This window comes from Cnephaeus nilssonii (genome assembly GCF_951640355.1).
Source record: "Cnephaeus nilssonii genome assembly, chromosome: 21".
In the NCBI taxonomy this organism is placed as follows: Eukaryota; Metazoa; Chordata; class Mammalia; order Chiroptera; family Vespertilionidae; genus Cnephaeus; species Cnephaeus nilssonii.
This window is the reverse complement of record NC_137092.1, coordinates 8,026,631-8,262,515: the sequence shown is the minus strand read 5'-3', so window position 1 is coordinate 8,262,515 and position 235,885 is coordinate 8,026,631. Positions and strand designations below refer to the sequence as shown.

The 235,885-nt window shown below is 45.5% G+C and overlaps 2 protein-coding genes across 6 annotated transcripts; one reads left to right on the top strand and one right to left on the bottom strand.

The window, feature by feature from the left end:
• Nucleotides 1-4,245: 4,245 nt before the first annotated feature.
• PHTF1 (putative homeodomain transcription factor 1) lies at nucleotides 4,246-44,679 on the top strand. Of its 5 annotated transcripts, none has more exons than XM_079761205.1 (22): nucleotides 4,246-4,740; nucleotides 5,044-5,118; nucleotides 6,170-6,226; nucleotides 17,474-17,543; nucleotides 18,372-18,530; nucleotides 22,131-22,287; nucleotides 23,487-23,621; nucleotides 25,105-25,264; nucleotides 26,047-26,220; nucleotides 26,329-26,418; nucleotides 27,125-27,343; nucleotides 29,667-29,795; nucleotides 30,207-30,479; nucleotides 31,461-31,592; nucleotides 32,105-32,191; nucleotides 33,623-33,778; nucleotides 34,957-35,052; nucleotides 35,508-35,633; nucleotides 36,389-36,714; nucleotides 37,743-42,538; nucleotides 43,818-43,878; nucleotides 44,561-44,679. In XM_079761205.1, exons 2-19 carry the CDS (start codon nucleotides 5,074-5,076, stop codon nucleotides 36,407-36,409), a joined length of 2,286 nt encoding a protein of 761 aa, XP_079617331.1. In that variant the 5' UTR covers nucleotides 4,246-4,740; nucleotides 5,044-5,073; the 3' UTR covers nucleotides 36,410-36,714; nucleotides 37,743-42,538; nucleotides 43,818-43,878; nucleotides 44,561-44,679. The 5 variants fall into 5 exon arrangements, with proteins under 5 accessions (XP_079617331.1, XP_079617329.1, XP_079617330.1 ...); XM_079761203.1 differs by having other exon boundaries at nucleotides 37,740-42,538; XM_079761204.1 differs by having other exon boundaries at nucleotides 36,389-42,333; nucleotides 42,438-42,538.
• A 976-nt stretch (nucleotides 44,680-45,655) lies between these two features.
• Nucleotides 45,656-183,888, bottom strand: MAGI3 (membrane associated guanylate kinase, WW and PDZ domain containing 3). The gene is made up of 21 exons (XM_079761200.1): nucleotides 183,052-183,888; nucleotides 98,455-98,571; nucleotides 90,590-90,709; nucleotides 86,372-86,581; nucleotides 84,071-84,245; nucleotides 79,975-80,054; nucleotides 77,356-77,413; nucleotides 73,085-73,179; nucleotides 71,650-71,838; nucleotides 69,055-69,651; nucleotides 67,790-67,821; nucleotides 65,525-65,681; nucleotides 63,516-63,607; nucleotides 61,409-61,601; nucleotides 59,220-59,408; nucleotides 53,502-53,687; nucleotides 51,705-51,807; nucleotides 50,957-51,068; nucleotides 50,343-50,486; nucleotides 47,788-47,926; nucleotides 45,656-46,594 (listed from the first exon to the last, which is right to left on the bottom strand). The coding sequence occupies exons 1-21, from the start codon at nucleotides 183,368-183,370 to the stop codon at nucleotides 45,672-45,674; spliced, it is 4,230 nt and encodes a 1,409-aa protein (XP_079617326.1). The 5' UTR covers nucleotides 183,371-183,888; the 3' UTR covers nucleotides 45,656-45,671.
• Between the last annotated feature and the right edge of the window lie 51,997 nt (nucleotides 183,889-235,885).

The following is a 235,885-nucleotide window of genomic DNA, read 5'->3' as shown; positions in this document are numbered from 1 at the left end:
TTTACGAGGCTGTGCAAAGTAAAATTCTTCTCAGGCAACATTGGTTTTTTAAAATAATCATGAAGAACAAGGTTGCTAAAGCAAAAACTTTTATTTTTATTTTCCTTCCTTGTCTTCCAAGATCTGACTTCCCCATCTCCCACTTGCCATCCAGCAGATGCCACCTGTCATCTGAGCTGGTCATTGCTAATAAACAAGGAGTCTGTCTCCTGACAGCCAGCACTGTGTTTAATCACTCAGGAACCAGCGGATCTGCAAAGACCTACAATCAAAAGCAAATCCCCACTTTCCTTTCACACATTCTACCCTCACCTCCAATATAAACACATTAAAAGAGTATAAAAATGTTTAAAATCATGTACTAATAAATTCATTGTATGTTAGAATTGCAATAGGATGGAGAGAGAAACATTTAGCTAGTAATGTATCTGGAAACTGAATGTCCTATGTGAGTGAGTATTAGATTTTAATAGCATGCTTTAAAGACTGAGCAATATAAAAGCCCAAGTTTTGAGTTTCTTACTGCTTTCAAAGCTGTATCCTAGTTTAGTGATACAAATGATTGCAACTTTTCTAAATCATTAAATTATTTGGTTTGGTGGAGTGAGGCATGGAGCAAACTGGCGTCTTCTGATTTGTAAAGTATTGATGGCAGTGAAGTTGTAACTGAAATTTAAGCTGATCTTCCTTTTTGGTATCTTATCCGTTGTGCCAACTCTTTGAGATTACTTGCAGAATGTGGCTATAAGTTTTAGTATTTTGTGGAGCAGTGGTCGCCAACCTTTCGGACCTCACGGACCACCAGTGGTCCGCAGACCACCGGTGGCGACCGCTATTGTGGAGCACATATTTTTAAATGTGCTTATGGAAAGGACCCAGTATGTGAGTATTTCTAACGTCGTAACTAGAACGATTTTATGGTATTCATGAATAAGGATAAAAGTCTTCCCCCTGTCCCAGAAGTCATTCTATAATTACACCAAGATATGCTAGGAGTAGGATTAGGATTCAAAGAAGTATTCCAAATTCATAAAGCAATAATAATAAAAACCTACATGAGTTTCCCCCTTCAAAATTTTAACTCTTTAAGAAGGAATTCCTAGGCTTATTTGTGCATTTATTAATTTGCTTATTCAGCACTTAATTTGTTTCATTGGTACTTCATTATTTTTAAAGACTTTTGAAAGGTGCCCTTTCCCCTTAGAGACAGTTGGAATATCAGATGATTAATATTACAAGCTCTTGTAGTAGGAAAAAAGAGCTTATTTAATACAATTCTTTAAACGTTAGGAAAAGATGTCTTGCATCATCTTGCATCCGTCTTTAAGAGGCATAACGTTCACACTTGCTTATTGCCTTCCCCTCTATACATATTGTCTAGAATGAAAGCTAATTTAGGAACAAGACTCCAAAATTCAAGAAAACCCTTAGTGAATATATTCTTGATCATTAATATTAGCCCATAATATATTTTCATCTGTATTGGCCATTAAAAATTGGTGTTTATGCCTTCAGAATAATTGACTTTGCGTCTTTCTAATAAATCTGTTTTGTCATTGCTACAGGTTTTTAAAAAAGAACCTTGCACTAGTATTTCTGCTAAGTTTTATTTAAAACAACAGGTTGTAGCTGTATTTATTGGTCATGCAGTAAGTAGAGGAAATGTACAAGAGGTGTTTTGCTTTAGCATATGAGGAACCTATCCCCATGCTAAAGTTCGTTGCTTTAAAAGCAAGTATCTCTCCATAAATATTATGGCCTTCCATTTTCTTCATACATTTTTTAGGATCCACTTGTGCATGTAGTTGAGACCACTGTCTCTTAATATAGCACTTTTCAATTCTCGCTAAAGAAATACTTATGTACTACTTCTATCACATGTTGTAAATTTTCATGTAATGGTGTTTTTTTGTGACTAAACTCCATTTTGATTGGCAGCTAAGACTTTTTTTTTTTCCTGTGGCTTTAATTTATCTAAGGTCTTTGCATATAGATGAAATGTATAATTTGCCTGGCGGACTGTTTGCGTTGTGTGGCCTTAGTTTGTTTATTGACATTAACAAGTGTTTTAAAAAGGTTTTTAATGAATAGTCTTAAATCTAAATTTGTGTGAATAATCTTTTAGCACAGTGCTTTTTTGTAGCTGTCTAAGTGTGTTAACTTGTTAAACTATTTCTTTGTAAAATAGGACAATGGAATGCATAGAGGTTTTTTTTTCCCCCCCTGTAAAGTATTTTTTTAATAAACAAAGTCTGATTTGTCCTTTACTGATGTTTCATGATGAAATGAATAGCATGTGTGAATTCTACCTGGAACCAGTTTTTAAAGTATTTAATCCCCTTCATCTATGTCCTCTATTACTTCCTAATAATTTAAAAAAGGTCATAGGTATCTGGGGAAAATCCCATCCATATTGAGATACAACTAGTTTTGTGGAAGAAGAAAAACCATGCTTGACATTGAGGCAGTTATGTCTCCTGCTGCTTAAACTAGTTTATATTTACTTAGGAGGACAATCTTAAGTCTTTATTCTGCTGATGTCATTATTTTTGAAAGTGCATGCACGCAGTGTTAATTAAGGTGGTGTATATAGTTTTCAGATGTCATTGATGTATTAAGTGACAACACAGTGGGGTTTTTTCCTCATCTGTTTTTATTTGTGTGAACTTTTTAGTTGAGGGGCCTATCCTAAGCACCGACAGCCTTTGGCTCTGGTTAGAGAAGGGAAGGGAAGGGAACTAATGTGTTTTGAGTAACTGGTGGGCCAGACAATATGAGGGTATCTCACTCAATCCTCACAGCCTTTTCGTAGGGAAGTAACAAAACAATCTCCATAATACAGGTGAGAAAGCAGGCTTGCTAGGTTGACCGTTGACGCATTGTGGAGGATTCATTGGTGGAGCAGGGCTCTGAAGGCAGTTCTGAGTTCAAAGCCAGGTTGGTTCAGTGTCAGCCTTAGGAAGCACTGAGAAGTGTAGATACTTCGGAAAGATGATTTGCTACCTACTAACCCTCCCAATGTGATCCACCTGCCAGGGACTCCTCCCCAACGTGATCTGCCTGATTCCGTTCTTCGACAAACTCCCCAAAAGCCTTTATCCAGTGCTAAGCAACGAAGTAGAAATGTTTGCTACTAACGTAATTTATGTCTTAAACATTTAGATACACAAAAAATGACTTTTTCATTTGTCATTTATCCAGTTTTCCTTTTTTAAGTTGGCCATTTGTCTTTGAAACCCAACAGAATTGTAATGTTTACTATAGCCTAGAAGGGAAAAGCTGTCAAGAAGCAAAAGCAGAAAGGAAACCACTGCCAACGTGCGATATAAAAATAAGCCTGGTGAAGTCATTTTACATGTTCTCTGTGGGAGTCACATTTCTCTTCTCACTCGATTTTCCTCATCGATAAGATGGGGATAACCTCCACCTTTAATGGCTGATTGGAAATGCCTGTAAAACAGTCAGAACCGTACTTCTTAGGCTTTCTGAAGTGGCAGCTGGTCTAACCAACGTGATGAGCGTTAGCTGACCCCATGCCCCATGCCGGGCACGCCAGGACGCTGCTTCAATTGAGGTGAGGTGGGGGTCAGTGTTTCCCTCCTGACGACCGCCAGACACAACCCCACAGCTCTACAGAGGAGGAAGGCGGCTTCAAACCGCCACGTATCCTTACGTCTCCCCTTTAGGAAGCAGCCCTGTCCCTTTGTCCTGACCTCTGGCAGCCTGCTTGAATTCTCACCCCGGACACAGTTCTTCGGGCCGCCACCTCCCCCTCCCCTAATTCGGGAAAGTGCCCCGGTACCCCGCCAGCCTCGCCCTCCGCATCCCTCACTCCCGAGCACCCCGCAGCCGCAGCCGGACTCTCAGCAGGAGAGGCGGGAAGGAGCAGCTGCAGCCCGCCAGGCCCTGCGCCCAGCACAGCCAAGCCCGCACGTGCATTCGGCACCGATTGCGAACAGGTGTGCCAGGCCCGTGCGGGGCGTGGAGCCCCGCCCGCGGGGAAGGCCGACCATAAAGGACGAACCACAAAGAAAGGAGCGGGGAATGCATTCGACTGTCGACAGCGATCTGCTCCAGAGCGACTCCCGGGAAAGGGACTGCGGGGAGGCGACCGCAGGGTGACCCGAGCAGCTGCTCGCGGCCCCGAGCGCCTCCGGCTCCCCAGCGCTGCCTCCCGGAGCCCCGCGGGGCGCGTGCGGGGAGCCCGGGCGGGGGCGGGGCCACCTCCGCAGCGAAACCCGGAAAGCGGAAGCCGCGCCGGCCGCACGGGGTCCGCGGAGCTGCTGTCGCCCCGCTTCGGCCGCTGAGTCACCGCCGGCCCGCGAGGACGCCCCGTGCTCCCCAGCGGCTGCCTCCGGGCCCGGGGCCCGGGCACCTGGCTCTCCAGCGGGCGCAGAGCCTGGGCCACCGCCGTGGGGACCGGCGGCCCGGCGAGCCCCCAGCCCTTCTCCTCGCCCCCCGCTCCGTCCTCCATTCATTCTTGGCTTATTTTAGGGTCACTCCGCTGACCCCGTACGTTGGGCTTGGGGGACGCCGGGTCGGTAGCCACAGACTGTCCTCCCGGGGCGCCGGGCGGAAGGCGGCCTCCGCGGTCTCCATGGTAACGGCCCGCCGGCGTCGCCGCCTCCGGGGGAAGATGCGGCCTGCGGGGCCCGCCGCCGCGCCCCCAGCCTCACGGCCCGGCCGGGGCCACTGAAGAGGACGGTCCCGGCCGCCCGCCCGCCCGCCCGCGGGCACCAGGTGAGAGCCGGGCGCCAGGGGAGGGTGCGGGGCGGGCAGGTGGGCAGGGCAGCTCCGGCGACCTCCCCTCCCGCCCCCTCCCCGCAGCCGCGGACACACTCGCGGAAAACGTCGCCCGGACGCCTCTGCGGTCGCCGCGGCGCCAGCGGCTTGTGGTTCGCTTTTTAAAAACATTTCCTGGCCAACGGTCAGGGGAGCCCACGGCGGCTCCCGCAGAGGCTGGAGGGAGCGGCTGGGAGTTCTGCCCAAACTGGGATGAGGACCGGTCCGCAGCCGGACTCACCCGGCTCCTCTCCGTTTCAGTGAAACCCCGTCCTCGGGCCGGACAGACAGATGGCCTCCGGCGAGAGAGATGCCATATCGTGGTACCAGAAGAAGGTAATGCCCGCGTTCCCCTGGGCACCGCGCACCCCTCACAGAGCTCCCACCCAGACCCGCACGTCACTGCCCCGCATTCCCGATGGTCTCTCCGCAGACCCGGGGGAACCGGGACGGAGTTGTTAGTTCCAGGTCTCCCCATTCGGTGTCCAAGTCACTCCCTCCATCCCGCCCCAGACATACTTTGAAACGTGGCTTCTCATCAAACGGCTCCCTTTTAGACATGAAACTTCTATCTGCACGCCATCAGCAATATATATTTGTAAATTAATCCTCGCCTGAGGATATTTTTCCCCATTGATTAAAAAGAATGTGTTTATTGATTTCAAGGAGAGGATAGGAGAGGGAGAGAGAGAATGAAGCATCAATGATGAGAGAGAATCATATATCGGCTGCCTCCTGCACGCCCCCTTCTGGGCATCCAGCCGGCAACCCAGGCATGTGCCCCAACCCGGGGTCCAACTGTGACCTCCAGGTTCAGGGTCGACTCTCAACCACTGAGCCACACCAGCCAGCCTCCATTGATTTTTTTTTTTTTTAAGAGAGAGAATATAAGGGAGTGGGGAGACAGAGAGAAACACCCATGGAAGAGAGAGAGAGAGATCCAGAGATAAACTGGTTGCCTGCGCATGCGCCTCCTGCAGCTGAGGTAGGTGCCCTTGATTGGAAATGAACCGGAGACCCTTCAGCCCACGCTCTAATCACTGACCCAAACCAGCAAGGGTGGTTACTGCCAACTACTTATTTTTATTTTTTTCTTCATTGATTAAGGTATTCCATATGTGTCCTCATCCCCCCTTTACCCCCCCACCCCCCACTCATGCCCTCACCTCCCTGATGTACTGCCAACTATCTTACTGAGCTGTCTGTCCCTTACCTTTTATTCCTCTCTAGTTTTCCTTAAGACATGGGACCATTTTCCAGATATCACACATACTTAATGTGTTAAAACTCGGAGCAGCACAGGCATTTCCCACATATCATATTGGTATTTAATAGTTGATGACTTGGTGAGGTTTGCATCATTTAAAGAGCCTGCTTCCTCTTTCAGATTGGAGCATATGACCAGCAGATATGGGAAAAGTCCATCGAACAGACTCAGATTAAGGTAAAGTGATCTCCTGGATTCTAGCTTTGTTTCACTGTGTTGATGTGAAGAGTGGATTGTACTCACTTTTAAAATCCGCACCGGTCCGTCAAGTATGGCACTCTTCTTCTTTGAAGTTTGTACGGCAAGCAACATGCCAGCAGAACGGGAAAGGACAGCTGGCTTTTGGCCTCAGTATTGGGGGGCGGGGGGGATGGAAAGAAGTGGTTGGTCTATGGTGAATTAGAAAACAAATGTCCCATATTCAATGGGGCTATGGCTTTTTCACTCGGCCCCGCTTTGCTTTGTGCCAGTATAGGCCCACTATCGACAGATCTTCAGCGTTTTCGAGAGAAGCTGGGAATGTGTATTTTTTATGTGAAATACCTGGACGTTCTAGAACCGTGGTTGGCAAACTGCGGCTCGCGAGCCACATGCGGCTCTTTGGCCCCTTGAGTGTGGCTCTTCCACAAAATACCATGGCCTGGGCGAGTCTATTTTGAAGAAGTGGCATTAGAAGAAGTTTAAGTTTAAAAAATTTGGCTCTCAAAAGAAATGTCAATCGTTGTACTGTTGATATTTGGCTCTGTTGACTAAGGAGTTTGCCGACCACTGTTCTAGAACTATGCCCCTCCCCTCCCCTCCCCTCTTTTTCCCTTCCCTCCCCCTCCTCTTTCTCTTTCTCTTCCCCTCCAAGCCAAGTAAGATCCACCTGTGGCCGGAATCACCTGTTCAATTACTGGTCTTGAGGAAACTTTTTTCTACCGTGCTGTTAGAACTGAGCAGATTCTTGGGGTTATTTCATGCTACCTAAGCAACCAAAACTGATGTGGGATTCAGAGTGGCAGCTTATTAATTTATAATAGGGGAGGGGGCATGACATACCCTACTGTGCCGAAGTCAGGGTTGTGGGGTCCAGGGGGCTGGGGGCTGGGAGGATGGTACAAATCGGGCATGGAGAGGTGGCGTGGTGCCACCTGGAACTGGACGGTCCCGAGATGTGGGAAAGCCTCAACGCCAGCCCTGCCCTGAAGATGCCTCTCTGTTCTCCTCAACACTTAACTCTGCAGCCTGTGCGCACTTCCTGGGGAAGTGCCGGGTAAGGGCTGCCGGCTTCATGGTTTTGGACCTTTTTAAAGACTTGCTACAGACCCTCCACTAACATCTCTAAAAAAGCCCGTGTCTGTGGGTGTAACGCCATTTAATAGTTTGTTCTAGTCACCGGCGTCACATTGGTCCGACGGGGACATGGGTATCTTGGGTGATGAACATTTGATCAGCACTTGGAGGGTGCCTCCTTGTTGTAGACCCATCATCCCGAAAGCTGTTTGAACCGCATGGTGCGTGGCTAACTCCACAAGGTTGTCCAGTCCTCGGTTTTTTTACATTAATGGGAGATGGGGTTAGGATGACTAAATTCCCACATTTTATTGGGCCACTTCTCAGTCCTCTCCTGTTGTTGTTTGGTGAGCAGCTGAGAAGTGTGGCTAGTCTGTGGGGTGTCACGGAGAGCACAGAACTGGGAGTTGGATCTCCTTTGTCATCGCTGGCTGCGTCTTGAGCATGCGCTGTGCTTTGTCTGGCGTTCGGTTTCTTGATCCGTTAAAGGATTTTACTTGCTCCGGTAGAATTTCCTTACCTCCCTCCTTTCCCTGCCCGATTTAAATGTTTCTTCAGCGTCTACCTCCAGGCCACTTTGTCCACACCTTCCTTTTAGTGCTCCGATCAGAGTGACCGTTTAACCTGTGCGGCTCCGGAGGCCTCCAGGGCAGGAGTTGTATTTGTAGCTCCCTCTTCACACATCCGGATTCAGAAGGAGGACTCGGTGTGTCTGTTGCATTTAATTGAACCCCATCTGTTATGTATTTTGTTATTCATTGTTCTCTCATAAGGTAATCTACCTAAAGAACTCCTTCATGTATGCCTTTTAATTTCGTAGCAATGGGAATAGTAAAATTAAAGACAACTCTAAACATGTACCAACATGTCCTTGGTGTTCAGGTTACACTCAATATGACAGACATGGTCTTGCCTTCATGAATTCTACAGTCTAATGGTGGTGGGAGAAAAGCCTTTTTGAAAGTTTAAAATTGACCAAAATATGGCATACAAAGTAGTGTTTAATGCAGTTTAAAAATAGATTACACACAGCCCTGGCAAGTGTAGCTCAGTGGTTAGATTCCCAGTCAAGGGCATGTACCTGGGTTGCAGGTTCAGTCCCCACCTGGGGTTGGGGCACGTGCAGGAGGCAACCAATCCATGTGCCTCTCTCACTCACATCGATGTTTCCCTCTCCCTCTCTCTCTCCTCACCTCTGTTTTCCTCCCTTCCACTCTAAAAAAATCAATGGAAAAAATCCTCCTGTGAGGATTAATAACAACAAATAGATTACACAAATATAAATATTTTGAAAATAAATACAAGTATTTTGAAAACAAATAAAAAAGGAAATAAAAAACAAAAGAATAATATCAGATTACAGTACAATGAAATTGAAAATTATGTAATAAAATATAATTCAAAATTATAAAAGATATAAATTTTAAAAATCTTAACTTGAATCAGGAAAAGTGGTATGAACTCCTCCACAAACATTTATTGAGCTACTATGTGTAAGGCATCCTGCTGGGTGCTGAGCACCAGAGAGAAGGTATTTACAAACGGAAGTCCAGTACTTGCCGAAGGGGAGAGCAAGAAGTCCAATCTGATTAGAGTATCAGGTATGTAGGTGAGATGATAGGGTTTAAACCAGTTTAGAGCTGACTCAGTTGTTTTACTGAGAACTTTAGATATTATTCTGTAGAAAACGGAAAATTTTTTATGGCTTTTGAGTAGAGAAAGGTTACATCCTATCTGTCCTTTTGAAGGATAGAAGTCAATATAGATATAATAAAATCTACGGAATTTTTCCAAAGTAATACTTGATGAAATTATATCACTCAAAATGTGTGTATGAGTGTGTGTTTATTTGAACATCTGTGTGTGTGTGTGTGTGTATATATGTGTGTGTGTATACACACACACACACACACACACACACACACACACACTGAGTGGCCAGATTATTATGATCTCCGAACGCATAATAATCTGGCCACTCAGTGTATATCCTATATAATAAAAGGCTAATATGCAAATTGTCCCCTCGACCAGGAGTTCGACCAGCAGGCAGGCCAGCCAACCGCCCATGTCCCCTCCCCCTGGCCAGGCTGGCCGGACCCCACCCATGCACGAATTCATGCATTCAGAGATCATAATAATCTGGCCACTCAGTGTATATACAGCTGCTAAAATATATATATATTTTAATTGTTGACAGTATTACAGATATCTCCCATTTCTCCCCTCCCCCCTTAAAACCCTCCACCGAGTCCCTACCCACCTTCCCAGGTCTTTACCACCTTATTGAATGTGTCCATGAACTATGCATATAAATATAAGTTTTTTTGTTTCTCTCTCATCACCCCCACATTGAGGTATGTTAATCTGTTCCATGCCTCCTTGCTTTGGGTCTTATTTTGATGGTCAATTCATCAAAATGTCTATATTAATAAAAGAAAGTGGACTGACCGAGAAGAGTACAGTGATTTAAGTTCATATATGAAGAATCTAGAGAAAGAAAAGAATAAGTCAAAGTAAAGAAGGGAAAGAAATGCCAACTATAAAACTGAAACAGTCATTATGAATTCTTCATTTAACAACACTTGTTGAGTACATACCTACCATATGTTAGGCAGTACGATATGCACTTTGTGTAAATAATAATGAGCAAAAAACACTCAGCACTTTTCTTTTCATGGAGCTTACAATAAACTGGGAGAGAAACAGTAATAAAAATACTAATGACTAAAAATTACTGTGAAAGAAAATGTTCCAAAACTTGAATGTGTTGGTGGTTGTACAACTCTATAAACTTACTAGAAATCTACCTAATTAATTACTAAAACTGTATAACTAAAAAAATGGATATTTTATATAGCTACTTTCTTTAATCATCAATAGAAAAAATAGGAGAAATCATAATGTTGTATACTAGATAGTCATACATATTCCCAATGAAAATTGTCTCCTAAAATTTCTTAATTGAGAGAGTATATTAAGTCTAAGGTCTAACATTATTTTCAGTAATGAAGCTCAACTTAGTTCCCACACCCAAAAAAAGAATAAAACAAGAATGGCTGCTATTACTACTATTTAACAGGCTGTTTGAGATATATTTGCTAAGATGGGCAAAACATTCTAATTAGTTAGTCTTTAATGAATTAATTACTTTAGTCTGTAATTAGTTACTTTATTAATTTATTAATTAATTTATTTAAATCCTCACCCAAGGATGTGCTTTCATTGATCTTTCTCTCTTTTAAAATTATTTTTAAATTATATTTTTATTGATTTCAGAGAGGAAGGGAGAGATAGAACCATCAATGATAAGAGTATTATTGATTTGTTGCCTCCTGCATGCCCCCTATTGGGGATTGAGCCTGAAACTCAGGCACATGCCCTGACAGGAAATTGAACTGTGACCTCCTGGTTTATAGGTTGATGCTCAACCACTGAGCCACACCAGCAGGGCTCTCTCTCTCTCTTTTTAAAAAATTATCTTTATTGTTGAAAGTATTATAGATGTCCCCTTTTTCGTTCCCCATTGATGCCCTCTACCCTGTCCCCGCCCCCACCCCCACCCCCACAACAGCCTTCATCACACCATTGCCTGTGTCTCTACAGAGAAAAAAATGGTGAGAGAGACACACACCCATCCATGTGAGAGAGAAATACCGATTGGTTACCTCCCATACGTGCCTGGACCACGGATAGAACCTGCAGCCTAGGTATGAGCTCTGACTGGGAATCGAACCCACAATTCTTTGGTAAACAGGACAGGACAATGCTCCAATCAGCTGACCCACCCAGCCAGGGCACTTAGCTCTTATTTTTAAAATATCTTTTAATGCAATATACAGATCAAGTATCACAGAAATGTACACTTCAGACCTATATGGTCCTCTTAACCAATGCCACCTCAATAAATTTAATTAAAAATAAATAGAAATAAGAAAGTATTTTTCTTTAAATTTTCTCTAAAATCAGAATAACAAAAATCAGTGTTTGAAAATGACATGATTTTTACCTAGAAAATTTTAAAAGCCTAATCGTAAGCACAGAGGAACGTCAGCTGTATTTGTCGTGTTTTGGTACTTAAGTGGGTGCTGGGTACATGACAGATGAGGCTCCTCACTGAAGGTGACAGTTTGAATGTGTGCGTCAATCTCCATCTGATCTGTTCGAGAGCCTTCTAAAATCACGGCAGATAAGAAAAAGGGATCAGCCCCCACGGACTAAAAGGGAGGGAAGGAAGACGGCAGCCAATGAGAGCTAGTGACACAATTTGAAAAGTTGGAAAGTGAAGAAAGTATAATGTAAAGTGTTTATAGTAGGGAGTGACAATAAAGAGCAAATGGAAAAAAGCAGGGGAGGGGACATCTGTAATACTTTTAACAATAAAGATAAATTAAAAAACAAAACCAATGAACTTCCAGTTTAAAACCCTTGTATTTAATTTTCGAAAGACTCAGTAATTAGATGCTTCAGGTTATCTGCAGGAAGGAGGAAGAACTGAAAATAGGAAGAGGGGGTTGCTGGAGCATCTGTATAAGGGACCATAGCCCCATCCTCAGGTTCTCTTCTTATTCTCCATGGTCTTTCTCTGACAGAAGATTGGACCTGAGTGTGCTCTCTGGAGAGGCCACACCAGAGACGTCCTGGATTCTGGAACACCAGTCACAAATGAGAGTGGGGTGAGATACTGTTTTAATGATGGAGAGGAAGTAAACAAGTGGTGGGCAGCTTTATAATCTCCAAACAGAAGACTGGGATTTCCTTTTCTAGAAACTGACTAAAGAGAAAAGACTGCGGGAGACTGGAGGTGACATGGTTGGCTGCCTCTGGACTGTGAGGCCCGCTGTTCATGCTCCGCCCACTGCTCAGGGAACTTGTGTTTAGCATGTTGGTGCCTCCTCTTACGTGTAAGTGGGTAAATGCAGATCATCAGCTATTTAAGACCTAGAGGAAAAAAGGAGGGAGATCAAACAAGTGATGTAAGAGTCATTAGAACACTTATTTATTTATTTATTTATTTTTAAAATATATTTTATTGATTTTTTTTTACAGAGAGGAAGGGAGAGGGATAGACAGTTAGAAACATCGATGAGAGAGAAACATCGATCAGCTGCCTCCTGTACACCTCCTACTGGGGATGTGCCCGCAACCAAGGTACATGCCCTTGACTGGAATCGAACCTGAGACCCTTGAGTCCGCAGGCCGACGCTCCATCCACTGAGCCAAACCAGTTAGGGCTAGAACACTTATTTTTAAGGATACAATTATTATGTTTATGGACCTGGATATTTTTTATTTTATTTTTGGAATCAGGGTAACATTGGCCTTGTAAAATGAGTTAGGAAGTATTGCCCTCTTCTTCAGATTTTTGGAAAAATGGGCATTAAAGTAATCAGTGAAGCCATCTAGTCTTGTACTTTGGTTTTTTTTGGAAGGTTTTTGACTACTGTTTCCATTTATTTACTGTTGATCGGTCTAGTCAGGCTTTCCATTTCTTCATGGTTCAGTTTGGAAAGTTTCATATTTTTAGGAACTTCACTTCCCTTGTCTTTGGGTTTAAATTCATAAAATGTTCTCTGTGACCAAGATCCATAAGTTTAGTACCTATGTTTCTTCTATTTAATTTATCGTTTCAGATCTTATATTTAGGTTTTGACCCATTTTGAATTAATTTTTGTACATGGCGACAAGCTGTGACCTAGTTTGGTTCTCTCACATGCTGCTTTCCAGTTTTCCCAGCACCCTTTGCTGAACAGGCTTTCTTTTCTCCATGTGTGTTTCTGGCTCCTTTGTCGAAAATTATCTGCCTGTACACCTGTTGCTTTATTTCTGGGCTCTGAATTCTGTTCATTGGTCTGTGCGTCTGTTTTTCGGCCAACACCAGGCTGTTTTGATTATCGTAGCTCTGTGGTATAATTGGAAGTCGGGTAGTGTGATACCTCCAGTTTCATTCTTTTTTCTCAGGATTGCTTTGGCTTTTTGGGGTCTTTTGTGGTTGGTTACATACAAAGCTGATGATTTCTCGTTCTGTTTCTTTAAAAAATGACACTGGGATTTCGGTGGGGGATTGCATTGTATCTGAATATTGCCGTGGGTAATATGGCCAAATCATATACAGACATTGCGAGTCAGAATTCCATTGGGCCTCTCAGTAGCATCTTCTAGCTCAGTTGGAAGCCAGAAGACGATGGAGCCTTCAAAGTTCTGAAACAAAATGATTTCCAACCTAAAACTTTATGCCTCCTCCCCTCCCCCTCCCCCCAGCTATTAACCAGGTGTAAAGGTACTGCAGGAAGATATATTGAGACTTTCAAAGTCTCAAAAAAATGTATCACCCATGCCCCCTCTCTCAGAAAGCAGGGGAGGACATGGATTGTAATGAGCAAGTAAGCCAAAACAGAGGGATCCATAACATCAGGAAAGGGGGTAACCAGCGCAGAGATGGAGGGGGGTTCTGGGAAGATGAAGAGATGTCCACGGGTGACAGTTCACATCAGGCTGGGGAACAGCCCCCACCGGGCAGGAGGGTGGGAGACTGGGATGCGGACCGCGTCAGGGGGAAAGAAGCTGGCTTGCAGTGTTCGACCATTGGGAGGAGGTTTGTAACCTTGTAGGGAGTTTTAAGAGGAATTAGTAGTATATAGGGATAGAATTAAGTGAGTGAAAAAAAGAAGGCAATCACAATTCGAGGACAAAAATTTTTTAAGAAAGGACATACAATCATTGTTTGTTACTTGGCTTAGCTGGGAACAGTATGTAATCTTAACACTCAAAACATCAAGCATTGATTGAACTAAAATTGTGCTAAAACTATATGGGGGAAAACTATAGTTCAGGTGGGGCATGTGTGTGTGCATGTTTGGTGGTGTATTAATCATTAACACTTAGCATGTAGTATGTGTCTGATATGTAGTATGTGTCTGGTATGTAGTGTGTGTCTGGTATTCTAAATACTGCATACAAACACTCCCCCACCCCCACTCTTCATTGATCCTTACATCAATCCTATGAGGTAGATATATTATCGTTCCCATTTCAGAGGGGAAGGAACCACAGCACAGAAAGGCTAAGGGAGCCATCTCCTCATATTCAACAATAAGAAAGGAATGGATAGCATCTAAAACTGAAGAAAGCACTATGCACCCTTTACTTAGAAGTAAAAAAGGCGAAATAACCAGGAAGTAGGAGTCAAGGGTAAGGAAGGGTGAGGTTAGGAAGAGGTGTGTGTGTGTGTGTGTGTGTGTGTGTGTGTGTGTGTGTGTTATTAGCCTTGTAATATAAGTATTACTTTAATAAGACTCTAAAAATGGAAAATATATTAAATGAAATTACCTGAGTAATAAGATAGATATGTGGAATATGTTTGAGATAAATTAATAGCTATAGAAGTAAATATACGTGTTGATAGGTGGGGATCCCAATGTCCCGCAAGAAGATGCCTGTGCGGTCATGTGACTTGCAGCCCTTCCTGTGGGAGGAGACTTCCCCACGGACTTCAGGCTTGGTGAGAGGACTGTGAGCCCAATGGCCCTGTCCCTTCTCTCGTCTCTCCTATTCACCGAGGAGCTAGAGGGCTCAGGTTGTGGCTTCGTCCTCACCCCGATCCACATTTTCAATGACCAGAACTTCTGGATTCTACTTCTAATATCTTTGAGATAAAACTTGACCCAGTTCATGCCTCTGATGACCTGGTCTGGCCGCCTCTGCCGAGCACAGCGGCCTCTGGGTGCTCCCTGATGAGCAGCCGCTGAGTGGGGTGGCTGCCCCGGGACCGCGGAGCCCACGGGCCTGACCTCCCGTCTGGCCTTTCCAGGTAAAACTTGGCGGCTCTGCTCTGGGTGACCGGAGTAGCTTTTTCAACTTCAGTTTCCTCTGCCTCTGTTTCCCCTCACCCCTCATCCTCACTGAAGCTGGCTTGTTGTGATCCTGTTAATGTTTCCACACAAATCTGACTGTTTTTCTCGTATTTAAAACTGTTCTCTGACTTCCTAGTATCCCTTCCAGTAAACTCACATTCTTAGCTCGATGATAATCTTCACTTCTTGACATTCCTTTAGCTTGCGTCATGCTATGTCTTATTTCTTACGCTTTTCTTGACCCCCCTTTTGCCACACATACCCATGTCTATCTTGGCAAATTCCTGTCCATCCTCCGGGTCTCAGGCTAGATCGTTCCCTTTGCAAATCTTCCTTGGACTTTTAAATCTGAGTTAGAACATGTTCCGGAGTGCTGGCCTGCCTTGCCGCGGCTCTCTTGTTCATCATGTGCCCTCAGTCAGCCGTGACTTCCTTTTCTGTGCCTGGCTCTCGAGTAGTTTGATTCTTTTAATGGCAGTACAATGGAAATTATTCCCTGTTAAATAGAGTACATTACGGGAGTTACACCCCCCCCCCTCTCCCCGCTCCCCATGCTTTCGTCCCTCTGCTTAAAGGTAGGAACTACATCGGTCACATGTTGCAGTTGTGTTGGGGGTATTAACTTAAAAATGAAAGGCCAGCCCTTGCTGGTTTGGCTCAATGGATAGAGCATCGGCCTGTGGACTGAAAGGTCCCGAGTTTGATTCCGGTCAGGGGCACATGCCAGGGTTGTGGGCTCGATCCCCAGTAGGGGGCGAGCAGGAGGCAGCCGATCAATGATTCTCTCTCATCATTGATGTTTCCATCTCTCCCTCCCTCTCCCTTCCTCTCTGAAATCAATACAAATATTTGGAAAAAAAAATGAAAGGCCAAGGTGAAAGGCAACAGCGTTTATTTCAGATTTTAAAAAAGCATAGCTAGTCGGGGAGCACGGATTCCGGCAGAAACCCAGCTCGTGTCCCAATCAGGAGGCAAAGGCAAGGGGTGCTTAGGAGAAAGGGAAGGGGACCCGGTCCATCCATAGCGGAAGGCAGGCATTTCTCAGGTGCCGCCCAGCTCGTTAGTGATGCTAACTCCACACCGCGCTTCCCTTCAGCCCCCCGCCGTGTTCCCTGCCTTCCTGTCGTCCTTGCAGACAGTGCCTTTAGGACACAGTGTTGTTTAGGCCCAGCCCAGAGGTTCTTGCCAGTCCGAACCTTCCAGAGGTTTGGGGAGTAAGGGGGGCAGGGCAGCTCCTCTGGGGTGGCAGCTGCGACTCCATGAGGCTGATGCAGCCCGTGCGGGCTCTGCGGTGTCTGCAGACCCTCCTGTGCCGCCTGGAGCAGCCGGTGCTGATTCTCCCCCAGCCTTTTCCTGGGCTGCGGGCAGCGCTGGCGGCCAGTTGGGAAATTCACTCCCAGCTCCCAGGCGTCACTCACCGAACCTTTCAGAGGCGAGCCATCTTGTCTGATCTGGAACCAAACCTCCCCCTGCGGTGATCAGGCCGGCATTGTGTGCCGTCGTGGGGAGAGGCAGGGGGCCTGGTGGTCTGAAGTGAGAGTGCCGGGCTTAGAATCTCTGCATCGTCTCTAAAGGGAGCGTAAGCAAAGCACCTGCCTCCCAGGACAGTGGTGAGGGCCAGAGGCGTGAAGCGAGTTTACATGAGTATGTGCAGGGTGCTTAGACGGTTCCTGGTGCGAGTTTCCTCCGATCACACCCGCTACGGAAGGTGCCGGAGAAAGCACAGGGACCCGGAAACAAAAGCACGGCGTGCGCTTTTCTTCCTCCTCAGCACACACACATGCAAAAGCGTATGGTGACTTTCTCATTGCTCCCGGCACCGTGGTGATAAGTTTATTAATGACCTCCATTCCCTTAGGAAAGAAATAAATGGTGAAGGAGGGTCGGGCATTTACTGAGGACCCCCATACATTTGGCTTTAATGTATGTCTTCCCTTCTACCCTGTCCAGCCTTCGAAGACGGAACCATGATGACCCTTACTGCTGTCTTCCCAGCTCCAGGAGAGTGTCTGGCATATGGAAGACACACCTTGAATATTTGTTGATTGAATGAATGAATGAATGGTGTTTCTGTTGCTAAGGGAGCGTTTCATAGTTTGGTATTTATCGCTGGTTAATGCTAATTTTCATTTTATAACGTAGGTGAAAAGTCTAGAAAGGACCAGTTCCTTTAAGGAGTGTGAGGACTAAGCATCTCCAGTTAGAGGGAGTCAGATACAGAGAAAAAGAAACATAAGTTTATCTTTTGCACTTAAAAGGGCTTCTTTTCTTTACTCCTGTTTCTGTTCTGTCCTAGGGCTTCAAAAACAAACCAAAAAAGATGGGTCACATAAAGGCAGACTTGATTGACGTTGACTTAATCAGAGGTGAGTTCTAAGTTGGGTTGGTTTCTCGTGTGTATTATTGTTTTACTAGAGGCCCGATGCACGAAGATTCTTGCAAGAATGGGCCTTCCTTCCCCTGGCTGCCAGCACCGCCTTTGCTCCCGACTGGAGCCGCCTTTCTGCCTTTGCTCTGGCCCAGAGCCACCTTTCCGCCTTCCCACGCTGCCCAGAGGCCCTGAGCGGCTGGGGTGGTGTGGAATGCCTGCATCGTCATCATGGTGACGACACAGGCATCCCGCCCTGCCCCTGGCCACTTGGCGCCTGTGTATGCAAATTAACCCGACATCTTTGGGTTAATTTGCATACTCACTCCTGATTGGCTGGTGGGCATTGCGAAGGTACGGTCAATTTGCATCTTTCTCTTTTATTAGTGTAGATACGGTACTAAAGGTTACTTTTAGCTATCGTCTCTATGTGATAATGTACTTGAATTTCCCAAAGTAATCTTACCTCACCATTCAGGCATTAGCGTTCCCCCCACTTTGCTTAAGTTCTGTGTGGCTACACAAATTACATGGTTTTCCACATGAGTCAAGAGGGAGGGATGAACTGATAATTAAGACAAATATGCAGCACTGTATCACATTCAGGTGAGCCTGACTCATTTTGAGCTTGTGTCCTCATGACTGAAGCAAGAAGTTATTACATCTGAGGCGTGAGTTATTACGTCTAAGAGGATTCTTTTAGGCTACATGCTGACTTTTTTATGTGCCCATTTTTGCTCTCACCTGTTTATAATAGAGTTACAAGTGGGCATCTGTGTACAGTGTATGCAAATGTTTGATGTTTTGTTTTCTTACACATTTAAAGGCTCAACATTTGCCAAAGCCAAACCGGAGATTCCGTGGACGTCCCTGACGCGGAAGGGGCTGGTGCGAGTGATGTTCTTCCCCTTGTTCAGCAGCTGGTGGATCCAAGTTACCTCTTTAAAGATCTTTGTTTGGCTGCTGCTGCTCTACCTCATGCAAGGTAATTGGAGGAACTGGAGTAAGTTATGCCCCTTTCTTTCTGCTGCTTTTGCTGTTAGATGGCACAGACCTTACCGCTCTGACATTGACCCTTGCATCTGATGGCTGGAAGTGCAAAGAAATGCAGGGACACAGGGACATACCGCATTTGGAGTTCATCTTAAAATTATTTGCTCAGACAGAGCAGACACCATAGTCGAACCCTCCTCCCTCCCCACCTGCCTCACGGCCGGGCCTCTCAGTCTTTTCCTCCGTCCGGCACTGACCGCTGGCTCACCTCCAGGTGGGATCCCCGATGCTCGTCTCACCTCTAGGTATTCTCAAGTGCCATTGCTTTAAATGTAGTGGGTACGCTGATGGTTCTAAATGTGTACCTTCAGATCCCTCTGCTGAACTGCAGACTCGTAAATGCCATTGCCGGCTCGGCATGTCCATGGAGATGTAGTAGGAGTCTTGAATGTAGTCATAATGGGACTCTAGATTTTTTTATCCCAAAACCTTTTTTTTTTGTGTGTGTGTGTGTGTGTGCAAGCTTGTTCCTTTTTAGGACTTGCATTTCATTAGATGATGTCATCAACCACCCAGTTTTCAGTTTTCAAGTGAAATATCATCTTTCTAGTCTTCCCTGCCATCAGCTCTCACATCCAGCCTGTCACCAAGCCTGTAAGTTCAGCCTCCGAAATACATCTGGAGTCTGTTTATCTGTCTCGAGCCATCGTCGCCCCCAGCACCGGCATCCCTCTGCTCGGGCCACTGGAATACATCTGCTCTGAGTCCTCTTCCCACCAGCCATTCTTTGCACAGCACTTGGAGAAATCTTTTAACACAGGAACCCTATCATGTCATTTTCCTGCTTAAAACCCTTTAGTGATTTCTCACCGCCTACAAAATAAAACCCAAACTCCTCACCGTGGCCCGCCATGCCCTCCGTGACCTGTAACTGCTAACCTCTGGGTGTCACGTCTCACCGCTCTCCTCCGTGCTCACTCTACACGTAATGGCCTTTTTCTGTTCCTCACACAGAGCTGTTCTCTCTGAGACAATCCCAAGGCTTTCACGGGGCTGTCTTTTTTCTCATCGAGAAGTTCTCAGCCCAGATGGAAGATGCCACTTCCACAGAGAGGCCATCCTCTCTGCTTTCCAAACAGCCCGCCCTCCCCCAGTCACGGCCGCAGGAATCTATTCTCATTTGTCTGTTACACATCATTTCCCCTCTCCGCACTCTGTGCAGCGACCAGGGTGTCCTCTTTAGCACGCTGTGGCCACTGCCGGCCCGGGACGCCTTCGGCAGGTGGGCAGTGGACACGGTGGCTGTACCTGTGCAAAAAGACCTGGGTTAGAACACACAGCAGTGGAGGTCGGGTGGGATGAAAGGATTTAGAGGGATTTTAGTATTTGTTATGTTGGTTTTTTTGAATTAAGTGATAAAATGACAAAACTATTTGTGAATTTATAAACCTGTAAGTATTGTTTTCTGAAGTCATGACAGTGCCGCCCAGTGGAATTTCTGTGCTGATGGAAAGTTCCACAGTGCCCAGCACAGCAGCTGCCGGCCACGTGGCTACTGGGTGCTTGAAATGTAGTTAGTGTGAATAAGGACGTGAATTTTAAATTTTATTTCATTGTGATGAAGTCTTCATAACTATCATTTTAATGGCTGTATAATATTCCATTATATGGGCATACACTCATTTTAATGTCTTTTTTGTTGTTGTTGTTAATCCTCACCCGAGGATATTTTTCTATTGATTTTTAGGGAGAGTGAAGAGAGAGGGAAAGACAGAGAGAAATATCAATGTGAGAGAAACACATTGATTGGTTGCCTCCTGCACGAGCCCTGACCAGGGCCTGGGCCGGGGAGGAGCCTGCAACCAAGGTACGTGCCTTTGACCGGAATCAAACCTGGGTCCCTTTGGTCTGCAGGCCAAACTGGCTAGAGCTCATTTTAATCCTATCTAATAATAGAGTAACATGTAAATTACCATCACTCCGCTACGCCCACGATTGGCTGGCAGGAGGCTGGGGGGCGGGACTCGGGGTGGCCTATCCGGCCATTGAGAGGCACAGATCCGCGGCCGCTGAGGGGGCCTGCCGCGGACACCCAGCTGCGCCTCTCAATGGCAGGGTAGCCAGGTGTCCGCGGCAGCCCCCCTCAACAGCAGGGTAGCCCCCCTCAGCGGCCACAGACCATCAAAAGCGTGGGAGCTGGGTGCCTGTCTGCTCCAGCACCAGGCTCCACCGCAAAAAGCGAAAGCGTGTAGGGGACCCTACACGTGCATGATTCAATCATGCACTGGGCCTCTAGTGTCTTTATAATAGTCTGTCATATGGGTTTATCATAAATACCTTCTTATAGTTGCTCAGTATTCCATTATATAAAATTTTATAGATCCATAATTTACATAACTGTTACCAAATTGTGAGCATTTAGGTTGTTTCTGATTTTTTCTTTTAATAATACCACCACAAACAAAATTTTCCATATTTTATATTATTTCTTTAGCACTTATTCTCTGAAACAGAATTGACAGACCAGAATGTCAACACTTTAAGGATTTTAGTACATACTGAATGGGCACAAGTAGGTTTACAGTTGTGAGTACATGAAACAGTTTACTCTTGTATTATTATTTATTAATTATTTTTTTTTTCAATATAAACGACTATAAACCTACTTTCGCCCCACCTTGTATAGTGAAATTGTTGGTGACACAGTTCTTTTGGAAAATAGTGAGGGTGCCTGTTTTACCATAGTCTTAGCAGCATTATTATAAACTAGAGGCCCGGTGCACAAAATTCGTGCAGGGGCTTGGCCTTTGCAGCCGCAGCGGCTTGCCTCAGCCCTTGAAGCCCCGGCTTCGTCCGGAAGTTCGGCTGTCCTGTCTAATTAGCATTTTACACTTCTATTATTATAGATTAAAAAATGGTTACCTAATTTGATATACAAAAAATAGTATTGTACAATAAAGAATTATTGTAAAAAATAGTATTGTGCTCCTTTAATGTGCATTTCTTTGGTCACGTGTAAAGAGAAAGTTCCATTTTTTCCACGTGTTTGTTATTGAGGAGTTTCTTTTGTGTTGAGATAAGTTGTGTGTTAGGTTTCATAAACCCCGTGGTCTATGTCTGGATTACACGTTCTGCACCATCGACTCGTGTGGTGATTCTTTTTTTAAAAAATATATTTAATTGATTTTTTACAGAGAGGAAGGGAGAGGGACAGAGAGTCAGAAACATCGATGGGAGAGAAACATCGATCAGCTGCCTCCTGCACACCCCCTACCGGGGATGTGCCCGCAACCAATGTACATGCCCTTGACCGGAATCGAACCTGGGACCCTTGAGTCCGCAGGCCGACACTCTATCCACTGAGCCAAACCGGCTAGGGCACGTGTGGTGATTCTTGGGCTCGCACTGCCAGAAACGGCTCCCCTTTTCACTCAGCTAATGTGCAGGTAGATCGCGTGGTAGGGAATCATGTGCTGTTGCTGGTGTACTTGGTAAAACGATAGATTTTCTGTAGAAATAATTTATAGACTTCTTAGAATTGTTTTTTAAGACGACCCCTAACGCTTTCCATTTTGAAACCTCTTCTCTTCAGTGATAGCACTTGTGTTGTATTTGATGATGCCCATTGTGAATGTGAGTGAAGTCCTTGGACCCTTGTGCCTTATGCTGCTCATGGGAACCGTCCACTGTCAGATCGTGTCTACGCAGATCGCCAGGCCGTCGGGAAGCAATGGAAGTCGGAGAAGGAGGTGAGCTGTGCTGTGCACTTGTCGTCGGCTGTGTTCTGGGAGAAGGCACTGTAGATCCCGAAAAACCTTTGATTAAAGTAATAAAAAAATCTTCCCGTTTGCATGTGTTCATTATTATTTTTTGGCTAAAAAGGAAAAGAATGCTTTGCTTTTCGCTTTTCTCCCTGTTGCTAAGAAGACTTGTCATGAATTCTTAATTGCAGGCAGGACTTTGTCATTTAGTACAGCTGCTTAAAAGGAAATAAATTCCTATACTATTTCTATATTATTCTTTATTAAAATATATCAAATAATGATTTTGAAAAAGCATTCTTCTGCAGAATTCAGTCTTAATCAAAATTTGGTGAAAATTCACTATAAACGAGGATCTTAATGCAATTGGGTTACTGCTACTAAACATTTCACCTTGTCTCAATATGCATAATAAGAATGGATTTCTAAGTGCTCTAAACTTCTGATGAAGATTGATTTGACTTTTCTCCACGTTGACTTCGTGTCGTGATTGGTTAGGTGCTATGAAATTAAAGGTCTCTGAGGCATATGTGCTATTATTTTCCTCAGAGTATCTGTAGATTTTTGTTTCCCTAAGCAGGTACTAAATAAGATTATTTCCACTTGGTGTAATGAATTTCAACATATTTATTCTTATTTTTTAGTATTATTTTCTTCTTCTTTTTTGAGTATTATTTTCAAAGTATTTTTTTCCCCCAAAAGAAGATTCCTTGAAAATTCAGGTCAGTTGATGTAATATTTGCTGAGGGACTCAGATGCTGTGCTGTGTCTCGGTGGTATTTATAGGACGCGTCCTTTGACTACATGGGAGAGCAGCACTAAGGGACCAGTTGCTGTTATTTTGTGCTCTCCTGACTAAACGTGCCAAATGGGTAGGTTTCCGACATCCGAATTTACAGGCACCGTGCCTTCTGCTGGGGGCCTGGAAGGGCTGTGGCACGCAGGTTCTTGAATAGCAGTTCTGTTTCTCTGACGATTGAACAGGGTGACAGCACAGGCCTTTGTTTGGAGCCTCCTTTTGCCCTTAAGTCAGCAATGTCCCTGCTAATGGATCCTCGTGATAGGAAGTTCGTTATCCTTCATTTCAGGTGGCAGCGTTAGGGTCATTTTCTGGAGGGGCTATTTCGGGCAGAAATAGAAAAGGTCTTAACTAATCTGAAGTGTTGAAATGTTTGTGTTTCTTATAGAAAATTACGAAAAACTGTGAATGGCGACGGGAGCCGAGAAAATGGAAATAACTCCTCTGATAAAGTCAGAGGAGTCGAAGCTGTGGAACCCGGCCCCTTCGCCAGTGGCTTTTGGGGGACGCTCTTTGGCAACAGGTGAGAATCCCTTACGTTGGAACGTTTACGTGACGTCGTCTCCACATCAGTGTTTGCGTGGCGTAGACTCCGCTCGGGCTCTGGCGTGCCCCGTGTAGGCACATTGTCATCGCGTGTGTTTTTTTTCCAACATTTTAATTTTAATCTTTTTAAAAAATATATATTTTATTGATTTTTTTACAGAGAGGAAGGGAGAGGGATAGAGAGCTAGAAACATCAATGAGAGAGAAACATCGACCAGCTGCCTCCTGCACACTCCTCACTGGGAATGTGCCCGCAACCAATGTACATGCCCTTGACCGGAATCAAACCCGGGACCCCCCAGTCCGCAGACCGATGCTCTATCCACTGAGCCAAACCGGTTTCGGCTCACGTGTGGTTTTCGAGGCTCTAGCATGAACTGCTTCCCCAGCAAGTCCCCACTGTCTGTCAGGTTACCTGCAAGCCCGGTAACCTACCATCCATGTTCCCTCCCGCTGGACCTCTGGTGATGGTCAGACCACAAGTTACAGACACACAACCACGCCCAGCGGGTAACTGTCTTAAGCCAGGCGCACCATCATCACGAGAGAAGGAGGATTGGGAAAAGATGAGGTCGTTTCAGTGTCCGTGCTGCCGCCGCCTGGGGGAGGGAGGCGGAGCTGGCGGGAGGGGCTGTGGGGGGGGGCAGTGGTCCAGGACATCCTCCCTCGGAGGGAAGTGGTCCAGGACATCCTCCCTCAGAGGGAAGTGGTCCAGGACATCCTCCCTCGGAGGGAAGTGGTCCAGGACATCCTCCCTCAGAGGGAAGTGGTCCAGGACATCCTCCCTCGGGAGCCCCACAGGCTGTGACCACACGCGTAGGACTCAGAGCAGGACTGGCTGGCCACATATTAGAGTGTGACTCGAAAGTAAAGGTCTTTTAGTGGCCGTTTTGAAGATGAAGTATATTCACATATTTTCCCAAAGAGATATCTGCCCTCTCCAGCTGGTGCATGTGAGTTCTCCTTCCTGAGCCTCGGGCTGGGCCCTGGCATCCCCCCTCGGCGGTCACGGCACGGATGTTACATGACCCCGTGCTGACCGCAGGCCAGGCCGCCCCAGAGGCAGCGGTCATTCGGAGTGGGGGAGCCCGCAGGGGCCACGCAGGAGCTGAGCGCTGCCGGGCTCTGAGGCACAGGAGAGGGACGGACGTTCTACAAAGTGGCGCACCCGGCGATGGAGGGAGGGGCCGTTCGTGTTTGAGGGAAAGTGGAGCATCTTGGGCACCTGCTTCCTCTCAAGGAACTGACCCGAGTCTCTGGAGACGGGGGACGGGGGAGGGGGGGAGGGGAGGAGGGGAGGTAATCATTGTCTTTCTCCACCTCAGCAAGCGAGAAGTCTAAACATGATGACGTCCGAATTTTCTAGCTTTTCAGAGTAAAATTCCTAATTTACTGGATTGCGTGGAAGATGCTCATTTTAGGATGCTCGTCAGTCATCTTTTTTCTTTTTTAAAAAACAGGACTAAAAGAGTGAAATTAATATGTAACAAAGAGACGGAAACCAACCAGGACACCGGCTACCTGCGTCCCATCATCAAGAAGCGACAGGCGCGACCAGAGGTTAAAACGTGGCCGGCAGCGGAGAAAGCCAAGTCTTCCGACGGAGAGAAGGGCCGCAGGGTAAGAGCTGTGGGCGTAAGTCCAGCAGGATCTTTTCTTTCCCGTGTGAGAAGGGAAATCACGCTGATGGGCTTGTACACTTTGTCTGAACAAGTGAGTGACCTACAAAGGCACAGGACGGGGAAGGGGGCGGCGAGACCGGAGCTTAGTCCTCCCAGTTCTGGGACTAGAGCCCTGGCAGCGGGGCTGGGAGGTGCCGCCGCGGGCTGCGGGTAGAGGCGCGGGCAGCGCCCAGAGAGGCGTGGGCCCGTGGGAGGTGTGGGAACCCGCGTTCTAGGTTTAGGGCGAGGCGTTCTGCTCTGTGTCTAAGACGGACTGCTTCTGTATCTCGAAGATTTGTTCTCGCTTGTTAAGCTGTGACATCACGTAATCACTAAAGTAGCCAATGGTTTTGAGTCGTTCCTGCAGCCGGGCACCATCCAGGCCTCTGCCCGGGGTAACGCCTGCCGTTTTTCCAGCAGGTCTGCGACGGGCGCTTTGCCTGCCGTTGCTTTTCAGAGCAGGAACCGAGCCCCGGAAACATACGAACTTGCCTGAGATGGCCAGGCAGGGGGTCAGGCTTAGGGTCGGACTCCGGCCCGGGCTTCTCCCCGCCCCGTGGCCTCGTGACTTAGGCCGTTCAGTTTCAAGTTCGTTCAGTTTCAAGTTCGGTGTTGTTCTGTATCGTGGTCGAGCGCTGCAGGGCTGCTGGGTTGCTGCCTTTCACTGCGTCCCGGGTTTTGCCGCGTGGCGTGTGCACAGCGTGTGTTGCGAGCCCCTGGGAGGACCTGCTGTCTCCGCAGGAGGCTTTCCGGCGCGTGGGGAACGGCGTGTCGGACGATCTGTCCAGCGAGGAAGACGGGGAAGCCCGGACGCAGATGATGATGCTGCGCCGGAGCGTGGAGGGGGCCTCGAGCGACAACGGCTGCGAAGTCAGGAACAGAAAGTCGCTGCTCCCGAGGCACATCAGCTCTCAGGTACTTTCATCTCAGTTTATGGAAGTCCAGGCGGGAACTTCGAAGCCATCGAACAGTCACACAGTGTCTAACATGTTTCCTGTCGTTCGCTGGCTTGATACTCGGCAGGTAACGAAGACCACGGCCAAGTGGTGCCATTTCATGCGGGATTCCGACAGTCTGGCCGAGTCAGAGTTCGAGTCGGCAGCCTTCAGCCAGGTAATGGGTCCCGTGGTGCGAGCGTGTTCACGGGCAGTGACTTTCTCATCCCTGTCCGGGTAGTTGTTCCAAAGCGGTGTTTATACTGCCTGCCCCTCCCCTGCCTCCACCTCTGTCCACCTAACAGCTTCTCACCCCAGAAAGAGAATGAACTCTTTTCATTCTGAACTAATCTTTTTGTTTATTTCTTCACTGTTTTGTTTTCTGAGGAGATTTATTGGGGCTACATTAGTTAATAAGATTATATAGGTTTCAAGTGTGCGTTTCTGTGACACATGATCTGTGTATGCATTGGTGTGCTCACCACCCACAGTCAGATCGTCTTCCGTCGCCATATATTTGGCCCCCTTTACCCTTGACTAACCGGCCCCGTTTTGATCTAATCTTATGCTATCATAGGTGAAGCTCAGGGAATGAGAAGCTTGCTTAATCTGCACCTGCCAAGTGGAGTTTAAATCTGATGAGGACAGGCTGTTGGGAAGGGACCCCTAAGAGGTGGGAGTGGGGAGTCCCATCATGAAAGCTGAGGGCGTGTTGTACGTGGGGACGTTGTGGTTCAGAGGTGGAGCATCTGTCATGTGAGGTGAGGCCTTGTGACTGACGGCGGGAAGCTTGCCAGCCGTCGCCATAGCGTGTGTCACTATGATTTCAGATATGTGACAGTTTCTAAACATGAGTGAGAACACACCTCTGTTTTCCTTTAAAGGGCTCTCGATCAGGTGTGAGTGGCGGCTCTCGCAGCCTCAACATGTCGAGAAGAGACTCGGAGAGCACCCGCCACGACTCGGAGACGGAGGACATGCTGTGGGATGACCTGCTGCACGGCCCAGAGTGCCGGTCCTCCGTCACCAGCGACAGCGAGGGGACAGCGCCCACCCTGCACTCGGGGACCAAACGGGACCCCAAAGAGGATGTGTTTCAGCAGGTCCGTACAGGCGATGGCAATAATCGCTGAGATGTATTGTGTCCCTCCCCTGTGCCAGCACTGTAGGGTCCCATTTAACTTTGTAATAATCCTATTAGGTAGATGCTTTTATTATCCCTAATTTAGAGATGAGGAAATCGAGCATAGCATGATGATTTTGACTTCCTTTGTACTCTTGGGATTTACAGTATAATTTTAAGGCATATATAAGAACTAGAGGCCCGGTGCACAAAATTCATGCACCGGTAGGGTCCCTAGTGGCTGCCGGCCAGGGCCTTCCTTCATTCTGCGCCGCCCCCTGGTGGTCAGTGCATGTCATAGTGAGCGATCGAACTCCGGGTCTCCTGGTCGAACTCCCGAGGGGACACTTTGCATAGATGTATGTAAAAGCCTAATATGCAAAGTGTTCCTTTGGGAGTTTGACTGACAGGGAGTTTGATCTCTTGCTGTGATGTGCGCTGACCACCAGGGGGCGGCGTGGAACGAAGGAAGGCCCCGGCCGGCAGCCAGAAGGCCCCTATCGGCCCTGATTGCCGGCCAGGCCTAGCGACCCTACCCGTGCACGGATTTCGTGCACCGGGCCTCTAGTAGGTAGATAACTAGGTAAGATAAACTCTCATGTCCAATGGGATTCACCATGTCCCAGTCCCCACACCTCAGCTTCTTTCGGTCCCCACGTTTCTGAAAGCCACCACTAACCACCCCCGGCAGAAACCGCGGGCATGCATGCCCTCCCCGTGTTCCTGAGGGTCCTCACTTGCTCTGGATCCTGCTGTTGAGCATCTGTGTGTCCTCCTGGGCCCCCCACTTGGTGCCCATCATCATCGGCTCCCAGCGGGTCCTCACAGCGGCCCCCCACAGTGGCCCCTTCACTGTACTTTCCACGCTACAGCCACAGTGATGTGTCAGATCTGATGTCAGCCCCTTAATGTCCGTGGCTTTCCCCCTCCTGGATTATTCGATTCTGTTCCTTTATTTGTTCTGATACAGTCTCCCCTCTGACCACTCCTTCCCTGCTCATGTGCAAGGACCACATCTGTCTTGTTCACATTGTATCCATAGTGCATGTCACATAGTAGGTGCTTGGTAATTTATTTTTCATTTACTTTTGCCAAATCAATAAGTGCTCGTCAACATGCTAAGCTTTGGGGTAGGAAGAGCATACACCATACGGTCCTCTATTGGAAAGTTATATTCCAGTTTGGGATAAGATTATGATATGGTAAATAAGTAAAGGACACTGAAAATGCAGCCTAGAATTAATTAGATGCTAACGTGTCTGATAGAGACTGTAAGGCCTTTAGTTTCAGGGGAGGCCGCAGGAGGCTTGTGGGGGATCAGAGAGGACCACGCTGGTGAGCTGGGACCTGAGCCGCTCGCTGCCAGAGCACAAGGCGTGACCTGGCCGAGGAGGGGCTGCTGTCACTGCGCCCTTCTCTTAGGTTCTGATGCTGTTGTGTGTCCTGATTAGACTGGAGAAAGGCTTCCCTCCGCCGTTACTCACGTGATATCCGCGGCCTCGCGCCTCTCACGGCTAACTGCCTGCTTCCCCTGGAGAGCTGTGTTACCCTAGAACAGCTCTCCTCAATATCCGATGAGTACTCCAAGCTCATCCTCACGTCCATACATTTAGAGAGGGAAGCAGCCTTGGAGATTGTGGTCCGGTTGCTGTAGACCAGTGGTGGGCAAACTCATTAGTCAACAGAGCCAAATATCAACATCCAACGATTGAAATTTCTTTTGAGAGCCGAAAACCGACTTCTGCGCATTGGCCACGAAGTTTCAATCGCACTGTATGTGCGTGCCCGCACGTGGTATTTTGTGGAAGAGCCACACTCAAGGGGCCAAAGAGCTGCATGTGGCTCATGAGCCGCAGTTTGCCGACCACTGCTGTAGACCTTTAGCTTCTCTCCAGGTTAAAAAAAAAAGGAGGGGGGCCAGAACTCAGCATCATGGAGGTGGCGTTGGAGTGATGCGCTCTGTGAGGGAGACGATAGGGGGAGGAGGCCAAGGCAGCCGGGGAGCTGGGCTAACGGAGGAGAGGAAGCCGCGGATAAAAGGGCTCTGTTTTAGCTGAAACCGGTCTGGCTCAGTGGGTAGAGCGTCGGCCTGCGGACTGAAAGGTCCCAGGTTCGATTCCGGTCAAGGGCATGTACCTTGGTTGCGGGCACATCCCCTGTGGGGGGTGTACAGGAGGCAGCTGATCGATGTTTCTCTCTCATCGATGTTTCTAGCTCTCTGTCCCTCTCCCTTCCTCTCTGTAAAAAATCAATAAAATATATTTAAAAAGAAAAAAGAAAAAGGGCTCTGCTTTTCTCCTCAGAACCACCTCTTCTGGCTTCAGAACTCCAGTCCCGCCTCTGACCGGGTCAGTGCCATCATCTGGGAAGGAAACGAGTGCAAGAAGACGGACATGTCGGTGCTGGAGATCAGCGGCATCATCATGAGCAGGGTGAGCTCATCGTCGGCACTTTCTGGGTCATTTTGGTTTTTCAAAAAATCCACTTAGTGACCAGCAGCCATTCCACAGAACTGTTCGGTGATGGAACAGTTTTTGAGACACAGATGTGTGTATTTTTAATTTTGTAGTCGGCGTCTCTAGGTGGCAATGTTTTTGTTGTGTTGTGAAGGTCTCTCTGAGCATGGCCTGTCGCTCAGGTATATCCTTGCACATGCTCCTTATCTCATGTGAGCCTGGTTTTCAGTCAGATCCAAAAGCCATAAATCCGGGCATCGTTTTCATTTTCCACTTCTTTTAGATGTCGAGGTTTAGTCGTTAACCCCCTAAGTAGTATTTGACAAATAGGCTGCCTAGCTCCACTCAGCTGTGTGCTCATGCCGGACGTTTTGCATCCATTCCCAGGTCAACGCGTACCAGCAGGGAGTGGGCTACCAGATGCTGGGCAACGCGGTCACCGCCGGGCTGGCCTTCTTCCCGTTTCTGTACCGCCTGTTCCGCGCCAAGAGCCTGGACCAGCTCAAGTCCGTCTCGGCCGAGGAGATCCTGACGCTCTTCTGCGGGGCCCCGCCCGTCCCGCCTGTCGTCGTTCTGTCCGTGATCAACTTCGTGGAACGGCTGTGTCTCACGTGGATTTTCTTCTTCATGATGTGCGTGGCCGAGAGGACGTATAAACAGGTGGGTGGACATGCGGTTGCTCACCTCTGCGTTCACGTCTGACGCTTCGTGGCATTCATCCCGTTCTCTTGATTTGTTCTTTCTCCGCAAGTTAACGTGGGCAGGGAGCGGGGAGCGGCGGGCTTCTGGGACTTGCGAGCTTCACGTTGGTGATGCTGATGCTTCACAGTGACTTCCTGCCGTCTGTCATCTTGCTGAGCCCGTGGGGGGGGGGGGGGGGCGGTATGTGGCTTCGCCAGGGAGCGAGCCCCGCCGACTGCTTAGCGCCTGCATCTCCATGCGCCTTGGCTGGTTTTCTCCCAGGCGCATGGAGTAATTGTCACAGCGAAAGGATTCTGTGAAAAGTGGCCGAGTGGGAATTAAAAGGATTGAAATTTGATCCGAGTTGGGGGTTGAGGACTTAATATATCGGTGGCACGTGCAAAAAACAGGGATTTGAATGGAAATGTAATTTGGGAGTAAGTCAGACTTCTGTACAAACACTCGATTTAAAAAAATATATATTTTATTGATTTTTTACAGAGAGGAAGGGAGAGGGATAGAGAGTTAGAAACATCGATGAGAGAGAAACATCGACCAGCTGCCTCCTGCACACCCCCCACTGGGGATGTGCCCGCAACCAAGGTACATGCCCTTGACCGGAATCGAACCTGGGACCCTTCAGTCCGCAGGCTGACTCTCTATCCACTGAGCCAAACCGGTTTTGGTCAAACACTCGTTGTTGAAGCTGGGGACTCCCCAAAGGTCTCAGAGAATATTCCTTGCGAGTGTGGGGAGCGTGCCTCACTGAGGAGCCTGACCCTCTCGTGTGCCACGGGAGAGCAGAATGCACTGTTAGCGGTTCGTCACTGCCTGGCCCAGCGCCCGCTGACTCGGATTTAATCCTTTTAACCATTTTCATATGCGGGACCATTGCTTACAGTCGGACAAATGCACAGGCACACGTCCATTCATTTTGTGATTTCTTTTCACCCCCTCTAGAGATTTCTGTTTGCAAAGCTTTTCAGCCATATTACTTCTGCCAGGAAAGCTCGAAAATACGAAATACCTCATTTCAGACTGAAGAAGGTGGAGAACATTAAGATCTGGCTGTCGCTGCGCTCCTTCCTGAAGGTGAGTCTCCTTTGATGGACGGCAGCGGGATCCGTGGGGGAGGACGCAGAAGCCGGGCTCGCGGACACGCCTGCGGGCAGCGCGGGCCGGGCAGTGCGGGGCTGGTGGGTGTGATGGAGTCAGTGTCTGGGAGACGCTGCACCCCAGGTTGGAGGTGATACCTCTCCAGGCCGGTGTAGGTTAATGAGAGCTTAGGAACAAAAAAGAAAACGTAAATCCCCAGGGCGGAGCGGTACATTTGCTATTGCATCTTTTTCTGACTTTGGGGCCAATATCCCAGCTGGAAGTCTGTCAGTGACTCACTCGTGCCCTTCAGTAGGAACAGCCTGGGTCTCAGTGCCTAGTGACAGTTGAAGGTGCTACAATCCTATGTCAGGAACTTACAAATGCACATTCTAACATTAATGCCGAAAGACCAAAGAAAAAGGAAACAAACAAGACATACGTGAACGTAGTGAAGTTCACGCTGTTGCTGTTGGTAACCTAGCAGTGAACCCGGTGTGTCTCCACAGAGGCGGGGCCCGCAGCGTTCCGTCGACGTGGTGGTATCTTCAGTCTTCCTGCTGACACTGTCCATTGCTTTCATTTGTTGTGCCCAGGTAAGCGTTTCTTCCTCTCTGTATTGGACACTTCACTGCATTTAAGTACATATATATATATATTAACATTTTTTAATTGGTTGATTTTTAGAGAGAGAGAGAAACATTGATTTGTTGTCCCACTTATTTCTGTGTTCTTTGGTTGATTCTTGTATGTGCCCTGACCTGGGATCAGTCCCGCAACCTTGGTGTATCGGGACGATGCTCTAACCCAGTGGTCGGCAAACCCATTAGTCAGCAGAGCCAAATATCAACAGCACAACGATTGAAATTTCTTTTGAGAGCCAAATTTTTTAAACTTAAACTTCTTCTAACGCCACTTCTTCAAAATAGACTCGCCCAGGCCGTGGTATTTTGTGGAAGAGCCACACTCAAGGGGCCAAAGAGCTGCATGTGGCTCGCGAGCCGCCGTTTGCTGACCACTGCTCTAACCAACTGCTTGGGTCTAAGTACATAGGTTTCTAATGTGTCTAAATTTCTTTTGCTCTTTTGAATACTTGTTAATTTTCCTAACTTTTGTCATGAGAGTAAAGGTAATTTTGAAGTCCTTTAAGACCCCAAGTTCACTCTAATTTAATTTTAGTTGGTAATTTTTTTGTTTTGTTTAGTTGGTAATTTTTGAGTGATGATAAAATTATCACACCATGATGGTGGCAAAGTCAACAAGGGTCTTGGAGGGCAGTGGAATTTGCTAAGAGGAGGGGAGAGGGGAGTGAGGAGAGGGGAGGGGAGAGGGGAGTGAGGAGAGGGGAGGGGAGGGGAGAGGGCCGCTGCGTGGTGACTTTCTGTTTTTCAAAAGCCTGCATTTGGTCCCGGAGCATTCATTCTCTGTATAGTTTTCAGTAAGTTCCACTTTACCTTGGGCTTGCATGAGTAAATGTCTTTACTTTGGAATCAACAACAATAAAAAGTTGGAAGAAAAAAAACACACCAAAAACTTTCCCCAGAAAACTTGACACATAACAGGTATTTGACCACTGGTAGCTGCCGCTGCTGTTGTTCAGATTCTGAAATGGAGTACAGAGCTGACGCTTAGATCTTCTGGTCGCCCCGCTGGGATGGGCCGTGCGTTGTAGGGAGCGCTGTGGGTCACAGGCAAATCCAGGGCTTTGGAAAATGGTCACCATGTCATTGCGAGTGGGCACACTGGTGGTTCAGAGGCTGGGGATGGTTGGTTTTATTTTACTTACTATGTTTTCCCCCTTTGTTACTTCCGAACCCTTGCTGTCTTTCATGCAAAGGAAAATGTCTAGAAAACGTAGAGAAATACATACTGACTAATTATACATAGATAATATTTAATGAGTTAAATCTCTTCTGAGTGTTAAAATATTGCTATCTTGTAAACATTTTAAAATAGCTGGCATAAAGGAGTAAGTATAAATTTTAAGACAAATGAAAAACTTTACTTTTTTTTGGTCCTTCGTATAGGTTCTCCAAGGACATAAGACTTTCCTGAATGATGCTTATAACTGGGAGTTTTTGATCTGGGAAACAGCTTTACTGCTGTTCTTACTGCGCCTGGCCTCACTGGGGTCTGAAACCAATAAGAAATACAGCAACGTTTCAATTCTGCTTACTGAACAGGTACTGCTGTCCCTGCCGGTTGGCCCAGTGGTTAGAGATGGCACAATAAGATTCGTGCAGAAGATTCGGGGTGGCATTCAGAGTCTGTCACTTTCTAGCCACATGACCTTTGTCTCTGTGATTGTCTCCTTATACAATGAGGACAGTATCTTCCCCACCTGCTCCAGGAATTGTTATAAGAATTAAAACCTAATGGATTGAAAATACTTTGTATACTATAAAGGTTTTCTTATTGGTGGGACTGGAGCATACTGTTAATCTCATATTCTACATCAAGTATTAGATTTTAGGAGTATTTGTCATTTTAAGTATCCTATATAATAATAGGGTAATATGCAAAGCGACCGAATGGTGGAACGACCGGTTGTTATGACGCACACTGACCACCAGGGGCAGACACTCAATGTAGGAGCTGCCCCGGGTGGTCAGCGCACTCCCACAGGGGGAGCGCTGCTCAGCCAGAAGCCGGGCTCACGGCTGGTGAGCACAGAGGTGGTGGCAGGAGCCTCTCCCACCTCCGCCGCAGCGCTAAGGATGTCTGACTGCTGGCTTAAGCTGTCCGTCAGACATCCTCCGAGGGGTCCTGGACTGCGAGAGGGCGCAGGCCGGGCTGAGGGGAGCCCCCCCCCCCCCCGAGTGCATGAATTTCGTGCATCAGGCCTCTAGTGTTTAATAAGCTTCTTGAATTTCTTCTGTATCAGCCATGGGATACATTTCAGTGTTTGGAAAATACTTGCTCTTTAGTATGTGAGTAGCTACTGAGATTGAGAAATGCTTCTTTTAAATTCAGAGTAGTATGTAACATTTAAAATAATTGTATGCTTATCCATAAGTTTTAAGTGAAAGTATTTGGTATCATTAGTTCTTCGTTTTTATTTATTTTTTGCCTTAGAATTATAATGGAGAATTCTTCCTATAAGGGAAAAAACAGTGAAAGTTTTCATTGTTTTGATATTTAAATTGCTTTAGTACTTTTTTTTTCACTAGTTTTTCTTTGACAAACATGTCTGATTAGGGATGGGGGCTAGGGTCCACGACGTATGTGCTTCGTAGAAATAGCTGCTGGAATTTAAAAACTTAGTTTACTTGAAAATAGGACCCTTAAAATCTGCCAGATGTAATGCAGTATTTGTATCTTTTTCTATGACATTTACCATAATCTCTGTTCCTTCCCTTAGATTAATTTATATCTTAAGATGGAAAAAAAGCCAACCAAGAAGGAACAGCTTACTCTAGTAAACAACGTATTAAAACTGTCCACCAAGCTGTTGAAGGTAAGTAGGACCCTACGACACTCTCACCACCATTTAAATCGAGTCATCGCTTTCCTTCTCAGAGACGACCCCAGGAGCAGGCCGATGCCAGGCCGAGGGGACGCAAATGCCAGCTCGATAGTTCACGCTAATGGCTGTACAGGTGCTGGCGATAGTGGACGTCCGTCACATGTCTTAAATTACGTTTAAAAAAATAACAAATAATGTGCTGCTGGAATCCACCCTAACAACTTAGCTAATGGGAAGGGGGAGCCCTATTACAGCCGTGTTTTTTCCTTTTCCCCCCTGTTTGCCCCATTGGCCCCTGCACCTCCTGTTACAGCCCCTGAACGTCAGGGAAGGACGTCAGGGAAGGACGGCCTTAGTGGTCGCCCTCACCGAAGACCTCACGTCGGCCCAGAGTCACGGACACTGAGAAGCCACGTGGCTCATCTCGGTTCTGTGTGTTTCTGTAGGAGCTGGACACGCCCTTTCGACTCTACGGACTGACGATGAATCCCTTAATCTTCAACATCACACGCGTCGTCATCCTTTCGGCTGTCTCGGGCGTTATAAGTGATCTTCTAGGATTTAACATACGAGTAAGCAGGACTGCCATCTGTGGCATCTGCCTTCGTCTTAAAAACTATAACAATTATCTTTGTTCTTCACTGTGTGTGTGTGTGTGTGTGTGTGTGTGTGTGTGTCTGGCATGGAAATAACTTCTTTTTCTTTTTAATCCTCACCCAAGGATATTTTTCCATTGATTTTTAGGGGGAGTGGAAGGGAGGGTGGAGAGAGAGAGAAACATGGATGTGAGAGAGACACATCAATTGGTTGCCTACAACATGTGCCCTGACCCCGGCTGGGGATCGGGTATGTGCTTTTAATGGGGAATTGAACCTATGACCCTTTGGTCCACGTGCCGATGCTCTAACCACTGAGCAAACTGGCTGGGGCAAAATTACTCTTGAAGTAAAGAAATAGACATTTTGATTGGTGGCCCACAGGCTTCTCAGTTAGGTTTCCTCCTTTTACAAAAGCACAGAGTCCTGTGCTCTTGAATGGCACACAATATCGAGCTGGAATCTCACGTCAGATTCATAGCCGGGGCTGAGCCAGGGTCTTCTCCGGCCGAGGGCCCTGGGCGGTCAGAATGAATGAAACCCAGAACCAGGAACCGCGGGTGCCGTTCTCGGTCCTGGACACGCTTCGCATCTTTTCCTCTGCGGTGGCCTGCGGTGGCGGCTGCCAGTTTTCTTCTTGTCAAAGGGTTCTTGGTTCTTAGTCTGTAAGTGTTCTTCTAACCCCCCCTGTTTGTCTTAAAGCCAGCTTACCGGTGACTTTCCTTTCTTAGCTGTGGAAAATCAAATCCTAAGCTGAGCCACGCGCCGGACTCGCTCCCCTTGCTGCGACACGTCCCCATTCAGGAAAGAGACGACGAGGAAACCGTGAGGTGCCCACCGCCGCCGGCACGGAGGGGTCTCCGCTCGGCCGGACCTCACGTGCTCGGGAGCCGGTGCTCGGCCAGCAGGGCGCGCGCTCCGGGCCTCTCTCAGGCTCCAGCGGCTGGACAGTGGGGAGGCAGAGACTACGGGGACACGAGGACCACTCTCTGAGGCAGGACACGTGTTCTGCACGTTTCCTGCCGGGACAGTCATGTTTACTGGAAACGGTCTCTGGGTAACTATACTTTATGGGAAATATGCAAATTCAGTACTTTCTATGTCGTGAACAGAAGCGGAGGCTTCATTTCTCCAGCAGAGAGATCCAGCTATTTTAGGTTGAACTCAAATAAAAGAACTTTATTGGAGATTGTCAGTTTCCAGGCTTCCTTTTGTCATTGAAGGAAAAAACTAACTTTTTAAACTGAGTTTCTGTTAGACTATGGATGCATTTTTAATTTGTTTATAAATTTGAGGTTAATTTGGTAGCAGTATCGTTGTTGGTGAACGAGTCATGCGTGTGACATGCCATGGAGAGATTTACGTGTGTGCGTACTCATGCACATCCCAGCACACGTGGTTTCCGTAGCGACCTGAGCCGATGCCTGTCCCAGTACGAAGTGAAGCAGTGATGATGGTTTACCTGTTGTGCAGTTCAAGGATCCAGCCCTTGGTTCCGGGTCCTGTGTGTCTATTCTCAGCCAAACGAAGCCTCTGACGACTTAGATTCTCTGCAGTGTCCCCTGGGGCACACACGGCCGTGTGCACGTGGGGTGGAAACTCTGGCAGTTTACATGTAGTTCTTAGTCATTGAGTTACCTGTTTTGAAGCATCGATTGAGGCAAATTGAAAACCTGAACACTGTAATAAGATTTTGTGACCTTTATTTTTTATTTAAAAAATATATATATTTTATTGGTTTTTTACAGAGAGGAAGGGAGAGGGATAGAGAATTAGAAACATCGATGAGAGAGAAACATCAATCAGCTGCCTCCTGCACACCCCCTACTGGGGATGTGCCCGCAACCAAGGTACATGCCCTTGACCGGAATCGAACCTGGGACCTTGCAGTCCGCAGGCCGACGCTCTATCCACTGAGCCAAACCGGGTAGGGCGGTTTTGTGAACTTTTAAAGGTTAGAAAGTTAAGTTATTATATGTGAAGTCTATATAGGCAAACCTCGTTTCATTGTACTTCGCTTTATTGTGCTTCACAGATGGTGCCTGTTTGTTTGTTTGTTTGTTTGTTTGTTTTTACAACTAGAAGGCAAGGCCCTCCAGCAGCAGAGATCACGGCCCGCTTTGCGGCGGTGGCTGGCACTGAGCCCGCAGTGTCTCCGAGCTCAGCCGGTATGCATCACCATCAGGGCTCCACCTACCCTAATGGCAGGAAGATTTCCGAGGTTTAAAGACGAATTTCTCAAGAGACCAGGGGGTGGGGTGAGACATTTCTGGGTCCACCCCCTTGGTTCTGCCACTTACTAGCTTCATGACCTGGGCAAGTTCCTTCACCTCTGTATCTGTTTCCCTGCCCTTTCAATGGGGCTGATGCCTCCCTCATAGGGTTGTCAGTGAGGTTATCTTGTAAGGTACTCGGCACTGCTGAAGTACTTAGTTAGCACTTAGTAAATCCACAAAAACAGCTGTTATTGCTGCTTAAAACCCTTTAAAAATTTTTATTGACAGGTTCCTGTGAAAATGGAAACATAGGAAGCAAGGTTGCTGAACCAACAGTGGTTGCCAAGAGTGGACAGCCATTCCCAATGCTGCATGAGTTACTTACATTTTTAAAGGGGAGACCCCATTAGCGATTCGCCTTTGGAAGGAACTGTGAAAGGCTCGGAGAAATCCCGCTTTCCTAGTTTTCATAAGGAGCAGAGCAGTTGCCTCACATCCAGGTTGAGGTCAGGGCAGATGTCAGCAGAGACTGATGCCTTTTTCCTCCTACAAACAATGCAGTGCTTTTTTTTTTTTAAAATTTGTGGTTTCTACGGAGACTGAGTTCTTATTTTAACAGCAGTACTAGAATAGTTTACTCTTAGGCAGTTTCTGTTAGATTTTGATGGTGTATAAATGGGTTTAAATTATTTTTCAGGTGGTTAAAATTCTACAGGGTGGGGCCAAAGTGGGTTTACAGTTGTTCATATTGGAAATATACAATAGGAAATACTAATGCAAGGACAAATTGTTTCACGTATTCACGACTGTAAACCTACTTTTGTTCCACCCTGCGCATAAGTATACAGTTGCTCATGTCAGCAACTTGGGAATCATTCTTAACTCCTTATTCTTCATACCTCATATCCAATCGCCAAGTCTTTGAATAATTATCTTGTAGATACTTTTATAATCCATCCATTCTTTTGTAACCCCACGTCTACCATCCTAGTTTAACTCGGCATCATTTGTTTTTTTAAAACAAGTTTCTGCTCTTACATTTGCATGGCATCCCGGTCCCCCAAGCCCAGTCTGTTCTCAAAAAGCGAATGTGTCTTTTCTGAAAAGCAAACCTAATAATTTAGAATCCAACAACGGCTTACTACTACTTTTAACAAGGTGTACAGGCCCTCCCTGTTGAGAAAGATTTTTGAATCTTTCCATTGAAACACCTATTTTTGCTGGGTATAAAATTCTGGTTTTAAAGATGCTTTTGCTGTCCTGCTTCCTGGATGGCATTGTTTCTGACAGGAAGGCTGCTGTCTTTCTTATATATACATATATACCTTTAACATGTTTTGGCTGCTCTTCAGGTTTTTATAATTGAATTTGTACAATTTATATTGTATACTGGTGTGTTTTTTTCTTCTTTTCCTTTTTGTGTGCTTGAAGTTTGTTGCACTTATTGGATCTGTGAGTTACATAGATTTGGAAAACTTTTGGATGTTTTTAATACCCACTTCCACCCACCACCTCCGGTCTCTGTGCATATAACATGTATGTCAGGCTGCGTGACGTTGTCCGGCAGCTTACTGACATTCTATACATTGTTCCAGTCTTCTTTCTCTGTTGTTAATTTTGGATCGTTTCTATTCTGTATCTTCTTCACTATCTCTTCTTCTGCACTAATTTTCTATTAATCCTACTCCATGTATTTTCATCTATAGACGTTCGATTACTTTTTATATCTTTCATGTATCTCATTGAGCTGCTTCATGACTGCAGTCTTAAACTCGGTCATGTAAGCCACAGTCTTGGTGACATTGAATTTGGTTCTGGAGACTTCATTTCCTTCTATGCTCCCAGGTACCTTGGCTGTTAATGGTATTGGACAGATTGTTTTCCTGCCTGTGCATTGGAGATGGTGAGGTCTTTTCTTTAGATAGTGGTTTTGTGGGGTTTTTAGAAGGAAAATTAAATTTTAGTGTTTTTAAAAATCTTTATTGTTGAAAGTATGACATAAGTCCTCCTCCCCCGCCCCCATTAGCCTCTTCCAGCCCACTCCCGTTCCCCCCCTTCCCCAGGCGCTCACTACCCCATTGTCTGTGTCCACGGGTTATGCATATATGCATACAAGTTCATTGGTTGATCTCTTCCCATCCATCCTCCCTCCCCTGCCTTTCCTCTGAGATTCAACCGTGTTCATGCTTCTATGACTCGGGGTCTATCTTTTTTTATTAAATATTTTTATTGATTTCAGAGAGGAAGGCAGAGGGAGAGAGAGAGAAACATCAATGATGTGAGAGAATCATTGATCGGCTGCCTCCTGCATGCCCCCCACTGGGGATCAAGCCTGCAACCCAGGCATGGGCCCCTGACTGGAATCGAACCCAGGACCCTTCAGTCCGCAGGCTGACGCTCTATCCACTGAGCCAAACCAGTTAGGGCTCTGGGTCTATTTTTGATCATCAGTTTATTTGGTTCATTAGATTCCATATATGAGTGAGATCATGTGATACTTAACTTTCTCTGACTCAGTATAATGCTCTCCAGGTCCATCCATGCTGTTGCAAATGGTAAGTTATTTCTTTTTTATTACCGTGTAGTATTACATTGTGTAAATGTACCATGGTTTTTTAATCCACTCATTTGCTGATGGGCACTTAGGCTATTTCCAAGTCTTAGCTATGGTAAATTGTGCTGCTGTGAACATACAATTCAGCAGGCTGATGGGTAGTGTACTTTCGTTTGTTGTCCAGCAGATGGCGGTATTGCACACGTTTTATTTCTCTTACCTGCGCTATTTGTGCTGCTGGGGTCACAGTGGAATGGCCTCATGTTGGCTAAGGAAAGTGGTGTGTGTACCCTGCGGTGGTGGGTGTCCCCTCTGTGCCTCGCTCACCTTGGCTGTGGGGCACTAGCACTGTGGTGGGGGGTAGGTGGCAAGTGGAAGAATAAATGTTTTTCTCACCTCAGTAAATGGAACAAAGTTTTCCTAGTTGTTCAAGCCAAAGGCTCTGGCTTTATTCTCGGCTCCTCTCCTCCTCCATCTCCTCTACGTCTAACCCACCGCCACGCCCCGTCAGGTCTACACTCCACGGCTGCAGGTGAGGCCTCCGCACGTCCACCTGCGCCACGATGCCGACCCCCGGGCCCTTCCATTCTCGCCTCCCAGTCGCCTCTCCACAGCCACACGCGTGAACTTAAAAACATGGGAACTCTAAAGCTTTCTCCCTCCCGAAACCCTTCCTGGCTCCCCTGTGGCGGCCTCCAAGCCATGCCCTATCATGCCTGCTCCCTTTCCAGGTTTCCTTCTCTATCCCCTACCTCCCTGCTCCTCCCCTGCACCACTGACTGCTCGAGTGTGCTTTTCTGGGCCCTCCCTCGGATGGCCTCCGGCTGTCGGGGCCTTCGCGGGGCCTTCTCTGATGGCGCCAGTGAGGGCTCTTCCTGCTGCTGCTCACAGGCTGATTGCCCTGTTTATGCTTTGCCTCCTTGTTCGACCTTCCACTGGGCTGAGCGCCCCTCCAGGCAGGCGCTATTGTTTTGTTCACCTCTCGGTCCCCAGAACACCGAGCAGTAAGTACCTGAGCCCATCCTCGGTACTCGATAGAATAAATGAAAAACAGACCTCGAGTAATTGACCTTCATGCAGTTGTTTCCTCTGCTAGGATGGGGAGGGTGCCCTCACGACTCGCTCACCCTCGGCGCTCCGTGTGTGTCTGTGCAACCATTTCTAGGAACGTGGGCTTTGCTGTGATCCCCCAAAAGGAGTGGTATCACCTACCTGATGTTTATGTCCTGGAGAAATTAACCCAAACTGTAAAGACAGAACTAGTATAGACTATTCCTACATTTAACTGGAATAACCACAGGAGGTTCACTTAATTTTATAATTTGTTGTATTGGGAAAAGTTATTCCCCCTAATTGCTACGGAGGGATGGCCTCAGACTTCCTGAACACGTATGTGTGGCCCAGGTATAATCTAAACCAGTGGTCGGCAAACTCATTCGTCCACAGAGCCAAATACCAACAGTACAACGATTGGAATTTCTTTTGAGAGCCAAATTTTTTAAACTTAAACTTCTTCTAACGCCACTTCTTCAAAATAGACTCGCCCAGGCCGTGGCATTTTGTGGAAGAGCCACACTCAAGGGGCCAAAGAGCCGCATGTGGCTCGCGAGCCGCAGTTTGTCGACCACGAATCTAAACGACTCACTCTGAAAAGGTGAATAACCAGATACTTGCCTAACGGGGACTGGTTTTCTTGACTTTCAGAGACACATAAGACCATTCTCAATTCCAGTTTCTCTCACAAGTGTAAGCTGATGGATTGTTTTTAGTCTTGGTTCATTGCATTTAGAGGTAAGTGGACTTAGGCACTGTACAATTAACCTCCTTTCCAGTTAATGAAATTCGTTCTTGACATTTTTTTAGATCTACATATGCATAATGGGCCGAATGGGTCTCACTTTCAAAGGTAATGCATGACTTGGGATTATTGAGAAAGTTTATTAAACGTCATCTCCTCTATACACGCCTCGGCCAGTTTAGTCATTTAAAGGAACCCTTTGCCTTTTGCAGTTGTGGGCGCCCGCCTGGACGGACGTTTGAATTTCACAAGTACTTCCACCCCTTCCCTGCGCATGTCCGGGGCCTACGGCTGTAACAAGGCATGGCTCAAGGTAAGAGTGGTGGCTTATTAAGGACAACATAGGCCTCTTGGATTTGTGTATTTGTTCAGAGTTCTGCTTGACTTCGAGGGGGAGCATTAGGCTCAGTGAAAGCATGTGGCTGTTTTTTGTCTTCTGGTGTATGTGTGAGGAAGATTCAGAGCTCCCTAGCAGATAGAATCCCCTTCTTCTGGCTCTGTTTGCATAGCAGCATCAAAAACAGGTCTAAGTGAGTGGGTATCTTTGAGTTAGTGAAAAGCAAGGAGAATAGGTTTCCTGTAATAACTGTGGCTCGCTTTCTGCAAGTCACTGTGTTACTGATAACCCTTAAGAGCAGGGCCCGTCAAGAGCGGCCTCAGTAAGTAAACCTGTGATTGTTGAAAAGCACAGGTAGCTCCTAGGCCCTGGAGCTCGATGCTCTGTTCTTCGGACTGAACGTCATGTTTGTGGCTGGGTTCTGTGTTCATGCCGTGTCCCGCGGTCAGGAACATGCTGTGGAAGTCAGACTGCCACCGTTTAGCTAAACCGAACACGCTGGCTTCCGTAAAACCCAGTCTCTGTGCAGGCGGGACCTATTACACGTGAAACTCACGTAGCCATGTGTTTAAAAGGCCTTTTCTACAGGAGACTAGCTTACCGTTCAAAAAGGAAGTAGCCAGGAGAGTCCCCGGTAGGAGTGAAAAGCCAAGGGCTTTCGGCGCCCGGGGCTTTGGGAGTCGGTGCCATAACGAGGTTAGAGCAGATGATGTTACAGGAGCTCGGTCTGCTCTGTCCGGTGGGACGCGATCACAGCACCCAGAGCCTGCTCTGTGGTCAGTAAGGAGGTGACAGCACCCAGAGCCTGCTCTGTGGTCAGTAAGGAGATGACAGCACCCAGAGCCTGCTCTGTGGTCAGTAAGGAGATGACAGCACCCAGAGCCTGCTCTGTGGTCAGTAAGGAGGTAACAGCACCCAGAGCCTGCTCTGTGGTCAGTAAGGAGATAGCAGCACCCAGAGCCTGCTCTGTGGTCAGTAAGGAGATAGCAGCACCCAGAGCCTGCTCTGTGGTCAGTAAGGAGATAACAGCACCCAGAGCCTGCTCTGTGGTCAGTAAGGAGATGACAGCACCCAGAGCCTGCTCTGTGGTCAGTAAGGAGATGACAGCCACCCAAACAGCAAGAGAACGACTTGCCCCTTTCTGCATCCTCCGCTGTGTCACGTCTCCGCGGCTTTCCTCTCGTGCCGAGTTCATGCAATGGTAGGAACTCGTTTTTCCCTTTAGGAAGACTAAGTTACCCATGTTCTGAAATAGGTTTTAGGCCGCTTCATACCAAGAATTAAACAAAATCAAGTCGGAGCGCTTCATTCTAAAAGTAAGTGTAACCTACAGCAAACGTTTTTACGTTATTCTAATGTGAGACTTCGTAGTCTGATGAAAATAGCTTTTGTGACCTGGTGGTAGCTGGGCTGACACCGTCCCCATGGGAACAGTCTAGCGGTGCGTTTCCAGTCAGTTACTTACGCAAAGCTATTTTCTTCACAATGAAAGGTATAAAACAGGTATAATAATTAAGCTTGAAACTGGTTTGAGTTAAACATAAAGTCATCATTATAAGCATTTTCTTGATGGCAGGACTGTGTTACTTGGAGGGACTAAATCTATTTGAGGACAGACCACGCATTAGTTTTTGATTTTTTAATATCTATATAAAAAATAACGAGCGATTTACAGATCTCTTTCTCTAATCAGAACCTCAGGTGTATATATAAAGGTACTGTACAATATATAAACATTTACAACCAGAACATCCATATGTTGCTTAGCATTCCCAGGCCACATTGCTAAGTCAGGATATAATCAATACAGCGACAGGTTACTGAGGAAAAGAGCCACATCAGACTGACAACACGTGACACCCAAGTCATGTCACAGTTAACAATGAAAATAGGATTTTTATCACTAATTGTGGGCTAGAGGGAAAATAAATCATTTCTGTGGTGCTAACTCTGAGCGTTGGCCAAGCCTTCTACTTCTGCGCTGTCCGGTGGGTACAGGAGGCGGGACAGGACAGGGCCGAGCCCCCGTCCCAGGAGAGAGTTTCACAGTCAGACGCCGAGAGGGAGGGGCCTGGACACACGTTTCACAACAACGAGAGGAACCCGAGCGACAGACGGTGAGTTCAGATACTCCGACAGGGCTTGCTTCTGGAAGTTCCTCTAGTTCTAGCTGCTACTGAATGCTGCTTCCGGGCGGAAAAACACGCTCTTGGTGGTTAAAACTGCCGCCACCTCCCACCACCACCTTTCACTGGACCCGAGGGTCCCACAGGCGAAGCAGAGGTTGGGGCTCCCTTTCTGGCCTTTAGACAGTCAGTGGAGCGAGGGAGGCGGGAGGCCCAGCCTGCCCGTCCTCGCCTGCGAGGCGTGGGAGGCTTGGCAGCTTCCGTGAAACTGCTTGTAAGACTGCGTCCCTCCCACATCTGAATCCTATTGTGACTGCAAATAGGGACTAACCACCAACGGCTTAGCAGGTGCAACCCAGAGAGCCAGGAATGGAAACCTGGTGGTTTTTCTCCGACCAGGCGCACACGGCATTCCCGCGGCTGGGGGGGGGGGGGGGGCAGGAGGGGGGCGCCCCTTGGCCTCAGCGCTTCCTCCTTCGGAACGCGCAGTGTAACACCTTTGTTACTGGAACACCTGCCCAGCGGAATGAAGATAGAAAACCGTGCGCGCTCAGGATCTGACCACCTGTTTTTCTTCCCAGCAGGACGGTGAGTGGTATTTTTGAACTGGGACGCCATCTGTAGCCAGGAGCCGAGTCCCCTCTCCTGCAGGGACGCGAATGCTCTCTGTAAACATGCAACATGCTATGGAGAACGTGACTTCCAGGCCAGACCCCACCGTCACGCTGTGGCAATACTGAGCGAGGAGGAGGAGACGGAGTGAGGCGGCAGAGAACTTGGCACAGACCTACCGTGAGTGGTGACCCCACTGTTACTGTCACCCACGCCATCTGTTCCCACGGCCTGAGGGCGAGGCGGGCGCGACGGGGGGCAGCCTGCCCGGGGCCACCGACCAGGGCCCTTCCCGCACCTGGGTGGCTGGAGAAGTCCAAGTGTGCTTGGGTGCGAGCATGTCTGAAAGAGACTGGGGAAACGCTTACAGGTCACAGCCGTCTCTCGGCCACCCCAGCCGAGCCCGAGGCTTTGCTGGCACTCGGCACCTTCCAGGGCCCTGGCGTGATGGGCGCCCGCCGGCCCGGAGAGCCCCGGGCGCCGTCGGCTGCCTCCTTCCCGCTGTCGTCCTCGGCGGCGTCCGGCTTCAGCTTCCTCTCCGACGTCTCCCCCGAGGGGGCTCGCTTGCCTTTGTCACCTTCAGGTCCTCCGCGGCCAGCGACGTGCGTGGCCTTTTTGGACGGGAGAGACTTTTCGTCCGTCCTCTTGCTTTTTTTCTCCGGAGAGCGCGTCCTGCTTTTCCCGGGCTGACTCTGCTTCGGCTCGGTCCGGACCCCACCTGCGGCCGGCGGGGCGCTGTCCCCGGCCGGGGCCCCCGCCTGGTCTCTGCCGCCCTCCGTCCTCGGCGGCTTCTTTGGGCTGGAAGAGCGCCCTCTGCTGTTCCTGGCGGGGTCCTGGCCGGAACCGGCTCTGGCGCTGCTCTGCTTCTCCCCTCTCCCGGGGCTGGACGACCGGTCCCGGGGCCGCCTTTTCGGGTCACATTTGAGAGGACCGGGGATGGTTTCTAAATGGTCCTCTGAGTAGCGACTGGCGGACTTCCGAGGGCTGGCGGACCGGCCCCGGTGGGAGGCTCCGTTTTCTACTTTTAAGAGACTCTTCTTGTCCCCGTGCCCGTGGCTGGCGGGCGGGTCCCTCTTACTCACGCTTTTCTGGGGAAGGGACTGATGGGACGTGCTTTTCCTTCCAGGCACCGGGTCCTGGAGTTCTCCTGCCTTTTCCCGCGTCGGCGCTCTCACCGAAGCGTCTCCAGTTACCGGCTCTTCAGACATGGAAGCAGAGCGCGAGGGTGGGGCCGATGGCGGCTGTTCGTCGTAAATCACGTGGGGAGATGGAGGGTGAGTGGCATCCCGATCGCCTGGGGAGGGTGGGAGGGGAACATGGTTAAATGTTAGACTTGTGAGCGAGGAGCAGTGAGTTTTGAACTTTGACAGCCATTTGAAGTGGATGAGCATCCGACAAACAGTTTACATAACTCCATAAAGGCAGGCGAACACAGACAGCTGTATTTGTACATCCAGGGTAGGGTGTTTAAACATACAGCAAACATCAGTCGTCACTTTTTCCAGTTACTTATGTGGTAAAGCCCAATAAAAACTTAAAAATTAGACCAAATTACCTGGTCCGAGAGGCGTACTAATTTAGCTCTAACCAGTGGATCCAGCCTACGGACATGCTAGCTCACTAATACAGGAGACCGCACTGTGGTTCGCGGGCATTTGTAAATAATTTTCTTCATTAAGCTGTCAAATTCAACGTCAAAAGGAAACGGGAAAGTGCAGCAGGAGAATTAGGTGTATCTCATAGCATCATTTTTAATGAAAAAGAAAAAAAAAGGCGGAAGTGATTGACAAGACATGCAGATTTACCAAGTCTGTTTAAGGAAAGACCAAGAAAAGCCCTGAAAGCCTTAATGCTGCTCAGGTTTCACGTAGGAGCCCAGACCGGAGGGAGCCAAACCTGAGGAGGAAGAGAAAAGGCCTAGGACTGTGTGCACGCGGCGCGGTCAGCACAGCGACAAGCAGACGGTGGGAGGTGACAGTCAGAGGATCGCAGGCCGAGAGGGGCTGCGGGAGGTCCCGCCCGGGGCCCTCGGGTGGGCGCCTCCTCGTTTCTAGGCCAGTGCAGCATCTGAGCTCACTGCCACCTCAGCACGCCCGGGGCACCCGCAGGACCAGAGGGCCGGAAGCTCAGGCTGCTCCGCCGAGGAGCGGGGCTGACGCTGCGGAATACGTGCCGGCTGAAGGGGCTCCGGATGCCTTTTGAGACATTTAAACCACTTGCCTCCAACAGCCTCGTTCTCACAGGCACATTTCTACGTTTTCTGTGGAAGTTGGCTGGAATGGAATACATGGGAAGCTAAGTCCTGCCTGGAGCCACCTACTTTGTAATATTGTTTATAACTAATGAAAACCATGCGATCTCGCTAGCTGTCGATGATTCTGGCTTTTCTGGGACTTAGCAGGTGAGCTATCCCCTCCAAGTCCACGTTCCTCTTCCTGACCCCCTAATCCTCTCGGCTTTGCAGCTGCAGGCGCGCCCCCCGCTCACCGTGGTCAGGAATCAGGCCCGTGCCCGGCCTCAGGAGCAGGAGGACCTTGTTCCCGCCGGCCTGGATGAGCTCGATGGCGCGGGTGTGCGTGATGCCTTGCGTGGGTTCCCCGTTGATCTCCACGATCTGGTCCCCGACCTGACAGGGAGCAACACAGGAGCTGCACACCACCGTCCGTCCCGCTTCCGTCGACGCGAGAGCCGCTCGGCCTTGCCCAGCGCGCCTTCCGCTGGTAAGACCTTTCACCTGCGCACAGCGCCGCCCGCCCGCGGTGAGGAGGGGCCGGTGGTGCGGCAGGAAGAGGAACGTCCAGCTTTACAGGACTAGGAAGCAGGAGCTGGGCATCTTGAAATCAAGAACCCAATGAAATACTCCTAGATTAAAACTGAAACTCACCTTGGAGAATATATTCACATGAAGACTGATTTAAATCCAATAACTGACTCCTGTTTCATCACTGGAGTGAAAAACGATTTCCCTAAAACAGCGGCCGCCAACCTTTCGGACCTCACGGACCACGGGCTGGCGACCGCTGCCCTCAAAGACTAGGGATTGGAATCAGATGCCTCAGTACCTCTGCTATTTCCTAGAAATGTCTGTCCTTTTTTAGAGGAAAAATACGGACAAGTTTAACTTTGCAAAGGGCCTGATTAAAGATGATGATGGTAGGGATTTTATTCCAGATTTGAAACTACATTTCAAGGTGAAAACTAACTAAAGGGTGTTGGCTTCAAAACAAGGGAGGATTACCGAAAGCAATTCAAATGATCTACGTGAGCTTGCTCAACACCCAGACACAGCAGCGGGGAGGTACCACTGTCCACCTCCTGGCACAGGGCCTCGCCGCCCTCTCTGAGACGGGGACGAGATCAGTGTGCACCTCTGGGGGCGTTGGGAGGACTTAAAGGGATAGAACATGGTCACAAACCAAGCACAAATGTATGTTAGTGTGAAGTTACCTATTTTTGGGCTTTCCAAAACAGTCCTAAGGGCATCGGTATGAATTAGAGTTAACTGTAGATAGCACAATGTAAAAATTTGAAGTAGAATAAGTGCTTTGTTGTCTACTTATGAAAAAAAAAATGAAATGGAGGATATCAGAAAACAAGATCAATAGGTTTCACATATAAAGTGGAAAAGAAATCTTTAAGAGCAAGATAATTGATTTTTAAAAAGCCCAGATTTCCCGAAGTGACCAAAGAAACATTTTCATGAGGAAGTAGATGACACATTAGCACTAGATATGTAATCCTGCTGGTCGCTAGAGAAGAGAGAATTAGAGCAGACAGTGTGTGACGCATGCTCTGGGTACATCTCAGAAAACAAGACTGAAGTTATAATTAAGTTCAAGCACATTCTTTGGCTTAAATTCACTGTCCAAACCTGCGTAGTTCTTACTGTTTTAGCCAACAAGTAAATTATAATAAAAGCTGTAACTGAACAGACTTGCCACCAGGTGTCACTGTTGTTTAACTTGAAGCTGAGCTGGGGGGGGGGGGGGGGGGCCGGCGCCCGGCCCAGTGCAGAAAGCGGCGCTGAGAGAGGGAGAGGCAGACACCGTGTACAGCTCGGTTACTTTAAAACTTTACCATGGGGTGAGAATACATCGTTTGGCAAACAGAACAAATTCATGTTCAGGTTTGTATTACTGAAAAAATTGTGGGGGATGGAGAAAAAAACGAGAATAAGAGAACGGGAGGAAGAAGGGATAAAGAAAAACTTGGCTCTCTCAAAAAACTATTTTTAAGGCAATCTCACAGTTTTTAAAACATCCACTAAAAATATTACAAAATCATATTTCTGACAGTTGTTCACATGATCATCTCAGATCATATCAAGAGCCCACATGCCTCCCAAAGGCACCGGCAGGACAGACCTGGTCTCTCTGCAGCCGTCACGGACCGTCTCGCTGAGCCTCAGGTGAACTCTGCCCGGGGCCGAGGGCACCCCCTCACAGCTGAGACTCGCACTAACACAGGGAGGCCGTGTGGCCTGGGAGGCGGCCGATCCCGATACTTTCTGACTTCGTCCCATGTTAAACATTGACATTATTCCTTAACTCGAACTCTTCCCACTTCCGCCGATTTCTCGTCAGCTTTGCCTGGAACCTTATCTCCTCCTCTCTACATTTTAAGCAGATTTAAGGACCAGCTGAGACTCAGACACTCTCCACAGCTCTCCATCTATTACAAGTTCCCATGTTCCTGTTTGCTAATTGCTTCGTATAACCAAGCCCTGCCTACCAGCAATAAGTTCCAGAAACCAATCTTAAATAGTAACGATAATTCTCTCATTAGCTACAAGTGTTATCCATCCATCCTATTCTTCCAGCAAATACCTACGGAGCACCCACTAGGAACACTCAGGGCGCCGAGGACGCGGGAGCGACGGAGAGAAGAAGGGGCGTCCTGGGTTGGAGAGGAACCGGCAGGCACACGCCTCCCAGGTTTTAGTGACGCCGGGTCTTGCTGCTTAGACTTCGGAGCCGCCCGCACACCCTCTCAGCACCTGCTTCCCGGCTGGAGCCCAAGGCAGAGGTAAGAGGCCGACTCACGTGGATCCTGCCGTCCTGGAGGGCGGGCCCGTCCTCGGCCAGGCGCAGGATGAACAGCCCCATGTTGTACTCCTTCCCACCGCGGAGGCTGAACCCGAAGCCCCGGGGGCCTCGCTCCAGCTCCACCGGGTAGCAGCCCAGGCCCTGAGGGAGGGGAGAGGGGGGACAGGCTCCAGGGGCCGCTCGCTCACGGCTGGGGGACGGGATCTACCCTCAGGCCGCACTGCGATGGCGCAAGGAAGGAGCGGGCGCTGCGGCCCCAGCTCCGCAGCTTTTACAAATGCAGCCGCAATCGGGGGCTACGTGTCTCCTCTGCTAGCTGGTCAATCAGAACAGAATTTTGGGACGTGCTTCCTTGAAGTCGATTTTAACTAATTTTCCCGAAAGAAGAGAAAACCCACAGCTCCTCTGATGAACTCAAGCCCTGCTCCAAGTACTCAGCCAGGGTTCCGATTTCTCCACCCGCTGGGCAAACCTTCCTGTCCCTCTCCATTCCCTCCTGGAAGCCAACGGAAGGCCAACCTCACAGTAGGTCCTCAAGAGTGACTGACTTGAACAAATATATCTGATTTGCAATAAAAAAACACACCCAGTGTGCACCGGGGGCATCTCACCTGGTGGGGCCGGCTGCCCACAGCTGCGCTCACGGCCGTGTCGGGCTGCGCGAGGTGCTTGTGGTCCGCCCACGAGTGTCTGTAGGAGGCGGGCGCGTCTTTGCCAGGCTCACTGCGGAGAGAAGCCCGGCGCTGCGCTGAGCAAACCCAAACCCAAACCCAAACCGCTGCCAGCAAAGCCGCTTCTCCATTTCTCCTCAGAGCGGGGCCTGGCCGCCCGCCCCGACGCACTGCTGTGGGGACAGGCTCCAGCCGGACGGGGATGCTGGGCAGAAACCGGTCCGCCGCCAGCGTCCTGTCCGCATGGCCCGGTGTCCGGGCAGTTCACACCCAGGAAACTGCACTCGAGCAACAACCCGCGGCCCCCGAGCCGACCGCGCCACAGCCAGGCGGCTCTGCTGAGCGCCCACCCCGGAGGGGCTGCAGGAGTCTGTAGTAACCGAGTGTTTAGGGCCAATGTTGCGAGCGAAGAGGAAGTAAACAGGTATAGGCACTGCTCTGCTCAGGTTGCCGAGGAGACAGCAGTCTCTGTGGGGCTGGGGCTGGGGCTGCCCTCCCAAACCAGGGCCCAGAGTAGCCGAGCCCGTGGGGCCGCGGCTTCCTCCGTCCCCACGTGTCTGGCGCGATGGAGAATCGGGCTGTGCGGGGATGGAGGGGGGTGCAGGAAGGACCTGAAGGTGGAAGGTGCAAGTTCACTGCGGGGCGGGGTGGGTGTGGGGGCAGTGGGTGCCGAGGAGAGAAGCCTCACCTGTCCCCAGGCGCGTGGTTGGCCTGTGACGGTCCCAGGGGCCGGTGCTGCAGGGCCGGGCTTTGCCTGGCCGAGTTTGTTCCTGACGGTGGACCATGATGCTCTGTTCAAAGGAGAAAAGACAGAGCTAAGCATTTGTACCCCAAAATGTGGAGGCCGAGTGGATCCATGAGCACAAGACAGTAACACATGGTCCCCCTTTCCCGCCTCAGAGGCCGGCGCGAGCCGCTGCTCAGCTGTCGGAGGAGGAACGTGGCCGCCTTCCCCGTGTCTGGCGAGTCATGTTTATGTTTGAGGAGAACAGGGGTCACTTACTCCACGCACTCCCCTCCGCCACCTGATGTGGATCCGCTCAACAGGAGAGTCACCAAGGAAGCCACTCGGGTCCTGCCCGGCGAGGACGGCTCCGGAACCGCCTCGTAGCCTGTTCCCCTGTGGGTTCCGGAGCTCACCCCCCACCTCTAAACCCCTGGGGGCGGGGACAGAGGCCTGCTGCGTCCCTCATCCGGGAGCAGTTATCTCGCCTGACCCTGAACTCCAGCACACAGTCACCCCTAGAGTTGACGAATGTTTAGAAAACAGAAGCAGGCAGATCTTTCTAAGAGCACAATAGGAGGTGAGGAAAAGGCACATCTGTTCCTGCATCTGGGGCAGCAGCTCCAGCTCCGTTGCCCTGAAGGCAGATGTGGTACTGAGCTCCTCAGAGGGTTTTCTCTCTGCAGCCTTAAGACTTATTTAAAAGGACATACGGTCGGAATAGTCTACCAATCTCTCTTGCTGCGGGCTGCTTACTTCCCTGGCACACAAATGGCCACCACTCTCTAGCTGGAGCTACTGTTGTCTTTAGCTAGTGACACTTTATAATAAACTTTTTAACCCATTAAATGGAAAAGGCTGCCTAGCTAGTGTGGCTCAGTGGTTGAGCGTCGAGCTATGAACCAGAAGGTCATGGTTCAGTTCCCTGACAGGCACATGCCTGGGTTGCGGGCTCGATCCCCAGTGTAGGGCATGCAGAAGGCAGCTGATCAATGATTCTCTCTCATCACTGATGTTTTTCTCTCTCTCTCCCTCTCCCTTCCTTTCTGAAATATCTATAGCCTATATAATAAAAGCCTAATATGCTGAGTGTCCAGTCGACCGTTCAACCAATCAAAGTGTAATATGCTAATGATATGCTAAGGTCACTCAACCGCTCACTATGACATGTACTGACCACTAGGGGGCAGATGTTCCGACCAGTATGTTAGCTTACTGCTGAGGTCCGGCCGATGGGGACTGAGCGAGGCAGGCCAGACACGCCCTGGAGCCCTCTCATGGTCCCTCCCAGGTTGGCCAACCTCCTGCGTCCCTCCTGGGCCCCGATTGTTCACCAGTGGGGTCCCTCGGCCTGGCCTGAGCCCTCTCACAATCCGGAACCCTTTGGGGGATGTTGGGGAGCTGGTTTCGGCCCAATCTCACAGGTCAGGCCGAGGGGCCCCACTGGGCCTCTAGTATATATATAAAAGCCTAATATGCAAAGTGTCCCCTCGGGAGTATGACCGACTGTGAGTTCGATCACTCGCTATGATGTGCACTGACCACCAGGGGGGCGGCACACAATGAAAAAAGGCCCCAGCCAGCAGCTGCTAGGGACCCTACCCTTGCACAAATTTCATGCACTGGGCCTCTAGTATATAAAATGGAAAAGGCAAAAAATGAGACTCCAGGGCACATTAGAGGGAGCCAGGCCTTCTGCAGGCTCTGGGCCCCTCGGGGCCCCTCGGTCTACTGCCTTAGGTCGACTGCTCCCTTCCTTACCTTCCTCGGCGATGACCGTCAGTGTGACCGTGACGCCGGCGTCCTTGATCAGCTGGACGATGCTGTCGTGGGACAGGTCGACGATGGAGTGCCCATTCACTGCTGAGATGTGGTCTCCCACCTTCAGCTTCCCACAGCGGTCAGCGGGGCTTCCTTCTATGACTCGGCCGATTTTATGAGGAATAACTGTAAGAAAAACATCCCCAGGTTTTCAATTATTTAAATACCTGTTAGGGTTAGATTTATCACATCATTTAAAAATTCAACACAACAGCAAATAAAATTCTTGAAAAAATACAGCAAAAAAAACACATGTGAGCCTCCTATCCAAATGCAGCTATTTCCTATCTATAACCTTCCCCTTCTTGCCCACATGCACTCTCTTTTTAAAAAAATATATATTTTATTGCTTTCTGAGAGCGAGAGAGAGGAAACGATGATGAGAGAGAATCATCGATCGGTTGCCTCCTGCATGCCCCCTATTAGGGGTTGAGCCCAAAATCTGGGCATGTGTCCTGACCGGGAATTGAACCATGACCTCCTGGTTCACAGGTCGATGCTCAACCACTGAGCCACGCTTCACATAGCTGCAGCCGCAGCATCCCAACCTCTTTGCTGTATTCCATTCACCAGAAACCTTCCCCCAGTCTTTATACAGTCATCCTACAGTCCTGTTGAGAGACGCCCGACCTCGCTGGTACTGATGAGAACATCTCGCCAACCTGCTGGCTCTTGTCTTGTTGCTGGCTGTTCAGGCTGCATCACATCGTGGACTGTTTTAGAAACGGCAACAATGAGATAGCCTCCGGCCTCTCGCAGGGCATCGACTCCCACGAGGGAGGGACCTTGTAAATGAACGCAGTTTTAACTCCAGGGGAGGACTCGGAAGTTCTTGGTTAGGAATCCGAGTGTAGTGAAACGACTGACCATTCAAATGAATCGTACTTAGCTCTAGAGCAAAATTAACTCCTTGTCTTCAGGCCTTTAGATCTTCTTAAAGTTAGGAATTTTAAGAAGTGGAATTAGAACATTAACGCTTTACGTTAACATATGTGGCCCGTGGATAAAACCCTACCCTGAACGGACAAAGTGAGGCCCAAGCCCTTTGCACAGACCCTGGGCCAGTGGTCGGCAAACTCATTAGTCAACAGAGCCAAATATCAGCAGTACATCGACTGAAATTTCTTTTGAGAGCCAAATATCTTAAACTTCTAACGCCACTTCTTCAAAATAGACTCGCCCAGGCCGTGGTATTTTGTGGAAGAGCCACACTCAAGGGGCCAAAGAGCTGCATGTGGCTCGAGAGCCGCAGTTTGCCGACCACTGCCCTGGGCGGTTCTATATGAACGCCTGGCTCACAGGCTAAAGGCTTTCCCGACGAACTATCAGGACACTTCACTGTTATGGATGGGGCATCTGTACTAGATACGGATATTCCTTCCTGGGTCTCCGGGAACTCCCTTCCTGAGGCCCGTGACCCCGCAGGCTCCTGGGCCTGCTGACTGCTGCCTGTTAGGAAAAGGGACAATTAATATTTTTAAGTGGCACTGTGATGGCGTTTAATTCCCACAGTCATTGGGCTCCTTGCTAAGTATTTCTGAGTCTTATTTGGTGCCTATTAGAGACATTTTACTTTAAAAAATATATATATTTTTTTATTGATTTTAGAGAGGAAGGGAGAGGGAGAGAAACATTAGTGATAGAATCATTGATTGGCTGCCTCCTGCACGCCCCCTGCTGGGGATCGAGCCCGCAACCTGGGCATGTGCCCTTGATGTGCCCTTGACCGGAATCAAACCCGGGACCCTGCAGTCCGCAGGCCGATGCTCTAGCCACTGAGCCAAACCAGCGCGAGCGAGAGACCTTTCAACAGGCCTTCACTGGGGCCTGGAAGTTGCTGTTGGCCGTGACTGACGTCCCCACGGACGCTGCCGTTCCTCGGCCCTTCCAGGGTTTCACAGGGAGAGATTTTATCTTAAAGCGAGGAAGTCGATGTGGGAAGCGAGGGCCTTTTCGCTCTGAACGATCTCAAGCGCTTACCGTGCTGTTTTCCGTACAAACGAGGCCGAGAGGCAAGTGGCAGGAGGAAGGCCACACCCTGTGTCAGGCGGGAGCCACACTAATGCACACCCGCTGGCCGGTCAGACACGGGGCTGACACAGGGGCCCCTGGGGACTCTCCAAATCGATACCTCAGTTACTCTCCTTCCCAGAACGAGTTCCTCAGGCAGAGGGCTCACCCTAGTTCCCCCGGGAAGAAAACGACGCCGCCCCTCGGCCCCCGAGAGGGTGGCTCGGACTCGGGAAAGCTTCGGCCAGAATTCCTCCGGGTCCCGGGCTCCCTCTCAGCAGGCAGGCCTGAGGACGGGGCCTCCCGGACGAGGGACAGTAAAAGCAGTCGGACTGTCCTCGTCTTGGCCAGACAGCGACACCGCCGAGAGACCAGGAGAAGGACAGCTTCTGAGCATGCCCAGAAAGGACCGGGACCTTTCAAGGTCACCCCTCGGAGAACACCCAGCTAAGGACAGTCTGCCGTCCTGCCCTGGCTTTTCTGGTTTGAAAGTCTGCAGATGTTTGCCATAAAGTCAGTTCACCCGCCTTCATTCAGCTCCGGCCTCAACCCGGCTCACAGCCGGGCCCCCAGACCTTTCATTTCAGGGAAAGAGAGGGCGGTGGCTGGAAATGCCCCTTCTCAAAGGAACCCTTCGCAACCAGGACTGAAGAGTCTGTGATGCGGGAGAGAGACACGAACACCGCTGAGGTCCTGGCAAAGCAAGAGCCAGCCAGTCCTTTTCATCGGAAACAGGAGTCTTTTCTCGTCCTCATCGAGCACTGATGCCGGCTGGGCCCGCCAACGAGGTGCTGGCCTGCGCCCCGACCTCCGAAAGTCACCGGAATGGAACCGCAGACCTTTAAAACTGTGAGAGGTGCCCCTGGGAACTTTCCTGTGACAAGTGTCGGCAGGAAAAAATAACCCATACTGAGCTGAAGACCGATCTAGACCAGCCCCAGGCCCGTAAAGAAGGACCTCTTCGGACAGGCAGGCTCCCCGCCTGTGCTCTGATGTAAACTCTTCTCTAACCAAACCTCTGCCTCGCAGTGCCCGGCACTGGCCCCGTCTCTGCGTGAGGCTCCTCATCCCCTCACCCCGGCCCGGCCTCCGTCTCCAGGAGATGGACGCGTGGGGTTCTAGGAGGCTGCTCGCAGCTCGGCGTCTTGTGAGCCCGTTAACGAGCGTGTGAGTGAGGTGATCGGTTCTGGTTTTGCACCCGACTGAAAATCCCAAGGACTTGATGTGAGATGCAGTGCCAACCTGAGCCTAATTTACTATTCAAGCTGATAATTAATGAGCTGCAAACACTCATTTCCTGCCACACATTAGCTGCTGCTTCAATCTTACATTTTAATTGAGCTTTCTTTCCCATCTCATTACTCAAGTATTAATAAACTTCTCAAAGTTTCTTTTAAAAAAAGATCAAGAGACAGTGACAAACAATTTCACAGATAATGCCGAGGATGGCGGCGGCGGCGGCGGGTCCAGGCTACGGACCTCTGGGCTGTAGCTCCTTTAATCCCCAGAAGCAAGTGAGACAGGAAGCACTACCACCGTCCTCCCCTCACAGAGGAACCTGGAGCTCTTTGAGGGCAAGCGACTTGCCCAGATCACAAGACTCCAGCAGGGCCTGAACCCAAGTTCGCCAGGCCGCAGAGCCCACCACTGATGCCACTATCTCACAGAGACCGATGGCACACAAAACCACCCAAACTGCAAGGAACAACTCAAGTTAACTACAAAATAGTTAAACATTTTAAGTATAAACAAATACAATACACACAAATCAGAATATATCTAATATGTAATATATTAAAGTGTAATACACATTTTAAATAGAATCACTATGAAAGTGTTAAGCATTTTAAGTTATGCAACTTATTTTACTGAATCCCTCCATATTGCTTAGTTTTATGGTGCAGATGGACTCCGCCCTGATTTTTATAGTTCGAGAAAAGGAATCGCTTCGATATAAAAAGTGCGCAGCATCTATCATACCGAGTAATGATCTTCCACCGTCTTGGTTGACCTGGAAGGCTGGGTTACTGTACGCTCTGAGGTTTAGAATACGATGATCTGAGATGGTTCTTTGTGTTTGGAAATCCTGATTTCCAACGACAGAACATAAAAGGCACCTAAAAGCTGCTTTCTTTCAGTTTTCTGAATCAGGCCACATAATCATCCTCACAGCACCAGAGACAGTTCCAGTTCCAAGTGTTACCATAGCAACTGCTTATGGAAAATGGAAAGGAGTAGCAGTGAGCAGTGGCCTGACACTGGAGCCATAACTCATCATGTCACCGGCTTCCTCCTTCACACGCGGGCATTCATTTTAGCAAGATTTCTGCAAATTCTTGGGCTCCCGAAAGTGTCTGCTTTTGTCACTAAGGTTTTAGTGACCATCTCGTCTAAAAGGATCTCACGACCCAAGAAATAAACCCACAGGCAAAGGCAAGAGGCATCTGTCATGTGGCCAGAGATGCTTTTCATCCGACTTAGAAAAATAAAGTTACCAGACAAACATGCTACATAACGAATCATTTGCCGGTTCTCTTACTCATTTGGATTTCCTAATTACATTTAGAGATAATTATTTCTTAGAAACACTAAGATGAGACAAATTTTTTTTATTTGGTGAACCCTAACAGCCCTGAACATACTGGAAATAATTCCTCTCTGGTAAGGGAGTTAATACATTCATCCCTCACAGATGAGAATATTCTCGTTATGCCAGTTCGGGATATCTAGATTAATTTTCAAAGGTTCTGACAAAATGTTTGCCTTCCAATGAAGCATACACAAGAAGGTCGCTTTAGAGGCAAAATATGGCAATTACTGTTAAATAACACAAAGGGACAATTGAAGACATATCTGGGTCAAGGTTTTTCTGTGAATCTGTTTTGCTTCCTCTCAACTGCTTCTAGCACTGGATTCACTGCTGCCTACACGATTTCTCCTAATTAAAACACCACCTGTGCCCCCATATTAAAAACTTCAGCACTGTCCTTTGACTAGGTCAGGTCCCGTCCCCGACATACTGCCATAGAATTCTTCTTAATGCAAACCGAGCCACGGACCCTTCGTTTCTGGAATCTGAGATGACACATAAACTAGGAGGTTTGGGCCAGATCGCCTCATCCTATATAATAAAAGGCTAATATGCAAATTGACCGAATGGCCAAATGACTAGTTGCTATAATGTGCACTGACCACCAGGGGGCAGATGCTCAATGCAGGAGTTGCTCCCTGGTGGTCAGTGCACTCCCACAGGGGGAACGCTGCTCAACCAGAAGCCGGGCCTCATGGCTGGTGAGCGCAGTGGCAGGAGCCTTTCCTGCCTCTGTGACAGCGCTAAGGATGTCTGACTGCCAGCTTAGGCCTGCTCCCTACAAGGAGCGGGCGGGGAGTGGGCCTAAGCTGTCAGTTGGACATCCCCTGAGGGATCCTGGACTGCGAGAGGGCGCAGGCCGGGCTGAGGCCCCTCCATCCAACCCCCCGAGTGCATGAATTTCATGCACCAGGCCTCTAGTTGGAAAATAAAGAAAATACTCATCATTCTTAAAGGGTGATGTCTCTAAGCCATTTGAACATCATTCCTGGTCAGTTTCGTGAGCCCCCGTGGGAGACCCAGCGGTGGGTCGGGACAGCAGGCCCAGCAGCCCTCACCTCCGGGAGGCGGCTTGGTTTTGGAGGTGAGGATGACGAAGCCAAACCCTTCATTCTCCTTCCGCTGCAGGACGACCTCATAGGCCTCCGGGGGCGCAGGCCTGGCGGGGCCGTCCGCTCGGTTCAGGCGCGGGGACCCGTTCTGTGCTGAGAGGAAGGCGTGGGGGCTGTCGTCCTCGGGCTGCTTCTCTACAACAAACATGATCGATACACATCGTCATTGTTGAGAACGAAAGCATTTTTGTGCTAAGCTTGTCACAAAAAATTTAGTTTCTAATGACAGAATAGAAAAGCTGCCCACCAAGCTCTGGGCATAATCTGAGGGCAGATGTGGGCAGCAGCTGTCTGCGGACTGAAATACCCTTAACGTAAGCAACTGGAAAAATACACAATGGGACCTCACTGTAGAGGGGGTTTTCAAAGCTTCCGTCAGATTTGATAGTAAAACAGTCCTTGAAATGGTTAGAATTCCAGAAAGGTTTTAGCCTGGACCAGTAATTTTAGCAAGTGCTGCGGCTGAGAGGTGGCACAGTGAGCTTCCCTTTGAGATCAACTTCCAATGGCACTGAGAGCAGGGGCTGAGGCGCATGGCGTCTGGGAGGTGGCCGCCCCAGGACAGGGTGCCGCCCGGCACGGGTGGGACGGTGCTCTGCCGGGTCTGCCTCTCACGGCGGCGGCGTTCAGGCCGCCGTTTCCTGGTGATGACATCGGACGAGGGAGCCAGGAGCCGTTCGCAGGCACGTGGCGAGCTGCCCACAGAATAGCAACCTCTCCCGGGCAGGGAGTCGGCCCACGGGGTCCCCAGCAAATGGCCAGTTAACCTAGAAGTTACTCCTAACTGATTTTTTTTAAATAGGCAAATTTTGTGCCATAAATGGATACAAGCCATCATTAACAACCACATCACACCACCATTGATGAATACACAAGTACAATTATCTGTTTTGGCTCAAAATCGACACCATCCTGAGACAGCTTTTGAATCTCAACCAAGAGCAACCAACGTCCAATCATTAATGAAAAAAAAAAAAATAAGGATTTTGGGGCGTAATTCACGGTTCGAATGAATGAGCTAAACGCCTCCAGTGACATCAAGTGGGCCTGCAGCTTCCTCAGGTCGCTGCCTCGGAGCAGCCAGCGGCCGGCGTGGCCAGGCCTTCCCCCCCCCCCCGCCCCCCCGCGTGTGTTCTGTTCCGAGCCCAGGACCACACGGAGGCGACAGTGCACTGGCATCTGTGTGCACCCCTAAACCCCTAAACGCCCCATCGCCCCGAGGCGGCGGGCTTTGCTTGGGATGCGACCATCAAAAACACAGCGCCGCGCTTCGTCAGAGTAATGCAAACGCCTTAATCAATAAAGAAAGAAAAAAAAAAGGGAAATGCAAAGACCATCGAGTCACCAGACCCTGGACGTCCTCGCTGTGCCAGGCCGGCGCTCCTAACCGAAGGGGCACGTGCCCCACCTTCGGGGGCTGACTGTCTGTCCGCGCTACAGGGTTGTCCTTATAAAACTGTTAAGTGGCCAGAATTGGCCTCTCAAAATTCCTATCTAATATTCACAAAGCTGTTGATGAGAAAAATGTAAGAGAGATTCGTATCTGAGTGCACCGTCTAGACGGCGGGCTCTGGAATTAAACACCCGTCTTGATCCCGGTCAGTTCTGTCTCCCAGCCTTTCTGGGAATAACTGTAAAACCAGATCGTGACAGTATTTACATCACAGCGTTGAAAAGATTAAATGACAGAATCCATATGCCTGGGACACAGTGAGCTCTCAATAAATGTCCCATGACATTATCCCAAAACTCCTCAAGTGGAGGCATTCTGTCCTCTGGGTATGTAGGATTTCATCAGGATCCAAAATCTTTGGATAGTCAGCGAGTGGGACGCCTCCGTATGACTAGATAACTCTGTATTTGTTTTAAGAAAGCAGATTTCACCTGGTAAAATCATCAACAAATTGATCTAATTTTATTATGGACCCCTCCCCCCCATTTTTCTTTTTTTGACAGTGTGATGATTATTTCTAAATCCTTCTGACCTTCCATGACCTTCCACAATGAGGCCCTGGGTCCCACCCACTGGGTTGTCTCACACACTATTCCACAAACCGCGTAAAAGAACTGTAACACCCCCGGGAAGTGGGCCGAGTCTCTGTTCTCTAAGGTATCGGAGCAGCGGGGGCGAGTACCTCCACAGAAGATCTTCCTCCGGACAGTCAGGAGCACGTGGCCATTGCGAGCAGCCGTCGTCATGAGGTCCAAGACCTGCTTGTGGGACTTGCCCTTCACGGGGATCCCGTCGATGCACATCAGCTCGTCGGCCGCGCGCAGCCGGCCGTCCTTCTCGGCGGCGCCCAGAGGGATGATGGCCCCGATGTAGATCTGACAAGACAGCGAGGCGGGGGTCGGGCTGCGCAGTCCGCCAGGATCGGCCAAGATCCCTAACTGCCGAGTGAAGGCTCCCCAACCCAGCGCCGTGCAAACCGGCAGGTGACTGCGGTTCGGCTCCGGGGCAGTCCTGCTTTGGAAAGGCGGTATCGCAGGCAGTGGCCACTCTCCGCAGCGGCCCTTTAAGTAACCGCACCACATGGTCCCTTCTGGACCCTCGGGGTTGGGTACAGAGAAGGCAGAAAACACCGAGTTGCGCAATAACGTTAACAAGTGCCACCATCACCACCATCACCACAACAAAACAAAGTCATTCAACTCAAAAAGCCCGATTCTGTGGGGTCACTACAAAAGTAGACAGAAGTCTGTCGCCATCAGGAAAATTTCTCACGCGCTGTGCACAGCAGCTGGGTAATTCCTGCGCCGCTGCCATCACCTACCGCTGTCAGTCCAAGTTCAGTGCATCAAACAGAAACATTGCTGGGTCCTGAACCTCGAGGCAGTGACTATTTTTAGGGGACAGAGTGGCTAAGGTACAGCTGCTTCCAGGTGAGCGTGTCAGGGTCACTCCGCTGGCCGCAGTCAAAGTCCTGTAATTAGGCAGTCCCCAGTGCCGGGGCCAACGCCAGAGCTGCTACAACCTGACATCGAAGAGAAAGGTTTCTCCCAGGTTGTTTGAGATAAATTTCTAAAATGTCTAAATGACCACTACGAGTACCAACAAAACAGGAAGCAATCAAACAAAACTCTCTCTTTTTAAAAAATATATATTTTTGTTGATTTTAGAGAGAGAGAAAGGGAGAGAGAGAGGAACATCAATGATGAGAGAGAAACATTGATTAGCTGCCTCCTGCACGCCCCCTACTGGGGATCAAGTCAGCAACCCAGGCATGTGCCCTGACCAGGAATCTAACCGGTACCTCTTGGTTCATGAGTCGATGCTCAACCACTGAGCCACACCAGCCGGGCTCAGACAAAACTATATCATCAGAAATAACCAAGGTTCCTATGCCTGGCCTACATAGGGGAAACTATTAACTGTAACCGAATGACTCACCAGGACACATTTATACGACAGAAATCAAATGTTCTATTCAGAAACAGAAGAAAGACTGTCACTTGAAAAGATTATTGTTACTCACCTAACTTTCCAGCATCGTCATAATTCAGTCTTTCTTGATATTAGACAAAAAACCCACTTCAATACATTCTTAAATTCTAAAGAAGCACATTACTTCTTTGTCATTCAAACTAAGGGCAGAACTTTAAAAAATGCTATCCACCACGTTTGTTCTTTAATTTTCCTCGAGAATCGTGTATGAATAAAATTCTAGATTTTAAATGCTCTGCAAAACATAACCCTCATGCTTTCTGGACAGAAACATTAATTATTTTATATCTTTCTGGTTTCATAGGTAACAAATGAAATGGCAAATTTCTGAGCATAAAAATGTCAACCCATTAATAATAAGGTGAGTAATACGGATGAGGTGACATAATATTCATGGCTCATGCCCACTGTTTACGGAACATTCAGAAGATAGAGTGACTGTGGTAAATAGGATTTTGAATTACAGTTTTCTTAGAAAAGGAAAATGCCTTAAGATCTCTTTAATGAAGGCAAAAGGAAAGAAAGAGGTTTTAAATAAGCACTAGGCACACAGAGAGATTAATTCCTGTCCAATTGAGGGCCGACAGATCCAGTTTCCACCAGCTTTAGCTGCATAAGTCAAGGAGGGACTACGAACTAATGGAAATGCAATTCTCATGTTAACGAAACTGACAGAGAAAACAAAATATTTTTTTAAAAAATCAAACAAAACAGAAAACGGCAAAAACACCCGATTCTACCAAACTGCCACTTAACAGCTTTCCCAGGAGCAGCCGCGTCCCGGGGTTCACACTCACAGCTTGGTCAGGGCCGTCTCCTCCCAGCACCCGGAAGCCGAACCCCGATTCCTGTTTCCGGAGAAAAACATCCAAGTCTTTGGTGTTTGGCGCTAAGGAAAACCAGAAGATATTAAATACATAAATAAATACTTTGGTTTATTTTAAAAGGATTAAAATGAAATTAAGTTCAGTAGTAGGGTAGTATTATAGAGTTCAATAAACCACATCCTTAGAATGTTCTGAGATGCAAAAATTTACCCAAGAGTAAAACACCACAAAAAAAAAAATAATTCAATTGTAAATCTTTGCTTTGAGTTCCAAACAAAACTTTGTATCAAGTTTTACCCTTACACCTGGCCGGCGTGGCTCAGTGGTTGAGCAGTGACCTATGAACCAGGAGGTCATGGTTTGATTCCCAGTCAGGGCACATGCCCCGGTTGCGGGCTCGATCCCCAGTGTGGGGCATGCAGGAGGCAGCCGATCAATGATTCTCATCGTTGATGTTTCTGTCTCTCCCTCTCCCTTCCTCTCTGAAATCAATTAAAAATAATATATATATATAAAATAATATATATATTATATATTATATATATATAAAAATAATATATATATTATTTATATGTATATATATATACACACATATAAAAGATTTACCCTCACGTTCATGTGCTCAGTGCTACACTGCCATTAACTCTTCATGCCTTCAAATCAGCATTACAATATTCAATTTAAAATTACCAAATTTAAGTTTGATATTTGATAGTGTAAATTGCCTAAATTAACACGTGGGCAAATCCTGGAAAAAGAGAGTCTGTAAAATGTCTTAGTTCTGCTCCTAACCTAATGCTTTGTTTCAGAAAAGCATTCCGCATGGACTGCTGACTTAGCCTAATTTTGCAAAATGGTATTATTTTAAAAGTAAGTAACGGTTAACACCTATCATTGGCCCCATTTTCTCGCTGGGGAAACTGAGGGCCCAGCATCCCACGGAGGGAAATGGCAGAGGTTTGAACTCAGCTTGGTTTCCATGGTCTGGCTCTTAACCCCAAGGGGGGCAATCACCCGAAGATTAAGTCAGGAACAGCTGCTGCATGACTGCAATCTTATCTCTGCGAAAACATGATGCTACTTAGGAGGAGGAAGCATTTGCTAGAAGGGAAGGGAGAGAGGCGTGGCAGGGAGTGCTTTAAAAGCGAGCTGCCGTGTAGAGCCGTTCCTGAGCGTGCTCCTCAGAAGCGGTCTCTTCTGAGAGATTCCTGCTCCCAGAACCCTCGAACTTCAGCGATGAAAGGCCTCATGAGCCCAGCTCAGCTATGGTGTGGGTGAGGCCCAACAATCGCCATGAAGATGGACAATTGGGGAAATAAGCATGAAATAATTACATCTAACATTTCCATCGATGCACATCTTTTCCAAGGCAGATTTAGATCTATTGCCTAAAAACCGATACATTAAAAAAGCAAGCCACCTTCAATCTGCAATTTTACTTCGGAAGAGGTTCGCAGCCGTAAGTAAACGAGGATGGACCTGAATCTCTGCCTTGTACTCGCTCTCCTCCTCTCTCAGCGGGACTCCGCAGGGCGCGCTCCTGGGTTCCTCCTCAGGTTCACCCCTCTGCGTCATCCCCCTCCACACCCCTGCTGGGCGTCCTCCTAAGACTCAGTCCCACAGCATCATCCCTGCAGTCAAAACCGTCGCCTGCTCCCCTCATGCCTCTGGCCGACTCCAGCGCCTCCGAGCGGCGCCCTCTTTTCGGGTGTGGGGCCTACGTAACTATTTATCTATCTCTGTATTCCCGTTACTTTGATGTTGGGTACATAGTAGGCACTTAACATGTGCTTTTGAAAAAAAAGAAACGAAAAGAATGAATGAATGTTCAATGTGAATGGAAGAAGCCCGGAGTCATAGGATGGAATGAAGAAATGACTTTTCCACGTGGTTTTAAAAGATGGTAGGCCCCAGTTTATTAAAAAAAATTCAAATTGATTTTGTCGCCTGCTCTCCTGAGACACTCCCCAACTACTTACGTTTGTCTTCATATAACGTCTTGGACTTCAGGTAGACCTCCGAGGGGTCCAGCTTGGGGGACCCGGACCTGACGATGCTGGGTGGGAAAGGCAGAGGCTGCGGAACGGGCTCATTCACGACCTCCAAGCTTCCCGCATGTTCCTTTTTATCCGTTTTCTGAAATGGAAAAGGCCTTTACTTAGTATTTTAAACAGCCAGATGGTTGATGTGTTCATAAAACAGTTGTCTAAACCCGGTGTGTCAACTGATGGTGGGTGTGGAGGGGCAGGTCGAAGCCACGGCCCCGCCGCGGTCTCCCAGGCGTTCCCTCTCGGGGCCGTGGTTAAAGCAGTGGTCGGCAAACTCATTCGTCCACAGAGCCAAATACCAACAGTACAACGATTGACATTGCTTTTGAGAGCCAAATTTTTTAAACTTAAACTTCTTCTAACGCCACTTCTTCAAAACAGACTCGCCCAGGCCGTGGTATTTTGTGGAAGAGCCACACTCAAGGGGCCAAAGAGCCGCATGTGGCTCGCGAGCCGCAGTTTGCCGACCACGGGCTTAAAGCCCAGTTCACCGGAATTAGCGAAGGCTCGCAGGGATGTCCACAGCGAGGCCTCGGTGAGCCCCGAGCCTCCTGGTCCTGCAGCCGCACACGCTGCTTCGAGGGGAAGGGAAAGCGGACGCGGGACTCAGCGCTTCTCCGGGGGCAGGAGGGAGACAGGGACTCCCTCCCCGCTCACGGAACCCCGTGCCCAGGGACCGTGTTGAGGAGAACATTCTTTCTAAGCGACTGGACAGGAAGTGCTAACGAACGCAGGCGTAAGACGGCTCTGTGGGCACCTGCGCCCCGGCCGGGCAGGCAGACGGGGGACTGGAGAAGGACATGCCCACGTCCCCCCATTCAGACGGAACTCGCGCTGCACAGTATCCAAGCGAAATGAGATCTTTCCTAACACCCTAAAGGTGAAGCCCCTGAGCAGCCTGAGAAACAGGTCTGCTTCTGAGGACGGCTTGTCCTGAACTACTGTGAGGAGGGGGCGGGAGATAAAATAATCCACCCTGCGGGCTGCAGGGGCGGCGTCTGTCGGGGGGCAGGGGGGGACCCTTTGCTGACTGGGACCAGGCAGATGGCGGGGGAGGTGTGGACAGCCCCCCCACCCCTCGCCCCAGGCGCCCTGGGATTCTGTCCGAGCGGTGGGGTCATCAGAGACCTCCCTCAGCTCTGAAGCATCAGGGTCACCGCGCTGCACCAGCATCCATTAGGAAACATGCAGAAGCACAGGAGTGACCAATGGTCCTAGAGGAACAGAGAAATGTGGGAAACTCCCGTGCAGTTTTCACTGAATAGGAAAACATAAATGCCGTCCACCCCGGGCCTGAGCGGAACGTCTACATCCAAGTGCAGAGTTCCTTTCCTTTTCATCCGCAAAACGGCAGGTCTGCTGATGAACCCGCCAGGCAGGCGAGGCAAGATTCATCCCTTCACCTCTGATGGTCTGTCCTTCAACAGCCCAGGTTTAAGCTTAAGCACGACCACCTTTCGCCTGTGAGAGGACAGACTCGAACTCGGATTTCACATACAATGGTCTGTGTGGCCACATCCACACGATTGCGGCTGCACTCGTGCTACAAGCAAGCGGCTGCCCTGTGCCGGGCACGGGGTCTCTGCGGCGTTATCTGGTGCCTCCTTTTCTAGGTCTCGTTCTCTCCACGGGTCCTTCGGGCGGCTCCTCGGCGGCCCAGGAGGATGCCGAGGAAAGCGCTGTTTCAGGCCGACAGCCTGTCCCTTTGACCACAAGCGGCCTGGGCACAGGGGGCCACGATTCCAAGTCTCGCTCAGTCCTCCAGGCCAGGTTACCGACATGTGGGCGTTTGCAGCCCCCATGAGCCTGGGTGAGGCAGCCACGTCTTCCCCGTGGGCACACGGAGAGGATGTGAACGTCCATGGCCTCCATGAGCTCCTCTCCACCCAGAAGGGCCCTGAGCAGCCACTTCTGGGCCCACGCTGTCCTTCTGGGCCCACGCTGTCCTTCTGGGCCCACGCTGTCCTTCTGTGCCCACGCTGTCCTGCTGTCTGGGCCTCTCGTGTCCCTCCAATGCACACTCAGCCCGAGAGCACCGCTCTCCTCTGCGGGCCTTCTGACTCCCCCGCTTCCCTGAGGGTCTGACACAGCCAGGACCACTGGGGAGGGGGGGGGGCGCTGGGGGGGGTGGTAGCCCTGGCAGAGGGGGCGGGCAGTGTGCTGGGAAGGAGCCATTGAGGGCCACTGTGTACTCACCGTTTTGGCAGTTTTCGTTGGTGAAGGAGGACCTTAAGAAAACAAAACAAAACACAAGCCGAGTTTTAAAAACAGGAAGCATTTCCAGATCACAAATGCAGTGAACACGTGTGATGAACTGGCTGGGCGGTTTTGTCTGGCACCGTCTACGTGCCCGGCATTGCCCATGTGTGACCTCATTCCATCGTTATGACAATCCTAAGGCATGAATGCTACCACCGTTTTACAGACGAGGCAGCCAAAGTCCAGACAGAGTAACACCACTTCCCTACGGCGCACAGCCAACGGGGGGCGGGGCAGGAACTGACGGCCCAACCGTGCCCCACGCTGGTCATTGGAGACCAGACCGGGGACCCTCCAGCCCCAGCAGAGAGGTCCCCCCCCCCCCCCCCGTACTCTCAGCACCTCCTGCCTCACCACCCGGAGAAGAAACAAATTAGTTCAAGACGTGAGAATAAGGGCGGGTGGGGAGAAATGCCCCAATGCAGTTACACTTCTCATGTGCCTCAAAAGTGAAAACTAAAAGCCAGAGAGAGAGGAGTGGAGGCCAGGTTTTACCCTTCCGAGTACCAGCCACGCTCAGGTGTGCATTTACGGGAGTCCGTTAACATGCACACTTGGTGACCGGTCCTCGGAACGGGATGTATAATCGCCCGGAGCAGTTCGTGCCAGCTGATGACCTTGGAAAATAAAAACTTTATTTCTCTCACGTGAGCACTGTGGGGTTTAATGAACCTTGAGGGACAGAGACGAAAGCTTAGGGTGGGAGCTCTATGAGTGCACGTTATCCTGACTGCTCCTACAGGACACGTGAGCGCTCTGTGCGACACTCTGCTGGGTCACAGCGAGCCGGCCCTCTCCGGCATCCCTGCACGTCACACAGGTCCAGGCCAAGACCAGGGATGGAGAGTCAATTTCTCCTGCTGTCCTCCACAGAGAACATGAAAGGAAGAGGACCTATTTCACGTGAAGCAGCACAAGGCGACTGCACCGCGTGGCTCCCTCCTATCATTAAAGCCACAAACCCGATTTTTAAACGCATAGAGAGGGGAGGCAATCCATCATGGATATGAGGGAAACCATTAATAACTCAAGAATCTGCTGCAAAGGATACTGCTCACGGAAGCAGTCAGACAGAACCTTCTGGAACATGCCCACGAGGGGCCAGCTGAGTCTGCTGGGAGAAGACCTTCTGCGCTGCCGGAAGGACAAACAACAGATAAGCAAGCGCGAGCAGCGACCGTGGCCGGCTGCGCTTCACTCACCTCCTCGCAGGATGAGCAGGGGCACGTCCGCGCCCACGGGGAACTGCTTCAGCACCTCGACCACTTGCAGGTGCGTCAAGCTCTGCACGTTCTGGTGGTAGATTTCCTTGATGACGTCCCCCTTCTGGAGGCCCGGGCACCACTGGCTGTCCAGGATCATCCTCACCTTCTGGCCGGTGGGGCTGTCGGCAATCGCAAAGCCAAAGCCCTTGGGGCCCTTGATCAGAGGGACTGTCACGAGTTCGGGTTGGGAGCTGCCCGAGGAGGCCACGGACGCTCTCTGCTCGCTCGCGTCCGATGGCCCGTTGAGACGGTCGCTGAGCAGGACCTGCCCCGGCTTCCCATTCTGGTCCAGGGCCATCGCCCCCGACTTAAAATCCGGAGTGTTCTCTCCCTTGGCCAGTGACTGTCCGTTGACCACGGGAGTGGCAGCGACCATGTCCACGGCGGGGTCGTCGTTGTCGTCCGGGAGCGGATAACCACGGCATAAAGTGAGGTTTACGTACTGATTGACAGGCACCAGCTGAAACATCTGGACCACATCTGCGTGGGTGTGACCCAGGACACAGCTGCCGTTGATGTCTACAATAACATCGCCTGGTAGAAGATAATCGTGTTAGAAATACTGCAGCCACCAAGTAAGCTCATTTTTATTGTTGGGGGGAGACGAATGTATAAATCTTCATTATCTTTGCAGCAGAGAGCGATGACCTCACACTCAAGGGAAGCATACTGAAAATAATTGCAAATTCATACTGTCATTGTTAGTATACCCTCCGAGTCCCACCCACGTGGCCACACAAGCTCGGTGCGTTGTAGTGGGTGTTCAGTACACAGACGGGGAGCGAGTCCTCGCTGACGACTTGTACAAACAGGCCATCTTTAAATACTGCCTTGTTCCTTGACTTTTAAGAAGCCATTAAGATGTAATTAAAATTCATAACGTAGGGCTAAAGATTAGACTGATGTTGTTATGAATATATTTTAGCATTTTTATCTTTCTAGAGTTTCAATTTGCTGTCATTCTGATTTCACAAGGAGAAACAAGCCACAACAGAAGCAAAGAACATAGTGAAACACCGAAAAGTCAGCTAAATTAATCCTGAAAAGTTGGTTTTGCTCCTCTGATTTTGCATTATTAAGACCACTGCCACTTGACATTCATCAGCTGTGTGTTTTTAATGCAGCCTTAAGTTTTAAAAAGTGTGCTCTGTTGTCTTATTCATTTGCTGCTTTTATTTGAATATGATTATTTAAAAGGTTATGGCCAGCCTTGGCCAGTGTGGTTGGTTGGGTGTTTCCCAGGCACGGAAAGGTTGACTCCTGGTAAGGCTCGTGCCTGGATTGTGGGCTCCATCCCAGGTCAGAGGCGTGCAGGAGGCAGCCAATCAATGATTCTCTCTCTCCCTCTCCCTTCCTCTCTTTGAAATCAAAGAAAACATATTTTTTAAAAAATCAACATGAATGGTATTAAAAAACATTAATCTGTGGAAATCTGTCCATAATCTAAGAAGATACAGAAATTAGACTAATTAGAAACAATGTTTTGACTTTTCCTCCTCTAGTTAAAATCCCAGAATTTTCATGGAAGTATTATTATATTGCTGTGCAAGTTAGATAAATTTAGACAAATATGAATATTATGAAATCCCAACAGCATATACAATGTCCATTTCATGGACAAAATGTTCAAGAAGTAAAAATTGAGAACTAAAAACCCCCCTTATTATTCATTTTAATCTCTAGAGTTTATTTTATAAAGTAATAGAGGAGAGCTAAAAATAATTTTCTTTACAAATATAACTTTTGATTATTTTAAGTTTCATGTTTTGAGTCTCTATCACCTAAACGGGAAGGAATAATTTGAGAGATCCCATATCCTAATTGGAAGTAAGCCAACATCCACCATGAAAGGTAGTATTATGGCGGTGGGAGCTGTCCAAGTGCGGCCTACATGGTGTGTGAACTAACAGAGGAGTAGAAAAGTCTAGTCAACAGTATGAAAAGCAACCTCAGTGGGTTACTAAACCCTTCTGGAAAAATGTGTTTGAGCCTCCCGCATAGTCTGTAACTAGTCCTGAACGTCCCCTCTGCCATGGACACGGTCAGCCATAGAAAACTTTGTAGAAGTTAGGAAGTTAGGAAAGCTATTACACACAAATTCATGCAGCTCTGCAGCAATGGCAATCTCCGTGTCTATCGTCCTTCACATAGCGGCTCAGCTTTATTCCCGGCCAGTGAGACCAAGGAAGCAAGCAGACAAGACAGCCTGGGAGAGAACTCAGGACGTAACCATTTGTGCGGCATCACTATAACATCACAATGGATCATTTTTCAAAACAGGTTATAGGTCAATGTTAGGTAGCTCCAAAAATGCCCCACATTGGAAGAAAACCAAACAATCACATAGTTTTCTGAGGTGGCTCATACATCTTTAGCTCAGTCCAGCCAAAGGGTTATTAACCAGGGCTTACCCATCCATTTTTGCTACAGAAATTTAAAAGTGCTTGCGTCTGGGGTGCTGCCGCAGAGGCTAATGGCGATGGTGCGTAATATCCAGAGCACATACACTTATATGTTTATTAAGTTGCTTACCTGGTGCAATTTTCCCGTCCTGAGCGGCAGGGCCGTCTTTCAGCACGTTTTTCACCTGCAGGAACTCGTCAGGCCTGTCCCCACCGATGATGGTGAAACCGAAGCCCATCGTGCTTTTCTGCAATGATGCCCGAACCAGGATGCCTTTAAGCTGGGACGGATCCCGCGTGAAGTGGGATTTTTCCGTGTCTGTGCCAAAATGAGAAATGGGTTTGAGAACAAAAATCACTACAATGAACAGGGCCCTTGAAGGCAATATTCAAGGTCGTCTATATAATTTAAACAAACCACAGAGAAGAAAAAATTAGAGGGACTTTAATGTCATAGAACAGTTAGAATTTAAATTCATAAACTGAATCACTGAAAAGTAAAACTTAGCGTGTGTCATTACTCTTTTCTAAGGTTCTTCCTTGTAATTTGAAAGGTAAAAGCACCTACTTTTCCTCCTCCTTGTTTGTACTTACTTCCTCTCACCCTTATCTGGAGTCAAAATGGGAGGGACAGCTTAGTATTAAGCTCCTGAAAGTCAGGGACGCGCACTCTGCGTCCACTCCACTTGGTAAGCACCGCTGTGAACCCTTGAGGGCAAGACCTGTCTTACCCCTAATCGCTCCCCTCCCTTCCCCGCCCCCAATCGTTTTTGAATACCATATGCCTAGCAAAGCACTGGGCATATGGTAGGTGCTCTACCATATTGGTTAAACTAAAAACATTTGGCTAAATCAAATGCAAAACTTAAGGGAGGGGACTATGTTTCTGAGGAGCAGCTATAAGAATGTTTCTCTCATGGGCAACAGAGGTGGGGAGAATCCCACTCAATCACACAGTATGACCACAAAGACCATTAATAGGGCTACGAATGACAGAGGGAGAGAGGGAGGAGATGGGGAGGGGTGAATAGAATGAGAGAAATTTCTGGGCAGCGTTTTCAAAATACCCATGGGCGAGGCTCCTCACATTCTCAGGGTCTATTGTTTAAAAGCGTTCCCCCAATGATCCTAATATTATTAACACCATCCCATCTGAGAGGCAGATAATAGGGTGAATTTCTTTAGCATTTGTTCCTATCAGTTAATGAAGAATCCTGAATGGGTACTGATAGCAGACCTAAGCAATTAGCTTGGGAGACACAGTGAGTGAGAGATCTGACGCTGCCCTGGCCTTAAACTTTACGAAACAATTCGATCTTCAAATCAAGCCTCAAACCCACAGCAAAGGCTTTGGCCCCTTCTCCCAACCATTTTGCACTTTCTATATAAGCAGCACGAGAACACTCTCCGTAGCCTCTAAACCTCTGCTGCTTCATTAAGGTTAGTCCCGTTTTCACAGCAACAAGAATCAGACGTCTCTGTTGAATTTGAGAGCCCCAGCAGTGACCAGCTCGGTCGCTTTCCATTCACTCAGTGTATGAATTTCAGCTAGGAAAGGCCTCTACCTGGCTTGGGAGGCCCCGGATCAGCCTGCCCGGACTGCTTTTTCCTCTTGGCTTCCTCCACGGGATTTTCAAACTGGGTTTTCTGGTTCAGGTGGCTGTAAATGGAGGAAAAAAAATACGCATTTCAGTTTAAGATGGAAGAGTTACATTATTTTAAAACAGACTATCAGACCACTCTGTCACCACGGTGTAGGGACAAATGGGTCCCTTTGGGCATGGGACACATCGGAGCAGACAGATCACTGCGGGAGGGCTTCTGTAACAAAGGAAAGTTGGAGAAGGTGCCCAGCAGTCCAAGCTTTGGGGCTGTCGCTCGGCTTCTTCATCAGCGCACCCCAAACAGCCAACGGCAGTTTCAAACCGCAGTAATGCCCTCGTACCAATGCAATCAGAGCTGTTTGGTAATGGATTAATTTTTTAATAGCAGGAGGGTTTTAAGTTTCTCTAAAACGAAGCAGCTCTAAGGACACTTCTGAAGAAATCCAAGTACAGAGCATTCTAGAAATATCCTGACTTTTCCACGGACTCGCCTGCATCGATTTAGCCGCAACTAAGAAAGAGGTTTGCTTTTATCAAATGATATCACAGAACAACTCTTACACGCGTAAATGCTTTCGTGATTATAAAATGATTAAATGGATTATGTAAACACAACGTAAGTTTCACTGGCATTTCTGACGTGGGGACATTCACAACGGACTCTTGGGAAGCGCACACGTCTACAGAGAAAAGCAGAGCGGAGGGAGACGAGGAGGGTGAGCGAGTAGCCAGCGCGAGTCGGTAAGCATCACAGGGGGACCGGGCACTGGTTACCGGGACGCGGTAAGAACGCGACTACTGCCCCAGGGGCTCGGGATCTCAAACGGGTCTAACCCAGAAGCGACGGGAATGATATTCGAGCACTTCCAAAGCACAGAGATATTTCAGCCAAATGATGCGCATTTTCCAGGGAAACCCATTTTTTAAAAAGGGGCATTCGTGAACACCAACAACTAAACATCAAGTCAACAGAATTTCACATTATGACTGCCTTTGGAGGGGCTGAGGTTTATAGCATCTGCACAAAAACGGTCACGCACTGGAACGACTCCTCTGCCACTGTGGACACTAACGGTGGAGGTGGGGAGCGGCCAGGCCTGTGTGTCTGTGTCGAGCGCAGCGCTAACGCTGAGACAGACGCGGCTGCTTCGTCTCGGAGCGCTAAAGGAGGCCAGTTCTGCGGGACACGCTTTGGGTTCTGATGTCACTAACACTCAAGCATGTTTCTGCCTCTGACTACGAGGGGCGCCTTATCCGCGGGGCTACCTGCAACCCTCTGAGAAAACGAAGATGTCTGGTGTTAAGCGAGGTGCTATTTTTACAGTTATTTATTAATACTGACATGTTCGTATTCTTGAAAAAACAAAACAACCAGAAACTGGCCCTAAAAAAAAAAAAGAGCCAAAACTGGTTTGGCTCAGTGGATAGAGCGTCGGCCTGCGGACTGAAAGGTCCCAGGTTCGATTCCGGTCAAGGGCATGTACCTTGGTTGCGGGCACATCCCCTGTGGGGGGTGTGCAGGAGGCGGCTGATCGATGTTTCTCTCTCATCGATGTTTCTAGCTCTCTTTCCCTCTCCCTTCCTCTCTGTAAAAAATCAATAAAATATACTTTTAAAAAAAAGCTTAAAAAAAAAAAAAGAATAAACCTGTTTAGAAAGGACCTTGGCTCACCCCAATGCCATCCAGAGCTAGAACGACTCTCTTTGCAGCCCAGACATTACAACAGAAAAGTAGTCATTTGTATTTGTCCTCTTTGCAGTGAGTGGGAGAAGAGACTAGAAGTATGCAAATGAGGGATCCTGAAAATTCTTCGACAAAAGAGTCTAAGACTGTCGTGAAGGGAGTAACTGCATCTGTCACTGTAGGTACCTAGATGAATGCCACCCAAAAGCAAAACAGTAAAAATACTCTCCTCTCCATTCAGTATATCCATTGCTAAATGAACAGGTTCTGTTTTCCATAGAACTAGCTGCGAAGTAAGAGAGGAGATGGAAGATTATCCGAAAAATTAAACAAGGGTACCAAACAAGCATGATCAGATAGATTACATATAATTCGGAATCCCATCTGCACTAAAGGTCTGTGTATGCGATATGGATTTTTAAAATTCATCTCAGCAAACAAAACCATTATTCTTTTAGGAAGAATCTGAGATATTAGGGCAGACGTATATTTAGACTCTGTCACCGAAGTGCACTGAGACATTTGATGCGAAACAATAAGGAAACATTATTCCTAATACAGACAGGCATTCGTCTGGAAGGCCTGCCGCCGTCACATTTTTGGAACAATTTCATTTTCAGAAATAAATTAACCCGTTTCCGAATCTCGTACAACGAACTAAACACTGACAAAGAAACACTGCGCCGCCGCAGTTGGTGCTACTACGGCGAGGCTCCTGCCAAGAGCCATCTCCGTGCCATCTGGTCTGACAAACGGAGAGCCAAAGAGTAGCCGTTCAAGTAACAGCTTTTTATCTCCATCAGCAAACGCGCCCGGAGGACGGCGAGGACCGCGGTCCCCATTCCAGCCTCGCTCGTCTGGGAACCCTGCCACATTCCCCTGCTCCGCGGGCTCCACGGGGACGTGCCTCTGGGGTACAGCGGCTCCTCCTTCACCTCATCCATCACCCTCCCGGGAAACGAGCCGGTTCTGGGAGCAGCCACACCAGATCCCGTCGCTGCTGCCGCGCGTGCCGGCTCTGACCCGGACCTCCGCGGCCACCGGGGGCGGGCGGGTCACTCCAAGGGCCTGCCCTGAAGTTGCTCCAACATCACAGCCTTGCTTAATGACAACCGCGTCGTCGGGCCAAGAGTTTCTAACAGGCAAAGGGCTTTCACCTCCCGACCATGTGTTAGAATGCATTTGGGATGGACGATAAGAGCATGAGGACCATTATCTCCAAAATGTGCGGCTGTGTCCACCCATCCAGACAGACTAAGCTACCAGGGGAAAATCTCACGAGACCTTTCTGCTTGGCCTTCAAATACGCCCTGGACTTAAGAAACACTAACTGTTTCCTTATTTTAACTAAATATGCTTTAGAAAAAAATAGCCAAAGAGCCGCTGTACACTTTTCACATCACAGCAGCAGCAAGACATTAAATCGCACAATGGACATAAAATTAGCATAGCCCTGCAAAGGAGCCAAAATACTGACGTTGAGAAGTTAGAGAGCTAAGCGTCAAACTAGTCACTTCTTTTGGGTATAAGTTATATTTTTAAGGATTTCAAAAAACCTCTCTAACCAGTGACTTGAGAACAATCCACACACACACACACACACACACACACACACACACACACACACACTGGAATAAGCACTAGAGTTACCAGTACAACCGGAGTCAGAGGTACTTACTTTAAGGACAAATGCCAGGAAGTGGCATTTGTTTTTGCCAACAAGTAATAAAAAATTAATAAGCCGTCATAAAGCTAGAAGGGTTCTCAGGTTTGCTGCTTTTCCCAGGTAATAATGTCATTTCGCCTTCCCTTCTCAGGCAGCAGGTTTACCCTCCCCGTTTCCCGGGAAACGGTAACATTTCTCATGCAGTTGTTTGCCTGGCACTGGAAGCCTGAGGTCAGAACTGTATCGAGAGCATTTGGAAGGAAAGCAACCCCAATGGTCGTGACAACAAATCGATAAAGGGGGAACGGAGAGAAAAATTAGATGCTGATGCCATCTTAATTCCTCAGGCTAACAAAGGCAGGGGCTGGGAATTCCTGCCAACATGTGTGTTTCAATTTAACCAAAACAGCTGTGTAAGGAGCAACTTCCATTCATCTCCCTCAGCCTCCCCCCCACCCCCCCAAAAAAAATCACTTACATTTTCCTTGATTTATTCCTTAAAAGAGAGCACTTTTAATCAGATACTTCAGCGTCCTGGGTCATGTGGTACAAGCTGCCCTTAAAGTTCCCCTCTGTTCTCAGACCGACAGCGTCAGTGTTAGGCCTCAGCAGCTCACCGCGTCCCGCGCCCTCACTCCACAGCCCTCCGCCTACCGCTCTCGGTGGAGGAGGCTGGAGTAGTGCCGGTAACCGCTCACCCTCGGCAGCTTCCCTCTGGGTTCAGCATCGGGGAGTGAGGCTCAGGCCCGACCCTCGCATCCCCTCCCGGACAGCCCTGCAAGCCCACGGAGGAGCACGGAGTCTGCCCTGCGGACTCCCCGGCGCTGCACTGTGACGGAGGAAGCACGTTTGGGAGAACAGGAGCCGAGGGGACAGACTTACTCAACATAGTACGTCCCATACTGAGGGTCCTCTATCTTTTCCCAGCCATAAGGAAGCTCTGTAAGAAACAAAAAGAAAAGAAAAAAGAACTGAGTGAAATGCCAGATTCAAAACCGACAGGGAAGGATTTGCCAATGAGGGAATTTACATTTCTGGGAGACAGAACGCCGAGGGCTCACTTTCCAAGAGCAGACAGTTTGAGTCTGAGTGGCTCCAGGACCCCCAGCGATGCCTGAAACCATGGAGAGTACCCGACCCTGTACATACTATCTGGTGTAAAACAGTGAAAAGGTGACATAAAACTCATCAGCTCTGCCGTGTTCTTACTGTTAGCCTGGGCTTACGTATTTGTATGACCTCCAGTCGGTACTATCTTTTGCGGAAAATTTTTAAAGTCACCTTTCAATTTTGTCTGGATTAAAAACCATGTCACATGGCCTTTAAATCCACGAAATGGGCACAGTCAACTGCAAAAGTCCACGGTGCCCTTGACGAGAGTAAGGCACTCGGGGTGGGGTATGTGATAATCACATATAATCACATGTAGGCTTGCCAATCTGTATCTAAAGTAGTAGAGAGACTTAATTTCCTTTTTTCCTCAAAGAAACATTATGAAAAATAAGTTCTAACGCTTTTTTTTCCTGTACACCAAAAGGTAGTTTGAACACCAACATTCTGGTGGCCACTGGTATTAGGGATGTATTGGAGAAGTAACTGAAGAAAGTTAAATCTAAGGATAATGCAAGTGTGTGGTGATCAGAGGAATGGAGAGAAAGATATAAAAGAAAAAGCATGGACAGAAAGAGGATAGATGGACCGACAGCTATGTGAAAAAGCAAATACAGCTAAAGGTTCATTGTAGCATCTCAGTGGTGGACACATATGTATTCACTGTAAAGTTCTATCAATTTGTCTGTATGCTGGGAAATTTTCATACTAACTTGTATACTGGAAAAATACACTGAGTGGCCAGGTTATTATGATCTCTGAACGCATAAAAATCTGGCCACTCAGTGTGCGTGCGTGCGTGTGTGTGTGTGTGTGTGTGTGTGTGTGTGTATTAGAGGCCCGGTGCATGAATTCGTGCATGGGTGGGGTCCAGCCAGCCTGGCCAGGGGGAGGGGACATGGGCAGTTGGCCGGCCTGCCTGCTGGTTGAACTCCTGGTCGAGGGGACAATTTGCATATTAGCCTTTTATTATATAGGATATATACTGAGTGGCCAGATTATTATGCGTTTAGAGATCACAATAATCTGGCCACTCAGTGTATAGAAAAGGAAAGAGCCACAGCGATCGGAAACTGCATATAGGGAACAGAGCAAAGGAAGAGGAAGCAAATATAGCGGCAAGGATTTGGGCGCAGGTGACTATGGGGATGGTGTTGATGACAGAAGGAGGGATGGGTGACTTTGGGAGAAAAATGTTTAGTTTGAAATACAGTTATTTGAAGTGCTAGTAGGACAATAAAAAAGAAAGTCAATAGGAAATACAGAAATAGCATTTAGAACCGAGGACAATACTGGAGACGTAGATAAGGGACCCAACTACAGTGAATCGACAGTTAAAGCTACGGAAATAAATACGCTCTACAGGGAAAACAGGAAACAGCAGAGAATTGAACTTGAAACAATTAGTAGGCAGGAAACGGGGGGAGACCAGCAAGAGAGACATGGCCGAGAAGACTAATACCACATTCAGAGTCTGTGAACAGTCCAAGTCTATAGGCTCATACATGCCAGTTTACCTTTAGAGTGCTGATTTCACCATAAAAAAACTTACTGTTGAGAACCTCATACACAAAGGGGGTATGCTATAAAAATCATTTTTAAAATTATTTCTTAACGTAATAGCAGGTGTCGATGAGGTTGTGGAGAAAAAGCAACCCTTATTCACTGCTGGTGGGCCTGTAAACTGGTAAAACCACCATGGAGAACGGGATGGAGCCGCCTCAAACAATTAAGAATAGAGTTCCCATGTGACCCAGCGGCCCCTCTTCTGCGTATCTACTTGAAAACTTTGAAAATATTGATTTGAAAAGATAGAGGTGCCCCTATGTTCACTGCAGCATTATTCACAGTGGCCAAGACATGGGAAAAACCGAAGTGCCCTCCGATAGATGATTAAAGAAGATGTACATATACACAATGGAACGGAGCCTTTGTATTTATATAAATAGTTTAGAATCAGCTTATCGATTTCTTCAAAACAGATGTTATTCTTCTGCAGTCTATATTCAGGAAGGCACAGCAAACGATTTTGGTTGGGGTAAATTCTATACTTACTTGTAAGACTATGGCACTAAATACAGTCTATAATATACAAGGCAGAATTACAATCCAATAATAATAATTACCCAATGATTCTTAGAGGAATAATTTTACTACTGAGCAGTAAAAACTGTTTGTGGGGTAGGGTTTATTAAAGACTTTCATTGGGTTCCTAACGCTGCTCTAAATGGCTAGGGACTAGCCATAAGTACTATCCATCCCAGTGATACTAAATTAAATATATTTTTGAAGGCTCAACAGGCATGAGGAGGCTACCCTGGGGCTGAGAATGTACCCAACTTATTAAAATATTTATTTGGAATTTTTTAGAGTTGGTCTTTCGGAATCTACCTCCGTCTTCACAGTCCTCGGGGGCTTTGGCTTTCTTACAAAGGCGAGGGTCCAGCCAGGTGGTCGTTTTGGTGTTGTGGCTGCAGAATAAAGATTTCAATTAGAAACAGCAAAACACACAGATGAAGAAAAATATATCAAAAGCAAGGATTAAAAGCGACTGAAAGGCAGATGCCGTTAGAATAGGCATCTCCTGCAGGCTCTGTTTGCCTAACTCTGACTCAGTAATCCGACTGTTCTCAGTCTGTGGCTTCAAAACTGCCATAGAGGGGAGGTAATGCTAGAGGCACTAATGTGAGGATGGAGATGCTGAAGGGGGGATAAGCAGCAAGGACAGAAGAACAGACGCTGTCTAAGTGAGGGCGAGCCACGGCATCCAGCAGGAAAGGCCGCGGGAGAACCTGGTTCGCTTGCTGCCCGAGTTCCTTCCTCCTGCCCTTCAAAAACCACGGTATTTCTTGAGTCCCTGTGATGTGTGGACCCTGCTGGGGGCTGGGAATACGGAGATGCATGATCAGACAGAGCCTGTGGGCTCACAGGGCTATTTAATATAACACAATGTAGAGCAAAATGAAAGGGAAAGCTCCATAGTGTCTGTTTCTGCAACGTTGCAAGTAACAAGGATGGGTACAGCCTGGCCAGTGTGGCTCAGTGGTTGAGCATCGACCTGTGAACCAGCAGGTCATGGTTCGATTCCCGGTCAGGGCACGTGCAGGGTTTGCAGGCTCGATCCCCAGTAGGGGGTGTGCAGGGGGCAGCTGATTGATGATTCTCTCTCACCATTGATGTTTCTCTTTCTCTCTTTCCCTCTCCCTTACTCTCTGAAATAAAAAAAAAATTTTTTTAAATGAAGGGTATAATTAAACTCATCTCTACGAAATTAAGTTTTTATCACTATAGACCATATATTTAATAGAAAATAAAAGGGGGAACAAAAAGATCACCCCACCCCCCTCTTTAAGAAGTAGGCCGCGACACCTTCAGAGAGCAGTGTCTGCCTGATTTCACTCCGGGTCACCCCGGTTACTTCAGGCCAGGCCACCGTGCAGCAGGCACTAATGCTAAAACAAAAGAACCTCACTGCTGGGCAGACGCTGCTACAGTTTAAGTGTCTGCAATATGAGGATAGGAAAGAAAGAAAAAATCACCAAAGAAAAATACATAGGAAGGCAACAAAACATAAATTATAGTGATTATCAAATAGTGTGAGAACAGCAATGTGAACAAGTTATTTTTTCTTGGCGTCTATATCCTGAGATCAACTCACTCATCTCGACACTGGCCACTCCTAGGAAATGGAGCCAGTGGTTTCCGGAAATTAATCAGATCGTCCGTGCCTTTCCTAACCCCTGCGCTGCTGAGAGGGCTGCTAGGCAGCCCCTCCCGGCACAGTGCCGGGTCTGACTCTCGACTGTGGTAGAGACTCTCCTGTCTGCCGAGTATGGGTAATCTAAGTGGGAGAAACTGGGATTCTTTCTGGAAAGTCTGTTACCCATTCAGTCAGAGAGAATTTCCCCCAACGAAAACTGGCTAAAGCAATGTCAGTAAAATGAAAAGGATCAGGACTCCACCGAGGCCTAGCAGCATGCCTATTATTAAAAACAAATACTGGGCATATCTTACAAAAACCAAATTAATAACTTTCAGAAAAGCTTAACTTTGGTTTCAATGACCCAAAATCTGTACTGCTTGATTAGCAGGTGCGGGCAGCCCCCTGGGCTTTTACCCCCTGTTTCTCAAGGGAAAGACATGCCCCTTGGGCTGTACCTGAAACAGAATAGCTAAGACCGCAGACCAGGACTGCTTACTGACAGAGGCATGACTTAGCAGCAGCCGCCACACAGACCGAGCACATGAGCTGCAGCAAGCCAGAGAGCTTCATCTCGCAGCAAATAGTACTCAGCTCTAGCGTGGATATTAACCCCTTATGAGACGATGGTTTGCAAATACTTTCTCCTATTCCTCAGGCTGCTATTTCACTCTGTTGATTGCTTCCCGTGGCTGCACAGAGGCTTTTAAGTCTGATGTGGTCCCTTTCTCTGTTTTATAGTATCACTGTTGCCTGTGCTTTTGGTGTCAGACCCGAGAAGTCCTTGCCAAGTTCAATGTCACAAAGCTTTTCTTCTAGAGGTTTTATAGTATCAGATCTTACATGTAGACCATAATCCACTTTAAAAATGTTCACCTATAAAGACATTTGTTGTATAAATTCCCCAGTCCCATAATTTACTCACTGGTCCCTGTTTGCAGGGTGAGGTGCTGTCAGATTTGATGTCTCATAATCTGCTTCTAACGATACTCTAGCTCCTTTTTGTGACTCTACATCTTACTCAGGGGGTTAGTTTCCAAGTCAGCATGAAAGTCAGAAGTCTAAATTACCCTTGAAAAACTCAAATTGGCCACAGAGAAGAGTATACCTGATTTTGTCTGTAATCCTGGTCATTAATGTTTATATAAATGTTTTAATGAAATCAATAATTTACCACACCTGGTAAAAAACAACACCTTGCACACAAAATCTATGTCTTTTAAACGCTAGAATCTCACTTGGTACAGCAAGATGCTTATTCTATCTGAAGGATGTGGAATTGGGGACCAATTGAGGAAACACACACATCTCTCACCCCTAATTCATGTCTGTGTATATGTTCTTTTGAGTGTAGTATCCAGCCCTCAGTATTTTAATTAGTATATTCTGTAACTTTACTACTTTGATATTCTACCTCTGGGTAAATTCGTTTAAAGATGAGAATTACAGCTGCATGAGACTATAAAAAAACTTCAAACTAAACTTCTAATAAATTATTTATATAATGTTCTCAGGTGCAAGCAATAGAAAACTTTAGGTTTACTAAACACATGTGGTACTCTATATCTCTGTAAATACAAGCATATTAATAGTGCTTTTTCATAAAATAGTTTTTTTGTGGGGATTTATATTATACCAGTTCTTCTGAGGACCAGTGATTTCCACGCCTCCCTCCCCCCTATACTATTTGACACTATTGCCTGAAAACATCAAACCCAATCTCTAGGACTGAAAATATTTAGCTCAGATAAGAAATATGTCCCCCTCATATGATAATTCCTGAAATGTGCGTTAAGTGTGACAATATACACAAAAGTTAAACAACAACAACACAAGCGAAGCAGACCTGGCCTGTGTGGATCAGTTGGTTGAGCATCGTCCCATGCACCCAGAGGTCACCAGTTCCCATTACTGGTCAGGACACACGCCCATGTTGTGGGCTCCATCCCCAGTAGGGGGCGTGCAGGAAGCAGCAGATCAATGTTTCTCTCTCCCTCTCTCACCAATGAAACATCTTTTTTTTAAAAAAAGCAAACCACATTGGGGCAGTGGGGGCTTGCCCAGGGTGGGGATGGTTGCGGGGGGGGGGGTCAATTGGGGAAAAAGGAGACATATGTAAAATTGAAGACAATCCTATCTAATAATAGAGTAACATGTAAATTACCATCACTCCGCTACGCCCACGATTGGGCGACGGGAGGCTGGGGGGCGGGACTCGGGGTGGCCTATCCGGCCGTTGAGAGGCACGGATCCGCTGTCACTGAGGGGGGGCTACCCTGCTGTTGAGAGGCGCAGGGTAGCCCCCCTCAGCGGCCGCGGACCATCAAAAGTGGTGGAGCTGGGTGCCTGTCTACTCCGTCACCAGGCCTTTCAGAAGCCTCCGGCTCGGCGGACAGGCACCCAGCTCCACAGCGAAAAGCAAAAGCGTGTAGGGGACCCTACACATGCATGATTCAATCATGCACTGGGCCTCTAGTAATAATAATAAAAAAAAGCAAACCAAACCTTCTTTATTCCTTACATTTTTCATTATTAGTGATAAATCTGTCTTTAATCCTCTTGTTTTTATAAAACCAGAGATCAAACACACTATTCCTTATCTAAGTCAAATAAAAACAAAATACCATCCAGGGAAAAAGTCAGATTAAGAATCAACTATAACACGGATGAAAAATATTTTTAAAGAGAGAACAAAGGCATGGAGGCCTTGAGAAAGGAGGTTAAGCACGTTCTCAGACAGCCTCCCAGTGGCAGGGCTGGTGAGAGAAGGCACAGACATTGGCTTACTCGATGAAGTAGATCATCCCCGTGTCCGTGTAGGCCATCTCCCAGTTTTTGGGCAGTGGTTCCAGATTCTCATCTCTCATCATGTAATTTCTGAAGTCCATGGAGCTGTTGGTTTGGTTGTAACTCGGGACGGTCTTCATCCAATCGGATGACTCAGAATGCCTCTCTCTGTTTTCTATTCAAAACAGAACAGTATGAAAAGCAGGTGAGCTTACACCGTCTTCAAACAGCACTCTTCAATTCTAACAAAATGCCAAATATTTATTACACATTTCCTTGTCTTTTGTGTCCACATTCTGCTGTAACTTTTGAAAAAACAAACAGAAACATACTTTTTTTTTTCATTTGCTAAGTGACATTAACCCCGTACAGCACCTTGGGGGCTAGTCTGGGAAAGACGCAAAAAACAACTCTGGAATCAAGTCAGTTCCTACTGAACACAGATCAATCAACAGGACACTAACAACAGCCCAGCAGCACGTGTACAATCCCTTTACGTGTCAGGCGCTATTTTAAGCGCTTCACATATATTAACTCATAATCCTCACTCAAGCCTGTGAGTATGTCTTACTATTCCCATTTTATAGATGAGGAAACCGAGGCACAGCGAGGTTAATTAATGCAGTCAATGTTACGCAGCTAATTAAGCAAAGCCAGGATTCCAATCCCAGTGGCCTATGCTCTTAACTGCAACACCAAGCTGGCTCGTACACGTTTAACACAGGCCTTTCAGAATGACACGCAGTAGACTTCCTGTTGTTAAATATAATTCTCTGTTGTTGACAGTGAAATCCTTCTAGAGTCCCAGAGTCCGTAAGGTAGGTAAAAACACTAAACTTGGGTTACTGTAGGGAGTGCACACTTCATGAACTTGAAACTTGTTTCTAGAACTTACAAGATAACCCAACTGGAATAAGCCCGGACTGCAGTCAACGCCTCAGAATCAGAGGCTCTTAGAGGTGGCCTTAGACATCATTATACAGCCTTCCTTGTCCTTATAGCATTTGCACTCCACCCATCCTTTACCTAACCAAGCACTATCATCCTTTAACCCTACTGCTTACCACCTCTCACTGCTCCTCACCCCCATCCACGCCCTCGCCATGTCCTCCTTGCCCTACCTACCCAAGAACATGTACATTCCCACATTGGGACAAATTCACGGCCTCTAATGTCAGTCTTAAACATTTAAAAATGTTAACAAACTTAGTTCTGGGGGTGAACAAAGCTGATATCAACATCAGAAGGCTCTACGATATGATGAGTTCCCTTAACAACCCCTAAAAAATAAGACGTGAATTCACCTAAACATTTTCAGACCTGTTTTCACCCAAGTATATTGGGGTAATGCATTAAACATCAAATGTATGAAGTGGCATAATTATGTGGGATGTCAGGACTATAAAACAGGACTCACATTCTGGAGGGGAATGCAAACAATGAATGCATTGAAACAACAAATACAGTATAGACAGCAAATGTTAATCACTGATAAAGAAAACCTCAGGATGCTTTGGGGAAAGATCAAATTGGGTACCAGTGAAATACATCTTTCAGTTCCTACTACATGCCGGGCACTGTCTATGGTGCAAGGCACACAACAATGAACAAAACAAGCAACAATTTCACCCCTCACGCAGCTTTTTCATCATGTTTTGAATGGAAGTGTTATAACGAATAGGTCTACTGCGATTCTGTGGTTTCCTACCCATACTCTCAATTAGAAGTGTAAGAGTCTCCTAAGCAATCGCCACATTTTGGGAGGAATTCAAAAGAGTAAGATTCTCCACCAGTTAAGTTCCTGTTGGTCTTGCATTTAATGAAAAATAGAGGAGAGTCAAGTTCGGAACTTTTCTTGGAGTGATTCTGGATGTGAAGTCCAAGTACTGCTTGCAAACCTCTCGGATAACGTTGACTAGCACATCTCCAAAATGCTGTGCTTTGTTTTGGTTGAAGGCTGTATCCTAAAACATCTGCTTTTGTTCATATCCTGCAAAGCAGGACGTAGGCCAACAAGATTCCCCCATTCCAGCTTCGGAAGTGAATCCCACATCTTTTAAGCAGTGGGGCAATGCCATCTTACGTGATCACTACTGACAGCTTATCACTGACTTACCGAAATGGCCACTGGGAGCAGCTTTACAGATCCACTTTGTTCCACAAAAACACCCTTACCAAAAATATGAGAACCCCATCACTCACTCTGCATGGGCTTTGTGGGAAATCTTACTACTTCTAGTGCAGTGTCCCGGTAAAGCCAACCGGGAGGGTCACCTAGAAATGGCTCATCCATTTACCAACCTGCATGGCCAGTGCCATTAATGGCCTCCTTGTCCTCATCGTCCTCCTCTTCGGGGAGAGAGCTGTCCATCCGCTCCATCTTGCTGACGGAGGTGGTTCGTTTCCTTTGGGATTCGGTGTCAAACTCATTGTCAAAGAGGACCTGGTCCACAGGATCGGGCTGGAAAGGGCTGGGTTCTGCTGGAGGCTTGGGAGTCCCATAGAAATTTCCTAAGTGAACACAGGAACAGCAGCTGGGAACACTAACGCTGAACCGAGAGTCACCACAATATGGCCCGGTGTACGTCTCTGCCCTGTTATCTTACACTGAAGTTTCTGAACAGCCAACCACCACTGGCCAAAAGGAGGCCAAGACACTTCCTGGAAGAGGAGGAGGTAGAAAGAGCAAAAATAACTAATTTCCTAAGTGCCCTTCACCATATAAAGCCAGGAAGTTGACTTTGTGGATATGGCTTATTTATCCCAACAGGGCAGATTTGTGTGGGTCCTAAAGTAGGGCCTAATTGGTGGATTTAGATGCATTAACGCTCTCGTGTAGGATTCACTGGCATGGAAGAGGGAGAAAAGGAGAAGGAAACGAACTCAAATCATTTTGCTCTGATGTGCAACATGATGAACTATTTTGGTAAGAGGAGGAAATATGTGGGCAAAGGATGAAGCTAAGAACTAACCAGTCTGTGTTGAAACGTAGGCTGTTTATGTAAAAGTAATTTTTGAAAGTTTTCCTGAGATTCTAATTATATCATTTTATCTGACAATTTGTTGAACAAATAGAGACATTATTAGCATATTTCAATATTGGCTTACTCTCAGGGAAGCAAGAAATGCTTTAATATGTTAAGTCTTCAGGATCAGTCATTTTTGCAGTAAAAATAAATGTTCCAGAATAGAATGAGAACAATGGAATATCTTCTCAATTTGTCATGTAGTTCTCATTAGGCAGCCATACATAATGGGAAAATGCTCAATAGATCTACCTACGTTAACAGTTTGTGGCTCCTGCTAGTTTTGACCTTGCATCAATCACTATGCTAATGCTACAGGAAGATAAATATGATTGTGGAGTAAAATATTCATGACCTTCTTTTATTTTTTAAATCACTTTTTTTTCTAATCAAATTACTGGGGCTATAATGGATTACCTTTCCTAGGTGAAGAAAGCATGGGTTGTTGATCGTAATACTGGGGCAAGTCTACAAATAACACAGTTCACCTTAGGTGGGGCGTGCTTCGCAGGGGAAAGCACGAAGGTGAATTCTTCGGAAATGTGACTTGAGGCGGGATTGTTATTCAAATGCTCAAGACAAAACAGTGGCATCAAACTATAAAGCTTTGCCACAACATTTCGCCCGCCCGACCCCACTAGGCCCTTGCTTTCAAATCCATGTTGGAGATGGAGTCATTCCCGTCACGCGGATGACACGAAGGCTGGCATCAAAACAAATCTCTGTCGCTGAAGGAGAGCAAGGAACGGTGGGAAAGCCAGCTCACACTCCTCTGGGGCGAAGGGCAGCGAATGCCCCAAACGGAGGTGTGGCTGGGGAAGAGGGTGCGCTGGGAGCCCCTGCGTTGTGTCCAGCCATCCCACTCCCACGGGGCGTGCACGCACCGTGACACGGAAAAGCCCACTTTTTCTACGGATGGGAGTTTTCCTAGAAACACATTGTAGTGTGTATCCTTGGTAATTATTTTTTTTAGCACTAGGAAGTTTAATTTTTTTCTAGGGTGAAAATGAGAAAAATTCAGGATACTGTGATTGTTATCCATAGACATTGGTAAGATTTTAGGACTCGATCATACATTCTGGCAGTTCCCTTATTTTTAAAAAATTATTGGTATTAATAATAAGCATGCTTATAAGTAAATTTGATCTATTTTTCTGGAGTTATTGTTAAATATGAAGATTGCAGATTACAGCAAGGTATATAGTTACAAATTTTGTGAACCCTGACTGTAGTTTTTAACAGAAATGTTTTTTTCATCCTTTGAAGCTGTATTGAGGCATTTTCTTTTTCTCTCTTTTCTGAAGCTGTTTTCATTTTTACAAAGGAACTATTAGCTATTTTAAACATAAAAACATGGACAATAGTACTACAGTAGTATTCAAAACCTCCTTATTAATTTGCACATCCTCCGGGTATGAGTTTGCCGGATTCTCTCGGGTCTCTCCCTTCCCCCTTGGGGGACATACACGTATGGTCACATACACTATTAGAACCCCAACTTCCTGTCTCTGTCCTTCCCACTCTCTCCGAGTCATCCTGAAGTTAGCATGTCATTTCCCTGCATGTGTGTGCACGAGGACATACGTATAAGCACACATAATGTATACATATTATTGTTCATAAAAGCTTCACAGGCATCCCATGACATTTCATATCTTTTTTCTAGAGTATACTGCATGCATGCTTTTGCAACTTTCTTTTTATACAATTATATTCCTAAGACTTATTCCTGTTGACATGTAGATTCTAGTTCACTTTAACTGCTGTAGGATAGTCCATTTTTATGAACAAATTAAAATGTATTTGGTTGATTCCTCTATTCGAAGGGAGTTGTTTCCATCCTCTCACAAACAGTGCTACAGGGACTATTCTGGAACGGTCTACACAGGCACGCAGACAGGGTTTCCCTATGGGCACCGGAGGGGAACTGCTGTGCCAATCACGGGCCTCTCTGAAGTTGCCAGCTGTGGCCGAGGTGCTCTCCGAAGGGACCGCATCCTTTTACACTCTCGCCAGCTGCGTAAGGGAGTTTCCATTCCCTCAATTATCAGACTGTAAAATTGTTGTCAATATGATCGGTGTGAAATGGTGTATGATTGTTATTTCAATTTGCATTTCTTTACTTGAGCACAATTTGCCACTTTGTCATATTTCTAACATGCTCTTACACTTAACAGAAGAAAATATCTTTGTGATCTAAGGGCGGAGAAGGACTTCTTAAACAAAACTTCAAAAGTACAAATCATGAGGTAAAAAAGTGATAAACCTGGTAGACGAAAAGTAAGGATTTCTGTTTAATGAAGCAACACGGGACAAGGTTATTAGGTGGAAGAACAGGAGAAAATATCTGTATCCAATAGGGGATTAATATCTAAGTAATATGTAAAATCTAAGGAATGTCTGCCACTGGAATGCGATTCAGATCCCATTTAAAAAAAAAAAATAGACACGCCCTAGCCGGTTTGGCTCAGTGGATAAAGCGTCAGCCTGCCGACTGAAGGGTCCCGGTTTGATTCCGATCAAGGGCACATGCCAGGGTTGCAAGCTCGATCCCCAGTAGGAGGCGTGTAGGAGGCAGCCAGTCAATGATTCTCTCTCATCATTGCTGTTTCTATCTCTCTCCCCCCTCTCCCTTCTTCTCTGAAATCAATAAAAATATATTTTAAGAAAATAGACAAACAGATGAATAGACAATTTGCAGAAGTCCACGGCATATGAAAACATGCTCAAACTCTGTGATTTCCAGAGAAACTCAAGTTTAACTGAGATACCACTTCTACAGCCATCGGGTTGGCAACATTATAAAGCTGGACAAGGCCAAGTGCTGCTGAGGAGGTGGAGTCATCATACTACTGCTGCTACAGCAACCAAAACCTCGTGCAGTCCTGGGGGGATGCAGACTGTAGAGCTATCCTATCCAAAACTACTTCGTCAGATGGGTATCAAAAAAACCAATGGGAAAATTTCCTCACGTGAGGATTAACAACAAAGTTTGAACTTGACCTTAAATCTGTACTTCCTGGAATGAAGTGGGTAGAGGAGAGAGATATGAAAAGAAAACCAAGAACTCTCTTTTTGTTGTTTTTCTCCCCCCTTTCTATATTCCCTTTTCTCCAAGCGATCCAAAGTATAAATAGGTTTTTTAAAGTCTACAGTATTTGAATTCTCAATCACAAATAGAAAGCAATCTACCAGCACTTGCTGAGCTCATATGATGTGAATTACTATGAAATATACAAACTAGCTAATTTGAATAATTTTCGTATATTATTCATAATTGACTTCATAATGTGATGAAATGCTTTTTGTTTATTGTTTAATCCCATTTTAACTAGCAAATTACAATTACCCTAATTAAAAGAAAAAATTTCCCCAAAACCGACAGATAAAACTTGTTTGTAAAATGGTATTTTACTGATCAAATTCCCTCTGAAATAATTCCAGTCATTCAGATAGTTTTCTGGGTTGCTGTTGTCAATATTTGGGGACATACCATCATACGTTCCACTTTCTAATAATGCTCCACTCTCTTCCAGTGCTTTGAACTGTTCAACAGAAATGAAATTATAGTCCACCCCCGGTACTTCCCCATCTCTGGGGGCCCTTGTGGTGCCTAAGGAAAAAAAAAACACAACAAGAAAAAAATAGGTTGGAAGTGCTTTTAAACTTACAAAGTATTGCAAATAATAGAATATATAGCCTATAGAGAATGCATGGAGAAACAGACCATTGAATACATTGAACCGACTAGAATAAGGATCAGAAAATCTGAGGCAAGTTAAGATTCCTAAGTGAATGCAGGACAATAAATAACGTAGGATGAGTCAATAAACTTGAATAAACCTACAGGTAGCCATAAAATTCAAAACTACAAAGACTACAAAATTTTAGTGTCAGAGAAAGCTTAACTTTCTAAAACACAACAGTTAATTCTTCTTTTAAACCTCAGTTATCATTCCTTTACATATAGCAATCCACCAATGATAGACTTCATTTTTAGGTAGCTAACTTATGTATTTTTTTCTTCCTTAGAGGAAAGAAACGAACATTTTACTTACTAGAGGCATAAAGGACAATTAAAAGAAAAAAAAATTAAGGTCTTTTAATGAACTCTATTTTAAAAACTTGGACAAATATTATGAAAATATTTTAGGTGAATAAAAAGGATTATGGCTTAATAAAGGTAGATATTTACACATTGCTTCTTAGCCATTGTTCTCTTCAAGTAGTTTTTAAAAAGTAAGCAGTAAGTAAGCTGTTCAATGAAATTCAGCAACAGGGCGCTAAATTTTATCCGCTAAGGAATTCATGCTAAAGTACAGTTTATCTTAAACAATGAGGGGGTTAGGAGCACCAACCCCCTAACACACAGGTGAAAATCCGCATATAACTTGTGACTCCCCCAAAACGCAACTACTGTCATCCTTTGGTATCCATGGGGATTGGGGAAAATAGGGTCTGGGTTGAACTCTCAAAACCTATGGCAAGATTCTAGCACCCCCCAAATCGATAACAATCCTAATTAAAAACATTAATACAGTTTAAGAGCCATGTTACATCCCTAATTATAAATACTCGAATCAATAAAATACTTTGTTTTTAAAAATATATATTTTTATTGATTTCAGAGAGGGAGTGAGAGGGGGGATAGAAATATCAATGATGAGAGAGAAATCATTGATCAGCTGCCTCCTGCACACCCTCTATTGGGAATCAAACACACAACCCAGACATGTGACCTGACTGGGAATTGAATCGTGACTTCCTGAGTCATAGATCAATGCTCAACCACTGAGCCACACCAGCCCGGCCTTAGTGTGTTGTTTTTTTTTTTAAGAAAAGGTAGCTTGACAGAAAGGGGTACAAGGGAGGGTGAGGCTACTGAACGATGAAGATAAGGCAAAATGTGCAATAAGCAATTTTAAGATAAAGCACATGTTCTAATTGAGAAAAGAGGCCAAACTGAGATGAATGAGCATCCTGCACAGCCCACGCGTCATTCAGCTGTGTTTGTATATTCTGTGTTTATTTGCTACTTGATGACGCAAAACATGAACTTGCTCAGGAAAATGGAATACAAACCAGTATGACCTCAATTAAATTGCCATCATTCTCCTACCTACTCACCAATCACATAGGAACTTACTCGCATCACAGAACAGACTCTATTTTTTTTTTCACCTTTTAAAAAATAACCCTTTGAGGACTGATGTTTTTCTTCATGTTAATGTAGTCAAACTTATCAATCCTTCCCTTTATAGCTAATGCTTTTGGTGCCTTGAAGAAATTTTTCCCAAGACCCTGGGAAGAGGCTATGTTCTTTTTAAAAAGCATCACAGCTTTGCCTTTCATGCCCAATACTTCAATGCACTAAGATAGCTTAATTAGGGAGCTGGCGAGAGGTAGTGAGTGGTCTACTTTCCTTTTTTACCAAATGGCTACTCAGCACGATTTACTGAAAGGACCATTACTTCCCCTCTGATCCACCACAGGGCTTCTGTCATAGACACTTAGCCAGAAATGTCTGTGCAAGGCTGGGTACCCATCACCGGGCTCTCTACCACATCCCACCTATCTCCTGACCACTCCTGCACCAATATCACGATGGTATAATTATGTTTTCATGACAAATCTTGGCATGTAGAACAAGTCTACTGATTTTGTTTTTTTTGTTTTTTGTTTTTAAGAAAGGGGGAGAGAGAGAAACATCCATTTGTTTTTGTTGTTCCACTTATCTATGCGTTCTCTGGTTGCTTCGTATGTGTCCTGACCACAGATCGAACCCACAATCTTGGCATATTGGGATGATGCTCTACAGTGGTTGGCAAACTGCGGCTCACGAGCCACACGCGGCTCTTTGGCCCCTTGAGTGTGGCTCTTCCACAAAATACCACGGCCTGGGCGAGTCTATTTTGAAGAAGTGGCGTTAGAAGTTTACGTTTCAAAAATTGGGCTCTCAAAAGAAATTTCAATCGTTGTACTGTTGATATTTGGCTCTGTTGACTAATGAGTTTGCCGACCACTGCTCTAACCAACTGAGCTACCTGGCCAGGGCCAATCTTGGTGTGTTTTTTTTCCTATCCATAGCCTTTACATCTAAATTCTGGAACCAAATAAACAAGCTAAAACTATTGGGATTTTTATGGAGTTATTTAGATTGAATCTATTAATCAATTTGAGGAGAACTGATATCTTCACTATATTGAGTCTTTAATCTACAAGCAAGAAATCTCTGCCAATATATTTAGATCTTCAATGTCCCTTAATTTTACCTTACAGAGATCTTTATAGTTCTTTAAGGATTAATTTCTAAGTATTTCAAATATTTTTATGCTATTATAAAGGATATCTTTTTATAAACTTTCATCTTGTTGATGGAATAAAAGAGTGTAATTGTGGGAACTCCTTTGGTCGCTGTATTCCGATATCCTTTACCTACAATAAAATTCACTAATTCTAACAGTACAATTCTGTGAGTTTTGGGAACCATCACAATTGATAGGGAAAATGAGAAAAACATATTATCCTTCTCTAGTGAGAATTAAATTTGACACAGAGATGTTACAGATTTGAAGGAATCGACTGATAGCAACTGAAAGCAAGAGCAGGAAACACTGCAAAGCAGAATCAAAGGTTAAAGTTGGCATTTCCAGGGACCAGGACAGACGTGTGTGGGGAGCGGTGGTCGCCACCTGCTCAGTCTTCCCTGCAGCTGTTCTCACAATTGAGTGTGTGGTCAAGGCCCTGCCTGCTAACGCCGGGTCTTCTTTGCAAATACAATATTATTAAGATCAGAAACATTTATACACTATATAATTCTGTGAGCAGTATTCCAAAAATACTACAATTTTGAAGGCTAAAGAAATTCTTAAATGGACAGTTTTGGCGTGTGAATCTGGTAATGATGTTAGCCGTATTAGGAGTTCTGAATGTTATAATACTGTCTCACAGCATTCTCTGGCATTTTCCTCGGTCTGAGCATTTGCTACGAGTTTCCATGCTTTGTAAGTACTCTAACAGGAGAGGTGCAAAGAGAAGATGCGGAAGTCGATGTGGAACACGCCAGCCCGATTCAGAAACTGGTCTAAAATCTGAAGTAGAAGCAATAGAAGCAACATGGAGTTCAAAGGCAACGCCAAAATCAGGGCCAGGAGACAAACTATTTTCATCATTAAAAAAGCAAGCAAGCTCAGACGAATGGCCAATGACTGATGCCCAATTTAAAGACGTGCTTGGCTACATGCTTCCAATCTGGTGAATATCAACGCAAGTCATGGAAATGTCTTTTATGTCTAGAATATTTATGACCCAACGAAGAGGAGATGAGCAGATAGTGTAATCGCTACTTCGTGTGCTTTAAAATTTCACTGTAGGAGTGAAAAATTCAAATAGTAAATATGTGTGATGCCTGCCAAATTTTATAATTATTTTTATTTTGTGTTAACGTTCCCCCTTTTTAAGTTGACCTATTTGCAAATGTCACTATCAGGCAACTTAAAGGTGTTACTAATGATCATGTCATACAAGTTCATGATGATGATAAACCAGCTGATGCGGCGTCCTGGTCTCTCTTTAAGCACCTGGAGCTCTCGGGAGACGCCCCCCGCCCCCCGGTGCTTGGAGCCGTCATTACTGCGATAACGGTCACCTGCCGCAGTCAGTCTGGGTCCCGAGGTACTTGGTTCAGCTGGCACTTTTATCGCAATCAACCAAAAATTACCCTGTGATTAAACCGTGACGCCACTTCTGGTCCTGAATTACAAGTACCCTGGTTCCCACTGGCAGGCACCTGGCCCTGTACTGAGCCCAAGAACACAACTGAAACCAGGTCTAAAATTCCTCCCTGCAGGGCCTGTCTCCCAGGGCCACGGCCAGTACCAGTTCTGTATCAGCCGGGGTCCAAGCAGGAGAGAGAAACCGCATGGTACCCTGAACAAGGACGGCTTAATATAAAGAATTATTAACCACTAGAGGCCCGATGCATGAAATTCATGCAAGAGTAGGCCTTCCTTCCCCCGGCTGCCGGCACCAGCTTCCCTCTGGCATCCCAGACCAGGGTTTCCCTCGCAGCCCCGGCTTTGTTGGGAAGGTCTCCCGGAAGGACATCCAGTCTAATTAGCATATTACGCTTTTATTATTATAGATTCCCAAGGAACTAAGAGGGAGTAAAGCACACCGCCATAGAGCTGAGGGAGAACACCCAAGTGAGGAACAAACTTGGAAGGGCCCATCCGGCGTGGCTCAGTGGTTGAGCTTTGACCCATGACCCAGGAGGTCACGGTTCCATTCCCGGTCAAGGGCGTCAAGGGCACATGCCCGGCTTGTGCGCTTTGATCCCCTGAAGGAGGCGGACAGGAGGCAGCCGATCAATGATTTCTCTCATCATTGATGTTTCTCTCTCTCTCTCTCTCTCTCTCTCTCTCTCCCTTCCTCTCTTTGAAATTAATAAAAATATATTTAAGGAGGAAAAAAACACAAAACTTGGAAGAGAGGGACACTCCCAGCTGGGAACCAGGCCTCACTGGAGAAGGAGTGGCTCCCGTCCTCGGGAGGAGGCGGCAGGCAGGGAAATGTCTGCTGGGGCCTGGATGAAACTGACAAGCAACTCCCTATGGCGGCGGCAGGGTGTGTGTGTGGAAGGTGTTATTAACTTACCAGAGAACCAGCTGGGATGCTGGCTGGACTTGCCAGATCCCCCTGGAAAACCACGTGCAGGGGGGATTACCTGAAATGTGGGGAGCCAGCTGGGGTGCCCACGGACCGCGTCAGGAAGTGAGGAAGCCACTGGTGCGCTGCGCAGCTCACGGAGCCGCCTGGGGAGGTGCTGCTGATTCGCTGCTGGGAAGCCCCCAGATGCACCCCCTCACCCCCCCCAGCCTCCGGGAAGCTGCCTGCTGGCGCGGGACTGACATTGCAGAGTGTCTTTTTGCAGGCAGAAGGGGGAAGAAGACACTGGCAACTTCCTTCCTTTCTGGTTGCTAATAGTTAAGTCACAAGCTTGTTCGCTGGATCCTCTGGGGCGGGCTTAATTGCCTTGGCGAACAGGGGCCTGCAGGAGCTTGGGGCAAGGCAGGAGCCTGACAGGGTCTCTGGGGCAGGCTGGTGAGAGCTCTCCCGCCCCGGGGCAAGTGCCCAGACTGGGTAAGCACGCAGCTCCCAGAGCCCCTGGCCTGGCCATGTGGGGTCTCAGGCGGCAATTCTCGGCTCGGGGTTCAGCAGCAGACCGGGCGCTTGGGCAGACTGCTGGGCTCTGCCCGGCTCTCCCCCTGAGCGAGGCCCAGCTCGCACCCAGGCAGAGGGCTGAGGATCAGAGGACCCCTTCGTGTGCGTCTCCTTTCCCGTCTCAGGGCCCCCAGTCACGCTCTGTCTCGGCTGCAGCGACTGACCACCGCAGCGCCCACTCCCTTTCTCCGTCATTAGTGTTGCTGCTCCATTGCCTCAGATTTTGTCAGTGGGGAACCCCTAGGTGGCCTTTTTTTTTTTTAAATCCTTCTGATATATCCCCACCATTTTTTAAGCATTTATAGACTTCCTGGTACAATGAGATGTTCCAGGCTCATCTTGTATTTCCCTTGCCCCGCACCTGGAATCAGAATTTCCTCCGCGAAGATCTGGTATCGTTTAGTAGAGAATGATATTCAGAGACCCGATGGGGTTGTGGGCACCTCCATTAGCGAGCGAAGAGGTCCCGTGAGGATCTGAAAGGCTGCGGCTGTGTGGACCCTACGGCTTAAAACTACATAAACTGTAGCTCCTTTCAGGACAAAACCTCACACGGAGGAGAAAGTACAAAACTAGGACAGAGGTCAGTTACGAAGAAGATCCAAGGAAAAATGGCAGAGGGCAGAAGAAGGTAGAACTCTTACTTTATTAACTTGTTCTAACAAGGATGACGGAGCTCCAGAGCTAGGAACCTAAAAACGCTACCCGGAGACGCCCTGTGTAGGCAAAGGACCAAGTTCCTTACAAGGGAATGACAATCAGATTATTTCAGAACAATGCTTTACAGCAAAAGACAACCAGACAATTGACTAATATAATTAAGATAGACCAGGAGAGAAAATATGAGCCAACACTGCATATCCATCCAAACAAACTTGAAAGGATAAAAGCCACAAGCAAACGGCTACGGTGGCCCAGTGGGCCCTTGCTAGCAAGTCTAGTGGAGAACAAGCTTCCGACAACCATGATCACTGAAGAAACAGCACCAGGCCTGGCGAGTGTGGCTCAGTTGGTTGAGCATTGTCCTGGGCGCCGAAAGGTTGCCGGTTCGATTCACAGTCATGGCACATACCCGGGTTGTGGGCTCGATTCCCAGTAGGGGGTGCGCAAGAGGCAGCCCATGGATGTTTCACTCTCACATCGATGTCTCTCTCACATGGATGTTTCTCTCTCTGAGGCTCAGGAGGATTAAGTGAAGCAACTAGGAAGATGCTAGAATCAGGATTTTGAACTCCATCTTACCTAGCTCTTTGCCGCTACATAACGCTATCTGTTTTTGTTTTTAAGTCCAAGCAAGAAAGAGTGAGGTCTAAGGCAGTGCAGAGGAATAGATGCTTAAGAAGCATAATTGGAAAAGCCTGATAATGGACTGGGCATTGTGTGAGATTAATAACAAGAAAAAGAAATCGAGAATTTCAGAGCCATTACAAAAGCTGGCATCCACAAGGAGTTAAAGATAGTGAAAAGGAACACAGAGCTGAATGTCCTTTTATGCCTTCGTATTGTTTACTGCTTTTTATTCTTCACCAGGCCCGCGCTCACTAAAGCTAACACTTAAGCATACATGATTTCTTGTTATGTGTTTTATCAAAAAACCCAAAACACCGTTACAACAACAATGAGGTCCTATGAAAACCATTAAGACTGGAGTAGAAACGCCAACGTCAATGCCAACATTCAAAATGGGTTGCCAGAAGGAAGGCACTGTGTTTTTCTTCCTCTTTTTTCCTTTGGGGAAGGGGCGGACTTTAAAATTAGCAAGGTCTTAGCAGTCAATACAAAAATGTCTCCGTGTACGAGGCATTGAGAGCACAGAAGTCTTTTTACTGCTCAGGCTGTAGAAATGGATTTATATGAATAAAATCTAGTTAGCCACATGTACACAGATAGTCTTCCATTCTTAAAACCTAGTGCCTTTCCAAAGAGTCCCAATATAGACTCTTCGGGTTTTTCTACTTTGACAAACCAAACCCCTGGAAGTTCTCCGAAAAATGTTTCTCCTTCTCCGACTTTGGCTGCATTCCAGGGCCCCCCCTTAGTCTTCACCATTTCATAGGAGATGCTCTCCCCGAATTGTTTCTAGATGTTTGGCCAGTTACATAAGGATCTGTTTGTTTTATTCCATTTCCCACTTACATGGAATGGTCCTCAAGTAGAGGTTATCTCTGATCACTTGCTGCAGCTTGTGGTCAATTGATCCTTTCTGAAACTGAAGACTCAGGTAATGTCGCAAATCTTTGTTAATGACTTTGCCTACAAAAGAAAACAACAGAAGACAAAACACATAACTGTTAGCTCTCCAGTTAAATATTGACTAAATGCCCTTACACGATAAACAGAAAATCCTATATAATAAAGAGGTGATATGCAAATTGACCCTCATGCCATCACACAAGATGGCTGCCCCCATGTGGTCAAAGATGGCCACCACAAGATGACTGGCAGGGGAGGGTAGTTGCGGGCGATCAGGTCAGCAGGGGAGGGCAGTTGGGGGTGACTGGGACTGCAGGAGAGGGCAGTTAGGGGCGACTGGGCCAGCAGGGGAGGGCAGTTGGGGGCGACTGGGCTGGCAGGGGAGGGCAGTTAGGGGCGACTGGGCTGGCAGAGGAGGACAGGTGGGGGTGACTGGGCCAGCAGGGGAGGGCAGTTGGGGGCAACTGGGCCGGCAGGGGAGGGCAGTTGGGGGTGACTGGGCCGGCAGGGGAGGGCAGTTGGGGGCGACTGGGCCGGCAGGGGAGGGCAGTTGGGGGTGACTGGGCCAGCAGGGGAGGGCAGTTGGGGGCAATCAAACCTGCAGGGGAGGGCAGTTGGGGGCGATCAAGCCTGCAGGGGAGGGCAGTTGGGGGTGACTATGCCAGCAGGGGAGGGTAGTTGGGAGCGACTGGGCCGGCAAGGGAGGGCAGTTGGGGGCGACTGTGCCGGCAGGGGAGGGTAGTTGGGAGCGACTGGGCCGGCAGGGGAGGGCAGTTGGGGGCGACTGGGCAGGCAGGGGAGGGCAGTTGGGGGCAACTAGGCCGGCAGGGGAGCAATTAGGCATCGATCAGGCTAGCAGGGGAGTGGTTAGGGGGTGATCAGGCTGGCAGGCAGGCGAGTGGTTAGGAGCCAGCAGTCCCGGACTGTGAGAGGGATGTCCAACTGCTGGTTTAGGCCCGATCCCTGTGTCCAGCAGTCGGACATCCCCCGAGGGATCCCAGATTGGAGAGGGTGCAGGCTGGGCTGAGGTACACTCCCCCCCACCCCAGTGCACAAATTTTGTGCACTGGGCCTCTAGTGAACAATAAAGAGAAATCGGCATATTTTACTAAAGACAAGATAACCAACACCAAGTTATTAAAGGCACGATAATTAAAACATATACATGATTTTTACAAGGCAGGGGAGGGAGATGGCATAGGTCAGAGAAGGTAACAAGGTAAGTTCACTCAGTCCCATGGCTTTAAATACCACCTATATGCTGATAACTTCCAAATTCTTATCACCTCTCTATTCAAATATGTTCCCGCCACACTGACCATCTTTCTGACCTTTGAAAAGGCCAAACGGGTGCTACCTCAGTGCCTTCTCTCACTGAATTGAACAGGCATTTCCTTTCTACTTACTTGACTCCGCGATACAATGTGAATAAAACAAGAGCGGAAGATTCTTTTCTTATTTGTGGGGGAAATGGGAAAGAAAAAGAGGAATATGAGGGGTGTCTCCAAGAAGTAGTAAGTAGAAAAATGGAGGTCTGAAGACATCTGATAGCAATGCATTTTTAGTGAGGGCTGAACTTAAAATGAAACCCAAAGCAATCCATACTGTTCAGTGGAAAGACCTCAGATAATTAGGAAAGAGCAATGCAAAGACAAAATAGATGATCTTACTGAATAAAAAATAACTGCTTAATTAAAATGTACTCTTTGTTTTATTTTTTAAATATATTTTTATTGATTTCGGTGAGGAAGGGAGAGGGAGATAGAAACATCAATGATGAGAGAGAATCATTGATGGACTGCCTCCTGCACGCCCCCACCAGGGAATGGAGCCCGCAATCTGGGCGTATGCCCTGACAGGGAATTGAACTGTGACCTCCTGGTTCATAGGTCGACATTCAACCACTGAGCCACACTGGCCAGGCTACTCTTTGTTTTATTTGAACAGACTAGTTATGACAAGGTTAAATAAATCAAAAGGTTGCTACTGATCAGTTCATTCTTTTCACCCATATGAGAGGGTGCTAATATAAGCAGGAAATCAGAGTCCTTCTGAAGTTAGAGATAATATTCAGATCCTTAACTGAACACACACAAACCCAAATGTCCCTGTTTTGCCAAAAATAGATCCTAAGGAAGCTGGGAACTTTTATGATGAAAGAAAACCTGAAAGCCCTAGCTGGTTTGGCTCAGTGGATAGAGCGTTGGACTGCGGACTAAAGGGTCCCGGGTTCGATTCCGGTCAAGGGCACATGCCTAGGGTTGCAGGCTCATTCCCCAGTAGGGGGCGTGCAGGAGGCAGCCATTCAATGATTCTCTCTCATCACTGATGTTTCTATCTCTCCGTCTCTCTTCTCTGAAATCAATAACAATATTAAAAAAAAAAAGAAAACCTGAAAGATATTCACAGGGAGAACCCAGAAGAATCCCTAATCCCACAGATTGCTTCTCCAGGTACTTAGGGGCCCCATCAACTGGAGTCCAATCCAAGTGGGAGCATATTGTTTCATTTGTTATTTATATTATAGCACTTGTTTGTTGCTGGGTAGAAGGAACCCCTAATTCATAATCAATACTGCACAGTCTCATTGCTGACTGAACAAAAACATATCCAATAATGGGTTCATCAAGTCAATTATAAAGGTTAACCAACTATATGGGTTGGTGTTCCTTAAGATTAATAATTAATAATAAACTACACTAGCTACAGCAGACTTCCTTGCCTCCGGAAACCAAAAGAACTTTCAGAAGGGGACAGAATGTTATTATTGCCTCTTTGATATGACTCTAGGTAAAAATTTTAAGTACAAATAACTTGTACAGGCAGATGACTAAAATGACGAGAGGGCCAGCCAGCAGTCACTGCAGAGGAATCTATATTACCAAATGTACATGAACTTCTGCCTGTTGTTTAGGGAGCATTTCACAGGAACTTGATCTGTCAAGGGCATGAAACACATGTACCCGGGGTGAATGTAGTTGTTGTTAAACAAATAAGAAAGAAGGTCCCTCACAGTAGCATTCCCACCCAGCCAGCCTCTGCTCCAGGCGCTGAGCTCGTTCATTGACTCCTAAGTGATTTATAAGTCAGGTTGATTTATGAAAGTTACAAACAGATCTATGCATCTTAAAATACAGCTCTGGTGGGGAAAGGCCTACAACTGAAATTTCAATCATATAAATAAATCCAGGCATGCAAGTTTCGATATATAAATCCTTAATCCACACGTTCTGAATGTATGCTAATTCATATCCGCTCCTGGGTCTCTCTGAGGCATCGCTGTGTAGGGTCACTGATTACTACCAGTATTTAGATAAACCCTGTGGCATGCCGGCTTAGGTGTGGCCACAGAAGCAGCTGTCAATCAGCCTAAATGCCAACATGTCGTCGTCTTTCCATAAGGATAGTCTAGCAAGTGGTTGGCAAAGTCTCCTCAAGTCAAGATACGACATGTCTTTAGCATTTTCTAATCCAGTCATTACAAAATCAAATAAAAAAGAAAAGAAAATGAGGCCTGTTTGACATGTCTTACTCTTATAAATTCACATTGACTCGTGGTGGTCATCCCATTCTTTTCTAAGCACTTACAGCACTGTATTTTTTAAAATAATCTCTTCAAATTTTGAGTGCAGAGAAAGACAAAAAACATATGATTTCACTTATCTGTTGGATCTAAAGAACCAAATAAATGAACAAAACTGAAACAGACTCATAGACTCAGAGAGCTAGCTGGTGGCTGCCAGAGGGGAGGGAGGCTGGGGGCCTGGATGAAAAAGGTGAAGGGATTAAAAGGTACAAATTGGCAGTTACAGACTATTCAAAGGTATGTGAAATACAGTACAGGGAACAGAGTTGACAATATTGTAATAACTACATATTGTGCTATAACTATATATAATAACTATATATACATATAGCAAGGGGAAGGAACACCTTGAAAGTATTTGATTGACTACCCACTGTGCTATACACCTAACACTAATGCAAAACAATGTTGAAAGCAAACGGTAATTGAATAAAGTTAGGGAAGTGGATTTGAGTTTTCACCATGTACTTTATGTCCTTTTGGACACTGGGACATTTGCTTCTCTTCATTCTCCTGGTACTTCCCACATTCTCCATAGTTTCACAAAGAATATTGACAATAACCCTGAGATCGTATCTGAGATTCCCTTCAACTCCTGTGAGGCCATTCAGTTGAGTCCTAAAAACTCAGATGCATTTCAAGTGAATGATAACTCTTGCTATCTCCTAATCTTCAAAAAAATGTAATTTCTCCTCTTTGGGGTTGTTTTACCTTTTACTGTTGGAAAAGTACTTCTGCTAGTTATGGAAGCCAGTAAGAATGATACTGATCTAACCAATGCTGATTGCTAGTCATATTGCTTATTGCTAATTTCATCGATGCTGTCTGAAATCGGCCTACAATCAGCTAACATTAACAACATCTGACAGTAAGTCTACTTTTCCTTCTTGTCGCCCTCACTTCAAACACAACCTTGGAAGCTCTTCATGCTCTCCGAAGTATCACAGCTCCTTGTGAGCTTCCTTTAGAAAAGAAAACCCTTAAATGTTTATTTCTTAGTCTACTTAACGCTGTAGAAATGTGATTAAGTCTCCTTCCACCTGCCAATCATATGCATCTTTTTAAAAATCTGAGCTGCTGAGAGCATTCTGTGCACCCTTAAGGATTTCTTCACTTAATTTTCTTTCAGAAATTTCATCTTGGAACCACACCTGTAGAATCTGTAAAAAAAAATCCATTTTTCTCAAAGGGAAAGTATGGATGAAACCATGCCTCAGTTCTCTTCCTTACCCTGCCTGGAAGATGGCTTAGTGTTTTTCCCCAAATAAACTGTCCATTTAACTAGCTCTACACAGCCAAGGGACTAACTAGCCCTTTCCCAGTAGACCTGGACTCTGAAGAGCAGTGTGTTTTATTACTTCCTCCACCCACTGAGCACCTCAGCAGTAAGAGAACATTCCATGAAACGGTGAAAGTGATACTCGTAAACTGAACTCCAAACTGGCTCCTTGGCTTAAGGCAGGGGGTCCCATCCATCCACCCATCCACCCCCATCTTTTGAGGTTCTTCTCAAGCATCCTATATAATAAAAGGCTAAATGCACATCAACCGAATGGCAGAACAACTGGTCGCTATGACGCGCACTGACCACCAGGGGGCAGACGCTGAACACCGAGCTGCCCCCTGGTGGTCGGTGCACTCCCAAAGGGGAAGCAACGCTCAGCCAGAAGCCGGGCTCATGGCTGGCGAGCGCAGGGACGGTGGTGGGAGCCTCTCCCGTCTCTGAGGCAGCACTAAGGATGTCCAACTGCTGGACATCCCCCAAGGGCCCTGCACTGTGAGAGGGTGCAGGCCAGGCTGAGGGACCCCCCCCCCCACCCCGAGTGCACGAATTTCATGCACCGGGCCTCTAGTAAATTTATAAGAGCACAGCTTTTAAGAGCTCTTTCCTAAGAACATACCCTTCCAGGAAGCAGTCACATCTACTGTGTAAACAAATATTTACCGAGTGTTTGGTAGTAGGCACTTGGGGTAAAGCAGTGAATGAGCGTGCCCCTAATTGGAACTTAAAACCTGAAGGCAAGATGAACATTAAAGTAGAAATCCCAAAGCCGGGAACATCATGAAAGGGAAGTCTAGCGCACTGTGGGCATCTATCATCTAGATCGCAGTCTGAGGAGTCTGGGAAGACGTCCCTGAGTCACACTGGAGCTGTGACCTGAAGGATAAAGGGGAGACAGGGAGGAAACAAGAGGGGAAGTAGAGGGACACACAAAGGCACTAACTTGAGGTGGGAAAGGACACAGTGCTCACAGGACCCGAGAGAGGGCCAGGAGAGCTGGTTCTCAGAAAGTGAAGAGCTCACACAAGCTGGGACAAGACCCAGGGGCCAGCGGGTTGAGTAGAACCTTGTACCAATGATTTAACAGAACATCAACTAGCTCAGGTCTGACACCAAGGCCCTTTAAACTGCTATACATGAACAACTATGGACACATCCCATGGTTGGAACATGCCATATTAATGCCATCTGGTTATTTCCATTCTATCTAGAAGAGCATATTTAATGCTGTAAACTTAGAAGACCCACGTCTACCACGTTCTTTAAGTATGCCACTGTCATTACAGGCGAGTAGGCACTTAATGAATTTTAACACTAATTTATATAATGCTTGCTCAGTCCCAAATTGGAAGAACATTAAACACTCAGGGATCTTGTGAGCCATTTCAGTCTTGAAAACTGGTCATCTTTTAGTAGTCTTCCGAGTTAATTTGAAGCATTAACACAGACTAAAGCAATCAAGTGTATCTTCTGCAAAACACTGCTGCCACCTCACCAGACAGGAGACGGTCTCCTGCTGATGGAGCTCACACTCGTTCTTTTTTGCTCCCCAGCTTCACTGACATATGTAATTTGAAGGTGTATGGGGTGATGATTTGCTATGGAGGTTTGCACCTCCATCCCCTGACATAATTCCATCTGTTGTGCGTACGGTGGTAACATTTAAGATCCAGTTTCTTAACAATTTTCAAGTCAATAATGCAGTACTGTTACTATAGTCACCATGCTGCACGTTAAGCTTCCAGAACTTATTCATCTTATAGCTGGAAGTCTGTACCATTGGACTAACATTTCCTCATTCCCCCCACCCCCAAACTCTGGCAACCACCAATCTAGTCTCCATTTGTAAGAGTTCCGTTTTGTGTGTGTTTTTCAATTCCACATTTGAATGAAGGCATACAGTGTTAGTCTTTCTCTGTCGCAGGTCACTCTTTGTCCATACTGTCAATATGACAATAGTACATGGTAAATGGAAGTGTCCCATTGGTTCCTGGAAGCAGCCATCATAAACACAATGATCGGATTCGCCTACCGCCCTGGGTCCTACATCTCTGGCAGCGTGAGGTCAAGTCTACAACTGCACACCTGGTTCTTGCCCCACACACCCTAGAAAGGTTTTGTACCCCTCCTTCCTTCTTTCCTTCCTTCCCTTCCTTATTATTATTATTTCAATGAATTTACAATCAAAAGACTTGGGAGTATAGCCGAAGAAAGCACTCTTTGGTTTGGGTAGCCTATACTCGGAAAAATCCCTGAACTGCACCAAACTAAATATATCCATTGCTAAAAGCCTGAGACTGTTTGTTTATTACATGTAGAATTCAATATTAATGCAGCATTGAAATTGTTTCATTATATTCAAATTAAGAGCAAATAAAACCCATGATCATGTTGTATACTTTACAAAAACGTTTCATGGTTTTCATTTGGGTAAATAAAGCAAGTACTAGTATTTCCGTGTAGGATATATTTGCAAATAACAATAATTTCTCTAAAAAAACTCTGATGTGTGGTCAGGGATCTGAGCTACAAAGAAAAAGAGTAGGTACTCCGGAGGAAAACGCTGCTGTGTGTATGTATGTTCTACTTCTGAGCAAGCCCCACCTCCCCCACTCCTACCCCTCCAGTCTCCGCCCCCAACTCTCACCCTGTGGTTTCAGCTTTGTGTCTGACCCCCGACACTCCCCCGTGCTGTGTGCATGGGAATACCGTTAGAGAAGAAGGCCTGGGCCTGGACCACCTCCCACGGGATACATCGGCCTCCCTCACGGCATCTCAGGCCTGTGCACAAACAGGAGCTGTGTTTTGTGCATCTCTGTGTTGCCCAAACTACCTAGCGCAAGGCTGAATAAATACTTCTCTTAAAACACACCAGGTTGGCACTTTAAATAATGGGATTGCTATCATGGTGGGAGCTTTAACAGAATTCATCTTAAAAAAGATACTTGCACTGTAATCCTCAAAGACACGAACATTCTTTCAATCAGCAGACCATTATAAGTAATGTTTTGACTATAACAATGTGGATAAATGCTTATGACATATTTTAAATGGAAAAAGGCCACAAAACAGAATATGTAGCGTCACCCTAAATGAAAGCATGTCTGAGGCTATGCAACTAAAAATATGTAAGGGACGTGTGTAAAGCAAACTCATTCTTAAATACTTAATAATACCTAAAATATTATTGCAGGGTACAATGGAGTGATTTTTAAAAACTTTTTTTTTTCTTTAAAAGCCTTTCTCTTCACGGTTTTTATGTTTTCAGATTTTCTACATTGAAAAATCTATTACTATAATGAGAAAAAACTTAAAAAAATATATTTATATTGATTTTAGAGAGGAAGGGAGAGGGAGAGACAGACAGAAACATCAATGATGAGAGAGAATCATTGATTGGCTGCATCCTGCACGCCCCCCACTGGGGATCAGGCCCACAACCCAGTTATGTGCCCTGACTGGGAATTGAACCGTGACCCCTGGTTCAGAGGAGCTCCTTGTGTCTCGTGGGGAAAGCCAGTTGGTCAAGGCTGGGAGTACAGACGGGGAGGATGGGATGGGGGTACAGTGCACTCTGGGCAGGGAAGAGCGGGCTTTACCTATGACATTAACAGGTTAGAACACTACTCTGTAGTGAAGAAGTCACTAAAAATTTGAAACAACACAGCCAAGACCTGTGTTTTATTCAGGTGGGTCATTCTGGTGACAATGTGGACTCGGGACACAAGGAGAGCAGGCGGAGGGCATTCAGACCAGCAGAGAATGGATTTGGCCACAAACCAATTAAGGCTGGCAGGAGCAGTGACAGAAGAATCAAGGCAGCAGAAAATTGGGTCGGCGAAGGCGACTCAAGGAACATGCGCAGAACGTAAGACATTAATCGAGACACGAAGTGAAGGCGCACAGATCTGCAGAGCGCTCTAATTCCAACTTCAAATTATAGGAGTCCCTGGAGGAGAAGAGAGAATGAACTAAACAATCAATAAACAAGGAGTGAGGCTGAAGAGAACGGAAAACATTGTAAAGAAATGGGACTGGAAATTGAAAGGCTCAGCATGCGTCAAGAAGAAGGAAAACAGCATCACCAGGACCCAAATTTAAATTCTTCTTCTTTTGAGTCTCTAAGCTTCCCAAAAGAAAAAAAAAATTATTTAGAGTCGAAATTAAGAGAGATTAAGATAACGCCACGGTGAAAGACATGTGATATGTGTACCCCGTTTGCTTGGCAATGAAAAGTCTTTCAGATTTTTGGTGGTAGTGGTGGGTTAAAAAAATTTTTTTTTCATCTATCTACCTTTTCTTCAGAGAACAATGACAGGAATAATCTAGAACTCTGTGACTAAAGCTAAAAGAAAACTTTATCATTTAGTGCTGCTGTAGGCAAATACTACATTATACTATCATTACGGTGATAAGAAATAAACAGGTGACACATGAGAAAGAAATGTGAGACAGGCAAGGTAACAAGACCAATAGGAAGTGGACACAATCCACAGGCTATCTTATTTTTCATGGGGAAAAGTCCAAAATTACTGCTTCAGAGAGAACGAGAAATTGACCACAATTCGGTTGGAAAAACTTTGTGGTAAGTTCAAGACTAACATCAGGCCCTGGTGGATTTAGCTCAGTGGATAGATCATTGGCCTGTGGACTGAAGGGTCCTGGGTTCAATTCCAGTCAGAGGCACGTGCCTGGGTTGTGGGCTCCTTCCCCAGTGGTGGGTGCGCAGAAGGCAGCAGATCAAGGATTCCCTCTCATCATTAACCCTTTGCACTCGCTTGCTTTTTTTCTCGATTCCTTTATTCTAATGCTAACCGTGTCGAGTCATACTCGACATCCGAGTGCAAAAGGTTAATGTTTCTATCTCACTCTCCCCTCTCCCTTCCTCTCTGAAATCAATAAAAATAGGTTTAAAAAAAAAAGACTAACATCAGATTGTCTTTGTGGCTCCTCAAAAATATACACCTTCATTATTATAAAATTACTAGAGGCCTGGTGCACGAAATTCGTGCATGGGTAGAGTCCCTAGGTCTGGCCGCCGATCAGGGCCAATTGGGGCCTTCCTGCTATTGGTCAGGGCCTTCCTTTGTTCTGCGCCGCCCCCTGGTGCTCAGCACACATCATAGTGAGCAATCGAACTCCCAGTCTCTCGGTCGAACTCCCGAGGGGACACTTTGTATATTAGCCTTGTAAATACAGTATATAGATATCACCTTGCAACTGACATTTTGAGGCCCTTTGATAACACCCTGTTGGAATTAATGTTTCTAAACTCTCAAAAGATAATGATCCATTTGTGTCTTAAGCTCAGTAAACTTCACGTACTTTGTTAAATTTTAAATCTAAAATTAAAATCAAGTCCACTTTTCCTGCTCTTGAAGAATACGATCTATCCTATTTAAGAAGAACTAACATCACAAAACCTACCATAGGAAAGACTTCTTAGTTATCAAGAGCTTTGAAAGAGTCAATGTGATGACTTTATTTTTTACCCCACTTTTCTTCCCAAGTATGAATAATCATTAACAGTAAGGCTATATGTATACAATAACTACTTAAATTAAATTACCTAGTTAATTCGGTGAAGAAACCCTTTAACTGACCTTATTTGTTAAATTAATGATTTCTAATTGGCTCATAATTATATATGTCATTGAAAAATGATATATTATAAAATTTTAAATAAAGATTCTTACTTTATAATAGTAGATTAAAAAATTTCACAAGAACAGAATCCTACCTTCAAAGAGATTTTATGAGAAATTCTGAACGTACAAAAATAGGTCATTTGAGAAGCATTGCGTCAGCCACCTTAGGGGGGACAGGGTCTTCTGTTAATATCGTGTTATGTATCAAGGCTCCAGTAGCAAGATCAACTAAGTCAACGATGGTGCCCTGCTTTTTCCCCCAATACAACTTCCGTTTAAATACAGAACTCTTCTTTTATTAGTTGAAAAGAGAGGGAGGGAGAAAAAATATATATAAGACAAAAAGAAAAAAAGAAGGAAGGAAGGGAGAGAGGGAGGGAGGGAGGAGAAAGAAAGAAAAAAAAGAAAAGAAAAGAGAGGGAGGGAGGGAGGGAGGGAGGGAGGGAGGGAGGGAGGGAGGGAGGAAGGAAGGAAGGAAGGAAGGGAGGGAGGGAGGGAGGGAGGGAGGGAGGGAGGGAGGGAGGGAGGGAGGGAATGAAAAGGGAGGGGGTAAAGCCATTAAGAAAAAAAATGGCAAAATAAATGACTATGGACAGTTCACAGGAGAAGAAATGCATGAGAAGTGTTCAATTTCTCTCACTAACAGACAAATGCTAATTCAAACAGCGCTGAGTTGCCATTTCTCGCCATCAGACGGACGAAACGGGCACCAGTACTGGTGAGGCTGTTTGCTTACCCCGCTGGTGGCGCCCTGGTGCACCCGGCCAGGGTGGGGGGCTGGAAACAGGCCGGCCACGGGCTCCCAGCAAGGGGGTGCATTCTCCATAGAGAGTTTACCAAGTAAAACTGAAAGGTGCCCTGCTTCCTATCATCACGTGGCAGCAATTCTAAAAACTGTCAGCAATAACTCACTCCCTGAAAAAAACTCCTTTGTCACAAACGCTGAATAACTGTCCCGGGTGCTGGTGAGTTTTAATAATACACATATAAGCTTCAAGTTAGACACTTTATTCTTATTTCTTAAACCTTAAATTAGAATGGAACTTAACGAGGAGGACTCCCGGTGTGGCCCCTGATGGACACACGCTCAGTTCTGCACATTCATTTCAGAAGTTTGCAGGGTTTTGAAATGAGCCCAGCTCCATGTGAGCACAGTTTGTCTCTGGCCCTGGTGATCTACTACGTTCAAACAATAGGTTCCAAACAAACAAGGATAGCCCTATGCCGTTTCTCTTTTCTGCGTTACCTTTTCTTCTGGTAGGAAGTTTTAGATGAGCTAATCAGACACACAAATATTTACAGACAGCCGGAACCAGCCTCGAACAATGAGTAATAGTACAACCCAATGTTTTAAAAACAGTTATTTAGAGAACAGAGTGCGGAAACTGTGGTCAAGGTCATTAACTATACAACAATTAAACATAAGGAAGTGGACATTTACATAGGGAAAAAGGAACCCAATTCTGAAGAATGTCAGGAGAGACGACAAAACTTGGTGCTCATACATTTCTAGAAGAAACCAAAAGGGCACTGTTTATTCGAATGCCTGGTTATAGCTGGTGGATCAAATAGGTTGCTTCTCACCGGGGATCGAACACACAATGCGGGTAGGTGCCCTGACCAGGAATGGAACTGGCAACCTTTCGGTGCAAGGGATGATGCCCAACCAACTGAGCCACACCAGCCAGGGCAGAAAATTCTTTACCTAAGAATGTCAACTCACAGATGTGGACGGAATGACAGAATTAGCAACCCCCGATGAAATACTTGATTTGGCCAGGGCAATTTTCCGAAAGGGCAAATCTGAGTACATCACACCTCTGCTTTCCACATAACCTTCCAATGGCTTCCAGCTGAACTCAGAATAGCATTCAAGCCCGTTAGTTAGGGTTACAAGGCCTGCAGCCTTCCTCAGCCGTCTCCAGCCTCGACTCCTTTGCAGCTAGCTCCCTCTCCACACTCCATGCCCACTGCTATCCTTACCTTCCTCAAAGGCCAGTGTTCTCCCTGGGCGTTGTATGTGATGCCTTTTTCTCTCCGGGACACTCTTTCTCCAACCCCTGGCCTGGCTGTTTCTTACACACTCTTTACACCTGCATTCATGTCTGTACGTGGATGTCATCACTCGGAAGCCTCCTGATCCCCCAGTCCTGAGTTAGCTGCCGCTCTTGGTGAATTCCTTGGGACCCTGTAATCCCCTTATCAAATATACACACCTCACCACAAGGTACTTTAACTGCCTAATTACTTGTCGGTTTCACTCCCTGGATTACCAGCATCGGGAGAACAGGAACAACGCAGCAAGAACTCAAGAGAGACTGAAGAAGTAATAGAACGCAACAGAACAACTGAAGGCCTTTGTTAAAGAGCACAACCTTCTGAGTCCAATCCTATTTTTTTCTTTATAAATCTTATCTTCTAGAATATTCTACTCCAAACACTTATTTTACTTTTAATGACCTTCCACATTACTCAAATTATCGACATTACTCATTCATCTTCTCCAAACTTTGAACCGGTAGAGGTAAGTAAAGACTATAGCGAGAAAATATAGTTTTTAATAAAGTCTGCTATCTTTTAATCTCCACACGCAGTTTTCAAAAGGACATTTTACAAAGCAATTGTCCTAGACTCTTCCAAGTGTCAATGTCATGAAAAAGAAAGAAAAAGGGAAGAAAACTAAAAAGCAGGAAGATTGGACTAAATTGTCAGATTGAAGAGTGGACAAGTAAAATAAATGTGACTCCTGTTTGGATCTTAAGACTTTTAAAAAGATAGAAAGAAATAAAACAAAACAAAACAAAAAACCCACGAATAATGTTACTCCAAAAGACATTTTTTGAACAACTGGGGAAATCTGAATGTAGCCTGTATAGCAAATACTTTTGTCTTCATCCTTATATTCATTGAGTGTGAAAATAAAGATAGTGTGGCTATGCGGGAAAATGTCCTTATTCTCAGGATATATCATGAAGTGTCATGAGTACGTAATATGTGCAACTTACTAACAAATAGTTGACTTAAAAAAAACCACACACACACACACACACACACACACACACACGGACACACATGCACGTGCGCGTGTCCACAATACATGAAGCAAATTTGGCCTAAGTTAAAATTTGTCTACACAAAAAGTATATTAATGCTATTGACTCTTCTCTTCCCATTTTGATAGGTTTGAACTTAAAAAAAAAAAAAGTTGGGGACAAATAGCTAATATCCACTGAGTGATTATTCCAGGCTGGACCCTGTTCTAGGATATTTCTGTGTGTTAACTCAACCCTCACAGTACCCCTGTGAGTCCCAGGGACAGGAAGAAATGTACTTTAAAACCTCTTATGAAATACAATCTCATCAGCAAAATCACATCCCTATGTTAATTTGTCAACATTTACTTGTTGGTTCAATTCTACATCCCTAGCATCGAAAACAAAGACAGGGACACAGTAGGCACACAAATGTTTGCTAAACTTCTACATGCTTATGAATCTTTACAAAGAAGAACTGAGAAATATAGTCTCAAGGTATTCATTTATAATGTGATCATTTTGTGCCATGTCATTTTTCATTTCTATTTAACAAATAACATCAGATCCAAAAGTTAATATGCCTGAAGCATTCAAGTCTGAACTGACCGTGTCTATATTTCAAACCGTAGAAATCAGCTATCATATCATGAAACAGGCATGAATTTATCATCTTCCGAAGCTATGGTAATTATGACAGGCAGACCTGTCACTTACGTTACATCGCACGTGCACAGAGAAGAGTCTCACGCCGCAGACCTGAGACTGCGCTGAGAGAGGCCTGCTGGCCAGACTGGCCCACGGCTCGCCTCTGGGAACCTGGACTGCGGGAGGGCTCCCACCATTCTGATCAGAACGGCTCAGGGGCCTACCCCGTCTGTGAAAACAATGCGGTCCATGCTGAGTATCCCATTCCCCCGGGGAGCCTGGAACTCTGGCACCTGCAGGCAGCGGGTGCCTGCGGGACCAGCCACGTAAACACTGTGCCCTGGTCTCTAACGAGGTGGGTGCTTCATGCATGCCCTCCTAACTCGGTGCTGGAGGAAACGAGGGCCCGGCTCCCTCTGACTCGGTGCCCTGCGCCGGAATAAACCAGAGCCCGGAGCAGGACCACGTGCCGAGTCTGGGCCCTTCGAGGCAGTCAGCACCTGTCGGTGGACGTGGGGACCATCTGGAGACACAGATGTGCCGCGCCAAGTTCATCATTGGGGATAAGGGACATCATCAGACACGTAGCACATTTCCATGCAAAGTCACAACGAAAGGAAACTTAGTAAAAGCCACTAGGATTTTTACTGTGGACTGTGTTTTAGAACACTTACTTCTATCCGGTGGTTAATCTATCTAGGCTGCCCTCATGGGATAAGGAAGAAGAAAAGATAATTAATGATGAGAAATTCAATTATACTGTAAGCTACGAATCACGTCTCAAGCCTCCAAAGCAATGGAATTATTCTTAAGAACTCTCATTTCTGTTCCATTCCACCATCAAAAAGTTCCCAGCAACCCCCGCAGACACCCCTCTGGGACAGGTGTCTGGAGCCCCGAGATTACGTTTTAAAGGGAAGTTTCCCGAGGCGTTTGCTTCTGTTTCATAGACAGGATTAGGGTGATGGCAGAAAGCATCAATGTCCCCCTTTACTTCTAAAATGATGAGTAGCTCCTAATAATGGGGGAAACACACTGTTATTCATTCCTCAGAAGAAATAAAATTTGGGGTAGTATATATTCAAAAATTGATTAGCTGCTCTCTCCATCATATATTTCCATTTATAAATAAGCACTGACAAGAACTCTCACATTCATATTTTAGAAAAGGCAGATTTTATGCAAAATATTAAATTTCATTCTAAATAAACATAATCACGTTTTAAGTTAAAATGGTGAGACTGACAGTCTCTCTATAGGCGATCCACAAGCCTCATTGTTAGCTATCACAGGAAAATATATCTGGCCTAACAAGCTTCATAGCCATTTCACTTTGAAATACGTCCGCTAGCTACAGAGAGCTGAGCTGCTCTGCCGAAGCCTTAACTCACCGTCTGAACAGAGGCAACTGACAGATGGGAATAGGGATGGGGGTAGGCGACTTGCTCTTCTGATTATGGGGGAAATGCCTCCGTATCTAACCAAACAGCCAAGTTCAATAAACAAATGATGATGCTTCTGTGGTAGTTCATGCAGACACCTTAGAACAAAACACCACAGCAAGGTTTCTTTCCAATTTTAACTGCCTGCTTTCCCATGTAAAGCCACCGCTCATACAAATAACAAAGTCTGCGTGCTAGTTTATGAAGCCGTACGCGGAGAGATACCAAACACAGCAACCCAGTCGGGTTGAACATAGTGAACAGGAACTAGAGCCCCGAGTCTAAACTTCATTCACCCACTTAGTCGGTATGAATTAAACCACCACCGGGTCTCTGCACTTGGCGTTGGTTCTGACAGAACCGAGCGAGGGAGGCTTGGAGACACAGGAGAGGAAGCGGTCTTCAGAGGTCCCGCGGATGTGACAGCGGAGTCCTTGCAGGTGAGGAGGAACATTAAAGGGTTAAGAGGAAGGGTATCAGAAGGATCCAAGTTCTGTTTCAGATCCAGCATTTTCAGCAGACACACTGGGAGGACTCGGCCAAACCTGACTTGGAGTCCTGCTTCCTTCACTGACTCACTAGCTGGGTAAGTGGGCTCCTTATCTCTGTCCCCTCTCTTTCCTTATCTGTAAATTCAGATAATGCCGACTCTATGGGGTTGTTTGAAGGATTAAGTGAGATAGTGAGGTAATCATGTAAAAGGTTTAGTTAGCACACTGACTGCCACAGAGAATGCATCAAAAAATGCCAGCTCACTTTTGGAGGTCACAGATAAATAAAACCAACTTGCGTTAAGTTGTGCAACTTAACTGCTTTTTAAAAAATTATTATTAAATTTGCTGATTCTAGGGACAGAAAAATGAAGAGAAAGAGACAGAGAAGCATCCATTTGTTCCACTTATTTATGCATTCACTGGTTGATTCATGTATGTGCCCTGATGGGAGATCGAACCTGCAACCTTGGCGTGTGAGGACAAGACTCTAACCAACTGAGCTACGAGGCCAGGGTTTTAACTGCTTTTTAATGTAACACAGTTCTTAACTAATTTTAGACAAACATTTAAGAAAAGAGAGTAACATTTATTTCCTAGTCTTAACTTTCTCAATCCTTTTAGTCAAAACTGTACACATCAAGCCACACTCCCACCACCTGACAGGTTAGATTCCATTCCAACCAACGTCATGTCACAAAACTGAACAGTCTCAAACGTTACTCACATCAGTCAAGTATCACAACAAGATGATAAACATCAGTGGCCTTTGGGAGTCTGTTGCAATGAGATCACAGTATTATTAGTAATATATATTTTTTGCCCTTTTTATTGAAGAAATGGTTTTCTCCCCCTGCTTTTATTCTGTCACCGTGACATTCTCCAGAAGAGACACTTTGATACAGAGGCTAAAACCAACACCTGAAAAGCCCTACTGTACCCACATCAGATTTACTGGTAAAGATGCATACTATGTGCTTAAAAACACCAGGCAGGGCTGACAATTAGGACACTGACCCAAAACGCTAGATTTATTACGGCAGGAAAACATCTCTTACTTACTCTTCAGATTTTACATGGGTCATTGTTCTTGCCAACATTATGTCCTGGAGGTAAGTTCTCTGTTTGGATCTTGGATCTTTGGTTTTAGGAAGCTACAGGGGTACAAAGGCTCTGCCTCCCCATTAAGGAGACCACTCCAGAGAGGACAGAATGAAAATAACGGCCTTTAAAAATCTTAACCATAATGACCCAAAGCAGCCTTTTATTCCTCTTCCTTACAAATGTAACAAACAAGTTTTTGAGACAGAATAAAAAGCACGCAGAGCATGCTGCGGATGGATGGCTTTGTAGAAAGAAGTTCTTGCCCTAATTTTCAAATCGAACACGCAAACATGTTTAGATAGTTAAGTGTTTGCTGCAGTAATGGAGTTAATTATGCTCTCTTCAAGGCCTGCAATTTACAATTAAAACCAAATAACGAGAGATCTTAACATTTCATTTTTAAGTCTATTAGCTCTCCGAATAGGAGATTAATGTGCTTAAACCTCTGCCAAGTATGACTTTGATTTAGGAATCTAACGCTTGGCATATAGGAAAATGTTTATTTCTTTATGCTGATCCCTTAGGCTCACAAATACATGTGAATCATTTTTTTTACCCTAAGAATAATTATTTTATTGATTTTTAAATGTGGAAATTTTTTTTGCCATTAAGTATTTTTAAATTAAAGTTACTGTCTTTCCCCCCCCCCCCCCCCGAAGTACTAAATGACCTCCAAATTTAAAGGGAAATAAAGAAGATTAAAGAGGAATTTTTTTTTTTTAATTTACCTCCCATCAACACAAGGTCAGGAGGGGGTTTGCAGAGAGTGTAATGAAGATAATAATTTGCAATGATGTTACTGTAATTTTAAAAGTCAGCTCCAATTTGCTGCCCCCCTGAGAGCAATGCTCCTAAAAGGTGACTTTTTCCTCAATTAATTCAACTTCCATAGGGTCAAAACCACTTAAGTTATAGCTCAATATCAGCTTCATTAGACATTCTTCCTTATTAGTTTTCATAAAATTATTAATGAGGCACTTACTACTACCCAGTAAGAAATCTTTTGGATTTTTGGTTCAATCCTTTAATTGTACTGTGCAAAAAAAAACCTGAGGGGTGCATGTGTGTGCACACGCGCACACACACACACACACACACACACACACGATAAAGGACCTGCCCAAGGATGTGTAGAAAGTTAACACATGACGGGTTTTTTTACAGATTTATTTTCACTCTACTTTGTGTTACTACCTAATACAATGATCAGTTCTCCCACTGAGATTTAAAGGCCTAAAACTAAAAGAAAACACTGAGAGCAAAACAACAACACACAAAACTACCCTAATTTGACTTCAAATAAGAGACCTTCATATTTTAGCAAAAACTAAGGAAGACGGTCAGTGGAAAAGGCAGTACCACTCTGGCTATTAACATCATCGAAACGCCCAGCCGTGCATTCACGGAAACACTTATCGAGCGCCCTGTCCTCGCCAGGTAGGCCCCGTGCTAGAGGCCGAAGACTAGCTCTCATGTCCATGGCGACGGGAGGAAGCTGTCCCTCGGAGCTCAGCAGTGTACGCCCAGCAGGCTGTATGCTGGAGGGTGGCTTCCCTTATCCTTCCATTTGACTTGATTTTACTTAAATAAACGTATTTTGGTCTTTCCTTTGTGGGTGTGTGTGTGGGTAAATATTAATATAAATATTTGCCTGATGAATGCAATCACTCAGTGTAGCGATATGCCACATTTTTATGCGGTGATAGCTCCATTTTTATGCAGATAGTAGAATACAAAAACACAATCAACCTGTAATTACCTTGTGGAGGCAGAAAAGACACCTGCCATTTCATGAATCAAAATCTTCCAACTCATCACCTGGTGACATAAAAATCAAAAGGATCACACGGCTACCACCTCTGCATAGTAAATACTAAAGCTCCGTCAGACCTCTGTTTAAATTTGAAACAGGTCTGTTGCCGTCTGAAACAGGGGAAACAACAAGCCAGATGATAGAAAGCAAAACTGATTTTTCCCCCTCTGAGCATGGGCACACTTGGTCCAGCTGCTTCAACTGACAAGCTTCCAAGTAATCAACGTTTGGTACTCTGCACTGACCACTCTTCTATTCAAGCAGAAAACAGAACATGCAAAAAAACAAGCTCAAATTGAGATGTAATTTACGAGTTGGAGCAGGGTACTGGCATAAAAACAGACATATAGATCAATGGAACTGAATAGAGATCCCAGAAATAAACTCACGCCTATATGGTCAATTAATATTTGACAAAGGAGGCAGGAACAATGGGGAAAAGACAGTCTCTTCAATAAATGGCGTTGGGGAAATTGGACAAATGCATGCAAAAGAAATGAAACTAGACTACCTTTTTACACCATGAACAAGAATACATTCTAAATGGGTTAAAGACTCAAATGTAAGATTAGAAAACATAAAACTTCTAGAAGAAAACATTGGCAGTAAAATCTCAGACATTTCTCTTAGTAATATTTTTTCCTGATATATCTCCTCGGGCGAGGGAAACAAAAGAACAAAAATAAACAAATGGGATGACATCAAACTAAAAAGTGTTTGCACAGCAAAGGGAACCATCAACGAAATCAAAAGACAACTCACTGAATGGGAGAACGTATTTGCCAGTGAAATATCTGATAAGGGGCTAATATCCAAAATTTATAAAGAACTCATACAGCTCAATACCACAAAAACAAAAAATCCAATTTCGAAATGGGCTGAGGACCAGAAGAGACACTTCTCCAAAGAGGACATACAAATAGCCAAGACATATGAAAAGATGCTCAACATCACTAATCATCAGAGAGATGCAGATTAAAACCACCGTGCAATATCACCTCACACCTGTCAGAATGGTTACCATCAATAAATCAACAAACAGTAAGTGTTGGCGAGGATGTGGAGAAAAGGGAACCCTCGTGCACTGTTGGTGGGAATGAAGATTGGTGCAGCCACTGTGAAAAATAGCACATGGAGGTTCCTCAAAAAATTAACAATGGAACTGCCATTTGACCCAGCGATCCCACTTCTGGGTATAAGACACCCAAACAGTAATTCAAAAGAATATGTGCATCCCTGTGTTCACTGAAGCATTACTTATGATAGCCAGGATACAGAAGCAACCCAAGTGGTCATCAATAGACCAGTGGGGAAAAAAGAGTGGTACAAATAAACAATGTAAACAATGGAATATTATTCGGTTATAAAAAAAGAATGAAATCTTACCATTTGTGACAGCATGGATGGACCTAGAGTATTATGCTTGGTGAAATAAGTCAGGGAAAGACAAAAATAAATACCATATGTGTCAGGGTGTGTTTCTCGGCATCTGCAAGGGGTTCAAGAATCTGGAGAAGGCGCTGTGTGTAAATTAATAGAGTCCAGAGACGAAACATAATTTTGGAAGGCATTTTGGGGAGCCAGAGAAGACTTAGCTAAAGGAACTAAGTTCTCCCTTGTCTCAGCACCCCTTGCTTTTTATTAACACAAATTGTCCTAAGGCAAGGTAAATATACACATCAAAGGCCAGGGTTTAGTATACAGAATCTATTGTCAGATTGGAGGAACTACCTATGGCTGTTCAAGTGTTTGGCCAGTAGGAGGCAATAACATGTAGATTAAGATGCCCTCAGCTGTCTGGCAGCAAGCAATCATTTATGCATCCTTTTTAGGTTTGGGGAAATGCCCTCAGCCATTTCCAGATGATTCAGCCCTGCTGACATGCTGGTATTGGCTTCCGACACATATGATTTCACTTTTTTATGGAATCTGAAAAACAATATAAACGAACAAACAGAACAGAAACAGACTCATTGATACAGAGAACTCTGATGGTTGCCAGAGGGGAGGGGAACTGGGGGACTGGGTAAGAAAGGTGAAGGGATTGAGAAGTACAGATCGGTAGTTATAAAAGTCACAGGGATGTCAAGTATAGCCTAGGAAATGTAACCAATAATATTGTAATAAGTATGTGTGGTGCCAAGTGGGTACCGGAAATATTGGGGAGGACACTTTGCAAAGTGTATGACTGTCTAACCACTATGCTCTACATCTGAAACTAATACAAAATACTGAATCCAACCGGAAAAACAACAACTTGTTTTTAAGTTTGCATGATTAAAAAGTGACTATCCTCCATCTTTCCCAGCTTGTGTTTGCATATGATCCCTCTCCTGCAATATCTATTTAATTCATTTTAAATATTACCAGGTACATTTTAATGAGGTTTTATAAATCATGCTTTAAGGATATTTCCCACACCTACAACTAAATTATCAGAATATTCTGAACAGTTCGTACTTTGGGAGAATGTGATGAGCAGAGGATACTATATTCCTTACACATTTTTACAGTTGAAACCAATTCTTTTGGGGAAAAAGTGTTTTACCTCTTAATCTGTCCCCAATTCAACATCCAAAGGTATATGCAACACCTACCGCATGCCAGGCACCTCAATAGGTACAGAAGGGTGAATTTACAAAAATAATCACTGGTCCACACTTCTAAAGGGGTCCCTAATCTAGTGGGATAGACACAAATAATTCATCGTAATGTAATGTATTAAAGATATAACAGAGACCCGGGCCCGTGTTCTAAGGATGCAGAGTCCTAGAAGAATCCAAGGACATCTGAGCAGCAAAAAGAAGAGACGGACTCTCAGGGCACAGGGTGTGAGGGCACAATCACGAAGGCCGGTCTGGAAACCAGGAGCGAGCCGTGCAACACGGCCTCCCCCTCCCCGTAGGGTGGTTGGGGGAGGACCACAGGGCAGGTGATGACACGGGGAGGTCAGGCTGAGGCCGGGATGCTGAGGGACTCGGAATGTTCCACCGCACCGTTCAGCATGTTGGAGACACTGAAGCGGGACTGCGATGTGACCGAGACTTGGCCTCCAGGCCAGAGAGTCTGGCGACGGTGCGAGAGAGAAACCGTCCAAGCACGGAGAGCTGCTTCCAGAAGAGATCCCAGTCCGAGTGTATTTCTGGTCTGAGTGAAAGCGTAAGTTCTCGGCGGAAAGGGTGGATTCAAGCGTAAGACCGAGAAGACCACACAGATATTTACACACGTGACGTGTCCTGGGGGTAAAGAATACCGCCCCAGGTGTCCAAGGAAACAGGTTAGTCGAGGCCTCGGGTGCAGTTTATTGTACACCTCTGTGTATCTTCCTAGCTTATTGTTCTTCTGTATCATGTTTAGAAACATCTTATCAAGTCCTCATTAAGTTTCTGTTACCTGAGAAGCAGTTACAGTCCCAGCAATCTGCAGGAGAGTATGGTTTACAGATACTTGGTTTAAAAATAAAGCTTAATACTTGCACTTTTTATCTCCTGAGCAAAAATAGGGACCATGACTCTACACAGTGATACAGAAACGGTGACACAGAAAACACTATTCGGAGGCGACCTTCAGGAGTTATTTTCAGAGTGGTATGCTCATTCTCACGCCACAGAAACTGGTAACCACGGCCCAATGTACATGAACGTGATGACAAACTGAAACTTTATCCCGATTCAGCTGAGAGCATTCATAATAAGAAGACAAAAACAACCATGAAGTTGCTCATTTTAAGGTTGAAAAATAGTGGGATTAGTAAATAATAGGTTTTGGGTTTGTTTTTTTAATGCCTGTGTGAATATGGTGTTTTTATTATTTGTTTTGGAAAATTTTCTAGATCTCAAAATAGTAATTTAAGAACAAACAAACACTTTTATCAAAGAGTTATGGTAAATATGCAAACATAACAGCAAAGTCCTCACAGAGGCCCTCCTGCTGAATGTTAGGGTTGCCCGAGTGCAGAAGGAAATGTTGATAAATAATACCATAATTTACTCATTTTGTGTCATTTCCTCCCACTCAGTTTTAGGAGGGGGAAAAAAAAATCAAGAAAAATATTTCCTTCACATCATTTATGCATCATTGTTCTCCTGTTGTGAAACAGCAATGGCAACATCGAACAGAGGCTCCTGGACGTTTTTGTTTTTTCAAAAAACATCGATCGTTTTCACAGTGGGGGGAGTGGTGTGGGAACACAGATCAATAACGCCTCCGGTTCCCTCCGGCTCCGGCTCCAGCCTCCCCTTAGGGAATCCTCCCTGCACCGGACAAAATGTGACAGGGGTCCCCTGGGAGGAACGAGAGGGGGGGGCACTCAGATGCTCGCCAGCAATACAGGGGAGGAGAGCGGACCAGGGCTCACACTGTCCCGCCTTCCCAATGGTCCTCCAGCCGATTCTTCTCTTCCTCGCACCTCCAGCCGTTATCGGACACAAGCTCGGCTGCGAGGAGCTGCGATAACTGCTCTCAGCAACTTGGGCTAACAAGGCGGAGCTGCGATCGCTTCACATTCATTTACTTCTGCAATGGCCTTTGCCTGTGAGGACAACAGTGGGGAGCGCAGCACTGCAGAGGGCCACCTGGGAAGGCACATGGGCATTTCTTTAAATTGTCAGCTGAACCCAAGGCGACAGGCAAAGCCGCGTCTTGGTTACACGTCTTACCAAAAAGGCAGATGTGTTCTCAGCATTGACGCTTATCTTTGCCCAGGTGTAGGGAAGTAGGTTTTGATGTGTAAATCCAATCTAGCATACGGGAATGAGGGAATGAATACGGGAATGAGGAAATAATACGACCTGGGCCCACCCAAGCTCCTTTATCTTAAGTTTTTGGTGAAAGCTTCCTGGTATTTGGGGTATAAAATAAACACGCCGCATTGGCTCTGGGTCACTGTCTCTCCATCAGAAGAGGGTGGCAGTCCACCCAGTCCCAGCTTTTTCCTTCTATCTCTGTGTCTTGTCTCTTTCTTTTATTTCTCAATCCCCAGCCCCTCTAGTCGAAGAACTGGATCATCTCTCTTTCTGTGCTGGACGCAGAAAAGAGAGACCCCGCCGTCGAGCACTGTGGGGTCTACAGCAATGCCTGCCGGCAGCCTGGGCCCAGCCCTGTGGCCAGCGAGGAACAACGAGGAGAGGGCTCATCCTGAAGATCTCCGTCCCCCAATCACTGCAGACTCCGTCTCTCCCCCTTAACCACGCATGAGTACTGTACATGTCCCATGTCTACACACCACGTTTCCTTTCTCTCTTTAAAATTTGCACTTTTTCATAAATTAGCAGGGTTCAGAGGAGACTTGCTTGGGAACTTAAATTCTAATTAACCTTGGCGGTGGACAACGACGGTTACCATGGTGGTTTGCTCTGGCTTCCTAAACGCTTCCTTCCAGGACCTGCCTGCACGGCCATGAGGAGGAAATACACCCTGGCCTGGCCTGTGTCTCATTTGGGTGGGTGGTGGTGGTGGGGGGGACTGATTGCTCCCAAAGGGCCAGGGTTCTTACGTAAGAGTGGCAGGGAAACACTGGGTGACAGGCTCTTTCTTTCCACGGGGGCGGCAAAACTGGGGAGGTCAGCAGTACGTCCTCCTGTCTTACAGGGTAAACCTGCCCTTCTTTAGGACATAAACGTGACCCCATATTCCAAAGAGAAACGGGTCCCTCCATTCAATCGCTCAGTTAACGATTCCTAAACGCCTGCTGTGCGCTAAGCATTGTGCTGGGTGCCGGGGATACAAAAGCAAGCAGTGTGGGGACTGTATTTTCTGACACAGAAATCCAGGCATTATCTGCTGAAAGGTTTTTATGTAACTTCTGCATATGAAATATCACCTGAGAGACACTGGCTGTTGTTTATTTTGTTTGTTTTTTGGGTGTTTTTTTTAAAGCTAACTTTGAAGACATTTGGGTAGTCTGAGGAAAAGTAGTCAACAGGATGTTGAAGAATAATAGAAAAAGGCAAATTTTACAGTTGCCGTGATTATAAGACATCATCTAGCTCCTCAAACATCACAGGTTTCAACACCATGTAAAATATAAGAATAAAAAGATTCGTGAAATGAGAAAACATAGATGCTACCCCTTCACAAGTGGGTTGGGGACCGCATGAACATTGATGTGGCATGATGAAAGGCTTAGGTGCTGAGTTTACCTGGTGCCACTCCAAGTGTACAGATGCTAGAGGCTTCCTCTCGGGTAAAACAGGAACAGTAAGAGCGGCTACCTCTCAGGGTCGTTTGGGAATGGAAGCGTTTCATATACGAAAAGCACTGGCCGAATACTCAACAGGAAGCAGGTTGACAAAAGAAAATAAAATTTAATACCCCACATACGCGAGAGGGTCAGGGAGGGAAGGGGGACTGAGGTAGGCAAGACATTCCATCCAGGGATGAGGTAAGGTGCCTTGGGGTCTTCGAAAGGTCATTACAGGATGATAAGAAGAGATGATGATAAGCCCTTGAGTAAACAGAAGTTCGCTCTCCCCTGTGGACAGCTCAAAAGAAGTTATCTCTGATCATCTCTTAAGGCTAAATCTCTGATTCAAATTCTTCTGGGCAGTTAAGGGTCGGGGGAGGGCAAAAGTTTCTCTTGAGCCTGAAGCTAAAACTGCCTTTAGCTCAAAGTAATCTGCGTGCCACTGAGCACATCTCGGGGTGGACTTTTCTGGACCCCACAGCACTGAAGTCAACACCTGGCATGTGATGAGTTATAAATGGTTTTTGTTCCCAAAACTCTCACTAGCATTCAAACACAACCACATTGAGGGTCAAAGCAAATCTGAAAGAGTAGGAAAAGCAAAACATTGGAGTGATCTAGAACCATTATAAAAAATAAAAAAAAGACTATGAAATTTGGAGAGGACTTGTGACTGCTTTGGGATTCACAAAAAAGAGAAGTTTTAATTACTACCCCCCATTTAATTTATCTGCTTTGCTTTTTAATACCCTAACTAAAGGGTTTTCTTTTTTTTAAAATAGATTTTATTGATTTTTTTACAGAGAGGAAGGGAGAGGGAGAGAGAGTTAGAAATATCAATGAGAGAGAAACATCGATCAGCTGCCTCCTGCACAACCCCCACTGGGGATGTGCCCGCAACCAAGGTACATGCCCTTGCCCGGAATCGAACCTGGGACCCTTCAGTCTGCAGGCCGACGCTCTATCCACCGAGCCAAACCGGTTAGGGCCTAAAGGGTTTTCTTACTCTAGTACGGCTGAGAGTACTTAGTATATTCAAATTCTAAAGTATTTTTAATGTGGTCCCAAAGTAGGCTCAATCAAAACTGTATTAGACCTCTCATAACTCTCACAAATCCATCTGAAACCTGAGTCCTTTCTCACCGCCTCTGCTACTACCTTGTTAATAGAGACATGTCATCTCTGGCCCACACTGGGCCCCAGTCTTCATGGCTCTCAGGTGCCCCTGAGAGGGTTCCGCACAGCAGCCAGAGTGAGCTGCCCTGAGCACCAATGAGCTCCCTTCCAATGCTCCTAACCCTCCAATCACTTCCCTTCTCCACCAGATTAAAATCCAGTTTCGTTCCATGAGTCAATGTGGACAAACTCATCTATTCGCACTTTCCCTCTCACGCTCTCTGCCTTGGGCTCTCTGGTCTCTAGAATATACCAAACCAACTCTGGCCTCAGGTGTTCCTGGTCATTTTCATGTCTGCCAGTGGCATGGATGTGATAGTTTGGTGCTATTTTAAATTGCACTGTATTGACAACAAATAAGTCTGACCATCTTTTGAAGTATGATTGACCGTCAGAATTTGTTCTTCTAAAATTGTCTATTCATATCCTTGGCCTATTTTCCTATTTGGTTGTTTGTCTTCTTATCAAATTGTAAGAGGTCTTTACATATTATAGATATAAACACTTTTATCTGATACCTTTACCGCAAATATTTTATTTTCCAAATTTGCTGTGAACTATTATTTAGTTTATGTTCTATTTTACCATATACATTTTAACTCTGCTATAGTCAAAAGTCTTTTTTTTATCCTTGTCCAGCTTCTAGAATTCCTGTTTAATTAAGAACATTCTCTAGAGGATGATTTCTACTTAAATATAAAAGTCTCTTCCTCCCTTCCACAAAAAAATATGAGAAATCTTCTTTAAATTGTACTTGGCTAAGAACCAACCCACATTTTTTTTCTTATATCTGGCTCTTTTGACTCTCATATTTTGACTACGCTGCAAAATATTGACATTCTAATTTTTAAAGTAATAGATTTTCACAGAAATTTGAAGATTAAAAAAAGATACTAGCTGTCACCTTCAACTTTTTACCCATCATAGGGACCCTCAATGTCACTGACAAAGAATAACTGAACCTCTGCTTGCTCATTTCCAGTGATGAGATACTTATTACTTCTCTAGACCTTACCATCCCATTTTCCAGAGTTTCTATTCATTTCATGCTGAGTCACATGTATTTCTCATATTCTTGCTGAAATAACCAAACTAAGTAAATATATAAAAGAATAGTCATCAGACTTTTTAAGTTATAATGTTCTTAGTACATTTCCTTCCTCATTCCCCTCCAATGACTACCTACTTTATGCCAAGTAACAAAAATGCAAAAACAAGGAAAACACAGCTTCTGACCTTAAAGCCATGGTAAAGTAATGGGTATGTAATGTATATGTGGATATATTTTAATATATAAATATATTGTATACAGATAGAAAATTACTATCCAGTGAAAATACTATTCAAGATCGATTTTAAGGAATTCCAGTGCACAGAAATTAGTAACTGGGATCACTGAAAATTATAGAAGTTAATCAAGCTGAAGATTGAAAAAGATAGTTACAGTATTAAGAAAATTGAAATTTAGCACTGTTTTCTTTAATCTAGTTCAATCAATTAAGCTCTAGTCACATTGTTTTACTTAGATAATATAATATTCGGGTCAGGCAATATATAATGCATTTTATAAGAGAGCTAAAAAGCCTCAGGCAACAGATCGCTTATCTTGAGCGGTAATCTGGCCTAGATAAACATGAATTTTTCAAAAGTGTGTCCAGCCAGCAGATTTACTTGCTTATTAAGTAAAGGTCAACTTTTCTTTGGTAATCAGTACTATTCTAAGACTAAGCAAAAGTGTAGAAAACTATAAACACTAAACTTTTAAACATCTTGAAAATATAAAAAAAATGAAAATTGGGTCAAAGTGATTTTAAAAATAAGGAAACATTTCCCCAGTAAAATGCAATCGTGATAACAGGAAGAAAGTAACAGAATAAACATAAAGTAAACAAAACATAATAAACAAGAAACGAATTATCAATGCTTCTTCGCGCAAGGCAGAGGTTTGCTCCTTCTGTGAAATTCTAAGACTTTGCAGACCCTTACTTGGGTTGGAGAGTAATTTCCTTACTGATTTATTTATAGTGCTGACAGTCACACTTAACAAATACCTGCAAAGATTTCTTAGTCAGTGAGCTACGGCAAGCATTTATCCATCCACTCATTCAAACCTCAAACTCAAAACTATGCAACATTTTCTGGAACAAAGACACAGAATATTTCTATTTATACTGATCACAAACCTTACCCTTGGCAAAGACAAATTTCAGCAAACTTTAAACTGGAGTAATAATCAATCTCTCTCTCTATATATATATATAAAAGGCTAGGTGACTGTCTGACCGGCCGGTACATATGACGAACACTGACCACCAGGGGACAGATGCTCAACGCAAGAGCTGCCGAGCTGCGGTGACTTGGCAGTGGCGGTTTGCGGGTGATGCACCCCAAAACCAGAGAGGAGGGACCCGATTCCTCTTGGGGCCACGTGATTCCACCTTGGGCCGTGTGTTATGTTGTTGCTGGGGCACTGTTGGCCTCGAATCTGGTTTACTGCCAAGCTGTGGTAATTAACTTCCTTTCAACATGCACGAATCCGTGCACCGGGCCACTAGTTAAAGTATTTTATCTATCTTAAAAGGTTTATTGCTCAATATTAAAGTTGCAATAATTTAAAATCTCAAAAAGCATTAAAGGGCAAAATAGCAGCAAATTAAAGCATAATTTCCTCACCAGACTATGAGGCTAAAATAAGTAGTAGGTAAAAGTAAACAAATAAATTTAAAAGTTGACAAGTAATCTTAACTGCTGAGAGCCTCTAAACCACCAGTCAGCTCGAATAGTAAAGAAAACCTAGGAGTGTCATTGTATAGCACAACCATTTGTCAAAGACAAAGACCTCTATGAATCCTAACAGGCCTAATGATGTCAGCTGTTTTGATTTATGGAATCATAATACAGCTCTGCTTTAATATGACAGTTAGCTGAGCCCTCTGTTGCATTGCTATATTTTCTGTGATGCACTGTTATAGATAATTTATTACAAGTGTTTGCTTATTACTTCTGTCTCTTCTGTTAGTCTGTAAGCTCCTAGAGATAACAGACTTCAGATCCCTAATGACAAGCACACACGTTAGCCCTAAATGGTTCTTCAATTTATCTGCTTGTTAAAATTAATGATGTTGCATAAACAGGATGATCTTAATCAGGGTTAGTTCCTACTCAGCATATCTTGCCTTCACAGACTTACAAAGTTAGGAGTTCTAATGTGCATCATAAGATAGCATTAAAAGAAAGAGAGTGGTGTGGCCCAGGGGCTGAGAGTCCACCTATGAACCAGGAGGTCATAGTTGGATTCCCGGTCAGGGCACATGCCCGGGTTTCAGGCTTAATCCCCAGTGTGGAACATGCAGGAGGCAGCTGATCTATGATTCCCTCTCATCATTGATGTTTCTATCTCTCTCTTCCTCTCTCTTTCTCTCTGAAATCATTAAAAAAAATAAAATTAAAATTAAAAAAAGAAAGGTACAGTATCTTCAAAAGCTAAATCAAAACAAAACCCCATTCTTTGGAAATGTACAAGTGAAATAACCTTCTTGAATTCTAAAGCAGCATGAGGAGCTTGCTCTATTAACTACTTGCATTTTTATGAGAGCCTGGTAAATGGGTTTTAAAGAGATTTAGACTTTTATGATTTCTTAGAACATGTATTTAGTATTGTTTCCAATCACTTAGCAGTCACACAGGCTCCCACTGATTTGCATCTTGAAGTGGAGCATCTGCCTGCAGACAATGTACTCTAAGAGGTACTTTACAAGAATTAATGCCTAAGAAAATCTAGAAAAATTAAAGTACTAACAAAAAACTATGAAGATTCTTTCCAATATAAATGTCTTTATTGTTTTTGTTTTTTTTGTTATTGTTTTTTGTTTTAATGTTCGGCCTTATTTTGAGACTATACCTAAACCAGCACAGCAGATCTGGAATCCATCCTTCTTTAAAATAACAAAAAACAAGTATACAAACAAAACCTTGCTAGTTTAAACCATTATTAAGAAAAACCCATGCATTTGTCTTAAGTATATTAAAGTACTCTATCAGCTCTCACTCAAGAGCCCTGGGCTGAGCCATCAAAATTCAAAATGAACTAAAACGGAGTTGTTTGTGGACTTGCTAATTGAGTTGTCAGTGACAGGCATAAAATGTGAACAGTACTTATGGGTCCTCCCCCTTGAAACTGCTCTAATACTGGAAAATGATTTGAGTTGCTGCCAAGTTTTATATTTTAAGGAAAGATACCCTGATACATCCTTTATTATGTATGAACTATCACTAGTTTAGAGATTGAGATTTTTATAAGCATTTTCACCTTAATGGAATAATCAAACATCACCAATGAGACCAACTAAGTTCACGACCTCCTAGTATATTTTTCCCAAAATATGTAATCCAAAACTAATAATGAGAAAACAGACGACTCCAATTTGAGGAACATTCTGCAAAACTGGCCTAGAACCTAAAGATGTCAATGCCAAAGAAGACCTTTTTCACCCCCACCCCCAAGCTATTCTAATTTAAAGGAGACCAAAGATAATGATAACTGAATGCAATACGGGATCTCTGACCAGGGTGGGTCAGCGATAAAGAATTTTATTGGAACCTTTGGGAAAATTTAAATATGGACTCTCTATTACATAAAGTGTTATATCCATATTAAATTTTAAAGTGTGATAATTATATTATGTAGTAGAAATCCTTATTCTTGGGAAATACACGCTCAAGTATTTGGGAGGGGGGGCTATCATGAAATATTTAGGGAAGAAGATACACATCTGCAATTTATTCTCAAATGGTCAGGGAGAAAAAAATGGAGTCACATACAGAGATTAAGCAAATGTGGCTAAATGTATTCAACTGATAAATTCAGATAGAGAGTACACGAGTACTGGTAGTTCTCATCTTTAAAATTTTCAAAATAAAAAGTTGGAGGGAAAATAATCAAATAAACATTCTATAACTGAAAAAGAGAATAACTAAAAATTAGAACTTCATGGATTGGGTTCATAAGCAGGCTTGACAGAACAAGAAATTTCTGTTGAACAAGTGTTCAACAGCCATTTGTGGGTAGTAGCCACTCTATTGGACACTGCCGGGCTAGAGAGAAGACAGGTAAAGGGACAAAATCAGGAGAAGAGGCCCAGGACCTTCAGAGGGTTTATCAGAAACACTAAGAATAGCTCATTGTTACAAAAGACATGAAACTGGCCAGCCCTTGGACAGCGACCCAATCCTACAGAGTTTCACAGCCCGGGGTGTGTAATACTGGAGGATTCTACTAGAGAGTCCTTGGAGGAGACCTTTTCTCCCTCAACTGGTGGCCACGGTGAGGAAGAAAGAAGTCAGCGTTGAAGCGAGAGGAAGGAGGGGAGAATCAAGGAAGCTCTGTCTTCAGTCCAAGAGGCCAAATAAATGTTAAAACACAAATTTATGGGCAGAAAGATGTAAAATAATAGCTTGGCAAACGTTATCTCAAATAAGGCTAAGTGACTGACTATGTTATCACTAGCACCAAAGAACTTTTAAACAGTCGACTTTAAGAAATGTTGAGATGTTGCTTCTTTGGAAAGTTTGAGAGGCTCGATTTGGAAATTAGTCTGAAGGGACTTCTGACAATGATGCTAAATATTTGCTGCATCCAACAACTCCATCTAATGGAAGCCAACCATGAACATTTCAGGAGCCAAAAGACATCTGTATTCTTTAACTGCCATCGAGTTCCCGGAATATCATGTAGAATTCTTCCAGGAAGTCTTATGGTCTAAACAGGCTGACATATAACCCAGAGGATTGAGATTTTAACACAAAATAACTAAAATGAAGACTAAAGATGAAAAGTTGTAAAGTAGTTCTTCTGATTCTCTTAACTCATAAAATTATGAAGTTGGCACATAATTAGATATTCCAAACAATTAATTTAAAAAAATCATATTCTAAATTCAAAGCAGATAAATAAGAAAATTTCTGAAGTGATCAGAGTCAAGTTCAATGGAAATATAACCCTTACACTCTCTGGAAAAACATTATTTTTTTAAGGAAACAAAATAGTATCCAAAATAGTATTTTAACTATAAGTCACAACTCTTCTAAACTGGTCCACTCAATAGAAATTTCAGTAAATCAGTTCTTACAGTAAAGGTTTTCAAGACATTTTCCTCAATTTTAATTATTTATAACTCAAAACATAAAATAAAAAACATTAGATATCTTTCAGAACCTTTGTTCTTCATAATCCTAAGCAACATCCATACAAGAAAATAAATTCAAATTTTAGAATATTCTAAATTAAATGCTTATCTCAATTCATATTATCATTCAGAGAGCAATTATTAGCTTGTACAATCCCCAAAAGATAAGGAAATCTAGCTAGCAGGTATATATCGCTTAAAGTATTAAATGTATCCCAGAGAACTGAGATTTGGTTAACAAAGATTTCGATTTTTCCCTATTGATTTGTATCATAAAATTAGACATGCAGGCCAGTATTCAGTGTTTTTGTCTCTAATAGACAAAATGCAACTAAAAATCCTAGCTGAACTTTTTTATCATCAAAAAAGAGAAAAGGAGAAACTGACCAGGGGCTGCTATGCAACTTTCTAGAGTATTAATATGAGGACATTAATATATACACTGAGTGGCCAGATTATCATGATCTCTGAACGAATAATAATTGGTCACTCCAATATATATATTGGAGGCCCGGTGCATGAATTCGTGCATGGGTGGGGTCCGGCCAGCCTGGCCAGGGGGAGGGGACATGGGCGGTTGGCCGGCCTGCCAGCTGGTCGAACTCCTGGTTGAGGGGACAATTTGCATATTAGCCTTTTATTATATAGGATATACACTGAATGGCCAGATTATTATGCATTCAGAGATCATAATAATCTGGCCACTCAGTGTAGCCTTAATATGTTAATTTAAGGTACAACATCTCCCTGGCTCGCACCTCCAATTCTACGTACTCTAGCACTTGTGCTTTCTCTTGTCTGTCTCGCACACAGATCCCAGACTTCCCCCTCTGGAAAAGTCTCTAAAGGCTTTCCATCGCACTGTTCAAAATCCAAGCTCCTTCCTACGGCCTGCGAAGCTCTCTGTGACCGGGCCCCTGGCTACCTCTCCAACCTCCTGTCTATTCCTCTTCCCCTGGGCTCACTGCTCTTCAGCCACTCTGGCCTTTCTGGCCTTGACCGCGCTGTCACCTTGCAGTTCTTCCTGCTGGAGTGCTTTCACAGGTCCTTTCATGGCTGCCTCCTCCTCGTCCAGGTCTCAGTCCAAACGTCACCTCTTCAGGGGAGGTTTCTCTGACGCGGGCTGAACAGCCCTTGCCGCACCCCATGCCTTCACAATCAATCAATACCTATTTCACCTTCTCCACCTTAATCGATATTATCTTATTGATGATTTAAGCGATCTTATTTTTGTACCTGTTTATTATCTAACCACCCCACTCCACAATCCCCTTAAGGGTAGAAACTATCTTGATCACCACGGCGTTCCCACACCAAGAACAGGCCCTAACTAGGTAGTCAATAAATAGTAGCCATTTAGACAATAAAGAGGAATCCATGAACGTTGCCATGTAGTCCTTGCTGAGGAGAAGACGCTTAGTTCAGAGGTCAGCACATGACCTCCACTTCCACACTTATCAGCATCCTTACTGGGTAAGGAACAGAAATGTCTGCGTCGATCCATTATTGTCACACCGTCTCTAACTCAAATAGACCATCAGTATTAACATGCTCACTCCGTGTGGGTCAAATAGGTATTTCAACAAAACTATATTAGCGTAATGAAAATATTCAAGACATGTCTTCTTCTGAACTCTTGATGGAAAGCAAAGCAAAACAGTAATCCTATGAGGCATATTCACAAAAAGTGATGCATTAATCAAAATCCATGAATTATACCAGCATTTTATGCTTCCCCAAATTAATATAATTTTGATACAAGTATAGGCATATAAAACTAGTCACTACCCTTAAAAGCAAGCACAGGTAAAACCTGTAACATCTGTAAATGATCCAGCAAATATTATCTTGAAATTTAAACCATAAAAAGAACTGGTTTTTTAAGATAATGAAAACAAGTGCTTTCAGTAAAAGCACTTTCTTTTATAAGCATATTTTTCTTTTTAAGGTAAGGCTCAAAGGAGTAAGAGCATCTTTTTTTATTAATGCCCTTTTAAAATTTTAAATCCATCTATCTATAGGACAAAGCCACTGCTATCTATAAAATGTAGCGTACCAAATTCTACTTTCTCTCCTGACTTACATTGATAATTTGAAACCAATTTCTGGGGCACAACCCCCATTAAATTCCTCAATTAGAGGACAAAAGAAAAGTATGTCCAGATTCCTACTCAGATTACATTCTGGTCATTCTTAGTCATTTGAAACTGTTTTTAGCCCTCCCAAACCCGCCGCTGGGGTGAACTCTGGTCCCCCCCACCTCCACCCCCACCCCAACTGCCACCTTTTTCCTAGTGTTAACCTCTTCCTTGACAAACTCTGGGCTCCAGAGCTATGGAGATTTTTAAAAAGGAGTGAGGACTGAAGGATATAAAAGCACTACCAGTCCACACAGAGAGAAACAGAAGGAGAGTTTCTCAGCAACCCAATACCACTGGGTTCAGGTCAAAAGGGTCACAGCCTTTGAAAACAAAAGGGAACTTTGGGGGTCACTCGGTCTACCTGCCTCCTTTACAAACAAAAAAGCAAAAGGCGTGTGTGTTAGGTGGGCCCTACTCCTGTGGGAGCCTATGACTGAGCAATGGTCACCGTGTCCTATCCCATCAGCCCTGCTCAGCTCCTGCGGACGCATGCCTATGGCTTCTTTTATGGAGCCAATCCACCTCATATTTCGTCTTCCTCTCTTCCTGCTGCCTTCCATTTTCCCAGCATCATTGTCTTTCCCAAAGAGCCCTGCTGTGTGTGTGTGTGTGTGTGTGTGTGTGCATGTGTGTGTGTACAGAGCTCCTAAAACCCTTGGAACTTCCTGGATGAGAGGGTTATTTTTGTTATTCACATTCAGACCTTTCAAACACACCTGAGTGTAGGATAATGAGATGAGTGTCCGGAGCCCCTCAATAGCTACAGAGTGGGGGCTGGCAACCATGTGACTAGAAGGTTGGCACTTTTTAAAAAATATATATATTTTTTTATGATTTCAGAGAGGAAGGGAGAGGGAGAGAGAGAGAGAAACATCAATGATGAGAGAAAATCATAGATCGGCTGCCTCCTGCACGCCCATGACTGGGGATCGAGCCTGAAACCCGGGCATGTGCCCTTGACTGGAATCGAACCTGGGACCCTTCAGTCCAGAGGCAGATGCTCTATCCATTGAGCCAAACCAGCTCAGGTGAGGGTTGGCACTTTCAACTCCACACAGACCTCGAAGGCCTGAAGGTCAAGTCCATGACCAATGGCCAAGGATGTAATTAATCATGCTTATATAATGAAACTTTCACCAAAAACAAAACAAAACAAAAACAAAAAAACCCTAAATGGCAGGGTTTGGAGAGCTTCCCGGTTGGTGTAGACATGCATGTGCCAGGAGAGGGGTGCACCAACTCCATGCAGGAGCTCCCGCAGCGAACCCTTCCAGATCTCGCCATTCGCACCTCTTCATCTGGCTGTCCACTTGTGTCTTTGTATCTTTTCTAATAAACTAATGACTAGGAAGTAAAATGTTTTCCTGAGTCCTGCTGCCTTGTCCAGAACTGGGCAACAACAACCGAAAAGGCTCACTAATGGTGGCATTGGTGAGCCTTGCTTTATTCTCTTTTAAAATATATTTTATTGATTTTTACAGAGAGGAAGGGAGAGGGATAGAGAGTTAGAAACATCTATCAGCTGCCTCCTGCACACCCACTCCTGGGCATGTGCCTGCAACCAAGGTACATGCCCTTGACCGAAATCGAACCTGGGACCCTTCAGTTCGCAGGCCGACACTCTATCCACTGAGCCAAACCTGTTATGGCAAGCCTTGCTTTATTCTATGCTATAATGTCCCCAACACTTCATCAGAGAGCATGATATTGGTTATTGGTTTGGATAGTTTTTTTGTGTGTTTTTTTTAAACTAAAGTAGTCTTCATCCTATTAAAGAATAAAAATGAATACTGAGTTTTATCAAACTTTTCTGGCATCAGTTAAGATAATCATATAGTTTTTCATATTTGACTTCACATCCACTCATTTTTTTATTCAGTGAATAAATTCCATCTGGTTATATAACATATTGTTCTTTTAATATCCGGTTGAAACTGATTAGCTTGAAATTTCATATTGGCTTTTCCCATGACTGAACCGTGTCTCTCATACCTTTTGGTACTTTGTCAAATTTGATACAGGGACAAAATGAACTGCATAGCGTTCCATATATATACAGGTATACTAGGAGTTTAATATAGAAAATTAATTATCTCTTAGAAAGTTTGGAAGAATCTGTTCATAAAACCACTTGGTTTGGGTTCTCTTTTTGTTTGAGAGAATGGGTCTGTAATTCTCATAGTTAAAGAAGAAATGGAAAAAGCTGGATGACTATGCAGATGTTGATGCATTCAGCAAGTATTTATGGAATACCCCTCTATTCGCTAGGCATGGTGTTCAAAACCATCATGCTGTCCTCACAGAGTACAGCCTAGTTGGGGGAAAAGACACACAAATCATCAGAAATGATTGTTAACAGTGTTAAGTAGGAAGAACGAGTGTGGGAAATTATGAGAACATGTGGCCCAGGGACCCAAACCTAGTCTGTGAAGACCAAGGAGCAGTTTCCCCATGGATGTGAAATTTTTGAGTGGAAACCCTAAAGATAAATGGATATTAACCTTCAAAACAAGGGTAACAGCATTCCAGGCAAACTAAATAGGATGAGCAAAGACCCTCGTGTGAAAAGGATGGTTAGACGAATGGAAAGATCAGGTGGCTGGAGTGCGGGGGGCCGATGGGGAAGGGCCCCTGGCAGGAGAGGCAGGCGCAGGTCCGAGCGCGGGATGGCAGGCAAGTTCAATGTTGGCATCTCTGTCCGGAGGACCATGGGGAGCTATTTAAGGGAATTTCAAACAGATGCATGGCATAGCAGGTTCTTCTACCTCTCCAGCAGATTTTCATCATCCCTATTTGCTAGGATATTTTAGATTTCATCAAGATTTCCAAATACATTACCACAAAACTCTGCACAGCAGTCTCATAAGTTTTAAGACGCCTTTCCAACTTATCATAGTCTTTATTTGTTTTTAAAACCATTTCCCTCTTTCTCTTTTCCTTAATTAGATTAGCTAGATGTTTCTGAATTTTACTGGGATTTTTCATAAAGTCCATTCTGCCTGGAGTATGGGGGAATGAGGAGATGTTGGTAAGAGGGTCTAATGCTTCAGTCATGCAGGATGAATGAGTTCTGGGGACTAATGTACAGCATGGTGACGACAGTTAATACCATACTATAAACATGAATGTGTTAAGAGAATAAATCTTAAATGTTCTCAACACACACACACACACACACACACACACACACAAAATGATAACCTGTGCGGTGACAGATATGCTAATTAGCTTGATTATGGTAATCATTTCATAATGTATACATGCATCAAAACATCACATTGTAGATCAGAAATATATGTAATTTTTTACATACTGAATATATATAATTCAGTTTTACTTGTCAATTATACCTCATTAAAGAGGGAAGAAAATGGTTAATGTCCATTCTCATATTTACCGCACTATCTTTCTGTTCTCTCTTATCAACTTCTGTGTCGTTTTTTATTATTTCCTTTTTTAGCTTATTTTTTATTTCTCCTTTGACCCAGTGTTTAGCCTTTAATGAACACGAGGCAGAGCCCAGAACTATGACCACTGTGCCAGACCACACGGCAATTCTCCCTTCGCCTCCCTGGTTCTCCTCCTGACCCATTTCTGTACCTGATCGCCAGTACTGCGCCTCTCCGGTCATCTCTCAGGGCACGTTTCCAACCACACCCTCAATTTCCCCTTTTTCTTCGATGGTAAGCATGACGGTGGCTGCCATTAACTGAGCATTTGCTACATACCAGTGTCGGAGTTCGGAGCAGGCCTCCCCACCATGTGCCACTTTGGCATGTGGGTTATTCTGAGCTGAAGGCAACCGAGACTCTGCGGGCCCCGGGAGAAATTTCCCCTCTCCCTTCAAGAATGTAAATTAGGGGTCTTGCCCATAATAAGAGTTATCACTGGAAATAACTTTTTATGACCTATCTATGGGGCAGGGCAAACTACTAATTACTGAACATCTGCTCTTCTTATGGTCCTGCAATGACCCTCCTCTCCCCGCCTCCCCCCCGAAACCCCAAGGCACCTTACTCAGAAGGCCATGTATTCCTCATTGTAAGTTTCCACCCCTGACCTCCTCACGTACGTGGGGTCTCTGACTCTCTCATGTATGTGGGGCTCCCGTGCGTATGCCTGTAGTTAAATTCGGTTCTTTTCCCCCGTTAATCTGCCTCATGTTGACTTTATTAACAGACCAGCCGAAAAAACCTAGGAAGGTCAAGTTTCCTCCTGCCCCACATCAGGCTGTTCTAAGACCTTGACATGAATTTCTTTAATCCTCATAGAAATTCTGCATGAGAGACACTAATCCCTGTTTCATAATGAGGTAACTGAGAGGAGAAGGGTTAGGTAACTTGCCCAGAGTCACGTGTCTGCCGAGTGAAATAAAAACGTGTGGGCTGGACATACCTGTTAGCCTGGCCTCGAGCCTAAGCTATGTTACCCCTGGGTCAAAGGTAATCCTTCCTTATCTTCAGGAACTGAATCGGGGTGAAGACTGTGCTGAGCCTCCCCACCAGGTAGAAGACCGACACGAATCCACGGCAAGCAAAATACTCCTCCCAAATAGCCATCAACAGCCAACTTGGTTTTTTGTGTTGTTATTAGTTCATAATTCTGTTTGGACTTTGTTCTGTGTAAATGGTTTGCGTAATTTCTGTTCTTACTTACTCACTGCTACACGGTTATCCTAATAGAAGATCGGTTTGGGTAATTCTCCAGAAACGGCCACAAAGAAAGTCTCCTCTGTGTAACACAGAGAGTAAGCCACAATTATCCCATTATTTTCTATGCGTCGTTTCTGTCTTACCTACTTGCCGTGTCCTGGACACAGGGCTGTGAGCTAATACTTCCCACCGGCGAAGCTGTAGAGAACACAGCGGTCAAGGACACAAGCGCCTCTCCTACTAGCGTGTGTATATTTAGCTCCTTAACAACTTGCCTCGCCGAAGATTACTGTTAAAAGTCTTAACCATAAGGCCTATCACAGCCAAGTCCCTAAAGAAGAATATAGGCATTAGCTAAATCAAACACAATAAAAGCTCCCCCACGTGGGCTGGCCTTCACTGTACTTATGGGCTAGCTCTCCATTTCCTCTTTAAAAAAAAAACACACCCAGTTACCCAAAGCAAGTTAAATGCTTGGATCCACAGCCTACTCCACCAGCAGTCTGCTGTCACAGTCTGTTTTCCCACGTCAAAATATATGCTTGTGCTCGCGCTTTTATAGCAGTTTGTGATTGCAAAATGAAGTATTGTGAAATGTGAGTTCAAAAAAGGTGTTTCTATGAAAACAAGGAATGTTTTGGGAAAACATGAAAATCTTTGGAGAGTTAAATTAGAAAATTAGGAAAGAGAAATTGTCATTTAAAAAATGTAAACAAAACAAAACAAAACAAACATGTAAAAATCAAGAAGGTTCCATGCTCAGTTTGCTTTGCCAATGGCTCCCTTCTTGGCCTATTTGATGGAAATTGGGACTGAAAACAGGAGATAAGCATTGTGGGCCATTTATGTAAGATAGACGGCAGCAGTCCCCAGTCAGGGGACCCAAATCAATGAAAAGAACCAGACTTCACATCCAAAGATATTAATGTACGGGGATGGGCAAAGTAGGTTTACAGTTGTGAGTATGCAGAACAGTTTATTCTGGTATTATTTATTATTAACCTATTTTTCCCAACTCCCGTATAATATGAGGCTCCAATCACATCCCACATACAGAGGAGAGCACCAGGCAATACTCAGGCAAGGCCGTGCTGGGTTGCCTTCCCACAAGGAAGCTGTAACTTACACCTATATTGATGCTTATATACTTATCATTTATAACATAACATGCAGTGCACGGGTAGGGTCCCTAGGCCTGGCTACCCACTGGGGCATTCCTTCATTCTGTGCCGCCCACTGGGTGGTCAGCGCACATCATAGCGAGCGATCAAACTCCCGGTCTCCCAGTCGAACTCCTAAGGGGACATGTTGCATATTAGCCTTTTATATATATAGAAGATCATTTATAACATAACATCCAGTAGCCTACTTCCAAGGCCCGCACTGTTGCATGCAAGGCAGAGTGTATCTGTCTGCCTACCATCTATTGATTCCACTTTCACCTGCTTGATAAGGAATAATCAAAATGAGAATTCCTGCTGTACCACTCCTCATGTCCTTAAGTACAATATCACCACCAAATCTTTCTAATCTTGCATTTTCTTTTGTCCCGTTTTTCTCGTTTCTCCCTCATCTTACTTCAACCTCCTCACTGTTTGGTCCGTGCCATTTTGCTCAACAAGCAGACCACCCTAGAGGTTGTTTAATCCTACTCAAACCGTCAAGAGAAAAAAAATATACACACCAACTACCGTGTTTGTGCCTCTCCCTTTGTTGCTATAAAAATATCACAAAAGCAGTTGCTTCTAAGAGACTGTCCCGATTCTCCAGGCTCTGTAAAGGGCTTCAGCGTAGTCTTTGAAATTAAAGAGAGAAAACTCCTCTATTGTCAGCGCAAACTACAGTGTTGCATTTCCACCACAGCTTTCCTTCATAGTATATACAAAGGGGTCAACTCGTTAAAAAATCACATTTTCGGGGAACAATGAAATTTCTGAGTGTGCACACGCGCGCAGGAACTCGCCCAGCAGAATGAACGCGTCAGTCCTTGGCTAACGCTGATGCCCGGATGGCACGGTTACAGAGGGATCTTTCAGAAAGGTCGTCCATCTTCAGAACAGATTGCAGAACAAAGCTCTGCAGTGAGGCAGGCATTTGCTTCAAAAGCCCGAAATGAATTCATGCCAAACGACTTCACTGCATCTCAATCCCCCAGCAGAATGCCCTGCGGCTGCACACCTTGCCTTCCTCACAACTGCACTCCAGGTCCCGGAACTGAACGTAACTGCACTCCATGCCGACTACGCTCCCTTCTCCTCCCCTCCACAAAGGGGAAGTTGGGAGCAGCAAGCAACATCTGTCTTTGCAGCAAAAAAGAAGAATCAACAGTTTACACTTGTACAGCTCAGGAAGGAAAAACACTGATCTCTCTCCCCTCCAAGAGCAAAGAATACCCTTCCAGAGCAAAAAGAGCTCGTTTCGGTGGGCCTGTAACTGGCTGCTCCCGTGAAATGGGATTCCTCGGGATCCCTGTTGGGAGCCAAGGAAGTAATCATGAAAAACCATTATCCATCCATCCTCATTCTGCTTAACCAGTTGGGGGACTGGCAACGGGAGGTCGGTGGGCAGAGAGAAAAAACTAATGGGCAGACACACTGCCATGGCAATGAAGACCACAATTACTCCTGCTCTCTGTTGATTTTCTCTCTATACAATGTACAAAAATAGAGAAGAAAATGCTAGAGAAAAAAAGCCATCCACAACCCCATCATACCAAGAAGACTATTAATGTCTGGGATCATTTTCTTCTGTTCATGCTACATTCCCCAGGAGGATAGTCTTGCACTGTCCAAGTTCACCTCAGAAAAACAACCAAAAACGAACACCCCCCAAACCGGGGCCTATTTCTTTAAGAGGGACAAAAATCTCAAGTATAACATGGTTCCCGTGGTGATCTTGACTAGGGCCCTTTCAGGAACACTTGGCATCCAAAAGTAAGCCTTCTGAAGCATCATTGACCAAGAGCGACATAACTGCATATGTGCAGATCTGTTCAAAATATACTTAATACTGTGCACACTTTTTAAGACTGAAAAATCTACTGTGATTTGACTGTTTTTTAGAAAAATGTCAATTACCAAAAATAATTCCAGAACATGAAAACTATCTGAAGAGACCCAAAGCCAGACATCAGGAAAGTTGATCAGCTTGTTCTATTGGTTGACATAATTCTGATAACAAAATTTAATAAAAACAGCCTCCCCTGATGCAAATGCTAGGCCAATTTTACTTACGCAGATGCACTTCATTTTTCTTTTTTTTTTAAAAAAAATAGCAAATTGAATGTTGATATTACTATACATATATATTTGCATATAATTTACCCAGAATTTCAATTAGTATACTATATATTTGCATATAATTTACCCCAAATTTCCAGGATGTTCTGAACCCCAAATGTTACAACCATGAAAAACATAGATCCAGCCATAAAATCTTCTAAGAATTATCTTGTGGGTTTTTTTTTCTTAACATTATATAACTTAAGGATTGAAGCCACACACACAGACACCAAATATAATACCACACTTACAAGGGGTTTATTTCCTGCCCCAACATAAGACTGAACAAGGGACCTCATGACACACACATCACCTGCCATGCCACTGTGAAGTCACCTTCATCATCAATTATGATCAGCCCTTTATTAGCCAGTTTGTTTGGCCTAAGCCATCTGTCATCACTGACATTCTACTATCCAGTATATTGCCACCTGATACTAGGAAATGCTCTTTTGCTTTGAAGCAACTCATGTAACAAAACATTCAGTTAGATCATAATATGATAAATCATCACATTAAAGGAAATTAGGGTCACCTATATGAAAAAAATATCGCTATTATTCTGAGCAGGCACATCCTAGCCGCCCAAGGGCTATGATGTTAGTTTTCAGGAAGGACAGACTAATAGATTACAGGAGAATATGGAAGTACCAGCCTATGTGGGTTATTTATCAAGTGAAATAAATTTTCCTACCCATTATGTAAAAGAACACCTGACAGTTCTGCTCTTATAGCTGCAGGGACGCTGGTGATTAAGGGATGTTGTAGCAGAACAGGCTGAGATCTCCCAGTTACTTCAACTTCCAGCAGAACTTGGGGAAAGAAAGGATCTTTTTTTTAAAAAAAAAATGTTTTTACTGATTTTAGGGAGAGGGGGAGAGAGAGATAAACATCGATGTGAGAGAGAAACATCGATTGGCTGTCTCCTGCATGTCAAGCCTGCAACCCGGGCATCTGCCCTAACCGGGAATGCAACTGGCAACCTCTCGGTACACAGGACGATACCCAACTGAGCCACACCAGCCAGGGCAAGAAAGGGTCCTTACTAGAGTAATGTTACCCAATGCACAAGGGGAGGCTCATTCTACTATTAAAGCCTAATCCTTATTCTTAGATATACCCTCAAGAAATATTTGAGAAAATTCATCAAATTAGCTATATATGCTCACAGAGAAAATCAACAGAAAACTCAAGGAAGACTCTCAGCACAGGAAATCAAACCATCAAGGAACTCTAGCCTTCTCAGTGCACGACTGCCTTGAAAGACGCTTCTTGGCAGCCCAACCGAAGAAAACTGTGAAAAGCACTATTTCTCACCCTTTGTAAGTATCTGTCTACTGAAATTATAGCGAATACTACCCAAACTAGCGCAAAACGTAGTCCTGGCATAGCTTGTTTTCATTTCTTCATTTTTAGCCATTTAAACTTCCACTATCCATTTAGTGTTCCTACTAAAATGCAACCTTTGCACATTTTTAAAAGGAAAGGCTTAAAATGCTATTTAAATTCCACTGTTAAACCATTTAAAACCAATGTGCATCTACTGACTAGAGAATTGTTCTTTCATAATTAACAGGAACAATAAAAGAAAAAGCAGTGTTCTATGAGCTTAAGTACTCAGCCTTAAATATATAAAAATAGTTCTCAAACTTATTTAGGTGATAGAGCACCAGGAATAATTATAAAACATATATACGTGTAATTTTCTTAAAAAGAATTAAATATATAACATTGTGTATCTGGAGCTACTGTAAGTAATTAACAGTAGGTTTCAATTATTTAATAGCAGTTATAGAAGAAAAATTAAAAAGTAGTTGCTTTACAACAAAGAATTAAAAAAAAAAGATTACTTTTCTATAAACTGGAAAATAATTACTACTTTCCTCTAATTTAATACCATGTTACAAGGAAACTCAATTATCTTAGAGGTCATTTCTCATCCACTAGAATGTCTCTAATCAAAAAGACAGATACCAAGTGTTGGTGAGAAACTGGACTCCTCATTCATTGCTGGTGGGAATGCAAGATGGTGCGGCCACTGTGGAAAATTGTCCAGCAGTTTCGCAAATGGTTCAACGTAGAGTTACCATGTTACCCACCAACTCGGCTGCTATGTAAACACCCAAGAGAACGGAAAACAGTCACGTAACGACTTGTATACAAATGTTCACAATAGCATTATGTATTACGAGAGGCCGGGTGCACGGATTCATGCACCAGTGGGATCCCTCGGCCTGGCCTGCGGGGATCAGGCCGAAACTGGCTCTCCAACATCCCCTGAGGGGTCCTGGGTTGCGAGAGCGCACAGGCCAGGCCAAGGGACCCCACAGGTGCTCATGCACCAGGTCTCTAGTATGCATGTAAGATCTTTGGTTAATCGCTTCCCGCCCTCCCCTCTCCTCCCTTTCCTCTTCCCTCTGAGATTCATCAGTCTGTTCCATGTTTCCATGCCTGTGCATTGAGCGTCTGCCCCTGGTGGTCATTGCGCATCATAGCTACCAGCCGGTTGGCCAGTCAGCCAATCGCTTAAGCTTTTATATATATAGATAGTCAAAAAATGGAAAGCAGCTCTGGCCAGTGTGGCTCAGTTGGTTGGAGCATTGTCCCGTGCACCAGAAGGCTGAGGGTTTGATTCTCAGTCAGGGCACATACCTAGGTTGCAGGTTCGATCCCCAATTGGGTTAAGTATGGGAGGCAACAGATCGATGGATCTCTCTCACAATGATCACATCAATGTCTCTCTCTCTCTCTCTCTCTCTAACAAACAAACTGATACATGCTACAACATGGATAAACATTGAAAACCAGCTAAATGAAAGAAGCCCAGACACAAAATGCCACTTATTGTATAAATTCATATGAACTGTCCAGGATAGGCAAATCCATAGAAGATAGAAATTAGTTTAGTAGTTGCCAGGGGCTGGGCAGAGAGAAGAAAGGGAGGTGACTGCTAATGAGCATGGATTTACTTTGGGGTGATAACAATGTACAGGAATTATAAACTGGCGATAGTTACACAACTCTGAACATACCAAAAGCCACTAAATGATATACTATGAAATGGTAAATTTTACTGTATATGAATTATAGCTTAATTTTTTAAAAAAAGAATAAATGAACACATGGAAAGTGCAGTTAGTGAAACTTAATGAGATATTAAATGAAGCCTGTTTTAAATATTTCATCAATCATGAAAACTTATGCTTTGATACATCTAAGAAACTTGTTTTAATGATATAAACATTTTAATTAAAAGTAACGTTTCAAAGGGTAATAACTTTTACTATAATTCAATGTATCCATTAAAACTTTAGATTTAAAAAAAAAGACTTAAAAATTGCAAATTAAAACAAAACCAAGTATAAGATTATACCCTTTCCACTATTCCCTAGGGTGGCTCATGAATCACTGGTACATCTTGAGCATCATAAGTGATCCTGATTACAGACTGATTTATACAAGGTAGGGATGATAAAATTTTGACGCAGAGCCAAATTTCTAACAAGGAGTCAACGACTGCTATTTTTTACTCTGCACCACAATAAATGTCCAAAACCTAGTGTTTATGCTCTTGCTATGTCTCAATTCTATTAATTCCCTTCTGGAAAAAAAAAAGACAATTCTCCAGGAACTCAGAACAACAGCATATAATAGCTTAAAATCTTATTAATTCAAATTAATATTACTGGAGGACTGTATGAATTATCACTACATTAAAATAACAATGTGTAAATTATTAACACACTAAAATAATCATATTACTCCTACTACACAATAATTCATTTTAATTCCAGCAAAATATACTGAATTGCCAAGCCAAGAACCTGCTTACGTCTACCTCATTAAGTCAACAACTATTCAACTAAGCAGTTATGTCCACAACAATGTGAGGACTACAAAGATATTGAGAAATTTATGATATAATACAAGATGGCAGTGAGCAGGTAATAGAAACTGGGGACAGACTATAAATGTTGGGGATCTTCTACTTTAACCTGTACGTCATGAGGAAACCATTACAGGATCTGAACCATCTACCGGGTCACACACAATTAGACATTGGGGGAGACCGGTTGGGAGGCTAACACAACATGATGAAGAATCTAAATTAAGGGCATGGCAGGGGAAGGACAGATGAGGAGGCAGAATGGACAGGAACTGGGTGAATGCGGGCAGAGGAAGCAATATCAACCAGAGGTTAAGGCGTGCACAGGCTTTGAGGACACACCCAGGGGTTAGCAAGCATGGCAAACTCGCGGCCCGACCTGCTTGGGTTAGAGGTTTAATTCTGACTCATTCCAGATGTGTATGTTGGACAATGATTTCATCGCTATCGGTTCCCATTTCCTCCGTAAAATGGAGATAGTAACAGAGCCTAGGTAGGGTGGTCAGGAGGACTCAATTAGAAAGGACCCATGTAAAAGCACTTAGCACCCTGCCTGTTACAAGGGTGATAGGAAGTACAGGGAGACCTGCATGTGGAGATGAAGGTGGAGATTAGTGAACTACTTCACTTGGGGTCCTACTAGAGAGCGATGACTGGTACAATAGGATTTGTGCAAGAAAATTGAATAAATCGGAATTCTAGAGGTTTCTAGCCGTGAAAGGGCTTGAATACCATGCTATGGGATTTGGATTGAATAATGAATCGATTCTGTCCAAAATACAGAGTGTAGAGCTCAAGTATTATTTCACGCCCTTTACTTTCTAGACTCAGAAACTAAGACCCACAGAATGAAGCATCTCAAAAGCCACCCCACCCATCGACAGACACAGCGTGAGCTCATTAGTAAGTTACACGCTGTCAGTATTCTTCATTTGCTTCACAAAACCTAGTCCAGCCCTCCCTGCCCCCTGAAGATAACGGCAAATTTGAAAGTACTGGCATAAAAACAGAGGATTTAATATAACCTAGTAGTTATAAAAAAGGTTTTCAGTAAATATTAAAACCATTCCTTAAAATAAATAAATAAACTATAGAATTTTATGGAACCCCAAGTGCTTTCCAGGCACTGCTTTTTCTTTTTTTTTTACTGATCATGTGGTAGACCTTAAATATGAAAAATTTATCTTTCATGATTATTTTTAATTTATGCTTTTAGTCAACTAAATATATGTCCTGAAGTATGTTCATACAGAAATTCAATTAACCTTATTTTCTTCAAGTTGAGAAGTGACCATAAGTACAGGAACCACCGTTACCAGAAGCTTCCTTTCTGTGCTCCTCTGTGAAGACGCCCCGGCTCCCAGAGATACTGTATGAGTTAATGGAGACTCTAGAAGGCCCGTTAGCAAGTCTCTCAATGACAACTACACTTTCCTCTCCCTCTCTCCTCTTTCCTTCTCTAACTCTCACTCCATTCCCTGCCGGCAGCCCTCGCTCAGGGTCCATTCCCACCTAAGCTCCACACGGGGCTGCCGGATTGGTGCTTAGCCAGAGCTTCTCTCTACGTGCTCACCAAGGCAGACAACACTGCATTCTGTACATGAAACATTTTCAACTCTAACCAAAAGCAAAGGTACAGAGGCAAAAATAAGACCCGCCAATGAGCCGAAATTTTTGTAGACATCATAACCAGAACAGTATTATAGACTAGAGGCCCGGTGCACGAAATTCGTGCAAGAGTAGGCCTTCCTTCCCCCAGCTCTGGCACTGGCTTCCCTCTGGCACCTGGGACCTGAGCTTCCCTCCAGCCGCCCGCAGGCACCCAGAACCCACGCTTCCCTCGCAGCCCCGGCTTTGTCCGGAAGGTTGTCCGGAAGGATGTCTGGTCTAATTAGCATATTACACTTTTATTATTATAGATTATGTGAGATGGCAAGGCCCTCAGAATTCTAGATTTTAGTTAAAAAATAAGTTATATATAAAGAAACTTGACTGCTCTAATGAAAGAATCTTTTCTGATCCAAAGTATTATAAGAACTTCCATCTTTAGTTCTTGAATCAAACTAAAAGTTTTTTCAATTTAATGCAGGTTATTAATACAGGCGTAATGCACACCAAAGCTTATCTTTCGTGCAGTTTAATATAATCACATCCACACATTAAGAAATGCTTAATTATACTTTTCTTTCATTTTCAGATAAATTATATTAGCCTTGATTTCTATAAGGTTTTAAGATAGTTCATTATTTCCCTAAGAAAATCCCATTTTGTGGTTTGCAAGCTCTCTAAGAACTGCGGAAGTAAATTCCTGAACCAAAAGCAACTAATTGTGAAGAGCTAATGTAGCACACAGAAATAATCTATGGGTATAAAATTTTCAATTTTTGGTCCTACAAGAGAAAATGAAATGGAAGATTATTTTAAGTATGGGAGAGGGAATTTCAGCCTAAGTATGCCATCCTAAAGATTTTACCATCAACCAAAGAGGGAAGACTTTTAGGATGAGAAACCCTACCCCTTCCCATTGAAGACCAATATGGGTCAATAACTCCATACTTTGTAGGTAGGTGGTCATACCTCTAAAATTAGACAAAGGAGCATTTCAGTGGAAACCTTAAAAATAATGAACAGATTTGACCTGAAAGAATTCAAAGGACTGAACAAAACTGAAACTAAACAAAACAAAATCTGTTTCATAACAAACAGAAGTGCTGATATAAAGTTATTTATATTTATATATACCAAGTGGAATTTATTTTACTGAAGTAACATCTCTCACTAAATCAAAGTGGTAAGACATGTGACGGCAATATTTAAGAATAAAGACTCTAATGGGTTAAGCCATTTTTTTTGGGGGGGAGGGGAGGAAGTGACCTTAGTCTGACTTACCCACAACAAATTCAACTTTTCAGTAACACAGATGGTAGACTAGACACTGCCAATGTTTTAAGCTTAGAAAATGCTTTTAATTTTTTTTTTCATCTCCCCATGCTGTGCTTACAGTTTTACATATGTCTCTGACTGCCAAAGAATTGTTAACTAATCGGCATGAGATTCATTTTGTTAGTACACAGCTGGGTGCTTTAGTCATACAACATCTGCTTCTAACATGTCTTCTGTCTTTCCTTCATGTACCTCCAAACAGTTTCTAAGAACTGTCCCAGTAAAGCTTCTATGCTGCCTATCAATATTTGGAAGCTGGACTTAGTCATCATTGTTGTGTTTATTGTTATAGCACTAAATTATCAGGGGCTTCTGATGAGCTGAAAACCATCCAGTGGATCCAAGTTCTAGAAAATTTGGCATTAACATCGATTTGCAACACAATATGGTGGAGCCCGAGAATGAAACTCAGTCAGAGTCATGCCATAATCAGATGTCAGTCTTCACAGATACATCGCTAAGCTCTCTGGGTGAAGACCAAATAGAAAAGGAACGGAAGGTTTAAAATATGAATATTAAAGTTTTCTTACATGAGTGTGTACTACTTTGAGAATCAGAAAAATTTAAAACTTGCTTTTGAAGTGTAACTGGTCACTAAATGTCAGTGCGTGGGATTAGAGCCTCTTATGTAATGGGATTCTGAATTCCTTCAAAAAGAGTGTGCACTCAGAGGGAATCACTTCTGCAGAGTAAATCCTGAAGTTTTAGGCTATTTCCTAATAGCTGTGGACTTAGAGAGAATAAATCAAATGTTAATCCTTTCAAATGTTATGAACTGTACCAGCAAATTCAGAGTGTTCTATTTAAATGACTTAAGAGTATAAAATGAAAATAAATTTAAAAATCCCCTCGAAATAAAAAATCAGCCAGAGAAGCCGATCTGACCATGCATGCTGATAAAATTAAAGACCCAGGAAGAGCTGGAATCACAAGCTGTTTCCCAAAGTGCCAACTGGTCAACCATGCCCTATCTCCCACAGGCTCTTCATGGGAGAAAACACACACGTGGCCATTAATATAAAAAGTGATGTTTAGCCTCACTAAAATATCAAGAATTGCAAATTAAAACCATAAATATGCCGTTTTAATGGCCATGAGGGTCAGAAGAAATTGAAAAGTCTAACAATACCAATCCTGGAAGAAGATGCGGACTGTATTGGTACGGGAGGAATTCTTTCTAGTCATGGTTACCATCCTTCCTTGTAATAAGTATGACAAGTCTCTTCTCCCCATTTCTGACTTGTCACTTTCTTTATGGGACCTCCTGACAAACACAAGTTCTCAGTGTTAAGGTAGCCACATTTATTGATTGTTGTTGTTCCTTTATGATAAACATAAAATCCTTCCCTACACACAGGTCAGAAGGACATGCCTCTACATTGAAAACTTTACAATTTTGTCCTGCACCTTTAAGTGGAAGGGGCAGTAAAGAAGGATGGTGAAGAGCCCAGATGTGGGAGCCAGACGACCTGGCTTCGCATATGGCTCTGCTACTGCAACTCTGGACAAAGTACTTGTTTTCTCTGTGCTTGCCTCAGTTTCCTCATATAAAAATGGAGATAATAATAGCAGCTACCATCTATACTAATAAAAGCCTTGGGGGTGATCAGGCCAGCAGGTGAGGGTAGCTGGGGGCAATCAGGCCAGCAGAGGAGCAGTTATGGGGCAATCAGGCAGGCAGGCGAGCAGTTAGGAGCCAGCGGTCCCGGATTGTGAGAGGGATGTCCAACTGCAGGTTTAGGCCCGATCCCACAGGCCTAAACCTGCAGTCAGACATCCCCCGAGGGGTCCCAGATTGGAGAGGGTGCAGGCTGGGCTGAGGGACACCCTCCCCAGTGCACGAATTTCGTGCACCGGGCCTCTAGTTAAAGATAAATGCGATGATCAAAGGAGTCGACTTACGCAAAGTGCCGGAACAAAGGTCAAGCACATCACAAGTGCTGCGTGAGTCTCGCTGTTTTATTAAGTCTTTAATCTGTGGGAACTTGATCGGGAACAGGGTGTGAGGGAGAGGACCCATTTCTTCCCATATAGCTGACCCATGATTCCAGCAATATGCTGTACAGTGCGTCCTTTACCTTTCCCCACTGATGCGCAGTGTCCCTCTGACATGTGTTAGGTTCCCATGAAACTCTGTTTCTTGCCTCTATTCTGCCTCATTAGTCTATTTCTCCGTCTCCGTGCTGCTACCGCACTGTCAAATTACACATTATTGACGGTAATTATACTGGACAGTGTAGACTTCCACCCCCAACCTGCTCTTCAAGTTGTCGGAGGCTTTGATGGCCTGAAGCAGGAGCTGGCAAGCTGAGGCCTAATAGGTCAGACCCAGCCAGGCACCTGTATTTGTAAATAAAACTGTATTGGATCGTAGCCACGAGCATGTGTCTGCATATGGTCTACGGCTGCTTGCACGGCAACACAGCTGAGTAGCTGCAGGAAAGACCATATGACCCACCGAGCAGAAAACACTTCCTCTTTGGCTCTTTGTCAAAAATTTGCGAACCCCTGGCCTAAAGCACGATCAATTTTCACAATTGTCCAACATGTGCTCGGGGTGGGGTGGGGGGAGAGAGGGTGAAAAGTTGATTTTCCAATGGTTGGGAACAGAGTTCTATATACATTCACCAAATGAAATCTGTTAGGAGCGTCCCATCTCCTGGACCTTTACTCATTTTTGTCTGGTGAATCTAGGAATTACTTTGAGAGATGCGTGAAAATTTCCCACGAAAATGATGGGCTCGTCAACATTTTCTTTATAGTTGGGAGTGAGGCTATTAGGTTCAGACCAATGTAGGAGTATTATAGTTTCCTAGTAGAATCAACACTTGATCATTATATAGTGACCTTCTCAGATGCTAATATTTTGCCGTAAAAGATACTGGGTCTGAAATATGCTTTCCACGTAGGAAATATTTGTCTGTATTTGCCCGTGTTTGCCCTTGTTTACTTTTGAGCTTTTTCTGTCCTTTTCCTTTAGGTGTTCTCTTGCAAGCAGGACAGAGCTGGAGTTTATTTGCCTTTGCAGTCTGACCTGTGTCTTCTAACTTAAGAATACAGTCCATTAATACTTAATTTGATTAGTGATATCTGGATTTATTTTTACCATTTCATTTTGTCTATTTTCCTTCCCCGCCCCCCTCTTGTTTGCCCTTTGGTTAAATTGCCTAGTTTTCTTTTCTTTCTCATTTCATATCTTTTTCTTCCCTCATTTAGAAGATTTCCACTCTTTTGATTTAATTTTTAACATTCATATTTACTGAAATCCTGTTGTTGTTTTTTTTGTTTTTTGTGTCTTTTTTTACCTCTTTTCACATAATGCAAGGCTCTTAAGCAGGTTTTAAATCTAACTATTCCCTTCCCACCTATGTCACATTGTAGTCCATTATGTTACACCACCCTGATATTATCAAACTGCTTTAAACCCCACAAATTAGATGTTTGTGTTTTTATATAATTAATGTAAGTTTAGGTTTATCCCCATATTTATCATTCTATATTATTATTCTCTTTCTTACATCCCAAACCCTCCTTCTGAGAGCAGAAGTAAATTATTTAGTTATTTGGAGGAAGAGGGGAGGGTCTTTTTGTTTATCTGACAATAGCTGTCTTTTGCCCTCATGTTTGAAAGACTCTCTGACTAGAAATTCCGCCCTAAACTGGCCCTTATTTTCATTCAGCACTTTGGTTATTCCACTGTCTTCCAGTTTTAAGATCTTTGTCTTTGTTCTGATTTCACTCGAGTCCATGTTCCCAGGTCTGCATTTCTTTGTATTTCTTGGGCTTTCAAAATGTGTTGATTGGAATCTTTTTTTTTTTTCCTAGAAAAAAATCCAGCCATTAAGCACTTCAAATGTTTTCTCTTCACCATCTTCCCTTAACATCTTCTGAAACGTATTCCGTATGTCTTTTATCTTTTTCATCACAGTTTCCCCCCCTGCCTGTGCTGCCTTCTCTGTACGAGCTCCAGATCTACCTGCTGGCAATTTCTCTCTTCTGCTGTCTAATCTGCCATTTTGATCTTTTCATTGATTTTTGAAAAAATGTGTTTCGTTACTTTGCATTTCCACAATTTCTGTTTGGTTCGTTTAAAAAACTGCCTGGTCAGTAATAGCCACTTGCTCCTTACTCACATTTCCACTTCTGCTTTGGTTCCTTTGACGTTAAGATGCTCATTTCATGAACTGCATCTACATTCCAGGAACGGAAGACTACCGAGTCGGTTCTTCGGTGTGCTGTTCCTGCGACTCTCACTGCTGGTGGCTTGCTAGGACAGTCCTTTCTGACTGCGTGTTCCTATTTTATGAAACTCTAGCAATTTTTTGCTGCTTGCTTTAAGATGTTTCCTTCCAGGCAAATTTGAGGATGGCTCTGCCCATCACCTGGAGCAATAAAGACCCAGGTCCCTGTTAAGTTATAATTCGGGATTTAGACTCTTTCATATCATGCAAACAATATTAATTTAAATCCCAAATGTACACATGAGGGTGAGGGAGTGGCCATAAATTCTCAGGGGAGACTTTTGTTGTTGTTGTTGTTTTTTGTTTAAAAGAAAGAGCTAAGGCCAGAGAGAACCTTTCTTTCGCCTACTTCTGCAGGGTGAGTACTTTTTACAAATCCCTGTACACTGGCCTGTCTTTTCCCTCAAGTAGTCTCCAACCTGGCTTCCCGACCTCGAGAAGCCCTTGTCCTACTCCCCAGCTTCTCTGTGCTCTGGTTATAGGTCAGCCAGGTCTGGATATGTCCCCAGGGTCTCCAGTGCCTTCCAAGCCCTCTCACGTCCCCATGTCCCACTCCTTCCCTTTGCAGACTCATTCATTCAGTTAAAATGACTTTCTGTTATAACTGAGAGTCCAGCAGTCACATGGTCAGAAGAAGAAACCCAATGAGTGCTCTTTTGACTGCTCAACCTAACACCCCAGCCATATTGAGTGTTTAAACATTTCCTGACTTAAAGGAACTGTGCCGAAGTTACTTTAGGAAAGTCTATTCCACTAGGAAAATGACTTTGGAATAAGAACTTAATAAGTCAGTTCACTGGAGTGGTGATGAAATCAAAGACTTCAATGTGGCAGTGTTTATGTCAGAACAATTAGCCAGATAACTGGTCTTGTGTGAATACAGATTTGGGAGCTATTTAAAAAACATGAGATGATTTACTTTAATAATGTTCTATTCAAATCAGAGCAATTCACTTTCTCGTCATACATCATGCATCATGAGTTATACCAAATTATGTACTAACTCAATTGTAATTATATCCCCAAATTCCTCTTTTCATATTTTAAAGAAATGTCACAAAGCCAAAATGCCATATATTACTTTGTATTATAGTACTCAGCCACTTTCACCAAAAAGTCTCGGTTTACAGTAATAGAGGGTCTAGCTTGTGAACCACAAGTACAATGACTCCACATCGGATCAGAGTTCTGTTAAGTATAGTGCCTCCATTTATTCAAATATTTCAGTGCCTACTATGTGTCAGGCCCTGTACTAAGTACTACAAGAGCATAGAGAAGGATATAACTTCTAAAACCATCAAGTACTCTAACCCCTTCACTGGTCCTATACATGTTATAAAAATAAAGCTACCATATGATCCAGGAATTCCACTTCTGGGCATTTATCCTAAGAAAACAAAAGATAAAATCATCCCCATTTTCACGGTGGTGTTATTTGCCATAGCCAAGATATGGAAACAGCCTAAGTGTCCATCAATGAATGAATGGATAAAGAAAATGTGGCGTATATACAATGGAATACTATTCAGCCACAAAAAGAAAAGGAAATCTTACCATTTGCCACAACATGGATGGACTCCAGGGGCATTGCGCTAAGTAAAATAAGTCAGAGAAGGACAAATACTGTTATCATTTTACTTATATGTGGAATCTAATGACCAAGCTTATATATACAAAGAACAGACTGGTGGTTGCGTGGCAGGCGTGGGAGAAACAGATGAAGGTCGAAAGGTACAAGTTTCCCATTATAAAATAAATAGGTCATGAAGATGCAATGTATGGTGACTATAGTTAACAGTATTGTTATTCAAATAATATTTGAAAGCTGCTAAGAGAGTAGATCTTAAAAGTTCTCATCACAAGAAAAAAAATTTTTGTAACTATGTAAGGTGACAAATATTAACTAGACTTCTTATATTGTGGTGATCATTTCACAAGTATATGAATATTGAATCGTTATCTTGTACACCTGAAACTAATATAATGTGATACATCGATTACATCTCATGTTATAAAATAATGTTAAAAATTTAGAAGTTATAAAAAGGAACCAAATGGAAACTCCAGAACTGAAAAATACTTTGACAAGAATAAAAATAATCTCTGGATGGACTCACTGGTGCAGTGGAAATGACAAAGGGTAGAATCAGTAAACTTGAGGGGGAAAAATGATAGAACTTAACCAATCTGAGCAACAGAGATAACAGACTGAACACATATGAACAAAGCCTCAGGAACCTGTGAGATTCCAATGAAAGAACCAACATTTGTATCAGGATCCCAGGAAGAAAGGAGAAAAGAAAATAGGACTGAGAGAGTACTCAAAGAAATAATGGCTAAAAACTCCCCAAAACTGGCAAAACACACCAATGTACACATTCAAGAAGCTGAGCAAACATCCAACAGGATAAATCCAAGGAAATCCATGGCAAGACACATCATAATTAAACTTCTGCAAACTAAAAACACAGAAAAAATCTAGAAAGCAGCCAGAGAAAAACTATACAAGAACACAAGTTTGAATGACATTGATTTCTCATCTAAACCATGGAGGTCAGAAGGAAGTAACATCATTTTTCAAGCACTGAAAGAACAGAATTGTCAACCATAATTCTATATCCAGAGGAACTATCCTTCAGGAATGAAGGCGGGTGGAGAGAAATTATCAAAGTAGAGCCCAGCCGGTGTGGCTCAGTGGTTGACCTATGAACCAGGAGGTCACGGCTCAATTCCTGGTCAGGGTATATCCCTGGGTTTCAGGCTCGATCCCCAATGTGTGGTGTGCAGGAGGCAACCAATCAACGATTCTCTCTCTCATTGATGTTTCTATCTCTCTCCATCTTCCTTTCGCTCTGAAACCAATAAAAAAATATTTTTTAAAAAAATCTTCACATCCATCATCTGAATTCCAAAAAAAAAAAAAAAAAAAGTATGCCCTATTTGGAAAACTGCAGGATGAAATATCCTAACTCCTTTCCATGTAACTTTTTAGGAATGCCATCTATGCTATTTTTTTTAAGTCTGATTTTTTTCTCCCTGAAAGAATTGGAGTTATTAAAATAAATGAAAACATATTTAACCTATTAGAATTTTTACCAAATAAAATTCGCCGTGAGTTTCCAAATCCATGGCCCTTGTTTTCAGTTTCTCTTTTTAGACCTTGTGTTTGCTGCAGTGTTGACAATAAAGCGGTCAAACAACCAATGGAGTGAACGTTGAATTCCTTAAGGCAGAGGCCCTGTTTCATAGCCAAATGCTAATAGCACTGGGCTGTGCCTGGAGAGTCCTTCGATGTCAGCACTAGCCGGGGTCCAAGGCTGGCGTCCATCCAGCCACGGCTTCGGTTCCATCTGCAGCGATTCCAGGAAGAGGCCTTTCGTCCTCGGTTTAACACGCCAGGGTCTGGGACAGGCTGCTGCTTTCCGAAGCTGCCCACTCCATCCCCACAGCTCTGCTAGAAGGTTCTCTTCCAGTGGGGACAAATCTGTCTTTCTGTCATTCCCACCCACAGGTTCTAATTCCATCCCTTGGGACCACACAGAAAAAGCCTCAGCCTTCTTCTACCTTCCACGTGTCAAGGAGTAGCAGCTAGTCCCCAAGTCTCCCGTGGTCGCTGTGGTAGGTTGAATACTGCTCTCCACCCCCACAAAGATGTCTACATTCTTATCTTCAGAACCTAGGAGGATATGATCTAGCCTGGCAAATGGGACTTGGCAGATGTGATTAAGATCTTCAGATGGAGAGATTAGCCGGGATTATCCTGGTTGGCCCATTGTAATCACAAGAGTCCTCATAAGAGGGAAGTAGGGGGGTCAGAGAGAGAGGAGAGTGACAATGGAAGCAGAGGCAGGAGCGATGCCCTTGGAAGATGAAGGAGGGACCATGAGCCTAGGAATGCAGGCAGTCTGTAGAACAAGCATGTCAAACTCGCGGCCCAGCCACTATAACGGTATGTAAGAAACGTTTTAATAAAAGTTTTGCAACTTCATTTTTACAATATCCTGTTATACTTAATTATTAATAACGAACTATGACGTTCGCTAATGACTGACGACTATAATCGTGTTGCATTCATTTCCCTTATGCACCTTATGCACAGGTGCACCATTTCTCTCCACTAATACCAGCAGCGAATATTTTAGCAGCCAATGGCCATGTCATTGGTCATGTAATGACTTGTTTGGTGTGCGCAACAGGAAATATTTCGCTTTTGGAGAACAAGAAAAATAGGTTTATTTGCGTTGTGCTTATTAATTTGTGCAGTTACTCAGTGTCTGGTAAGTTAATGTTCAAGAAAAAATAGTAATTTTTATTAAAATGTTCTATTATTTTATGTTAACGATGACTCATTTATTTTAGCCCTTTGTATTCTTGAATCTTTTGCTTTATTGCATCCCACATAAACGTAAACCTTGTTTATTTGGCCTGTGTTAACCTCTGAGTTTGACATGCTTGCTCTAAAAGCTGAAAAAGGCAAGAAAACAGGTCCTTCCCCAGAGCCTTGAAGAGAAACACAGCCTTGCACACCTATTTAGACATCGGGCTTCCAGAACTGTAAGGCAGTTAAGTGGGTTCTCGTATGCCACCAAATTTGTGGTCATTTGTTACAGCAGCAGTAGGAAACGAATACACTCATTCTCTTTCCTCACTGAAAGACTGCTTCAACCACTCTTCAAATGACAGTTTCAAATCTCATCCTCGGAATATTTCCAATCTTCCTTTTGTCTAAAATCCCACGTGTTTCCCTTCTCCTGCCCTGCACCTCCTCTCCTGGCCCAAAGAGTTAGATTTTCTCTCCGGCAATGATGTCTAAAGCCCACTCCCTTCGGTCCTCTTGCCCTTACCAAGCACATTCTCAGTAAATATTAAGTTGCAATGAAACAACTGTTCAGAGCTCCCAACAGTTCTGATCTTCTAAAAGGTTAAGAGGCCTCCTTTCTCTTCTCCCAAACTGAGTTGTAAAAATATAATTTAACCTTTAGAATTCTCAAGTTCCCTCCTCCCCCGTCTGTAAGGATGTAAGAGAACAGAATGTAGATTAGATAGATGACTTCTCAGTTGAGACTCGGTTATATGACTCCTTGATTCATAGGATGACTGAGGAAGTTGAAGATAAAAAGTTCCCTACATTAATGTATACAACTAATGTTCCCTAAACTCTATATTTATTTTTAATCAACATGCAAATTGTAGAATTTATTACAAAAGTCAAACAGAAGTACAGCATTAGTTCAGCCAATATTTTTCACAGTAGTGAAATGGTTATATAATAGCTTTATCTGACAACATTCATTTGTATCAACAAAATGATATAGAAAAAAAAAGTACAAATGTACTGTAATAAACACTGTGCTTCTAGTATAATTCACTTCACCATCTTAAAGGTTTTCCAACACTGTTTTGGATGCTAAAATTTAGTGCACTGATCATATGTCAGAATTGTGTTAAGATATGAAATGATTCCCTATCATACGTTCTCACTGAGCTTCTATGCATTAGGGCAAACGGGACTCCACTTATTCTAATCAAATATGTATTTGCTGAAGACCATTGAGCCCAAACTTGCTTTCAATCTTGTACAGGAAGCTGGCATATTTACAAATAAAAGGAGGAAAAAGGAGGGAAATAACACAAGGCAATATAACAAATGAGCAGCCCAGATAGTGATGTGCCAGAAAGAGTCCCAAAGAGAGGACTCTAGACGGGAAGGGAGGTAGGGAGCTGGGTGAAAAGGGTGAAGGGATTGAGAAGAACAAATTGGTAGCTACAAAACAGTCACAGGGAATGTAAAGCACAGAATAAGAAATACAGTTGACGATACTGTAATAACTATGTGTGGTACCAGGTGGGTACTGGAAATATTGGGGGAATCACCTTGAAATGAGAAGACTGTCTAGCCACTATGCTATACAGCTAAAACCAACACAAAATAATATTGACTATGAATTATAATTTAAAAATAAAATTTAACACACACACACATAAATAGAGGGCTCTATAGGCTTAGAATGGTCCAAGAAGTTGGCTTGAGAAAGAAATGGGGGAAAAGATCCTACCAAACCAGTGAAATAGCATAAGTAAAGGCAAGAAGACATAAGACATGTCCAAAAAACAGTAAGCAAACGAATTAGACTTCGTGGAGAATTTTATGTAGGAAACGGAAAAAGTTGGCAGGAAAGGTGGGTTGGGTACAAGTTACAGAGCCTAACAAATCACCCATCACGGCACACGACCCACACGAGACACTGAAACTTCTCCAACACAGTGTAAATAAAGGCCCTGAATGGCAGACAAACAAGTTCATATTTTCTCTGGAAAACAACAGGGACCCGCTGAGGTCTCTGGATGAGAGAATGACTTCCATAAAACAGGAATGGCAGCAGTCTACACAGAAAAGAGAAAGCAAAACACTGAAAATTAAACGGCCCCTGAGTTGAGGTGGGAAAAGCCCAGATAAGAAACTAGATACGAAAATGAATGGATGGGCATATAAAAAAAGTGTTATAAAGAAAGAGCTGGCAAAACTTGGTAATTGGCTTTCTCTTTTTCATGACATAAAGAGTCTAAAATTATTCTATGGTATTTAAGTCTGGGTGACGATGCAAACTCATTTAGAAACCATTCACTGAATACCTACTATACCATCACTGAGCTGGGTGATAGGGATAAAATAACGATCGTGACAATGAACTACGTCAGTGAGGCTTTGAGACTAATAGGACACAGAAAAGCCAAGCCTAGTCATAACAGCGTGATCTATGCTATGAATGAGAAAAGTAAAGCTCACGGGAAAGTACACAGCCTCAGACCGAGGTCAGGACAGGCAGTTGATTTTAGGAAGGAACTCAAATGGGGAAAGGAAATCAAAAGTAGAAAAATAATGCCCTGGCCTCTGTTGCTCAGTGGTTAGAGTGTCAGCACAAGCAAGGAAGGGTTGCAGATTCTATGCCTGGCCCGTTGGGGTGCATGCAGGAGGCAAACAAGTGATATGTCTCTCTCTCTCTCTCTCTCTGTGTGTGTATGTCTCTGTCTCCCCCCTCTCCTTTCTTCCTACTCTCTCTAAAAATCAATAGAAAAATATCCTCGGGTGAGGATTAACGACAACAAAAAGTAGGAAAGTGTAAGTATACATTTTCATTAAGTCCCTTTCTTAAAGTACTCAGTTAAAATACAAGGGATTCAAATTAAGCTTTCGGAGACCAATAAATGTGATCCCTAATTTAAGAACTCCACAAATTTACTTCTGTGATCATTTGACTGGTTGAAACTCAAAATTTTTATATTACAAAATAAAATTGCATTCTCAAAAAGTCACCAATCTATAAAGGGGCACTAGAGAATTTTATGGGAGATGGAAATATTCTTAATTTTGATTGTGATAACGATTATATGACTGACTATACATTCATCAAAACCAACAGGAGTATACACCTAAAAAGGGTGAGTTTTACTGTATGTAAAATATCTTAATAAAGCTGACATTTTAAAAAAATCACCAGACTTAACCGCTAAGTTGTTCAAAGGTGATTCAATAGTTATGAATGTTATATTAGAAACAAAGTACATGCCAATTTCACCTTTACTATTTACAGTACTCCATACATATGCTGTAAACATATACTTTCTTATCATTTTAATTTGAATGGAACCCTGCATTTCACCCTGAATTCGAGACACAAGTCTAAATGCTCAGGCTCAGAATCTAACCTGAGGTCTCAGTTCATATCCTATCATCATTTTAACAAATTTAAAAATCTAAATCATATTCCTCTTTAAACCAGTTCTCCTTCATACTCTCGCTTCTTCTGCACCTCAAGATTCGTTACCTTTGATACCTGGTATCCTCCTGGTACCCCCCTCCTAGGACCAGTTCTGCCTCCTGGGAACGATGGCTTCCTTCACTAGGGTTTTCTGTTTGTCAAGTTCACGTCTTTAAACACTTGGGCAAATTATTTGGTAGCTTAGCCGGGTTTGGCTTTGGTTTTTGATTTGCTTGCTGACTTGAAATTTAAGACACTCAAATTTTTTAAAAATGGAAATATTAACAGCTTGGTGGTGTAGCCAAGATTACTTCTGCTTTTACACAAGGACCATCTGGCTCTCCGAAGGAGGGCGGAAACGGGGACGTGAGGAGTAAGTTCCAGAGACACAAGTTGGAGGTGTTTACGTGGGACAGTTTGTGTTGACCAAAGCAGTTACCCAGGCAAAATGTTAGGTGTAGAAGACAGAACACGACCCGTCACCAATAGGTACTAGGCATCTCTACTGGGCCATTTAACAGCCTTGGATGTATCATGATCATGTGCCAGCATGGCAGATACGGCAGCTTAGCAAATAACCCGAAATAATGGGCGACTTTTAGAACCCCTTTTTGGCTAAAAGATCTGGCGGTTGTCTAAAGAAAAGAAAAGAAAAGAAAACTGAAGATGTTGAGACCATCTAGTATAATGGAAAAGTATTGTTAGCCCCAGAACCAGAAAGAGAATGTAACAGTTATCAAGATTCACAGTTTTTTATTAAGTAATCTTGTCTAGGAATGTCATAGCCAAAATAATTTAAAACAGTAAAAGAAAAAGGGAAGTAATTATTGTGATTGCCTCTGGGTGGTAAATGATGAGTAATTTTTTTTTTGTCCTGATTCTCTATACTCTGTGGAACTTTTGGATACAGAATGGCAGCAAACTTCGGACTCATAACCGAAATCCGGGCTCCAAACCTCTTTGTAATAGAAGGAGGTTTGCCAACCCCACAAAAGGCGTGTCACTCGGGGGGGAAATGAAGCCGACTTACATTTCAGTCCAACTTACAAAGAATCTCCGAAGAAGGGCACTCCCTCAATTAATTTCTTTTGGACAACAAACACTGTTCCAGAAAGCAATCTGGTCAGAAGACGGATTGGGGGGGAGGGGGGTGGGCGGTAACCCTCGGGCCTGAAGAATGTGACCGTCAAGGAGGGGGTGAGGAACCCCGGATACCGCCCTTGTACTGTGCAGAGTCAGTTCAATCAGGCAGAATCAGTTTAAAGGGGTGACTGCAGGAAACATTCTTACAACTTTGCTTAAAATTCTGTTCTTTTGCGTCATATATTATAGGAGATTAAGGGGGAAATATCCCTGAATTCATTTAGCAGCGGCAATTCGTCACACCAGTTTGGTATAACTTAGTTCGATCGGTTAATGAGATAGCTTTCCTGACACCTATGTATGGGAAATGCCAAGGGGTGGGGGTGCCAATCAAGGAGGGGGTGTGGGACTGGACAGGCAGGGGACAGTGTCCAGACACAGGAAAATAACAGCAAGAAGTGAAAATGAGGATGGGATGGGGGGTAAGAGGGAGGAGATACCAAGTGCTAATTCCACTTTCTCGTCTTACCTATGTCTAGACCTCAGCCAGATCTCTCCCTAATGCCAATGACGACGTCCTTTACCAAACTGGTACTGGTTACGACCAAACTAGCCAGGCTTCCGGTGCTAAGTGTGAACATTTCAGGAATATTTCACAAGAATAAATCAAAGGTGTTAAAGAAAAAACTCCCATATGATAATTTTACACTTTAAAAAACTATGTGCGTATTCTGTGTATGGGAGACATTGCCACCTCTCTCCCTTACCAAATTGTGTTCCAAAGGTTAAGTTTAAAAAGAAAAAAAAATAGAAAGAAAAAAGGACACACGACTTGCTTAATGCCAATGGGTAAAGTCACTTTGTGTTTGTGTTGTGTCTGTCAAAAGGGAAGGTTTTAAAAAGTCAACTCCTGGGCGAAACATATTCCACATAAGTTCAAATGGTCATTAATGTGGGCTGCTTCTCCTTCTGTGTTTGTTCTAATTCTTACTAACGAGGAACTACATTCCACTCATTTCTCTTGTTCCCTGTCAAACCTCGGGGAGTCAACTGCGTTCCCCTTGAGCCTTCCCACCAAGGTGAAGGCCTTCAGTCGAAAGGATAGACGTGCCCTCCAGTCTAGACAGTGTTTTATTGATTAATGTAAATTTGAGCATTTTTCTCAGCGTTGGCAATAGAGCAATTCTATCGCCATGGTGGAGTCTGAATTACTGGACTAAGAGCTATAAAATGAATAATGTATAGTGGCAACGTCCAGAACTATTTAAGTACCCTGGGGTTGCAAAGTATAGAAATAAAAATGGCGATCGAGTAATACCAGAAAAATCCCGGAAGGAAATAAGTTTAGAACTCTATTGGTTCATTGCCTTGAAATCCTAATGATCAGAAGTCAATAAATAGTGGGAAAGTCTATTGTGCAAGAAAGCATAAATATAACATTAACGTAAGACAGTTTCACTTTTCAAAGACAAACATGTCTCATCTTCTTGTATTCCCTTACCTCATTCACTTCCAAGTCTTGCCACTGACTTACCTGTTAACCTGGCTAGCTAACTCCATCAGGTAGCAACGAAAATGACATCATCTCACTCCTTAGGAAATAAGGTTCTCACCCAAAGCCAAGGAAACAACTCCAGCCCAAGTCCGTAGGCATTTAATTTTTCCCTGATGCTGAGGTTGTGTTGTTGTTGTTGTTTTTTTTACCTCGGTTGAATAAGCCCCTATCTCTTTTTTGAACTTCAGCTTTTATTACATTTTTTAAAACAAACAGACAGCAAAAGATGGAGAGCGATTTCAGGAAACTGGAACAAAAGTCAAAGGCTAAATTCCTTGAAAGAAAGGAAATGAATCATTCCCTTTTGTACTGCGGCCTGGCGCAGGCTCAGTGCATAGTAGGCGTGCAAGGAACATTGGCTAATTAATTGCACGGGGCCTTGCCAACAAGAGGATTAACGCTTGGACAAGTCCCAAGCTACATTCCTGGACCAAACATCTGAAAATGTCCTCAGTTCTACACCGTCGGACTGTGAGTTCCAGCGAGTCCTAAGTGCTGAGCTAACTTTGTAATCCAATCCAATGCAACGGGAGTTCTGCAGCCTTTGCATTTTTGCCTCCAAAGTGTGAGTCCAAAAGATGTTTAGCACATAAACCAGCTGGCAGCAACACTTGTGCCGTTTCCAAAATTCACTCTGATTCTTATTTACGTTAAAAAAAAAAAAAAGAATCAAGTTAGAGTCCCAGACAAATGATCACCTGTATGCTAATCCCAGATCCACCAATAATTAGCCACGTGACCTTGAGCCTGCCACTTTTCTCCCAGCCTCAGTTTTCTCACCTGTAAAATGGGCATGTGAAAGCCCTTCTTGGGGAAGTGTATTCAATTTACTTTGAAATGCTTTAAAAAAGTGGGAAAGACTGATGGGTGGATAGAGAGGGAGAACTATGTAATAAAGCAAGTGGAGTGAAAAGTGAAGAAAATCAGCCAGGTGCTAAATATGCCTCCTCCACAGAAAGCAAGCCTGAGCAGTCCTCCCAGGCTGCCATCTCTCCTGTCCCTGGAAATGGTACCCTCACCGAGTGGCTCAGAGCAAAAAACTGGGAGTTACCCTGAATTCCTCTTCTTCCCTCATCGGTAATCTATCAGCACGTCTGCTAGATCCTCTTTCAGAACACATCTCAAATCCGTCCACTTCACTTCGCTGCCACGACTCTGTACCTGCCCGATCCATCATCTCTCACCTAAACTAAAAGGTCTCCATCTCCCCCTGTCCCACCCCCCCCCCCCCCCCCGCCCCGCCAAATCACAATGGCTTTGTGAAATGGATGCCAGACAATCATTCTCCAAGTTTGCAATTCCCAGGGGCACAGAGAACAAAGGAAACCCAGCCCCCCTGACCCAGGCTCACAGCCCCCCACGGGCCCCTGTCTACTTTGATCTCATCCCTGTCCCTTTCCACCCCTCCTGACTAGGTGCCCGCCACACCGGCCTCTCTGGCCTGTCACACACCAACTTCCTACAGGAAGGCCTTTGTGCTTGCGATTCCCTTTGGCTGGATGTTAAAAACTCGGGGCCAGTCCAGCCGGTGTGGCTCAGGGGTTGAGCATCGACCTATGAACCAGGAGGTCATGGTTGAATTCCTGGTCAAGGACACATGCCGGGGTTGTGGGTTCTATCCCCAGTAGGAGGCGTGCAGGAGGCAGCCGATCAATGATTCTCTCTCATCATTGATGTATCCATCTCTCTCTCTCCCTTCCTCTCTGATATCAATAAAAATGTATTTTTAAAAACAGCTTCTGGGAGAGAAAGGGGCTTGGCCGAGTGGTCTGTGAGGACCCCACCCCAGGCATTTCAGTAAACGTAGGAACAGCTCAGTGAGGCTGCAGCACTACTTACCGATAGGGGGCTCCACATAAGCACAAAAGAAATTCTGACCATATCCACTCATCTAGCCAGGCCCCAGAAATTAGAAAATGACCACAGAAGAGCTGTGAGCTTCCAGTAACATCTGTACAGCTGCCTCTTCAATCACCACCAGTACCAGCGGTGGAGAAAAATAGTACCTCAGAAGGTGAAAAGTTTGCAAACTCGGGTAATGAGAAAAATTATCCGTATTTCCACTTAGTATGTTTGTAATGGTATTTCTATATTGTTATTTATCGTAAGAGGTTACTGAATACATCAAAATGCTGATGAAATTCTCATGTGCATTATAACGCTTGGACAGTGGATTCGTATGCTACAATTAGACAGTTTTTATTCTTTCATTTAGTAAGGAATTAGCCTAAGAGATTATCTGTTGGCCCTTCAAAAAGACCCATTTCCAATCGCTATTCTTTTCAATGACTTTTTACAAGACAGTGTGTGGTTTGCTACCTGTAGTCCAACTGGAACCTCTGGAACAAGGCTATCAAATAAACAGTAAAACATCATCCATCTAGGGACCAACCGAGCTCCTGGAATATTTCCAAGTCCAGAAATAGAAAAAAGAATCACATACACACGCATGTTCCAGGGGTAAAGAGCCGCCCCCGAGAGTGTAAGGAAGGACACACACACAAACAGCAGGACCCTGCCCTAGGTTCTCACTGACCCCGGGCCCCAGACAACCCACGCGGGACAAGTTCCGCAGCCGCCACTGGCCGGCGGGATCTGCGCGGCTCGGGTTTTCCCGGGGAAAGCAGAGACGCGTGGGAGAGGCGATCGGCACCGAGAGAAAACAAAGCCGGAGAGATGGGCAGAGAGCGAGCCGCGGATCAAAGGCAGCGGAGGGGGCCGGGGCTGGGAGCCACCGACACAGACAGTGCACATCAGCGGTCTGCACCTCAGCGGCTCCTACAGGCACAGGCAGGAGCCACGGGAGCTGAGAGAGATGCCAGCTCCTCCTACCCCCGGGGTTCTGGCCCTGAGGCTGGGGCACTTACACAGGAGCAAGCCACTCTGTGGATCAGCAGCTACCATCGTCTGGGCAATGTTTACAGATGAAAAATGCCTCAGACTAAGATATATGTATATTTATGTAAATAAAAATTCAGATACGTATTCATAATAATCATCCCTTAACAGAGATTTCAACCTTATTCTAACGTAGCATGTGTTGGGGGAAGGGTGGGGACCTTGAACCACAAGCTGCGGCTATCCCCTCTGGAAATTCTCTATCTCACGTCTTTCTCCCTCATTCACCTCCATGTCTAGCCCAGAAAATCTGAACCCAAACTTTTAACCTACCGCCTCCTCTCCGTGAGAAAAGGGCCCATCAACATGGTCAGCAAAAGAAAATTCCAGAGTGATGTCAAGGTAGATAACACAGAGGAACTCACAACTTCACCTAATTCCAGGGGCGGGAGGACAACAGGGCTGGCCCCCTGGGGGCCTGGAGCTGGAGGAAGACTCCAGAATGATTCTGGGCCTGGGAAGGAGGAGCTGCAGCCCCGCCCCCGGGGGCTCTGCTGTCATCCCTGCTCAGCCTGACGTCACGCATCAGTTTTCCTGCTTACTCACAGGTCCTTCCCCCAGGATTTTAGTTTGTGTGCGGTTCAGCGTGGCCTCTACAACCTTGACTCTTGCTCCCCAGCCCCAAAATCGGTGGTGCGTTTGGTAAATGCTACCAACTCCCACCACAGCCGTGAGGACAGAGCACAGGAGCTGGGGAGACAAGTGCAGGAGCAAGCCACTGCACAGTATTCCTACCATACAGGGACATACATGCAAAGACACGCAAGAGCACGGGTAGCCGTAAAATACGGCAAGATTAGGAAATGATGTAAAGGCAAACTCGGAGAAACAGTAGAATGGTGGTTGATTGTCAGGGGCTGGGGGTGGGGCAAATGAGGGGAGTTGGTAAAAGGTACAGACTTTCAGTTATAACATGAATAAGGCCTGGCGATCTAACTGTAGAACATGGGTCTACAGCTGATAAGAACTAGTCATGTGCACTGAACAATGCTTCAAGTCAACACATACGACGGTGGCCCCATCCTACATAATAAAAGGGTAATATGCAAATTGACCGCACCTTCGCTACACCCAAGCCACGCCCACCGGCCAAAGCCACGCCCACCGGCCAATCAGGGCGAGTATGCAAATTACCCAACAAAGATGGCGGTTAATTTGCATACGCTGAGGGAGGGAGGAGTGAAGACTGAAGACAACTTAGAAGGAAGAGGGAGGAAAAGTGGAAAGCAAGGTGGCTGCCAGAGGGAAAGTGCGGGCGGGGCAGGCGGCAGCGGCATGTGGGTGCAGGCGTAGCAGCCGCAATGGTGGTGGTGGCAGTGGCGGCGGCAGCGTGCACGGCCGCAGCGGCCGCTTGCAGGATTCTTCCTGCAAATGGGATCCTAGTAAAGTTATAAAGGAGCTGAATTTACTGTAAGAAATGGAAGGATGGGTGGTTCTGGAGGCATTTTATTATCTGTGGGGCTTTGTCAGTAGATTCCCTCTCACAGCACCTCAATTTTGAGTGCAGACAGCGGAGGAAACCAACAGAACAAAAAGGCAATCTACTGACTAGAAAAAGATGATCTGCAAATCATACATCCGATAAAGGGTTAATATCCAAAATATATAGAGAACTCGTACATCTCAACAACAACATAAACAACCAGCCGATTAAAAAAACGGGCAGAGGATCTGAATAGACTTTTTTCCTAAAGGACACACAGATGTCCAACAGGCACATGAAAAGATGTTCAACATCACTAATTATTCGGGGGATGCAAATCAAAACCACAGTGAGATATCACCTCACATCTGTGAGAATGGCTGTTATCAAAAAGACAAGAATAAGTGCTGGCAAGGATGCAGAGAAAGTGATCCCTCCTTGTACACTGTTGGTGGGAATGTAAATTAGTACAGCCACTATGGGAAACAGTAGGACTCAAAAATTAGGAATAGCCCTAGTCGGTTTGGCTCAGTGGACACAGCATCCGCCTGCAGACTGAAGGGTCCCGGGTTTGATTCCGGTCAAGGACACATGCCCGGGTTGCGGGCTCGATCCTCAGTAGGGGATGTGCAGGAGGCAGATGATCAATGATTCTCTCTCATCATTGATGTTTCTATCTCTCTCTTCCTCTCCCTTCCTCTCTGAAATCAATAAAAATATATTTTTTAAAATTAAGAATAGAACTATTATATGATCCAGGTTCCACTTCTGGGCATATATCTGAAGAACAAGAAAATACTAATTCAAATAGACATATACATCCCTATGCTCACTGTAGCATTGTTTATAACAGCTAAAATATGGAAACAATCTAAGTGTCCATTGACAGAGAACTGGATAAAGAAGATGCAGTACATGTGTAAATGGAGTCGACTCAACCATAAAAAGGTCAAATCCTGCCACTTGTGACAACACGGATGAACCTTGAGAGTATTACGCTAAATGAAATAAGCCAGACAGAAAAAAAGACAAATACTTCATGATTTCTTTCACTCCTGTGGAATATTTTAAAAAATGAACCACCACCAAAAAACTCATAGTGACAGGTAACAAATTGGTGGTTACCAGAGGGGATGGGGGTGAACGGGAGGGTGAAACGGGTACACAAGGTAACCGTATGGTGACAGATGGGAACTAGACTTTTGGTGGTGAGCACGACGTAGTATATTCAGATGCTGAATGGTAATGTTGCACACCCAGAACTTATATAATGTTGTAAACCAATGTTCGATAGAAATTTTGAGTGCACACATTATATCCCAACCGGTCAGCCAGTGAGTGGCCTGTGTCAGCACAGAGGAGCCTGGCCCCCCCACCCACACCCCCACCCCCGGGCCACACATTCAGAGGGTGCCACAGCCCTCAGATCTCGTGGGACGGTCTTCGGAGAACACTGCTGTAAATTCCTTGTTGAGAACCTGAGACCCTGTACAAGGCCACAGGTCCGCAGGAGCGACCCTAACAAGCATCACGTGCCACTGCCACTTTAGCAAAAGCTTTCTCTGGCGTGGGGCCAGCCTGTCCCTGAACCTCGGAAATTGCCCTGACCAGTTTGGCTCAGTGGATGGAGCGTCAGCCTGCGGACTGAAAGGTCCCAGGTTCGATTCCGGTCAAGGGCATGTACCTTGGTTGCAGGCACATCCCCAGTAGGAGGTGTGCAGGAGGCAGCTGATTGATGTTTCTCTCTCATCGATGTTTCTAACTCTCTCTATCCCTTCCTCTCTGTAAAAAATCAATAATATATATATATATATATATATATATATATATATATATATATATATTCTCAGGTTGTAACAATGTCAAGCACAGGTGAGTTTTACTTCTTCCATCAGTTCAATGCCAGAGAGAGTCCTTGGTGTCAGATAAGGTCAATGGAACCAAAAACTCAGCTCTACACCCTCTCCATGCTGAACACCCTCTTTTGTATGCATACCACCAAGATCCTTAATCTGACCACTGCTCCAACATGCGATAGCCAAAACCACATTGCCATGGCAATGCCCTGTGCCCATTTATTTAATTATAATTTTTTAAATGTCTGTGTTGGACAACTAACTCGCCAAATTCCTGACAACTTAACAGTCTCAGGAAAGAGTACAGCCAACCCCAGCACATCACTGCAAAACCTCTCATCTCGAGCTCCGACTCCTAATTGGAAATTCCTCCCATTCTGTCTTAGTTCCAATCCCCAGGAAGGAGTCCGACTGGCGCCATTCATCTTTTTAAGCCCCAGAAATCGCAAGTTGCTGACCAGCCTATGAAGTGGCTGCTTCGGTTGAGATGTCTGCAGGCTGCAGGGGAGGCTGAGATCAAGTGACATAAAACGTAGATGTCTCAGCAGCAGAGACAGCAGGTAGGACAGACACACGCCAACCTAGTACAAAAGGTCACTACCGATGTTAACAGTCCATCGGCCATGATCACGCCAACGACAGGTCCCTACAAAAGGAGCAGCTCGCAGAAATCACCGTTGTCAAGAAAGGGCTACCTGGCGCTTAAAATCCTGTATTTAATAAGATGAGTGTCTGGAAGGTTCAGCGGGCACTCAGCATCCACCTCCTTCTAGTAGGCCTTCCAGAAATGCAGACGTTGGGAAACTAAAAACTGTTATTTGTCCAGACTCCTTTACAGCTAGCATTCAGGCTGCAAACTTGACGCCACCCGTTAGGGTGCAGGACACAAAATCAGAGCCCCATGGGCCTGTAGTTTTAGCTGCTTTCAACTTAGCAAAGAAGGTCATGGCCATGCCCCTGCCCAGTGTCCAGCACTGAGGGTGTTGAGGACAGTGGCAGCAGTGCCAGGTTCAGCATTCCAGCATCGAGCCACCCATTCAGGGGCCTCAAGGAGAAGTTGTCACATCCGCGGCCAGACACTACATTCCAAACTTCAACAGCTACGATGGCGACAGCAATGACTATTGTCATCGCTGTGATCACAGCCACAGTGGCATCTTCCTGCCGTGATGTCAGGGACACCCTCCTCACTGCCACTTCCCTGACCATGGCAGAGGTGGCAGCTCCCGTGGCGAGTGGCTGCAAGGTGTCCTGGAAGTCATTCTGAGAGGCCTGGCCTGGAGCCCAGCCCTCCAAGCCCCACAAAGGTGCCCTACGCAGCTGACTCCCTCCATCACCTCCTTTTCTCCTCCTGCACTGAACCCTGACTGAGGCTGCAAAGGCTGCTTGTAGCAAGATTTGTTTCATGTCTACAGTCGTGTTGTTCTTTCCCAGACATGCAACAGATCACCATTCCCATCCGTTTCACCCACAATTCCCATCGTTTCACCCACAGCGTGACTACGGTCTCCCCATGTTGCCTCCTCATCCCCTTTCTTCAGCATGCCTCCCACATGCGCACCCCTTCTCCTCTGCGCTGCCAGCTCGCGGTGCCCTGAGACATGGACTGGTCCTGGCCCCGCAGGGGCACAGCCCTCCTTTCAGTCACGTCAACCATCACCACAGCCAGACAAGCTCAGGGACCCTGAGTCAAAAGTGCCCTCGATGGTCCATCTACCACATCCCTGAGCAGGCCCTGGCCCTAAAACTCACCCTCATCCTCCTTCTTTCTCATCTTCCTCCTCTGTCAGCCCCTGGTCAGGGGGGTATGGAGATGGGGGTGGGGGGGAGGGGCTAGGACTGCAATGGCAATCTCCACGTGGCAGCATCCATTTACGAGGATCCCACGGCGAGCACTGTGAAGACCATTTCTGATGGAAAAGATTCGTTTTCAAAGCTAATCCAACTAACAAGAACATTCGGCTATTGGGCTGGCTCACCCTTTCCTGATTCTTTAAATCTTAACCATACGCTGCAGCATTACAGGAGGCTAAAGACGCCCTGGGAACCTGTGGCACGTAATGATGCACACGCTTGCCCTGTGCTCCCACTCCTGGGTCACCCCTCCTCCCTGCCTCTAGACACGCCCGTGCGGTGATGGCCTCACCAACCGAGTCAGCAGGCCCCACGTAATCCCAAAAGCACACAGATTTCATAAAGAGACAGACATGTTGAGCAGATTCTTTTTTTCCCCACACTCCCCCCACTACTTCCTACAAAAATTCTTAGGCCCGAAACCAAAACAATGAAAGGAACCTGCACTCTGGTCCCCGCTCCGCCAGCTTCCTGCTGCGAGTCCCGAGCAGTTACCTCGTGACCACGCCTCCAGTTGCCCATCTGTAACCAGGGTACTGGGTGGATGGCTATGGTTCCTCCCAGGTGACTGACTGATGACTGTAAGCCCAAATGGGAAACACGACAGCACGCACACTTCAAGAATGAGAGCTCCACACCAGCTCCAACTGCCTCTTCAAAAGGACCGCCGTCCCGTGCGGTCCTTCGGGCCTGAACAGGAGAGAGCCACTCGAACACGAGGAGTTCCTCCCTGCCCGGCTTGGCAAGGTCTGGCTTAAGCGACGTGTACTCTGACAAGGGTCTGCACACTCACGGAAACGTCCTCATTCCCACGCATCAGAGCGTCTCTCAAGGCTTCCTGCCCCCGGGTAAGTGGGCTAACCAACACCGTCCTGGGAGGGAATTACAGAGCAAGCGGACAGGAAGCAGGAGAACAAGATGCCATCTCCAGTATTAAGGATACAAGCCCTCAAGGATGTGTCTCCTAAGAGTGCCCGGGCTTCTACCCAAACCGCGGAAAATACTGCCTCGCTAAGGCAGCAAGAAGTGATGCTAACGTTGACGCTTGCTAATTCTTGGGAATAACTGACTTATTGTGCAGGTTAGCTGTACAGAGGACACTGCACGGCCACAAACTTTGTTTCGGAATACAGCCAAGCAATGGAGCTTTTGTTTTAAGCACTTGCCCAGTGTTTCACCAGGTTTGACACCCACTCAAACAACTCAGAAGTGTGGGGGTTTTCATCTTAATAGAGAAAGAGGAAGTCAGGCAGATTTGTCAGACATGGTGAAATAATGCTCGCTGGCAAGCGAGGGAGGACTGTTGCAGCTCACGGTCCTCCCTGGGAGTCTGTGTGACCTTCGCTGTGTCATCTCTCCGAGCACGCCTCCGCTCTGTCATGGGTAAAAGGGAGGCGAGGATACCCGGCCCATGGCGAATAGCAATATACCCGTTTCTTTATAGGCAACACATGTGTGCCAACACGCAGGTCCTTATAAGCCAAAGGAGGGGGGTGTAGGACACCCCAGTATATGGCTGTTGCTTTGGTGGCAGCTAGTATTATCATGACAAGGCCCCAAGTCGGAATAGTCCGATTAGACTGAGAGCAAGGTTGTCAACTGACAGTTGCCACCACAGGGAGTTTGAGGTGTCATTTCACTCGTCAACAGCACAATGTGAGAGAGAGCGTTAGTTAGCAAATCTAATCCTATTCAAAAGAATTCAATTTTTCATTAGCATGTGCATTCCAACAAAAATTAAACACCGAAATCAGTGAATAGTATCCTTAGCTAAAATGAATAATGTTTTGACACTGTGTTCTGTCGAAAGACAGTGAGGTGGGTTAAAACACAGTTCTGTGAGCAGAGGTAAGGAAGTTCGTATTATTGTAACAGATTTCATGGCTTAATTAGGCAATCTATGGAATTAATGTTGGAGAAGTCGGATCCTAGCAGGTGATTTTCCACAGAAATCCCAAGGGAACATAACCCAGTGTGAACATACACAGGCCCTCCTATGATTCTTATTGATACCTCACACCCAGTTCCACGGATGCTCATTTTTAGGTGCAACACGTGCATTTACCAATAACCTACCAGCATTTAACCCTCTCTAAGGGCCCAACTACCAGGCTCAACGGCAAAGCTGCTGCTGTGCACGCCATTCCCAAACGGAAGGCTGACATCACAATTGTTTTTATGGCACCAAAGTTGAAGACATTAAGTAGAATATAAAAATCTCTCTATATAAAAGCCAAGCAACCGGAACAACGGAACAACCAGAACAACCGGTTCCCTATGACAAGCACTGCAGTGCCCAACCGGCCAGATTGGGCCCGTCCCCCTCCCATGAGCCCCCCCACAACCTCCTGCGGCCCCTCCCCCAGGCCGGTCCTGCCCCCCGATCGGACTCCCCACCCCTCCCTGCCGCCAGCCTGGCCCCGATCGGCCCCCATGGGGCGGGCGGCCAGCCCCACCCGTGCACGAATTCATGCACCGGGCCTCTAGTAGTGTGATAAGATATTCAGGGTACCCACCCCTCCCTTTCAGCCCTCCACCTCCACTCCAAGTACCTCTGTGCCCCCGCACAGGGCAGGCAGGAAAAAAACTTAACGAAGGTGGTCAGACGTTACCTTGCAATGCTTGCCAGACAAGTGTTTTGATGATTGCACAGATACCACATTACACACTTTAGCAGTGTTTCTAAGTTAAGAGTCAGTGAAGTGCTTCCTTTATGTGTAAAGTCCATGAGATCGTGGGCAAAAAGGTATCATTAGGGAACCAACCCTCAGAAATAATACCATAATAATACAGTTTTTAAAAGGCCATTGTTTTAAAAGCAAAACAGCTTGAGAAGCAACGACTTTAGAATTTCACTTTCAAAATGGTACAACTCAGGGGTGGGCAAAAGTAGGTTTACAGTTGTTCATGTGGAAAAAGACATGGAGGTTATGGTTATTACAATAGCTTCATTAACTCAAAAGACTGTCACAGTGCAACTATGCATCTACTTTTGCCCACCCCTGTATTACGGTTAAAAAACTGCATTAACTAGACTAATAATCATTTTCTCAATGAGGTGGTCCTCCCAAGTAGCCCATCTACCTACGAACAAGCAGCATTGATCTAGAGAATCATATTTGACATCAAAAAAATTCAAAGAAAAACTACAAGCAGTCCTTTTAAATTGTGCATATGAAGGTATTATTAACATCCCAATTTCTTTTTAAGAAACAGCATTTAGATAAGAGCCACTTTTTAGAGTTAAAGTAATAAAAATTGTAATATTGCTCTAGCTCAGTGGTCGGCAAACTGCGGCTCTGTTGACTAATGAGTTTGCCGACCACTGCTCTAGCTGGTTTGGCTCAGTGAATCGGGGGTAGGCCAGTAGACTGAAGGACCCCGGGTTCGATTACAGTCAGGGGCATGTACCTCGGTTGCAGGCTTAATCCCTGGCCTTGGTCAGGGCAGGTGTGTGAGGCAGCTAAATGATGCTCTCTCACATCGATGTTTCTCTCTCTCTGTCTCTCTCCCTCCCCCTTCACTTTCTTTTTAAAATATCAATGAGAAAATATCCTTGGGTGAGGAGTTAAGAACAACTGTAACAACAAAAAAGATAATATTTTAGGAAAATTGGTGTCTTGATTTTGGTCTATAGCCAATATCTGGTTTATAAAAAAAAATGATAGTTTTATGAAAACTGTGTACTGCTGTTGGTTTCAAAATAAGAGAGATTAAATGTTTTACAAAGAGGCCAATTCCTCCAGCACTGTCTCCCAGCATCCCACCTTTTAAGGATCTACCCCTCCCTTCTCTCCTGGGGTTCTGGTCCGGTTATTAATCATTGTGCTTTCTATACCAGCTGCAGGAGTGGACATGGGACCAGGCCTGGCCAATCATGAAACCCCACTGCCCTCGCTCCACAACTGGTCCAAGAGATGGGCCCTGGGCCAATGAAAGTCCCTGCAGGAGGTTTGTCATTGGATTCCAGGAAAAAAAAAAAAAGATGAGAAGCATGACTTGGATTCAAAGTCACCTTCCCTGCTACCCTGAGAACAAACCGAGAAAGAAGCCAACCCAGAGGTAAAGAGAGTCCAGTGAATGGAGGGTGTGAATCGAGCTGTTCATGTCCTATGCCTGCGTTGTCATGTATGTAAGCCAATAAATGCCTTCTTGGCCTAAATTCCTCTCTACAGAGTTTCTGTCACTTGCTACAGAATCCTTGCAAGTACATAAACTGGATTGTGAGTGAGGAATTGTTTTCCCTTCTTGCTGAGATGCAAGCTACATCTCACAAGATGCCTGTGGTAAACCGGATAGCCACATCCAAAGAGCAATATATTGCCTGGACTACTCCATTCAAGTGGATTTTTAAAGTCATTTTATTAGAGGGGGAAAAAAGCCAATTTCGCTTAATTCTATTTGAGTAAGTTAAAAACAAAGCATTTATGAATAAAGACTTCTTTTTGCCTTCCTTTTGGAGTATTTTCATTTAGTAAAACTACTTCTGTTAAATGTCCTCGTGTAGAGTAAAATCCTCTATTTCCCAGTCTTCCTCAAGCAAGAAAAATAGTTGTGTCTAAAATTCTCTGCCAAACACACACACACACACACACACACACACACACACACACACACACACCAGCACAGAGCCTAAGAGGCCTGCAAGTTTTAATTCATAGATCAGTCACTGTTCATATTGTAAACCCAAGACGAGAAGGGAAGTCTCTTCATGGAATAGATCATAATGAAGCCCTGGCCAGGTAGCTCAGTTGGTTACTAACCGTTAGAGCATAGTCCTGATATGCCCAGATTGTGGGCTCAACCGCCCCCCCCCCCCAAACAGGAAACATAACAAGAATCAACCAATGAATATATAAGTAAATGGAACAACAAATCAATGTTTCTCTCTCTTCCTCCCTCTCCCTCCCTCTTTCCCTCCCTCTCCCTCCTTTGCTGAATTTTTTAAAAATATATAGTAATTTACTAAACCTGAAGCAAAATTTCTTCACATTTCCCATTCTATAATAGTTTTAGAAGCCCTAACCTCCATATAAATTATAGCAGAAAAGTTAAACCCTCTATATTTCTTATTGAGGCTCTAAAACAGTATCTCTAGTATAAAGTGTTAATGAAACGAGGTATCCTATGATCTGTGCCCACTGTCTGTCTTTTTTTTCAGGTATTTCGATATGTCACAGGTCAAATTATGGTCCCCAAAATGTAGTCCATGCCCCCTGGCCATGCTGGTCTGACTGAAATGGGGGGGGGGGGGTCCCCTGGGAACCACTGTAACAGCTGCATAAGGATAAAATGGCTGGGATCAGGGGAGTGGAGATATATATGCGCTACCCTTTCCACTGCAAGTCAGTCAACTGTGACTACAACAAAAGAGAAGGCAGGGTCAAAGTGGGAACACATTTTCAGCTCCCTTTTTACTCGACTAGCAAATTGTGTTTTCCCATAAAATTGGCTAGGTTTCTGAAGCAACCCAAGAAAGCCTGTTAACCTGAAGGTGCAGTGCTAATGGTAGTATTTCATCCACATTATGGGCTAAATGAAAATACTCTAAGCACTACAAGTTGAATAAGGTTGAAGGTAGAAACCGCATTAAGCACCTGACCAATATTATTTACAGAAGAAAAAACATTTCCAGTTCCAGCTTTAAAAAAAAAAAAAAAGTCAATAGGAGACACTTACTAGAACTACTTACACATGTAAATTATTAATATGGTCGATTAATATAGCTTTCCCGCTACTTTCCAATTATTCTATAATGTGGATTTTGTGCTTTTATACAAAATACAATTATATACACACACAAAACTACTGCGATGGCCATACTATAAACTCTTCATGTTACAGGTTCTTTGCAGGCGTTTTTTCTCTCCTTCACTTCTTACTTACCACTGAGCTGATCTTAATTCCATTCAACCAAAATGTATCCATCTTTCAAAGCCAGGCTGAGTCCAAAATTATTCACTATTTCCTCTCCAACCAGCCAAGTCAGAAAACAAGGGCAGGTGGCAAGGACCACAGTAAAAGATAAAAGGAACTTCCACAAATGTACTATGCACGCTCAGATGAGAATCATTTCTTAGAATTAACAGATGGTTTTAAAACAAACAAACAAACAAACAAAAACAACAACAGATCTCTTTAAAGTAAGCAAACGATTTCATCTGGTTTTCAACAAAAAATGGTACAATATAAATCCAATGTATAAAATACAGGTTATATCATGAAAAACACTGTAAATAAAACACAGTATTATCTTAAGGGTAATTTAAATTTAAGGGTTTTTCAAAAGATAATTTTGTTTTTATTTGATTGCCCTCTTTTTGTAATGACTTGAGAACACCAAATCCTAAGATGCAACTACACACCGTTTTCAGAACAGACTAGGCAACAAATTCATTAGTTTAGCTTCCACCAAAATTCATATGAAACTTTTTTTTTAAAACTGATTTCAGAGAGGAAGGGAGAGAGAAACATTAATGACGAGAGGGAATCATCGATCAGCTGCCTCCTGCATGCCCCCTACTGGGGACCTAGCCCATAACCCGGGCATGTGCCCTGATGGGATTCGAACCATGACCTCCATGGGTTTATGCTCAACCACTGAGCCACAAGGGCCGGGCATATGAAGCTTGCCTAGAGTTTTATTTAAGAACTGCGACAAAGTGAAAAAGAGAATATGACTCCAGCTACTCCTTACCAATGAATCATTAAGCTCCCAATAAATTGTGAGCTTCTTGAAGACAGAGACTATTTCTGACTCATATTTATATTTTATTTTTTTATATCGCCAGTGCTACCTCACATGGTGGACACACCACTAAATGAGGAGGGAATGAATGTGTGCCAGTAATAATATAGCTTTTTTATGTTCTCTTTATAAAGCAAAATAAGCATTTTTTATAAAAACATTCTGAATAATATTTGTCCAGGGAGAAGGAGAGCGATGAATGTGCCTCTCTTCCTCCTAGTCCCTCCCAGCACCAGCCTCCAAGCTCCTGAGGATCTTCTCCTTAGCAACAGTTTTAAGTGAGGATATTCATGCTCTCCACCAACATGTCGTATTGCAAGGACATTATTTCCCAGAATGTTAGAGGAGAAACAAAAGCGATCAATTAAGGAAAGGAGACACAGTTCTAGTCTTCGATACCAAACATTTATCCCTTCTCACATCACTGGGAATTGACTTGGAAACTGGAAGTTTGAAATTGGCAGGTGATACGGAAACGGTTCATAAACGTGGAATTCTAGAACACACCCCCTCAAACACTACGTGCCCACAGGACTTACCAAGCCCCTGGGGTTATACAGGAAAGCCACGCTAGGAAACGATTCTCCCGAGATGACGCACTGACTGCGGAAGGCAGATTCTTGAACAAATGTAGGAGATTTGATTTACCATCAGTTTATATAAACTAGAGGCCCGGGGAAGGGGGAGGAAGTCACTGAAATTTGTCTATTGTAATAAGAGGGGGTGGGTTTTTGTTGTTATTGTTGTTTTGTTTGCTTATTTTTGGTTAATTCTCACCCGAGGATATTTTTCCATTGATTTTTTAGAGAGAGGGGAAGGAAGGGAAAGGAAGGGAAGGGGAGGGGACGGGAGGGGAGGGGAGGAGAGAGAGAGAGAGAGAGAGAGAAACATCGATGTGCGAGACACACATAGATTGGTTGCCTCCTGCCCACCAACCAGGGCTGGGATCGAGCCTGCAATGCAGTTACGCGCCCTCGATCAGAATCAAATCCGCGCCCCAACCCTTGAGTCCAAGGGCCAGCGCTCTAACCAATGAACCAAACCAGGTAGGGCAAGAGGTTTCATAAAGTACTTCTCAGGATCTTAGAGGAAAAACAGTTTATACAGGGTGTCCCCCAAAAAAACGTAACCAGTACACACACGTTAACAGCTGAAAGCTCAACTTGGAAAATGAAATATGTGTATTTTAATAAACACTGCCTTTATGATTATTCAAATGTGTGTATACATTTTTTTGGTGGGGGACACCCTATATTTTCCAAGGAACACTGAGTAGGGTGCCAAGAAAATCAGTTTCAGCGTTAAACTGAAAAAAGTAAAAACGATCTGAAAATTGAAAGGGCCAAATGTTAAGTGTCTGTTCTGCCACTAGGGAATAAGCCCAGAACTCAGGAGTTGCATGTGTCAACGAATGGAGCTCAGAATTTGAACCTTGGGTTATTAAGACTAGCTGTAGACCCCCCCCCCCCCACCCAAAAAAAAATGCTACCAAAATTTGAGACAGCAGGAAAGTTTCAAAGTTCAAGTTTATCAACGTTGGATGCTAGTTTTCCTCACAAGGGCTGCCTCACCCAATCTCTAGTTTCTTTTCCTTAAAAAGGGGGAAGGAGAAAAGTTTGGATTGCAAATCTAGGAGGCTAGCAATTAACTCTAATTTCTCTCACCCTTCTCTTCTTCAACTATTACAACCATCTAAACAAAACTCACCACAAGTCCCAAATTACCCACTCAACAACAAAAAACAACGAAAAGATCCAAAAGTGAGGAAAGGGGTAGAAATTTTAAAAGTATACTTTGAAGTAAAATCAAAGAAACTAATCTTGGTCACAGGACTATACCATGGATCAATTTCATCAGAAGTCCAAAGTTCAACTTCCTTTACTATGAAGACAACACAAAGTTCAAGTGAAAACTTTTTGCAGAAAAATAAACAACAGGGTTGTAATTAAGAAACAGGTGACTAGTTGGTTCAAGAATAGGTGGAATAAGGATTCTCCTAGAAGAAGCAGGAGAGTACTGATGCTGGGTAGTTATAATAATACTAAACAAGAATTCAGTCAGAAATCCCCCAACTCTCACAGGAGAAGCCTCAAATTAGGAACCACATTTTAAAGAGTGACTTTCAAAGCTCCTTAAAGAGTATAACAAAGGAAAGTAAAAATCAAAACCCCAAATCAAAGCTAGACAGTCACTGCTGGGAAGAACACTAAGTAATCGGGGTGATGGTGTGGCTTTGTCTGGACTCCTCTTAAGATCTTCTAGAATCTAGATGAAAAGGAGCAAGCTGGAAAAATCAGCGCTCAGCAGCCTACCCCACAGCCCAGCTCACCCCCACAGCCTAGCTCACCCCCACGGCCCAGCTCATCCCCACCGCCCAGCTCATCCCTCCACCACTCAGCTCACCCCCACGGCCCAGCTCACCCCCACGGCCCAGCTCACCCCCACGGCCCAGCTCACCCCCCACCATCCAGCTCATCCCCACAGCCCAGCTCAGCCCCACGGCCCAGCTCACCCCCCACCATCCAGCTCATCCCCACAGCCCAGCTCACCCCCATGGCCCAGCTCACCCCCACGGCCCAGCTCACCCCCACGGCCCAGCTCACCCCCACGGCCCAGCTCACCCCCACGGCCCAGCTCATCCCCACGGCCCAGCTCACCCCCACGGCCCAGCTCATCCCCACTGCCCAGCTCACCCCCACGGCCCAGCTCATCCCTCCACCACCCAGCTCACCCCTCCACCGCCCAGCTCATCCCTCTACTGCCCAGCTCATCCCTCCACCGCCCAGCTCATCCCTCCACCGCCCAGCTCTTCCCTCCACCACCCAGCTCACCCCTCCACCGCCCAGCTCACCCCTCCACCGCCCAGCTCACCCCTCCACCGCCCAGCTCACCCCTCCACCGCCCAGCTCATCCCCACCGCCCAGCTCACCCCCACGGCCCAGCTCATCCCTCCACCGCCCAACTCATCCCTCCACCTCCCAGCTCACCCCTCCACCGCCCAGCTCACCCCTCCACCGCCCAGCTCACCCCTCCACCGCCCAGCTCATCCCTCCACTGCCCAGCTCATCCCTCCACTGCCCAGCTCATCCCCACGGCCCAGCTCACCCCTCCCCCATGGACTCTGTCCGAAGACAATATGAGATCATGCCCCGCTATTACTACATCTTATAGCATGGTTACATTTACTCTGGCATTGTGCTAGTTTCTAAAAGACATGTTATGAATATAGTTTAACGGAGAGTTACTAACAGAGACGAGAGACAGAGTGCTAAGTACACTTGTCAATACTTATTAAAGTGAAAAATCCATTTCTCTCCCAAAGTTGGATGAAAGGAAGAAAAACAAACAGTGTGCAGGCCAGGTTCCTTCCTCAATACCCTTCCTCTGTATTTTCCTGCTTTTCTAATGTAAACCCAACAGTACAGAATCTTTGTCTTCTCTGGAGGTAACATTTATGCGGTTTTTAATCACAAAGTTCTATGAATAACTTCTTCGAGTCCTTAACTTCTGATATTTAAAGTCGTGTGCTTACCCTGCAAAAATCTTTCTATTTTATAATAAATGTTTAAGCAAAGTCATTTAAGAAAGACATTTAACATAATGCTTAATATGAGGCTATTAAGAAATTAACAATACTATTTTTAAGAGATTAAAAATTTGTCATTACAACTTGCCTAGAAACAAGAATATTAATCTTAGATGACACACGGTGGTGCCCTTTAGAAATTCCCGACCAGGAATCGAACCCACAACCTTGGCGCATCAGAAGGATGCTCTAACCAACTGAGCTACCCGGCCAGGCCAAGAGTAAAATGTTATTGCTCTACAAATGTCAACTACATTCTGGGATATATGATGTTTACTCCCCACAAATAATATTACTAAATACACTCTAAATTTGAATTACCGTACTTTCTTAAATTTGGTATAAAGGTTGAGAAAATGTTTAATATGCAGACCAGACTAGTATTAATTAAAGATACGCTCCCCACTCTATAAACTTCTTCCTCCACCAATCAACTCTTACAGTATTTTTGAAAATAAGTTATACTCTCACCTATGCCCCAAAGCAAAACACAAAGCCATGATGCCCATGTTCTCATTAGTCCCTGACTCACAGGGTTTGAACTACCTGGCACATAGACCAGTAAGTGCTGGGTATATAGTATTTTGCACATTCCAGACAGAACCTGACTGGCCCCAAAGCCTCTACCCTCCACATATGGCTCCAAAAGTTTGAGTTAAGAAAGAATTTTTGAATTCACAAATCTATACAGGAAAAGATGTTAAACTCTTCCAAAGTTTTCAAAATGAACAGCAATAAAAAGAAAACCTCACACAAACGGATCAGCTTAAAATGAATATGCCGGAACAGACCATGTGAAGAGAATCTGCGTGTCAGGCTGCAGGCACATGTGAGTGTGTCTGCATATACATACACCCACCATATATGCACATGTGTATAATGCACCATGAACCATCAGTTGCAATGAAGCTCAAGGACTATTAAAGAAGTATTTCCCGAGCTGCTAAGAAGGGGGTGGGGGTGGGGTGGGGGTGGGGGTGGGGGAGGTGGGCACATAAGGAAAAGAACATGTTACATTTTTCTCCAGAATTTTCTAGCATTTTTGCGGTAAGGGATGGACTGCTCTCTCTAGCCCAAGTCACAATTAAGCAGCCCATCCTATCCTGATGCATTGTGTATGCAGTCCGGCACATTCAGCAAAAACAGTCTGATTTTTAATAACGTTGTCGTCTTAATTCTCCCTCCTGCAAACAGCTCAGAAAACAGAGCTCCCTCCTACCCATGCTGAAACCGACCCACTCTTGTCCATTACAAATGCGTAAGGACTAGTGCAGACGGTCGGATTTTACGGCTCACCGGCAGAGCCCGGCTTGGAAACTGACAAGACATGTCATGCAGCGTAACGTTGTTTTGCAGCCGATTTTACTAGCATCAGAGACACCGGGGCAACGAGGGGGCCCTTTTTGCCCACCCCTTCCATAAGATTCTGTAAAATCCAACCCTGACACAAGATTTCACTCTGCGAGGCACCTAGGTCTTCTTCCTTCGAAACCCAGACTAGTAACAGCTCGCCGCAGGCACACACCGCGCTCGGTCGCAGACACCATGGGTGCCCACACACCTGCACCACCTGGGCGGGCAGAGGCGCTGCTGGGGCGCAGGCAGCACCGGAGCAGCTGAGCTCCCCCAGGTACGCCGGGTGGTCACCTTGGCGCAAACTGCCAAGTCCCCTTTCCCTGTCGGAAAATGCGCCAGACTGTTCCAAAGACCATGCTCCCATCAGGAGGACCTTTTCCACAAAGGAGAACAGAGAAGGGCTGGTGTCCACTCGAGCCCCAAACTCTGCGGAGGGAGACGGAGCTACAGACGTAGGCCCCCACCCCCGGCTTCTGGTCGCGATCCCGTGACAGCTCCCAGAGCAGCCCCGCCGAGCCGAGCCGAGCGAGAGCTCAGTTTTCCCGGCGGCAGAATGGGATCCCCAGCGCCAGGGAGTCCGGCGCACCCCGGAGGGCTGAGATTTCCAGGGACGATTAAGTGGCGGGGAGGGGCCGCCGCCCCCAGGACGCCCACCCGGACCGCCCCTCCCCACGGAGACAGCGTACCAGGCTTCACGGTCTTGAGACGGATGGGCTCGCGGAAGTGGCGGATGACAGCCAGGGTGTCCCGGTGGGTGAGCCCGCTGACAGGCGTCCCGTTCACCTCCAGCAGCACATCCCCGGGGCTGGGCGCCTTGCCCGAGAGAACGCAGCAGGTGCCCCCGCCGCCGGGCTCCTCGCGGAGCCGCCCCAGGTAGGGGAACTCGCCGCGCTCCGCGCCGCCTCGGATCTCCACGCCCAAGTCGCCCGGGGGCCCGGCCCAGGACACCACGCACTCCTGCACCTTGCTCAGCCAGTGCTTCTTCTTCTTCAGCGTCTTCGACATCCCGACCCCCGCTGCACCATGGGGGAGACCCCGCGCGGGCGGCGGGCGCCCCGGGCGGCCCGCGCAGCCCGGCGAGGGGGGCCTCGCCGCTCCGGCGCCCCGTGGACCACAGCCCGCTGGGGGCCCGGCCACTCCAAGCCTCCGAGACGCCCCTCGGACGCCCCTCCCGGCAGCGCTCCTCGGGGCTGGCCGGGCTCTCCCTCGGGCTAGACAGCGGCGAGGAGGAGGGGATTGTCCCCAGGCGGCTCCGGAGGGGTGTCGGGCGGGGTCACCGGCGACCGCTGGCCCCCGGGGTTCTGCGCCCCAGCGGCGGGAAAGGCTGAGGCGGAGGGGCGGGGAGGTCAGCGGGGGGAGCGCTGGGGCAGGAACAATCCGTCGGGGACGCGCAGAATCCCCACAGACCGGTCCCTGGATCGAAGGTGGCCGCGCCGCTGCGGAGCTGGAGCGCGGAGACCAACGCCTGCCCGAGCTGCCAGGAAACTGCCGCTTTCAAACCCGCCGCAAGCTCCTCCGCCTCCCCGGCCCTTCCCCCGCCCTCGCCGGCCCTCCCCGCCCGCCCGCCCGCCCCTCCCGCGGCGCCCGGCGCGCTGCCGTCACTGGCCGGGCGCTCGGGACTGCGCCCCAGCACTCGACACGCGCGCGGAGGATTGGCCCCCGGCGGGCAGGGGGCGGGCCCTCGCCAAGGGTGAGGACCACCGATTGGGTGGCTGGAGTGAAGGAGGCGGGCGCTAGGATGAGTGAAGTTTAGAGAGGGTGGGAAAAAGAAGTTTGAAGAGCGAAGGGGGGGCGGAAGGGAGGGGTAGGGGAGTGGAACCGGCTCCAGATTGCAGGGCCCAGAGGCCCTCGGGCAGCAGCTGGAGCCCGGAGTAAACTCGGATCGGGAAGAGAGATCCCAATCCCCGAGGTGGAGGCGTGGCTGGCGAGCCGGGCGGAGTCGGGGCGGAGCCTGCAGGAGGGGCACTGAGCCCTGCGGCTGCACTTTGGACCTGAGACTCCTTGCTGAGTCCAGGGCCAGAGGTGGCTGGGCCTCCACGGTGGCCTGTTACAGCCGATCCACTTACACGGAGGCAATGTTTCTTGCTAGTTCATTCATTCAAGGAATGTTATTGAAAGTCCACTGAGGCAGGGACTCTGGAGTCCCTCTGCTAAAAGGTAGAGTCCCGGCACACTGCTGTGTGCCCTCGGGCAGTTAGACCACCTCTCTGAGCGGCAGCATCCTTAGCTGAAAAATGGAGATGATTCTACCCCTCCAAGTTGTTGGGGGAAATGACATTCGGTGCATATAAAATATCTGCATCGGGCCTGGGAGGGGCATGGATGCCTTTTAGCCATTTGTTTGCTGATGATGATGATGATGATAAGGATTACTTTATGGCAGAAATTGTGCCAGGTACTGGGGTTCAAGGATAAGGAAAACAGAAGCCCTGCTCTCAAGGTCACAGTCTAGTAGGAGAGACTGACAAGTAAGCCGGCTGCCTGAGGTGAGCTGGGGTAGCGTGGAGATAGAAGGTGGAGTAAGAACTAGCCTAGTGACTGGCAGACCTGGGTTAGCGTCCTGGCATGCTACTGCCTTGCTGTTTGACCTTGGCCAGATCTCAGCTTCAAGCCTGCACACCTGTAACGGAGGTGGAGGGAGAACCAACATTGAGTAAAGGGCACCTTAAGTCCCTTCCAGCACTAAGTTTCCAGAAACTCTTCTTGAGCTCTCGTCTCTCCCCTGGTTTGACTCACACTCCTCTCTGGCTTTTAAAAAATCCTGTCCTCCGCAGCCCCAATGCCATCTCTTCCAGGTAGCCTTTCCGGGTTTTTTTGTCCTCAGGTGGAAAGTGTTTTCTCTGAGCTATGATAGTCTGTTTCCCCTTTGCACGTGACATTTAGGTGGCCTCCTGCCTCCCTTTAGAGCAGGCGTCCTCAAACTGTGGCCCGCCGAGGAGATTTATCCGGCCCGCCGGGTGTTTTTGCCGTTTTGTTTTGTTTTGTTTTACTTCAAAATAAGATATGTGCAGTGTGCATAGGAATTTGTTCATAGTTTTTTTTTTTAAACTATAGTCTGGCCCTCCAACGGTCTGAGGGACAGTGAACTGGCCCCCTGTTTAAAAAGTCTGAGGACCCCTGCTTTAGAGGCTCGGGGAGGCCCTTAGTTAATTCCACAGAATCTGCCCCCATCCTGGGTAGGCTGGGTCAAGCCAGCTGCCACCGCTGCAGTGATTTTGTTCACACCATTGTATCAGTCAGGGCCTCGCAGGAAACAAATGGTACTTGACACAGATGTGGGCAGGGTAGGAAACCACAAGGGAATGCGGAACCCTGGGGCTACACGCTCCCAGGTCTGTGGAAACACGGGGAAAGGAACAGTCAGGAAAACTCGGCACAGAAAGGGCAGCCTGACAGACGCCTGTGACCTTTTGTCCAGTAATGGAATCACCCGAGGAGGAAGCTGGGAGATTTATACCGCACTCACCTCCCTCCACCAGGCTCTTGCTGGTACATCCTGATGGCCAAATCCAACCGGAAGCCAGAGGGCAGGTCGGCCTTTTGATGCCGTTCACATCAGTCAGACACACACAGAAGAGGAAACTGCCTCTGGAGACAAAAAAAGAGGGGGGGGGGGGGATGTTTAGCACCGTTACGTGGACTGCTCAGATTTACCCAGATCTGAGACAACGCTGGAGTATTTCTCTCTGAACTACTACCTACACTGACGGATTCCGGGATGAAATCTTGATTACCTCCCCATCATCTATTTGTGCAGCAACTCTGAGAAAACACCTTTTCCTGCCCAGATCATATCCATTAGGCTACCTTTGTCCACAAGGAATAGAAGAGTCGACTAACAGAAGCTTAGAGTATGAGGTTATTTACTACACCTTTAACATGCTATTCAGATATCTATAATAATAAAAGCGTAATATGCTAATTAGACCAGACGTCCTTCCGGAAGACCCTCCAGACGAAGCCGGGGCTGCGAGGGAAGCCCAGGTCCTGGGTGTCAGAGAGAAGCCAGGGCCGGCAGCTGGGGAAAGGAAGGCCTACTCTTGCATGTATTTCATGCATCGGGCCTCTAGTAAGATATAAGCATTGCTAATCACCTTTAGAATTCTGTACGTATTAAATACACCCATCTTTGTAAGCTTGGGCTCCGTTTTTTTAAATACGCTAGAAATAAGCTGTCCACCCCAGCGAATTGATTCTGGTAGGATACTGTTCCGGAAATGACTACATAATTAAAGGAATCACATTACAAGCGTCTATCTCTGATATGGTGCCTAACCTAATAACATAACCTAATAAGTTATGGCTGATGATCTCCAAGGTTTCTTGGGACTCCCTCTAGCCACCTAATCTATAGAGATACACAGACATATTTCGATATGCATACCCACGAGCTGGGTCCCAAGACGGCTGCAAGGCTCCAAGGAACATAAGTATCACAGGAATGACCGAAAACTGGAAGAGGGGAAGCGAGTGTCTCCTTGGCTCATTTTCTCCCCATAAATCAAGGCAACCTTTCCACCAAGGCCCCCAGTAAGACCTCCCCTCCAGCTCATTAGCCAGAACTGCCCAAATGCCCTTTCCTAAACCAAAGATGCAAAGGGTAATGGAGACCCTCATCCAATTCCACCCTCTGAGCAGAAGAGGACCCAGCATCTCCTACACCACATAGCTACACAAGACGTGAAGAACACTAGGCGGGCTCGTAGCAAACGTGCAGAGGGGAGGTTGGCTTTTAGGTAAGCGATCATCCACAGTGTCCTCCACAAATACAAGTACTCAGCATGGATTGGCCTCTACTTGGGGGCGGGGAGGGAGGCGCAAGGTGGGAAGCTTGGTTTGTTTTATAATATTGTGCCAAGTGTTCCTAATGCGAGTTAAATAAATGCAAGTATAGATTTCCAATTTTTCTGAAATGACCCATGCTCAGTGACTCCTCTGGACAGCCAGCGTGGCCTGGGATGGTGATGCAGCTTGCACAGCCAGCAAGTTTGGGGCCATCACTCACATCGGCGTCTATGTGGGTAATGCCCTGTAATGGTGCATGGCTCTGTTACATTTCATTGACGTGTTAGATTCTCACGAGTTTCTTTTCGTGGAAACCTGAACCTCTTGTAACTGCAAATCAAACCTGCATTATTTCGATGAAGTCATTCTCAAGTATTAAGGTGGCAAGGGATGGGGGAGAAGTGGTGTGGACAGATAAAACAAATATTTGCCTCCCATACAGAACACGTCTCTGGTTTTTATTCCCACCATTATCATAAAATCCCCTTGGATTTAAAAAAAATTCTGATGCACAAAAATCTTTCACTGGCTTAGAAAATGTTCAGATTTACCTGGACCGTGGTGGAAATGATAGATATAACGTTGTCTAACATTAACAGCCTAACCAAATTCAGTATTAATGATCTCGGGTATCCTTACATTTTATTAGCATTTGAATTTGGCCTAGGTCTACGGGCTAATTTGTATGCTAATGCTAAGATAGTCTCAATTACCAAAGCAATAGCATGGAACATTTTATTTCAGTTAAACTAATTCATTGTCTAAAATCTGGTTTACTTTGTTTCATCCATAAACGTGCATTTTTTTTTTTTGCCCAGAAGTGCCCTTACCTGCAAATGATAAAGTGACTCCAATCATCACAGAGCATTAGAAACATTCAACATCAACTACAGCACCAACATCAGAGAAGAGGGTTCAGCAGTCAGATGTCAGGTCTGGCTAACAAAGCAGGGCAGAGAGAATACTGAATGAAATAGATCATAGCAAAATACCCATCTTCTTATCTTTCAGCTTAAATGCAACCTCCTACTCAAAGACCAGCCTGGATTCCTACTGCTGGGGGCCATCTCTTCCTTCTTCAGAACCAACAGCATACTGTCACCTACGTGTTTTCCTTTTCCGTGGACCTCAAGATTCTTGAGAACATTCGTGTCATCCCTCACCGCCCCCCCACTGCCCCCGCACCCCCCCTGCACTGGGCTGGGCACTTTGTCTTCAGTATCATTTGCACACATTTGTTCATTCATTTCATTCAGACAATAGAGAAAGAGAGAGAGAGAGAGAGGCCCAGTTACCAGCAGGCATTGTTTTAGTTGCTGGTTTACAGCAAGGAACAGACTTACAAGGTCCCACCTTTCAGGGGGAAAAAGGAAGTGTAGGGGAGAAAAAGGTTTTTTCCTCAACCCTAATCTTAGGGTCCCTGGCTGGGTCTGAAAAATAATGGGCACAGATTAACAGGAGTAACACATACTAACTTATTTAATATAATTTTAATGTGACACCGGAGCCTTTATAAGGAAATGGAGACCTGAAGAAATGGTTAAACCCGAGTGTTTTTATGCTCTTGATCAAGAGTTGAGAGTCGTGGAAAGATATAAAGGCAGAGAGTTTGAGCTAAGTGTGGTAACCTGGGGGGACTCCGCCAGGCCTGTTTGCAGGATTATTCTCGATCTTTCATGCTGGGGATATGGATGCTCCTTTCCTTTGGGTATAGGGAGGCACCTATCCCATGAGCGAGCGCCTTATGACCTGCTTCAGAGCAGAAGGGCAGGGAGAGAAGGTCAGCGAGACCTTCCTACACCTGCCATTTGCCCAAACTCCTTCAGCTTGAAATATTCAACATGCCACGGTGTCCTACTGGGGTATCGTGTCCCGAACCCCGTCAATAATAAACACGAAACAGGTACATGATCAAGATCATTTCCAGTAGTAATAGTATTATAATTAAAAGAGAAGATGAACCAGAACGAAGTGATGGGGAGTTAGGAGAGGCGGCGGCCTATCTGAGGTAGGGGTCATAGAGAAGGTCTGGCTAAGAAGGGGACAGTTTTGCTGAGACCTCAAGTGAACACCCGAGACCTGAGGCAGCCCTGTGTCTGAGTCTGAGGAGCAGGAATGCTAGTGGCTGGAGTGTGGCTATGCAGGAGAGAATGGTAGGAAAAAAGTCAGAGAGCTGGGCTGCAGGCCAGCTCACACACAGCCTTTGTCAGGCCAAAGGAAAGGAATTTGAATTTTATTCGGTGCATAATGAGAGGTTTTAGGAGAGGAGTGGCAGAATCTGCTGTACATTTTAGACTGATGGCTCTGATTGACAGATGGAGAAGGAAGGGGGTGACAGCCGAAGCGGTTATCCTAGATGGAAACCTGGCAGAAGAGAAGGCACCCCTCACACGAGGAGTCAGCGACTGACGATGGTGGCATGGACCAGAGCAGAGAAAACGAAGATGAAACTTTGTCGAAGACACCCTGGAAATCAGAAATTATAGTTTTAATTTCCTAGGCTGATCACGGTTAAAGAAATATGTTACAATTGCATTTAATAAGAAGCTTTGTGGAATGTAATTGCTTTGTTGAAATGTCCCTTCACAGTAAGATATGAAGGAAGAAGTTAGAAAATAAAAAGTGGGGGAAATTCTTAATTAAGTTTAAATTTATACAGTCCTTTCTTTTGTTGTGTTTCGGAGACGAGCATCCAGAGAGATGGAATGTTAATTTCAAGGGTTTTGTTCAACCTCTTTAGGGAAGTCACATCCAACCAAAACATCCAATGACTTTAAAGCTGGCGAAATAACACAGATCGTTCTTTTAACCTACGGGTTATGTTGTTATAAGAAGTGAGATTTGCTTCTTGACTTATGAAGGAACTCACAGGCTTTGTTTTAAAAGAGCTCTACCACCATATAAAATCTTTTAGGTCCTTTACTAGTTGGAAAACTTCAGGCCCTTGAGTCTGAGTTGCTCATTGAAGACAGAAAGCAAACGACCAGTGTCTTTAGCAGATTCCAAGGCAAAGCATGAGGTGAAGGTCCCGTTCTTCAATAGAAGGAAAATTCTGACTTACTTGGCTAAGCGTAGATGAAGTCTTTCCAAATGCACACTTTCAAATTTCACAGCAAAAAGGATTGGAAACACACCCCAGGGGCTTAAAATAAATACACCCCATTCAAACACGGGGTACCATGGCCTGTCGTATACTTAACAAAAGTATCCAAATGAAGTCCGTGGTTTTCTTCATTCAAAAAATGTAGAGTGATCTTGTTGGATTTGGGGGTCCGGGAGGGAAGGAGCTGAATTTCAGTTCAGAAGCAGAGTGACCCTCTAGTTGACATGGGTTCTGATGAGGTGCTTCTGTGCTTAGAAGTGACCATTCATCTTGGCATGTTTGAGAACACACATCTACACTAATAAAAGAGAAATATGCAAATTGACCGTACATTTGCAACGCCCACCACCCAATCAGGAGTATGCAAATTAATCCAACAAAGATGGTGGGTTAATTTGCATACACAGGCACCTAGCAGCCGAGGGTGGGACGATGCAGGCGTTTCACACTGCACCAGCCGCTCCAGGCCTCTGGGCAGCGTGGGAAGGCGGAAAGGCGGCTCCGGGCCAGAGCAAAGGCGGTGCCGGCAGCCAGGGTAAGGAAAGCCCATTCTTGCACAAATCTTCATGCGTCGGGCCTCTAGTTTAATATAACAACTGTCTGCTAAAAGAGTCCATCTTAAAAGTTCTCATCACCAAGAAAAAAATGGTAACTGTGTGGATGTTAACCAGATTTTCAGAGGTTGCTTGAAAAAAAGCAACCTATGAAAAATACTATGTTCAAGGAAGAGGAGGATGTGGAGTGGACAGGAGAGGGACTGGGGGAAGGGGAAGAAGGAAGAGGAAGACATGGAAGAGAAACAAAACTAATCAAGACCTCCACTTCTGTGTGCCCCACGTGGCCTCGCCCAGTGTCTCACACAGAGCAGACTGAATACATAAAGCTCCCAACGCAGCTCTCCCAGCCCTGAACCTCATCCAAGTCCCGATTTGATATTTTCGACTCCGATTAACCTTTTAAAATCAGACTACTTGGGCAGGAGATACTCAGATCGGGGAATTTTCTGGTCCTGGAAGGTAGCCTGTGCTGATAAGAAATTAAACTTCACCCAGTGCTTCCTTCCTTTACATGAGATGAAGGGTAGATCAACTCTGGCGAGAAGCACTCTCGCACCAAGGCAGCCCAACTGAAGCTGAAGGTGGACACGCTAGAAGTCAAGGACAGTTCAAGACTTCTGCACGGGGGCCAATTCTGTGCCTCTAATGGTTTTAGATCGAAAATGAAAAGCTGTGCTTTCTGCTTAATTATGTTTTCATGAAAAGCTGGATATGTTGTCACGAAACGCTGAAAAAGAAGTTACTAAGATAAGACCCTCTTGGCAAAAACATCAGTGTTAGTTTTGGGAGAGATCTGGGGTTCAGCTTATTTCTTGGGGTGGTTTGCAGAGAGTGCTCTTAGTCCATGTTTATCGTGATCTAAGCATTAATTTAGACCCCAAGAAAGTGATTTAATAGTTTTATAGAATGTTAGTAAAGCCATAGCCAAAATATAAGCAGGCAGTAAAACTTGGGAAATTCTTAGGAATTCAGTTTTGAATGTATTCATGTCAAACTGGCTGATTTGGTAAAAACAAACAAACAAACAAATGGACAATGTTCATGTATCATGAGTAAGAGTCCTTCCAATTATAAAAATGTCTACCCAAAAGAATTGACAGACAGAATTGTTCAGGTTCAGAAACAACAATGAAGGCATCCTTTCTAGAACCAAGATTATAACCTTTCGTGGTTGCAGAAGTACCGTGTAGTCAGCAGGGGTCCTCAAACTTTTTAAACGGGGCCAGTTCACTGTCCCTCAGACCGTTGGAGGGCCGGACTATAGTTAAAAAAAAAAAAACTATGAACAAATTCCTATGCACACTGCACATATCTTATTTTGAAGTAAAAAAACAAAACGGCAAAAACCCCCGCATGTGGCCCGCGGGCCGTAGTTTGAGGACGCCTGGTGTAGTGAATGCAGCGTGGTGGAACAAGAGACAAGCTTCGTCAGGGAACCCAAATGCCCGGCTCTGGGAGAGTGTGAAGCCTAGACCCCCCTGGGGACCTCATGTTCCCCATTCTCACCTGCACAGAAAGTGTGATGTTCCTCCTCCCGTCCCTCCCGGGGCAGAAACAAATATTGCAGAAGCACCGTGAGCTGTGGAAGCAGATTCTCCCACCTTTTTTTTCCTTCTTTTTTCTCTTCATTTTCAAGTTACTGCTTACAGGCCGATATGCATTCTCTCGATTCCTTTTTGTGAATCTCAGCAAAATGCTTATGTAAGAGGTTGGCCTTTTCACAACAATTAAGACTCGATGCTGGGACAAGTCACCAGTTGTATCAAGAGTCCTAAACTTAGAAATCCCAAGATGTATTATTTTAAAAGGTCTTGAGTGTTCATTCAGATGATAAATGATGACATTTATACAGAAACCAACCTGGACTGAATCGTAGGCCGGCCAGTGTGGCTGGAGCAGAGAGGTCTATGGAGACAAGGTAGTGGGAAGAATTCTGGAAAGAATGTTGGAAGGCCTTGAGTGTCAAGGAGACCAGACTATATTTAGTAAGATCACACGGCAAGCCCTAGCGGATCAGAAAACAGGTAATAACACAAGTGCTGCTTTTAGGCCACGGAAGACATGAGAAATTGAAGGAGAAATTCGTGTTGTTGTTTTTTTAAATTTGCATATACAGTGATGAATGTCAGGAAAGCATTACAAGTTATTCATAGTAGTTCAGTAATCATCTCTGAGTGATAGAATTACTAATGCTTTTTATCTTTTAAAAATATTTTTTTTCTTCGCCGAAACTGGTTTGGCTCAGTGGATAGAGCGTCGGCCTGCGGACTCAAGGGTCCCGGGTTCGATTCCGGTCAAGGGCATGTACCTTGGTTGCGGACACATCCCCAGTAGGGGGTGTGCAAGAGGCAGCTGATCGATGTTTCTAACTCTCTATCCCTCTCTCTTCCTCTCTGTAAAAAATCAATAAAATATATTTTAAAAAATAATTTTAAAAAAATAAAAAATAAATAAAAATATTTTTATTGATTTCAGAGAAGAAGAGAGAGACGGAGAGAGATGGAAACATCAATGATGATAGAGAATCACTGATCGGCTGCCTCCTGCACACCCCCTACTGGGGATCGAGCCTACAACCTGGGCACGTGCCCTGACCGGGAATCGAACCGTGAGCTCTTGGTAAATAGGTCGATGCTCAACCACCGAGCCACACTGGCCAGGTACCAATGCTTTTTATCTTATTCATCTGTGTTGTCTAATGCGATTGAGAATGCATACGTGTTGCTTTGCATTCAAGACCTAAATTATGTAAATTATTTTATAATGAAAAAAATTTAAATAGAAGAAAGAACTGTAAAATGAACTCCCTACACCTGCCACCCAAATTAAACAACGACCAAGATTTTGCCATATCGCCTCTATCTCCCCCTCTTTTTAATTTCTTTCAATTCCTTTCCCAGTATGTTGCCCTTGCTAGTTCCCGTGTCTTTCTGACCTGACCCATTAGCCCCCGATAGCTCCCCTGCTTCCCAGCACAGCACGCGGTCCCCGCTCCATTTCACTTCCTGCCATGGGCTTGGGACTCGCCAATCTTTCAAGGTGCCCGGTTTCCTTTCAGCGGGTTCAAAATTGTTTTAAGAAACAAAAGTACCAGCTATTCGAGCTGCCCCCCTCCCCGCACCCCCGCTCCCTTTTCTTTTAACAGAAGTGATTGCTGGACAACTGTGGGTGTTACCATGCTGAGAGTTGTGGAGAAAATATGAAAAATAGCACTAACTCAGTGAGGCTATGCAACATTTTAAGGTGAGTCTGCTTTGGGAACAAAACAGACTTGTCAGCATTAACAACTTGCCCCAGTTGGTAAGCCTTCTCCTGAGTCCCCTCCTTCAATTAAGGAAATAGCCTCTTTGTGATCTTTGAAGGGAAATCTGCAAGCCGGCTCTTGCTGGATAGAATTCAGCGTCGTTGACACTAACTAGTCCCTCGTGTCATTTCCATGAACCTCAGCAACAGGCTGTGTAGCACCTGATGTCTCTGCTTTCGCTTAGGGCAGTGGTCGGCAAACTCATGAGTCCACAGAGCCAAGTATCAACAGGACAACGATTGACATTTCTTTTGAGAGCCAAGTTTTTTAAACTTAAACTTCTTCTAACGCCACTTCTTCAAAAGAGACTCGCCTAGGCCGTGGTATTTTGTGGGAGAGCCACACTCAAGGCGACAAAGAGCCGCATGTGGCTCTCGAGCCGCAGTTTGCCGACCACGGGCTTAGGGGAGTCTTCCTTCTCTGGTCTCACTGTGCCATTCACGAGGGGGGAGCAAAAACTCTTTTTAACCCGCTAACCGCCACGTGTCCAAAATGGAAACCATCCCCACACGCCATGATATTTTGAATTTAATTTTAAAAATCAATTTGCAACGAATATTATAAATACATTACAATTCGGGTGTTCTTGAATATTTTCAGCTGAAAATTTTCACGAAAAATGATTTTAAAGTTGACCAGGGCTGCCACTTAGGGAAAACATTTTTTTTTTTTTAATAATGCATGTGGCGTGTGGGGAAGGCCCGCCGCTTGTGTCTACAGACGCTTATGGCGTACAATGGGTTAAACTTTAAAGCAGTGCTTCTTGGCCTGGGGGAGGGGGAGGACAGGTGCAGGGAGGAGGGGGGTCAATGTTAACCCTTTCAACAATAAAGATAAATGAAAAACAAATAAGAAAGCAGTGATTCTTAATTTTTTCCTCCCCATCACAAGTGAGGGATACTGAACTGAGTTCAGTGTTTAAATAATAATAGCTAAAGTATAAAGTATTGTTGATTTGCCAACAACACTCAATTGTCACATACATTAGCTCTTTTTTAAAAAAATATATTTGTATTGATTTCAGAGAGGAAGGGAGAGGGAGAGAGCGCTAGAAACATCAATGATGAAAGAGAATCATGCATCGCTGCCTCATGCAGTCCCCACACTGGGGATCGAGCCTGCAACCCAGGCATGTGCCCCCTGACTGGGAACTGAACCGTGACCTCCTGGTTCATCAGTTGATGCTCAACCACTGAGCCACAGCGGCTGGGCTGTATTAGCTCCTTTAACCCTGACAATAACCCTATGAAGTAGGCACTAGTGACCTTCATCTTTATAGAAAAGGCACTGAGCCATAAAGAAGAAGAAGTGAGGAGCCCAACACCACTGGGCTATGAGGTGATGGAGCCAGAATTTGAATCCAGGAATCTGGCAACAAACTCACTCGGGATTTTTTTCCCCCCTTCCTAAACAGAAAATTCTCAAATCTCAAATCCACCACTGGAGAGAAATTACTTATTTGAATAAATACCAGAACCCTTCACTTTAAAAGCAAGAAAACGAGGCGCCACTATCACATTAGATTGTTCTGGCTGCGCCAACAACAACACTCGTTATTACTAGCACTGAGATTATGCAAGCTCCATGCGGGCAGGGACCTTAGCTTCATCGTTATGGAGGTAAGTAATACATTAATAAAGTAATGTTAAATGAATTATGCTTGATAAAGGGCTCTGGTTTTTTTTTAAAAAAGTGCATATTGCACCACACCTAAGTCTCGTTGACCATATGTTGTCCAAATCAGGACACTTTCTGAAGAAAAAGCGGAATCCAATACTAACGACACCAGGACAGCAGTCTTATTTGAGCAATTTTGCTTAGAAAGCAGCACAGCCACCCAAATCAACCGAGTCCCAAGGCAAGGTAATTTACGAACGTGTTAGCGTGCCGTATTTTAGAAGCACGAAGGCTGTTTTGTGGTATAAATTTGTCAGACCGCCCTACAAGCTCCTTCCTAACTGTTTTTATGACCCATTAGTGAAAACATTTCCTGCTATCTTTTTGTTGTTGCTGTTAATCCTCACCAGAGGACATTTTTTTCCATTGATTTTTTAGAGAGAGTGGAAAGGGGTGGGGGAAGGGGGGGAGAGATTGATGTGAGACCACGGCCAGGGATCGAACCAGGTTCGTGCCCTTGACCGGGAATGGAGCCCTAGCCTGGGGATGGAAGTGGTGTGCGGGCCAGGGTTCTAACCACTGAGCAACACAAGCCAGGGCTCCTGCTATCTTTGAAGTCCTTTATTTATGCTGCTGTTCTGTTCTAAACAAGTATCTGCCTAGACATTTAGTCTCTGTTCTAAGTTGAAGTTTTCTATTAAACTATAAATACTAAGCAATTATCTTCACAGTCAAATTCTAGGAGTACTTTTCTACGTAATTCTGGTCTTTAAACTCTGCGATCACCCACCTACTTTACGGGTGGTGAAACGTGATCGGCAATTCAGAGAAGTATTTCTTCTTTCTAGTAAAAAAAAATGAATCTTTCAATCTCTGTTTCTGTGACTAGAAAAATCAGTATTTATGATTTCCTATGAACTCCTTTCGTAGTCTAGCATTTACGGGATAGTGGTGTTGGACGTCTAGTTGTTTACACCCTTAAAGATGATTTAGCTTCCCCGTTTTGCCAGCTCAGCCTTCCAAGCCCCCTATGAGCTACAGCACGGATATAATATCATTTGCAGTGTTATTTGCAAACATAAAAGGAAATGACTGCGTGGCTCATACCACTTACATTCCATTGTAGACAAGAAAGCAGGAAGCATAAGCATAGTAGTTACAGATTTAAATGGTTCGCCTGTTGTTCCATAAAACACTTGTTTCATTTACTCCTCCAAGTCTGTGCAATTCGGCTCAGTTACTGTGAAGCAGAAAATATTATCAATTAGAGCCGCAGTGTGTGAGTCCTGAATCACAGGGCTTCGGGACCCTGGTGTGTTACGGCACCCAAGGCTGTACCCTGCTTCCCGCCCCAGCACACACATCCCAGTAGGACTGGATGTGTTGAGAGTCTAGATACGCTGAAACTCAACAGAGAACAGCACTGAAAAGGCTCAAAGTTAAGAAACCAAAGTCTCTCCCGAGGTGAAACCTGAAAATCCACAAGAGGAATAGAAGATAGGTAGATGACCACAACTCTTCCCCTATTGGCCCAGGAAGACTAAATCTCTAAATCGGCAAAAGCCCTCCTATCAAACGCAGCACGTCTAAAACGGAACTTATTTTCTTCTCCTTCCATCCAACTCCAGCTCTCGGTCAATGAATGGCAAGATCACGGGCAAAGGCTGGAAACTGAAATCCTTTGAACCGAGGCCCAAGTCTCTCCCACCTGCCTAGCAAGCAGCCGGCCATGTTCGTTTCTCACGTCCATTGCTTCTCTGTCATCCAGGCCTTCGCGGAGTCATTCTTGGGCCACGAGAACAGCTCTCCAGCTGGTCCCTCCCACACACCATCTTCCCCTTCCCATCCGCCCTCACCCTTTGTAAGTGGCACGTTCATCTACCTAAAGGCCACTTTCGCTTTCTTCTGGAGGGAGGCTCAGCAGCTCCTTCAACTTCCAGGCCCTCCGTTATCTGGATTCCTTTCGTCCCCCTCAATCCTATCTCATTGGTTCTGATATTTATTCTCTCATCTGGTCAAGTCCTTCTCGGCACGAACCACAGGCCCTCCCCGCTGCTCCTGGGCCTTCTCCATGTCATGTCTTTTCTCCTTTGTCCATTAAAACTCAGCGACAAGTTCAGGCCCTAGCTCCAACCCTTGCCGTCTCAGAATTATACTGCTTGACCAACATTTGACTCCTTTTTTTCAACAAGCAAAACACCGTGTTATCATGCGGGTGGCTCAGTCAACCTTGAACCAGAGAGGGAGAGGGGGCGTCAGAGTGCTTGAGGGTAAGCTCCCAGGTGAGATGTCCCCTTTTTAGAATGTGACCTTGGGTTCGATGCTTCACCTCTGCCAGTCTCAGTGTATTAATCAGTGTAATGGGGATAAGAATAGGGCCAAACCAGTATTATATGAAATGCTGAAGGGTATTCTTTAAGAAGAGAAAGAAGAAGAAAAAGGTAAAGATAAAAATTATGAACAACAATGTGACAACAAATACATATCTATCAACAAGGGGATCTAAAAATCAAGTGAATAAAAAAATCTGATGAACAGAATAAACTGGTGAATATAATAGAATCAGGGGCATAGAAAGGGAATGGACTGACAATTCTCGGGGGGAAAGGGGTGTGGGGGGTGCGGGAAGAGACTGGACAAAAGTCGTACACCTATGGATGAGGACAGTGGGGCGGGGGGGGGGGTAAGGGCAGAGGGTGGGGTGGGAACCGGGTGGAGGGGAGCTATGGGGGAAAAAAGAGCAACAACTGTAATAATCTGAACAATAAAGATTTTTTTTAAAAAAAACAAAGAATAGGGCCTACCTCGTGGTGGTGTTGAGAGATTGACTGAGACAATTCAAATGCAGTGCCCAGCACTGTGCCTGGTGGGAAAGCGCCCCATACACGTTAGACGTTATTATTCCTGAGGCATTTGCTGAGTGCAGGCTCGAGAGCCCAGCTTCCAGGAGCTCCCAGTCCAGAGGAAGAGAAAGACTGTGTGTGTGTGTGTGTGTGTGTGTGTGTGTGTGTGTGTGTACACGCAGGGCAGGAGAGGAAGAGTCAGGATGACAGTGAGGGTTAGAGGCACCATTGCCAAGGTTAACTAAAGAACCCAGGAGAAAAGTCAGGGAAAGGAAGGGAAGATGATATGGTTGGGCTGGGAAACATTGTAGGTGCCAGCAGGACATAACTGAGCCATGCTGGTCACATGCGCTCCGTCTGCCCCAGCATATCTGCTTCCATCCTCCCTCACTCTGCCCTGGGCACCCAGGGGCTCATCTGCGGGACACCCTCCATAGCCCCCTCCCGCTCCCTGTCACCATGGCCCTCTGGCTTCTGTTCCAGTTTGGCCAGTGGGGGACTCGGCAAGAAACAGGAAGAAAGGAGGCACGTGTGGTCTGGGTCCTTATTTCTCGGGTTTCTTGCCTCTGAAGCCATCTCAGGCTGGTGGCGTCCTTGGTAGATAGATCACTGTGCTCTCCAGGCGGCCTGCCCTCCACCACTCCCTCACCTCATCCCTCTGGACTAGTCCCTGGGGGTTCCCCCATCCCCAAACCTTTGTAACTAGTCCCTTGGTAAACAAACCCTCCTGGAATTAGCCCTGTTTGAATCTGTTCCCCATCGACACCTTAAGTGATACACCACGTTGACCTGGCCATTAGGATTCTGGTCTAGAACTTGGGAGAGAGATTAGGCTTGGAGATAGAGATGCTCAAAGCCAGCGCCATCAGGAAGAATGAATGAGATGGCTGACTGGCGGGGACTAGATGAGGAAAAGAGCAGCAGAGACTGACCCCGGGTGACCTCCATCTGCTTCAGGCAGCGAGCGATAGAACACAGCAGCGTCGAGTGTGAAAGTAATAACAATTCTCTTTACTTCTGACCCTGATGCTCCTAACATCTTCCCAGAAAGATGTAAAAATGTAGTGATCCCGCTGACAGGCCAGTCGCTGTAAAACATCACGAGGGTGCCCGACAGCGGGGACTTGGCTTGGAAACAGACTCCGAGTTCATTACGCACATCTCTCTGCAGAGGAACGTCACCTTTCAAATGGCTCAATTTGTTTTTTAATAGGCAATACATTCACATGATTCAAAAATCAAACGGTAAAAATAAAATGCCATACAGTGAGTTTTTTTCCCATTTCTGTCCCTATTCACCTTGTTTCTTGTCCCAATTTCTCCAGTACCATTTTTTTATTAGTTGCTTGTATACAGGGTGGTGCAAAGGTATGCAAAACACAGCTTATTCTTGTTATTAATCATTGTATTATTTTCCCAAATGAGCAACTGTAAACCTATTCTTACCCCACCCTGTAGTCTCCCCATGTTTTTTTTTTTTATGTAAATACAAGCTAATATAACTCTATGCTCTTATTTTCCCTCTTTCTTAACCAAAAGGTATTATACTAAACGTGCTATACCTTCCTGTTGTTTTCCCTTAACAGGGTATCTTAGAGAATGTTTCATCTTCCTCTAGACTGCTTACTTATGGGTTTGTTTTTTGGGGGGGTTGTTTTGTTTTTGTTAATCCTCACCAGAGGATATTTTTCACATTAATTTTGAAAGAGAGTAGAATGGAGGAAGGGAGGGGGAGAGGGGAGAAGAAATGGAGGGGAAAAAGAGAGAGAGAGAGAGAGAGAGAGAGAGAGAGAGAAACATCAATGTGAAAGAGACACATTGATTGGTTGCCTTCCGCACATGACCCAACTGGGGCCAGGGATAGAACCTGCAGCCCAGGTAGGTACCCTTGACCAGGAATCCAACCGAGACCCTCTGGTGCCTGGGCTGACGCTCTAACCACTGCACCACGCCGGACAGGGCCTCAGGGTTTTTTAATAATTACACAGCATTCCATCGAGCGGAGATACCACTGTTTATTTACCCTGATGTAGGAGCTTCAGTGAGTGCCGCCTACCAACCTCGGTTCCTAACTGCAGAGCCCACACCTTTTCTTCTCCCCGCAAACACCGTTACCCCCCCGCTTCCTTTAGGGCTCCGTCTCCCTCCCAGTAGAGAAGATCGAGGGCTTCACCAGGAGCTTTCTCACGGTCCTGGTATCATCGACAAACCCCACCTCTATCTGCATCTTCCCTCCGCGGCAGCACTGGAGGCTGCTGTCACCTGTCCTGTTAATGCAAATCCTCTTATCGCTGGTTCAGATCCATCCCCAGTCATCTTCTCAGGACCTTATACTCCAGTCAATCCTCGTTTCTCTCCTGTGGATTAAGATTCTCCCTCTCAACCGGATCATATAAAACTACAGCAACCGCCCTAGACTCTATTCCCTCTCCAGCTACTGCCCTCCCTCCCTCCCTCTTCATCAGAGCCAAACTTCTTGGGAGAGTTCTCCACAGTCACAGTTCCAATGTTCCTGCTTGCTACTCACTCCCCCATCTAGTTCCGCCCAATTCCACCCCAGCACCCCATCTAGGCTTTGCACCCTAAGCTGCCAATGACGCTCAGGCCATTCAACAAATGCACCCTTCAGTCTTACTTGACTTCTCAGCAACATTTGACTCTCTGGCCCTCTCCCTTTCAGAAATACTCCTATGATGATGCTCACACTTCTGGGTTTCCCTACATCTCTGCCACTTCTTTCCCAGAGGCTGGGAATAAATCTTAGTCCAAGGTGTTCAAGAAATGGGGCCGAAGTAGGGTGAGGTGGGGGAGGCATTTGCACTCAATTAGGTGCAAAATTTAAGGGGGTGCTAAGTAACCTAATAAACAACATAATCATACTTTAACACAATATTTTTAAGAATTCCATTAATGTAAAAAAAAATCCACATTGAACAAAATATCAAAAAAAAAATTTTAAATGAAGACCAGGGCTGTGCATATTCAGCTTGGAGCCTAAGGCAAAAGGGAAAAAAATGTCTACTTCTAGACACATGTCTTTATGGATTTTGTAATGCTTAATTTGTTCCCTGAACATTGACCCAGTTGGGGAAAATATTGGGAAATTGAAAAGTAGATGTAATTAATACATTATTTTAAGTTTACTATATCTTGTTTACACCAAAATTAGATTATGATTTTACTTCAAGTTAAGTAATTAAGACTGTCACTTGATCAAGACAAATTTTAGAGTATGGCAGTTCTGTTGTCTTCATTGAAAATGAGGTACATGCCGAAACCGGTTTGGCTCAGTGGATAGAGCGTCGGCCTGCAGACTCAAGGGTCCCAGGTTCGATTCCGGTCAGGGGCATGTACCTTGGTTGCGGGCACATCCCCAGTAGGGGGTGTGCAAGAGACAGCTGATCGATGTTTCTCTCTCATCGATGTTTCTAACTCTCTATCCCTCTCTCTTCCTCTCTGTAAAAAATCAATAAAACATATATATAAAAAAAAAGAAAGAAAGAAAATGAGGTACACGAAGAGGCAGATTTGGAAAGTGGTATTGACGAGCTGGCTTCTGTGAAAGCCAGGGCCGCACCTCCCACTTCCTCAGACTCCACTGCGGCGTATAACGGAACTGTCAGGAAACATCACATTGTGTTCTGTTTTTTTAAACCAAAGTTCAGATTTTCTTCCCTACTGTCCCACCAGCCTGGTGAGAAATTCAGCCTCAGTGGTTCTTTGGAGTTTCCCATCATAGAACTGGGCAAAGATCTGGAAGCCATCACCCCCCTTCCCCCTCCCCCCTCCCCACCCCAGGCCCTGGGGCGAGCCCTGCACTCATTGGCCATCCATTCTCATTAGCTCCACAACATGCTTGCCCACGTCCACCTGCGGCCTTCAGGTCCCGGGGTTTTTGCTGCCTCTAAGGCAGAGGTGGGGAATATCCGGCCCACGGGCCGTATAAGGGCCAAGGAATCATTTGGTCTGGCCCTGCAAAGGCAATAGGGGTGAGTTAATTAAATAACTATGTTTGACCAAACATAGCAGACTAATTTTTACGTTGATAATTCTGTACGGCCCTCGAATGATGTTATAAATCTCCAAATGGCCCTTTAAGGCAGAGAAAAGGTTCCCCACCCCTGATCTAAGGTCCCTGAGAGGCTCGGGGATCTCGGCCAAAGTTGGCGCCTTGAGCTGAGTGGGGGGGTCTTGACAATTCAAGACCCTTTGGGCCTGTCTCCCTTTGCCCCAGAGCTTTGCTTTGTCTTCTTGAAATTTTACCAAAAACGGCAAGAGGCTTTCATTTCAGAATCCTTCTACGTTAGGCCCTGCCAAGATGCCTGAAGCCAGGAATAATAAAAGCGAGCTATTAGCTTAGAATGGGATGAAAGGGGAAAATAAAGAGAAAACGAAAATTAATATTTCCACAGACTCTCCTGCCACATCGGCCTCTTTCGCGGGTCCGTCTTCCTCCCCCTGGTCACCCAGGGTAGGAGAGCCACAGGGCTGGGCCTCATCCGCATTCTTCCCAGGGAACCTCATTCCCTCCCCTGGCCGCAGTCTCCATCCCTCAGCCGGTGACACCCCGATTTGTTTCTCTGGCCCAGACCTTGATACCTAGCCCTGGAGTGATGTGTCCAATTGCTCACCAGCTCCATTTGGACATTTCTCAGTGACATCGAAGTAAACATGCCCAGTCCCTTCCCAGTGCAGTCGGACTGCCAGTAATCACTCGAGACGCCTCCACTCCCGGTTCGTCCCCGAGTCCTGTCCACTGCCTCCCCGGCATGGTTCTCAGATTCCGAATCGCTCCATGCCCACGGCCTCCACGCCTGTAAAAGGAACCTTCTCCAGCCGCCCCAGTTCTTCTGAATCAGAAAATCTAGGCCTGGAGCCCAACCATCTGCCCTTGGCCAGCCGTCCAGTTGATTTGACTAGACCCGTGGTCGGCAAACTCATTAGTCCACAGAGCCAAATATCAGCAGTACAACGACTGAAATTCCTTTTGAGAGCCACATTTTTTAAACTTAAACTTCTTCTAACGCCACTTCTTCAAAATAGACTTGCCCAGGCCGTGGTATTTTGTGGAAGAGCCTCCCTCAAGGGGCCAAAGAGCCGCATGTGGCTCGCCAGCCGCAGTTTGCCGACCACGGGACTAGACTATTGTAAAAACCTAATGGGTCTCCCCTGCTCCCCACCTGAGCCTCCTCCAACCTCCTCCCCAAGCTGCCAGTAGAACGGCCTTTTCTGAAACACAAATCTGAAGGTGGTACCTTCTGGCTCAGCCTCTACAAAGGCTTTCCATTGCTCCCGGCAAGACACCCACACGTGGGATAATCCTGTTAGGCCTGCCTCCCCCTCCCTCCTCACCCCTTAGCTTCCCTGGCCCCACCACCCCCTGCCCAGCGTTGCTCCTGGAACACCAGCCCCCCAGCTGTTCTCCCCTAAGCCCCCAGCTCTCCTTTTCGTCTCTGCACACTCATCTGCATGATGATGTGATGAATGCCTGGCTCTCCCTCTGCAGGGCGTCCCCAGGCCTCACAGAGCCCACAACACTCTATGCCGATGTTTGGGGGGAGAGGGGTGCCTGGATTGCCTTCTTTCTTTGCCAGCGGAGCCCTTCTGAAGTTTTTAAGTATATTTGTGAGAAATGTTTCTCTCTCCATAACGTTCCCGGCGCTGTTTAAGAGCTTTGTACACGTGTTAACTCAGTTCATCCCCGGGATGGGCCTGGGCGGGAAATGCTATGTTTACCCGAATTTTCTAGGTATTGACCGAGTCCAACAACTCGCTCCCGGGCTCGCCGCTGCTGAGCAGTGGAGCTGGGACTCGAATCCAATTTTGTTTGCACTGGACCTTGGGCCTGTTTGTGCGGCAACTATTACCCAGCGAAAGGCACCGTGGCTAAGGTGGGCTGGAGCCTCTTTACAAGAGGCAAGTGTCCAAACGAAAGGGATGCCTGTCCGTGAGAGTGACAGGATGCAGCGTGTAGGCCCCGTTTCACTCAATCCCCTCTCATGGGTGACGCTGGGGGTCCCTCACGCCCATTTCGCAGATGGGGAAGCTGAGGCGGAGAAAGGGGCGCCCACGCAGTGGAAGGCCTACCTGGAATCCAAACGCAGCTCCGGGCGACTCTCCAGCCAGCGGCCTGGCCTCCGAGTGAAATCCCGCGGAGGGAGGTGCCTGCGATCGCCGCCTTTTCACCACAAACGGGCTTACCTACCGGGTCCACGAGCCACACCTGGCTCCCTGGGTTTCCCCGTTGGAGATTTTGGTGCGGGAGGGCCCTTTAACCTGCCGGTGTAAATCAGACGAGCACCCCAGGCCATTCTGCTCCAGGTGATTCTAATCCGGTGCTTCCAAAGGTTAGCAGGACCCAGAATCACCTGGACGGGCCGGTCAAGGGCAGATCGCTGGGCTCCACGCCTAGATTTTCTAATTCAGAAGAGCTGGGGCGGCTGGAGAATGTTAACTTCCAGCAAGTTCCTAGCATTAGTCAACAGAGCCAAATATCAGCAGGACAACGATTGAAATTCCTTTTGAGAGCCAAATTTTTGAAACTTAAACTTCTTCTAACGCCACTTCTTCAAAATAGACTCGCCCAGGTATTTTGTGGAAGAGCCACACTCAAGGGGCCAAAGAGCCGCATGTGGCTCGAGAGCCGCAGTGTGCTGGCCACGGTCCTAGGTGATGCAGGGGCCAGCTTTTCAGACCCACTAACTATCCTGGGACAAGACTCTGAGACACACTTCATTGGTTATTTCATCTACTTCTTCTCGATTCCACCACTTTGGAAGCGATTTCCAAAATACAGGTGCCCCCGCTCTGCCATTCCTCCGTAACCTCCTCTTTGAGAATTGCAGAGAAAAGCAGAGCTGGGAGCGTGGGGGAAATTGATTTGGGGTGAAATCTTTCAGCAGCTGGAGACGAGAAAGAATCTCCTACTTTCAAAATAACGTGACCTTTAAACAAAACTCCAGAATATTAGATGTCTCTAAGTAAGACTGATCCCTGATTCAAAATAGAGCAGTAGTCAGTGACTTTTTTTTTACCTGTCCTGCTTAAGATTTAAAAGGCAAGGAAATTCATTTCTGTTCAACTGTGTGTGTGTGTGTGTGTGTGTGTGTGTACATATATTTATGAGTATATCCAATAAAGTATAATTTGCATTTGAAGTTCTTTAGCTTTCAGGGAACTTGCAGGATATCCAATTTAATATGCTGGATCATTTCAATCAAATTAAAAGTAGGGTTTGCCCTGGCCGGGTGGCTCAGTTGATTGGAGCGTCCTCCAGTACATCAAAAAGTTGTGGGTCGGATTCCCAGTCAGGGCATATATCTAGGTTTCGGGTTTGATCCCTGGTCAGGGCGCATATAGGAGGCAACCGATCGATGTTTCTTTCTCACATTGATATTTCTCCTCCCCCCACTCCCACGCCCCTCTCTCCCTACCATCCTTTCTAAAATCAGTAAAAATCAGTAAAAACATATCCTCAGATAGGGTTAAAAATTTTTATCTTATACCATTCCTCTGGGAAAATCATCTTGTCTTCGGTTACCTAATATTGCCCAAGATGCAGAGAGAGTGTGTGTGAGTATGTGTGTGTGTTTGTGTTTGTGTGTGTGTGTGTGTGTGTGTAGGGGGCGGGTTGCGGGGGGGAAGAGAGCGCCTTGCTTGATTTCATGGCCCAAACTCAGCAAAGTGCACAAAGTCAGCAAAAAGCGTCAAGGATGGCGACCCCATGATTGAAGGCCCATCTGCCTGACACGTTTTGGCGCTCTGATGGGTGATCTTTTTGGCACGTGTGATTTATGAAGAGGTTCTCCATAAAGGCATTTGGGGATTGAGTGCCTGATGAAATAGACTTCCCGGCTTCAGGATCTTCAGAAATAACTCAGCCCTTTCATATATTTGAATTAAATAAAAGATTTATGTCTCGCCTAAGCATCCACGAGGAGAGCTGTCGATATCTCACCTGAAAAACCTTTACGAAGATCAATGTCCGCGCAGCGCCGCCTCCTCTGACCCTCCAGCGGCCGGTTCCCAAAGCCCTGGGCTCACCACCCGCCATCCTGCGTCCCTGTCATCATGCAACTCAGACGTCGGATTCACCTTTCCAACTCTTGCTCATGCTTTATCGACTGAAAAAAAATCAACTCAACTCCATTTATCTTCCCTTCTCTTTTAACTACTTTCAGCTTCAATAGAAACGCTTCTTTCCTGCAGCTATCCACAGGAAGTGAATATTTTAAAATCAGCAAATCAAATGTCTTGGTGGGTAAGGAATTACGTTTCTGCAGACTCTTGATGATTAAGGCTCCGGAGAATGCCAATGGGTATCGCAGATATTATTTTTCTCTATTAAAATAGACCCAACGCCAGGAAAATTTGAGGTAGACGCCCCCCCTCTCCCCCCGCTAAGGGTGAAGCTGGACTGAGATTCTTCCACATACAGGCCGTGGTGGAGGGCAGAGCCGACCAGCACCTGGAGTCTGAATGCAGACTGTGAGTTCAAATCCGGGTCCCACAGTTTCTCATCCTGTGATAACCTAGGCAAGTTCTTCGTGAGCACAATGGGATTCTACTAGTGCCTATCCTGAGGGTTCTAAGTGGAAGACACTTGGAATAATGTCTTGGACATAAATACTCAATAAATTCGTGGTGCTTGTGTTGTTACACTTATTATTGAAAAGTTCACTTAATGTTGACACAGAAAATGGGAAGCCATTTGATTCTAAAGGGGTATGTGTGAACGATGGTTTTGGTAACTGAAAAACGTCAATGCCTAATTCAGGGGAAACAGGATAGTTATTAGTTTACTTGATTCCAAATGAAATGAGAAAGCTCTTTTCTGGAGAGAGCTGCTCCGGATGGCTAAGGTGAGATGTCATAAGTGTGACAAAAGGGCTCACCAATACCCCTTTCAAAATGCCCTGGATTTTAGTTAGCAGCGGCAGCCGTTACATTATTACCTTGAGACAGTTGCTGAGAAGGAAGCACAATTATATAATCACATAATGAATGCATATTCATTTATTTATGCTGCAGCTTATCCCAGAAAGGGATAGAGGCTGCTCTAATGAGTGACTCACCAGAGGAACATAAAGATAAGGAAATCTTGTAACGTTGGCAGGCTCGCTTTCAACGCACACAGAATTCACAGTGGGAAAAGGTATAAATAAGTGAAAATAGAAAACGCTCCTTCTACAGTTTTATTGCTGGCACCACACATTTCCTATCTTGAAGAATCAACGTTTTATTTGAATTTTTCCCCATCCCTCGTTCCCCCTGCGCCACCAGTAGCCAGGACCTACTTGCTTCGCCTCTGCAGCGTTTCTTGGGTCTGCATCTTTACCCGATTCTATTGTCGATACTCTAGCTCACGTGAGCTTTTGAATACTACAAGTTTCCTATTCATCTCTTGGCCCCGGTCTCTCCCCTCTCTCCATCCTCCTTCCCTTCCCGGCTATCACTATAATTCATCCAATGCAACACACAGAACTAATTTTTCTATAGCCCATCTCTGGGCTAGTCCTTATCCTGCTCAAAAACCGTCTGTGGCTCCTCATGGCTTTACATTTTATGTGTACCTCTTCTGTGTCGTGTAATGTTTTCTACCTTATATTCTGAGAAATTTTGTATACATTTGAGCTTCTCCACTGGAAAGAAAGCTCCTTGTCTGCTTTCCCCACAGCATCTAGCATATTGTCTTAAGATATTAATGGATGTTGAAAAAAATTAGTAATGAAAACCTCAGGAGAAAATACGATCATGTTGATGTGCCTTTTTAACTACCGCAGCTCTGTCTTTATGATGACATAATTTGCTCGGGACAAAGATAAACGTAAGTCAGCAAATTAGAAAAATGTAACTCACTCAAGACCTTACTTATAGATTGGCAAGATGGTCTCGTAATTCCTTTAAATTGAGAAGGACACATTTTCATCTTGTTGTCTGCTGTGTTCGTGGTGCCAACTAAAATAATGCTCAAAGGTTAAGGAAAGCCAGGAGAACGAAAAAAAACAAAACACAAACAAACAAACCAGTAATTGAAAATAAAAACATTGTAAAAGGGAGCATGACACAGGAGATGATAATGAAAATGATGAACTGCAATGCCCTTCCATGTAAGGTAGCTTGCAAGCTGTTCAGGAGGTTGGATGCCTTTGAGAAAATGTATAAATGCATGGCCATTGAAAAAGGGTAATTCATTTGTGCATTTATGATTCTGCAGACAAACAGCATCTTGGCAACACGCACTTGAATGTTGTGCGACCCCAGAGTACAATTATATGAAGATGGATTTCCAGCTTGTGTACAATTTGCATTGTAGCATGTTCAGCCTCGGAAGAAAATTCACCCAGGGATTTCATCAGATGTTCAAAAAGAGCTCAGAAAAATAAGCAGTCGTTTTGACAACAACTTGGGTAAGACAAAGATAGGCATCTCCTAGTATCTATCATCATTACCAGGATTAAGGTTTGTGTCTTTCCGTACGATGGTAATACCCATAGCTACTTCTAGGGATTACAATTGTTGCTGTATAAATCTCCAAAATATTTCTCTTCACGGGATCCTAAAAGTGTATTGCATTGAATTTGAATGAAAGACGGGAACTTTATTGTACATTCAGATTTTTTCAGATCAGATATTTTAAAAGCGAACCACCCTCCCCCCCTCCGCCCCCGACTCCCTGGGAGTGTGGGCAAGACTTAATGACTTGCTTCCAAGGAATAGAGTATGGGAAGGGGACACAGTTATTTTATAGCGGAAAACCCAGCCAACAACACCTTAACCAAGGGATGAAGGGTAACATCTCCAATGATGTCATGTTCATCCTAATGTGTGTGATGAGAAGAACACCTCACCTTGGTGGGGTTCTTTTCTTTTTCTTTCTTTTTTTTAAAATATATTTTATTGATTTTTTACAGAGAGGAAGGGAGAGGGATAGAGAGTTAGAAACATCGATGAGAAAGAAACATCGATCAGCTGCCTCCTGCACACTCCCTACTGGGGATGTGCCTGCAACCAAGGTACATGCCCTTGACCGGAATCGAACCTGGGACCTTTCAGTCCGCAGGCCGACGCTCCATCCACTGAGCCAAACCAGTTAGGGTGGTGGGATTCTTTCCCAAAAAAACCCCACAATACCAGTGTCATCATAAGAAAACCACCAGCCAAACCCAAACCAAGAGACACTACAAAATCCCTGGCCAACACTCCTCAGAACTGTCAAGGCCCCAGACAAACAAGGCAAGGATGAGGAATTGTCACATGGAGAGACTGTGGAGACGTAACAAACTGAATTCTGGGTTGGATCCTGAATGGGAAAGAGTTCATTCAATGAAAATAGGTCCATGTTGGTGTCTGAGTTTTGACAAATACACCATGGAAATGGAAGGGGGTGCTGGGGGAAGGGGAACCCTTTGCACCTTTACTATACATCTAATAATTTTGCAAAATAAAAGCTCATTGAAACAATCTTAGTTTTCCTGCCTCTGACCTGCAGCGGATATCGCCACGGCTGGCCTTGGCTGCCTAACACGGTCTGATCAGTGAGATGGACAAGGAAATAAATGTATGGGGGTCAATAGGGCGGGGATGGGGGGGGGGCGCGCGGCGGGGGAGGGGAGGGTCATCTGTAATACTTTCAACCATAAAGATAAATTTTAAAAAATAAAGACAGGCCATGAGGACGTCAAGAAAATCAAAAGCTTTGGCAACAACGTACGATTCAAAAAAAATTTTAAGTATCATACTTCTTACAGACAGGCCACAAAGGCGCCGAGGTCATAGAAATCCACTTGCACTGCGTTGTGATTCCATTAGAATAGGAGCTATCTCTCTGTTTACGCTCTTCTCAGGAAGGCTCTGCCTCCTTATCAGGGAGGAGAGTTCTCAGCGGCCATCCCGCTCCGGGGAGACCGCGTCCTGCGGGATTGTGGAGGAGGAGGCTGCAGCCCGCAGGCACCCTTTGAGTGTCTGAGCGGTTCGAGTGCTTTCGCCCCTTTCTAAAGTAGAATGTGGCTGCTGACTTCTTTTGAAGGTGAACAAAGAGAGATGCCACTTAAAAAATGGATGTGATCCTCCCCCCCCCCCCCCCCCCCCGAAGAGCAGCAAACCAGGCCCTGTGTTCTTGGCCCCGTCTTTGTTTGCTCGGGGGCAGGCTGTCCTTGCTGAATGGTCAGTCGTGCGGACCGCGGCTAGCTACTCTTAAATATGTACACAAATTTAGTCGTTTTTCTGCCTTGGGGGAGGTTAGTGCGGATGCTCATTGTGACATTTCTTCTTGATGAATTTCAAGAATTCTTTAAGGAGGAAGGCCAAGAGACACATGAAAACATGCTCAAAGTCACTAATTATCTGAGAGATGCAAATCAAAACAACAATGCGGTACCATCTCACACCGGCCAGAACGGCTATCATCAACAAATCAACAAACGACAAGTGCTGGTGAGGATGCGGAGAAAAAGGAACCCTCGTGCACTGCTGGTGGGAATGCAGACTGGTGCAGCCACTGTGGAGAACAGTATGGAGTTTCCTCAAAAAACTGAAAATGGAACTCTCATTTGACCCAGTAATCCCACTCCTAGGGATATATCCTAAGAAACTGGAAACACCAATAAGAAAGGATATACGCACCCCTATGTTCATAGCAGCACAATTTACAATAGCAAAGATTTGGAAACAGCCTAAGTGCCCATCAGCAGATGACTGGATCAGAAAACTATGGCACATCTACACAATGGAATACTATGCTGCCATAAAAAAGAAGGAATTCTTACCATTTGCAGCAACCTGGATGGAACTGGAGAACATCATGCTAAGTGAAATAAGCCAGTCCATGAAAGAAAAATACCACATGATCTCACTCATCTATGGATAATAAAGAACATTATAAGCTGTTGAACAAAAAGATAGATACAGAGACAGTAAAGCATCAAACAGAAGGTCAAATTACAGCGGGAAGGTTAGGGAGAGGTGGGGGAGATAAGAGATCAACCGAAGGACTTGTATGCATGCATATAAGCATAACCAATGAACACAAAACTCTGGGGGGTGAGGGCATGTATGGGAGTGGGGGGGGGGGACAATGGTAAGATATGTACACATATAATACCTTAATAAAAAAATGAAGAAAAAATAAGAATTCTTTAAGGAAGTTTTGCTCACTATTACCGGTTTACCCTTTACCGCTGCTCTGAATGGATTTGAACCCCTGTCATAGAGGTGCAAACACGGACAGCATTGGTCAGCTTCTGTTTTGCTCCCAAAGGAAACATTGCAAGAACGACTGCATTTTGTGCGTCCAGAGGAGCGCCTTTGTCTCCAGCTCGTGATTGAAAGATCCATCCGGCCCTGGTAGCCCCTGGGAGCCGAACACTCCGTGTCCTCACAGGGTCTGCCATCGGGTGAAATGTGGCATCTCAAGCCTTATGTTCCTGTGGGCCCAGGAACAGATGTTGCATGATTTGCAGCATGGAGGGAGAATGAGGAGCAAAGTCTCCTTGGGATTGAAAGAGCAATGACCGTGAGGAAGAAGTGCGGACCGGACCAGCAGGGCACCAGGATTCCATGGAGCCTGACCCCGGGGAGGGGTGGGCAGAAAGACTTTGACTGCCCCAGGCTTTCCCCTGCCTGTCCTCTTGGGCCCTCAGCATAGTGGGACCTTGGAGGGGGGGGACAGGAGGAGTTGCAAAGGCTCGCCATCCCTCCTTCACTCCCTCCGCCCCCCCCACCCCAAACCTGTCCTTGGACTTCAGGGCAAGGCTGCCGCTGAGGGCTGACCTCAGACACTTGAACTTGTTGCCACTGCCGGCTCTGCGCTTTGGGGTGGGCTCTTGACGTGCTCATTTTTACGTTGTGATAGCGCCTACGGGAAGAACTCTATATATTCTAACGTTGGGCTATTGAAATGCCAAATAGCTGCTGCCTCCAACAAGATGAGCCTGCTTCTCCTCACATTAAGGCACTTTTGTGTCACTTAAAAGGCAGCTTTCCACGTAGATAATTTCCCTGCATTACAGACATTTTGCTTCTCAGCGAGCCGTTTTGATGCAGAGCCTGGGTCTTCATGGGCTCCACGCTTTTAATGGTCTTCTTTCTGATGCTCTTTTGGCAACTTGGCACGTGTTTGTGCTGGGTTTTTCCCTGCCCTGGAGATGCATTCGCCAAGGAAGATGCATTCGCTCCCTAGAATGGAAGCCACTGAGAATGGGGACTTAAATATATATATATATATATATATATATATATATACATATATATATATATATATATATATATATATATATATATATATATATATTATTGATTTCAGAGAGGGAGAGAGAGATAGAGACATCAATGATGAGAATCATTGATCGGCTGCTTCCTGCACGCCCCCTCCTGGGGATCAAGCCCGCAACCCAGGCACGTGCCCTTGACCGGAATCAAACCCAGGACCCTTCAGTCCGCAGGCCGACACTCTATCCACTGAGCCAAACCAGCTAGGACAAGAATGGGGACTTCTTACTTAGCAATATTTATATCAGTGCTTGCCACATAAAGCATGTTTCGTTCCCGCTGATTAAAATATACAGAACACCATTCTCTTACCCCTTCCCTCATCCCGATGCGTGTCAGTACAGTATGCACCGAATTCAGGGTTCACGCCTTGGACAGTTCGGGGATGTCAAGGGTCCTGCATTATTCACAGGTTCCAGGGAGTTGTGAGTACACTTACCGAGTTTCTTTCCTGTTGGCTCGACATGGGCTCTCACAAATGACCTGACTCCACAGCCAATATCTATTACCGCTCGGTGTCTGTTGTCCGCTGACCTATTTTTCTGGGGGCCACTTCTTTTCTGCCTTCTCATGTTGTTGGGGTGTTTAGTTGCTTCTATTTCTGGCCTCGTTTGCAGAAGTAGACCAACCTAGAAAGCCTGCCACAGTCTTGGAGAGTTGAGAGGAGAAGCCTGCTGGGTAGGATAAGAAGCCCAGTGAGGTAGGTCCCAAACCGGACAAAACTGTGCATCAACCATCCGAGCATGTCCACCATCTCCGTCCAGGAAGGAACTGTGTGGATACAAACAGGCTAGCTGGGACCTTCGGGTGGGTTAGTCGCAAACTTCTCTGCAAACTAAATCTCACTATTAGCAGGACCCTCCCCCACCCCACCCCCGGTCCAGCACACCCCTCCAACGATCTTCTCTGCTTTGATGCTTATGCCTCAAAGTGGGGAGCACACCCCTCCCCACTTTTACCTCTCGCTACTGAACCTCCCTCCGTAGTCTCTACTATCGCAGTCCACGTTCCCTTCCTGGGCCCCTTCTCTCTCACCCCAACACCTTCTTCCGTTTTCTGTTTTTTTATTGCAACTGACACTGTTTTGTGGAACATGTACTCTTCTGTCAGGGCCTCTTTTGCAATTCTGCCCGGTCACCACTCCTTTCTCTGACTCCCTGAACTGGGGGGAGGAGATCTGCATACTCGGCTCCCCATTTCCTTTTCTGGACCATGGTCCCTCCAACCGGTGCCTCCACATTTCCATCAATGACCCCACGATGCTCCAAAGCAACTCCTTTTCCATGTCCGCCCCTGGAGGTTCCCGCTACGTCTCACATCCTCTCCCCCTGCAACCACCAACACTCAGAAACACCTTCTCTGCCCAAACTATTTTACGACATTCCAACTGGTCATCTTCCAGTAGATTTCAGAGAGGAAGGGAGAGTGAGAGGGAGTTAGAAACATCCATGATGAGAGAGAATCAGTGATCGGCTGCCTCCTGCACATCCCACACTGGGGATCGAGCCCACCACCCGGGCATTGCCCTGAATGGGAATTGAACAGTGATCTTCTGGTTCATAGGTCGATGCTCAAACACTGAGCCACGCCGGCCGGGCAGTCATGATATTTTGACAACACGTTTTGGCCACTGGGATTAGAATTTGTGTTTTCCCCAAACAATTCTGCTGCCGGCTGGTGATTGAAGGTGGGGGCTCTTTGTTCTTTTTCTTGTTTTGTTTTTGGCAAATAGGAAATGTCCTACTGTTTGTCCAACAGAAATGGCTGACCTGGGCTTTAAGTTTGACTCCTGTTCAGGATGAACGCACGTTGATCTGATTATGTGTCCTATTTTCCTATCACATTTCAAAAAGCAACTTCAAATTTGGGGGTCACTTGCTGTCATCACTATTGTATCTTCTGTTTATATAAAGCAAGGTTAAGTGTAACTTCGAGAATGAAGAATTTAAAAATATATATATATTTTTTTATTATTATTTCAGAGAGGAAGGGAAAGGGAGAGAGAGATAGAAATATCAATGATGGGAGAGAATCACTGACTGATTGGCTGCCTCCTGCAGGCCCCACACAGGAGTTCGATCCCACAACCTGGACATATGCCCTAACCAGGAATCAAACTGCAACTACCGGGTTCAAAGTTCAATGCTCAACCACTGAGCCACACCAGCCGAGCAAGAATAAAGAATTTATAACTGCCTGCATGTTCTGTCTTTGCCCAGCATTTCCCAAACCAGAAACGAATCCAGCTTGCAATCAATATAATGCATATGGGAGGGAAAAGGCAAATTTAATTTTCATGTATCATAAAAAATCCATTAAAATGGACTCTACAGTAGGTCTTCATAGCTTTCAGAAGGATATACAATTTATTTCAGAGGGTACATACTGTTCTTTATAAAATACAAGAGGCCCGATGCACAAAGATTCATGCAAGAATGGGCCTTCCTTCCCGTGGCTGCCGACACTGCCTTCGCTCTGGCCGGAGTCGCCTTTCCACCTTCCCATGCTGCCCAGAGGCCCAGAGCAGCTGGGGTGGTGTGGAACGCCTGTGTCATCGCCATGGCAATGACACAAGCCTCCCACCCTGCCCCTGGCCACTCTGAGCCTGTGTATGCAAATTAACCCACCATCTTTGTTGGGTTAATTTGTATACTCACTCCTGATTGGCTGGTGGGCGTCGCGAAGGTACGGTCAATTAGCATGTTACTCTTTTATTAGTGTAGATTCCTTTCTTTACCATTCCAGCCTCTTTTCTCACCATTTTCTCCTCTCACTTCTGCTCTAGACACACTGGACTTCTTATAGGTCTTCCCCAAAGACATGATTTTTCTCACCTCAGAAGCTCTGCATCTATTGATCTTTGCTTCCTCTACCTTACCTACCTAATCCCTAAGAGGTCCTTCAGGACCAAACTCAGCGGCATGTCCTGGGCTCCCTAACTGCCACCCCCAACAATGTCATAACAAGTAGTCTACCATTCCCCACTGGTAGCTCACATCCTACTGATTTGCAACTGCCTGTGAGCTTGCCTGTTTTCCAATCAGCCTATAACCCCCAAAGTCAGGAACTGTGTCTTGTCCACTGTTCGAGTTCCATGACCTTGGATGGTTTGGGGAACATAGTAGGTTTTACTTTTTTTTTTTTTTTTTTTTTTTTTACTGGATGAAAGAATGAATTGTTTTCTAAGATGAGACAGTCAGGTTTGTATCTTTTAGGTGGAGCTATCAATCCCCATGACCTGAGTATTCCCTGAAGGATTGGGAAGATGAATAATAGTAGTTTAGTAGAATCCAAATTATTTAAATATTGGGCAACTTCCAGATGTCTTTTTCTCACATGCATACTTTTACATCTGGATATTTTATTTGCACAGGTAGAATTCTCCTGGGAAATAATATAGGCATTCCAAGTGAATACACCATCAAAAGGGAAGGATCAGCCTAAATTAATTTGAGAAACTAAATATAACCAAGTGGAAAAAAGATAATGCTTACTGTTATTAAGAGGAAGAGCACACTCTATATTTTTTTCTGTAATCAGTTGCAAATTTACATTTGATAATTCTGGTTGTTGCTTAATCAAAAATGATTATCTTCCTTGATTAGGAGTATTTTTTTTGGAAAAGGAATTGCTAATTAGTTTGCTATCACTCTGTTGAAGGTGTTTGCAATTAAATTGAGGAGGTAAAGAAAGCTGCAAATGATTCAAATGCTGAAGTGTAGTTTCCAAATATTGAAGGTGTTCCTCTTTTAAGCTCTGTGAAGCTTTAAATGTCTTTTAAAAATAAGTGAACCCTACTACCTAAAAAGCCACTTTTACAAAAAAAAATACCCAAAGTCCCTTCATCATAGCACTGAAAATAAATGAATTTTAGAGTATGCAAATTACACCTCAATAAAGCTGCTAATAATAATAATTCTAAAGAGCTATATTAGAAATAAAATGACCTAGAGATCACCTCGTCTAACATTCTCATTTAACAGAGGAAGTCATTGAGGTCAAGATGGGTTCAGTGATGTGTTCAAGATCATGGAGGCAGCTATTATCCTAGTAGGCTCTCGAACCCAAGCATTTGGAGATTAGCATGTTCACAGGGTCTCTTTCTTGAATGTACATTCCTTGACTACCCAAACTAGGAGGGGTCACCTTTTCTTTTTTAAAATATATTTTATTGATTTCTTACAGAGAGGAAGGGAGAGAGAGAGTTAGAAACATCGATGAGAGAGAAACATCAATAAACTGCCGCCTGCACACTCCCTTCTGGGGATGTGCCTGCAACCAAGGTACATGCCCTTGACTGGAATTGAACCTGGGACCCTCTAGTCCGCAGGCCAATGCTCTATCCACTGAGCCAAACCGGTTAGGGCCTAGGTGGGGTCACCTTTTCAAGTGCTCTGGGTACATTTCCTTTATGGCCTTGAATACAGCTTCTCATTGTCCCTTGTCTCTGATGGGACAGCTAACTCCATGAGAGGTACTCCCCTTTCCCATTTTTGTTCAACGTTTCATCCCTCGTACCTAGCACAGAGTATAAGAACAATGTGGACTCCCAATAAATATGAATGAATGAATGAATGAATGAATGAATGAATAGATGAACCTTAAGCCCAATACCCATTGTAGAGTAATACCTCCAGTGGAATCTTTCTAAGACTGGTGACACCCCCCACAGAGGTCTTCAGGGATGTCCATTACCCGCTGTAGCAAGGCGAAGCTGAATAGCTTATTGGATTTCATAATGAGAACAAACAGGGTCTTCAGATTGGGAAGAGCGGCCATCAGAGAAGATTCACTTGGCTCCCACTAACTGTCAGGAAGGAGGAAGGGAGACCCTCCCCTAAAAAAAACACAAAAGCCTGTAAAAAGCCATAGACCATGGACAGCTAATGTGAGGACTTCATAGGCTTTGCAAGTGGTCAGCTGGTTACTTTTGCCATCTTCCTGAACACATCTAGCGGGGGAATCCTGTACGGGAAAAGAAGAAAGAATCTGGGGTTGGGCAAGAGACAGACACATCCTCTTAAACGGTTCCTTAATTGCCCCAACAATTTTAAGTATCATGAAGATGACCTAAAAATAATAATAATAATAAATAAAGCTAACATAGAGCTTCCTGTTACAAATACAAGATCAGGAATGATTCCGGCTCCTGGCTAAACAACTGTTTGGTCACTGCGTGGCAATGCGACGTTGCAATGTCACAGTTCCTATTCCCAAGGAGCACGTGGAGCCGGGAAGATAGACAAGTAAACCGCACAGAGCATGAGTGCCGAATCCATCCAGGCCTCAAGACATGCTAACCGGCTGTCTCTGGCATAAAATATATATATTTGTAGATGGATATGCGGCAGCTCTTAAAACTCAAGGAAAAGATGAAGAACCAGATCCTCCCAACAACAGACACTTCAGGAGCTCCAAGACCTGGAGGACAGGAAAGAATAGAGAACCTCTTCAAGGCTCCTCGGTTGGAATAAATCAGCTCCCTTCTTTCCCAGCATCTTGTCAATCATTCTCCCTCAATGCAAATTCCAGAAGAGTCTGATTGGTCAAGGTGGGTCCCATGCCCATCTCTTGGCCAGGGAGCACCGGGCAGCTTCACTAATAGTCTCACCAAGACGGCATGTGGCAGGGAGGGACAGCGCCCCAGAGGAACAAATGAATTGTTATTTCCAGAAAAAGGGCAGAGACCAGCTCCAGACATGCCCCGGAGAGGGATAAAGAGAGGGTCCATCAAGCCGAGACATTATGAGATCGGAGCGAGTAACATTTAAACAGACTTTCTGGGAGAGACTGCAGCAAAATCCTTCCCATCACGTCTAGAAACAAGTAAAACTAGACCTACCAGCTTCTCAAAGTTCAACTTTTGTCTCTTCAATTAATTCCAAGTCTCGGGGTAGCTAGAAGGAACAGGAATTCTTCAATAAATCAATATTTGATAATAACAATAACAGCCAGGCTTATTATGCTTCCTATACTGTAATTACATTCTTTCCTTTAAACCTGTCAAGAACTGATTAAATCCCTACAAGACAGAAACGAGTTTCTCTCTTACAAAAGGGAAGGTGTGGTGCCCTGGCTGGTTTGGCTCAGTGGATAGAGCGTTGGCCTGCAGACTGAAGGGACCTGGGTTCGATTCTGGTCAAGGGCACATGTCCGGGTTGCGGGTTCGATCCCCAGTGGGGGGCATGCAGGAGACAACCAATCGGTGATTCTCTCTCATCATTGATGTTTCTGTCCCTCTCCCTCTCTGAAATCAATAAAAATGTATTTAAAAACAAAACGAAACAAAACAAAAGGGAAGGTGTGGGCTTGGAGTCAGGAAACTGGCTCAGAATGCCCGCCGTGGGTAGTGCCACTGGATCAACACTCGGGCTGGGCTGACTCCAAAGCCCATGATTCTAACAAATATGCACTAGAAACTCCCCCCATTTTACTATCAAAATCAAGGATATGTTCTTTTGTTCGTTTTGGTGTTATTCTCAAGTTCAAATTCATTTGTTGGCTTGTTTCTATGTGAATGGTAATAGTGTTAAGGCTATAAAAAAATCTAAAATAAAAATTCCAAACTTAATTAACCTTAAGGCCCTTATCTTACACCATCTACAAATGTTAAATCAAAATGGATAAAGACTTAAAGTAAGAACTAAAACTATAATACTTCTAGAGGAAAATATGGGGGGAAAGCTTCATGACATTGGATTTAGCAATGATTTCTTGCCAAAAGTATAGGTAAAAAAAAAGGGGAAAAAAAGACAAATGGAACTAAATCAAACTTTTTCACACTAAAGGAAACAATCAACAGAGTAAAAAAGTAATGGGAGAAAATATTTGTAAACCATATAGCTGACAAGGGATTAATATCCGGAATGTATAAAGAACTACACTCAACAAGAAAGCAAATAACCTGATTAAAAATGGGCAAAGGCCTCGAATAGATATTTCCCCAAAGAAGATATATGCATGGCCAACAAACATATGAAAAGGTGCCAACATCACTAGTCATCAGAGACATGCAAGGCAAAACCATAGTAAGGTACCACCTCACATCTCTTAGGATGACCACTATAAAAAAAAAAAGAAAAAAGGAAAAATAAGTGTTGGCAAGGATGTGGAGAACTTGGAACTCTTGTTGGACTGTTGGTGGAAATGTGAAATGGTGTAGCAACTCTGGAAAACAATATAGAAGTCCCTAAAAAAGTTAAACATAGAATTGCCATGTTATATAGCAACTTCACTTCTGGATATATATTCTAAAGTATTAAAAACAGGAACTTGAAGCGATACTTGCACATCCATGTTCACTGAAGAATTATTCACAATAATGTGAGGAGGAAGCAACCTAAGCATCCACTGATATATGAACATATACTTACAGTGGAATATTATTCAGCTGTTAAAAAGGAAGTCCTGTCACATGCTACAACACGGATGAATCTTGAGGACATTATGCTAAATGAAATAAGCCAGTTACAAAGAGACAAATATCGTATGATTCCACTTATAAGAGGTATCTAGAGTAGTCAAGTTCACAGAAACAGAAAGCATAATGTGGTTGCCAGGTGCTGGAGAGGGAGTGGGGAGTTGTTCAATGGGCATAGAGTTTCAATTTCACAAGGTGAAAAATTCCTAGGGATTTGTTGCACACCAATGTACATATAGTTACCACGACTGCACTGGTTAAAATGGTAAATGTTGTTATGTGTTCTTTACTACAATATTTTAAAAAAGCACTGTTGGCTCTGGTTACGTTTGTAGTCACATGAATTCCCTTGTTCTTAATACACGAGTTACCACCAAGTTCACTCTGTCATCCTGTACCTATGAAATGGATTTTTCAAAAAAAAAAAAAATTAAATGGAAGACTTGACATCTTTGCTTTAAGATTTCATCATACAGGCTTTAACTCATCATTCCACGCCTAAGAAGGCTTAGCATCTCCATGTCATTGACTTTGTATTATCTGAAGTGTTTGTTTAGTATGTCTCATATGTCTCTATTCAAGTCACTGAAAACAGGACTGAACAGCCAAGGTTAAGTCCACAAATGACCTCTCTTCAAGCCCTTAATCTGTACTGTTGCTTTTAATATACCTGTTCAATGAACCCAGGTATTTGTTCATCATACTTTTATTGGCTATCTACCAGGTGCCAGGCACTGTGCTTGGGGCTGGTGGTACACATACGAACGGCACACACACACACACACACTACTAAGAGTAGAGTTCATGGTTCTGTACTTTATTAACAAACACATCATCAAACACTGTCAATGACCCTTATATTAAATCCTTAAAATAGCAATTGGACAGCAAAGGTGAATTCTACCTTCCCCTCAGATCTGGGTTGATCCACTTTGCTCTATGACTGCTATTAAAAGTTCCTTTTAATCCATTTAATTTCCCTCCACATTTTTATGGCTGGCTTGCCCTAAACTATTTTCTTAAATTCTAGCCAATTGTTAAACAATTTCTATGTTGAACTTAAACATTCGGTAAAAAAAAAAATAAAGATTGTGTTTGGTTTTAATTTGTACGGTTCATTAAACCCATGGTTTTCATTATAGTAATATTTAGAGGACTAATTATCTCTCAGTAATCACAGAGTCTGAAGCAGTTTAAATGTCATTCCCGGCACAGGTTAGAAGCACATTTCCTTATTAAATTATGAATGTTTTCCTTTATACTGGCCATTGAGTAACTTAAAAAAGAACAGGACACAATTTCAAAGATGGAAAAACCAGCTGGGTAGCTCCGCTGGTTAGAGCATCATCCCCATACATCAAGGTTGCAGGTTCGATCTCTGGTCAGGGCACATCCAAGAAGCAATCAATGAATGCATAAATAAGTGGAACAACAAATCAATGTCTCTCTCTCTCTCTCTCTCTCTCTCTCTCTCTCTCTCTCTCTCTCTCAAAATCAATAAACTTTAAAAATTTAAAGAAAAAACAGATGTGATGGCAGTAGCTTTGCATCAACTCAGAACAGTCAGAACTGAGTTCTTTTTCTTAAAAATAAAGAAACCTCTGGATGTTGAAGGCACAGTTTCAAATGTGATTTTCAAATAATTTATTTCATTAAAATTTTTCAAAAAGACTCCATTCTCAAGCTTAAATAACATTTTAGAATGGGAATTAGCAACTTTAATTCCAAAAAGGATTCCTTTTTAGTTGGGCAATGACAATACATTATTAGGTTCAACCATGAATTGCAATTTTTGTAAGTTTTCAAAAATGATTAAAAATTGGCAATTTCATACAGTTCAGTCTAATGAACTTAACCCAGCATATAATAGTTCTTTAAAAATAGAATTTGAAACTCCATGAGATTTGAAAAAAAGAGAAAAATCCATAACTTCACCACAACAACATAAATTCTATAATCATTTCTGCACATTCCCACTCATTATTTTCTCTTGTGCATATTCTTACCTGTTGTAGTCATAGCATTTATAAATGTTTGCATCTATAAAATGTCTAAAACCTTGCATCATTTATATTTTTAATTTGTGAGATAATATTTATATTTATAATTGTTAATAATTGCATCAGCCACTCATTGAATATTCTATAATTTACTTCCTCATTCCCGTTTTGTTAAACACTTAGATTGCTTCCGTTTTTTGATATTACAAATAGTGTTAGGGTAAGAATCTTCCAAATTGCTACGCAAAAGCTGCTTTATATTTATATAATCCATTTAAAAATGTATGTCTGCATTTTTCCACTGAGTGTTTTTAATCAAGCAAATTATGATGAATATGCTCAGTACATCAGGAAATGGAAAGCAGTTCCATAAGTTTTTCTCTCTGATTCACCACTACCACTCAAACTGATTTCTTTTACAGTCATTAATTCATAAGGACAACACGATAATAATTTTCCGAGGCTCCCATCCGACTACCGAACTTTCCACTGAGCCTGTAATTAAAATGTCAGGACGCATTCCTGTCCTTGAAAAACCACTTTGTGCTTCTGATGATTGAGTCAAAATGCTGTTTTATAGATCTTAATTCTCACATCTACATCAGAGCAACACAAATCCTCGAGATCAGAAGCAGAGGAAGAGTTGAGAATTTAAAATCTGTTCTTATTAGCTGACTTAGATAACACAGTTAGATGTTCTTGCGCTTTAACTTTTATTTTTTTTGCAAACTTAAAAATAAAAATTTGAATTGTTGCGCAACCATGATTTTAACTTTTCCATTGGGCTGATGACGTCATAGTTATTGCATTTTAAAGCGTGCTATTTTTGTGTATTTTAAGGAGAATGTGTTCAGTTCCTTCTTAAGTTAGACTCAGACAGCAGCTTGGTCTGGCCCAGATGTTACATCCTCCTGTGTGAGAGCAGGAAAGAGCCAACGGACAGTGTAAACTTGTGATATTCTCCAGTGTCACCTATTAGCCACCTTAGGGTCATCCGTCCTGGCACACGGACTGTAGTCAGCCAGGTAACTGGAGTTCCAGGAGTCATGATTCCTTTGGAGTATTCCTCATTATTCTACCTGGGAAGGGCTGTGACAAGTGTTAGGAAGTGGGCAATATTTATTTCATATTCTGATTATTTAATCCAGAACAGTGGCAATAGAAATACATGTCATTGTTCACTCATTTCCTTGGATCACCATTTTTAAAAAATTGAGTTGAGAGAGAAAGAGAGAGAGAAACATCAACTTGTTATTCCACTTATTTGTGAATTCATTGGTTAATTCTTGTATGTGCCCTGACTGGGGATCAATCCTGCAACCTTGACCTATTGCAATGGTTCTCAACCTTTCTAATGCCGCGACCCTTTAATACAGTAGCAAAATTACAGTTATGAAGCAGCAACGAAAATAATTTTATGGTTGGGGGTCACCACAACATAAGGAACTGTATTCAAGGGTCGCGGCATTAGAGAGGTTGAGAACCACTGGTATGGGGATGATGCTCTAACTGACTGAGCTCCCCGGCCAGGGGCTCCTTTAATCGCTGGTGATGCTAATACTCGGTAGTTGGCAATACCCACCACAGTTAACAAGGACTCGACGTCGAGAATGAAAACGAAGCGTTTTTATGGAGACTGCTCCGATCTACTTCCTGTCCACCATCAAACATTCCACAAGGAGAGTCCACGCAATTCGACAAATACTGGAGTGCCTCCTGCCTGGAGGGTAAGATGCGTGTCACGGGAAGCTGTGCCCTGGATTTTTACATCTTCCCTCGTTTAAGGAAGGGCGGCATCCCTCCCAAACACATCCTGCGGCTGGAAAGGGTTTTGTTAGCAGTTATGCAACCTTATGAAAAAGCACCGTCCTCTCCCAATTGGATCTCCTATAAATTGAAGACATTAGTCATCGCTGGTGCTTTTTTCCCCTTCCATTTCAAGCACACACACACACACACACACACACACACACACACACACACTTTAATATTTTCCTTTCGGTCACATTTTAAGTGGTGTATTGAAATATTGGAGGAGAAATGCCATATGTAAACAAAACAAAAAAAAAAGTGAGACAGATCATATTTTAAAAAGCAATCTGCATTAGGAGGAGAAATGGTGTCATTTTCTTGCATTTCAAGCTCCAGGCTCACACGTGTAATTTAACAAAATGCGATAGGAGGCAGCCCTCATTCATACGCCCAGCGTGTAATTATCGAGCCCTCGTCGTGGGTGTCACGCTGTAATCATCTCTGCAGGGGACCCAAGGGAAAGAAGGGCCCGTCCTGGCCCCCAAGCAGATTGCAGCACCTTTGGGGAGGGAAGGCGAGCATGAGAAGTTTAATGACAGTGGCAGGTGTGGATGGCAGGGACCCCGCAGTGCTTCAGGTACGCATGGGCGTGGGGCGATGGTCTTAGGAGGCTGCAGAGAAGTAGGGAGACCGGAGATGAATCTTCAGGGAAGAGTAGGACTTAGGTAGGTGAGGAGAGCCAGGGAGGGGACCGTAGACAGAGAAGAACATCGAAGAAAAAGTGCGATTGTGTAACAGTGTCCAGTGGACGCTAAGTCACAGCCTGGCTGACGTGAAGGGCTGTATTATGATTCTCTCAGACCCACCTTTAGGGGCGGAGAGAGACCGGAAAGGCAACTGACCCCTATGACTACCCAGCATATGCCAGGCCCTTCGGGTATCTGGTTGAATCCTTCCAACAACCCTATTGCTTCCCCACTTCCTAGATGAGAAAACTGAGGCTCAGACAGACTGTGGTTTTGTTCAAGGTCAAAAGGCTGTCAGCACATCCTTGCCCTTTTCACTATACTCGTGTATTTAAGTGTCTTGCAGAAGACTTGAACTTGGCTCTGAATGAATGTGTAAGCAGGTGCCTGAAGGAAAGCATAACCAGACGCGGCGACTTGTCCTATGAGTGGCTTGGCCTCTGCAGGCCTGAGGTCCTACACAAAAACAAAATAAGTGCAAAAAGGCCCCCTCCTTCCTTCCATCACAAACCCCATGAATCCCAAGGTTTGCGATGGTCGAAAAGTCAAGTTGGAACCTCTTGGTTCATAGGTCGACGGTCAACCATTGAGCCACACCGACCGGGCTGGCGTTCAAGGGTGCTTGCGTTCGGTTGGGTAATTGGACATCACCTTTTAGTTCCGTTTTATAGAATGCAGTCCTGTCAAACCCTGTTCTGAAAGCTTGCAGGTCTTCTGTGAAATTCTCCACCCTAAGCTTGATGCCAATCCATTTTCCAGCGGATGATGAATAATGCATTTTTTGTCTGATTAAAAAAAATCATCTGGTCTCGCTTGCTGAAGACTAGTATTTTGAAACCATGGGGTGACATGTGTTTATTTTTTCTAATTAAAAAAGAAAAATAGCCGCCCTAGCTGGGTGGCTCGGTTGGTTGGAGCGCCATCCAGTGCATCAAAAGGTTGAAGGATTGATTCCCCCGTTGGGGGGATGCAGGAAGCAATTGGTAGGTGTTTCTCTCACATCGATGTTTCTCTTTCTCCCTCTCTCTCCAAAAACCAATAAAATAAAAACATATCCTTAGGTGAGGATTAAAAAGAAGAAGAAGAAGCTGCCCCTTTAGAGTAAAAACAGAAAAAGAATGTCCTGTTTGTCTGCAATGCTTTCCCACTGTCTCTTCTCTGGGGAACGTCGTAACAGCTGTAATGCACTGTTGGCAAAAAAACAAAAACAAAAAACACACAGATGCGATGGTTAAACAGTCATGGCCACTTGCTATTCAGTGTGTGTTCTTATTACTGTAAGCAAATAACAGGCTACCTAATGATTCATTTAACCCAGTTTACAAACTTCCAGTGTCTCACTTCTGTCTGTCACTGACAGATTTCTGCCTTTTCTGAAAAAGAACACATTGGCCTCCAGCCTCCTAGAGAAGCCCACTGGGCGGTTCCCAGGGGTTTGGGGATCTCAGGTCTGAGAGCTGACAAAGTGCAGTGATGAAGACTCGGGGGGACGGGGGAGCGGGAGGAGGGACACATTCCTTCTTTCTTGGGAGCCCCCCAAATGCGACCTGGGCTCACTGTGGGTAGAGGAAGGTCAGGACAAAAGTCCTGCTCATTTTTCAGTGGTTGTTCCCTTCGTAAAGCAAAGAGAACACGAAGGAGAGGGAGGGGCGAATGTTTCCTAGGATGTGTTGACAGTTGGGCCTGGCAGGGCTGGCCTCAGGGGCGGGCGGCCCGTGTGGTCACACAGGCCCTGCATTCAGGAGGGTGTAGCCCTCTGCCGTTGCTGCCTAGAAATCCTTAATAAATTTGAACCGGGGGGCTCGCATGTTCATGTTGCACGAGGCCCTGCAAATCACGGAGCTGGTCCCGCGGCCCAGGGAACGTCTGTGATGATAAAGACGCCTTTTTGTTCTAAGGAAAAGGCTATCGAGCTGGCTGAAGAAGAGAAGGCAACACCGGGAACCGCAAGAAGGAGAGGGAGGCGGGAGCGAAGGGAAGGGTCGGGGTCATGGCCCTTTTGACACTCAGGTGATGCACATGCAACTGGTTCTCAGGGGAGAAAGAGAAATGGGGCTGCGAAGGGGAATGGTGTATTCGATACCTCTTCCCACGTGGCTACTTTTTTAATATTCGTATTGATTTCAGAGAGGAAGGGAGAGGGGGAGAGAGAAACATCAATGATGAGAGAGGATCATTGATTGGCTGCCTCCTGCACACCCCACACTGGGGACTGAGCCTACAACCCCAGCATGTGCCCTTGACCGGGAATAGAACCGTGACCTCCTGCCTGGTTCATAGGTCGATGCTCAACCATTGAGCCACACTGACCAGGCCTCACATGGCTACATTTTATCCAAATTCCCCACTCCTTGCTTACACACACACACACAAACACACACACACACACACACACACACACACACACCGCTGTCCCTGCACCTACCTGGCTCTGTGCTCGCAGTCATTTGGACATAGAAGCCCGCAGCTTTGTGTATATCACCCACAACTGCTACTGATATCAAAGGCAACATAGCTTCTGTTGTTGACACTGTTAAAACCAGAGTCTTTCCATTAGTTCTATGTTCTCAGGGGTGGGATTACATGAAGACCCACCAGATGAGAAAAGCAAAGGCCATTTCTTCTGCGTCCACTGTAACAAGGGAGTCAGCCACCACCGAGCGTCTAGGCAGAGACTCAGAGGCGGGCGGAGCAGCGGGGAAGCTCTATTTGGGGAGAAAAGGAGGCCGCGGGGCCTGGCTGGAGGCTGTTGTCCTGGGGAAGCTGCAGGAGGGCTAACTCCAGGGGCGTCTCCTGTGCGCTTGGTGGGGGGGTGGGGGGGCACATTGGCCTTTCTCTGGCTGGCCCCAAGCTGGAAGCGAAGACAAAGACTGTGGAGGCTGCCAGGTGTCGGTGATGTCCTGGCCACTCGGGGCTGATGGTCACAGAGTCATTCTTCACCTTCCTGGGTTGTTAGCAGGATAGTCACCTGGCTTCCTGCAAGGCTGATCTATAGCTGGCTGGCTCCCAGCTTGTTTATTGTAGAGACGGGCAATCGGCCAGGGCTGGTTGTGGGTCAGAGTGCTATTTTTAGGTATGGGCTGGCCGCCGTTCTTTTGTCTAGTCAGTCTCTCACAAGACGCCCCTTAATAACTGGGCTTTGTCGGTGTGGTTACAACAGATTTGCTGTTTCAAGTGTTTCCTCGCATGTTTTCTATCTCTCTCCTTCACCCCCCGCCCCTTCCCACTCTAGGTAACAATCATTTTTTCACACTAAAGGCACCAGATCATGTATTGTTTTTTGTTTTTTGTGGTTTTTTTTAGATCATGTATTGTTTATGTCGACTTACCGAGGAGGCCTTATTAGCCGATTCATTTTGAGAGTTTACATGTTAGACAGAAACAACTTGCTTCGAGCCAAGCCTTTAACAATTCTTTTGTGTTGCTTCAGTGAAAACAATATGTGCCCCTCAATTTTCCCTCGGATACCTAAACTGCTGTCGCCTCTGAACGTCCATGAAATGATTCCTGCCCTTCGAGTAGGAAGTGGGGTCGAGGCCAGCATACGTTGGGATAAAAGGCGTTTAGCCATCAATTCTTAACAAATCACTGGCCGTATTTTCCCTCGCTTGGGAGGGGAAAGAACCCCAAACACTTATTGACTAAGAAGAGTGTGTCTAGCAGAGTTCTTGCTATGCCCAGATTCCATTTGACAGACGTGGCTTTCTGGTGGATGGTTGTTATGATGATATTTGACGCATATTAAAGTCTTGACTGAATTAGTAGACATCGCCCCCTTCTCCAGTCAGATTAGAAAATATCTTCAATTCATATTCATTTCAGCAGGAACAGCGATGAAAAATTCAAGACCCGGGTCATGGAATAAAGTTGACGAAGAAATCATTGTTGTTACTGACTACTGACACGTACTGAATAGGGCTTCCAAAATATAAGTATTTTGGTGAAATACTTGTTGCTCTAAAGAGAGGTGTAATTTACGGGATAGAGTAGGATAAAATGGAAGACACAGAAGATGTATCACTCGAAGCTTCCAGCAGCACCCTTCGCAATTCCTCCTCGTGCTCCTGCGATCCCACTGTTTTCTTTCGTCTCCCGCACTCCGGCCAAAGCCAGCATCCAGGGCCAAGTTCTCACTCTTTCACATCTCGGTTATTACCACAGCCCTTCCCTACCGTTACCCAAATGCTTCTACCCAGCTGCCAGGGAGAGTTTTCACAAACATCCTTCCCATTGCATCTCCCAGGCCTCCGCACCTCGGTGGCATAATCACCATAATTAACATATGTGGCCGCTTCCTATACGCCAGGTGTAGGTGCTACTTGACACGCACCATAGTGCTCGGAGCTGGGTTCTACTATTTTGAGATTTGGGAACGACTCCTGAGAAGGTTAAGCAACTTGCTCAAGATCTCATCACCAGACAGTGCGGACCAATGACTTCTCGGCCTCAACGTCCGACCTCCTCTCTTCACCACGGGGTCTTCTGAGCCGTGGGAAGAACATGGGCTTCCAGGCGTGGGCTTGAACTCTGTCTACCATTCATTAGGTAGGGGGCCTTGGGAAACGTGCCTCTCAGGGTGTCAGCTTTTTTCATATGTAAATGGTGAATGTTGTGAGGATTGGATGATGTAGCAGAGCTGGGATTCTAGCCAGGCATGAGTCCTGGAGTCTGGCCCTAAACCACTCTGCAAGGCCATATGCATTAAGCGCTCAGCACTAAATCTGGAAGAGACCAGGGACTCAATAAATGATGCTTAACTAGCCAACACCGCTCCTTAGACGAGTTCCAAGACTCTCCGTCAGCTAGATCCTTCCTATCCTTACTAACTCCTCAGCCTCTCCAGGCGCAGCTCTCTTGGCTTAGCAGGAAGCAAGGCTGGAAGAAGAAAGCGTCTCATTAGGGTCAGCCCCGGGCACCAGTCCTGGCTCCGCCCTATGAGCTGTGTGACCTGGGCCAAGTCTATGGTCTTTGAATCTTGCATTTCTCGTCCAAATAAATGGGGATTATGTCTCTCTTGCCTATTTCGCAGGGTTACTATGAGGGTTAGAGGTGTTCTCATATATGAAAGCCCTTTGGAAACATGAGTGGTGTTGATCTGTGTATGTTTAGGAAGCAACTTGGAAACTCCAGTGAAGTGTGTGGACTGGGAGGGGGGCCGCCCAGCCTGGTGGGCAGAGAAGGCCCCCTGATGTCAGCGCTGACACAGAGGGAAGTGGGGTGCTAGCAGGTGCAGAGAGTTCACCCTGAAGCGGTGATGTGAGCCAAGTCAAGCGGTGGCAGCGGGAGCTCAGGGACCTATGAGCACGTCTGTATTCTTAGAAATGGGGCTGAGGTGGGGCAGGCAGAGGGTCGGGCGTCAGGTCAGGAGAACCTTGTAGGTCACTGAGGGACGTGCATTCTTACAGCTCTGGAGCCGTAAGAGCCTTGGAGGGGCATCAGCAAATCAGCCACGCGCAGCGCAGGGACGCAGAGCAGAGTTCATCCACCCAGCGCTGCTAGCAGAGCCAGACACTAACCACCAAGCCCTGCAGTGGGGAATATTGGCTATTTTATTGTGAATGGCACCCCCCAGGAGAATGGGGAGCTAATGCTCAAAAGCCCCAACTCCCTCATGGTGTGGAGGTGACAGATCAGGGCAAACCCACAAGACACCATGGGTTGGGGGGGTTGACACCATGTTTCAGGGGGTTGACACTGTGGGTTGGGGGGTTGGGGGGTCCAGGTCGTGCTGGGAGCTGATTGGCTGGAGGTGAGGTAAGGGTAATAAACCATTACACTGGGTCTTGAGGACAGTTCTGAGGTCTGTTCTAATTTCCCTCTGTCTGGTTTGATGGGAAAGTGTATTTCTAATAGCACATGATCTCACTCATCTAGGGGAAATAATGAACAACATAGACTGATGAACAAGAACAGACCCAGAAACAAGGAGGCACGGATCAGACTGTCGGGCCTCAGAGGGAGGGTAGGGGAGGGTGGGGGTAAAGGGGAGAGATCAACCAAAGGACTTGTGTGCAAGCATATGCACCTAACCAGCGGTTGGGGACAACAGGGGGGTGGGGGCATGTGTGGGGAGGGGTGTGGGATGGGAATGGGGGGACGAGGACAAATATGTGATACCTTAATCAATAAAGAAATAAAAAAAAAAAAAGAAAGAAAGTAGCCAGGGGGTCCTTTAACCGTAGGGCCCAGGAGCTGAAACATAACGTAGGTCAAGGTGTTATCATTAGCCTGCCAGAGGCTGTGACCATTCTTCCGGTCTGGGCTACTGTCTTTTCTGCCTCAGGGGTTGCTGATTATCTGGGGGGGGGGGGGGGGCGGGGGGAATTGGGGGTCTCTCTCTCTCTCTCTCTCTCTCTCTCTCTCTCTCTCTCTCTCTCTTGTATCTCTGTATACATACAGGGTAGGCAAAAGTAGGTTTACCATTGTTATACAAATAAATACAATAATTAATAAATACAAGAATAAACTGTTTTGCATATTCGCAACATTAAACCTACTTTTGCCCACCCCTGTATGTGAGAGAGAGCGGGCTAGAATGTAAAGCTACATTTAATCAGAGCCATAAGGACCCTCGGTTTCATCAGTATTGTAGCAAGATTCCTCTCGTGGCAGAGTGGAGGGTGGGAGGGAGGGAAACCAGGAGGAAGCTAAGAGTGTGGTCAGGATAAAGGCTTCAGCAGGGTCCGTGGTGGGGAGGCAGGGTGAGGAAAGGAGGGGTGATATCAATAAGTATTTAGAAGACAACATCCGTGGTACTTGGTGACTAATAATCAGTGTCTTTGAATAATAAAAATTGACAGGTTTGACGACTGATCCTGGCAAAATGCTGCAGGCAGTTTTCAGAAATGGTAAGTGAGCCCGGAACTTAGAAATTAAACTGGTAGATTAATTTAATGTCAGAATAGGTGGACTATGAACAAATCATACCAAATGTGGCTCACTTCTCTCTGTATAAAATAGTTATGTTTTCCACTTTAAATAATAAACACTTGTTATGGGAAACTTGGAAAATATAGAAAACTAGGGTAGGAAAAGTTCTGCCACCCACTAATAACATGTATGTCGTTAGTGTTTTTGTAGGAATATCTGTTAATATGGTTGTAATCATTCCGTACCTTGTGTCTGATAGTGGATCTATTTTTTTTCCTCTTAGCATTATACCTCAAACATGTTTGTCGTGTTAACAAAATCTGTAAATATCACTTTAATTAGATGTTGATTTTTTTATGGATGCACTTCAATATAGTATTGAATATTTAAGTTATTTCCAATTTGGGGACATTTAAAATAATACTTTGATTGATACCTTTATGTATAAAGCCCTTTGGATAGGAGGGACAGATTTCCTCAAGTTATATATCTAAAAAGTATTACAAGATATAAATGTTACAAGAAAATAATGTTAAAAGATATAAATATTTAAGGCTTTTGTTATATATAATCAAACACTGCCCAAAAAACTGTAACAATTTACAACACCACTAGTAATGTAGGGGTGCCCACTTCACAACATGTTTTCCTAAATAGAGTATTATCATTAAAAAAGAATAACAGCCAGTGGGCGTGGCTCAGTGGTTGAGTGTTGACCTATGAACTAGGAGGTCAGGGTTGGATTCCCGTCAGGGCACGTGCCCAGGTTGCCGGCTCAGTCCCCAGTGTGGGGCGTGCAGGAGGCAGCCAATCAATGATTCTCTCTCATCATTGATGTTTCTATCTCTCTCTCATATATATATATATTTAAAAGAATAAACAAAACCAAAACACTATGCCAACTTGATTAGCAAAAACAACTCTCAATTTTCTTTGTTTTTAAAAATATGAGTAGTACATGCATACAAGAAAAAGTCAAATAGCATAACAGGGCATAAAAGAAAAAAGCAATAGTCTCCCTCTTCCTGCCAATCTCAACCTCCCCTGCTCCCCAGAGCAGCCACTGTGAAAGTTTCTGGTTCATACCCTTCTGAATTTTTTAAATTAAAGTCTTTGCAAACTAGTCCGAGGTACTATTTATATCAGACTTCTCTGAGTCTTGAAAGCCTTCCCATGTCAATGCACACAGCGCTCCTCTTTGAATGTATAATAACGTACTGAACCAGCACCCTATTGATTGGCATTTAGGTTCTTTCCAATGTGTTGCTGTTGCCAACGATGCTGCAGTGAACATCTTTGAAGTAAGAGCTGGGTGAACGCATGTAGGATAAATGCCTGGAGGTGGCACTGCATTACATTTGAGATCTAAAAGATGTCTGAGGCCGTTTACAATCTCACCAACAATATGCAAATGCTTATTTCCTGGCCTTCAGTGATAAACCTTGCGTTATCCGACTGATTCGTTTTTGTCAGCCTGATAGATTACGGAATGTCATCTCAGCGTGCATTCATTCATAAATATGCATTGGGTTCCTGCTGTGTGCCAGGCTCTGCTCCAGATGCTGGGGACACACAGGGACCCAAAGAAAGGATCCCTGCCCCAATGGCGCCAACAGTCTAGAACCGTGGTCGGCAAACTCCTTAGTCCGCAGAGCCAAATACCAACAGGACAACGATTGACATTTCTTTGGAGAGCCAAATTTCTGAAACTTAAACTTCTTCTAACGCCACTTCTTCAAAATAGACTTGCCCAGCGTGGTATTTTGTGGAAGAGCCACACTCAAGGGGCCAAAGAGCCGCCTGTGGCTCGCGAGCCACAGTTTGCCAACCGCGGCTCTAGAACAATGAACAGTAAACCTAACACACCGGTAAGTCGTGCCGTGAGTCAAGTGAAGAGCTTGGCGCACCAGGATCTCTGCCTTTGCTGCCTCTGAGGCGGGCGGTCGGGGCTGCCTTGTCACAGGGTCACCTGCGTGGGTTTGGGGGGGTCAGTGCTCCTTAGCCTCGCTGGGTTCTGCTGCGAAGGTTGGGAGTAGACTATCTGACTGGTAAAGGCAGATCCTGTAACCACTCTCTTGCCCTAAGGAGGGTGGGAAAGAGTCTGTGATGGACAGGGGGCTCTTTCTCACAAGCTGGGGGGTTCCTCAAGCACAAGACGGGGTTCATATGCTGAGCAGCCAAAGGGGTTTCCAAACGTCCACACACCAGGTTGGATTCCCTTTCACAAGCGCCTGGGCAAACGTCCGGGAACAAAGGTCCCCCAAAGTCAAACTGGACCTGGGAGGGTGGATCCCCGGCGTGGCCAGGGGCAGATTTGTGTCATCTGACGGGCAAGGGCAGGCAAGAGCCAAGGTCAATACTTAGAAGCAAGACCAGCTGTTGGGCCTCAGGGAATAATGCAAAGTGTCACAGATGTGAAAGCCACGTCTCCCCGGACACTAGGAGATTTAGGGGGATGTAGCGCTTGCCTCCGTGTGTAAATGTGGGTCATATGTATTTTTAGAAACTGCAGAGGGCAAAGCTACATTCATCATGTATTTGACAAATATTTAGCGAGTACCTGCTATATACCAGTCACTGGTGTAAGCATCGGGGATATAATAATGAACAAGGCACATAAATTCCTACTAATGTAAACCTGGCATGCAGTGAGGGAGCAAGTATAAAAGGACTCACACAGAAACACACATTTATGTTAGGTACTAATGGCCAGGTGCACGAAATTCATGCACTGGGGGGGGGGAGGGTTGTCCCTCAGCCTGGCCTGCACACTCTCCAATCTGGGACCCCTCAGGGGATGTCCTACTGCCAGCTTAGGCCTGGTCCCACAGGACATCCCTCTCACAATCCAGGACCACTGGCTCCTGACCACTCACCTGCCTGCCTGCCTGATCGCCCCTAACCACTCTGCCTGCCAGCCTGCTCTCCCCCAACTACCCCCCTGCCAGCCTGCTTGCCCCCAACTGGACCCCCATGCCAGCCTGATCACCCCCAACTGCCCTCCCCTCCTGGCCTGATTGCCCCTAACTGCCTCTGCCTTGGCCCTGCCACCATGGCTTTGTCTGGAAGGACATCCGGAAGGTCTCCTGGTCTAATTAGCATATTACCCTTTTATTAGTATAGATGTTAGATAGTGCTAGGTGCACTGAAATAAAATAAACCAGGGGTTAAAAAATAAAGCATACACATGACCAATAAAGCAGTGGGAGAAGGCTTCTCTGATGAGGGTGACATTTGAGCAGAGACCTGAGTGAAGGAGGGAGCCAGCCCTGCAGGTGGGAGAAGAAATTCCAGGCAGAAACCACATGCAAAGGTCCTGGGGTGGCAATGCACGTGCATATTTGAGACCATCAGGAGGCTAGTGTGGCCACAGATCAGTGAGTACTAGGACATACGTTTGGAGACACAATCATGAACCAGGTCTTAAGGGCCTTATGGGCTAAGGTAAGGCATCTTGACTTAGTCTAAAGGTTGTGGGCACCCATCAAAGGTCCTTCAGCTGAAGAATGACATCATTTGGCCTATACTTTATAAGGGTTTTTTTAAGTGGCTGCTGGGCAGAGAGAATAGATTGTAGAACGCGCAAAAGGTAAACCCAGGATTAGTCAGGAGGCTGCTGCCTTGGTCCAGGTCAGAGATGGCGGTGGGGGTTTCAGAGAGACACAGCTTTGTATGAGGAAAACCTCCAGGTGTCAGAGCTGCCCAAATATAGAATGGGCTGGGGGCTGCAAAAGAGGTTTCTGCATTGGCTGAAGTTTGGGCTAGAACAGGCGTCAACCATCTATGGCTCACGGGCCAAATCTGGCCCTCCACCTGTTTTTATAAATAAAGTTTTATTGGAACACAATCAAACATTATTGTCCATAGTTGTTTTTGCTCTAAAATAGCGAGTTGACTAGTTGCAACGAAGTTCATGCGGCCCGCAAAACCGAAAAGACTTATTGTCTAACCCAGTGATCGGCAAACTGCGGCTCGCGAGCCACATGCGGCTCTTTGGCCCCTTGAGTGTGGCTCTTCCACAAAATACCATGTGCGGGCGTGCACGTACAGTGTGATTGAAACTTCGTGGCCCATGCGCAGAAGTCGGTTTTCGGCTCTCAAAAGAAATTTCAGTGGTTGTACTGTTGATATTTGGCTCTGTTGACTAATGAGTTTGCCGACCACTGGTCTAACCTTTTACAGAAAAACATTGCTGACCCCTGGTCCAGAGGGCTCTCCGGGTGCTCCCTCCCTCCCAGAGTTTCTAGAATGCCAT

Bases quoted from the DNA above. Each gene is read 5' to 3' on its own strand.
- PHTF1 (XM_079761205.1), top strand. From the start codon at position 5,074: ATGGCCTCCGGCGAGAGAGATGCCATATCGTGGTACCAGAAGAAG. The intron at 6,227-17,473 runs GTAAAGTGATCT...GTTCTGTCCTAG, and splicing joins TCGAACAGACTCAGATTAAG to GGCTTCAAAAACAAACCAAA. The intron at 23,622-25,104 runs GTGAGAATCCCT...TTTAAAAAACAG, and splicing joins GGGACGCTCTTTGGCAACAG to GACTAAAAGAGTGAAATTAA.
- MAGI3 (XM_079761200.1), bottom strand. From the start codon at position 183,370: ATGTCGAAGACGCTGAAGAAGAAGAAGCACTGGCTGAGCAAGGTGCAG. The intron at 67,822-69,054 runs GTGAGTGAAGCG...TGTTTTCTTAAG, and splicing joins CCTGCTCATCCTGCGAGGAG to GTCCTCCTTCACCAACGAAA. The intron at 46,595-47,787 runs GTGAGCGGGGGG...CACCCTCCCCAG, and splicing joins GGGCCTGATTCCTGACCACG to GCGATCGGGATGCCACTCAC.